The sequence below is a fragment of the Puma concolor genome, chromosome B1 (assembly GCF_028749965.1).
Source record: "Puma concolor isolate L17-30 chromosome B1, mPumCon1.1.hap2, whole genome shotgun sequence".
In the NCBI taxonomy this organism is placed as follows: domain Eukaryota; kingdom Metazoa; phylum Chordata; class Mammalia; order Carnivora; family Felidae; genus Puma; species Puma concolor.
Window position 1 is genome coordinate 15,317,634 of NC_141670.1, and position 253,818 is coordinate 15,571,451.

The 253,818-nt window shown below is 44.5% G+C and overlaps 1 protein-coding gene and 4 long non-coding RNA genes across 17 annotated transcripts; 2 read left to right on the forward strand and 3 right to left on the reverse strand.

Annotated features, from left to right (window-relative positions):
• Window positions 1-52,316: 52,316 nt before the first annotated feature.
• On the reverse strand, window positions 52,317-92,645 carry LOC147581472 (uncharacterized). The gene is made up of 3 exons (XR_015249948.1): window positions 91,879-92,645; window positions 66,450-66,657; window positions 52,317-52,610 (listed from the first exon to the last, which is right to left on the reverse strand). It is a non-coding gene; the product is annotated as an uncharacterized LOC147581472 (long non-coding RNA).
• A 678-nt stretch (window positions 92,646-93,323) lies between these two features.
• LOC147581473 (uncharacterized) lies at window positions 93,324-112,632 on the reverse strand. 6 transcript variants are annotated; one of them, XR_015249946.1, is made up of 8 exons: window positions 111,677-112,632; window positions 108,139-108,275; window positions 104,370-104,574; window positions 103,882-104,026; window positions 103,376-103,551; window positions 102,271-102,427; window positions 95,897-97,204; window positions 93,324-94,423 (listed from the first exon to the last, which is right to left on the reverse strand). It is a non-coding gene; the product is annotated as an uncharacterized LOC147581473 (long non-coding RNA). The 6 variants fall into 6 exon arrangements; XR_015249943.1 differs by having other exon boundaries at window positions 108,139-108,291; XR_015249945.1 differs by having other exon boundaries at window positions 104,370-104,460; window positions 108,139-108,291; window positions 111,677-112,630.
• Window positions 112,633-117,253: 4,621 nt separating this feature from the next.
• Window positions 117,254-209,916, reverse strand: IRF2 (interferon regulatory factor 2). Of its 7 annotated transcripts, XM_086703176.1 has the most exons (10): window positions 205,043-205,240; window positions 204,772-204,929; window positions 160,764-160,859; window positions 152,196-152,295; window positions 150,315-150,491; window positions 149,946-149,992; window positions 139,857-139,974; window positions 127,553-127,717; window positions 119,940-119,986; window positions 117,254-118,616 (listed from the first exon to the last, which is right to left on the reverse strand). In XM_086703176.1, the coding sequence occupies exons 3-10, from the start codon at window positions 160,848-160,850 to the stop codon at window positions 118,308-118,310; spliced, it is 1,050 nt and encodes a 349-aa protein (XP_086559302.1). In that variant the 5' UTR covers window positions 160,851-160,859; window positions 204,772-204,929; window positions 205,043-205,240; the 3' UTR covers window positions 117,254-118,307. The 7 variants fall into 7 exon arrangements, with proteins under 7 accessions (XP_086559302.1, XP_086559303.1, XP_025788910.1 ...); XM_086703177.1 differs by lacking the exons at window positions 204,772-204,929; window positions 205,043-205,240 and adding an exon at window positions 209,795-209,916; XM_025933125.2 differs by lacking the exon at window positions 204,772-204,929.
• Window positions 205,565-212,147, forward strand: LOC147581474 (uncharacterized). Of its 2 annotated transcripts, none has more exons than XR_015249950.1 (3): window positions 205,565-205,647; window positions 210,625-210,829; window positions 212,117-212,147. It is a non-coding gene; the product is annotated as an uncharacterized LOC147581474 (long non-coding RNA). The 2 variants fall into 2 exon arrangements; XR_015249949.1 differs by having other exon boundaries at window positions 205,572-207,645; window positions 210,670-210,829.
• Window positions 212,148-212,438: 291 nt separating this feature from the next.
• Window positions 212,439-214,731, forward strand: LOC147581475 (uncharacterized). The gene is made up of 2 exons (XR_015249951.1): window positions 212,439-212,571; window positions 212,803-214,731. It is a non-coding gene; the product is annotated as an uncharacterized LOC147581475 (long non-coding RNA).
• Window positions 214,732-253,818: the final 39,087 nt, after the last annotated feature.

Below are 253,818 nucleotides of genomic sequence, written 5' to 3' on the forward strand. Positions count from 1 at the left end.
GGTCCAAGGGTCCAAGGGTCCAAGGAGGCAGCAGACACAGTTAGATGTGCTGTCAGTTCCTGAGCAGTTCCAGGGTTGTGGACTGGGGGGGGGGGGGGGGGGGGGCGGCGTGTAGTAGTGTCAGCCCATGTGATTTGCCTTGGGGTGGCCCCTGGGCTCACTTGGGGAAAGGTTAAGGACTCCAAATTGTCAAGATGAATATAAATGGGGCATCCACATTCCTGGGCCGCCATTGGGAGGCACAACCCAAAATATGGCTCCCTCAGTGTTCACAGATCCCCAGAGGTTCCCAAGGCTCCACGGACAGTGCTGTGAGGTATCTGGGCGGGGACACTGCTGATGTGCCCTATATTGTTTTACGATGATCTTATTGCTTTACGATAATGTTTAGACAGTTTCTCTAAAGTTCTAGGTCAATAATTTATTGCAAATAAGCATGTTAAATAAACATACCCACATACGAAGAAAGAAACAAACACATGGGATGGAATTCAAACTAAGGAAATCCCAGCATTGCCTACAGTAGGACTCCTCCTAGTCTTCTACGTTCTGGTCTGGAAAAGGTTGGAAATAAAAGGTAAAAGGCAATAGATGAGAAAGTGTGGTTAATATTAACTGCTCAAAGTCTTATGGTCCAAAGTCTTACGTGTCTGTTATCTGGATGAGATTACTGGAGGTGTCTATCAACACCTAATACTTAACAGAACTGCTTGGTACTTGTTTTTCAAAGATTGACAAGGCTGTATGGTCATCGTCCACAGGGGTTTAACACAGACAATACAGAAAAATGAAAAATCTCCTCTAGAATTTAGAACCACCTTTGTGTTGAAAGCTTTGTGTAGTTGCTAGTGACATGCATGAGTTCTCAGGAGTATGCTGCCCAGATCTGTCAGTACTCTGGTGCCTCGCCTCCATGGAGAGAGACAGGTGATATGGAAGAAGAGACCGAGGCTTTCAGAAAGAAGACATGATTCCGTGGCCTGGATTCTGGCATTAAGCAACTGTGTGATTCTGGGGGAGTTGGCCTTTCCATGCTTTAGTTTTCTCCTCTGAAAAGGGACAAAAACTTTAAGGTCCTTTCCAGCTAAGGATCTGAATAGACATTTTTCCAAAGAGGACAAACAGATGGCTGACAGGCACATTAAAAGATGCTCAATGATCACTAATCATCAGGGGCATGCAAATCAAAACCACAGTGAGATATCACCTCACACCTGTTAGAATGGCTAGCATCGAAAAGATGAAAAATAACAAGTGTGGGTGAGGATGTGGGGGAGGAAATAAAATCACTGTCTCAAAGAGACAGCTGTACCCTCACGCTCACTGCAGTATTATTTACAATAGCCGAGATATGGAAGTGTCCATCGATGGATGAAAGGATAAAGGAGACATGGTATGTATACATATATACATATACAATAGAATATTATTCAGCCATGAGAAAGAAGGAAATCCTGCCATTTGCAACCATCCAACATGGATGGACCTTGAGGACATTATGCTAAGCAAAATAAGTCAGACAGAGAAAGACAAACAACTGTACATTCTCACTTGTATGTGGAATCTAAAAAAAACCAAAATCATAGAAACAGTAGAATGATAGTTGCTGGGGGCTGGCGAGTGGGGGAAATGGTGAGATGTTGGTCCGAGGGTACAGATTTCCAGTTATGAGAAGAGATGAGTAAGTTCCAGGATCTAATGTACGAATACGGTGACTATAATTACTTGTATACTTGAAAGCTGTTGAGAATGTACATCTTCAATGTTATCACCACACACACACACAAGGGTAATTATGTAAGGTGATAGAGGTGTTAACTAACCTTATTGTGGTAATCATTTTGTAATATATATGTGTTTTGAATCAGAGAGAGAGAGACAGAGAGCATTTTGGAAAGTATGACAGTTAAAGGTGAAAAGGAGTCAAAGGTGGTATTAAAGAAAGTGCATACAACAATATTCTATTTGTTCCTACCAGAAAAGTAGTCTTTGTCCACTTTTTAAATGCAAAAGGTCTCCAGGAACATACTCCCTCTACAAAAGGCAGATAACTAAGCAAGAATATAAGTGGAATATCTAGAAACTATTAGTCTGAGTCCTCAGCTCATGCTTTGGCACAACCTGCTGTTTCAAGGTGAGGATCAGGGACCCTCTCTTTACTCCTGTTAGCAGTCACCGAGCGAGAACCACTATCAGCCTTCGGACAGAGTCCCAGACTCATAGCTACTGTGGTGGACACCTGGTCTCACTCTCTAGAGTACAGACAGGGTTGAACCCATCCCACCAAAATTCCAGTCAGTAAGATTGGGTTATTAATATGTAGCTTTTAAGGTTCCTCAACTGATTTTTGGTCAAAAGCCAGGCTTGGGAAACAATGCTGACAATGACAAGCAGCAGTGGGTGACCGTGAGCAAGGTCATGTCATTACCAGGTTTGCAGTCTAGAAAGCAGGCTCTGGAAGCCGTGTGGAGACAGTAACAGTGTGGGTAGAAGCAAGATTGACAATACCCACCCGCCTTGATATTAAGAACTCTAAACACATTAATTCATTAAGACCTTTTGATAATTTTGTAAGGTAGGTATTTACACCTCTGAGATACAAAGGAAATCGAGGTTCAAAGAACCCTAATGTCAAATAGCCTGAAGCATCAGAATTGAAATTCAAGCCCAGGTGTCTTTTATAGTCTTGTATTTTGGATGGAAAAAAATTCAATTTTTGAAATTAGGAAGAAGAATCAAAGCCTTTGTGAAAGAAAAGAGAATAAATCCTGAGTATCTTTCATTTACCTTGATTAAACTGAGCAAATGAAATAGAAAATTACCACCATAATACTAAGGAAATAAATGTCACAGGCAACATCCACTGATGGAGGCTAAACTTAGTGGGAAAAAGTAAGGAAGTGTTCAAAAGAAGGAAAGGATGGAGCACGTCAAAGGGACACAGGAGCCAACCTGAAAGGGTTCCCAATGACCAAAGCCAGAACAATCTGAATCATAAACTAAGCAGTGCAATATTGGCATATTAACCCAAAGTATAAAATAAATGTATAAATCCATACCAGTATAGACAAACAAATAAATAAATAGTATGTATAACTAACTAAATAAATAAATAAACAAGCGAACAAGAGAGAAATGACAAATGTTTGTTACAAAAGAATTCCGAATAATACACATTGATAACCTCAGTCCGGGGGTGGAACTTGATCAAAGTTAGGCCAGACTTAGAAACTCACTTCCAAAGAATAGAGTAGGAAAAGGGAAAAATAACTTTGCAGTGGAGAAATCTGCCAGAGAGGACATTACCCAAAGTGATGAAGGTTAACATTACCAGTGATATCGTGTGCACATCATGTACCCCTGTCATAAGATCAGATAGATACTTTGCTCTGTGGTATTCTTTCCAAAAATCCAAAGCTCCAGTCTAATCAGAGGCAAAACACCAGACAAACCCAGATTACAGGATAATTGTCGAGTATTCCTTAAGAATGTCAAGGTCATGACAAACGAGGGAAGACCAACACACTGTCACAAATTAGAGGTGGTTGAGGCAACATGACAACTAAATGCAACATGACATGGGGGTCTGGATGGGCTCCTGGAGCAGAAAGAGACATGAAGGGGAAATTGGAGCATCCAAAGTAAGTTCTTTAGGTAATAGTGTTGTACCAATGTTAGTTCGCATAACTGTACTCTGGTTACACGCGATGCTAACTTTCCGGGAAGTTAGGTGAAGGCTTATGGGAACACTCTGCGTTACTTTTGTAACTTTTCGGTAAGCCTAAAACCTTTTCAAAATTAAAAATTAAAAAAATTAAGTTGAAACTAGGAACCTAGTCATCAATAACAGGAATCTTGGGAAGAGAAAAGTGTTTTTTGACAACACAAACAACAGAGTAACAGCTGCCCTTTGTTTAGAAGCTGGGAGGGAAGGTTACCTCAAATACACGCAGACTACTACCAGTCCGTCTATGCTGACTCTGCATCCTGGCGTGGTAACATGCCTAAGTCTCCTTACAGAAACAGGCAAAAAAGATTTTCCATAGCATCAAAATATTTGTTTGACTGGTTTCAATAAGAGAAAGCTTGTAACCCTGCAACCAAAAAAGCGTGTAAGAGAGATCACTGTGCTGTTTGACTCTAGTGCGCAAACACTGGTGCTATATCCCTCCGAGCCCTGGAGACATGCTCACGTGTCTGTTTGTACAAGGATAAAGGTACACAGATATTTCTTGCAGCAGTGTCAGTAATGGTAAAGAAAATCGGAAACCATCTAAATGTCCACTAACAAGGGTAGGAGCAAGTGATGTCAATATTCGTAGAACAGGACATTCCACAGCTGTTCAAAGGAATGAACCACAGTGGTTCCCTACTGGAACCCATCTGCAGCTTTGCGTTCCGAGATGTGTTAGCTGTGGTCACCCGTGCTCGGGATGCAGATGGTCCTCCTTCTGACGGTGTCAGAAGGTCAGCGGTAGCCCGGCCTAACGCTGTGTCACAACACCCACATCACTCACTTTGCTTCATCCCACCATGCAGGCATCCTGCCATCCCCCAGCATCACGGGAAGGAGGATGATACAGGACAATAAGATATTTTGAGAAAGAGAGGGACCATATTCACATATGCTTTTATTCTAGCATATCAGTGTTCTACTTCGTTATTATTGTTGTTAATCTCTCACTGTACCTAACTTATAAATTAAACTTCATCAGAAGTGTGTTTGTATAGGATAGAACTTAGTACCCACAGGGTTCAGAACTGTCTGTGGCTGGTTCTGGAACGTATCTCCTGCAGGTAAGGGGGGATGACTGGAGACTTAAACGTCTAGTTGTTGGATAGAGCTCAACAACGTTGAATGGGAAAAACAGGCTGCAGGTGGATACCAACAGTATAAAATATTAATATTAAAACATGCAGCACAATATATAATAGCACCAATATCAGGGGATTTGAAAATACCAAAATCAGGACTGAAGTTTCCCCTGGAAAGAAGACAGAAGAATGAAATCGGAGAGAACGATGCTGGGGGTTCTGACTTGGGGCTGTGATGTTCTATTTATTCAAAAAATAAACCAAAAACAAACAAACAAACAAACCCTGCGGTGTATATATTTGTGACAAAATGCTACAGTTTCACAAACCTGAAGGTTGGTAAGTGGGTGTCATTTATATTATGCTCTTGGATTTTCTGTAGGCCAGAAACATAACTTTTTTCAAAAAAATCAGCAGGTCTTGGTGATTAATTGAACATGTGGGTGGTAAGGGAGAGGGAAGGGTCCTGGATGAATCCCAAGGTTCTGCCTTAGATGACAGAGTGGTACCATTTGTCAAGATCGGTACTGTAGAGGAATTGCCATCTTTAAGCAATCACCTCGTCATATAAATCAGAAAAAAAAAGAGAGAAGTTAACCTAATTCAAACCATGATCCAAGGTAACAAAGGAACTTTATCTTCAAAATAGAACTAGGGAAGTGATCTCAGCACACCCGTCAAGAATGAGCAATTCTGAGTCCTGGCTCAAATACTCTTGTACAAATGACCTAATGTTCTGTCTTTACGTCTTTGCTGGATAAATAGAAATCATCATGTATGCAGAGGGAAGTAAAATGAATCATTTAATAATTATGCAACAGTCGAATGTAAACACTCACTTAAAGCAGATTGAAACTGCTCAGTGTTGTTGTTGTTGTTGTTGTTGTTGTTGTTGTTGTTAAGAAAACTGGAAAAATGGTTAGTCACAGCAGTGAGTATGTTTGAGTTTACATTAACCATGTGGAATACGAAGGGACAATACAGTAGCATGTGACTGAAAATGCCTTGACAAAAAGTTGCCACATCTTCTTGGCTGTGGCCAGATGGGAAGAACTGCTTTGAAAAAAGGAATTAGGACCATGGAATTACAGGGCTATAAACTGGAAGGGACTGCAGAAATAATCCAACTGTAATTTCCTCATTTTGGAGAAGAAAGAGGTGAGTGTCGACTGGGTAATGGGACTTGGCCGACAGGAACGCAAAGCTAAATAAAGGCAGGGTTATCTCTCATATTAATGCTTTTTAGATTTCCACTTTATTTATTCTGTGTCTCCTTCCACTCCACTCCCTTTTATTGTTTATTTGTCTGTCATATATTTATTACCTGCTTTTACTGGGTCAGGTCCACAATCCCTTATTTGAAACTCTTGGGGCCAGCTGTGTTTTGAAATTGTGGTGTTTTTCTGATTTGAAAAGGTAACATGGTGCGTATAGAGTATGTTCTATAAATACCTGCAGCATCTCCGGCATCACTCAATAACCAAGCCTGTTAACATTTCTGTAGAAAATGTAGGGGCTCCTGGGTGGCTCAGTCAGTTGCTCATCCAACTGTTGATTTCGACTCATGTCATGATCTCAGGGTCATGGGATTGAGCCTCATGTGGGGCTCCTCGCTGAGCGTGGAGCCTGCTTAAGATTCTCTCTCTCCCTCTCTCTCTCTCTCTCTCTCTCTCTCTCTCTCTCTCCTCTCTCCTCTCTCTCTCTCTCTGCCCCTCCTTCTCGCTCACGCTCTCTCCCCAGCCAAAAGAAGAAAAAGAGAAAGAAAAATGTATATACATTCATGCAAAGGGGGATAAATAAATAAAAACCATAAGTAGCTTCACATTATATTAAGGTGAGTATATTCCACCAAGTTCAGGTAAGATCAGGATTTTCCCTGAGTAAGTTATCAAAATCTTTAAGTTTTCAGAACTTTGTGAACTCCAGAATTATGGATAGGGACATAAACTTGATGTTTTGGAGAAAACTCTAAGTGTTATTAGGTAAGGATACATATTCTGCTCTCAGTCTGTGGGGCTTGGCGAGGCCTTGTCAGTGTAGAGCATTGTTAGAAAGGACAGGCCATCCCTATGTCCTAATAAAATGCTCAATGCCATGAGAAGCTATAGAAGGTAAAAGTGCCTAGAAACAAGCATGAGGGAGGAATGAGTTGCTAATTTGGAAAGCCACAAACAGGTATGTGATTGTCAATAAAGATTTAATCACCAACTACCTTTGCTTACCTTTGCTCTGCAGGATATTAGTTTAAATCTCAGCAAAAGACTTTTGTCCTCTCTTGGACAGACCAAGCCCCTTCTAAGAATTCTCTTCTACATAGCCTTGACCAGTCCCTAGCCTCTACTGGAGGGCGGCCTTTATGTCAGCCATTTTTGTGTCAGTTGACTCTGTCCTGTGACCTAACCACAGCTTATTGGTCAAGGGTGGGCCCTTGACTCAATGGCAACTAATCTAACAGCTTGTGTAGGCCTCATAGGATACCATGAACATGGCCATAAGTTTCCTTCCTCTGGAAACTGCCACTTGGATTGGTGTCAGAGACATATGTAAGCTGAAGCCATGAAGAAGAAGAAACCATAAATGAGCAGCGGAATCACGGTGGTAGAGAGGAGCAAATGAAGAGAGAGAAGCAGAAATAGATGTGGAAGATACTGTATATCCGTAAAAGAGAAACAGGATGTCTCCAGTCCTACTTCTGCCTTGGATCCTTGTCAGCTCCATTTCTAGTCCATGGTCTCCTTCCAACGAACCCCGTTCTCATAAGGGGATCGGAGTGGGACTCTGATCTTTGTACCAACAACCACCACTAAGGCTACTAGCTGCCAAGTCACACAAAGTACCTCTTTCCAGTCCAGGGTCTGACTAGTGGGGTCCAGAAAGAAGTTTCCAGTTTCCTTCCTGGAGAAATGTTCTTTCTTATTTAAATTCTAGTTAGTTAACCTAGAGCGCAGTATCAGTTTCAGGAGCAGAATTCGGTGATTCATCACTTACATACAACACCCAGTGCTCATCGTAACAAGTGCCCTCCTTAGTATTCATCACTCATTTCGTCCATCCCACACCCACCTCCCTCTATCAACCCTCAGTGTGTTCTCTATCATTAAGAGTCTCCCAGGGTGCGTGGGTGGCTCAGCTAGTTAAGCATCCAGCTCTCGATCCCAGCCCAGGTCTTGATCCTCCGGGTCATGAGTTCAAGCCCCTCGTTAGGCTCTGTGCTGGGCATGAAGCCTACTTTAAAAAAAATAAATAAATAAAATCATCCCTTACGGCTTGTTTCCCTCTCTCTCTCTTTTTCACTTTCCCATATGCTCATCTGCTTTGTTTCTTAAAGTCCACATATGAGTGAAATCATATGGTATTTGTCTTTCTCTGACTGACTTATTTTGCTTAGCATGATATACTGTAGCTCCATTCACACTGTTGCAAATGGCAAGATTTCATTCTTTTTGACGGTTGAGTAATATTCCATTGGGTATATATACTACTTCTTTATCATTCATCAGTTGATGGGACACTTGGGCTTTTTCTATAGTTTGGTTATTGATAATGCTGCCATAAATATCGGGGTACATATACCTCTTCGAATTTTTGTATTCTTTGGGTAAATACCTAATAGTGCCATTGCTGGATCATAGGGTAGTTCTATTTTTAACTTTTTGAGAAACTCATTGAGAAATTTTAAAGAATGTTAATTAAGTAGCTGCCTGAACCAGCTCAAGTGGCTCAGATCACCTAAGGGTATGCTCTCTAGGCCTATGTTTATCCAGTCAGAAGGTCTTAGGCTTGGTTTGACCCAAGCTCTCCCTTTATTTGAAGGGTCTGACCCAAAATGTCCAGCTTTTGGGAGCCTCTTCTCTGAAGATATACACGGATTGAAGCAATCTGCATCTATGCATTTATTGCAGAGTTCATATTGTTAAAAACAGACTATTTTGAACACCAAATGCTATCATTATGCAAAATTTGGGCAGCACTTCTTTATGTTACATAAGAGCTAGATCTATATTTCACAGAGAATGGATATTCCAACCCAATGTATGCTGCCTGTGACAGAAGATGAATTTCAAATTTGGTTACAGAAGTAAGTAGAGGGGCGCCTGAGTGGCTCAGTCGGTTGGGTGGCCAACTTCAGCTCAGGTCATAATCTCGTGGTTCACGAGTTCTAGCCCCGTGTCGGGCTCTGTGCTGACACCTCAGAGCCTGGAGTCTGCTTCGGAGTCTGTGTTTCCATCTCTCTCTGCCCCTCCCCTGCTCACACTCTGTCTCTCTGTCAAAAATAAATTTTAAAAACATTTTTAAAAATTAAAAAAAAGTAGAACTTCTATTTATGTTTTTAAATGTTTTTTATATTTATTTTTGAGACAGAAAGATAGAGCATGAGCAGGGGAGGGGCAGAGAGAGGGAGACACAGAATCCGAAGCAGAGTCCAGGCTCTGAGCTGTCAGCACAGAGCCCGACATGGGGCTTGAACTCGTGAACCACGAGATCATGACCTGAGCCAAACCCAGACGCTCAACTGACTGAGCCACCCAGGTGCCCCTAAATAAGTACAACTTTTAAAGAACCTGATGGGCTGTCATTTCTAGGAACATGATGGACTATATACCAGGACTGACCTGCTCGATGAAAGCAACTAAAACAAAAACAAAAACAAAGTGATTTCTTTAAAATATTTGTAAAATGCATTAATAATGTCACAAGAAAGAAAAGCTTCACTGGGGCCTAAAACCAAGTAAACACAAGAAGGCAGACTGGTCAGAATGCAAAATTAGCTTTGGACGTCTGCTTTTTAAAGTGCCACTCCCAGCAGGGAACAAGAGAAAAATCCTAGGCCAGATAAAGATGAAGCGGAATCGAACAGAATCATAAAGATGGGAGTCTAAGCAACAGATGAAAGACCATCATTAAAAACAAAACAAAAAAAACCATCACTGCCACTCTGAGAAAACAAGAAAGGAAAACTGCCTTTCTTGAAATTCTGGTGGGTGAAAAGTCCATGATAATTCTTAATGACAATCTAGCCCCTACATGAGTTTGCATCCCAATTTACACTGTTACAGAGGGAGACACAGAATCCGAAGTAACTGCCAGGCAAAGAATGTGGCTTCAAATTACCCCAAGCTGATAGTGCCCACGGGTACCTGGAATTAGTAAATGCTAATCCTCCCTGAAGAAATTCACCTTGAACTTGAAACCCAAGGAATTCCCACCTATTCCAGGAATAGAACCTAGAGTAAACACACCATACATACACACACACACACACACACACACACACACACACACACCCCTCAAGGAAACCAGGCATTTGGCTGAAAGGCAGCAGAAACAACAAACAGAAGAATCAGATATTGGAATTATCAGCTACACAATACAAAATAAACACATTTGACATGCTTAAGAAATAAAAGGGGATGAAAAATATGAGTAGGGAGTAAGAAAAGATTTATAACAGAAGCAGACATGAAAAAGAACCAAATAGAAATTCCACAACTGAAATGTAAAATAAACACAATTCCAAACTTAGAGGAAGTTTTATGAAAGATTAGACAAAGCCAAATAACGCACTAATGAGCTGGAAAAGAGAGCTGAAAAAAATATTCAGAACGCAGCACAGAAAGAAGAAAAGAAAGGAAATATGAAAGAATGGTTAGGAGACTTGGAGGAAACCAAACATTTAAGCAGAATTCCTAAGGTCAAGGAGGAAACGGGACAGGGTAGTCTTTGAAGAGATAACTATGGCGACTTTCCCAGAAGTGACAACTGTCAACAGCCTTCTTTTTTTTTTTTTTTCTTTTACATTTATTTATATTTTTTATTTTTTTTAATGTTTATTTATTTTTGAGGGACAGAGAGAGAGACAGAGTGTGAATGGGGGAGGGGCAGAGAAAGAGGGAGACACAGAATCCAAAGCAGGCTCCGGGCCCTGAGCTGTCAGCACAGAGCCCGACATGGGCTCGAACCCACAAACCATGAGATCATGACCTGAGCTGAAGTTGGACGCTGAACCGACTGAGCCACCCAGGTGCTCCAACATTTATTTACTTTTGAGAGAGAGAGAGAGAGCGAGCATGAGTGGGGGAGGGGCAGAGAGAGAGGGAGACACAGAATCCAAAGCAGCTCCAGGCTCTGGGCTGTCAGCACAGAGCCCGACACAGGGCTCGAACTCATGAACCACGAGATCATGACCTGAGCCGAAGTCAGACGCTTAACCGACCAGGCCGACCAGGCCACCCAGGTGCCCCCTGTCAACAGCCTTCTGATTCACGATGCCAAATAAGTTCCAAATAGGTAAATAAAAAGTAATACTTACGGATAAACCCAGAGGGCATTATGCTAAATGAAATAAACCAGACATAGAAGGACAAATACTGCATGCCCTCAGTTACATGTGGAATCTGAAAAAAGTTGAATTCATAAAAGCAAAGAGTAGAACAGGGGTTGGTGGGGCCTAAGGGGTGGGGAATATGGGGAGATGTTGGTCAAAGGGAAGAAACTTTCAGTTACACAGGATGAGTAAGTTTTGAAGATCTAATGTACCGCGTGGTGACTGTAGTTACTAGTACTGTATCATATACCTGAAATTTTTAAAAGAATAGATCTTAAGTGTTTTCACCACACACACACACAAACATGATTATTACGCGATGTGATGGATATGCTAACCAGCTTAATTGTGGTAATCAATTCACAATGTTCACCCATCTCAAAACATCACGTGGTACACTTTAAATGCATACAGTTTTTATTTGTCAATTATACCTCCATAAAGCCAAGGGCAGAAGAAAGTAATAGACATGTAGGCAGATCATAGTGAAGTTACAGAGCATCAAAGACATGTTAAAAAGCAGACATGGTAAAAAGGAGAGATTACCCAAACAGAAAGGAGAATAACAAAGTACTTCTTGACAGCAACAATAGAAGCCAGAAGACAATGGAGCAATGTCATCAAGGTACCAAATAAAAAATAACAATCAACCTAAAATCAGGGAAAATAACTTTCAATAACGAGAGCTTTTGCTCATAATGAGAGGCTGTTGACGGTTGTCACTTCTGGGAAAGTATTTGCAGGCAAGTAAAGACTGATAGTTTGCTTCACAGACTCTCATCAAAGGAAACTCTAAAGGATGTGCTTTATCCATGGGGCAAGTTGCCCAATTAGGTTTAAGATGTGAGAAAGAATGAAAAACAAAGAAATAATGAATATGTGCCTAAACCAAAAGAATTTGGTAGAGAAAACACTATTGATAGCAAGATCTCATGGGGTCAAAATTAGAAATAAATTTAACAATTATATATCAATTGAAGAGGACCTAAGGTCATGTCTTTGGTTCCCTTTTTAACAAAATATTTTTTTTAATTTATTTATTCATTTTGAGACAGACAGAGACAGCACAAACAGGGGAGGGGCAGAGAGAGAGAGAATCCTAAGCAGGCTCCATGCTGCCAGCACAGATTCTGATACAGGGCTCGAACTCACAAACCATGAGATCATGATCTGAGCCAAAGCCAAGAGTTGGACACTTAATTGACTGGGCCACCCAGACACCCTTGTTGGTTTTCTTTTCAACTGAGTGTGTCATATTAAATTTTGTAAGTATGGATTCAAAATATAGAAATGTAAGCTAGTAGGAGAGAGGGAAAAGTGAGGGAAAATAACCAATCCAAAACAAGAAAAGGGAAAGAAAACAACAGAAAAATGTTGAACAATAGGAACATCATGGGCAAGAAAACATGGTGACAGAAACAAATCCAGGTGGACTATTACTTACAACCAATGCTAGGACTAAATTCTCCCTTTAAAAGCAAAGATTATCAAATTGGATTTTAAAAATATAACTATATGCCATCTTGATGAGGTCCCAATAGTTCATATTTGCTTTTGTTTCCCTCGCCTCCAGGGATATGTCTAGCAAGAAGTTGCTTTGGCCAAGGTCAAAGAGGTTGCTGCCTGTGTTCTCTTCTAGGATTTTGATGGTTTCCTGTCTTACATCTAGGTTTTTCATCCATCTTGAATTTATTTTTGTGTATGGTGTAAGAAAGTGGGCCAGTTTCATTCTTCCACATGTCGCCATCCCAGTTTTCCCAACACCGTTTGTTGAAGAAGCTGTCTTTTTTCCACTGGATATTCTTTCCTGTTCTGTCAAAGATTAGTTGGCCGTACATTTATGGGTCCATTTCTGAGTTCTCTATTCTGCTCCATTGATCACTGGGTCTGTTTTTGTGCCAGTACCATACTGTCTTGATGACTACAGCTTTGTAATATAGCTTGAAATCCTTCTGCACAGCGAAGGAAACAATCAACAAAACTAAAAGGCAATCAACGCAATGGGAGAAGATGTATGTGAATGACATACCGGATAAGGGTTTAGTATCCAAAATCTATAAAGAACTTATCAAATTCAACACCCAAAAAACAAATAATCCAGTGAAGAAATGGGCAGAAGACATGAATAGACACTTTTTCAAAGAAGACATCCAGGTTGCTAACAGACACATGAAAAAATGCTCAACATCACTCATCATCAGGGAAATACAAATCAAAACCACAGGGAGATACTGCCTCACACCTGTAAGAATGGCTAAAATTAACAACTCAGGAAACAACAGATGTTGGTGAAGATGCGGAGAAAGGACAATACTTTCGCACTGTTGGTAGGAATGCAAACTGGCACAGTTACTCTGGAAAACAGTTTGGAGGTTCCTCCAAAAGTTAAAAATAGAACTACCCTATGACCCAGCAATTGCACTACTAGGTATTTATCCAGAGGATATGAAAATGCTGATTCAAAGGGGCACATGTACCCCAATGTTTATAGCAGCACTATCAACAATAGCCAAATTATTATGGAAAGAACCCAAATGTCCATTGACTGATGAATGGATAAAGAAGATGTGGTATATACATACAATGGAATATTACTTGGTGATCAAAAAGAATGAAATCTTGCCATTTGCAACAACATGGATGGAACTAGAGTGTATTGTGCTAAGTGAAATAAGTTAGAGAAAGACATATATCGTATGATTTCACTCATGTGGAATTTAAGAAACAAAATAGATGAACATAGAGGAAGGGAAGGATAAGTAAAATAAAAAGAGAGTAAGGCAAATCATAAGAGACTTTTTTAAAAAAAATTTTAAGTTTATTTATTTATTTGGACAGAGAGAACAAGCAGGGGAGGGGCAGAGAGAGAGGGAGAGAGAGAATCCCGAGCAGGCTCTACACTATCAGCATGGAACCCGATGTGGGGCTCAAACCCATGAACCGTGAGATCACGGCCTAAGCTGAAATCAAGAGTCAGACACTTAACTGACTGAGCCACGCAGGCACCCTGTAAGAGATTCTTAAATACAGAGAACAAATTGAGGGTTGCTGGAGGGGAGGGTGGGTGGGTAGATGAGCTAAATGGGTGACAGGCATTAAGGACAGGACGGTGCTTGTTGGGATGAGCACTGGGTGTTACATGTAAGTGATGAATCAGTGAATTCTCCTCCTGAAACCAATACTACACTACATGTTAACTAACTTGAATTTAAATAAATAAATACATACATAAATGAATAAATAAATAACTGTGTGCCAATTATAAGAATATCAGTTAAAATATGAGGCTATAGTAATGTTGAAAATAAAAAGGTAGTACATAGATTCTAAACAAAAGTCAACAGATGTAGCTATATTAAAACCAGACAAAATAGAGTTTAAGGAAAAATCACTAGAGAAGAGAAGCTGCATAATAAAAAAATTTAGTTTGCCAGGAAAACAGATCAATTCCAAACTTCTAATAACTTATAATATAGTCTGCAAAAATATAAATAACTAACAGAACGATGAGAAATTTAAAAATCTACTCTACAATGGGAGATTCCAAAATACCTCCCCAAATAATTGACGGTTCAAAATCATTAAGGATGGATGTTTGACTAGCATAGTCAACAGGAATCACCTAATGGACACATACTTAACACTGCACCAAACAAGCAGAGAATTCATATTCTTTCCAACCACACGTGGAACATCTGTGCAAAATGGGCCAAAAAAAACTTACTCAACAAATCTCACAATCTGATACCACACAGCCCATATTATCTGGCCACAACCTAATTACATTTTAGATCAACAGTAAAAAGATAACTTTCTAATTATTTTTCTAATGATAACACTCCGGATTACACATGTCTAGCAACAAAGAAAATGTTGAATAATTCATGAATAAAGAAGAAATCATTATGAGAATTCTAAAATGTTCAGCTTGGAATGATAATATTGATACTATATGATAAAACGTGCAGATGCAGCTAAAATAGTAGTTATAGGGAAATTTATAACTTTAAATATTTATATTATAAAATAAGAAGGTTTAAAAATGAATACTCTAAGTACCCAACCTGAGAAATTAGAACTAGAACAGAATAACCCCAGCAAAAGCAAGAACAAAGAAATAAAAAGAGCCAAAATTAAAGAAATAGAAATGAACACAAAACAGAAGATCAACAAAACCAAAAGTTGGCAAGCTCAATAAAAAAGAGAGGGAAAGAGAGCATGTACACAATTAGGCAATAATAGAAATGGAAAGAGAGACAGAAGTACAGATCCTGTAGTGATCAAAACCTAAACAAGATGTCCTGAACAACTTAATGTCAATAAAGTTGAAAACAGAGAAAACTGCCACATTTTTAGAAACTTGTAACCTACCAAAATCAACTCAAGAATATTTGGTTCTTACCGGTGGTGAACAAAGTAAAACACAGTAAAAAAAAAAGTCTATACTAAACTTATAGACTTGTCAGATCACTATGCTAGACCCCTGAAACTAATGTAATATTATGTGCCACCTGAAAAAGGAAAAATTAGGTTATAATAATACCTGAAATTAAATAATAGAGGTCAGATAGAAAATAGACACTATAACAGAAGAAAAGATGCTAAAAATCCATGCTATATAAAATTTGAAAAGGACAATAAAAATCCTTATATATTATTATTTTTTAAACTGATAGTTCTGTTCACCAACAAGGCCTAGAAGCAATGTCATCTTAGTAGCAATGAGTTTGGAGGGTAGAGGCAATTAAGTGGGGGTGTCTCCCCACTCAAGCTCAGTTTTCTTTTTTTTTTTTTTTTTTTGGATGGTCTCAAGGTAAGTGCTACTTGGTAGCAAGAGAAAGAAATGAACTGAGCTCTGAGGACAATGATTTAAAGACCAGCATCTGCAGGTAAAATAATTACATGTCAGTCAAGATCCTTGACTGTGGTTACTTGTTCATGACATTGACAGACTAAAATAGATTGACATCTTTTTATATTTTTAAAAGAATTATACTGCCAAAGAAACCACAAACCTGGCAAAAGCCTGTGACAATTCAAACCCATAAATCATTCCACAGGCCCTTGAAAATGTACAGATAGGAATTGGGTGGTGAGCACCATACAGCCTAAAAAAGGGAAGACTTGTCACACCTGCTTCAAATGTGGCCAAAAAGGAAAGTAGACAAGAAGGAACCTTCCAGAGAAAGAACTGGAGCCAGAGAGGATGGTGGCCAAGGGAGTTTCTTCCAGAGGAGAGCTGGAGATGCCAGGTGGGCTGATCACAGAACTCACTGCACATCACGACAGCGAGATTACTCTGTGCAAACACTCCCTGCAGGACCTGAAGGCCCCGTACAATGGCTGCTGTGCATTTCCCTTCTGCCATATCCAATGGGAATCTGTACTGTGGTGGTCTTGTTCCTACTCCACCACGGGGGAGGCAGGCAGGCAGACAACTTGTCTTTCGGTTGTTGGACCACAAGGAGGCCCAGTTGGACCTGTTCAAAGGACTCTCCATCACCCGGAATTCCTGGACCATGAATTGGATGGCACTCTGGTTTGTTTCCCTTTGGGGACAGGTGTATTTCTTCTCCGTGTGAAGAAGGGTGTGCATGAGGAAATTCGTAGCTAGAAACGTTGACTGGAGCTGGAGCTACTAAACTGTCCCCTGACGTCTGGTCTCCTCTTCTTCAAAGTTTTAGCAAGCATAGTGCCTCCCTGGCTAGAGACCCTCTTTCCTAGCCTCCATTGCAGGCAAGAGAGGCCATGTGATTAGATTTGGGATATAAGTAGAAGTTACATCTCCTTGAAGGCAAAACTGTTCACTTTGCACTTCTTCTTTCCACCTTCCCATGGAAGGAGAAAGGAACAGCCACAGTGGATCCAGAGAGAAGAGCTCCATAGCTGAAAAGTCCCACCAGCCTGAATTCCTAAATGATCTTGTGAAGCAAGGCCAGTCGGCCATCCCCAACCCTTTGAAGGTTAATGAGAAAAAGAAGAATTATCTTCTATTTTGTTTAAACCATTCTATTTTGGCATCTCTTTGTTATGACAAAGAGATGGGCCTCACACTTAGATACTGTTTCCATATAGCCAATATTTTAAAAGAATATACATTTTGTTTGCAATGCCTTTGATCCTCATATATTTTTACATTTATCTACCCTGTTTTCTATTTCTAAGGCATGGCTAAAAATAACAGGACTGGCTTCTCAAAGATTTTTTATAAATTTACAATCACAATTGAGGCCCTTCTACCTCCTCAAACACATTAGCAACATGGCACATCCCTATCACTAAGAGTGGTCTTGCAACAATGCTTCCAGGAATGAATCAAAAATCTCTGTGTATGCGTGTGAGAGAGAGGGGAGGAAAGCATGTATTATTATCTAATAAACCCTCAAGTGTCTGAAATCCATCACAGAGAGCTTTGGGCTAAAGTCATTCTGTCTCATTCCTACCGGGTCCTATCTGCAGTCACTATATTTCTGACATGACTCTCTGATCTCTGTGCCTGATATTTCTCCATAGTGCCTCAATTGGGCTCATGTGATGACCATAGTAGCCATTTAACCCACAGAAAGCAACCTCCTTATTACAGAAGTTGCATTTTTTAAACTATGAGATGTCAGGAGCAAATCTCAAGTAAGGGAACTCAGAACTCTCTAACAGGGAAAATGTACTTGGTTCCCATTTCAGAACAACATTTGTCAGATGACGCAATGTTGCAACAGGGCTTGTCTGGGTGAGCAGTGGCCACTGATTTAGACCCTACATGACAGCACTTGTAGACTTGAAATCTTTGGGATTCGATGCCTTTACATAGTGTAAGTTCTTTTAAAAAAAAAAAAACAAAACAAAAACAAACAAACAAAAAAACTTATTTTGAGAGACAGAGAGAGAGTTCATAAGCACAAGTTGGGAAGGGGAGGAGAGAGAGGAGAGAGAGAATCCCAAACACTGTCAGGGAAGAGCCTGATGTGAGGCTTGATCCCATGACCCTGGGAACATGATCTGAGCTGAAACCAAGAGTCTGATGCTTAACCGACTGAGCCACCCAGGCGCCCCTATAAGTGTAAGTTCTGACATTTATTGGACATTCTGTCCACAAAGTTTCCCTTCAGGGAGAAGAGACAGAAAATTTTTTAAATTTTAAGCTGCCAGTGCATAAGTAAAAAGGACCCTTGCCTTAGGAGAGTATGGGTGACTATCGAAGAGGGAGCCAAGGGGATGATGGCGAATGCTGATCACTGAGGCCTGTACTAGGCATGACTGTGGGAATTTCCCCTTCATTGTCCACCTGGTAGGTCAGCCCTGGATACTGTTTTTAAATATAAACAGTGTTTTCATCCATCTACACCCACAGACATGAGAAATGGCTTCAGTTCTTCAAAGAGTTGTCTCCCTCTAGTGGCCAAAGATTTTTCTTAAAAAAGAGTCAGGCCGTAACACAGCCTGGGTCCACTAAGAACACAACACGTTTACATTCTTGTGGAGAATGTGTAAATAATCCTTGAATTTGGAAATATCGTTATCGCATTTAATTTTATAAATATATTCACCATAAATCCCGGAATGATAATATCAATTTTCAAAGGGTTATTAGGGGAACTAACCTGAGCTCATTAAATAAAATCAACAGGGGAATGTTGTGATGTTGCAGCTGGGAGGCAGGTTAGGCTCACTCGCTGGTGAGACAGTGGCTTTGGCACAGTAGCACAGAAGTAAAATGGCAAATGATTATATGTCGCAGACTCTCACTATCATTCGCAAATAGTTGAAACCAAGAACCTTCAAATCTTCAGAGGTCAAGACTATGGCTGTAGGGACTGCTCCTGACAAAGTGGGGTTGCACTGGGGTAGACAGAATAATGGCTCCCCCAAAGATGTCCTTGTTCTAATTCCTGGAACCTATATGTAAGGTAGGTTCCGGGGCCAAGTGGAATTAATGTAGTGGATGGAATTAAAGTTGCTAGGGAGGGGCATCTGGGTGGCTCAGTCGGTAAAGCATCCGACTCTTGATTTCAGCTCAGGTCATGATCTCAGGATTCGTGAGATCGAGCACCGTGCAGGGCTCTGCACTGACAGCAGGAAACCTGCTTAAGATTCTCTCTCTCTCTCTCTCTCTCTCTCTCTCTCTCTCTCTCTCTCTAAGCCTCCCCTGCTCACACACATTCTCTTTCTCTCAAAATAAATAAATACACATTTTTAAAAAGCTGCTAGGGAGAATTTCCTGGACAATGAAATTATAAGGGTCCTTGAATGTGAGAGAGGGAATAGAAAAGAGGTTAGAGTGATGTGTTGTGAGAACTAGAAGAACCTGAACCAATGTCTCTGGCTTTGAAGAGGGAGGAAGAGGGCACGGGTCAAGGAACCAGAAGCTGGAAAGATCAAGGAAATGGATTCCCCCCGAGAGTCTCCAGAAATGAACACAGCCTTGCCGACACCTTGATTTCAACCCTGTGAGATTTTAGATTTCTGACATCTAAAACTGTAAGATAATAAATGTGTATAAGTTTTAAACCCCTAAATTGGTAGTAACTTGTTACAGCAGCAAAGGGAAACTGATACACGCCCTAACTTCTTTCCTGGAGGAAATGCGAAATACCGTCAGACCTTGAATTTATCTATTCAGAAATGACCTGCTGCTAAGCCTTGTACCATGGGCTCCGAAGACTCAAATCTGACTGAGATTCAGGTATGAGAACATGGACCCCCCCAAAGAGGACACTTATTCAGTGCTCCTTCCCACATTGAGATGGGATGGTCCTGACATTCTCCCTAAGGCTGGCCAGGAGCTGAGCACATTGGCAAGCTCCATAGGTGTCTTCTCTTACAGAATGAGAGGGTTGGACTAAAAAATCTCGTTGGTCCCGTTCAGCTCTACAAATTCTATGGAACTAGAGTTCTCAGCTTTTCAAGCGGTTGACAAAGTAACACTGATACTTTTGTTTCTGCAATTCCATCTGTTCCATGCGGACTTGCATCAGAGCAAGAGCTGGGGCTTCTGGTAGAAGTCTTTTCTAGCCATTTAGCTGGATGGGCACCCCTGCTCCCTGCTGTGAGGAGGAAAAGGGGAGAAAACAGTGGATGTTCTTCCACACTATCCCTAGTCACACCCCCCACAAAGGGCTTTCCTTCAGCTTCTCCTGAGCCCGCAGGAAGGTAGCCACCACAGGCTCACGAGTTCACACAAGCTGCCTGAGGGGAAGTGTGAGCACAAGTGCCCTGCATCCAGACAGGCTGCTGGGGACCGAAGGCTCTGAAGTAGGGGACGAAGTTTGTGGCCACTGCGCACGGCAGCCTTCCGGCTGAACCTTTCCCCTGGAACAGCATTACGCCTTGGGCTTCCTTAACTGAGTCCCCAATAAGTTGGAGGCTTTGGGCCTGCAAAGTGTGGTACTGTATTTCACTAAACTCCAAGATGCCAAATCACCACCGCTGTGCTGATTAAGGATTTCTTAAGGGTGGGAGGTTCCCAGAATGAAGTTCCAAGCTGGCCTATGCACCACGACAGCCACACATAAGGCGGGGGCTGGGGCTCCAGCATGGTTTTTGTGAGGAGCCTCTGCCATTTGCTTTTAGCCATCTTTTTTGAGGGCTTTGCGGTTGAGATCTCACTCTGCCTGCACGGTCGGTAAATATCCTTTGCCGGCTTCATTCCAGGCTTAAAATCAGTGGGGAAAAGTTTACTCGTGGGCTTGAGGCGACTGCATCTTGTTTCTATGGAAACCCAGGCTGCTCCATAAGCCCAGTTGTACATTCCTACTGCCCAGCCCCTTTCACGGGCAACTTTCAAGTAGACTGTCCCCTTTCCTGGGTAATAACTTTTGCCTTTCAGAAGCCGAAGTGGCTTCGTGGGCGCACCCAAGCCTGACCGTAGAGTGCTATGATTGACTGGCAATGCCTACCCCAGACGTGGGCCACATGTTCCCCTGAAATTAAACACTGTATGTACACTCCAGAGCAAAGCAGTGCAATCAGTCTGTCGTTCACATGGGCTTCTGGGAGCTCACATCCAGGGATCAAGCAAGAACATCACAGGAGTTGCTTCTGATCCACCCAGGGCACAGCAGCCCTCTAGAGCCAGGTTCCCCTGGGGCATGGGACTAGTGTCCCATTCCTTCTGTCTGGGGTAAGCGCTGGGCTTGTCTTGAGCACTTGATATAAAACATTCAGAGGTGGCCCCTTAAATGGGGACCCATTCTGCAGAGAGCAGGGGCAGAGAGTATCTGATTTCCCCTCCTTGGAGCTTGGGACTCCAGAAATAGTAATTACAAGTTTTGTTGTTGTGAGGCAGCTGGGTGGCTCAGTAGGTTAAGTGCCTGACTCTTGATTCCAGCTCAGGTCACGATCTCACAGTTCATTAGTTCGAGCTCCACATCAGTCTCTGCTCTGACAGCAAGGAGCCTGCTTGGGATTCTCTCCCCCTCCCTCCCTCTCTTTCTCTCTCTAAAAATAAATAAATAAACTTTAAAAAAAAAAAAAAAAGGAAGTTTTGTTGCTGCTGCAAGCAAAGGAAAGCTGGCTTGAATGAGCTCAGGTGAAGTGGAGACCACCCTCGAGAGGCGTGGAGACAGCCGTCTCCCTCCAGAACAGGAAGCAGCTAGGCCTCAGAGACAACTGGCCCAGCAGGACCCTCCCACCATCTCTCGAGTCTACTTCACTCTGACATTGGCTTTAGACTCTCCCACTGGCTCTTCTAGGTAAGTAACCTGTCTTGGTCAGCTCCCGGGCCTCCTGTTCCCAATCAGTGCTGCGATCCTCCCTTCATTCCAATTCACAACGTCCAGGGAGGCATTCTTATTGGCCGGGCTTGCACAGGTAGGCCCTCAGGACCGACCACTTGGGCCAGGGCTAAGATAGTCTGACTGGCTGAGCTTGGGTACACCTGGATCACTTAGCTCAGGGAAGGCACAGGCTGGGGACCCACAGCTGTCTCCTGAGGCCCAGCACTAAGTATCAGAGCTCCTCATAGACAATGAAGAGAGTGACCACAGGTTACCCCTCTATGCAACCACCACCCCACGAGTCAGGGCTGGGCACGGGAAGGGGGACGCAGCCCTCAGCTTATAGGGTGGGTTAGAGGGGTCAGAATCACCAAACCCCAGAGGCTTTAGGGAAAGGAAGTATTTCCAAAACATGGAGTCTGAGGCAGGAGCATCAAACAAGAGTAGTAATAATCATAATAGAAGAAGTAGGAGTGATAAGAAAAATACCATTCATCGAGCATCTATTTTGTGCCAAACATATAAAAGCACTTGACATGTACTATTTATACCTTTATAATCCTGTGAGGTGGTGCCATTAGGCCTATTTTGCAGTAAGAAAATTAAGGTTCACCAGATAGTAAGACACTCTCCTATAGCTTTTCTATAAGCACCAGAAGTGGTTTGAGAAAAAGCCTTTTTGGAGGGATCATGCAGAGCCTCTGGATGGGGAGGTTTGTTAAAAAAAACAAGCCAGCCTGGAGAGAGTCAGTGTAAAACCTAGGAAATTTTTGTTGGGGCGGGGGGGTGGGGACAGTCCTGATTCACCTGTTGTTCCAACATCTGTATTACTAGCACTTCCTTTCATTCTCAAAAGCAGTGATGTGCTGATCAATGTTTAAAAGCAGGTCTCAATATAGATACATGTGTGGATATGTATAGATAATATGCGTATGTCTGATATGTGTATATCTGATATAATACAACATATGTACATCTGATACAAAGGATGTGTAATATGCAATCTACAAATAGTAAAATATACACTACACTTTGTTGAAAATTCCATCTGTCCAATTAATTCTCAAAGAATGCTTTTGTTGGTTTTTGCCAAAATCTTATATTCTTAGCCAACCTACAGGTTCGACCACGATTTGACCAATGGAGTTGCACTGTTTTCCCGCTCAATTGCTAACAGAAAACTGCTCATTCTCTTCCCTATAAATTTATTGTAATTAAATCTAATAGGTGACCCACCATTGAACTATTTCTCTTTCTTGTACATATTACACTTAGAAATTCTAAACAGAAACTTCTCTCAGCTTCAGTGCTATGATTGCAATAGTGCCAGCCATATTCATATAGTTACAGGGATGACAACATTGTCCAAATCTGCATTATTTAATAGCAGCTGTATCTGACACCTGGCTCCAGAAACTACAGAAACGTTAAGCAGCAGACTCATTGCTTGCTGCCAGTACGAGCCAGCCTAGGCGTGCCACTGAGACAGTGCCCAATTCCAGCAAGGTATCACAGCCCTGCCCTACCTTTAGGAGAATATTTCCAACCGTCCCTCCATAGCTGCAATGCTGGTGACTGTCACATTATGATATTAGGGACCAGCCAGGCAGAGGGAGAAAGCAAAGGTCCACGGGAGAGGCTCTGCCTCCCAATCCATGACCTGGGATCTGGGTTATGTGGACCCTGCAACTTTTAAACTGTTCCTCACTGATGAACAGATGTGGGGGGGTCTCAAGGACAACTTAGGAGACGCTGCCCCGTGAGCTAAGTGAACTCATGTAATTTTCTGGGTGTGCCGTTTCTCGACTTTTTACAACCAGGGAGTAAATGTTCTGACAACTTCCCTGTGCCTGGGAACAATCTGACTCTGTACTTACAAAACCAACTTTATTTCACATTTCTAGAGGCTTTGTAGTACAGGAAAAAGTGACTCCCAACTTGGACACTTAGGTAAGTAAGGTCTTCAATCTCTCTCAATACCACTTCTTTAGCTAGAAATAGCAACAGCACTAATACTTAATGCACAATCTTGTGCTTTAATTAATTTGAGATGCTTTAATGAATTAATTAATTGAGAATTAAATGAGATAACATACATGAGGGAATCCTTGGAAACTACAAACGTAAGACACTATCGCTGTTATGCTGTTTAAATGTTACTAACATTTAAAAGTAGTGGCATCAGTAAATACAGCTGACAGAGCTGCAGTTATAGGTCACACAGGAACATGGGAGAAGCAAGAACTGGGTCTTTGTTATGTTTTGAAATTTCCTGTTCATGATTAGGACAGAGCAGAGATATGAATACTTCAGGAGGTTCAAAATTAAAAAAACAAAAAATCCCCACTATTCTAGACTAAAAGCTTAATTTTCTCCAAGTTAGTTTTTCCAATTATTTGAGATTTTTTTTAATGTTTTTATTTATTTTTGAGACAGAGGCAGAGCATGAGCAGGGGAGGGACAGAGAGAGAGGGAGACACAGAATCCAAAGCAGGCTCCAGGCTCTGAGCTGTCAGCACAGAGCCTGACGCGGGGCTCGAACTCACGGACCGTGAGATCATGTCCTGAGCTGAAGCCGGACGCTTAACCGACTGAGCCACCCAGGCGCCCCAATTTGAGATTTTTTTTTTTTAACGTTTATTATTTATTTTTGAGAGAGAGACAGAGCATGAGCGGGGGAGGGGCAGAGGGAGAGGGAAACCCAGACTCCAAAGCAGGCTCCAGGCTCTGAGCCATCAGCACAGAGCCCGACGTGGGGCTCGAACCCACCAACCGTGAGATCGTGACCTGAGCCAGAGTCAGATGCTTAACCGACTGAGCCACCCAGGCACCCCTATTTTAGAATTATTCTAGACAAATGAATAATGTTCCATATATAATACTCCCATAGCATTACCCATCTTTACATTCCCAGTTCTCAGTTCAACAATTTTTCTACAGAGCCCGTCCTCCAGGTCAGACACTGTACTACGTTTGGAGGATTCCTGTCCTTGAAAAGTTCCTACTAAGTCTCTTTCTAAAAACTAAGAATATGTAGGTTTTTATGTGAACCACGACTCACTCCCATCATGTGATGTCTGAGTGCTCAGGTGTAAGGACCTTGTCACGCGAGCCCTCAACCGAGAGGAAACGCTCCGTCAACAAGGAGACACTGGGGATACAAGAGAAGGACACAGTCTTCGCTGAACGGGGCCTCCGTGTGCCCGAGCCTGCACCCTCAGACGTGGAACAACGGGAGAGGCTAGCTTCTGAGAATGCCCCAGAAAACAGAGCGGCCAGCAAGGCGTTCCGTGAAGCAGAAGACTGCATTCGCTAAGTGTGGGGGGTTGTGGGCTTGCTCGCTCGTGCCTTTATTCTCAGTCCAAAACTGAATGCTGTCGGTCTTTGCTTTAGCTGAGGCTAGTAATGCAAAACATCAAACCAGTGATTTGCTTTAACTGTGTCACGTTAATGGACTGTAAACTGACAAAAGGACTCCTTAACATTCAACAGCTTCTAGCTCAATTTGAAACAAATAAAAAAGCATTTAAATGTAAATCTAGTAGGTTTATAATTATTTTTTTTTAATTTTTTTTTCAACGTTTTTTATTTATTTTTGGGACAGAGAGAGACAGAGCATGAACGGGGGAGGGGCAGAGAGAGAGGGAGACACAGAATCGGAAACAGGTTCCAGGCTCTGAGCCATCAGCCCAGAGCCTGACGCGGGGCTCGAACTCACGGACCGCGAGATCGTGACCTGGCTGAAGTCGGACGCTTAACCAACTGCGCCACCCAGGCACCCCTATAATTATTGTCTAAATAAATAGACTTATCCCCTAATGAACAGGCTACATAGCACATGTATTTCTAATCCTCAATCAATCACTACCAAAATAAAGGTCACTTGGTCACTTACTTTGGAGAAGACTTTTTTTAAGCATTGTGTCATAATCACCGATGGGAGGGAAATTGAGCCATATGCTTCTTCAGCCTGGGGAACGTTCATAATCTTTGGCCCAGTAATCTTCTCTCTAGGAATCCAATTTAAGGAAGAAATTAGATATATGGAAAAGACTTACATACGATATGTTCACATGAGTGCTATCATAATAAAAACATTGGTTATAAAATTATATTTTGTCAACAGAATTGAATATTGAGAAACCATTAAACAGCATGTTTTCAAAATGTTTTAGGAATATCTAATGTTTACAAAAATAAATAGGGTGTAAAACTTTATAATGAATAAAATGTCATATATAAGATACATACTATATTTATTATATATTTAATAATACATATATAGGCACACACCTATCACATAGAAAAAAATTGAGAAGAAAATACACTAAAAATACTAATGGTAGTTTTCTCTAGGTGGTGGGATTATGAGTGGCTTTTATTTTTTAACACTGCTTTTCTGTTTGTTCAGGTTTCCCTAATAAGCCCGAAGATCTGCCGAGAATAAAGAATATGTTGGCCAGGTTGACACATAGTTCCTATGACAATTATACATACAACTGTAAAATAATAAACTGACATCATTTTTAATATCTTAACATAAATATCTAGTGGCAAAAAAAAAAAAAAAACCATGATGAAAAATTTGCCTAGTAAAGAAAAGTAAAATGATAGGGGAAAGAATCATCCAGAATTCCACCCGTCAGAGGGAAATGCGATCAATATCCCGTGACTGACTGAGTGGGTGGGTGGCTTTGCGCTATGCCGTGGAGTCCTACATTGGCCATGGCTGTCACCCTGGAGAGTAGGGACTGACTGGGTCCTCCCCTCCAGGTGGGGGACTGAAACAGAACCCCCTTCCCCACTTGAATCAATCCTTGTGCATTTGAGACTTTCATGTAATGCTCCACTTGAAGAAAGCCTCCATGGAAAAACAAGTACTAAAAGAACTGGAGGCCTCACTATTCAACCTCCTCCCTAAAGCTAAACCCTAGGTTGTTTCTAGTTTTTCTCTAACACAATGGCAGATTGAGGATAATGATCATTTTCTAAAGCTCTTGATGTGCCCAAACCACACAGACAAAGGTCAACCAGTTTATACTCCCATCAGCTTGGTCATCTTACAGTACCCTTACCTACACCAAGCAAAAAATTTTTTTAATTTGTTAATTTGATATATATATATATTTTTTTTTTTTAAGGTTTATTCATTTTTCGGAGACAGAGAGAGCATGAGCCTGAAAGGGGCAGAGAGAGAGGGAGACATAGAATCCGAAACGGGCTCCAGGCTCCGAGCTGTCAGCACAGAGCCCAATGCGGGGCTCAAACTCACCAACCGTGAGATCATGACCTGAGCTAAAGTCAGATGCTCAACCGACTGAGCCACCCAGGCGCCCCTTGTTAATTTGATATATTTAAACTACAGTCTCTCATTTGTTCTTACCCATCTTAAAAACCGTTTCATCTTCTTCGACTACCTCTTCCAAGAACTCTTCCATCAGCAGAATCCCTCTGAGGAGGATGTGGACACCCCCAGACTGAAGTGCCTGGAGCTGTCCACGCAGCTTGTGCTTGGATTTTCTTCTCCCTAGGCCCCAGGTCAGCCACATGACTCTACTTCAGAAAGGGCCAAACTTGTGGAGGAAGTTTCCCTCTGAGAAATGCCAGGTGCCAGATCTAACATCCCCCTTCCTTCTGAAACACTCTCCAGGACCACAGAATCTTGGAAGTGGATGATGCCCCGAAGAGTAGTCTTCCTTCGGCCTCTGGTTACAGAGATAAAGGCTCCGAGCTCTGTAGTGGGAAACAAGTGTACCAGTGAATGATAGAGCCAGGACCAAGACCTGGGTGTCCTGGGGGTCTTAGCCCAGGGTTCTTCCCACCGCCAGCCTCCAGCTGCCTCTGTCACCATCAAACAGCAGCCAAAGTGAACCCTGCTCCTTCATCCTATCTGATCACTTTCTAGGAAGGGTGTGTCATCATCATCCAGCTGGAAGAATAAATCACAAAGGATCCTGATCCAGGGGGTGAATAGAAGCTGAAATCTACCTCAAGCAGAGGGACAGAAATTCAAAGCAGAAAGAAGACAAATTGGTAGATGTTCCCCTGAAACTGGCAAGTTCCTACAACTCAACTTTAAAGTCAGCCTACGAAGGACCACTAGGCGGAGCTCTATTTTCAAAATAAAGTCTTAATCTTTGAGCTATGAACTGGCTTTCAGCTCAAATGGTTGAAAATATCAGCTTAGTGCAAGGATTTGCTCACCAAATCCACTGGTTCCCATCCAGATTTTATGCCAATCTAAAGTCTACAGTCTGTAGTGCCCCCATGAGCTAAACCTTTTGGTCCCTCGATTACTGTCTTAAAAGTAAATACAATGGATGTGTGTGTGTGTGTGTGTGTGTGTGTGAGTGTGTGTGTAAAATAAACCTGAACAGAGAAGTTACAAAACATGTATTTATCTCGGCAACAGAGAATTTTAAATATATATTTAAAATGTATTCTAACATATGAAATATATATTTCGTATTATGTAAATACAATGTAAAATATACTTAATATATATTTATGTGTAATTATATTCAGATATATTTAAATGTATTTTAATATACAAAATATACATTTACTGCATTCTATATAATTGCATATGTTATATATTTAAAATTCTTTCTGCTGTTGAGTGATAAATACCTACTTTGTAACCCCAATTATACATAAGATATCTATATATTTATATGTATTGTGCTAAATATATTTTATATAATAAAATATTTTAAAATACATATTTAAAATTTTCTCTGTTGCTGAGTGCTAGATACATACTTTGTAATTTCTCTGGCTGTTTTCCCTGTAATAATCACCAAAAACCCTGAACACACAGAAAAGCCTTTTTATTGACCCATTCAAGGTATGTAATTCTATGTTTCCCTAGTGCATATCTGTTCACATAGAGTTGAAAACAGTAAAGAAAGGGAGGGATTAAATTTAAAGAGAAATAGGCATTGGCTGCTGTTCCTTGCTGAATTAGGGCAGAAAACAAAAAAAAAAAAAAAAAAAAAAACAAGAGTCTATTGTACCTATGAGGAAGAAAGGCTTTAAATAGTCCCAACCAAATATGAAAATATAACAATCTTCTTGTAATTGCCTTTAGTGCTAGTTGTAACATACAGATTGAGGGGTGAAAAAAGCATATATTTAGTACTCCTTCCTTATTTATGCTACTTTGAGGAAAATCATCTCAGCGTGAAACACAAGAAAATAATAAATTGGGAGGTTTTCATGAGATCTGATGAGCAGCCCCAAAATGCAACTTTTCTCAGCCTCCCAGGAGAAAACAAAAAGCAAAAACACACACCCTCACCAAAACCAGGCTTGACAGACAACCTCACGGAAGATTCAGACAGACTCCATTAGCTACACGGCAGAGGGAGCTGGGCGGGGAAAACACCTACTGACATGCTCCTTGTCAAGGCATACTTATCCAGGGTTTCACTTCTGGAGACTGAGACCACTGAAAAAGGTCAGAACCCGTTCCCATACGTCCCCGCAGGACTGCGGATCCGAACTCTGAAACAACCAGAGAGGCACACAGGTGCTACTCTTTGAGATAACGAGTTCTTGGTGATTCCACTGCCCATCCCATGCCTCTTTTAGTCTAGGTCCATTCAGAAGTAGGAACTGAGAAAACACCAAACCGTGCAGAAAGGAGGAGGAACTGAGGGTAGCTCATCACACTGGAGGAAAAACAGTCCCCACAAGTAAAGTTCACTAAGTAATAGAAGAGTGGGAAAGAAACCTGTTTAGCAGGATAGAGGCACCTAAGTTTTCCAGGCACTTCTTGGATTCCAAATACAGTATCAGAGAACCAATCAGCTAGGAGGAGCTGGAGATGTGGTAAAACAGAACTTCTCGGAGTGAACATCGGCCAGGAACTGGGAACAGGAACTTGTGATGTCCCTCTGGCCAGCGCTCAGAGAATGAGACTGCACACAAGCAGATGTGACCACCCACAATCAGCTTGCTCTCTCTTAACAGACACCAACTGTATACAGATGCCACCACGTTCAAGGATGAGTAAATACGGGGGGTAGGAACCCTACAACGGGGAGCTAATTGTAAAAAGCTACAGAAAATAGGAAAGGGAATTCATCTTGATGATCCAGTAGAATAATAGCCCTAAAAATAATAAGTAAGCTACAGCAGAATCCACAAGATTCAACGAACTGGCATCCTCTATAGGACATAAAAAGATATCACCTCTATGTAGCAAAAGAAAAAAAAAAAAACCATAAAGAATAAGTGGAGATGAAAATGGAGTGATACGAGATAAACTAATACTTTCCACAGATAATTATGAACCCAACGTAAGCTGAGCACTGTGTTACGAGTGGAGAGCCCAGAGATAGGAGAAACAGATGTAAGCCGCTTTTGCTGCAACTTATACTTTGATGAGATTCACAGACAATAAAATAATAAACAAATAATTTAACATGTGATAACCGCTATGCAGAAAACCAAAAGGGCGCTGATTTAGGGAATAACGGGGGCACCTATTTAGATAAAGGCATCAGGGAAGGCTCCTGGAACAGGGTGGTATTTACTCTGAGCCAGCTTTGAGAAGAGCAAGTAAAGAACATTACTGGCAGAGAAAGCAGAAAGCAGCTTGCTGTAAGGTGAAAAAAGGATTCTGCCTGCTTGAGGAACCTAAAAAAGAGCAGTGTGCGTGGTGAACAGTACAAGATCAATTTGGAAACACAAGCACCGGTCAGTCACATAGGACCTTTACTGCCAGGAAAAGCATTTTGGATTTTAAATATGAAACAAAGTTACTGAGTGTCAATATATATGGATATGTGTGTGTGTGTGTGTGTGTGTGTGTGTGTGTGTGTGTGTGTGTATTTATGTGTATTTATCTGCGTACATACATACGTATATACATATATATTTAAATACATATATTAATTACTACTGCATAGAGAATGGACTAGAGACCACAGAGGAAGCAAAAAGATAGAGGGTCTCAACTCAGGGAAGAGATAACAGTGCCTGGAACTGAAGTAACGATGGACAGTAGGAGGGAGACGAATGGGCAGTTTAAAGAGGCAGAGAGCAGGGGCGCCTGGGTAGCTCAGTCGGTTAAAAGTCTGATTTCGGCTCAGATCATGATCTCACAGTTAGTGAGTTCAAGCCCCATGTCGGGCTCTGTGCTGACAGCTCAGAGCCTGGAGCCTGCTTCCAATTCTGTGTCTCCCTCTCTCTCTGACCCTCTCTCCCACTTGTGCTCTCTCTCTCTCTCAAAAATAAACATTAAAAGAAAATAAAAAAAAAAAAAAAAGAGGCAGAGGGCAAACTCGCGGGATGCAGAAGAAAAGGGAGCAGCAGAGATCAAAAAGATAAGAAAGATGACTGAGAATACAAAACTCTTTTCTGGATGACTGGTATTTCTAAAGGAGAAACCACAGCAATTGAATGAAAATGATGAAGATAAAGGGATATTTTCCTGAAACAAACAATACCCAAGTCTAAAAATGTAAAAATTCTGGGGCGCCTGGGTGGCGCAGTCGGTTGAGCGTCCGGCTTCAGCCAGGTCACGATCTCACGGTCCGTGGGTTCGAGCCCCGCGTCAGGCTCTGGGCTGATGGCTCAGAGCCTGGAGCCTGTTTCCGATTCTATGTCTCCCTCTCTCTGCCCCTCCCCTGTTCATGCTCTGTCTCTCTCTGTCCCAAAGATAAATAAACGTTGAAAAAAAAAATTTAAAAAAATAAAATAAAAATTAAAAAAATAAAATAAAATAAAAAATAAAAATGTAAAAATTCATCCTTTTCCAAGGAAATTAAGAGTACAGCTGCTGGACATTTCCCTGAGAAATGCCTGAATTTACAAAATAAATAATCAGATTTATTCAAAGTTATCTGTAGAGAAAAATGTGAAATCAGTGTGGCTTTGGACTTCTGTTCCATAACAGGAATTCCCAGAAGGCCGTAGAACAACATCATAGCAAGTACAACTCAAGAATTCTACAACAAGCTAATATTGCTACTCATAAAGAGAAAAGGACAAAAAGGTATTGTCACGTCTGCAAGGGCTAACAAAATGGTACCCATAGAAAAATTACTCATCCCCCTGTCTAAAAAGGGATAACTCAAAAATGGAGAAGTTATGCTACGGAAGGAATAGGAACATTTTAAATTCAATCATAGAAATAAGTCTGAAAGGATGTGTTAAATATATTTTCTTTTTTTAATTTTTTAATTTTATTTGAGAGAGAGAGAGAGAGAGAGAGAGAGAGAGAGAGAGAATCTTAAGCAGGCTCCATGCTCAGCACAGACCCCAGGATCCTGAGATCATGACCTGAGCTGAAACCAAGAGTCAGACACTCAATTGAGCCACCCAGGCACCCCAAATATACTTTCAAAATCGAGAGCAAATGAGTATGTACGTTATACTTCAAAGAAAAGTTATACAATGAAAAAAATATGCTGCTAATAAAAATGTTATCTAAAATCCCACATACTGACAAGAATCAGGAAACGTGAGTGAAATTTTTGACAGTAAGTGAAAATACTCTGACTTGTTTTGGTGCATAATTGCACAATTGTTTTGAAGAAAATGAATAGGGTGATGGTTTAGACACGGGACAGGGGAGAGACCTACTTAGATGAAATAGCCAGGGAAGATCTCTCTAAAGAACTACAAGTTCCTTCTCTTCTGGAGCACAGGTGCTCTGAGAGGACAGAACATTTATATGTTGGCCTCACAGTATTTAATTAGGTACAGAATTGACCCGGTTGGAAAGATATCACACAACTCACAGCCAATACAGAAATGAAAATTAAAAGCACTTTATTCCTTAATCAGCTAAACAGAGCAGACAGCTTCTCCCTCATCTTATAATTGAAATAAGGTGATGCTTTAGTGAATATGGACAGAACTGTTAGCATATCATTCAAGTTAAATGGGTTTAACTTTATTCTGTATCTTGTCATTATAAAATTGAACTGAGTATCTGCTTATAAAGAAGGGCAAAGAGCTTTTCTGGAATACTGAAAAGTTCGTGTTCATAGTTTCAAGGGCAATTGGCTTAGAACCATCACACCATGAGTATTTTTTATAGGAAATTACATTGGTTTAAATTTTGGTTGTAGAACATTGCTTGTTCTCTTAAAATTGTAAACAGTGGGGAATTCAATATCCACTTAGATCAGAAGTGGGCAAACTTTCCCTGCAAAGGGCTGGACAGTAATTATTTTTGGCTAAGCAGCCATATAAAATACATAGATGAATGGGTGCATCTGGCCAATAAAACTTTGTTTTAAAACTGGGGAGCAGGCTGGATTTGGCCAGGGGCCATAGTTTGCCCACCAATGATTTAGATGATTCTACCAAACCAGTCTTCTCAGTTCGTGGAACTTATTTCTCTAATGATCATGCTCCCTGACCTGCCTCAGCCACTTTCATGATCATACCCTGAGGCACAACCACACCATTTCTAATAACTGACACTCCTCCATAACCTCAATCCGTCTGGCCCACTCATGGACCACCACTCTGATCTTTCCTCCCTACTCCCTCTAGAACCCAGACTCATAATCCCTTGACCCCATCAGGTCCTTCAACCCACTGGTCCTGCCCTCTGTATACTGTCCTTCATACCTGGCTGTCCTTCTGCCCTCCCCGCTACAGACTTCAATCCCATGGGAAACCATCACGGTCCCTCCTTTGCATAAACTTCCGGCTCCCTCCACCTTCTTTTGCTCTGTCACTCACTTGGCGAAACTACAACCCTATTTAAATCCAACTCTCCACATACTGTGGAGCTCAATGTGCCTGGAGGAAATCCCAAAGCCACACTGACTGGCCCTTTTAATTCATGACCATAAATCTCAAGTGAGTATTTTCTGTGCCATTTTCCTAATGAGGCCAGTCTCCCACTCTGACTTCACACCTCCTCCACCACCATCACGAGCCCGTGACAAGGCTTATCATTTCACTGCATGACTAGAAGCTAGAAGAATAAAACTTCTACAAACACATGCCAGCCAGCCGGGCCTTCCCTCTTCACATTCCTGTCTTCTTCACTCGTGTGCTTCACTTGTGTGCATTCCAGACCCCATGACCTCTTATCTACTTAAGGACACCAGTCCAGCAATGCCCCCTTCTCTCTCCAAGGTCTCTACTGAATCACTACTAGGAGTATTCAAACAGCTGCTGTGTCTCCTATCATCTAGCTATCAGTCATCTGGGTGGGGTTGGGGGTGAGAGTGGGTGGCAGGGCAGAAGTCCCTGCTCTGAATAGGAAGGGCAAATCGGGCAGAGCCAAGCTGTCCTCATCCAACAGACAGAACCAGGGCAAAGGAAGATGGAAACCACAGTGTAGCCCCAAGACTGCCCCATTCCCATCCCTCTAACTTTCCAGGCAGGTTCTGAAAGAAAAAGGAATCCAGTTGGTGCCAGCTAAATTCACTTGAAAAGGCAAAGAGCTTAGTCTAGTTTCCAACGGCTTGGAGACTGTGACCTGAGCCCAACTCAGCCTGGGAAGAGAATTTAGATGCTTGTCAGAGAGGCATACGCTTACTCACTTGTAAGCTCCTGAATTTTATGGCTCTTTTTCTTCTCGTTCTGTGGAACAATCTTTAGAAAAAAATTCCTAATGGTCTTGATCGAAATCAGAGAAAAAGGATGCTTTTCTTTTCCAACAGTTGCACGAGAACAGCTCAGGTGCTGCAAATGCTGTGAGGCCAGGCGTGATGGCTGCTGGATCTGGGAAGACATGCGGCACACCCAGGGGGGGGACAGGGGAGGCGGCAGGGAAGGGTAGCAGCTTGGGTTGAGCTCCTCCTCACTGGCTTGGCTCTCCCATGCTGGAAGGAGGGAGGGCCTTTCCAGTCCCAACAGAATTCCAGAAGTCAGTTTACACGTTGGGAGAGAGGAGATGGGAGCCCATCTGGTGCTCTGTGCATGGCATGGAGAATCCTGTGAAGTCAGGTGGGTAGAGCTGACTCCTGGAAAAATGGCACAGTGGGTAAATCAACCATTGTCACATGTAGCCATGCCCTGCTCAGGACCTTTGGGCATCTAATCCCCACTAATTCAAGGCTTTGGGCCAACTTGGGCATCTTATTGTGGTATCTCACTGATGCCTGTCCTAGCAATGCCCATGTTTCAGATTTTCCCAGACCTTCAGCCTCCTTCCACCTCTGGATTCCCTGCTTTCTAAGTACATAGAGCCTACTTGCCAGCTGTGCAGCAGTATTCTGATACGGTCACCACAGAGTCCAAAGAAGTCCTTACTGCTCTTTGTGTAAGATAGCTGGATTTTTGGTAGATATACCCAAGAGAAAACTGAGGAGCAAACTGAAGGCTGAGAATTTCTGGGTCATTTCCTCAGCACTGGATAGTCACTAGTGGGTTTTAGTCAACCCACGCAGAGGCTCTGCGACTGCCACATATAAATGTCACAAAAATAAGAGATGCGCTTTCAACATCACCTACGGCCCTTCCAGACCGGTAACCATGGCAACACCAGCGGCACCCTGAAGAAGCGTGGCGGATTCCTCCAGGCCCTGACATGGGTTCCTTCATCTGTCTCCTCCTTCCGCTGTTCTACTCCTTTTTATTTTCCTCTTCGCCCCGTTGATTCTTTCCTGACCCTCATATTCTGGAATTATTTCTGCCAAACAGGTGCATGCCAGAATGTCAGCCCCCGGAGGGCAGGCAGGGCTTTTTTCTACTTTGTTCCCTGCTGTGCCTGCTGTATCTAGGACTGTGCCAGGCACAGTGGGTGTCCTCTTTGGTGCATGAATGAACGAACGCACTAGGAAGCTAAGAGCGTTGTCATCATCGCATTTTTATAACCCACCAGGGTTACAGGCCGAAGCCCCCTGCTTTCTGGATGCCTCACAGGGATATCAACAATGAGTAACGATTTTCTAGAATCTCACCCTTCCTCCAACAACATGTCTCCACCGAGATGAAAACTTCCTTTGCGAATCTCTATTTTCGAGGACGACCCACTTCTGAGCCATGGCTAGCTAAGCCCAGAGGCAAGCTCGGAGACTTGGGAGCCCACGCAGCCTCGGGCGTGGGTTTCCGGACAGAATCTGCACACGGGCCTGGGAACACTACTGGACTACACGGCTTCTTCCCCCAGGCTCCACGCTTATTCCACGTGCTGAAACAGCTCAGCCGAGACCCACGTCCCGCCCTCTCTAGTGAAAGTCGTCAGGCGTGGCTGTCGTAAAATATGGCTACTGTAAAGGGTGGATGCTGTAAAGCGCGGCTGTCGTACTATTCCGGAGGAGTCCCCTTCCTCTCCATCCCAGGGTGGATTTGTTCTGCAAATGTGCCCGGAGCCGCTACCGTGTAGGCGCTTCTGCAGCCCGGAGATGCACACGCCGAAGGGGCGCAGGGTCCAGTGATGGTACCCGAGCAGACACTCCACGAAGCACTTAACCGTGCGTTTGCTCATCGGATCCCCCGAAGAACCCTCGGGGTCACATACTGTGGTTAGCCCCTTTCGCAGATCCGGGGACTGAGGTTTAGCTAAATCAAATGACTCGCCCACACCACACGTTATTGAATGGAGGACCCAGGACGTGAACCCGCAGTCTGCCTGGCAAGAAAATGTGTTCTTTTCTGCAGACAACTCCAGGTGAGGGTGACAAGAGTTAGGCACAGTGCTTCAGCTTTGCGCTCCGCGAACAGTCTTCACCACAGGCTTACTTCGGGAAAGACATGTCTCAGTTGTGCACACCTTGCACATCGAAACAGCTGGGTGAAAATGTGTTTTGCTCATGCACCCTTTGTTTTAAATATGTAGGGAACTATAGCACAAATGAGTGTTTGTGAGCGGTCTTGGAAACGTAAATATAATGTATTTTTGTTTCTTACAACCCACTTACAAGGGGCATTTTGGTCTTTAGCCTGTTTATTGAATCAGGCACTTTTCTGAACTTTTCTTCTAAAAGAGAAGGAAAGGAATGAGCATTATTGAATGTTCATTAAATGCTGCCCACTTTACAGAATGGCTCCATCTCATCCAGCAGCCCAAAGGAAGAGAGGCCCTTCCCTCATTTTAGAAGTGAGGGAACGGAAGCTTGACCGCGGATGGCAGAATCGGGATTCCGACCCAGTTCCAGTGCCAAAGCTGCGCTGTTTCCGTGGCCCCTCTGAGTTGGCCAGGGTCCTCCGCATGTGGCGCGTCCGGGGATGGGCTGAAAGTGGGCGGTCACTCCCCCAAATGCTCCCGCGGGGAGGAGATATCATGTGGTCAGTGCCCAGCACAGCACAACCCTAAATATCAGCTGTATGTGTTGAGTGAGGCCGCCCCCCCAGAATCAAAAGGAATGCTGCTTTAAAAACCACTGTTGAAGATATTCAACATGAAAGGGAACCACCACAAACCAGTGACAGACAACTTGGCCAAACTAGCCAGGCTCCCCCGAGCCCACTTCTCAACTAGGCCTCAACCTTGGCCTATGAAGACCTGACCAAAACACAAAAATAGTTTCTAACGGCTCAAGGCCACATCCCTAGGATGAGCCTAAGCCCCCGCTTAAAGTGCTTGTCTGAGAAGGCTCAAGGCCACCAAAAGAATTTACTGTTTCCCCAGCCAACACTTGAAGGTGGGGCTCTCGTTCCCCCTACTCTGTGGAAGGGTAGGAGCCCAACTTTGGTAAATTCCAGTTGACAAACCCAGATGGGCTTCACATGCACCAACCCCCACGTCTCACTTTTTGTTATTTTTCACTTCCCTGCCTCTGTTGAACCCCGCTCAGCCCCCTCCGTGTTGCCTCGTTCCTTTAAAATGCTCGGCTATTTCTGTACCAAAGTTGAGTTCAGTCCACACTGGGCTTTTCCCTGTGACAATGGTGTACTACCGATTAAAATCTGTCTTTACCACTTTATTTTTTTTTTTTTTTTAATTTTTTTTTTTTCAACGTTTATTTATTTTGGGGACAGAGAGAGACAGAGCATGAACGGGGGAGGGGCAGAGAGAGAGGGAGACACAGAATCGGAAACAGGCTCCAGGCTCTGAGCCATCAGCCCAGAGCCCGACGCGGGGCTCGAACTCACAGACCGCGAGATCGTGACCTGGCTGAAGTCGGACGCTTAACCGACTGCGCCACCCAGGCGCCCCTGTCTTTACCACTTTAGTGTCCAGCTCTGTTCACCTTTGACACTAGTCAGTTGTGGCAAACAGAGCTGCGCCCCCCCCCCCCGTGATTGTCACTGTTAATACTCCCCTGCCCCCCACCCTAGCTGCTGTCCCCCCCGTCTCAGCCCCAACACTAGTCTCAGCAGTCACTCCCCCTTGCCCCCCACTTGCCCCCTTCCTCTGCCCTTCCTCCTGGGTTTATACTTCACATTTCCAGGACAAAAAATAACAGCTGTCTAGAGTTGGGCTGTGGCATGAAATAAAAAAGTGTTTGGGCCAGATGGGTGTTCAGGCTACTGAAATAGTGCACCCAAGCCCTACGCTTTCACATCTGACGTAGAAGTTTATTAAGGGGATTGGGAGAAAGCACACTTCTTAGAGCCCAAGAATTGGGTGCTGCCGGGAAAGGAGACATTGCTGGGAACCAGGGCCACCATGCTTTGGTGCTGTTGGAGCAGCCTCTGTGGGGGTCAGCACCCACCCCTGGGGAAGAAGCAGACTCTGGTGGGGAAGGAAGCCACGCTCCTGGGCTCTTGGCCACCTTGCAGGGGAGGAATTGTTCAGGGCTGGCTTCTTTGCTCAGTCTTAGCTGCCCGCTCTCCAAAACCACTTCATGTATCTACGAATGGGGTGTCAACGGGGAGTTTCCATGGGAGTTGGGTGATTTCCAGATGGCTCAGGGTTTCCTCCCAAGCTGTGCACAAGACCCAGTGTATCGAATGCTTTTAAGTTTTCAGAAGAAGAGTCAGGTGTCTCAGATTTTGTTGTCTTTAGTTTGTGACGAGTGTTGAGAACATATCCCAACATGTGAGCCAGGCTCTTCTTTATGAATTTGGGCCAGTACTTTGAGTCTCTAGACTAAAGAAGGATGTTCATCTGTAATGTGAGTTTTTTGGAGTTAGGACATCTAAAGTATCTTTAAACTTTAAAATAATATTTGAACAATTTACGTTATTTATGTGTTCCTGGCACGATGCTGGGCAAACAATGGTGGCATAAGAAGTTGAATTATGGAATGAGGATATGTGAGTCCTGGAATATTCCAGAAGAAGTAGGGAGAATTTGACTCCAAAAGCAGTGAGGGAAAAGTCATCACCCATCTCAGCAAAACTTTATTAAATTACAGTAATCCCAGAAGCTGCTTTGTCAAATTTTTTCATCTTTTTCTCTCCCTTCCCACACTTGTGAGCTCTTCTTTCCCACCCAAGAGAACCTCTCTTTGCCTTAGCACTAAGCTTTTTCATTTCTGCAACCCTACACATTAGTACTAAAAGGGAGGAACAAGAGGGGAAGGTCTTCCTGTACTTGTCTCTGTCATAATATTTATTTTATTTTTGAGACAGAGACAGAGAGAGACAGAGAGAATTTGAGTGGGGGCAAGGTGGGGGGGGGGGAGGTGGGCAGAGAGAGAGGGATACAGAGGCTCTGAAGCAGGCTCTGCACTGACAGCAGAGACCCCAATGCAGCTGGACTTGAACTCATGAACTGTAAGATCATGACCTGAGCCGGAAGTCGGATACTTAACCAACTGAGCCATCAAGGCACCCCTGTCCTATATGAATCTAACTGTACCTATAATGACATCTTCTCAAGAGATGCTATTTTACTTAAGGAAGAATATAAATCTGTGACCTTTCATCACAGAAATTCATTAATTTCTCAAGGGATTTTAGATCAGTGCATTGGATAGATGCACATTAGATAATATGCATTGGAAATCCTCTGTAGATCCTGTTAAAATCCAGATTCTAATTCAGTAGTTCTGGGGTGGGGCCCAGGATTCTGCATTTCTAATTAGCTCCCACATGATGGCCAAAGTTCCTGATCCTTAGACCTCACTTTGAGTGGCAGGGTTTAGATAACCTCATTTTTTTTTTTCTATAATACCCCTGGAAATGCTGCAGTGAAATTATTAATATTATTTTCATTGTTGCATTGACTTTTGAACTCACACTTCTTGGCTTTTGAACTCATGGTCCTGAGCTCTTTGCAGCTGAACATGTTGCTTCTCACATCCATTAAATATTTTAAATATGTATATGAAATTACATATTAAAATTTTTTCCCCAGAAATTAATTTGAACTCTGTTTCTGAAACCAATACAGGCAGTGGCCAGGAAAAAGTCAGCAAAAAAAGGCCATCACTTGGGGCGCCTGGGTGGCTCAGTCAGTTAAGGGTCCGACTTCTGTTCAGGTCATGATCTTGTGGTTCGTGGGTTTGAGCCCCACGTCGGGCTCTGTGCTGACAGCTCAGAGCCTGGAGCCTGCTTCAGATTCTGTGTCTCCCTCTCTCTCTGCCCCTCCCCTGCTCATGCTCTGTCTCTCTAAAATAGTAAACATTTAAAAAAAGAAAAAAGGCCGTCACTGTGTCCCCCAGAGCCCAGCTGTGGCTCCTGTGGACAGCTGCACAGTTTGAGGCATGCTTTGATTTTTCATACAATATGTCTCTCCAACAGAGAACTGATTGCATATCCATGAGAATATTTATTTCCCACGACAGCCCACTAAGTTGATAATAGCATTCCCATTTTACAGATGCAGAAAACTGAGACTCAGATTAAGTAAAGTGCAGCAAGTTACATGTCTGCTGAACTGCGATTCAGACCTGGACCAAATCCTGTGCTTCTTCCACCCTCTGCCTAGCCCCTTGCCTTGCCGTTCCCTCCTTGAGTGTTCCAGGAGCACTGTCCAGAAGCTCTGGGAACAGGACTTGGTTCTCTTAAACCCTGGGAGAGAGAGAAGAATCCAGGGGAAATGAGACCTAAAGCTTGGCTAGTGGAAGAAGCAAGGTACAGGGAGGGCACAAACAGGACAACTGATGGGAGAATGTTTGTTTGGTGCCCAGCATTTATTGTACAGACTTTCTTCTGCTCTTGTTTCTATGAGGGATCATTCAAGGTACTTTCCAGCAACTGTTTTAGACTCTTGTTTTGATGAGCAGGAATGATAGTGGTTATGTGGGTGGTGGGAGCCCCCTTTCTCACTTTTCTTGCCTTCTTTCTCTGCCCTGAGACCAGGGGCAATGAGTCACCCATAAAATAGTCAAAGAGTGTGGCAGGCCTGGACAATACCCAGGCTTGTGTTACCATTTCTGTATAATAACTACTCATGCCTCCTACCCTTTAGCGACATGGGTTGAAGGCTTTGGGGGGAAAAGCAGATATCTTCCATAACCATGACATCTTTGCTCAACATTGACCATTAAATGAGAGTTTTGCTTGTGTCTGCAGTAAGGTAGTCCATCTGAAAGCAGATTTCTATTGGGAGAGCTATTTTTCTCAAGTTTTTAACAGGTCAAAAACCCAATTAGATGACTCAGATCAGTTTTCCACACAGGTAGAGAAAAATCCCCCTGTCCTTTGATGACAGATAAGCTGGTTAGGCTGTAATTCTTAGACAGAAGGATGCTGTGACATGAACAAACTGGAAAGCCCAGAGCCTATCCCTTCTAGAACTGAGGGGCTGCAGGAGGAAAGGAAGGAGATAGATTAAGGAAGACAGACTCTGGGTCTTGGCTCACCTTCTAAGGACCTGCTTGAGCAGGAAGAGAGGAGCATTAGAAACACCCAGATCACTGAAGGGAACCTGGAACCCCAAGATTGATAGTCCATTTCTCTGGAAGGGGAAGTTTCAGGTCCTCAGAGAACACCAGCCTTCAGCTCAACACCACATCCAAAATGGCACAGTAATGGTAAATGGGTGAAAGATAAACCCAAGGCAGGGCTTCTGGATGTCCTGGGCCTGCACGTGGCATACCGGAGTGCCAATAGTCTCAGGCGTTCCAAGAAGGGAACACGGCCATGCTGAGAAAGCCATTAGCTCTCCGGGATCTGGGATCACTCCAGCAAAGCCTTGGGGATTCTAGACCTCAAGATCACAAAAAATGGCCAGGTCCCCAGACTCCCGTGGGGGCTGTGGCACCTCACCCCCAAAGGGCTGGATGAGAACAGCAGCCCCTCAGGGGGACCGAGCCAGAAAGCCGTCCAACCCAGTCACCTGTTGCTATAGTCTGGTGTGTAAATGGTGGACACAAAATGAACCCAGCGGGCTGCTCTGCCATGAGGTTGTACGAGCCGTAGGCCTCTTCCGTAACCAGGTGAACAACCTTGACAATTCACGCCTGTTGTCATGGCATAGTTATTAATAGTGCTCACCTTCTCTCAAGCTGTAAATTGATTGACATGAATCCTTGTAAAATAAACATTATAAAGTGCCTATAGTGATTCCATTTATTAGTGAGGAATATAAGTCACCTATAGGTATAAGGCATCTTTGTGCCTATGCATGTGCAGACAGCATGTGTAGGACACTGTTTGCAGTAGTTACCTGGGGACTGGGCGGAGACATGGAAAGCATTGCACTGTTCTCATATGCGTGGCTGCTTGTACCAGGCATGTTTTTTTTTTTTAATATTTATTTATTTATTTTGAGAGAGAGAGAGAGAGAGAAAGAAAGCATGGGGTGGGGGGAGGGGCAGAGAGAGAGGAAGAGAGAGGATCCCAAACAGGCTCTGCATCGCCAGCACAGAGCCCGGTGCAGGGCTCAAACTCCCGAATGGTGAGATCATGACCTGAGCTGAAATCGATAGTCAGGCGCTTAACCAACTGAGCCACCCAGGCATGCCCCCGCCCCCCCCAGGCATGTGTTTGTAAAAATGAAAAAAAAAAAAAAGTGTCTCATTTGAAGGATGAATTCTAATGGTCACTCTGTTCAGAATATAGGTATCATCTTGGAGAGAAGCCAGGGAGGGCAGTGGAAACTGAAAGCCTGAGCATCTCTGCTAAAGGGACTGAGCATTTTTTAAAAAACGGGGACAGTTTATGTCATTGCAAATAGACTGAGTTCCCCAGATCATTCTAAACATAGTCTAGTTTGTTTTTCCATGGTGGGTATGGGCTCATGAGGAAAATCAGATCAGCCAGAGAGAAGTAGAAACATTTGCTATGTCCGTCAGTAGTTTTGTGACCATGCTACTGTTGAATTCTGACTAGTAAACCTGAAAGGTTGGTTACTCATTTTTTGCAGTAGACAGAAATTATACTATTCTTCTGTGAGAGCATAACCTGCTTCATTTCTCATTTTAAGGCTTTTACTCCTGGTCCACACCCAGGCCCGTGACCAATGCCAGGTTCCAAGTTAGGAGAGAGCAGCAGGTCACAGAGTACAGTCACAGTACCCTCAGCCTTCAGGAGGTCAGGTAAGGCTGGGCAGCTGCCACCGCCCCCCAACCCAGTCACTTCCAGTCTGGAGACGCATCTCCATTGACCCCAATGACTGCATAAATGTTAGCATTTGCTATGTGTGCCATGACATGAAGAAGATTGGGAGGCACTCATGAGCACTATCTCACAGCAAATGAGATCTTGGCAAGTGTTGGGGTGTCAATAGAAGTATTATTACCCCCAAAACTAAGAACACTGTGATACAAGTTGCCTTACCTTGTGTAGACTCTCAAGGACATTTTCATGACTTCGCGACAGCAGTTAGACCTCAGAACCTTCCTCCTCCCCTATCACATGTGGCCCCAAAGCTAAACATAAAGGGAGACCCACGGTCTGTAGAAGTTGGCCATTGGGGAATCCCTCCAAGACCAAACTCTTCTCTGGTGCCCTGCATTCCTCACTGTAGGAGGAAGATGTACCTGTGATATGTCACTTAAACTTTATACTGGGGAGAGGGAAAGAAAAACTGACATTTACAGAGTTACAAAAGACCAAAAATGTATTGTTCATACATATGTCTCCCATATATGCTACACAATAGACTAGTCTTTCAGTCTAATCCTTCAGCTACTCTATGATATGCCATATTTCATCAATTCTAAGACACATGTTTCTTCCCCATCATTTGACATCTCTGAAACTGAGGACACCTTAAAATCAACAGCATCTCACAATCATTGTCCACCAAGTAGCAGTCATGATACAGTTACCATCGCCTAAAAATGATAGAACGTGAGAGTCAGCAGCAAAACTTGGAGTGACTTGGAGGAAAGTCCTAGAAATAATCTAATACACTTTCAACTGTAGGAATCTAATTACTGTGAAGAGGAGGCGGAGGAAGTGGTGAGTCAGACAGTTGTGTTCAGCAACATTTCCGAAGGAGGAAAGGAAAACTAGCCAAGGCTGCATAACTGTAAAGCCAGCTTAAGAGTCAGACCAATGGTTTTGGTTCTTCAGTGGATTATTTTAAGAAATCGCTGCATCACTCATGTTTAATGTCATGTAGGTCACTTCGTTGTCTAATGCGAAGCACTTTTGTTTGACTTGCTGTCTACTACTGGGTAAAAAAAGTTTGCGTTTTGTGGAGTTACATGTTAACTCATACGTTTTGTCTGGTAGAGATCCAAATGACCTTTGTCCGTTAGAAAAGATATCTCGAAAGTATATTTTATTGCCCTGTAGGACATTAACCAGCTTTGTTTCTAACCTAGCCAGCTTATTCCAACATATTTTTTCTTTGTTTTTCCAGTTTCATTCTTTTTAAAAATTTGAGTATAGTTGAGACACTCCAACATATTTTTCCAATGCTCATAAAGCCTTTGTTCCTGTAATTCTCCAAACCAGGTGTTAAGCTTTGACAGTTGTTTATTCTGCAGTTGCATGAGAATCTTGTTTTTTTTAACTTTTTGAAACGTGCACACATCAACAGCTAAATGGAAAAGTGATTCAAAAGAGTTAGGCTCTGAGGGTGCCTGGGTGGCTCAGTCGGTTAAGCATCCGACTTCGGCTTAGGTCATGATCTCGCAGTCCATGAGTTCGAGCCCCACGTCAGGCTCTATCCTGACAGTTTGGAGCCTGGAGCTGGCTTCACCTTCTGTGTCTCCCACTTTCTCTCTGCCCTTCCCCTGCTCCTGCTCTGTCTCTGCTCTGTCTCTCTCTCAAAAATGAGTAAACATTTAAAAAAAAATTAAAAAAAAAAAAAGATTCTTGATGTTGGCTCAGGTAATGATCTCACAGTTGCATGAGTTCAAGTCCAGCATTGGGCTCTCCACTGACAGTGCGTGCAGAGCCTACTTGAGATTCTCTTTCCCTCTCACTCTGCCCCTACCCTGCTCACACACTGTCTCTCTCTCAAAAATAAACTTTCCAAAAAAAAAGAGGCTCCGAATGTAAAGACGTTTTTGGAATGCCTTCACCAACTTGTTCTACATTTACTTTCTTTTTTAGGCTATGTAAAAGGTGATTAATATTAGGGGCGCCTGGGTGGCGCAGTCGGTTGAGCGTCCGACTTCAGCCAGGTCACGATCTCGCGGTCCGTGAGTTCGAGCCCCGCGTCAGGCTCTGGGCGGATGGCTCAGAGCCTGGAGCCTGTTTCCGATTCTGTGTCTCCCTCTCTCTCTGCCCCTCCCCCGTTCATGCTCTGTCTCTCTCTGTCCCAAAAATAAATAAACGTTGAAAAAAAAAATTTTAAAAAAAGGTGATTAATATTCAAAATATAATTAAGGGACACCTGGATGGGTCAGTCGGTTAAGCATCTAACTTCGACTGAGGTCATGATCTCCCAGTCTATGAACTCGAGCCCCCGTCAGGCTCTGTGTTGACAGCTCAGAGCCTGGCACCTGCTTCAGATTCCGTGTCTCCCTCTCCCTCTGCCCTCCCCCACTTGTACTCTGTCTCTCTCTCTCTCTCTCTCTCTCAAAAACAAGTCCAAGAGAGGACTTTCAGTAAGCTTAAAATAAAAATTCTAAGTGGTAAGTAATCATGGTGTCATAATTTAGTTGATGGTGGCACACAAGGGAATGAAATAAATGTAAATCCAACTATAGCAGAAAAAGAAGTCATCTCCAATTTCATTGGGGGTTCAGAAGGAAAAATAACCAAATGTCTCAGTCCCACAGGTGTGGACTACTAGACCAGACCGTTTGAAAGGCATGGACTTAATGGACTGGTGCCTCTAAATCACTCTCCCATGTGCCGTCAATGCCATAAGTTAGGATCAGGACTGTGGCCCCAATGGTCTTACAAGTAACCTTGGAGTATCAACATAGGAAGCAGAATGGACTTGGATTGGGTTGACACGATGGTGTCTTTACAGGGTAAGTGTTTTCTAACACCAAGAAAATTTGGATTAATACGTAAATCAAACTCATTATTAATACTATTGTATTGTGTTACAGGATAATCTGTTTGCTTGGAATTTAATGTACTGATCGCGTGAAAGATAATTTGTCCTATTGAAGGGTCTAACTATTGGGCCTTGTGATTCCAACTTAAAACACGTTTTTGAAGAGGAATCAGACCTATAAACACAGAGAACAGAATGATGGTTGCCTGAGGGGTGGGCCGTTGAGCAAAATGGGGAGAGGGGAGAGGGAGACACTGGCTTCCAGCGTGGAATGAATAAGTCACAGAGATGAAAAGTATAGCACAGGGAACACAGTCAGTGGTATGTACTAATGTTGTATGTGACAGATGGTAACTACACTTGTGAACACAGCGTAAGATCGAGAGTTGTAGAATCACTATGTTGTACCCCTGAAACTAATGAAACGGTGCGTGTCAACTATACTCACAAAGTTTTGTTTAAATGAGTTTTGAGTTTTTTACACTTCATGATTTCTTTCAATGTTAATTTATTTTTGAGAGAGACAGAGCACGAGCGGGGAGGGTAGAGAGAGGGGGAAACAGAATGCGAAGGAGGCTCCAGGCTCCGAGCTGTCAGCACAGAGCCTGACATGGGGCTTGAACCCACAAGCCATGAAATCAGGACCTGAGCCGAAGTTGGACGCTTAACCGACTGAGCCACCCGGGTGCCCCTACACTTATGATTTAAAAAATAATGGCATAATTTTTTTAAGTTGGGAAAACAATATTGGGTCATTTCAGCAACTTAAACTGCCTTATTTATAGGTTTGTTTTATCTGATTTTAAAAAGTTATCTAAAGTATTTGGGGAAACTTTTCATTCAGATATGGTCAAAAAGATACCCGACTATAATAAGTTTATAAAAGAAATTACAGTGTTTGAAGAGGTTCCATGACAATCTCAATTAGCCCCCTTAAACATTTTAAGTGGATTTTTCTCATTTTATTTTTTAATATTCAGGTTTGTTCTTAAGTTTTTCAGTTGCTGATTGACAGACATTCCCAAAGAGTATCTATGACTGAGAATGTATTTTAATTCTAAATAAAAGAGTAAGTTTTGGAAGCTGAACTTAAAACCTAAGAACTAGCATAGTCTTTAAAGTTTGTAACTTCTGTAGGTCGAATGTTGATTTTTAAAACCAAATCGTCTTTGAATAATCTTTTCTACAAACTAAAGGATCCCCCCCACACCCACACCCCCGAATTCACAGCGGTGCCCACGCTCACTTTGGAGTGGAACAGGCCTGGTGTGGAGCCAGAGGCTGGGCCAGCCCGGCACGACGCACCTTTCTGAACCTTCATTGCTTTACAAGAAGCCACTTTTCAACAGATGACAGCTGTTCTGTTTAGGATCTGTTCTTCCCCTCACGGCACATTTTTATTTCCCTTTCAGTCCTGAAATTTCAAACACTGGGTGTCAGTATTGCTCAAAAGCACAGACCTATTCTCTGAGAAAGGGTGTAGTTTAAATCCACTGACATCTCACCCAGGAAAGCTTCTAAATAGGTTTGCCAGCTTGAGCGCAGAAGACAACTGGTGCTCAGATCTCTGAAGCTGGCCGGCGGGCCCCACCAGCTCTTCCCCCTGACCCTGACCGTCTGCGGTTCTGCTGGGCGCGTGGGGAAACAGCAACTCTCCCACCCCATCTGCCCCTTCCCGTGCCAGGGACCCCTTGTCATAAAACAAATGAGGGACTCTGGATTGTTCGTCCCCTTCCCTAAGAGCAACTACAACGTGCAGGTGGGAAAGCAGGGGGACCAAAGGGATTTGAACACAAACAGAGTAGAGGAGAAATGAACAGTGAAACAAATGAGTTGACCTCGGGCTCACGGTTCCTGGAATCATTCCCAGGTGCCCGACTTTCACCTCCAGGATCAGAAATGCTTTTTCCTCGTTTCTCCCCCTCTTATTCTTCTGCCTCTCTGCCCCCAAGCTCAGGTAGAGATTTCGATCTGTTTGGCTGATAACTTGTTTTGTTTTAACTACAACCACCTAGGACCTAGGACCCAGATTATTTTCTCTCTGGGTTTTCAAATTAGACTCTTTATCCCGTTGTCTTATCTTAGTTCGTATCTTATTTTACTGTTCTTCCCACCCTCCACCTGGAGAAAGGGCATGAATTCACTCAGGTTCTAGTGCTGCCGGGGGGCAGGAAGTTACTTAGAAATAACAACGTTGTCACTTGTGAATATGGAACCCTCTGGTCATTTTCTTCTCTCTCTCTCCCTCTTTCTTCCTTCCCTCTGTTCCTTGTCCGTAATGTAAAATCGAGCTATTCCATTAAAGGGTTTCTAACTCTCACTTAATTTTCTAACATTCATCTTGACTTTCAAGGGAGACTCACTACTTTATGTGGCATGCCATGTGCTTTCATGACTATGAGCCAGTTTCTGCATTAGCCAAAGAAAAAGGGACTTGCGGGTGGTAACTACCTAGTGTTGCCCCCAGAATGTGGCCTGGTGCTCTGTGCTCCTTACGGGAAATGAAATGAGCTAAGCCTGGAATACCTGTTCGCCATCCAGCAAATCAGAGGTGCCCCGTGCAGTTGGGGATCACACTGTAGTCTGCAAAGACCTTCTGGCAAGAGGAGGCCATTGCCCTTGTTCTGACAGAGTCCCTGCTGAAGCAGCTACAGGGAAGAGACCAGACCGACCATAGGCTGGACCGAACCAGCGAGGGATCAGAATCTCCGGGTAGAGCTGAGCCAGCTCCAGTGTGAGGTGAGACAGATCCGACCCTCAGCCTCTCCATTAGCACCCTGCTCGCTTCTGCTTTCCGCTTAGCTGCTTTGCCAAGCCTTCTTCCTCAAGTTCTCTGGCCTCCATAGTTCTGCCATCTTAGTGGGACCATCATTGCAATCACTGAGATTGTTTGACTTTGGTATTAGCCTTTAAAAAGCTTTTTGGCTAGCCCACTCACATTTTGGAATCTGACATCTCTGCTCTGGGCCCATCAGTTGACAGGTATTTAATAATGTACACACTATTTGGTATTCTGCCTTTTCCCCTTGATGTTGTTGTGAGCATTTCCTCTCCACTATTTAATAGACTTCCCAATATTATTTTGATGCTTGTATTATAACACGTCATGAGGTATCTTACAATGTATTCCTTGCTGCTGGACATTTTGGCCAGTTCCACATTTTCACAACTAACACCTTGGTAAGTATTAGTGTCACAAAATCTTTGCAATCATTTTCTAAAACACTTTTTTAATGTTTATTCATTTTTGAAAGACAGAGAGACAGAGTGCAAGCAGGGGTGGGGCAGAGAGAGAGGGAGACACAGAATCCGAAGCAGGCTCCAGGCTCTGAGCCATCCCCACAGTGCCCTATGCGGGGCTCAAACTCAAAAACCTCGAGATCATGACCTGTCGCTTAACCAACTGAGCCACGCAGGCGCCCCATTTTTATACAGTTTTAGAACACACACATAATAAATGAATACACACTGTTGGCAACAACGTAAAACATTACAGATATGACTAAAGTCCCCATTAATGACCCGTCTAGTCACCACCACTCTTACAGAGATAACGACTGTTATTGGTTGGTGCATACCCTTCACTTTTTCAATGTGCTTACGTATATTTCCATGTATCTAAGTAAAGTATATGGTGCTGCATGGTATTATTATTTGTGAGGCGGGGGGGTGGTACACAGATGCTCTCATGCTGTCTCTGTTCACTGGACGGAGTATCTTGCAGATGCTTCCGCGATAACACATGCGATCAGCATCCCTCTCCGTAACTGCTGTGTAGGGTCCCATAATAAAGACAAACCACTGTTTACTGAACTATTGCCGTGTTGTTGGGTATTTGGACTCTTTCTAGTTTTTTGCTAAGACCAGCAGCGCTACGTTAGATCTTTTCCTCAAACACACGTGCACATGTTTCTCTGAGGAGATTCAGAACAGTAGGACTGTTAGGTGGTCGAGGAGGCACATGCCTCGTTTGTGCAGATAGCGTCAAATTGCCCACTGGCGTGGCGACACAGTAGCACTCCCTCCAGAGACCCAGCGAGGGCATTTGTGTTGCACAACCTGACCCACGCTTTATCTGAGCAAACTTTGGGTTGTTGCCGCTCTGATTAAACCTGGTATCTTACTGTGTTTTATATGCATTTCCCCGATTTCTAGTGAGATTAAGGATCTTGTCAAGTGTATTGGCCATTTTTGCTCACATTCCTCAAAGTTTCATTGCCGGGTCAAAGCATATGCAGTGTGTGTGTGTGTGTGTGTGTGCACGTATGTGTGTATGTGTCTATATTTCTGTAGCTATCTTCTGTACCTGTGTGTTGATGTATGTGTGATGCTGTCCCTTTAAAGGTTGTTTTTATCCCCAGATGCCCTTCTGTGATAATTGAACCAAATGTATATTCTCATCACAGAGTCTATCAACTCTATTTTTTCATACGGTCTATAGCACAGAATTCTAAATCTGTTGTTTTTGTTCTCTTTGACAATTTGGTAGGGAAATATAGCATCTTACTTAGTTTAAGTTGCTTTCATTAAGAGCATGTCAGGGTGCCTGGATGGCTCAGTCGGTTGAGCATCTGACTCTTGATTTTAGCTCAGGTCATGATCCCAGGGTCATAGGATCAAGCCCCACATCAGGCTCTGTGCCGAGTGTGGAGCCTGCTTAAGATTCCTTCTCTTTCTCCCTCTGCCCCTCCCCCAGTCTCACTGTCAATCTCTCTCTCTCTCTTAAAATAAATAAACACTAAAAAAAAAGAGAGAGAGTTAAGGTTGTCTACTTATAATTTGGGGCATTTTATATCTCTTTTTGCGTGAATGGCTTATTTATTTCTCCCATTTTTGTGTCGGATCAATCGTCTTTATTTCTGCACGGATTTATAAGAACTCTTTACAGACCTTAAGAATATTAACCTATGTCTGAGGACTCAGTAAGATTAGGATAGTTCAATAAAAATAATATTCTTAATATATAATATGCATTAATATACCAATATAATAATATAAATTCCTAATAATGTAATAAAAACCATAAATAATAGTGTAAATTCCTTACAGTGTAATAACATTCTGCCGTGGACGGGTGCCTCTGGGAAAGTCCACTTGGGAGATTAGAGCCCCTCAAACAAATAAATACAACTTTTTAGAAGACTGCCCTCCTTCATTCTCCATATTGTCTCCTTACGTATAAAGGTGGCTGAGATCGTGTCATGATAAAGCAGCAGACTGTGTTTGAGTGTGATGAGACTCCAGATGCTCACTGTTGAAGGATCGATAGGTGACATGTGCCGGGTGGTCCCAGGTCCCAAATGCCTGGCCACTCTTCAGAGGAGCCGGGACCGCTTACGGCCCCGGGGCTGTCTCTGCTGTCACACGGGCTGGAACATGTGGCCACCACATCCAGCTGGGGGGGACCTGTAGCCCTTTACTTTTCCCTCTTTGGGCAGTTAATCCTCCCTTTCTCCCCATTAGAGAAAGTTTGCCTTGATTTTACTTGTTTCTTGAAGGGCCGTATTTTCTAGGGAAAACCTCACTCAATGAGGAGTTGAAGAACCTATCCATGGTGTTCTCTCTAGAACTAGAAAGCTAGTGGGTAATGGAATGCACACAAATGGCAGACGGTATGTAAACTAGACCTAAGGTGCACTAGCGAGCTCCTTTTACAGCCCTGACTCTAGCCTGGAATCATCTGCTGTGGGTTCAAACCCCAACCTCAGCTTGGCCATACACAGCTTTGACGCGGGGCTCAAACTGCTAAACGTCAACTCTGTCCTCTGTAAAATGGCAATCATGTTAGTACCCACTTTAAGGCAAGTGTGAGGATTAAGTGGATCCTGGCCTAATAAGCATTTTATGTGTAATAGCTCCAATCATTATTTTTCCACTTATTCTCAGAATTGAGACCGATATCTGTGTGTGAATTACACTTTCCCACGTAGTACGAAGAGGCATATTAGACCATATAAATTTCTTCTAAAACACCATAGCTATAAAGGAGACCAGTGTGGTTAAAAGGACCTTTCTTGTTTGTCCTGCCTGGATATGACATTAGGTTTTAAAAAAAATCTCCCTCCAGTTGAGGAGTCTAGCAACCGTGGATTACCCAACAACGGTTACTATGGCTGCAAAAAGGAAGCAGAAAGACCTCACAGCAGTGTTTACCAAAGAAAAGGGAGTCCGTGGCTCCAGTAGTTAACTAAATGACTGTGCTTATGTCCTTGAGACAGGAAGACAGGAATGACTGCAAAACACATAGAGACACGCAGCCACGCTCTTTCCACGGACATTACAGAATGTACTCGGTGCACCAAGAGAACCCCTCCACAACTCCGTCAGTATTTCCCCAGATGGAAAAGCGGCAGAGATCTCCTTCCTTCAACACTGTGGTGATTTTCTGTCCTGAGTTCCACTGTGTTCTATAGTCATGTCTATGCTCTCGGCCTTGGAGAGATGCTTCTTCTCATGAGGTGAAGATTGATGATTCATACTGGCCCGGATTTCTGGATTACTTGCAAGAATTGTGCAAATAGGGAGAAGATTTCATAAAGTCACTGATGCTTCCCTGACCTGTGTAGGGCTGTTCTCAATGATGGTTGGTTTTCATCTGTCAAATGGGGATATTGACAGCTATTAAGGGAGCATGACCTTTAGTGGCGCAGATTTGGCTTTGAATTCTATCTCTACCCATTAGAGAGTGTGTGACACCTGTTATTTAATATCTCTGAGTCTCAGTTTTCTCATCTGCAAACTGAATGTAACACTTATATTGACTATCACACTCACACTACAGGGCGTTGTGACATTATCTATATGTCAGTGAGCAGTGAGCATCGTGTATGGAATACAGTTGCATTTGGTGGTTGATTGGCATGTCTGTGTCCTAATCTCTGGAATCTGTGACTGTTACCCTGCATGGCTAAAGGGGTAATTACACCAAGACTCTTAAAATGGGGCAGTTATCTTGAATTCTCTAGGCTGGCCTGGTGCAATCCCAAGGACCCTTACCTGAGAGGTAGGAGATCAGAATGAGCAGTAGCAGAAAGTGATGTGACCACGGAGGCAGAGACTGAAGCCATGTGGCCACAAGCCAAGGAATGCCGACAGCTTCTAGAAGCTGGAAGAGGAAAGGGAGGGACTCACCCTGGAGTCTCCAGAGGGAACTAACCTGGCCAACACCGTGATTTTATTCCCACAACACACACCCGACCTCTGGGACCACTATAAGATAATAAAATTGTGTTGTTTTAAGCTACTAAGTTTGTGGCAATTTATCACAGCAGCAGGAGGGAACTAATACAATTTTCTACAAACAGTGGCTTTTATTATCGAGCATGATAATGTTCATTCAAAATGTGGAGGGACTCGCTTGAGGAAGAGACGAAAACTTAGAGGAAAAAATGCAAAGACTGAGGAATACTGAGGAAAAAGTTAGCTTTGAGGGTAGATCCAGGAGAGTAGACATATGATTACAGATTTACAGTCTCTTATCTGAAAACATCGAAGCCAGAAGAAGTTTGGGAATTTAGATTGTTTCAGCTTTTAGAAATAACACTGAATATTATATATATTTGTACGTATCTATGTATTTCTGTTTTTATGTACATCACATATATTTCTTACATACATTTTACATTACATACATTTATATAGTTATAGTACATACTAGATAATATCCCCAGAAGCATATGGGAAGTACTCAGAAATCAAACATTTTCAGCACCAAAATATTTGGAATATTCACACACTAGTATCTTTTTTTAATTTTTTTAAGTCTATGTATTTATTTTGAGAGGGAGACAGAGACAGCACAAGTTGAGGACGGGCAGAGAGAGAGGGAGAGAGAGAATCCCAAGCAGGCTCTGTGCTGACATCATGGAGCCCAACAGCTGGGCTGGCTGGCTGGCTTGAACCCACAAAACCATGAGATCATGACCTGAGCCACCCAGGTGCCCCTCACACTAGTATTTTTTAGTAACTAAAAGTAGTCTCACATCAGTTCAGGTTATGTTTTTCCAATAAATGTGTTGGCTGGAAATTTATTTATTTATTTATTTGTTTATTTAATGTTTATTTATTTTGAGAGAGAGAGAGAGAGAGAGAGAGAGAGCATGAAAGGGGGAGGGGCAGAGGGAGAAGGAGAGAGCAAGAGTGAGAGTGAGAGCGAGAGAATCCCAAGCAGGCTCCATGCTGTCAGCACAGAACATAACTCGGGGCTCAATCCTATGAACTGTGAGATCATGACCTGAGCCAAAATCAAGAGTCAGACGCTTAACCAATGGAGCCACCCAGGTGCCCCTGGAAATTCATTTTTCAAAAGGCACGCACACACACACACACACACACAAAACAAAGCAAAAACACAAAGATACTTTAGATAAGGGATTGTGATCCTCTGTTAGAATTTCCAGTACAAGGAAAGGGTGTCCATGGAGAAGAAGTAACCATTAAAGTGGAGGGAAATTGTCCTTGGCTTGAAGAAAGGCTAAGTCTGTAGTCTGAAAGAGCTGATTTAAAACAATCTATGCAATGTATTAAATACAACATGCATTCTGAGGCCAGCAGTGCCCCTGCCTGGGGCAGAGCAATGGGATTCTGAGCTCCAGGACAGAACAGCTGGTGCCTTCAGAGAGAGCTCTCCAGAGGCGTGCAGACGCTCCCCCTGGAGACCTTGTTGGAACACTAATGAGAGCATACCTGTGAGGACACGAGAAAGCCCGCCCAGAAAGAATGCAGGCAGCATGACTATCCTGGCCACAGTCATGCCCATTCAGTTGCAGTACAAGAGCAGAGCTGAGTAGTCAACACAGACTTGTGACCCTAAGCCTAAAGTATTTACTATCTAGCTTTAAATAGGAAAAAAAAAAAAGTCACTGCCTCCTGATGTAAGGGATAAAAATACTTTTGATTTGAAATTACCTGGGCTCAAATCCCTTTTTCATCGCCGTGTGACCTTGAGTAAATTACTCAGTGTCACCCTCAGTTTTCTGTCTGTAAAGATGGGCATAATCTAGTCACCTTCCTCATACATTCACACCATGGAAGCAAAAGACTGAAAGTGCTCAGAACCCTAACTGGCATTACAGTGAAATGAATCAATGAATAGTTTTGTTTTGTTTTGTTCTTAAGGTTAACCTTTCATTTAGAGGCAGACAATTTTCAGTTGCTTTGGGGTTTCCATCGTAAAATCAGCAATGTGACTTATCTCATCCCAAGTATTAGTTCTCTCTCCCCGGCTTCTATATTGTAACTAAGGGAAGTGGACCAAAATGAGATTTTTTAGTACTGTTTTTACAAGCTCTCTGTATAGGCAGATTTTAAAATCCAAATTCACATAGTCCCTGACATCTTATACTTAAACCGGATAAAACACGTCTCCAGGGAAGATCCGATTTCTTTACCTCTTTGTCCCTTCCAGGGCCAAGCAGAGGCTCTTCCATTTAGGAACACTGGATGAATGTTTGGGATGGGCGAATGGATGCAGGGAGGGGTGGATGGATGGGTGTCGTAAGTCATTTCATTGAGGAGACACCGGGAACAGTTCTCTGAAGTGAATGCACAGAAGGCAAGGCACTGGTTTGCCTGCCACCCCCTCCCGTCCCCCCCCACCTCCTCCTTCACTCACTGCCAACAAAGCGTAAGGCTTTAGCAAAGCTGAAGTTCACAGTTCATACCTCTTTGCGGTATTTTTGAGGGGTCTGTCTTGGTTTTACTTGTTTTTTTGTTGGGGGGTTTCGTATCTCTGGCTACAGAGGTTGAGGATATAGAATTCATGACACGTTGCCATTATCGGTCCAGACAAGGTCTTTCCTTTGGTTATTCATTAGCTTTTACTGCTTACTTCCCCATAGATAACCATTGAAACGCGTTTGATTATGAATTTTTGTTTGTGCCCATTTAAAGAAAGTTGTGGGTGTAGGCATGTATCTTTAATTGACCTAAAGCCAACTGCGTCCTGTACCTCCTGCCATTTCTTACCCTTTTCACTCAGCACTGCCTTCGTAAGATCCAACCGTGCTGTCACGTATACATCCATTCCACTGTTGTTGTTTTTTTTTTTTTTTAAGTTTATGTATTTATTTTGAGAGAGACAGAGACCGTGTGGATCGGGGAGGGGCAGAGAGCGAGGCAGAGAGACAGAGAATCCCAAGCGGGCTTCAGGTCACCAGCACGGAGCCTGACACGGGGCTTGAACTCATGAAACTGAGCTCATGACCTGAACCGAAACCAAGAGTCAGACGCTTAACCGACTGAGCCACCCGGGGGCCTCCATTCCGCCGTTTCTAAGTATTCCATTGCGTACAACCGCACATTAGACTTGGTGCTCTCTGTATTTTGTTTTCCTAGGGTATAGTGGAAAGTTATTGCCAGTTTAATCAATCCTGTTTCCACGGTTTGCAAAAAGATTAGGCACTCCATCTCCTTGACCGTGACTGGAATAGGAGTGAGCCCCTGGGGGGAAAGAGGTCAAGGAGAGGTCAGCCTGGGTGTAGGAGCAGCTCTATCACCCCTGGTTGTCCTTGGCCACTGGCCTAGCCTCTCTGTTTTCTCACCTGCAGCAGAGTCAATAATCCCGGCCACACCTATCTCACGGGGCTGATATGAGGTTTAGGAAAACAACAGGTGAGAAAAAAAGACTCTGAATAGGGTTCCTAACCACATATAGGGAGTCCGCCCTCATGGTCCCTTCTCTGGCTGGCACCCAAGCCCGACAGGTGACTGGAAAAGCAAATGCACCCACCCCAGTGCCACAAAGAAGCATCATTCCACTCTCAGGGTTGTGCAATCCACTAAGTGTTCAGTCCTAGGCAGACTTCTTGTGTCCCCCTGGTCACACCCCACCTCCTCATGGGGTGACCTTCCTGGGACTCCACAGGGAGGTATATCCTCCCTTAGGCAATCAGTCCCAACCTCTGTTTCCTCCTAATCTTCTCCAGTCACCTTCTCCCCTCCTCTTACACCCCCTGCCATTATTTCTATTCTATTCACTTGTTTACAACCTTGTGCCTGGGAACAGAGTCCCTCCAGGTTTCCATCCCTAGGGGTAGCCCACAGGAGAGAATCGTGGCTGGCTTTTGTGACTATTAGCTCAATCTTCTTCCACATCCCCTCACCAGGAACAACAACAAAAACATGAATTCTACGTTTCAACCAAAAAAAAAAAAAAAAAAAAAAAAGCCAAAGAGTACACCCAGCGGGGTAGGTGCGGTCACGGCCTCTTAACTCCTTTGTACAAGGATCCAGAGCCACTTCCCCTGGGGGCCCTCTCTGCTCAAGGCGGAAGGACTTCAGCCAAATCCACTCAGCAGCTCTTCTCCCAACCGGCCCCCTCTCTCACTCTTGCTCCCTTGTTGCTCAGCGCTCCCCCGAGGACTGGCTTCTGTGCTTCCCGTGCCCCTGCTCCACTCCAGTGTGTAGCGTGGCCGTTGTCACTCAGTATTACTGATTGGCTCGCAGGTCTGGCTTTCCTCCGAGACTGTGAGCTTCCTGCAGGCTGATGCCGGTCACGTTACTCTCCGCCGACACCTGTGAGACAATACATTTCTGTTGCGTAAGCCACCCAGTCTGTGGAACTTTGTGCTGGCAGCCCTAGGAAACTAATGCAGGGGGCAATCGTGTCTTGATTCCTGCATGTTTTTTGTTTGTTTGTTGCCACCGCGTCCGTAGAGCTTAGCACAGCAACTAAAGGCATAAGGAGAGCCCCATACATTTTTACTGGTAGGAAAGCCTGTACTCAGGAGAACAAAGAGGAGATGTGCTTCCCCGCACTTGAAGGTCGCATAATGCGACTGAAAACACAAGAGAATGAGAAAGACCGTTCAAAGTACATGCTCAATGCCAGGTCAGACACCTGGGCGGTTGGGCTATGCGAGTGCCAAGCCCTTAACTCAGATAGGGTGGGCAGTGCTGGGGCAGTCATCCCAGAAATCTCTCATAACCTGAATCTTGAAGTAAGAGTTAGTCAAGCGGAGAAAGAGAATTGGAACAGAACGAAACCAAACAGCAAGAGAAAACATGGACTATATGTGGACCTCTGAGATAAGCGGGGCCTGAACATCAGGGGTCTGGTACAACCTGCTGAGTCTGAGAACCAAAGAGTGCATTGAAACGGGGGAGTAACGTGCATGGTCAGGCTTAGTTCTAGAAACTTCTCTCTGGCAAAGTGAGGATACATTCCAGGGAGATATGGCTCACCACCAGGAGGTTCACTGTTCTCTGTGAACATTAGAAATTGGAGGAATTCTTTATCAGTCCTCAACGTCAAGGGAAGGCAGCACCCCCAGGGCTGGGCCTCACCGGGAAAGCTGGGAACGTATATGCACTACCCCACAGACCAACTCCTATTTTGTCCTTTTAATGGGCAGTAATATCCCCTCACCAGATGTGTTGTGCTACTATTTTTAAGTTCAGGCAGTCCCCACCCTCCTAGAATCTGCCTCTAATTCTTGGAAGTTGGGGTAAAACCACATGTTTTTCATCATTCCTCAAAACCACTAGCTCAAAGCACATACGTAGTTCTGTGACACAGGGGAAGAGGCTGTGGACATCTGTGTTGTGTTTCTGTTCCCATTCATATTTCTCTGGTGTATTAAAGCCAAATTGCACCAGGCTATAAAGACCATCGGGGAGAATCAGCAGGCAGACAGGATCCTGAAAGAATAAGGTTCCTCAGAGAGACCATTCCCCAAAGGGGACAGGAGGCAGCGGAGAGGCTCCAGATCCCGGGCCATTCCCTTCACGGCATGACGCACATATGGGGTCTGATCAAAGTAAAGTCTATTTTGGGCCTGTCGTCCTGCTCTCATTATTTCTATCACCTCTCAGAGGACACGTGGTTGCCCTGAACACCGTGCTCACGACAGGAGGGAAAGCTGGCTAACACCACTCATTCTGCAGGGCAGGGGAGGAGAGCCCACTGGCGGGGCCCGCAACCATCAGCAGAGGGCTTCTCCAACACTGTTCCAGCCCAGCCCGGGGCCCCGCAGAAGCCAACTGGATGGGCACAGCCTCAGCACTGCAGGTGTTTCCAGTACTAGCGCCCCTGCAGGCCCCACATGCCAGAGGACACATCTGCTGACCTTTAGATTACGACAGGGGCTGGTATTGACATTCGCATCAGCACATTAAGGCAGCCCATGCACAGAGGCCCTGCAAGATAGCTACAGAGCTGGGGCTCTCTGCGGAGCCCGGCTGCCGCCAGTGGTGTGGGTAGACCCTGGCTACATGGAATTTCCCTGCTGTTCTGGATGGGTTTTGATGGGCTTTCCTTTCACTTCCTCTTGTAGACCTCTGGACAGTGTCGTTACTGATGCAGTGGACGCCACGTGTCCTGTGTCACCCCAGCAGGGCTTGCCTTGCAGCAGTGGGAGGCTTTGCCCCATGCCCAGAGGGGCACCTCCTAGGAGTGAGGGCTAGGGGTGCCCTCATCGGGCCCTGGGGACCCGCTTTGCTGCAGAAAGCTGTTGAAGCCTCACCCCTGCCCACCTCACAGGATGCTCAGGGGAATTCAGCAAGCCATGTATTCTGAGCCCCAGGAGATGGAAAGGAAGGAAGAGGGAGAGTTGGAGCCCTACAGGTCAATGTTATTAGCGTTGTCAGGGACAAATATGTAGATGATGTATGACAGCAGAGTGTTGAGACAACAGACCCTCAACTTCAACGTCATAAACTTACAAAGCGGTTTTTAAAAACCTGAACTGCTATCAGTATTCCAGTTGAGATATTTCACATGAAAAAACAATCAAGATTTCCATCTCATCTCAGATAAGACATAGCAACACTCTCGGCCCCTCTAACTGCGGGTCAGCAACCAGCTCCAGCTCGGAAGCGGCTGTTCCCTCCCAAGGGACCCATGTTCTCCAATCTGCCAGAATCCCACCCGGTCTCTTGTTAACAATTTCTATTGTTGCCTGGTCCCTACAGGCATTAGAGTTGGTGGGATCATGCTTACTCAGTGGACCCCAGGAATCCAATCTGGGGAGCGCCGGGCCAAAGCCCATTCTGGTGACATCCAATCCTCCGGCATGGGGTGGTGATCCTGTCTGCTTGTCCTTCTTGCAGAGGTCTGCCATCGGCTTTCCAGCCCTTAGGAACCACTGCACAGAGAACGCTACAACTGTGAGGGAGGAAGACCCAGCCACTTACAGTCCAGGCAAGAGTGCAGGTCTCAGGGCAACTTGCTCTAAGTCCTTACGGAGCCAGGAATCGTTGCTTCTCTCTTTGTACCGTCTTCCATCAGTGCCGCCAACAGGGGGCAAAGACAGAGCCCCCAGGACAGTGCACAGTTCCATCTGGTTAATGGTGAGCGCCCCGTTAAGTGGGAGCAGGCTGCCCCAAAGCACAATTTAAGTTTGATCTCTCAGGAAACGTCTGCTCGTGATTTTTAAGGGGTCAGTTCTCCAGAATTTTTCCTATGAAATTATTTCAGAACAACCAAAGACTGAAGATTTCGCACCTATTGACCTCATGTCGTGTATCCCGGTGTTTGAAGACACTGCAAAGTGCAGCCCACAGTAACAAAGGCTAAAAATTCAGACCCTGATAATCAAAGATGGTGGGGGGGGAGGGGAGGTGGTTCCCATAAGGCTAGAACATTCGGCCTGCTGTGGGCATGAAAGAGGCCATGAAAAAGAAGAACTCGTTACCTTCTGTTTACATGGGTGCACAGCATGTCTGTCTTGCTTGGCCTCGAAAGAGTAACAGAACCACCAAAAGGTGCCGGCTTTGGGAAATCCCATGTCTTCTCCGATGCTGACTGAGAAGGGCAGCAGACCCTCTGCCACAGGTTTGCTCCCTGAGGTCTGCTGACCGCAAGCCCGGGCTTTAGGGACCATCACCTCACCCTTATTTAACAACCTGGCGCGAGGATAGGCATATGGCCCTTCTGCTAATACCCTCCCTCCGTGTTTCTTCACCCACCCACTTTACACAGCTAACAAAACACGGAACCGTTGAACTGGAATGTCTTAATGGAACGGGATGGCAGCTCTCTGTGAACGCACGGAGAATTCCGAATATCCTGAAGTAGGAGATACACCACCGTGATCTCCAGGTTACCAGCAGCAAGCTGCCCTCCAGACCCTGGGGTCTTACTGAACTCCTACCACCTAGAATCCTTTAAAGCATTTCTTGGTTCCTCCAATTTCAGACCCAAGAAGCCAGGCTCAGAAAAGCCTCAGGATTCTTTGTCTTACCTGCGAGAGGCCCACTTTCTGAATTCTGTAGACCCGTTTGAGGACCCACCCCTTCGCAATAACTCACAACCGGCAAGCCCGTCCATGTGGAAGACCGGCTGTGCCCGGTTGGACCATGACATCATTTTTAATTTCTGGACTAAAACTGGATAATCACCTCCAGTGACAGAACCCAGCCATTTGTCCTAGACACTCATGTGCGTGATGTGGGACCCTCGCTGTTCAATTAGAAACGTAGTTCTGCCGTGGCTGAGGATATCCAAGCTTTCATGTGAACGGAGGGCTGAGTGTGCTATTGGCTTCTTCGCCCTGAAGAACTTTCGTCAGCTAATTCAGCGAAGTGTGGCAAAGCCCTGTGCCCTGCTCCTTCTTGAAGCCATACTCTCCAGTGCGATAGAAACGGACTCCTCAGAATAGCAGGAAACATGTGGGATTTACGGGGTGAAGATTGGAGTTCAATCTCCTCTGCAATTTAAATTCTCTACAGCTCACTTTCCTCACCTGTCTGCTCTCCCTATCCCGTGTGAGGCTCAAATGACCTAACACCAGCAAAAAACTCCATTGTAAATTCTCATATAAAGTTCGTTATTAACTAGTACTGAGAATGCATGGAAATTTCTGTGAGATGATTTATAATGATTACATACGTGCCAAGCGGGCATGCACAGCCTCCTGAGGCGTTCATTCTGTGTGTCTGCATTGTGTCTCTCAAGTCTGATAAATGTTTCCGGGGTTAAAAGTCTAGTTTCATGGGTTGCCAAGAAAATAAGGCCAACTGGCAAAGCAGTAATATCTATTGGGAGACCTTTTAGAGAATCCTGAATAAAGAAGGCAAAAATTAATTTTTTATTTCATTATTAATTACTAAGCGGTTGCTTATAATTATTACAGATAATTATTTTTCATTAACTTTAATCATATTATTAGTTACTTAATAATCACTTGCAATATGCTTATTAAAATAATTATAATTATTGATCAAATAATAATTAATTCTGCCATGTTTGTTAATGAACGAATGATGAAGAGGGTGTTGGAGGCTGTAATTAAAGATAAAACAAAATCAGAGGGAGAAGGCTGTTCATGTAATCAGACTTCCAGAGAACTGTAAGAATCCATATCTTGGAACTAGAATACACATTTTCTTCTAGAATGAATTCTCTGCATAGGTGTTTTAAAGCTTTAAATAGTTTTATCTTTTTTTATTTAAGTGTATTTATTTTGAGAGAGAGAGATGGGGAGGGGCAGAGAGAGAGAGAGAGAGAGAGAGAATCCCAAGCAGACTCCTTGCTGTCAGCATAGAGCCCAAGTGGGGCTTGAACCTAAAATCATGACCTGAGCTGAAATCAAGAGTCGAAGCTTAACCAACTGAGCCACCCAGGTGCTCCATTACCTGATTTTTAAAGAACGAATAATCATTTGTGTAGAAATTTTATTTAAAAAAATTCATGTTCCCTGGGGCATCTGGGAGGCTTAGTCGGTTAAGCTTCCAACTCTCAATTTCAGCTCAGGTCATGATCTCATGGTTCTTGGGTTCAAGCCCCACTTAGGGCTCTGCATTGACAGCTAGGAGTCTCTTGGGATTCTCTCCCCCTCCCTGTGCCCCTCCCCAGCTTGCTCACTTGCTCTCTCTCTCTCTCTCTTTCTCTCAAAATAAATACAAACATTTTTAAAAATTCATGGACCCCAAAATATAATCAGCTGCAAACATGTTATCAGGTGAGCATTTTCTCATGACACAAAATTTAGGACATAGAGAACGTGATTTCTCCAGGATATGGGGAAAAGTTGAAGCCCTGGGCACTCAGGAAATTAATTCAATCTGGAAATAGGGAAATCATTCCCTATTGCCCTAGGTTACCTGTTTATTTAAAAAAAATTTTATTAAAATTTTTATATGTTTATTTATTTTTGAGAGAGAGAGAGAGAGAGAGAGATGGAGCTTAAGCAGGAGAGGGGCAAAGCGAGAGGGAGACAGAATCTGAAGCAGGCTCCAGGCTCTGAGGTGTCTTCAAAGAGCCCGATGCAGGGCTCAAACCATGCAATCATGACATGAGCCAAAGTCGGCCATTCAACCTACTGAGCCACCCAGGTGCCCCTTAAAAACTTCTTTTTAATGTTTATTTATTTATTTTGAGAGAGAGAGAGAGAATAATGTTTACTTATTTATTTTGAGAGAGAGAGAGAGAGAGGAGGGGCGGAAACAGAGGGAGAGAGAGAATCCCAAGCACAGAGCCAATGCTGGGCTTGAACTCACGAACCATGAGACCGTGACCTGAGCAGAAATCAAGAGTCAGACACTTAACCTACTGAGCCACCCAGTCACCCCTAAGGTTACCTGTTTAATATGAGGGCTAAGGCTTTCCACCAATATCTGTGGAGGAAACTTTTATTAAGGTTTTCTTTTGCCCTGATATGTAGTTGCTTCTGGGAGTCCTTAAATTCCTTGAGAGCCCCTGACTGGGGACAGGGGGCCTCAAGTTCAAGTGACTGTGGGAACTGAGGGGCTGGAACAGGAAAGGAAAAGTCTGTCAAGGTGGACAGAAGGATGAAGGAGGCAGGGGACTTAAAGGAGGATACATGAAAGGATTCAAGGGAGCTAAGGGAAGATCAAAAGTGGTACAAAGAGGAAGGAGGAATGGAAGTGATGTGAAGGGAGAGGTCTTAGATTAGTCAGTCCGGGGAAGCTACCAAAGTTCCAAATTATCCCTAGTAAAATCATGCCAGCGAGACATTAGCACGGTGGCGGTGAAACATACAGTCAGGAGGGATTTATGAAGGGGAGGTTCAGCTGACTGAGAAGTTCCTGTAGAAAAAGGATCAGGAGGCGCCTGGGGGGCTCAGTTGGTTGAGTGTCCAACTTCAGTTCAGGTAATGATCTCACAGTTTTGTGAGTTGGAATCCCACTTCGGGTGAGCACAAACCTAGCTTTGGGTAAAACACAAGCCCCAGGTGAGCCCGCCTCCCTCTCTCTCTCTCTGTCCCTGTCCCTCATGGGATTCTCTCTGTCTCTCTGCCCCTCAATCGCTTGCACCCTCTCGCTCTCAAAAATAAATAGAAAGGAAGAAAAAGAAGAAAGAAAGAAAGAAAGAAAGAAAGAAAGAAAGAAAGAGGAAGGAAGAAAAAGAAAGAGAAAAGAAAGAAGGAAGGAAAGAAAAAGAAAAAAGGAAAGAGTCTGAAAGAGAAAGAAAGAGAAGAGAAGAGAAAAGAAAAGAAAAGAAAAGAAAAGAAAAGAAAAGAAAAGAGAAAAGAAAAGAAAAGAAAAAAGAAAATTACTAAGAGGAGACATTACAGGTAGGGGATTCTTGCTAAATTGACTTAGGATTCTTGCTGACAGCAGACCAGGGTGGTCAGATATCAAGGGTGGGGGAAGTCACTAAAGTGACAGGATTAGCAGGATTCTTGCTACAACTGGTCTAGGGAGGCCAAAGACAGGGCCCACTGGTGAGGCCCAGTGAGAAAGAGGGCTCAGAGGGGCCTGGCTAAAGTTTGGTCAAGAAGAGTGTCTTTGCCAAAGGCCGCTGAGTGTAGTATTTATGATGGGGTTTTGGCTGGTGTTAACAGAGCTGACACTGTGGCACTTTCCTAGCAAATCATAAAACATCGGGTCATGTAGGAGTTTCAGAAAGAAAATGTTGGAATTCAAATGAATTACTTGAGGCAAAAAATCACTTCCGTGGGCAGATTGCACTGATGAGCCGTTGAAGGAACCAAGCTCTGAGCTCTTAATGCATCACCTTTGAAATAGGGCTGATCCAAGGCATAGGTGTGAGGAGACAGGCCTGTTTGTCTACAGGCAGATTCTGTCCAAGACTCCAGACCACGGAGAGAGGAGAGAGAGGGCTCTCTTAAGTCCAGAGCCCAGTTGTAGGTCTGGGTCCCCCATCCCCTGACTGGGCTCTGATTAGAAACAATAAAATGTCTTAACAGAAATGCTATAACGTCTGCAATGACCCTCAAAGGACTTCAGCATAGGCAGTGTGGGATCAGTCTCTGGTGCAGGTGCAGGTAATGTTGAAAGACTCTACCAGAGGATGAATACACACTCCAGGGAACGTTTGTTGGAATGTGAAGGAGTATCAGATGCTCTAGAGGCTGCTAGAAAGCACTTCCCCTGTCTCCACTCCCCATAAGAACCAACGGCTTTGTTGTTTAGCATAATGGATCTTAGAAGTAATGGTCATTGGTGGCATTAATGATGTTCAAAATACATGAGTTTGTTGAAAATACTGTATCAGACACAATTGACCTTACTTAAAACAGGGTATTATCGGGGCGCCTGGGTGGCTCAGTCAGTTAAGAGTCTGAATCTTGATATCAGCTCAGGTCTTGATCTCAAGGTCATGAGTTCAAGCCCCGTGTTGAGCTCTGAGCTAGGCATGGAGCCTACTTAAAAACAAAACAAACAACAACAACAACAAACAACAAACAACCCAAAGTATCAACACAGTTGATAATGCATGCCCTTCCCAATGCAATCTCTGTTTTAGGATTTGAAACTGATCTGTATCCACAGCTTTGTAGGAAGTTTCTCTCACCTGACTCTGACTGAATGTGGAGCTAAATCTTGCTGTTAGAATGTTGTCACGTCTGCCTTAAGCGAGTCTGTTATGCAAGGAATTTGTCTGAGAGCCAGTAGGACAGAGAACTGTACTTCACTGAGTTTACAGAACTGGTTGTACAACTTTTTCATGCCTGCTGGCTTCCAAATGTTTATTTTATGGCCAAATTCAGTCTGAGACTTGCTTTCATTGTAACAAAGCACCTGGTAATGAAGTTCAGAGGCACATAAGCCCACATACGAATGTCTGTGTCCCTTAGTTTAACGAGTTCCCCCCAAAGCTCTAGAAAGCAGGCACGTATTGTTAAGGACCTTTGTTGTAACAGGTGTTGTTATATTTCTAGGACCTTGCATATTGGTTCTTCACCATTAAACCCTTTTATAGCAAACCTCCCCAGCTCTTTTATTAGAAGGAGTAATAAAACTAACTAAATGGCATTGAGCTAGGGGTGAATTAAAAGAGGACACGCTGCCACTCCAGGAACCATTTTTTTAAATGTGTGTGTTCCTGTTTGTATGTTCGTGTGTGTGGATGAATCAGTTCAGCTTTTGAATGATACTAGGATACCAGGCTGGTGTCCTGCAGCCAGCAAAAGCCCCTTGAGGCTACTGTTTCTCCCCTCTGGCCTGATTCCAGTGTTCTTTTCACATCATTTCAAAAGGCACAGAAAACCTCCCCGCTCAAACTTACTTTTGCACTATTTGCTGGTCATTTTAATATCGGTACGTGCTGCCACCCATTGTGGTCTGTTTCTTTCTTTGTTCCCAATCTCACATCTTTGTACCACAGATACACCAGTGTGGGACTCTCCGTCTGTGTCCATCAACTTTTGTTTTGCTAAGTAAGAAGATGCTTACTTCTGGCTGTGGAGTGCGCCGTGAAATTCCTTTGGGGAACCCTGCAAATAAAATAAATAAGACCATCAGGAGTCTTTAGACTTATTAAAATTCCAGACTCTCTAAAAACAACATTTCCTGTCTAATCTTAACGTTAACAAAATGATCCGTTGAGAGCCAACATGTGATTTGGGGATGAGCTCTTTTGGGCATTATCTGCGTGACATTTAGAACGGCCAAGTCATGGTCTACCTTAACTGGTCAACGTGAAACTTCCATTCTTCTCAGATGCACTTATAAATATCACATAAAGGTGTGTACATGTATGTGATGTGTGAGGGCTCACCCACCGCAAAACAGCAGAGAAAGCTGATAGAAAGTCATACTATCAGTTTAACTTCTTTTTCACTCCTGGCCTTGCACTTAGCTTTGTGACCACTCCGAGAACAAAACCAACAGGAACATATGGTCCCACAAAAATTGCCATGTGTTGAGTGATTCCACAGAGGTGTTACTGGACAGCAAAGTTTTCAGAAAGGGCCTTTGCTGTTTGTTAGTGGCAAAAAAAAAATAAAAAATAAATAAAAAATAAAAATAAAAAATAAATAAATTCCTTGAAGGGCAACTACCTCTTTAAAAGCCAGAGGATGGGAGATAGGGAAGGGAAAAGGCTGTGTGATAGGAATTTATGCCAATGGAATGCAGACGAGTTGTACTTATAAGGCCTTGTACTTGTCCAGCTGGGAGTGGGGCTGTTCAGGGAAGCCAAGGAGATGGTGTGCTTTTGGACACAGCAAAATCCAGTGATCATTCTTGATAAAAGCTTGTGATATTTATCATCACGTTTGATGTAGTAGAACGATTCCTGGAATTTGAATCAAAACTCTGGGTGGGAGGACCACTTACCTAGTTCCTTAACCATTCTGAGCCTAGAGCTTTCTTTTGTTAAATGCAGATAGTATCTCTCACCGAGGTGGGCAGCCTAATCAGAGGGGTAAATGAAAGTTTCTATGCCAGTACCGGGAACATAGGAGATCCTCCATGAAGGTTAGTGCTCCTTTATTAAAATCAATAATATAAGTGTACTTTGTGTATAGCCTTAGTTAATTTTATGTTTGATTCCCAGTTATAAAATCTTTGAGGGTTGGGACCTTTTTTTTTCTCTGAAAAATTAATAGCAATAAACATAAAGAATTGATGTGTATTAAGTTTTTGTTAAATGAATTGCACTTCTTAAAAATATGTTAAAAATGCTAATATAAGGCAACTTCCTCTTACCTCTGGAGACAGCCTGGAGGTTATCTTTATGACTCAGTGAAGAAAACCCCTCTGTACTGATGGGATAGCTGAGCTGAAGTTAGGAATTTAGGGAGTAACAAGAAATCCCCTCGCCAAATAGAAGTTTGTAGAATCCCTTTCTCTGTACTCTAGGACAGGAATCAGAGTGCAAATATTGCTCGGCACCTAATCAAAACACAGGCTTCCCCTTTGCTCTCACTTTTAATGCATTGGCACCTGTGCAGGAAAAGAGCAGAAAAGGAACGCATACTCTGCAGGCTTCCATGGCCCCTTCTGTGTTCATCTGTAAACTGGAGGTTGGAGAATCCCTGCACGGAGGCATGCACACAGCTGACTCCTCCTTGGGTACTGGCCTGATCAACAAACAGTATGTTATATACTCCATGAGGGCCACATGGTTGAACTTGGGTCTGACAAAATATCTTGTCTTCTGGGCTCACCTAGAATCCTCTTAAGGTCAGGACGGCCAGTTGTAGTAGCCCTAGGTCACTGACATCAGGAGTATCCACGTTCCTTTGCCTCGACCAACCCTGAGTGTTGTAGAAACTAGATTTATTCTGGTTCATAGAGGCACAAGTTCTCCATATTATTCTTTTTAATATAACTTCCTTCACTAAAAATGAGGTTGGGAAAGTATTTTGAAGATTAAATTCTTGAACAGGCCGTCAGAATCAGGAGGTTCCCAGTATTTCTGCTGTTCTTTCAATTTTTCCAGAATCAATCTCCTTTCTCCATTTACCCTGTCATCTCTGTCATTAAAACACAATTCTCAGGGCACCCGGCTGGCTCAGTTGGAAAAGCATGAGACTCTTGATCTCAGGGTCATGGGTATGACTGCCACCTTGGGTGTAGAGATTACTTAAATAAATCAACTTAAAAAATAAAAATAAAATATGATTCTCTGTTAACTCCACTTGTCTTTGCCTTGGGACCACCTAGCCTGGGGTTTGGTAAAGTTTTTGACTCCATGACTGTCAACCATTTGTCTTTCCATTATTCAAGGACTCGAGCTTTCGCTGCATTCCCCCTATACCACTAACCGAATTTTATAGATGAGCAAAACTGAAGCTCAGACAATATATAACTCAACAGATCTAATTTCAACATCTAACAAAAATAAACTGACTATAATCCACCTATGATTATGGATCCCTTTACTTTTTTTTTTTTTTTTTTGGACTATTTTGCTCTTAAATAGACTTTTCCAGCTATTCTACCTAATTAGCTGCCAGTGTTACTCGTCTAAATATCTTTGTCATTATTTTCTCTAAGTCGATATACCATCAATTCAAGAGGAGAAGAATAGGTTTGAGACTGGAGATTGGTAATATCTGTTCGGAGGGGTCAAGCCTTAATCACAAAATCTCCTATATTTTGAATGATACCATAGGGGAGATAAACCTTTCTTTTTCTCTACCTTCCCACATTCAATAGCTGGAGGATCTGCAAATAAAGTTGACAGAAGACAGATTAACAAGAAAAAAAAAAAAAAACAAGAAAAGATTTCGTTATATCAGAATGCACTGGAGTTTGCAAAGAGACATGATTCAAGGAGGGAATTAGTATTTGGGGCATATGTGCACACATGTATATGTATGTATGTATATATGTGTGTATATATGTATATATGTGTGTATATATATATATATATATATATACATACACACATATCATTTTCGGCGAGACAAAGGAAAAGGAGTTGGGGGTTTCTGGCGGTAACTTATGGGAAGTTAAGGGAAGGAAAAGTAAATAGGGTTGTTCAGAAAGGTTTGTCATGCAAATAAGAGTCCCCTCTGGGGCTCAGAGTTCTCTGGAGGAGTTCTCATCTTGATAGGGCAAGAGACACACCTTTATAAATGGAAATTTATGTTCTGCTTTTAGACTGGGAGAGGGGAGAGAGCTAATTTCCTTTAGCTCGAGACAATCCTTACACCAAGGTGGCACATTTGGGGGTGGGGTGCTTGGTTTTCTTCATACCCAAGAGCCTGAACAGGTAGGGCTACTGATTTGGTATTGGCACACAGCACCCCCATTGTTATTTCTGTTTCCTGCAAAAGGGGTATAAGCTCCTTAAGGGGAGGAGAAATAGTTTCTTTAGTTTCAAGTTCCTAGTGTTCCCTCTTAAAAGCTACCCTTTGTTCAGTGCCCATGCTATGTCACGTGATGTGCATACGTTCTCTCCAGGACACTTCAAGGTAATATAAACATCTCACTTTATAGATGAAGAAATTCAGGCTCAGAGAGGTGAACTGACTTACTAAAATTATTCAGCAAATATATAGCAGAGGACTCAGGCCTAGATCTGTGTGTTAGTCAGGATTCTCCAGAGAAGCAGAACCAAAAGGATATGTGTATACAGAGAAAGAATTTTATCCAATGGAATTACCCCCACGGGACTATGGAGGCTGGCAAACCCAAATCTGCAGGTGAGCCAGGAGGCTGGATACTCGGGAAGGAGCCAAAGCAGTTCAAGCCCCAAAGCAGTCGGCTGTAGAACTCCCTCTCGCCTGGGGGAGGTCAGCTTTTGTCCTATTTGGGCCTTCAACTGTTTGGATGAGGCCCGCCCACACCGTGGAGGGCAATGTTAATCACATCCAAAAACACCCTCACAGAAACATCCGGAATAATGTTGGACACATAAAAGTAACTATCAGCATCTGTTAACAGCCAGTTCCACATTCATTTCTCCTTATTATACATAGGTTCTTCTCAAACATGGGTTAATTGCGGGGCATCTGGGTGGCTCAGTCGGTTAAGCATCCCACTTGGGTTCAGGTCATGATCTCGCGGTTTGTGGGTTCGAGCCCCGCGTTGGGCTCTGTGCTGACAGCTCAGAGCCTGGGGCCTGCTTCGGATTCTGTGTCTCCCCTCTCTCTGCCCCTTCCCATGCTCATGCTCTGTCTCTTTCTGTCAATAATAAATAAACGTTAAAAAAAAAATGGGTTAATTGGTGACCTTGAGTCAGGTTCAAGCCCTGCACACTGCTCTTGGGCAAAAGCTTCCCCATCTTAGGTGAAATATATAATCAGTTCTATGTAAAAGGTCTTATTTACAAAGAAAATCTTTAAGGGATTTTCTGCCTCCTGAAACATAAAAAGCAAACCTGATATGAGTGGTTATAAAGAACACATTCTCTAAGCATCCTAGCCACAGAGCCAGCTTGAGAGACCTCCAGGTAAATTTTAGAAACCCATCTAATACAAGGAAGTAACAAGAGATTAGGTTGTTATATTTAAGCAAGGCCATTTTATTCTTACTTTCTGAGAGAAGAGCAAAGGAGAATAAAAACAGGCTGATCACATGCTGGGAATCGATACCATGTGTAATGAAGTTCCCCTAAAGTTGCAGTTATATTTTAGCTTACTTTATATAGCAATTTTGCTCTTAAAATATTTAAAAATTTTTGATTAAAACCAAAGAATGATGGCTTCAAATAAACCCATTCCCCAGTCTTTCTGTCATTCTGGAAAGTTTCACTAGTGGGTTTGAGGCTAGAAGCTGAGTGGTAAGGTCAGTAGAAATGGTTGGGGAGGGGATGTCCAGCTAAAAGAGGAAGTTTGCAAGTGATCTGGGATGGAAAAGCTTTGGAAACATAGTCTTGTCTGTTCTTTCAGCAAAAGGGCCCTGCATGGAACTCGATGGCCCAAGGCATCCAGTATTTTATTTTCATTTTGGTATGTTTATATCAAGGTAAAATACACACAACATAAAATTTACCATTTTAACCATAGTTTACAATACCGTGGCATTAAGTGCATTCACAAGGTTGTACCACCAACACCACTATTGCCAAGACTTTTGTCATCATTTCAAACTCTGTACCCATTAAACAGTAAGGCCCCTAGTAATTTCTGATTTACTTTCTGTCTCTAAGAATGTGTCTATTCCAGGTACCCTACATATGCAGAATCATACGGTTTTTGTCCTTTTGTGACTGGCTTCTTTCACTTGGCGACATGTTTTCAAGGTCCCTCCATGTTGTAGCCTTTATTCCTTTTCATTTAGAACTTTATTCCTTTTTATGGCTGGATAATATTCCATGGCATGTGTATACACCACATTTTGTTCATTTCTCAATCCGACTTATTATTTGAGAAGATGTTCACTGAGAACAAAAAGGATGTTTTCTCAAAGGATGATAAAAAGACATTCCTTTCTGTTGAACAGGATGTGGTAGGCAGGTATCAGTGTGAGGTACGTAGCTAAAAGCACACGGATAGAATTGCCTGGATTGGCACGAGAGCCCAATAAAAATCATCCTTCCCTATTGCCTTAAACAGGTAATCCTAGTTTGCTAAGAGTTTTGGGGTTTTTTGTTTGTTTTTTCGTTTTAACAAGAATGGATATTGTATTTCTACATACTAACAACAAACCATTGAAATTGAAATTATAAGAAAAAAACACCTTTTAAAATAAGATCAGAAATATTTAAGAATAAATCTCACCCAACTAAAATATCTGTCCACTGAAAACTATAAAATACTGCAGAGAGAAACTAAAGAAGGTCTAAACAACTAAGGAGATATATACCATTTTCTTAGAAAGAGGACTGATCCAACATTGTTAAGATGAGCATTCTCCCTGAAATTGGCCTCTAGATCCAGTGCAATTCCAATCAGAGACTCAGCAGGTTTGTATGTGTGTGGAAAGTAATAAGCTGATTCTAAAAAAAATTTTTTTTTATCTTTTAAAATTTACATCCGAATTAGTTGCATATAGTGCAACAGTGATTTCAGGGTAGATTCCTTAGTGCCCCTTACCCATTTAGCCCCTCCCCCCTCCCACAACCCCTCCAGAAACCCTCAGTTTGTTCTCCATATTTATGAGTCTCTTCTGTTTTGTCCCCCTCCCTGTTTTATTATTTTTGTTTCCCTTCCCTTATGTTCATCTGTTTTGTCTCCTAAAGTCCTCATATGAGTGCAGTCATATGATTTTTGTCTTTCTCTGACTGACTCATTTCACTTAGCATAATACCCTCCAGTTCCATCCACATGGTTGCAAATGGCAAGATTTCATTCTTTTTGATTGCTGAGTAATACTCCATTGTGTATATATGCCACATCTTCTTTATCCATTCATCCATCGATAGACATTTGGGCTCTTTCCATACTTTGGCTCTTGTCGATAGTGCTGCTATAAACATGGGGGTGCATGTGTCCCTTCAAAACATCACACCTGTATCCCTTGCATAAATGCCTAGTAGTGCAATTGCTGAGTCGTAGGCTACTTCTATTTTTAGTTTTTTGAGAAACCTCCATACTGTTTTCCAGAGTGGCTGCACCAGCTTGCATTCCCATGATTCTAAAATTTTTATGGAAATGTAAAAGACCCAGAATAGCCAAAACAAGTTTTTTGTTTTTTTTTTAAAGAGCTGAATTTAAAAAGAAGGGGATTAATATGACTAGATCACAAAGCTTACTATAAAGGTACAGTCATTGAGAAAGAATAATTTTGGCATAAAGATAGACAAAGTGAGGGAGCATAAGAAAAAGTTGAGACAGGGGACAGGGGACCCACACATGAATGGAGAATCAATGTTTTACAAAGATGCAAAAGCAAGTAAATGGAGAATGAGTCTTTCCTATTTTTCCACTGTGTCATCTCAACAAATGATGCCAATGCAATTGGTAATCCATACACAAAAAGAAGCTCAATCCATACCTTGCACAATATACAAAAACTATGGATCATACAACTAAATGGAAAACCTAAAACTATAAAACTTCTAGAAGGAAATATTTGTGACCTTGGGTTAGATCTCTTACATATACCACCATAAACACGATGCATTCAAAACAAATTGATTAACTTTAACTTCATCAAAATTTAAAACACCTGCTCTTCAAAAGATGCTATTAAAACAGACAAGTCACAAGCTAGGAGAAAATATTTTCAAAGCACATATCTGAAAAAGGGCTTATATCCAGAACATATAAAGAATTCTCAAAATTCAATAATAAAAAAACAAATCCGATTTTTAAATGGTCAAAATATTTTAACAGACACTTCACTGAAGAAGCTAAAATAACTACACGAAAATATGATCACCAGAATTTGTCATTAGAGTAAATTAAAACCATAATGAGACACCGTTATACCTTATTAAAATGGTCAGAATCTAAAAGACTGAACACAAGTTTTGCGAGAACGTGGAGGAATTGAGCCCTCACATACTGCTAGTAGGAGTGTAAAATAGTGTAAGTATTTTGGAAAATAGAGTGACGGTTTCTTAAAAATTTAGATATACACCTATTATATGATGCACTCATTCCCCTCCTAGATTTTACCTAAGAGAAATGGAAGCATATGTCCCTACAAAGACTTCTACGTGCATGTTCATAGAAGCTTGACTGGCAATAGCCCAAAACAAGAACCGACCCAAATGTCCTTCAACAAATGAATAGATAAACACACTGTGGTGTTATCTGTGCAAATGAAATAGTACTCGGCAATGTAAAGGAATAAACTGTTGATATATGACAGCACAGACGAACGTCCAGATTATGCTGAGCAGAAGAAACTAGAGAAAAAGATGCAGAATGTGTGATTTCTATATATAATTTTGGAGAGTACAAACTAATCCATAGTGGCAGAAAGCAGATGGGCTTTACTTGATGGGGGCTAGAGATGGGGGAGGACTCACAGAGGGGCACAAGGAAATGAAACTTTTGGTGGTGATGGATGCTCATCATCTCAGCTGTGGTGATGGTTCTGTGGGTAGCTACATATGACAAAACTTCTCAAACTGTACACTTTAAATACGTGCACTCAAATATTGTACATTTTGCCATATGTCAATTATGCTTCAATAAATCTCGAAAAAATCCACCACTTTGTGCTCCACACACTATTTCTCCAGTTTAAAAAGCCCCTTCTGGGGCGCCTGGGTGGCGCAGTCGGTTAAGCGTCCGACTTCAGCCAGGTCACGATCTCGTGCTCCGTGAGTTCGAGCCCCGCGTCGGGCTCTGGCCTGATGGCTCAGAGCCTGGAGCCTGTTTCCGATTCTGTGTCTCCCTCTCTCTCTGCCCCTCCCCCGTTCATGCTGTGTCTCTCTCTGTCCCAAAAATAAATAAACGTTGAAAAAAAAAAATTAAAAAAAAAAAATAAATAAAAATAAAAAGCCCCTTCTGTGGTTACTGCCACATTTATTGGGTGAGAGACCCTATACTGATGTCAAGTTACAGCTCACAGCGGGATCATCGGTCCTTATAAGTGCCTGTTGAGAAAGGCCAGGCATCTTCAAGATGCGAAAATACGCGAGGAAACTAGATTGGAAGCAACTGGGGAGGCAACATGGATACGTGGAAGGTAAACAGGACAGATGTGGGTTCAAGTTGCAGTGCTGCTGCCCACAGCAGAATGACTTAGAGGTGGCTTCTTAATTTGTCACAGTATATCAGCTGGGGGTACTTGGTCACGAGCATCAGAAACTGATTCAGGCAAAGATTTGGAGCAGATAAGAACCAACAGCTCCAGGGGCGCCTGGGTGGCGCAGTTGGTTAAGCGTCCGACTTCAGCCAGGTCACGATCTCGCGGTCCGTGAGTTCGAGCCCCACGTCAGGCTCTGGACTGATGGCTCAGAGCCTGGAGCCTGTTTCCGATTCTGTGTCTCCCTCTCTCTCTGCGCCTCCCCCGTTCATGCTCTGTCTCTCTCTGTCCCAAAAATAAATAAACGTTGAAAAAAAAATTTTTTTTAAATAAAAAAATAAAAAAAAAAAGAACCAACAGCTCCAAAGCATCTTGATGGCAGAAACCAGATCTTAATAGTTTTATCCAGAATTTTCCTCCCACTGGTCATGAATCAAATTCCAGAGACAGAGCATCCAATGGGACCAGTCCAAGTCACATGCATGCCCCTTGACCAGGAGGGGGATGCGCATCTTATTAGCAAGTACAACAGAAGGGATTTGGGATCCTATCAGCAAATGAAGGTAGGATAGAGGCTTGGTGCAAAAAACAACAAATGGCACTTTATCAGCTATATAGTGCTGACTATAGATTTAGTGGCTTAAGAAAATAACGATTAGGGGCACCTGGGTGGCTCATTAGGTTGAGCATCTAAGTTTCGATTTTGGCTCAGGTCATGATCTCATGGTTCATGAGACTGAGCCCCAAGCTGGGCTCCGTACTGACAGACAGAAGCCTGCTTGAGATTCTCTTTCTCCCTCTCTCTCTGCCCCTCCCCCATTCACACGCTCTCTAGCTAGCTCTCTCTCTCTCAAAATAAATAAACATAAAGAAAAAAGAAAACAGTGATGATTTCTTATTTCTCATAAATCTGTGGGTTACCCGGGTGGTTCCTCCTCTAGTTTTGTCTGGCTTGCTCATATAGTTGCTTTCAGTGAAAGGCAATTTGTTGGAAGGTCCGAGATGGCCACACTCACATGCGAGAAGTGGGTACTGGCTGTCAGCTGATGCATTTTGTTTCTTCTCCACACAGCCTAACATCCTCTAACAGGGCTACACATGCTGCTGTTATAGGCATTATAGGACAATGGTCCAAATGAATGAGGGCAGAACCTGCCACACCTCTTGAGCTGGGGCTCCAGAACTCACATGCATGTCTCTTCTGGCACGTTCTATAGGCCAGAGTAGGTCACAAGGTCATCACAATTCTGGGAAGGGGGAGGCAGTGAAGAACTAAACTGCACTGCTGCATGGGAGGGACGGCTAGGTTACACTGCAAAGAGGGTGCATACTAGAGAGGGACGTTTAGCCACTAAACAATCAACCAGTGCCATTAAAATATTTTCCTCATTATGAAATTAGAATAATAACTAAATTCTAGAGTTATTTTGATAATTAAATATAATAACATATTTGGGAGCCTTAACATATAAAAAACACTTGGTGAAAGCATACCTGTTATTAATGTCATTAAAGGTTAAGGTTATAGGGGCACCTGGGTGGCTCAGTCAGTTAAGCGTTGACTTCAGCTCAGGTCATGATCTCACGGCTCATGAGTTTGAGCCCCACGTCAGGCTCTGTGCTGAAAGCTCAGAGCCTGGAGCCTGATTCAGATTTGGTATCTGCCTCTCTCTCTGTCCATCCCCCAATTGCATTCTCTCTCTCTCTCTCTCTCTCTCTCTCTCTCTCTCTCTCAAAAATAAATGAACACTAAAAAACATTTTTTAAAAAAAGACTAAGGTCAGAGACAGGCCTCCCTCAAGGAAAATTTCTTCTTTTAAAATACTTGTGTTGTTGGGGTGCCTGGGTGGCTCAGTTGGCTGAGCGTCCGACTTCAGCTCAGGTCATGATCTCACAGTTCATGTGTTCGTGGGTTTGAGCCCTGTGTCGGGCTCTGTGCTGACAGCTCAGAGCCTGGAGCCTGTTTCGGATTCTGTGTCTCCCTCTCTCTCTGCCCCTCCCCTGCTCATGCTCTGTCAGTCTCTCTCTCTGCCCCTCCCCTGCTCATGCTCTGTCTTTCTCTCTCTCTGTCTCTCTCAAAAATAAACATTAAAATTTTTTTTTAAATAATAAAAATTAAAATAAAATACTGGTGTTGGGGCAAATGGGTGGCTCAGTTGGGTGAACACCCGACTCTTGGTTTCAGCTCAGGTCACGATCTCACGGTACACGAGAGCGAGCCCCGAATCCGGCTCTGTGCTCACAGCGCAGAGCCTGCTTGGGATTCTCCTTCTCTGTCTGCCCCTTCCCACACTCGTGCACACTCTCTCTCAAAATAAATAAACATTAAAATAAATACAAACGATAAAATACTTGTGTAACTTCTTTTCCGGCTTGGTGGAACCTGCAGGACATATGGCAGGAACTGAATTTTGCTAAATTTGGGGGGTAAAGTGTTGCCTATCCTCTCCTTTCTGTAAATTCCAAAATACAGGTGGAATAGGGGATTAAACACACTGAAACGGTAGTTTGGTTTGCCTTCAATGTTTGTGTTTAGTTTATATGTGTCTACATTGGTCAGTGTCCAGTCAGCAGGACAGAAACTACTATAGGAATTTCAAACAGAGGGGCGGTTCACAACATGTGAAGGGCTGGAGGAAAATAAAAAGGCAGCTGAGATCATTCAGAGATCAGTAACAGCAGGAAGCGACTACCATCCCAAGGCTGAATGAGCCCAAGAAAAAATGGTGTGATCCAGAATCCGCAGCCGCTCTGCTGCTGAGGCTGCTGGTATACCCACTGCTCCACTGCTCTTGTCGGGCCATCTTTCAGGAAGCCAGGAGGCTGAACTCCCACCCAGGGTTGCCTGTCACTGCTGCTGCTGCCTGAGCCAAAGCCAGAGCCTGGGAACTCTGCCCTGCAGAGGCTGCAGAAGCCCCCCTGCCCCACTGCTGTTGAAACCCTACCACCTGAGCACAAACCCACATTCACCTGCTGTTGCCAAAGCCTTCAGCAGACATGGAAGAAAAATTGGCTTTTTCTCCCACCTCCCTTGCAGTCTCCCACTGCTGTCTGCCCCACGGGTAGAAGCTAAGTGGAAGCCAGCCCGCTGGGGAGTCTGGGAAGTGTAGTTCACAGGCTTCCGGTCCCTCTAGAGAAAGGCGGGAAGGGTGGGAATGGAGTCAAGAGCCGGCAAAGAGCAAGCAGCCCAGCGTGTGAGTCACACACAGATGTTTCACGTAGCGCCACTGTGTGTACCTCCAGATGTTTTCTGTTCGGGTCTGTGGGAAGCAAAGGGAACATATGGTGACTTGTTTCAAAACTTCTCGTAGAACGCTATCATGCCATGTTTAACCATCTGATAATCAAACCCCTCTCCCTCGCGGCCATTTACTCCTTTCGTCCTTGGGCTTTGGCAGGGGATGTGTAAACACTGGCAAAAACTTGCATTTCACACTCACTGTGCAAGATACCAGGGAAATCTTCCTAGTCTCCTGCCTCCTATCCACTTGAGACCGTTTCATTAAATACCCGATGCCTGTGTACATTGTATGGGACCGCTTATGCGAAAGGGCAGCAGAACCCTTATTTTGCCTTCAACGGGTCCCAAAGGTGCTCCTGGTTTTCTCTTCAAAACTGTCATCTTTTATCAGTGATCGCACATGAAGGGCAACAGAATGTGCCACCCCAAAATATGACATAGCACCCCCAAAGATGCTGCTTCAGTGAGTTTTTCTTTACATTTTTTATTATTTTTTTAATGTTTATTTATATTTGACACAGAGAGAGACAGAGCGTGAGCAGAGGAAGGGCAGAGAGAGAGGGAGACACAGAATGTGAAGCAGGCTCCAGGCTCTGAGCTGTCAGCACAGAGCCTGATGCAGGGCTCGAACCCATAAACTGTGAGATCATGACCTGAGCTGAAGTCAGACACTTAGCCAACTGAGCCACCCAGGCACCCCACTGCTTCTGTATATTGATTATTTTGAGCTGTAGGCAAATACGGAGAGAGGCTTTCTCTGAACTCCCCTCATCTGCCTAAAGGCAGATACTCCAAGAGGAACTCAGTTGTCATAAATCCCCTCCTGTGAGTCTCATCAACCTGGGAGAACTGACTCTTGTCACAGGAAAGGAGCCTAGAAGTCAACCCCGCACCCAAACTAACTTTGTCACAAACTGTCACACCACCCATCTATTCTTCCAAGGGCCCATTTGTCTTTCCTAAAAATCATTTCCTCTCTCCTGAAAGGCCTATATTCTCCTTCCCCTTTCTCTATTAAGATGGCTTTTAAACCCAAATCCTAACTCACTTCTTTGAGTTGTTCATTTGTCCCTGAGTATCTCCCACACACATAAGAAGTATACATGTAAATGCATACACATATACATTATATTAGTATATACAGGTATATACAGGAGGTATACATGTTAATGAACATCTGTTTTTCTCTTGCTAATCTGTCTGCTATCACAGAGGTCTCAGCTAAGAACTCAGAAAGGTAGAGGGAAATTATTTCTCCTCCCCTGCACACATGAAGTCTGGATGCACAATAATGCTAATGAGCTAGCAATAACTGTCCCTTATGAAACAAGGTCATTTCCCCTGGACACCTGAGCACAGACTTTAGACTATTCTTGGATTTTCTCTTAGGTTTATTGAGCCCGGTTTTTCCTTCATGGGCACAAATCAAGCTGCTGCCTGCAAGACCAGCCCTGGAAAGGAGAAGGGTAGGGCAAGTGTGATAGGGCAGAAGACACTCTGACAAATGAGGCTTGGTTGGAGCTCAGGGGAACTCTATCCTGACGCTGGAATTGGCTTCTCAGGTAAAATCAGGTCACACTGAACAGTGAAGGCAGTTGTAAAAATGGAAAGTGAAGCAAGGCTTGTTTTGGAAGTGGCCGTCCCTGGGACCTCGAGGCAGCTTAGATCCCTGGCTGAGGCTCCCGAAGGGGCTCCAGCTAAGGCAATGTCAGGGGTACAGCTGCACATGGGGCATTTCGGGGTGCACGGATGGCACATTACAAAGAAGTTTAAAGACGGAAACCAGCTCTACTGCTTTCTCTTTCCAATCCTGACAATGACCTTCTAATATCATGTCCTCTTTGGGAAGCGGGGAGCTTGGGGGACCTCAAAGCTGGGGAGCAGCAGAGCCAGATTCAATGCCCTGTCTGTTCCACCCACACAGGAATGTGAACAAATCCCTGTGACTGGCTCCCCCTAAGGGGCCTGAAGAACAAGCCTCCACTGAGCGTCTGTCGTGTGCCAGGCACCGTGCTGTGTGTTTGACACGCACATTATGTACTTTAGTCTTCCCAAGTACCCTGAATGGTAGGTATTGGTGCGCCCATTTTACAGGGAAGGATCATAAAGTCTAACATTGTAACAATACCCAGACAGAAGATTCGAACCCAGGTCTGGCTTATTCCAAAGCCATACTGTTTCCATGACAACAGCCTCTCTTTAGAGAGAGCGCAGCGTGGAAGAGGACTGGAGGTGGATGACTGGTGTGGACAGATGTGTGTGGAAACAGGAGAGGGGAGAGCCCATGTCTGGAATGACCACGCACTCGTCACAGTTGCCTTACCCCTCATGTCCCCTCTTCCCTGCCAGCGTCTCTCAGTGGCGCACACTACCTGGGCCACTTCCTTTTATTTTTTTCCCAGAACCCAGTATAATTTTGAATTTGGGATCCCAGACGAATGTTTCTGCTGGTCTCCCCCACAGCAGGGCCCCTTCCCTGCCACTTTCGCTGCCTACATCCCAACCTACCAGCTCTAGGAGTAGGGCCTTTCATTCTACACAAGGCCTCCCCTTTCATAAGGTTGTAAATACAGCTGGGCAGAACCTAAGCCTGCTCTTTAATTGCTATCCCTGAAGACCCATGACATCACTGTGCACCCAGGGGATGGTCTCTAAATATCTTCTGACCAACTGAAAAAACACATTAACCTTTAAAAAAAAAAAAGCCCCAGCATTTTAGGAAAAGCATAGCCACTCAAGTCAGTTTCACGGGGCTCACTTTGGGAGTTGCAAGCAACATTTTGAACAGCTACAAAGCATGAAGAAGTCAGTGGCATTGAGCAAAACGAAAGAAGTAAACTAAAATATGTTGCCATTTTTCAAAAATCTCTTCCTTTTAAATTTGGTGTCACGGGACAGTATTTCCTGCCTAGGCAGCTTGGCATGTCCTCACCCCACATACCCTGCTCCCCTGTGAAGAAAAAAAGGAGGAAAAGGAAATCTTGTGCTATTGGGAAATTGCTGGCTAAAATTTCCTTCTATCTCAACACTTTGTCCTCCTAACCCAGTTCTGAGAATGATCTCAGTGGTCGAAAGGTGTACACATTTAAAGCCAGACAGAACTCAGAAATAGAGAGACGAGGGAAAGAAAACGAGATGATCTGGTCATAGAACAAGCTATTTTAGACAACATTGTCTATAGAAGAATGTTTTAAACACCATTTTATGAAAAATCATTACGGGGAAGCAACTAACCAGGGATTTCCTCTTGGCAAGGAGTTTGGTACTGCTTTTTTGGTATGTCACATCCTCCACATGTCTTTCAAGCAGGTGACTAAAAAAGCAATAATGGTGCTGGGGAAATTCTTCCATTTCACAGCAGCTACAAGACAGACCATCCCAAGAGCCTGAAAAGATGTATCCCCAGCGACAATTTCTTAGGAGGTTTTAAAGACAGATTGCTTTGGGAAAAAAATAAAATAAAGACAGATTGCTTTGTTAACTCTCAGTGAACTCCATAGTATTTTCAAAACGCTGCCTTCCTGCCTTCAACTTTACTTCCTCTTTCAGCTGTGGAACAGCAAACGCTGTTGCAGAAATTACCTCTCCTACTGTTCCTGAGTCTTCAGCTCCAAATAGGAATGGATGGATGGATCCATGTGCTCAATACTCTGTGTCTGGGACCGGGAGCTCATACTCGAAGGGGCTACCTTACTTCTCAGCACTGTCAGATTTCTGTTGACTCAAGAATCCACCCAGAAATCTGGGGAAACATCTCTGGTAGAGTGACACCAACTGTCCCTCCTCCAGTTTATGCACCGGCCACAACATACAGGAAGGAAGTCACAACTTAAAAATATAATTCACACAGAAGCATTCGGCCAACATTTAAATCTTAATCTGAAGCCTTATGATTCCCACACTGACATTGGAGAAAGATCCAATGTCATTAATCGTCACACGGACACCTTAGACCATCTCCTCTGAGCTGGGATCATCCTGGGAGAGCTGCCTCAGCATAGCCGGTGGAGTGCCCTCTGATGAGAACTCTGCCCATGGCTGGATTGGAGTCCCACATCCATACTCCCCTATGTTGTGGCTATGTCCTTGTGCCTAGTGGTAAATTCCCCAGGCTTTATGACACATCCTTGGATCTCCTCAAGTTCCACTTGAGAAGGGTTTTGGAACTTGCCTCCTGACTCTAATGATAGGTGCAAAAAGCTTGTCATTGCCAAAGAAGCATTCATCAAAGTCTCTGTTCTTCCACAAAATGATCCAACTAAGGCTTCGTCCACTGGAGCCTGCCCACCAGACAGAGGTCCAAAGGCACAGTCTGGTCACACTCAGAGCCCAGAGCAGCAAGGAGGAAATTTCAGTGTCTCCACCCAGAGATCAATGGGGTTTTAATCCCTTGAAGTCAATGGACTTCTCCAGATTGCCTTTCAGTAAAAGATCTGTTCTGACTTCTGATATGCATATCTATTTTCATTTTTTAGATCACTTCCCGGTAATAGCCAGGACTCACAGATGACCGACTCCTTTTATAACACCCCAGTTGGCCTCAATTCCTCCCCAATGCCTGCTCCCTGATGGTAAGGTTCTGCTACCCAGAGGTCAGTGTGAGGCCAATAGGAGAGCCATCTGGCACCCAGGACATGGGAAGTCATCATTTTAATCCACTGACCATCTGGGTCTGTTAAGAGGCCTGTGTCTGTGGCCTGGTGCTCCGTTAGAAAAATTGTTTTTCTGAATGTAGACTCCAAATCATCACTCCGTACAAATGAAGTAAGATACCTAGCCCCAGATATGCCTTCAAGGCACTGCTCCTTGACTCTTGGTACACGCAGACCCTGCTCAACCCTTCTCCCTGCCTGGGTGATGTGAATTGTGTATTTATCAGCCGACCGAAGTTCTTTCCATCCTGGTTTCGCAGTCCTCCCCTGATCAGTGTTAGGAGTTGCATAAACAACCTTATCTTTTGGCAGCAGTTTTGAAAAACACGTAAGTCCTTTTCTTTTTCCTCCAGTGCTCCCCCGCCCCGCGCCGGGTACTGTACTGAGCTAGTGCTGACTCTCTAAACTTTTCCCTGGAGCATTGTCCTGGAATATAGTAGGTGGAAAAAAACCACCTGATCATGTTGCTAATCCAGTGGGATGATGGGAGTTCATTTCTCTGTGATGTTAATTGAAGGCCAAGGTCCACACTACTCCATGTGCCTCTTTTAGAACACCAAGGCCAATATCATTGTCACTGCACCGGTTTATCATGGGCTCCCTTGGAAGCAGGTGGGTGTGGACGGACAAGGATTTGCTGAACAAGGGGCAGGCAAATATTTACACCTGCAGGTGCTGCTCGCGGGCGGGCGGGGCTGAGGGCGCTGCACCGAGAAAGCTCCCTCCATAACCCTTTCCTCCTCTTGCTTTCCACAGTCCCCATTTAAACCTAGTTTAATCGATCCTCTTTTTAAAGTCTTCCAAAGGAGGACTGATAATTGCCCTCGAAAGAGCTCCTTAATGCGTAATTTAAATCCAATTCACTTACATATTCAATCTGTGCCTTATCGGCACTTACTAATCCATTGCGCGGAACTCATTTTTCATTATTATTTCTTGAATACGTGACTGGAAAAAGTTGCACACACATAGCTCATCCTCCAGTCTCTTTCTGAATCTTGTGATCGTGACAGAGCACCCCCTCTAAGTCACATTTACAAGTCCCCCAGCGGCCTGCCTTCTTTTCCGGGTTGTGTGGCCTCAGTTTCCCCAGTTGTCCTTGTGGCTCTCTTTTGAATGCCCTTAAGGACTTATTTCTTCTGTGACTGGGCATGCTGTGCGGCCCAGACATTAAGCCATCACTGAGTTACTTCTGAATGAACAGCAGGCAAACAGGCAGGAGAGACTCTAGAAAAGCTGTGATGAATGCACGCTCTTTTGGAACAAAGGATAAGGCCAGCCCCAAGTCCAGTAGCACAAACAGGACAGATCTGGCAACTGGCAAGGACAGAAGCACCACACAAAGATCTTCTAGGGTGCACAGTGAGGAGCCCGGGGGCCACACGGGGGCTCCACAGCTGCAGCCCCTTCCCAGTGCAACTGTCATCTTCCAATTTAGAGGATGCATTTGAAGGGCAAAGCGGGGAAAGAGGCACCGAGAGGAATGTGGGCAGGAGGAGGAGGTGGAGGAGTGGGGACCGACCCCACAGGTCAGGGAGGATGAGGAACAGACGTGGGGTAAGAGTGGCTCAGGCTGAGAAATGGGTACAAATTCATTGTACACATTAATATACAGGAGGTTCTAATATCTGTCCGTGGGGTGTGCATTTGAAGGCCACCTCCCCACCCTGTGGTGACTTTGTTGGTGAGGCTTTTTCTCTCAATGATATCTGTGATAGGCAGAGGCACTGAAATTGTGGAAGGACCTTGTGCTGGAAAAGTTGGAAAAGCGTGCACGTCTAGAACCTGCTCTTGTATATTTTTATTTCCTCTAAGAGTTCCAGGGCCACAAAATCACAGGAGGCTGACGTGAAGGGGGAGTTACAGGGGCGAGACAGCTTGAAGGATACGTGAGGAAGTCACAGTGTATGTAAGCGTGATCGTAGGGGTGGCACTGCCTCCTTGAGAGAAGCTTCTTGGTGCCTGCAGTCCAAGACCATGAGAAACAACCCCGAGGATAGGAGGTCTGCCACCTGCAGCCATCGTGACTGTGCCAGCCTCTGGTACTGGAGCCAAACACAGTTCACCAGGCACACCCCATGTTGGATGGTGCCGCCACTGTTCTTCGCTCCACCTGGAAGTTACTCCATACCCTCCACAGTCTTACCCATTCTCAAGGCTCTGCTCAAGGCCACCAGCAGGAGGCCTTTGCCACCACACTGCCACCTTCATTTAAATTCCTAGCGCTCACTGTTTCCACCAATTACAGTCTGCTTTTGCTCAATTATTCCAAGCAGATCACCATTTGGAAGCAATGATCAGCAAGGGTTTCAGAGTTAAATAGAAAGTTTTAGCACCAAATGAAAACTTGAAGAAAATCTGAGACTCCGAGCATCTTGCCAAAGCGTCTCCCATTAGTGCAAGTAGGAACTGGTTTCATAACTTCAAGAAATTGGACTTTCCAATATGTCTGGGGAACTTGTAAGTGGAAATGAAGAATTTGCAGACATTTCCTCCAGTGCTTAAAAAGAAATGATTGACCAAGAAGGCTATCTCAGGATTGTACTTAAAAAAAAAAATGTTTATTTTATTTTTGAGGGAGAAACAGCATGAGCGGGGGAGGGGAAGAGAGAGGGACAGACGATCTGGAGCTGGCTCTGCGCTTAATAGCAGTAAGCCAGATGCGGGGCTCGAGCTCACAAACCATGAGATCATGAGATCACCACCTAAGCTGAAGTTGGACACTCCACCAACTGAGCCCCCCAGGCGTCCCAAGATTGTACTTTTAATTTTCATGAAGCAGATCACTATCAGAAACAACCGCCCTATGAACGTTCCATTCTCAAGGAGAAAGCAAGAGGTAAATGCCATGCCAGCAGAGATTAACTGTACCAGTATTTTTATTGGTGTTGTTATTGTTTTAGTAGTGCTCTGATTCTAAACTCCATAAGCTTTGAGTGATTTGCCACAATCATACTTTCACTTAGAGCCCAGTTACTTTTCATGCTTGATTTTACAGACGGAAGCATTTGTTGTTGTTGTTTGTTGTTGTTTTAGTAGGGGAGGATACATATATCGCATTATAGAAAACCCAATATTTGACAATTTCTGGCTACTGACCCATGGCACCATTTTCTGGATTTGTGTCTCATTTAACTTTGCTGTTTGTATTAGTTTCCTATTGCTGCTGTAACAAATTACCACAAGATCAGTGGCTTAAAAAAAAAACACAAATATCTTATCTCATGGTCTGAAGATGAGAAGTCCAAAACAGGTCTTACTGAACTAAAATCAAGATGAGGCAGAGCTCTGTTCCCTTTTGCCTTTTTCAGCTTCTAGAACCTGTTTTCATTTCTTGGTTCATAGCCAACATTGGCCAGTCAATTCTCATATTGCATAACTGACTTCCTTGCCTCCCTCTTTCACATAAAGGCCCCATGTGATTACACTGGGCCAAGCTGGATAATCCAGGCTAACTTCCCATCTCAGAGCTTTGATTTTATCATATCTACACATTCTTTTGTTGTGTAAAGGAACACATGCACAGTTTCCAAGGATTAGGGTGTGGACCTTTTAGGGATGCCATGATTCTGCTACCACTCTGTTACCCTTCTGTGTGTTCGCGCTTCCTTGAATGCCTCTTTGTCTTTTTATTCCCCACAGCAATTGCCCAATTCAGATACACATAGGGTATTTTTAAGTTAACTTTCCTTCCTCACTCTTGATTTGAATAACACCCAGGTGTACTCTCAGGCATGGGTTGAGTTGAGCCAACCACGGCATCTTTCCTACCTTCCTGCTAGGATACAAAGGTGATTAACTATTGCCCCAATTTTCAATAACTTTGCCTTGCAAAATGTTCAAGATGACTGGTCAGCATCCAGGATTTTAAAAACATGAATAACACATATATCTAAAGATAAGAGTAAGTGCAATACAGGATCAAGCGCAGTTTTACAGAGCGAGGAGAGAGCTGGAATTAAAGGAGCAGACAACCAAGGAGAAAGAGAGTCCAAGTGGGTCCATTCTCTCCACATTTTGAATAAGGTCTTGGGGAAAACTGAAGTGAGTGGGGGCAAGATAAAGTGTGCAAAGATGTAGTATAGACATTAGAACCCAAGGGGCACCTGGGTGGCTTAGTCGGTTGAGCATCCAAGTCTTGATTTCCACTCAAGTCCTGATCCCAGGATTGTGGGTGCAAGCACATTGGGCTTTGTGCTGAGCAAGGAGCCTGCTTAAGATATTCTCTCTCTCTCTCTCTCTCTCTCTCTCTCTCTCTCTCTCTCTCCCCCCCTCTCTCTTTCCCTCCCTCCCTTTGCCCCCCACCCCTACTTGGCACACTCTCATGCTCTCTCTCTCTCTCTCTCTCAAATTAAAAAAATGAGATCCTTAAAGATATCAAGGTATGTTTATGCTTAAATATATCCCAAGAGCAAAGGAGTACACATTTTATTTAAAGCACTACAAATAAAATGTTAAAATGTAGAGACTCGTGGAGGGAAGGGGAGGGCAGAAGGGACAGATATAAGTAGTTCCTCCGGTCTTTCGCTTTGTCAGTCAGCTGCTGAGACAAATCACGGTTCCATGGACATGTCAAATTTCTCTCCATCTGCCCCAGAGCCCCTCTCCAATATTGTAGTCTTAGGATATAGTCACATTTCCCTGTACTTCCCATCTCCCTGTATCTAAAAGCACGATCTCCTCTGCCTAGTGTCCCCTCTGGTCTGCTTCATCTTTCCAGGTTTAGCTAAAACGCAACCAGACTCATGTCGATAAGTAAAGATTTTTCCCACTCCGGGACCCCTAGGGCACTTTGTTTGCAAAGTGCAGAGCACCGAACACTTGTGGCTTCAAATTCTGCAACACAAATCCACACAAACCTCTAAAAGCAGAATCCACTGTGGCTGCCTGTATTTTCCCAAGATAAGAAGATCACAACATCTTCCATCCAGGCCCTTCAGGAACCTTGCCAATAACCTGTCAAGGCACAAGGTCTAATTCTGTTTCATTTGAGTCTGGGCAGGGTTGTGGCTTGACTGCCACTGATAGAAGGCAGTGGAAACGGTGCTGCATGACTTCCAGGTCACAAAGGCATTCATCAAGCTTTCGTCTTGCCGCGGAAGCACTTAGGCTTTGAGCCCTGAACCTCCATGTTAGCAGTTCAGCCACCCTGAGGCTGCCGTGCTGTGTGGAAACCACACCACATGGAGAGGCCCTGGATGGGTGCTCAGTCCACAGTGCTCATCTTCAAATATCTCATCCCAAATCAGGGACCAGATATGTGAGTGGAGGAGTCCTCAGATCACTTTGTCCCCCAATTTCATGTCACTCCACACATTATGGAACAACCCTAAGTGCTATGGAGCTGGGAGATGGTCCCTCCCATGATGACGGCCCAGACGGATGAGGTCGTGCTGGCCTGGCTCTCACTCAGCCAAGGTTGTCTAGGCCCCCAACATTATGGAACAGCCATTCCCACTATCTCGATTCAAAAACCACACAATCCATAAGCATAATAATAAAGTTGTTTTAAGCCACTAAACTTGGGGGGTGACTTCTTATGCAGCAACAGTAGCTGGGGTACCAGGTATGAACTGTATAGGTATTTTCACTGAACTTACAACAGTAAGTAATCAGGGGTATCCTGATTCAGAGTTATGACCACAGCCATGAAGTCATCAGAGAGACGAACGCCCAGGAAAACTAGGGCAGTGTCAGTGGATTCTCCAGTGCTGGATGAGAGAAAAACATTATGAGCATCACTTCTAAGACAGTTTTTTGACTCGAAGCAAGAAAAGATATTTGGGGGGAGTCTATCACTTTTCTAGAAGAGAAAAGTGAGCAGAATTTGGGTGCCTACAGACTGCTGAAAATAGGCACAACTCCCTCCCCAGGACCCCCGGGTACACTGCCTTCCTGCTCTAGGGAAGACCACCACCCAACTTAGGCAGGAGGGGCCCCTGTGGGAGGAAAACAGCAAAGGACACATCTCAGACAGGTTAGGGATTTCCAGGCAGTCGCAGTAATAGTCCTTTCTGTTGTTTCTTATATATGTCTTTTTTATGCCACATTGTGGGTCTCCACACACACACACACACACACACACACACACCACAGCTGACGGTGTACAGGACTTCCTGAAGCTTGGACAGAGTAATTGTTGCTGGGAAGAAAAGGGAAGTGAGTTTTGCCTTCTGTGGCTGACATGTGAGGGGCTGGGCAAACTTCCCAGTCCAAGGAATCTCTGTGACAGGCTCATAAAGGAAAGGAGAATAATCCCCACAGAAGTTGCTGAAGTGAAAGTGAGTTGTCCAAACACGGGACCCATTCATTATATGCGGAACGGCTGAAATGAAAAATAAAGCTTGGTAGACTTTGTAACGTCTTGACAGTTAAGTAGATGTCAATCGATATTGTGAAGACATTTAGGAATCCAAGAAATTACTATTAGGACTATTATTTTTCTTTGCTTAAGACAACTGAATAATTTCGCATGGACCAGGATGGGAATATGAAGTTCTTGGATGTTTCAATCAATCAATCGATCAATGATTACTGAGCAGGAAATTCCAAAACTCTTTGTTTGGATAAAGAAATTCCAAGAAAGAACTTTTTAAAGTCTGTAGTAAATGGATGTTTCCTTCCGTATTAGCTGTGATTTATTATGCATTACAGGTCTACTTGAGGCTCCAGACTTATATTTTAAATATCAGGCTTTCTTCTTCTTGTCCTAAAAGGTGTAATCATGAGCTGAGTATTGGTTTAAGGGACTTCAGTCTTCTTAGTGTAATTACCTGCCCAACATCCTCAATTATCTGATCACTAACTAGTCAAATCTCCAGTTTACCTATGGTGACATTCTGGAAAAAGTCAATTACAGATCATCTTGTATTAGTTACAATGGTGCTGGCTGTTATTACACATAAACCCGCAAAATAGTATTATTGATTTATATAAAATACACAATTTTACTTATGAAAGTTATGTCCCACTCATGTAGAGTCCGACTGACGCAAGGCTCCACTCTGCACAGCCCTCTGGTGACCCCAGCTGAGAAAGCAAACGCATGAGTGTCCTCAACACATGGCTCACAGCGCTGTCCATGGCACAGACATCCAACCAACATACAGAACACAGGGAGCAAAGCGTCATATTTTTATAGGCCAGGCTTAGATGTGTTTACATGACTTTTGCCCACATCCTGATGGTCAGAGCTCATCACATGGCTCAAATTAGATGCAAATATTTCTGGGCGATGCTATCCCTGGCTGACCATCCACTTCCCAGCAACACAGAAAGGAGCATAGTTCTTTGGTGAACAACCAACACTTCTCCACCCATCTCATTTACACCATGGATGCTACCCATCCCCAAGCCTATGGGGTAGTGCCACACATTATTATTTGAAGTCCAGTCACAACAGACCCATGCTTTGCTGCCTTGGTCTGCATTATATTTAGTTTGGAGAAGTGCTATGGAGCTGGCAGACGGTCCCTCCCATGACGACATAGCACAGATAGATGAGGTTGTGCTGGCCTGACTTGCGCTCGGCACAGTGGTGCTATGACCTTTCATGTTTCCCATGTTCCTTCACCCAAGGGGTTGGAGGAGGACCATATATGGGAGGCCTTGTGAAGGAGAGTGTTCCTTCCATCCTTAATGACAGATAGACACATTAGCATGGCGGGTGCCTGCAGGCCAACTTTAAGAAGCCAGCACTGGGCATCCAGAAGATTTGCTGCGGGGTGCCTGGGTGGCTCAGTCGGTTGAGCGTCCAACTTTGGCTCAGGTCATGATCTCACAGTTTGTGGGTTCGAGCCTTGGATCAGGGTCTGTGCTGACAGCTCAGAGCCTGGAGCCTGCTTCAGATTCTGTGTCTCCCTCTCTCTCTGCCCCTCCCCTGCTAATGCTCTGTCTCTCTCTGTCTCAAAAATAAATAAAACATTAAAAAAAGAAAAACATATTTGCTGTGAGGTTAGGCCTTGGCCAGGATTTCACTTAGTAATAAATTCTAGCTGCCCTTATTCTTTTGTAAGCAGCTACTAATAATGTAACGCCTGGGGCAAGCGAGCCTGTATAAAACCCTATTCATTTGCATAATAAACCGGCCTGCTGTGCGGGCCCATCACCCTCCTTCTATGTAGATCTAAATTATTTTTAAGTAACGGCAATGTAAACTATCATGGACTGTTATCCCATTGTACTAGGCACTGTACAAAGTCCAGGACTTCTATAATAGTAACAATCATTCTGTAAAGTAGACATTGGTTTTGTTTTAAAAGGAGGTACCTGGGCAAGGTTAAGTAGGTTGTTCAAAGCAAATGATGAGTGGCTGAGCTGAAATTCAACTCCAGAACTATGTAACTCTAAAATGTGTTCGGGGCGCCTGGGTGGCTCAGTCGGTTAAGCGTCTGAGCTTTGGCTCAGGTTATGATCTCATGGTTCGTGAGTTTGAGCCCCGCATCGGGCTCTGTGCTGACAGCTCAGAGCCTGGAGCCCGCTTCAGATTCTGTGTCTCCTTCTCTCTCTCCCCCTCCCCACTTGCGTTCTGTCTCTCTCTCTCTCAAAATAATAAGTGAATATTAAAAAAAAATTAAATGCGTCCTCCCTCCACCGTGCAGTGTGATGACGACGGCCAGCCCCCCCACTATCACGCCATGAGGTGCTTACCACCAGCCAAGAGCAAATGCTCTGCACACACCAGGCAAACACCAGCCCACTCCCCGCTCCATGGCAAGACTCACCCACATAAGGCTTCTCAGACTGCTCGGGGGCCTGCCTGGGGCCTTCACCTTGACAGAGTAGCCCCCACGTACGGCAAGTTCGGTGACAATGTATTCATTGCCAAGTGAGCGTTCCTGGCCCATAACCGTGCACAACGAGAGCATAGGACCTGTGGCCACACCCACTCCTTTCCAACCTTGCAAAGGGCGAGCTGACGAGACACCACAGCTGTTCTGGATCATCGTGTTCAGGTGGACATCATTACAAGGCCCTTCACGTGTCTGCTTCCCAGTCAACAGTCAGGTGTCCCTCCTCTGTCTCCAGCGATGTCACAAAAGCAGCACTGATTTAAACAGTGACCAGTGGGTCACCAAGAGAGCCTTTTTGCCCAGCCACAGGATATTTTAAAAGATAGCGAAGCCAAGAATCTGTATCACTTAACACCTTCTCCAGTGGGACAGGCGTGTGTGTTCCTTTGGAGAAGTCAGGCAAAGGTAGAGCATTTTGATGCTGGGCACAAGAAAGAAATGAATGCTGCAAGGTCCCTTGGCACCAGAATTAAAATAATGACTTCACTTATCGCAGTACCTAAGATTGCCAGGCCCTGTGCTGGATGATTTACACACATCGTCTTATTCAATCTCCACAAGGATCCTACAAAGGCTAAAATGTTACTATCTCCATTTTACAGAAGGAAGGTTCAGTGAATATGTCACGAATGGCAGCAGCAGAACTGGAGGTTTGTCCGTCTGTCTCTAAAGCCCAAGTTCTCTTCTCTGAACCAGCCCACCTGGAGGTCCCAGAGCTGTCTGCAAAGAATGCCAGCCAGAAGGAAATCCTGACATGGAGCGGAAAGACATTCCAGGGCCCTGTGGCAGTGCTTTTGTTGTGCAATTACAAGAAAGGGAACACGATGTTCTGAAATCGCACAAGGAATGTAAACAAGACAGATGGAATCTCAGAACTGGTGCTAATCCCTTGCTGGAAGTGGATTCCAGAAAAAAGGTCTTTTGTATAGCATTTGACTAGGTAGATTGGCCCCTCAAACCCTGAAAAAAAAGTGCTGAGCTGAGCACAATGGCAGAGTTTTGCAAAGGTGTATGCACTTAAGATAGGTTATCTCTTCCTAAGCAAGTGGTTTCCTTGCTTCTACTGGATCTCAAACGAGCTAGTGAAGAATTCCCAGGAAGACGAGAATTTAGCTTTTAGAAGGAAAATCCCAAAGCTGACATTTGTTGACAAAAGTAACTTCACAAGGTTTGATGGAATGATCTTGGTATTTCGCAGTGAACCCCAGTGCCACCCACTTAAGATCTGTAACCACTTATGGGGACAGCGGTGGGATGGAGTTATGTGAAGGACCCCTGCCACATGCCTCTTCATATACAATAAATAAAGAGACCGAGGTCATGAACTCCCTAGAGTTGTTTCAGTTGCTTCAAGTGAAAACACTCACATGTGAAAATGCATGCATATTTTGTCACATTTTATTTATAACTCAAGCTTTAGGAACTTACAGTAGAAATGAGTTCATACCATGTAACCATTTATTGAGTATTCACAATGTGCCAGGCCCTCCAGGTAGTGTCTTACTGAATGTTGACAATACCCTGAGAGTTTGTGGACAAAAGAATTCTCATGCCCATGCTATAGAGGATGAAATTGAAATTCAGAGAGGTTAAGTGATTTTCCCAATGTCAAATGACAAAAATAAAACTGTGCAATGACTTTGATGTCCTTTATTCATGGGGAAACGACCCATGCATTGGGGGAGGACAGTGCTTCTCAAGCAGTAAAAAAGCACTCTTCCTGAGGGAGTTGGGGCAAGAGCAGATTTTTTAGAGCATAAGAAACAGCAACTCAGAGAATCAATGGCCAAGAGGGTGGGGACTTCCTGATAAAGCTCAAAGTTCCTATTTTCTCGGCTAAGGTAAGGCAGAGCTGAGTTGGGCGATTGTGACTGGCATATGCTAGGTTTCTGTGACAGTGACACATTTCCCTTAAGTGCTACACACTTAGGTTTCGATTTGTGTGGTGGGCCATGCCACTGGGGAAGCCTCGATTTTGCAGGTCCCGATATAAGAATTACCTTTATCATTGAAAAGGAAGAAAAATGGGGTGCCTGGGTGACTCAGTCAGTTAAGCGTCCAAGCGGCTCAGGTCATGATCTCAGGGTTTGTGAGTTGGAGCCCCTCGTCACGCTCTGTGCTGACAGCCGGAGCCTGCTTTGGATTCTGTGTCTCCCTCTCTTTCTGCCCCTCCCCTGCTCACACCCGGTCTCTGTCTCTCTCAAAAATAAATAAACATTAAAAAAAAATTTTTTTAAAGAAAATGGGGGGAAAAACAGGATTGCCTTTATCACCAAGAACACAGAGGTAGTAAGTGGCTGAGTCCAGATTCAGACCCAGGTCTTTGCTTCCAAAGACAGGCTCTCTCTCTATCAGTTCTCTGAATAACAGACTTGAAGTTTTCTAGCATGGTTGTGCAACAGGTCACCGGAGAAACTATAGGACCTTGCTTGGCATCACTTTGAAGTTTCTATTCCACCAAAGCATCTCAGGAATCCTTGAGAGTAGCAAAAAAAAAAAAAAAAAAAAAAAAAAGGGTTTGTGTATGTATTCAGAGGTTGCTTATTTTTTACACATAGCCCTTTCTTACCCAACATTGTTCACCTGCCAAAGTCCCCCCAAGTCTACCATCCGCTATATGAAGTAATACATAATTTCATCGAACCAAAAGTCACTTCTTTTGAGCCCTAAGAATTTGCCCATCATTTCCCATTTGGAACCTACAGGAGCTATATTAGCTCTGTCTGAAGATCTCCTGTAGCTCAGTCCTCATGGGTTCTGTCGAGACTATAGTCATTAACAACTTACGGTCTCGTTTCACTGAGATCTCTAAGTGTTTTGTCACAAAAAGCCCACAGGTAAACCTGTATCCCTAGCCTTTGGAAACCAAACTTTAAAAAATATATTGACGTCACTTCTTTGTGTGGTCAACCTGTTAGCCAGACGAGTCCTCTTGTAGGTGGGGGTGTGGTTCTCCTAAAGGGTGTAACATTCCAACTGTTAATCATCCTGGCAAAAAATAAATTCTGGGACAGGAAATAAGGACCTGGGATTGAGATGAAGGGATACAACTTCCTCCTCTCTGAAGCCATGGCTTGGTTTGGGCTGAGTTTGAGGATGGAGGTGTACCAGGGATTTCTGGCAGTAGGGATGAGCTGCCCCTGGCCACAAGCCATGAAGACAGCAGGACAGTGGTCTGGTAAGAAACCCCAGTGCAGATTATTAGTTTATACAATATTTGTAAATTCATTCCAGGGAAATCTATATCAGTATGTATATCATTCTCTCTCTCTCTCTCTCTCTCTCTCTCTCTCTCTCACTCTTCCCAGCTCAGGGCAGGGGATATATATATATATATATATATATATCCCCGGGGATATATATACATATATATGTGTGTGTGTGTGTGTGTGTGTGTGTGTGTATACATATATATTTCATCAACCACATATGTATGTTCCTTCCTTTATCTTTGAAACTTGAGTGAAAACTTGTTAAATGCTATAAGGTTGTCTCAGTGATGTCATGAGGAATTAATGAAAATCCAGGCAACATGCAGTTGGTAGGCAGAGTACAGAACAGAGTGGCATCCCCTCCCTCAAGCTGGTAGCGGAAGCAGTCTCCGGAAAAGGCCAGGTGCACCCAGTAGATATGCCACCCTCGGAAGGGTCAATTGCCATGTGACCAGAAGGTCAAGATGGAAGACCCCGAGAGACCTACCCTTGAATTCAGGTCAGACAAAACCTCGGGAAACAGCCCCCGAGAGACCTACCCTTGAGTTCAAGTCAGACAAAACCTCGGGAAATGGCCATGAATGTCCAGCAAACAACTGTGAAGACAGCCAGTGTCTTGCAATAATACAGCCAGGGGCCATGTCATCAGGATCGTCCCTTGGCTAGGTTGTGTCCTGCCAAGGACAACCAGCCAAGGGGGTGAGTTGGGGTTGAAACCCAAGCTGTCCTTCACTTACCGAGCCATGCACACTTGCATGGAGCTGCATCCACCTGTCGATGCATGTTTCCAATGTTCAGGAGTGTTGCAGGCACTAGGGCAGCCTAAATGCCACTGTAGTTTGACTTATATGTTCAGAAGTACAGCTCTGGAGTGTTGTTAACAGAATGGAGTTCAAGTTGGGGTAAAGAGGGCTCAGGCCCACTTGAAGTTACTGTTGAAACAGGTTTGAGTAGAGAGTCATCATGGGGGCTTGGGCAGTTGGCCAGAGTGGTTGGCATGTCTCCTGTCACAGAAGTGGGAGGGGACATGTATATAGTGCCTTCAGCCAGTATCTGCAGTGCAGGGTGCCTTGGGCGGGCATTCATATCTACATGTCACCGGATCCAGGACAGCTGACCACAGTGAGCATGGGCAGACAGAGGAAGAAGACCTGTGTTGCACTGTGGCAGCCAAGAGGTCTTCATAACCTTATGGAAGACCCGAGAAATGCCTAGACTTCTGTGGGTGGGAGTCAGAGCAATGCAAATCTGTGACTTCTAGTAGGATCTCTATCCCAACTCCTACCACCATCAGTAGCACAGGCTAGGAATTATGGCTTATATGTTAGGGGTCTGTTGGAAGGTTTCATTTATATGCTTGTCTCCCATGAAAACTAGAAGTTCCTTGGGTCAAGGACCATGTTACATTCATACCTGTATCCCCCAAGAATCCCTAGTGCCCGATATATAGTAGATGCTCCATCTATGTTTATTGAAAGGACAAAGGACAGAAAGCTACAGGGTGTGGTCACCGCAGAACTGCGCATGTCATGTTCCCACCGACTGATTCCTGGCTGCACGCCCGTTTGTGCCGCCCAGTCTGATGCTACCGCAGGGCTCAGGTGCTCAGAAAAGGCTAAGATGTGGGAGATCGGCTGTACCACTCTTGACAACCACACTTGAGCGCACTCTTGACTCGCCAGCTGCCTGAGCTAGCCAGTTCTCTCTGGTTAGTGAGCTGGGTATGCACAGTCTGCTGAGCTGGGCAAGATGACCAGTGAGAGGAGAGAGGGCACAGAAACCTGAATGTCACAGACTTCGCTGTTTCTTCTCTCTTTAAAGATAAGAATGGACTGGGTGTTCTCCTCTCCCAACTCCATGACCAACGTGCCAAAAGCGAAGACATCGTTGGGGGATGTGGTTGGTAGGCTTGGCCACAAACTCCTAGGTTCAGCTACAAGTTCCAGGAGACCCAGGCATGAGGTTCATGTTTCCATTAAATGTCTTCTCCCCGTTCAGTCAGGAACTGTGAACAAACTTCTCTTTCCGACCTTTGTTCTTGGTGCCTGGATAAGTGGAGAGTTAACATTTAAGTGAGCTGATATAAATGGCTATGAATTTACTTCAGCTGAATTCAACAGGGGTTTATAAGCAGGAGCTATGCACACAACTCAACGCATCAGGGGACTTTTTTAAAAGTCTAGGATAGGGGCGCCTGGGTGGCGCAGTCGGTTAAGCGTCCGACTTCAGCCAGGTCACGATCTCGAGGTCCGTGAGTTCGAGCCCCAAGTCAGGCTCTAGGCTGATGGCTCAGAGCCTGGAGCCTGTTTCCGATTCTGTGACTCCCTCTCTCTCTGCCCCTCCCCCGTTCATGCTCTGTCTCTCTGTCCCAAAAATAAATAAACATTGAAAAAAAAATTAAAAAAAAAAAAGTCTAGGATATCAGAGCCTTCCACTAACTATCCCATTACAAAAGTAGAGCAGAGCAACTTTGGGGAAAATATAGAAAAAAGCTAGGCAGGATGTGATCAAGAGTCCCCATGAGTGGCCCAGTCATAGGGAGGTCTGAGAAAGATCACTGTGGGCAGGAAAAGCTCCCTGTGGGCGTGAGCCAGATGGGCAAAGCTGGGTGAGTTCAGGGAGAAGAAGGGAAGGGGGGAAGGCATTTCAAGCAGGTAGAATGGCATGAGCAAAGGCTTGGAGGTGGAATAACTGATACCTCAAAAATATTTCTCTTGGGAATAGGGACCAAAGGGAAGTAAGACTGAATGAGTTGGTTGCAAACAGATTAATGCTCCACAAAAGAGTGTGTACTTGACCATATACTCAGGCCAGTATTTGCTAAAATGTTCTCACTGGAATCCTAGCCTTGCAATCTTGACCATGAGATAAGAGTTCCGGTCAAGTCAAAATCATAGTCCCAGCAATCTTCCCATTAGGCAGTTCACACTGTGCATTAATATAGTAAGACTGAGTGCAGTCCTGCAATAAAGAAAGAAATCTGTTCCACTTGGTTGAAAACCCTGTTAAACATGAAAAGATGTTCAACATCATTAGTAAATAGGGAAGTGAAAATTTAAAACATACACCCTATTAGAATGACTTTTTAAAGAAAACTGGCAATACTAAGTACTAGTGAGAATGCAGAGCAGATGAGACTTTTGTAATCCTGCTGGTCAGGGTGCAAAATGGTACCACAGCTTTGGGAAACAGTTGGGCAATTTTTAAAACTAAAGTCAAATACATACTGTCTTAGCTTGGGCTACCATAAGAAACTTCCATAGGCCAGGTGACTTAAACAACAGAAATGTATTTTCTCACAGTTCTGGGGGCACGGTCGGTTTGTGGTGAAAGCTTTCTTCCTAGCTTGTGGATGGCCACCCCCTCTTTGTCCTCACATTCAGGCCATATGTACGCTTACCATACAGCCAGAAATCTCGCTCCAAGGTATTGATCCAAGTGGGGAAAAAAAAAACTTACATTCACAGCAAACTAGGACACAAATGCTCAAAGCATTTCATTCATCATCACCCACAACAGGAAACAGGGCAAATGTCCTCGGAAGGGGACCAGAATATGCCACCCCAAAATATGCCGCTTTGGGGTAAAGATGATTTGGAGCTACAGCCAATTGAGAATCAAAGGATGAAGAAACAGGCCTTCTCAGAGCCTCCCCTATCTGATTAAGAACGGAAACTTCTGAGAAATGAGGGCTGCCGTAAATGCCCTCTCCTGGGGGAGTTTTATGGCCACAAAGCAGATGGAAAGTGGGCACCAAGATGGACCTACACAAACAGCCTTTACTAAATAAACCTTATCTTCCATTAGTTTCCCCATATATTTACCTTCCCACAATTTACCACCCCTAGAAGTTCAAACCCTTTCCATTTGTCTTGTTATAGCTCTGCAAATTTATTGCCCTTTTGCTAAAATGGTGGATAAGCTTTAAGGTCTGCCTGCCTCTTTAGGGTTTTAATTTCATTTTTTTTCTAACGTTTATTTATTTTTGAGTGAGTGAGAGAGAGAGAGAGAGAGAGAGAGAGAGAAACAGACTGCGAGTGGGGGAGGGGCAAAGAGAGAGAGACTACAGAATCTGAAGAAGGCTCCAGACTCTGAGCTGTCAGCCTGATGCGGGGCTCGAACCCACGAACCAGGAGATCATGACCTGCGCAGAAGTAGACATTTGACCAACTGAGCCACCCAGGCTCCTGTGGGGTTTTGATTTCTGTGAAGCCCTTCTTATGCACATATGAAATAAACCTTTTTTTCTCCTGTTAATTTGTCTTTTGTCAGTTCAGTTTGCAGGGCTCCAGCCACTGAACCTCAGAGGGTAGAGGAAAAAGTGTGTTTCCTCCCCTCCACAGTTAATGAATGAATGGGTGAACAAACGGATACATTCATACAAGGGAATACTGCTCCACAGCAAAACAGAATAAACTACTGACACATGCAGCCATATGGTTGAATGTCAAGTACATTGTATGAAGGGAAAGAAGCCAGACTCAAAAGGCTACATATTGTATAATACCATTCATGTGACATCCTGGAATGGGCAAAACTTGTAAGAGTAGAAAGCTGCCAAGTGGCCACCAAAGTCTGGGAGTAGGGGAAAGGTTTACTAGAAACCGACAAGAGGGAAGTTTTTGGACTGAAGGAAATATTTTACATCACAGTAGGGGCAATGACTATACAACTGTGCGTTCGTCAAAACTCATGCGCCTAAAAGGTTAATTTTACTGCATATAAGTTATGTCACAATCATTTCTTTTAAATGAGGATAAAGGAAAAAATGACACAGAACAAATGCTGAACAAGGGGGGAAATGCCTATTCACATCCCTTGGAACTATGTTTACATGGAACACAATTTGTAATTGGGGTGTGAACTCACAGAGGAAGCATTCCGACAGTCACACCAGGATCCCTCATTCATCCCACAAATATTTAGTGAGTTTCTACCCTATGCATTATTCTAGATTCTGGCGCATTTAAGGGCACAAGCAACTTAAAAATAAGAGGCTTAATTCTCCCTGTTGAAAAATAAGGGGAGACGCACTTTCCCCTTCTCTCTGTTCTTTCAGTTTCTTTCTCTGTTCCTTGCACTGCTGTGGGAGAAAATGCAGAGAAGGACATTAGGGAATATAGGGAGTAGGACTTCGTCATTGTTAGTGTGGTGGTCAAAGAAAACCTCAGTGAGAAATTGAAGTATAAGCAAAAACTTACAGCAGATGAGGAAGAAAGCCATAAGGCTATCTAGGGGAAGAATGGCCTGGTCAAAGGGAACAAGCAGATGCAAAGGCCCTAAGGAAGGTTGTGTACTTGATCTCTAAATGCTCAAATTTCACTGCCTCCCTTCTTTTGAGAGTTGCTTTCTGCCCATCTGACCCACTTGCCATGCTCACAAAACCAAGAGCCACCCTTTCTCCACCCGCTCCAAATAGGCGGAAGGAACCCGGCCCTTGCTTATGTTTATCTGCACTTGACTCTTTTATGGTGATTTGATCTCTTCAGTATCTTCTCTAAAGAGAGCCAATAATCCCATCTGTTTGAAGTCATCCCCATCCCTTCATCCCATATCAAGCAACACAAGATGCTATTTCCCCAATTCTGAGATGCTACTGATTGTAAGATGCTCTATCACTTGAATAGAAGCCTTTCAGTGGGAGAAAGAAAGGAAAGAAGGAAGTAAATAAAGAAGTTAGAAAGAGAGAGAGGAGGGAAAAAGACAGGGAGAGCTTGGGGAGCTAAATTAACTGTATATACTCTTAAATTACTTTAGCGTTCACACATCTGTGCAATTATATGCTGCTATCGTTTTCCTATATACCAGCAATGAACAGGGGAATTTGAAAGTAAAAACATAACACTGGGGCTCCTGGGTGGCACAGTTGATTGAGCATCTGGCTCTTGATTTCGACTCAGGTCATGATCTCAGGGTCATGGGATCAAGTTCTGTACCAGGTTCCACATTGAGTGTGGAGCCTGCTGGAAATCCTCTCTCTCTCAAATAAAAAAAAAACCAAAACATAACACTATTTATATTAGCACCCTCCAAAATGAAATAAAAATATAACAAAATATGTATAAGATCTATATAAGGAAAACTATAAAACTCTGATAAGAGTATTAGAGAAGAATTCAATAAATAATAAATGGGGAGATGTCTTATGTTCACGGATGGAAAGACTCAGTATTTTCAAGATGTCGTTCTTCCTAACTTGATCTATAAGTTCAATGCAATCCCACTAAAATCCCAGCATGTTATTTTGTGCATACCAATAACCTGATTCTAAAGTTTACGTGGAGAGGCGACACAGACTATCCAGAATAGTCAACACAGTATTGAAGGAGAAAAACAAAGCTGGAAGATTGACACTATCTAATTTCAAGTCTTCCCACAAAGCTGCGGTAATGAAGAGGGTGTGGTATTGGCAAAAGAACAAACAGACCAATGAAACAGAACGGAGAACCCAGAAACAGACTCCCATGAGTATTGTCAACTGATCTTTGACAAAGGAGCAAAGTGATACAATGGAGAAAAGACATGGTCTTCTCAACCAATGGTGCTGGAACAATGGATGTTCATGTACAAAAAAATGATTCTAGACACAGACTCTACGCCATTCACAATTACCAAAGCTTAACTCTGGCTTCTTTCATAATCAGAGATTAAATATTCTTCCAAATCATTTTGTACCCCCAGTTATTTCATAGCCTGGTGGGGACCGGCTGCTTTTCAGCCATGCTTAAGAGTTTGGCCTCATTAGCACGCTTAAGATTGACAATATAATTTGAAGGCATCATGGAGAATCCTAGGGGTTTACTGGCGTTTCCTCTTTGGTTAAACTTATAGTTTCGTTTTGCCTTTTTTTTTAAGGATAAACATTAAACAGCTTCTAGTGAAAGTCACTAGAAATTTTCTACAGATTTTGAATTCTGAATAACAGGCTTTTTTTTTTTTTTTTAATGATGCATGAAATGGTCACAACAATTCCCCCCAGCTTTGAAAACTTTTTAACTCGCTCTGCGTGATGGGGCAATTTCTTTTTTTTTATTTTTTTATTTATTTTGACATGTAAGAAAAATAGAGTGAGTCTTAAATTAGAGGAAATACGGCAGTTTTCAAAACTCACAAGGCCTTGAGAATTCGATTGAGCCCACAGAGCTGACACCGTATCCACCAGCTACAAAGTTGTGCCTTCCTCCACACTTTCTGTAATCCCAACTCCCGCTCCAGCTCCAACCTTGGAGATAACAGAATTCAAAGCACAGTTTGGAGGGAAAACCAATCTGAAAAGGAAGAAGAAGACAATAGTTAACGTTTATTTTAAACTTCCTGCCTGAAATACCATGAGACTAATTTCTTTCAGATCGGACTTTGTTTCCTGAGGGCTCACAGGCAAATGTGTATTTTCGCGGCTGTGCTAAAATACGAAGGCTCCCTTTTGTACGGCCTTGAACCTCCCTTGAATTAGCTGTTGTTGAAACACCAACTGACATCTGATACAGGAATTAGGACTTAATCCTATAAAAAGTATTTTTTTGCAGTTTTGTGTGCAACATGCATGGTTGTTTTTGTCTGGGGTGTCTTTTGTTTCTTTTTGAATAAAATTATAAAGCAAAAACCTTTTCCTCATGGTTACTAGCTCTCATACAGCAAGGCCCCTCCCTTCATGTTTTAGCAGGAAGAGCTTTGCCTTGCTGCCTCTGGAAAAAATCTGGAAATATGTGACATGAACGTACATGGGAGGGCAAAGCCAAACCAGGCCAAGATGCAGTGTCTGGAAGAAGGAGTCACCTTGCAGGGGCTTAGTGCCTCTCTCACTGAGATCCAGCCCCAGGGTGAGAATACAGCCTCTTGCTGGTGCCCGCAGCCCCGTAGACCGACATAAGAAAAGCAAACAGGACCACACGCCTCTGCCATAGCGGCCCTTGGTTGCTGGACAGGAAAGAGTAACATCTCTACTGGAGCAGCTAGAAACCCTTTCCTCTCATTTCTGGCCAGGAAATCTTCCACATTCAATGCAAGATATCCCTTACTTTTTCGGGTTGAATTATTTTCTGAGAAAGGGCCTCATTTTGCATCACCCACTGTCTCTGCATGCTGCATTTGGAGGTCCTGGACTTTCCTGGCCACTATCAAGGCACAGGCTGAGCAGTCCTGCTGGAACCGAATAATGGGGGCACCATTACTGAAAATACAAAAGTTCATGTAGAAAAACAGACATTTGGGGGCACCTGGGTGGTTCAGTCCGGTAAGCGTCCAACTTCAGCTCAGGTCATGATCTCGTGGTCCCGTCAGTGAGTTCAAGCCCCACGTTGGGCTCTGTGCCGACAGCTCAGAGCCTGGAGCTGCTTCGGATTCTGTGCCTCCCTCTGCCTCTGCTCCACCCCTGCCGGCACTCCGTCTCTCTCTGTCTCTCAAAAATGAATAAACGTTAAAAATTTTTTAAAGAGAAAAAAGAAAAACAGACATTTGATCTAAATACAACGTCAGCACTGCTTCACCGTGATACATAAATACATTTTTGGTATCCACTTATGTTAAATAGCCAACTTCAAGTATGATCTTTTTAAAAAAATTTTTCTAATGTTTATTTACTTTTCAGGGAGGGAAAGAGAGAGTACAAGCAGAGAAGGGGCGGGGTGGGGGGGATACAGAATCTGAAGCAGGATCCAGGCTCCCAAGCTGTCAGCACAGAGCTTGACGCGGGGCTCAAACTCACAAACCGCGAGATCATCACCTGAGCTGATGATGTTGGACGCTTAACCGACTGAGCCACCCAGGCGCCCCTACAATCTTCTTAAAATAACCACTAACTTCTGAAATAGATGCTGACAGTCCTTTAGTAGATTTTCTCCACAGGTTTTCTTGTGGCCAGTCCCTGGCTGGATGGTGAATGTCACAAAAATTTAGTGTAAATTACATGTTCATTATAACTTCCCCAAGAATCAAAAAGATAGTAATAATTTTTTTCACTAAGCACGTACTTTTTTAAAAAGTATATTGTTCCCCACATTGTTTATTTATCAAACAAGCAAACAAAAAAAGGAATTACTAAATATCAGAATGAATAGTTGTGGATTCAGACCATACAGCAAACGACAAAACCACTGCGGGAAAAGCATTCGGGGCATTTTGTATTTGTGCTACGGAAGCCACGCTCAGCTTTTGTTTTCTGCACGTATTTCACGTACGACCACCCTGTAGTTTCCCATGTTTGCCACTGACCTTGCTGAGTGGCAATGTGATGATGCCATCCATCTCACAGGCCACAGCACAGACCGCAGGGCACAGCTGACGGGCACACTGAGTGGTCCACCTGAGCACGAGCAACAGACACCCCTTCAGGAGATCTGGAGACTTAAAGGAGTCACCGATCCTGAGACACAGGTGTCTGAAAGCCTGGTGTATGTTAAGCTGCCCACGTGCTGACCTTCAAAAGGAGATATTAGTTATGCTGTGTCTGGAAAAGGTCAGGGATACGTGTTAAAGTGAGAACGGTTTTCACTGCACATGCATCACATGCAATAAAAGCAGAGGTCTACCAAACTTAACCCGGGTTCATTTAGTGTGACCATAAAGATGAATATATGATCAAGTTTTCAAAATGATCCATGTTCATTACATTTGAAAAGAAGATATAATCTCTATTATTAGGGCATAGTATTAAACATATGCGCACAAGTTCTACCTTATTATTTATTAAGTTGTTTAAAACATGTATATCTTTATTTCCTTTGTGTTACACCTGTCATGCTGAGTTTGTGGTGCTGAAGTCTCTATTTCTATCTTCTTCTATTCTCATCTGATGTAATTTCTGCTTTATGTTAGTGGTGGCTGTATTATTTGGTGCATAGATGTTCATCATTTTTCTTCATTGCAAATTGTGGTTTTCAGCCTTAAGTGTATTTTTTGTCTCATTTAAAGGTTTTTGGCCTGAATTTACTTTAACTGATATGAGTCACTACCCTGTCTTTCTACTGTTTTTATTTTTATGGTGTGTTTTTGGCCATTTCTTTATCTTGGGTCTTTTGAATCACTGTGTTTGAGGTGCGTCTATTAAATATAATACGGGATCTGCTTTTGCCTTGTGAGCTAATTTGAGTATTGGTTCATTTGTCCCTATAGCAAGAAAAGAGAAGACACCAGAAAAGTCCATTCCATTAACTGGTTTGTCTTACGTGTTTAGTCTCAAGGTGATCACATTATGTTTTAATCATGCCTGTGTTATATTTACTGTCTTCCCTTCTTCATTGGGCATATTTTCTTTGCAATTTCTTTGCTCATTGCTTTTGGCATTTCAGAATGTTTGTATGTCTGTTCCAGGGGCTGTCTTTGTATTTGTTCCACTGACAGTGCCCTTAATCTCCCTTTTTTTCTTACTAAGGCTTTGCCATCTGGTATGTCCATTTTTATCCTTCTTCACTTATCTATACAACTGTCAATTTTACTGTCCTACCTTGCTGTTTCTCTCCCTCCCTCCCTCTCTCTCTTTCTCTCTCTCTTTTTTTTTTTTTTGGTTCTGTTAGTTTTACTTTTCCAGAGCATAAAATATAGAGATACTACTCTTCAATCCATATTCTTACCCTCATTTTAGTCTTAGCTATGCAATTAAATATATTACAACATAAATAACATAATAATTAATTAATACTAATAAAATAAAATAATATAATATAATAAGATTACATCATAAAATACATTTTCACTACTAGTGCTTTTGCTAAAGTTTACCAATTATCTCTTGGTTAGATAAAATTCATCCTCTAAAAGAGTCCTCTATGGCACACGTATACAGTATTCCCTGAGTTACTGCATATTGAAACCATTTCCTTTAACCTTAATATTTGAAGGTAAGCTTGGCTGGATAGAAAATCTTTGGCTCACAGTCTTTGTTCTTGAGCCTGTTAAAAGGCTGCCCTTTATTGCCTGGCTTTATAAGTTGCTCATGAGAAGTCTGATGTCAGTTTAATATTCTTACCCTTATAAGTAATTTGACCTGTTAGCTGGGAGGCCCTGTAGTGGACTAAATAGTGACTCAAAACAGGTATGTCCTCAGCCAAATCCCTGGACCCTGTGAATGTTACCTTATTTGAAAAAAGGGATTTTTCAAATGTAATCAAGAATTTTGACATTAGGTCATCTTGGATTACCCAGGTGGCCTCTAAATTTAATGACAAGTGTCCTTTTTTTTTTTTTTTAATGTTTATTTATTCTTGAGAGAGAGAGCACGAGCAGGGGAGGTGCAGAGGGAGGGGGACAGAGGATCAGAAGCGGGCTCCGCGCTGACAGCAGAGACCTTGATGCGAGACTCAAACTCACAAACTGTGAGATCATGGACCTCAGCCGAAGTCGGCCACTTAACCGATTGAGCCACCCAGGTGCCCCAATGACAAGTGTTCTTAAAAGAGAAAAGGATGGGATGTAAATTTGAGAGAGGAAGTGAAAGAAATGCACAGGGATAAAGAGGAGAAGGCCACATGAAGACAGACATTGAGATTGGAGTGATGTGGCCATAAGCCAAGAAACACCTGGAGTCACCAGAGGCTGAGAAAAGCCTAGAGGATTCTCTCATAGACCCTTCAAAGGGAACATACTGATACCTTGATTTTGGACTTCCAGACTCCAGAACTGTAGAAAAATAAATTTATGTTTCTTTAAGCCACCAGTTTGAGGTAAGCTATCATCAATACAGGTGCTGAGGATTGTGGGTATGTGCGTGTGTCTATAAAATCTCATGGTTCAGGGGCAGCTGGGTGGCTGAGTTGGTTAAGCGTCTGACTTCAGCTCAGATCACGATCTCACAGTTCGTGACTTTGAGCCCTACATCGAGCCCCTGTCAGCTGCGCTGACAGCTCAGAGCCTGAAGCCTGCTTCAGATTCTGTGTCTCCCTCTCTCTCTGCCACTCCCCCACTCATGCTTTGTCTCTCTCTGCCTTTCAAAAATAAATAAAGGCAATAAAAAATTTTTTTTTTAAATCTCATGATTTACCCAAAAATGCCTCAAGTTCTTTCTGGAAAATTTTCCTAGATATGTAGTAAGCCTTTTAAAATATTGATTTACATTTTTTCTTATTTCTGCAGTTTTCTTGGATTATAGGTATGTTTCATTGCTTTGTTTTCCTTCTTCAGGAACTGCTATTCTATATGTTGCACTTTATTTGCCTATCTTCCATTTCGGTCACATTGTCTTCCACCTCGGCTACACCTTTCTTTATTTTATTTTCATCTTCCTGATCATTTAACTGCCCTTGTTCATTGTTGAAATCATGCAACATCCAAATCTAGTGTCTTTTTCTTTTTTTAATTTTTTTAATGTTTTTTTTCTTTTTGAGAGAGAGAGAGAAACAGAGTGCAACGGGGAGGGGCAGAGAGACAGGGAGACACAGAGTCCCAAGCAGGCTCGGGGCTCTGAGCTGTCAGCACAGAGCCCGACATGGGGTTCAAACCCATGAACTATGAGATCATGACCCGAGCCAAAGTTGGATGCTTAACTGACTGAGCCATGCAGGCACCCCTCTGGGTTCTTCTAATAGCATCTCTTTATAGAGTTAGGTTGATTTTTTTTTTTCTTTTGCTGAGCCATTTTTAACAGAGTTCCTAATTCAAGAACACTGTCAGCTGTCCGTGCCACAAGGTAAAATGTCTCTGGGGGACAGTGATGGGGAGCAGAGCCCTCAGGTCTTATTTATGTGTCATTTCTGCAAGATCCTAAGTTTTCTTCTTAGTTCCTTCTTTTCCGTTCATTGCCAGGTCTCTAAGGTGCACCACCCTTTTTTGGTTTACCTGATTCTCCCACAAAGTAATGCTTTCCTGTAGCGGCTATTTCTGGTTCTGTTCACTTTCAAGCACCTTCTCCCTCACTGTGCGGTAGACATTTCACTTAGTTTTAAAACTTGCTCTTTCTGTGAGTGTTTTTGTCTACACTACGGCTAAGTGCTCCCTGTCTCTTTACTCTTTTTCCTGGAGATTTTAAGTCTCTCTCCCACGCTCTTACCCAGCTTATAGTGACAAGTGATAGGAGCTCTCTTGGGATACAGCCTTCATTTCTCTCCTTGTTGGTAATTTGAAGTTTGGGGTATTCTGTCTCTTCTCATGCTGACGTCATGGGCTACGGGTGGTACTCTTGTGCTCCTGTTGAATTTAAGGTCTGTATGAAGAGACTCGATTTCAGGTGCTTGCACTTATCCTCCAAATATGGAAACTTGCTTAGATTACTGTTTCTTAACCCTTTTGAACCCATTTTCTCTTTTCATCATCCCAAAAATCTCATACATTATTGAAATGCTTATAAAATTCAAAACAGATGAAATCCCATAACTAGAAACAAGTCGAAGCAGTGAGACAAAGCACTGTTTTCTTTCTAGACACACACTTTCCCCTCCCCAGAGTCGGGTGTGTGAACATTTCCTTATCCTCTCCTTCAAATCACTGAACTGAGCAATTTCCAGAGCCATTGTTTTAGTCCATTCAGGCTGCTAAACCAAGAATACCATAGACTGGGTGGCTTATAAACAACAGAAATTTATTTCTCACAGTTCCGGAGGTGGGAAGTCTGAGATAAAGGCATGGAATGGCTGTTTTTTGCTGTGTCCTCACATAATGGAGGGGAGGAGGGAGCTTTCCGGAGCCTCTCTTCTAAGGGCATGAATCTCATTCATGAGGGCTCTACCCCGTGACCCAATCACTTCCCAAGGCCCCATTTCCCAATACCGAGGAAAGAGTCTTCAACATACAAATTCTGGACAGACACAAACATTCCATCTGTAGCAGCCATATTACTGGGTCAAGATATTTGGCCATGTTGTTTTCATGCAGGAACATTTGGATACTTCTAGACTTATGTCTTTTTTAATACCTTTGATTTCTCTTTTTCTTCACTTTTTATTGTTTCGTCCATTTTAAGTGGTGTGATACGACTCATACCCAATATCTGTCAATATCGATATAATGAATAATACGAGAGAATGAACAATGAATGAGATGGTGGTCCCTCCTTCCTCCCTTCTTCCACTGTTTTTTAGTTACACTCTTCCTGCTTGGCCAGAACACATGTTTACATTCTATTATTTGATCACATTCCCAACTTTGCTTTGGTGTTAGCTATACAAGTATATACATTAAATTTTCACCATCAGTGCTTTTGCTGAAGTTTTCCCCACCTATCCCTTGCTGGAAAAGGCTCATCCTTCAAAAGAATTCTCTAGAAGGCACATGTATGTGGTATTGATTCCCTGTAGGGTCTTTAATGTGAGTGAAGGAACACTCATGAGAGAAGCCTTGTTTCTGGAGGAGAATCAGACACACGGAGAAGCAGCGGTGTTCCTTACAGATCTGATGGTGAGGAAAAAGGAGACAGGAGGGGAAATCTCGACAGTCTTGAAGAAATGAAGAAGAAATACACTTTTACATCATAATGGTCACACTACAATGGAAAAAACTTTTTTTAAAATGTTAATTCGGTTTTTGAAAGAGAGAGAGAGAAAGAGAGAGCAAGCAGGGGAGGGGCAGAGAGAGGGGGACAGAGGATCCGCAGCAGGTTCTGCGCTGACAGGAGACAGCCCAACGTGGGGCTCGAACTCACAAACCTGAGATCATGACCTGAGCTGGAGTTGGATGCTCAACCAACTGAGCCACCCAGGCGCCCCCCGTCCCCAATTTTTTATTATTCATTTGTAATTTGAATGTCCCAATGTTTACCATCCTGCATCCATGTGACACCATAGGACACATAGACTGTGTCCCGAACTTGAAAGCCCAACCTATGCAACCTAAGGATTTCAGTAGCAGAACGCTTTTCCATTACTACCACCCAGTTTTGAGGTCCCCTCCAGCTCTCGTGTCTTGGGTTCTCTGCTTCATGCACCCACCCACCAAGTACACCTCGTCCATCCCTAGGCTTGGAGTGGCTGCTTCCCTGGGCTGCCTGCCGGCCCCACTACCTAGCCACTTGTAGCCAAGTTCTCATCCCTTGGCTAAGGCCACCCTATGTCCCAATGATGGGGCCCTACTCCAGAATGTCTGAGAGCTCCTCCTGGCCACCTGCCTCTGCCCTTTCCAGGGTCATTCTGGTCATTCTACTGGATCTGCCACTCGGGCTCAGGCCACGACTCATCAAACCACCAACCAGGGAGATGAGGAGGGGGAGGGGCCCTCAGGTGGCAGTTCTCCACACCCTCTGCCCTTCTCTCCTCGGGGTACACATGCTTCTCAAGGGTGGCCAAGTGTCCTTATGGGCTCAAGCAACAGTCTTGACGCTACGAGAACAGCTTATGTTCACCTACCACCTTCAGAGTCTTATGGACTCCAGCTGGTGACATCCCAGGATCTAGTCTCTATCTTCTAGCGCTTCTTCCAGAGCCTTCTCAGCCCCGATGTTAATCCATGTAGGCAAACAGAGGCCCTAGGAGGGAGTACTCCTGCCCTCACACCTGGCGCATGTTTGGGCTCTGACAAACCATCTGCCATATAAGTTCCCTCATCCCATCCATGAGCCCAAAAAGCACAAAAGCTTAATTGTTTGATAGCCTGTTTTATAAGTATGTTGAAACACACCTAATTTCGAAATTGCTGAGCCAAATGTCATGCATCACATGAATCCTGTGGGAAATGTGATGCAAACTGGTCCATGATAGATGGGTATTATGTTGCCGACCCAGAGAATCACCTCAATAATCAAAAGTTTATTTAATTCCCCTTGGAGGTTTTATAAGGCATTTAAAATTTTTGTTTGAGGGGCGCCTGGGTGGCTCAGTCGGTTAAGCATCCGACTTCAGCTCAGTTCATGATCTCATGGTTTGTGAGTTTGAGCCCCGCGCTGGGCTCTGTGCTGACAGCTACGAGCCTGAAGCCTGCTTCGGATTCTGTGTCTCCCTCTCTCTCTGGCCTCCCCTGTTTGCATTCTGTCTCTCTCTCTCTCTGAAAATATAAATAAACGTTAAAAAAATTTTTTTTATTTGATTCTGTGTTGTAAAAACTAAAAGTAACTACCAGTGGGTTCTGACCTCTTCAACTTCTACCAGAAAGGAATGTTTTCTTAGCTCCTTCTAAGCCACTCAATAATAGAATTAGCCTTTCCCGGTAAAGGATGGCCCAGGATCTTAAAAAAAAAAAAAAAATCCGGCTCATTTTAGCTACATAGAAATTGGGATCTTCTGTGGTGAATCCTTGAATTAATCTAAGTCTGGGAGAAGATGGGTAATTTGGAATCAGCACTCCAAAATACGTTTGTTAACAATTTTACATACAAGTTGTATGGTTGATAAAATTGAATGCCTACAATATGCCCTATATTTTAATAGTATTATCTTATTTAATGCTTACAACATGCTTCCAAGTAAGGTGCTAATACTCCTTTTTATATATAAAGAGGCCATTTCTCATAGATATTAAGAGACTGCTCAAAGTCATCAGCAAGTGAGAACTGAATCTAGGTTTATCTGATTTCAAAACCTAATTTCTTCCCACTACACAATGTTGCCTTCCCATATACGCTGGATGTACAGGATGAAGTTTGATTCTCTGGACAGTCTTACCTTGGATTTTCTACTTCCTTTGGTCTTCTTGGCAAAGAGTAGTTTCCTGGAGATGTATGGATGTCCTGAATAGGCTCATTCCCAATTCCTTCTCGTGTGTCTTTTTCTAACACAGAGGTTGGAAATCTAGAACCATGTTTCCTAGTCTTTCTTGCAGCTGGATTTCTAATTGTGAATTAGGGTCGACTAATTATACGCATTTGCGTGAGGCTGGAAGTCAGAATTGAAGCAAAATCCACCTTGCCGTTGATTTCGCTGGAACCATTGGCAAACACGATTGTGGAGACACTGGGGCTTTTGGTCACTAATTTAATGGGTGCTAAGAGATAGTCAGACGGGGGGTGACAGGCACTTCTTACTTCTCACATTTCAGGGACAGCAGTGTGTTCTCAGTCATTCCTTACAGCGGCAGCCTCCTGATTTCCGAGCTTCACGGCAGTGGCAGCTATGGAACCAAGTCAGCTCCTCCAGCTTTCCAAACAATGCAGTAAACACCTGCTTCTCTCTGTTCATTGCCTTTCTGCCTAAAATAGCTAGAGTGGTTTCTGTTTCCTGCAACTGAACCCTGCTGATACACACTGTTTTCCTTATTTCCCACTAACTGCTGGTCTTTGCAACTGCCAACACTTCAACTGATCCTTTAAGCTCTAAAATGAAAGTCTGAATACCCCCGTTCACGCCCTATCTCTCTTACCCAGCTTTATTTTTCTCCATAGTATTTATTACTGTCACTCAAAGATGACTTATTGGTTGACTGTCCATCCCTGCTGGAACAAGGACTTAGTTTTGTTCGTATCTGTACAGTTTTCTAACACTTAGAACAGCCCTGGCGACTAGTGAGAACACAATGGAGAGTGTCCAATGAGTGAATCTTTTCTTAACAGAACACTACTACTAAATTAATGTATTAGTAACAGACTCATCAACAATATACCCTCAATAACACCTCCTCATGAAGCTTCCACTTGGGTTTAGAAAATCCTCAAAGAACACAAAATGGTATCTGGTTCTCTGGATCTTGGCCCCCCTAAGCCCCCCCACCCCACCTCACCCCACCCCTGGCCCAGTCCCCTGATCCCAGGACTCCTTCAAGTCCTGGGCAAACCAAGATGATTGGTGACCCTAATTAAATTCATGAGATGCTACAGAAAGGCATTTGGAATCACATTACTTTAAATCAACCTTGCACATAAAAGTTTGCAAACATCAATCTATTCAACCAGCCTGTGTCTTCATTCCCAGATCACAGCCGTGTTGCTGTGACCCCTGAAGCCATGGGGTGAAATTTGAGCAAAGGCTTGGAGTTGTAATTTGCACTTTTACTAAGATTCCTGTTTGCCTCTACCCTGGATGTGTTGGAGCTCAGCCTATGAATATGAAATGAAATCTCTTCTGTATTTCATAGTTACATTAAGACTACGATACGTGAACTTCCCAGAGAAAAAGGTACTGCAGGATTTATCGCATTAGATCCGAGTTTATAACCTCTTTGGGAGTCAGAACAGTGAACTCCACAGAGAATATTTATCAATGTTATTTCTAGGAGAATAAAGGCTTAGCCATCCCTAATCCAAAGGAACTCATCTTCTTTAGCTGCTAACATTATCCTGAAACTTCAGACAGCGGGTTCAAGCATATAACTTGTTGATTCGAAATGTCAACACCTTTCAGCTGGTGCCTTGGGGAGAATTTGGAGAACATGAGCATCCTCAGATCTAGGCCCCAAGCTTTTGGCAGATGGAACATCTTGGGTATTCTCCTTCCCTGAGGATTCATGTGGATGGGTGTTGGGGTGTTTCAATTTTGAAACGTTCTTCTCAACCAAAACTGAAACTGAGAGATGCAATCGCTCTGGAATTTTTTGCACCTGCAAAAACAGTTGTGTTATTAAAATCAACTGTTGGTGCTGCGCAGGCCATGGCATGTGATGGTGGTGTTTCTCCAGCCACGCGTGTAAGGGGTTCACCGAGCGGTGCTTGCACAATCCCGGCACAACACATTCCCCGGAGCCAGCATTCTCCATTCCCATGTGTTTACAGAGGAGCTACAGGGCAAATGACCCAACTTCCAAAGAGCAGCTTGCTTAGAGGAACAGAAGTGCACATGCAGCTTTCTGTCTAATGAAATTGGTCAAAGGACTCCAGAAAATGTTTTTCGGACTGTGTGCACTCTGAAATGTCCTGCATCTTGCTCCTTCCACAGCATGACTCAAGTTCTTGGACAGACTTAACATTTCTGCTAAAACCAGCTATTAGGCCTGGCCACTTCCTTCCTTCCAGGCACTATTTTCAGTAGCAGAGACACGGAGCCCCTGCACCTGTTGTTAGCACAGCCACAGAAGGAAACGCTACAAACCCTCATTTGCCCCCACAGCACACAGCCAGGGATGCCCGAGCTGCAGCGGGGGGACGGGGTCAGTGTCCAGAAGGGCGTGCTGGGGCCCAGAGGCCAGGCAGCCTCAGGGTGTTAACATTTCACCCAACACCTTCTTGGCACGCCGTGGGGCTCCTCTCCAGGTCTGGGGCTGGCCACGTTCCCGACCCCAGCCCTGTCCTTTCGACACAGGAATGGTCGATCTCTGAGGAGGAGGAGGAGATTCTGGGGGTGACTGCCAACCTTGTTCCTCATGTTGGGATGCAGGCATGACTGAGACACAGCCCCGAGAAGCCTACAGTCCCGTGGGCTGTGACACTCTTGGGAAGGGGTCCACTGTGGCCCGGGAACAGACGCAGAGCTGGCTCCCGGTGCCCTTGGCTGGTCAGGTTCGCCTCCCGCTGGCTCTGATCATCGTGGCCCTGGGCACACCACTGGATGGAATTTTAGGATGAGGTAACACCACCAGGTAAAAACCAGTTTCTGTTTCCATTCTCTTTCCAAACCGAAACTGGTACTGAGACCGCATGCCAGGGACCCTTCTCGGCTACCTCGTTGCAAACCTCTTCCTCGCCTGCTCTTTGTCTTTCTTCAGTAGAAATTTGGCAGAAGAGTGGGGTTCTTATTTTCACCTTTTATCTGAGTCTGTTGGTCCACAGCTAGAATAACAGGGGCTTTTAAAACCTAATGAATTCAACGTTCAAAGAATAGCCTCAAGCAAATGGAATGTCTAATGTTCCCTCTCTCTGGTTTAGGGCAGGAGGCCATTGAGGCTTAACGTCTTTTTCATTCACATGCAAAATATTTCCAAAAGCACAAGTTTTAAAATTCAGAATGCTGAGACCAAATCTCTAATCTTCCTCATTCTTAAAATTTTTATCTCCTTAGTGGGTACCTGATAGTTTAGTATACTTTAGAAGTGAGGAGCAAAAAAGGGATACTGTTTGGGGGGGGGTTTGATGTCCAATGGATTTGTGTGGATTTCTTTCCATGTGTATTTCTTCTCCTCTATAAATACATTTGAACAGACTAAACACCTCCTTTGGCAGTTACTTCATCAAAACATTGAAAAAATGCTACGGTTGAGCATGGATTTATTTAGATACTTGCAAATGGTGCTCTGGAAGCCTTGTGCAGTTGGAGGATGTGCTGGGTTCTCTCGGCCTTCTGACTGGGAGAAAGATCCTGTCACTGGATTCACAGCTCATAGCTGTACGCTGTTTCTGTTATCAGGGGAGAGCCCTGGATGCTGGCTGCAGAGAATGGAGATTATTGTTCCAGAAGTCGTTCCATCGAACTTGCTACTTAGACACACACACACACACACACACAGCCCGTCATAAAAGCCTATCAGCTCACACAGACGCTAGCCAAACGGAGCACATGTCCCTTGTACTTCCTCTAACTGACAACAACAAGGTCTGAGGCTTGAGTCCCTGAGATGCCCCATCTCATTTGCTTTTCTTCCTCATGTCAACCCCCACCATTGTTTTCCTACACAACTGGCTAGTAACACTTAGAAACAATACAGCCTTCCTCAGAAAGAATTTAAACAGGATTCTGTTTTCCACGGCCATGGATGATTATCTTTGGGACTTCAATTGTGCATTTCCAAATCCTGAACTTTCTTTCACCTGGTCAGGTTCTGGAAGTCTTGGTTACAACCACAGAGGTGGGGGACGCAAGCGGGGGGTGGCGCAGAGCTGCGCAAAGGGGCAGGATGTGAGCTGGCTCCTCAGAGAAGCAAGCTGGGAAGAGAGAAGGGGACGGGGACCAGGAGCGACCCACAACCCAGTGACTGCCAGGCCACGTGGCTTAGGGCCACGTTCTACTACGATTTTTTTTTTTTTAATTTATTTTAAAACGGGAGGACCAAATAAAAGGACTTAGATACAAGTGACAGAGAGCTGGACTCCTCTATTTAGGACTCTGAAGACGAGTAGGTTCTCTGGGACTTTTTTCACTAAGAAAGTGAGGCTCACCCATGAAATTGAGGTAAACACACGGTCCACAAAGTGCTCCTCGCAGAAGCAGTCAACCATCCAGATGTGGCATTTCAACACATCAACCAGGAAAATGCTTGTTAATTTCCGTTCAGAGCTGGATAATGTTATGACCACTCATTATGTCTGTAGCCACACATGGAGAAAAGCATAAAAACAGCTCACTGTCCTTTCATTGAAGGAACCTTTTCAAAAATTAACTTGGCAATCTCCTCCACAACCCTGGAGGTAGCAGACAGGCAGCTAAGCCTCAGTTTTCGGATTTTGTAGACATCTCGGAAGCAGGAGAGGTCAGCGCAGTGGCTTTGCCAAGGTCAGGGATACACCTTGAAATGACAAATAGGTGATGGAGTCTGGAGTTTTCTCATGCAAAAAGACATGTCCTATGTACTGAGGGCAGCTTCTCGGTCTAAGGGTCAGGTCCTGGAATGAGGACTGATGTAGACTAGGAACCCAACAGGTACCTCCTGTTACTGAAAACGTCTTGCCCTTGGGCCTGGTGTGTGACATAAATACAAAATTTTCGGGGGTGGGGCGCCTGGGTGGCTCAGTAGGTTAAGCGTCCATCTTTGGCTCAGGTCATGATCTCACAGTTTGTGAGTTCGAGCCCCATGTCGGGCTCTGTGCTGACAGCTCAGAGCCTGGAGCCCGCTTCAGATTCTGTCTCCCTCTCTCCCTGCCTCTCCCATGCTCACACTCTGTCTCTCAATAATAAATAAACGTTCTTAAAAAAATTTTTTTTAAAAATACAAAATTTTCGTCTTATGTATAAGCCTATGGGGAAGAACAGGAAAAGCACAGAGGTGGAGAAGGAGAGGAGGGGAGCACGTAAATGACTGCCTCCACAGTCACACCAGACTTGGGCTTCATTCGTGCCCTTGATTACTACCCATGTGACCCTGAGCAAAGGCATTTTAAAAGTCACCATTTCTTCCATGTGAGATGGAGAGAAGTCCCTATCCCGGACACAACCTTGATGCGTGAGAAAGGGTACTCCTGTAAAACACGCAGCCTGGCACCTGGCTCATGGTGAGCATTTGAGAGAAGAGGCCATTTGGTCCTCATGGTTAAGAACCCCCCGGGGTTTCTCGTGGTTGAAATGGGAGAAAGTTTTGATGCCCAAGAAGCAACGATACTTGGCCAGCCCTGTCCCATGGTGATGCTCCCAAGTAGACACAGACAAAGTCAGGCATGATGCCCATTAAAAATTTAACTATATATCATATTCATTTATTATCAATCCACAGGATAATTTGATTGCTACATGAGCTCATAAAAGCTTTTTCACCTTTACAAAATTAAAAAAAAATGTGCCACAAGGATGTAATAACAACTGCTGATAAACAAGAAAAGGAATCTTAAAATTATAAATTTGCTGTAGAAAAGATAAAAAACAATTATATTTTCTTTAGAATTTTACCTTGAATAAAATATTCCCCTGTATAAAAAATAAAAAAGCTTGCTCTGGTTAGAATTAGAATATTTTTGTCTTCAAATCTGGGAATTTGCATAATATCTCCATGATAGTTTTCCTCTGTACCGCGTGGCATTCAAGCACAGCAGATTAGATTTTCTTTCTCTTTCTTTCTTTCTTTTTTTTTTTTTTAAAGCAGTCTTAAAAATGGGACATCTGTGGAGAAGCTCTTTTTCTTCTTCTCCTCCTCAGGGATGCGGAACACAGCCTCTGTGGGGAGGACAAGGAGGAAAGGAAGTGGAGGGGACGGGCCGGGAGGCAGGACACAAAGGGCCGCGAAGGGGGAACGCTGAAATGTGCCGTGAAATAGAGCAAGATCACAAGAAGAAGGTCTATCTGTAAGTGCTTTAAGATAAGGTGCAGAAGCAGACTGCAACGTCGCTAGTGCTGCCCTATGTACATATTCACAAGAATACAAAATTCCAGCTAGTTCACATTTTCTCATCCGTTCTGAGGCATCCACTCCACTGTGCTGGCCTTGACCGCAGGCAATGCAGCACCGCGCTGCCCGTGTGGGTGTTGGTCCTATGACGTCCTTGAACTTGAGGGAGCAGCCCTGGGAGATCCAGCAGGCTCTAGAGACACGCGTCTACCAATGGGCTGGAGTCCTGAGTTAAAAAGAAGCTCCAGTACTGGAGTTGGACACAGCAATCAATGTTCTATTGTCAAGGCTTTTTCCCTTAGATTTGTCTAAGATAGGTGTCAGAGAGAAAAATAAAATACAAACAAACAACAAAACACAGCCAAGACATCCCAACAACCACCGGGGGAAGTCAAAGGCTTAACAGCTCTTGACGCGGGCCTGGGTGATATCTGACGTTTTCTTGATGACGCTGGCCCGCGTCTCCCGGTCCGGCCGACTGCTGCTGGGCGCTGGGGTCACGGAGGGCGGGAGGGGGAGGTCTGGTAAAGTGGGCCACGAGCTGTTGTAAGGCACCGGACAGCTCTCCTCTTTGATGGTGACCTGGAGGTCAGGTTTGTTGGAAGTAACGAAGGTCGCCATGCTGGGCAGCAGGTAGGTGCTTCGTGTCCCCATGTTGCTGAGGTACTGTTTGCCTTCAATGTTCCTCTTCCGCCAGTGTGGTCGTCCCTTGCAAAGAAAAATAATCGAGAGATACATCTTTTTTCTTTGCCTTCTACCGAACGGCTTTCTATAAAGAGGCGCCACTGTTCCCACGTGTCGGTGTGTTAAATGAATTTCTTAAGAGGCGTGGAATGAACAGAAGCTTAGCGTCTCGACAGCCCTCAACTGACATCTATACCCAGCTATTCACATCCCAAGCAATGGTTTCTCTTCCCTTTTTATCAATTCCCATTTGCTACCTCCCAGAAAAAACAGGCAAGACTGTTCTATGAAGGCAGGAAAACAAGGCAGCAACTTGGGTTTCTGGTTCCCCTCTCCTCCAACCACCCAGCCTGATCATTAGGTTAGGTTTTAGGTCATCGTGGCTGGTCTGTCATAGAGACTTGGTTCCTCACTCCTGGCCCAATCCAATCTGTGAGTCAATCTGCGTTTTCAGAGAAAAGGAAGTGAGGAACTCGGAGGGTAGAAGCCCTTCCGTTGTCTTCAAATGGGTATAGCTTAGAGCTCCAGTGTGCCGAGCAAACGGGGCCTCCAAGGTGGCTTCGCTCAGAGGATGAGCTGGAATTTCTGACCTTGAAGAAACAGGGTTGGCATGTAAGCATCTACGCTTCCTGTCTTTGCAGAATTCCTGGACTCTATTTGAAGTATTTAGTACACTGGGAAATGACGAATTAAAAACAACCATTAGTCGGTCAGTCTCTCTACCTCAAATACAGACACAAAGCAGGCCCTTAGCAGGAATGCTTTCCATCACATTACAGCCGTTTCCTGCCATTGTGTGAGCCCAGCCTCGAGCAGGGAAATGGGAAGCAGGCGACTGGGAATCCAGACTGAACACACATCTAGCCTCGGCGCCGATCACAGAGAGAGGGGACTCCAGGTAAAGGTGCCGATACATTTGCTTATTAGCACTTTCTGACAGTTACTTCCGGTCACTGCTCTTGGCCACTTGGACGTTCTATTTCTGCGGCTGAACTGGGATGTTTATAGTGGTGAGAATATCAACAGTTCCTGGCCTCCACTTGAGTTTCCTTTTCCTGCCGTCATAGCCTCTTTTTCTAATAGCAACATCTCACTCTCTTGCCTCCCGTTCAGGTCCCAAAGCTTAAATTTAGAATTCAAAATCCAAAAGTGTGGTCAATTTCATGTTATGTATATTTTAAGACACACACACACACACACACACACACACACACACAATCCTCCAGGAAAACTCATGATCAAACGCAGAGCAGCTTAACCAGCAGCCGGGACACCGAGGTGCTGGACGGGAATGGGAATGGTTTCCCACAGCGTCGGTTGGAGCCGAGTGGCGGCCGCCATGCTTACCTCGGCGCTCTCTTCATCACTGGGCACACTATCGGTAGTTTCACTTTCTGTTCACAGAGAGAAAAACACAGGGCCATCATTCCTGCCGCTCCAACTGTCGTGAGGCTCAGGCAGTATTTGAAAAATATATCAGCACTTCTTCTTTTTTTTTTTCCCAAAAGAAATGGGTCAGCGAACTCATCTTCAACCCCTTTGTAAAGTTAAGCACTTGGGACTCGGGAGACATTGCAGTGGATTTTATGTCTCTGATTTTGGCCCTCCCGAGAAAAGTTTTAGAGTTGGGGGGTAGCTCCCTTTCTGGGGGCCAGGCTATGTTTTTTCATGGCCGCTGCCTCCCAGGATGGGGTGTTGGTCCCCAGGATGCCAATCTGCTCTCCGCTCCCTGCTGCGTCTGCCTCACCCCCTTTCCTCAGGGCTAATCCATCCACGCACCCCACTCGTGCTTTCTTTCCGTCCCTGTCACTTCACTCAAGTCCCGACTCAGAGCCTTCCTGGATTACCCCCACTTACTTGGATCTGGTCCTTTACCTCATGTCCCTTTCATACTTCTATGTTGGGTTTATAAAGTTACATCTCCCACCCGGGTTACTGTGGTGGACAGATGCTAGGGGGGCTCCCATGATCCTCATCTCCTTCCTGGTGTTTACTTGCTCGTTGGGATTCCCTCCTCTGGAGCGTAGGTGGGACCTGAGACTTGGTTTGAAGCAACAGAACACAGTGAGCGATGGGATGTGTGTGGTTACATTAAGGAGGACCGAATGCTGTGAGGAGACTTTCTCCCTGGCTGGCTTTGAGGAAGCCATGTTGGGAAGGTTTGCATGACCAAAAAGTAAGAGCTGCTTCCAGCCAACAGCCAGCAAGAAACCGAGGTTCTCAGTTTGCCAACCTGCAAAGAACTACATTTCCCCCCCCACCCCCAAAACCATGTGAGCTTAGAAGAAGACTCTCCCCACCACTTCCGTCCTCAGACGAGCTAGCAGCCCTGGATCACACCTTGACCACAGGTCTGTGCAGGCAATATGCTGAGCAAAGAACCCCACTAAGCCATGCCTGCGCTCCTGACCCTCAGAAACTGGGGCGGGATAATGGATGTGTGTTGTTTTAAGCCACTGAGTCTGTGGTTATGTTGTTGTGCAGCGACAGATAACCAATTAGGTTGCCATCCCAATTCAGTCTGCCAGCTGTGAGACACACAGCAGGTTACTCAGTTTCACAAAATGCAGCTTCCTCATCTGTAAAACAGGAGTACTGACATCTTCCAAAGAGGATTGAGTGATGAATCAGCGAGAGGATATGTGGGAAAAGGCCTACCACAGGGCCTGGCCCACAGCATACACTCAATAAACGATAGCACACCTTTATCCTGAGTTCATCAGCCTTGCTCAACACTGGATTTGCACAACACGTAGATTAACACAGTCAAAGTCAATAGCAAGTGATTGATCACACATCACCTGTGCATACAGGATTTTTTTAAAGAAAGAAAAAACATTAAATTAAAATGTTGAAAAATTATTTAAAATTTATTTAAAAATAATAAAATTAAAATAAATAAATAATTAATTAATTAAATTTTTTAGGTAAAAAAAAAATTTCGTTTTTAAATAAAAAAATGATGGTGTGCGGCTCTTCAGTGTTCGCAGCATGGAGAAACGAAAGCACAGAGGGCAGAGAAATACACTGACCCTTAGAGATCTCGGAGTCTGGGTCATTCATTTACAGACAAGGCCTAGAGAACGCATAACAATGTACTTTTCTAGAGAGCTGTGTCAGCCGTGCTGGTGTCCTTGCACGTGGGTCTTGTTCAGCCCTGACTGAGATCGTCAGTCGGGGAGCAGCTCCTATTACCATACTGCTCCCCCAACCCCCCCCGCTTATGCAGAAAAGCTCATGTGTTCTAGCACCTTCTACCTCTTTCCATCCTAAATCTACTGAGGGACTGGCCTCCAGTCTCACATCTGGCGGGTGGCACAGCCAGGACCCCAATGGCTCCAGCCCAGACGAAGCCTTTTCACCCACCCAGAGCACTGGCCACAGAGCAGGATCTCGAAGTCAAGGTTAAAGAAGAAACGGATAAACTGGGCCACAGGTTCATTCATTCCTTAACCAGACAAATCAAGAATGTTGACCACATTGGGCCCACCCTGGAGCCTTTTTACACCTGGATCAGCCACTGTCCTCCAGTGACTGTCCCCCAGCCCCCCACCCCCAGGGCCTGAGTGATCCCCGAGGGCTGACCAGGAGCAACTAGATAGGATACGGGCCTCTCCTCTCCTCAGACTGACAAGACTTCCCTCCCCAACTGGGAGCAACAGCCACCGGGACAAGGCCTGGCCTCGGCCGCTAACGACGCTGGCTGGCAACACCAGGCACAAGAAACGTTTCCACACAAAAACAAGTTAAAAACAACAAAAAAGGAAAATTCCCCTGCTCACGGAACCCTTGGGCTAGCTCGGTCTCCCGAGGAGGCAGGAATCAGTATTGCCACTCCCAAGAAGAATGAGGAACAGAGATGTTGAGAAACCTGCCAGAGTTGTGGCCTGAGTCAGCACAGAAGACAGAAAACAAAACTGTGCGTCTGAGCCCAGGGCCCCGGGCACCGAACGCAGCAGCCCTGCTTCCTGAAGCTCTCCTGCTCCTCCAGCTGAAATTTCAAGATCCCCTTTCCATTTTTAGGCTTAGCTTTCTTTGTGCTCCAAAGCCAAGGTTTCTCTTCCTTTCCTACATGTCTAGACCCCTTTTGCTCCTAAGTACCCTCCCTAAATGCCATCATCTTCGGTTCCTTTCCCCTTGAAATAAAAAGAAACAAACAGACGCCAACAGGCATGTGTCGGGCGCTGGAGATATGTGAACATGAGCAGTTACCACCAAGGTTCCGGGATTCCGCCACAGCCCGAGCCCCAGCTGCGGGACAGGTTGGAAGGCAGACCCTGGGGAGACTCCTTGGGAAGACCTCGCAGAGACCATGACCACCATCAGAATGTTAACTGCCTTTAAGTACCCAGTTTTCAACTGCAGGGAGACGGTCTGAGACAAGAAAAGACATACGTGTTCTGAACTTAACGCAAATGTCAGTGGAGAGCATGGTTTCTAGATTAAGATCACTTCTGAAGTAACTGCATTTCATAACACTATATAACAACAGCTCCAAAATAGCAAGCTGAGATTTTTTAGTTGTCTAAAAGAATGGCCTTGAGTGCCTTTTACCTAGGAGCAGATGGATGCGTGAAGCTCCAGCCTGAGGACCCGAGACCCTTCTCTCTGGAATAACTACAGCTCTACTGGCTGCCCCAAATCACCAGCTCACAGTGTCTTTGAGGTGCACACAGGCCCATTTTCCTGTTTCCTTGGTTTTCCTCACCATTACCATTCTCAAGACCCCTCCCCCCTTTTTTTAATGTTTATTTTTTGAGAGAGAGAAAGAGAGAGAGAGAGTGCATGAGCAGGGGAGGAGCAGAGAGAGAGGGAGACAGAGGATGCCAAGCAGGCTCCGGGCTCTTGAGCTGTCAGCACAGAGCCCGATGCAGGGCTCGAACTCACAATCCATGAGATCATGACTTGAGCCGAAGTCAGACACTTAACTGACTGAGCCACCCAGGCACCCTGAGATCCTTTTGTATGTGACAAATGTGTTCATTGGAGCTACTGCTTCTGGGTCAATGCTACTGCCCAATATCAGCCTGTACTGTTACTTTGTTTTCCCTTTTGATTAGTCTGGATTTGGTTTTTTACTGGTTGTGAATACAATGGAATAAAAAAAATTGGGAGATGCTTGACTAGCACTAGTGACTAAGTACGTGCAGGGGTGCCTGGGTGGCTCAGTCAGTTGGGCGTCTGACTTTGGCTCTCGTCATGATCTCATGGTTTGTGGGTTCGAGCCCCATGTCGGGCTCTGCGCTGACAGCTCAGAGCCTGGAGCCTGCTTCAGATTCTGTGTCTCCTTCTCTCTCTGCCCCTCCCTCACTTGTGCTCTGTCTCTGTCTCTCAAAAAAAAATGTAAAAAAAAATTTAAATAAAGTACGTGCAGAGCGGTAACAGGTACGTGAGTAGCTCATTTCAACACGGTGGTCCCAGTTTCCCTGAAAGTGACTGATGAGAGGGAAGGGGGTCAACCCTTGGGTAGGCTGATCTCTGAGGTTCTTCTTCCAGAGCTGTGGTTCTAGGATGACACTAGTCTTGGGTTCCCACTCCACTTTAGCACAGTTTTTATTGTCCAAACACCTCAAGAACATTATGGGGAGGAAAAAATATGTCTTTACACAATATGTGCCATGTGCAATCATGCAATATGTGTAATGTTAAAGCCTTTTTGCATGCTGATACCCTGGTACATTTTCTGGAAGGCTCTTATTCCATAAGCTTTATTAATAAGATTGACAAGGATTTCTTTCCCTCCATCCTTTGCTCAACTCCCTGGAAAGCTCAATCAAAAGATTCAAATCAGAGTGTTCTTAATTTCAAAGCACTTTTATCTTTGCCCCACCCAACCAAATGCAAGCCTACTATGGTTTCCTTAAGGAAGTCTTCACTGCCAGTTCCAGGTCAATAGGCAATTTCCATTCTCTTGGTTATAACCAATCAATCCTTTGTATTATAGTCTCTTCTATAACTCTTCTCCATCCTCTCGTCCAGCCCTCCACAAAATATTGCTATGGCTTTCTTTTACTAAACCATCAATTACCTAATAAAATCCTGGTGCCATAGATACATCATGCAAGACGCCACTTTATAGTAAACCTTTAAATATAAAATGACCGTCCTCCAGAGTTTCCCAAGGTTGGTCTTTGGGATTATCTCTCCCCAGGGTGAAAGTTTTAAGAATCCAGCAAGAATTTTATATTGTCTTCAAACACCCAACACAAGTACCTCCACTCGAAGAAACCACCTCTTTTCTTGCTCGCCACAAAATTTAGACAGACTTGCAAAACTGAATGTGGTTTTGTAATACTACTGGATTAGATTTCAGTGATCGGTGAGGGTAAAAAAATAATAAACAACAGCCTCCGAATACCAGTTTCCTAAACAAGTGAATGAAAATGGTTGGAGGAAGTCGACAGTTGAATTCCAGTCCAAACAAAGGAATCTTATCATGAAAACACAAACAGCCTATCCTTCTGGGGAACAGAAAATAAGAAGAGTGAATTACAACCAAAAAGCTGCCTCTCCTAGCAGAAAGCTGTAAAACTCCTGTCAAAAAGACTTAAACCGGCCACCATCCGTAACAGGTACATTTCACATCTGTAAGCTCTAGAAAAGCAGCCGTGATGAAACATTTTGGCTCTAGCCAATGAGCCTCACTCCAAAAGGTTCTGGAGAATTCAGACAATAAAAACAATGGAAAGAACCAAAGGCCAGACAGAAAAGCCAGGCTCCAACAACACCCCCCAGCTGCCTGCCAGCCTGCACTAGAATCCTTCTTTCCAAATCTATGCAAATATCCTGAAAAGGGTAATGAAATTTTCATTTCTCTCTGCGTGGATCAGCTGTCCTTGGGATTCTTCTCCTAAGGCAAAATGCCACTGAGGGAAGAATAGCAAGAAAATGTCTTTCCGGAATCCTCAAGAAGTCTTCGGAAAGTCTTCAACAGATAAACAGAAACATCTATTCTAAAACTACGACCCTTAAAACAACAAACCCATGGGGTGGAATAATGCCTGTAGCTCATGATATAGAAGAAAGTCACTCGTTTTTAGCCATAGCTATGTAAATATAAGCAAAGTAACCTAGTGTTATCTCAGCTGTAAAATTAAGGCATAAACATGCTGTTCTGCGTCTTCGGTGGGTCCTTGAGATCAGGACTGTGGGTGCACACTGAACGGAAGAACCCTGTGCAGCTGTCCAGGGCAGCATAACAGGGGAGGGCGGGCGGGATGGGGGGGGGGCAGTTAAGAACAGGCTTTGGGCACCAGCCACATGTAGGTGGATTCTATCTGTTTTACCAGTTGTTCGTCCCCGGACACGCTGCTTTACCCACACTGGCCTGAGTTTTGTCATTTTTAAAGAGGGAATAAGGATGATACCCAGGCTGACAGGGTTATTCTCATAATTAAACAAGTCAGCTGATACCAGGCCGTAGGCCCAGTTCCCGGGGCACGAGAAACTTGCAGCAAATAGTAGTTATTCTTCCTTGGGCCTGGCAAAGACCATAAAGGCACATGCAGGGGCTCAAAATGTGACAAATAAATAATGACAAGCTTATCCGGTTTGACAGATTAGAAGGTTCTTGTAGGCAAGGTTTGATCTCACATTCATTGTATGTTCTTAGCACAGAAGAAAGGTAGGCCCTTGAGGGCATTAAAGGAAACAAGCCAATCACAAGAGGAGGAATACTGTTTGATTCCACTCACATGAGGTACCCCCAACAGTAGCCAAGTTCACAGAAGCAGAATGCAGAATGGTGGTCGCTCTTGGTGGGCTGGGGGGAGGGGACCGGGGACTTCGTGCTTAATGGGGACAGAGTTTCAGTTTTGCGAGATGAACAAGTTCTGGAGACCGATGGCGGGGATGGCGACGACACAACACTGTGAAGGCACTTACTGCCGCTGAAATGTGCACTTAAAGGTAGCAAAAATGGTCAGTTCTGTGTTATGTCTATTTAGCCACGATTTTAAAAAATAAGCTTAAGAAAAAAAAACCCAAACAAACCCAGAAAGTTGATGTTCAGGAACTAAAAGGTTAGGTTAGTGGCTGATAATTCACAAGGAACCTGTCATGATCAACCCAATTCCAACACGACTGTGTGTCAGTCACGGGAGCAGCATCCTAACTAAAGGACACTGGGAAGGACCCCTCAACATTTATGAGCTGACTGTAGTTATTCATGATAGGACCTCTGCTTTCTTTTTGTAATGTTTGCAAGCAATAACATTGACTCAGGATTTATATTTCCTAATTATAACCAAGTTCCCCCAAAATTAAACAGAGATCATCAGAGAGTATAAGATGATGTAATGTTGGCAGAGAAAGGACTCATCGGTTTGTTCTGTAAGGATCGAAGAACCAACTGAAACTCGTTCTAATCCTATGACCGTCTGAGTCTATTCCTGGGTCATTATGTGGCCCTTCCCTGGGGAATCAGCTACCTGGCCTGATTAGAAGCTCTACTAAATTGAAAAAGAAGGGGAAAATATGTGGAAACAAGTAAACTTGCCGGAGTGGAATGAAGGTCCAGGTCTCAAGGTTGAGTTCAAGTCCTGACCCAAACCCTCACTGCCCCTGTGACCTAGAATAAGTGTTTCACTTGTCAAAATGAAGGAGCTGGAAGAAATGGTCCCCGAGGTTCTATCCAGTTTTTGGTCAAACTCAGATTCCACCGAACACACCCTTCCAGATTTCTGCAAACAAAATAGCCTTAGATGTACTACTTCTCCAAAGAAATAGTATTTGTTAGTCAGGCACAAAGATGTTATGGGCGATCAAGTAAAGAAACGCTATGGCCATGACTTCTGGGAACAAAAGTACCCAAGGAGATGTTCACTGAGACAATAAAGCCAGAATAATTCCCAAGACGGAGGAGAGATCCTCTGCTGTGTGGAGGGTGGGTGGCCCCACCCTGAAGGGCTGCCCCACCTTGATCTGTGCCCAGTTCCAAAGCTCCCCTCCTGCCCCCTTACCTGCATAGGAAGACACGGGGGAAATCTGCAGAGGGTAGAGCTCGCTCATGCTGACCGGCTGTTCGTCACTCTCGGTGGTCACCTCTACAACCTGGCAAATGTCCGGAGGATTAGTGACAATCTCTTGATCCTCGATGTTGCTGTCCAGATGTGACTGTCCTACAACTTCAAAGAAAACACAGCCATCAGGCGCCGATGCCTGATTCACGATTCTAACGTGTGCTCTCAAGAAAGAAAACCTTCCCCCAAAAAGCTGAATGGTCAGGAGTCAGATTCTCAGTCACCACATGTCATCGGCCATGAAACTGAAGGACAGCTTTAGCTTTGGGTTAATGTCTCCAGAGAAGCAGCTTGCCAGTAACCTGGCTCCCCAGGGCTATTTCCAGCATGCTGGCCAATGGTGCTTACATGTGGCAATGTCCCAAACTCAATCCAATCACAGCCAAGCCTGCAAGACTGGAGGCTGCATCCAGACCTAGCCCCAGGGCCAGAAAGACAGTGCTTTGAACTTGACCCATTTCTTTCCTCTGTTCTTGCTCCGAAGGAAGCTGTTGTGCCATTTTCCAGGTCCTGGGTCCAGAGAGATATTACCAAATGTTATTATTAAGGAGAAAGGACCACCAAAATCCACTCCATTGTGTCATGTCCAGCTGTGGGTGCTCTGTTCACACTCCCAGCCCCTTCCTACCCTGCAGGCAACATGACCACTGGATGGAATATCTGAACAGTGGAACAGAATGGTTTTCCCAGCCCAACACACATTGGTAGCACCAGCTCCCCAGAACACTGACAAGATGATTTCCGACCACCTTGCCTCTGAATCCTGCCTCAACTTCCTTTTTTTTTTTTTTTTTTTTAATTTTTTTTTTTCAACGTTTATTTATTTTTGGGACAGAGAGAGACAGAGCATGAACGGGGGAGGGGCAGAGAGAGAGGGAGACACAGAATCGGAAACAGGCTCCAGGCTCTGAGCCATCAGCCCAGAGCCTGACGCGGGGCTCGAACTCACGGACCGCGAGATCGTGACCTGGCTGAAGTCGGACGCCTAACCGACTGCGCCACCCAGGCGCCCCTCAACTTCCTTTTAATCAAATCTTTTAGTTTGAGGTCATTATAGAGTCACGTATAGTTGGAAGAAGTAATAGAGAGATCCTGTGTGCCCTTTATCCAGTTTCCTCCAATGCAAGCATCTTGCAAGATTATAGTACAATTCCTGGGGCGCCTGGTGGCTCAGTCGGTTAAGCATCTGACTCTTGGTTTCAGCTCAGGTCATGATCTCATGGTTCACGAGTTCGAGCCCCACATCAGGCTCTGCACTAATAATGCAGAGCCTGCTTGGGCTTCTCTCTCCCCTCCTCTTTTTCTGCTCCTACCCCACCGGCACGCTCTCTCTCAAAACAAATAAACTTAAAAAAATTAAAATTTAAGACTACAGTACAATACCAGGATACTGACACTGATAACATTCTACGCATCTTGTTCAGATTTCCTCAGTCTTCCTGTGCGTGCGTGTGTGTGTGTGCGCGTGTGCACACACACACACGCAATTAGCTTTCTGCAATTTTATCACTTATGGAGTTTCATGTTTGCGAGCACAATCAAAATACAAAACACGTCCATCATCACAAGTATCTCCTACGTTACTCTTTTATATCTACCTTCCTTCAGCCTCTCTTCCCCATGATCTCTAACCCCTGACATCCACTAACCTGTCCCCCATTTCCATAATTTTTGTCATCTCAAGGATGTTTCATAAATGAGCTCACACGGTAACCTTTTTATATTGGCTTTTCATTCAGTATAATTCCCTAGAGATTCACCTAAGTTGCTGTGGACACCAACAGCTGGTTCCTGTTCACTGCCGAGTAATATTCCCTGGTGTGGATATAGCACAATCTGTTTAACTCTCCAGCCACGGAAGGAAGAGAGAAAAGGCACCCAAGAGGCTGGGGAAGGAGGCCGTTTTCGTGTTTTGGCTGTTACAAGTAAGGCTGCTATGAATATGCGTATTCAGGTTTTATATGAACCTAAGTTTCCATGCCTCCGGGATAAAAGCCCAAGAATGCAATTGCTGGGTCGTACGGTAACTTCATGTTTCATTCTACAAGGAACTGCCAAACTCTGGCTTGACGTGGCTGTACTGTTTCCCATTCCCACCAGGAACGTATGGATGATCTCAATTTATGCACATTCTCGTCCGCTTCTGGCATGGCCACTATTTTTCTGTCGGCCACTCTGATAGGTGTGCAGTGGTATCTTACTGTGGTTTTAATTTGAATGTCCCTAATGCCCTCCCCTACTTTCAAACAGAACTGACCTTAGACTTCTGTTGGCAACTGACTGGATGAAATATCCCTGAAAACCGCCACCAATAAACCCATGGAAATAACAAAGGAATAACAGTGTTTTCCCAAGGGCCTCAAAATACTTTGCCGTCACAGTCAATGTTTTACTCGTGTAAGTTATTTTAACATTTCCACCCATGACCATGACAGGCAAACCACCATCATCCTATGATCAACTAAGAAACCAACTCAGGCACAGAGAGGTAGACTGACTTCTCCAAAGTCACACAGTTTGTGGATTATGTACGGTGTCCATGTCCCTCGCATCTTCCCGACCATCAGGGTAGGCAAGAAGGCCTCTGTGTTCCAATCTTCTTGAGAAGTTTGCCATCGTGGACAAATGCTTGTTTTAACTGCGCAAAGTATTTTCATTGCTCCGGTATTTTTGTTTAGAAATGAGTTCCTGTTTTAATTGCTTTTTTTGGAGGGAGATGAAATGACCAGCCCGACGTAGGGAGAACATGACCTGATTCTACTCGGAGAAGGCTTGAGAAGGGAGTGAGAATTCTCGGGTTCTGGAAGGGAGAGAGGAAAAGCACGCACGAGGCTGGGGAAGGAGATTTGGGGATGTGATAACTATCCACAAAGCCACAGCATTCAGAAGGGAAGGGAAATGGAATGTTGTCGAAGTTCTCCTGGAGGGGATAAAATTAAAGAAGAGGAAGGCAGACTATATATGGCAGGCAGACTCCCCAATTCTTATTTTATCCTTTGGACTAGCCTATTTGAGCAGGAGAGCATCAATTATGCAGTTCGCCAGACACAGACTGAGTGCTGACACCGACCTCTCTCGAGTTTCTTCCGCCTCTTCTCGCACAGAAGACAAAATGGGAGGAAAACGAGGTTTCCCAAGTCCTAAAAGCAGTCAGCAGATAGAAGCCAAACGGGGCGTGTGTACGAGGAGGGCTGGCTACAAGTAATACCCTGCACACTAAGGCAATTAGGCTCTTCTATGAATTAGATTTCCATCGAAGCCACATTAACTTCCAATACTCCAAAATCCAATTCTCTCTTGCACTGTCGTTGCAAATAGACGGCAAGCGAGCTGGGACTGTACCCAATGACAGCAGCTCAAAAGTCTTCCTCTCTACAACAGCCCCGCAAACTCTCTGACCGGGAACTCTCGCCCTCGCTGCTTTTGCCCAGAATGCCCAACTCGGTCATTCAACATACGGAAGATTTGCTGAGCACCTACTTCGTAGGACAACTTGTCACATACTGGGGAAGGGCAGGACGTGACCGAGCCAGCAAGGACCTGGTTTGTGAGCTGTCTCGTAGGGCTCCTGGTCAGCACAGAAGGCTCGAGAGGTGAAGTTTAGGACAGTGTGAAAAGAAAAGACAGTAGAGAATTTTCTCCCAGTGGGAAGGATCAAAGGCTTCAGTGAGGCAGTAACACGGGTTGGAAGGGGAAGGTGAGCAAGAGGCAGCATTCAGAATGCCTCTGTCTTTCTGGAGCCTTTTCCTGACCATCCAGAACTGTCTGACCTCCCCTTCCAGAGCGCCCCTCACTCGCGGTCCCCACTGCTCGGCCAACACTAACAACATGACATGACCTGGAGACACTTCCTGACTTTCTGCCTCCTACTGCAAGTTAATTCTTTATGTCTCCTTTTAACTTTTTATTTGGATGCCTCATCTTCGCCACCAAATTGTGGCTCCTGAGAGAGCCGAGAACTGGGATTAGAACTTTGTATATCAAGTCGTAGCCCAGGCTCATGGCTGATGTCTGAGAGCAGCTAGTGAATTTCTGCTAAACAAAGAGATGAATGAACACGGCAAGGCTCACCGACTGGAGCCGGAGTCCCAGAGGAGACCATGGCCGCTTGCAAAGGCCGGATGTGACAATGAATGTTTCCTAGCAAATGTCAGGACTTCTGGCGAGCCGGGCTTTTTAGAACCTAGATGAAATGATGAAGATAGGGCGGGCCATGGTTGCCAGAAGCTGAGGGTAAGGGGAGGAAATGCTTAGGGGTAATAAAATGTCATAGGTCTTGAATATAGTGGTGGTTACACAACTGAGTGCACCGGCCAAGAAGAGGTTAATTTTACATTATTTCACTTAATATCTGAACATCATTGAGGTCCCAACCCGTAAGGTTCCAGCCCAAAAGAGAAACAGGGAAATCTCAACATCTGAGATGCTCTTTGGATGTGCTTTAGGCACAACCCCTAATCAACTGACCAATCTCTCTCTCTGTGTCTCTCTCCTGAGTTCCCCAAACCACTAGCCTTTGCCCCCAGTAACACCGACTCCTGACTCCTGACACCTGAAAAGAGGGGAAAGTAGCAGAGTAGCAGAACTGTTAGCAACCCCTAAGGCAAATAAAGTCACAAGTGGCACCCTGCTAGGCACCTGAATATCCTCTCTGATAAGTAATCGTACAAAGCCTAAGGCTTCCCAAGCACTTATCTTTGCCTTTCCCACTCACCCTGTACGTCCCATCTATAAGTCTCCACAGCCCCATGAGGAAGGCACAATTACTGTCCCCATTCTAGACACGAGGAAAAGGCATCATGAGGAGTTAAATATTAATTTGAGGCCAGACAGCCAGTAAGTGGCAAAACCAGCAATCAGATTCCACTTTCCCTGACCCCAAGGCTCAACTCAAGTACTCCCCGATATGGTCTCCCCAGCTAAGAGAGCTCAGGAAATTCTGACCGGGCGCCTCTGGCTTCCTAATAAGCCCATCTGAGGATAAAAACTTACGCATCTCACCTTAATGAGACTCTGGGCTCATAACCAGCAGTGGAATTGCTTTTCAACAGCTCTATATTGGGTGCCAAGGAAACTCTCCAATGGTTGGAGGGGCTTGAAATCCACCAAGCTTCTCCAGCACATCGGGGAAAGAGTCCCCCACAGCAATGTAATTTTATCTGGACCTAGTTGCTAAGAATTACAACAATATTATTCGTGGCTGGTTACTGATGAGCCAGTGTGGTTCCTTAAAAGGTCATCCCAACTTTATTAACAATTATTGACTTAGTGGAGGGCTCCACCTGAGAACACAGTTGCCCCCATGCCTCACAGAAAGCTCTTAATAGCAGAGACTATTAGAAATGAAAACAAGGGCCTCTGAAGGCGGGGAGGCTGGGTCCTACCACTTTATAACTAAAGAAAGCTGAAACCCAGAGAGGCCAGACAAATAACCGCCAAGGTCACCTAGGTAGCTGCAGGGTGGAGAATAAAGCTAATTAGGGGAGGGGGGCACCTGGGTGGCCCAGTCAGTTAAGCATCAGACTGCGCTCACAGTATGGAGACGACCTGGGGTTCTCTCTCTCTCTCTCCCCCTCTCTCTCTGCCCCTCCCTCACTCCCGCTGTCTCTGTCTCCCTCAAAATAAGTAAATGAAACGTTAAAGCGTATCAGGGGGCACAGAAAATCAGGCCATCGGCGTGGTATTATGGAGAGAAATTTCTTCTTGGTCCTGTCTGAAAGTCTGAGAACTGAAACTGTTAATATTAGCTGCGACGATGAGGCACAGATTGGAGGTTACTTTTCTTACTCAGATCTTACTTAATCACAATATTATTTTACCACCTTCTAACTACACAGTGACTTTTGCACTAGGCTCATTTTGTGCTCTCAACAACCCCGTGAGGTAGGCAGGATCAGTATTATTATTTCTACCTTATATTTGAGGTCATGGAGTCTCAGAGAGGTTAGGGAGTTTGCCCAAGGTCATGTGGCAAATAAATAAATAACCTAAAAAACCTGCAGAAGGAGGTCTAAAACCCAAGTCTTTCTAATCTGGGTGTGTGTGTGTGTGTGTGTGTGTGTGTGTGTGTGTGTGTATGAATAAAACGCAGGCATGATCTGGGACAGATGTCCAAGAGCAATGGTGGGAAAGACCGTCACTACAGGGTTAATAATTTTAGAGAATGGAGTTCTGTCCTCGCACAGGCCAGACGGACCCCCTGCAGCCTGCACCCACCTCAACCGGTTGATGTAGGTCAGGGTGAAGCACGAGGGTGACGGGGCCGAGAAAACAGCACCACACGTTACCATCAAGGGGAGCAAATACTCCACCCCAATAAAATCTCAGGAGAGTTGATCAATACATCACGAGGGTCAACAGTCTGGGAGCAGAAATGTGGGTGAGACGTGCCGGGGTAGCAGCTTACGCTTCCCAGCGGAACTGCCAAACGTCCGTTTCTTTCTGTGCTGCGCTGACAGAGCCCTAAGGGCCGCGCCACAGTGACAAAGCCAGAGCCACCTCGCTTGCACGCTGGACAGGCACGTGGAAGTCACAACATGCTGAATCATTCAAGTTCAAAACCAAATACATGGGGCGCCTGGGTGGCTCCGTCCGTTAAGCCTCCAAACTCGGCTCAGGTCATGATCTCGCGGTTCGTGGGTTCAAGCCCCGTGTCGGGCTCTGTGCTGACAGCTCGGAGCCTGGAGCCTGCTTCGGATTCTGTGCCTCCCTCCCTCTGTGCCCCTCCCCCGCTCACACTCTGTCTCTATGTCTCTCAAAAATAAACATTCAAAGTATATATACAAATAAAAGGGGTGGGCAAGGACCAGGTCACCAGGACTCTGTGGAGACAAGAGAGACTCAGATCTTCGTCTTGGGGACAATGGTGACTTGGTGAGACTGGCATTGTTTTTTTTAAAAAGTCACTCTGTGTGGAGAATGAATGGGGCGGGGGCGGAATGGAAACAGAGCGCTGCGACAGCAAAGGTGACTGGGACTGGTATCAGAAATAGAAAGAAGGGGCCGGATTTGAGAAACCCGAGGAGCTGATGGTTAATTATAAATGAGGTGGGAGTGGCAAGGCAGAGGGGAAGGTGAGAAACCTTTAGCCTCATGAAAGGATGGCAGGTTTCTTGGGCAAATCAAAACTTCTTAAGGTTGAAAAGACATAGCTCAGACTACTGCCGGAACTCTGCACGCTCATGGTGACGTAGAGCATCCCGCACAGGCCCATCTCTGGGACCAGGCTTTTCCAGGCCGGGTCCACCGGAGAAAAATAAGGTGCACTATGGGTTCTGGGTCTGGGTTCACGTCTCACGTGGGGGTTCATGTTGCTCTGCGTTTTCTAGTCCTAACAGAACCGGATGCCTTGTCTCGTGAGGGGGTGAACAGCTCAGCCCTCCCAGAAACAGGCAGGAGGCGCAGCCCCCCCCACCCCACCCTGAGAAGGAGCACGGAAGACCTTCACTCCCTCTCCCTTGCCAGGGAATGCCTTCCACCTAAAGGTCCACCTCACGGGGCCCCTGAGAGGCTCAGCTGGTTAAGCGTCCAACGTGTGATCTCAGTTCAGGTCATGATCTCACAGTTAGTGAGTTCGAGCCCTGCGTCCGGCTCTCCACTGACTGCTCGGAACCTGCTTGGGATTCTGTCTCTCCCTCTCTCTGCCCCTTCCCCTCTTGCACTCTCTCTCTGTCTCTCTCTCTCTCCCTCTCTATATGAATAAATAAACTTTAAAAAATATGAAAAAAAATACAGAGCCACCTCAAGCTATTATTTATCTTGTTGATGAAGTTTTTTGTTTTTTTTTTTTTTACATGTTAAGCACCAGGAAAAACAGCAAACAAAAGAAGGGTGAGCAAAGGAGCTGGGAAAAGATGAAGACATAATTCTACAGCCTAGCACCACCTTTGGTCAACCTCAAAGCATTAGGAATTCTGGTGCCAGAGGCTGCCAACCTTGAGTCATAACCATGAGGTCCTCGTGGGGACCCACGTCGCGAATCTGTTCTCTTCCAATGCAGGTCCTTCCTGGTGATACCTGAGCTCCTAAGCTTGTCCGAAAGAGCTACCAAGCTTTGCTTCCAAAGCCAGTCAAATTTGGAAGCAATTACCAAGAGAAGTACATACATCCCATAAGGTGCATTTGGGCAGACAAAATCCAGACAAAATTCAAATTACATTGTTTCCTAATTGTTATTCGTGACTACTAAGGGTTGCTCGATTTACTTTGGAGCAATGAATAGCCTCCTCTGTTACACAGCAATCTTTGCTTTATTGAAGGGTGGGGTTACCTTTTATCAAGAAACACAATGGGGTTGTAAAGCACTGCCTGGGCAAGTCAGACAGAATGTCCGCACCTGCAAACTTTTTACACTGGCCCGGAGATGATTTCAATACGGCTCAGCAAAAGCGCTGCTAACCTGGGCAAGATGCCAGGGGGTATTGTCAGAACAATTCAACATGTTGCTGGCGTCTTCCGCTTCCTAAAAACAGAAGTCCTCCCCCCCTCCCCCACCCCACAAGACAGAATTCAATGCTAAAGAAAAGTAAAAATAAAAATAAGGGAGTTTTCTCCCCCCCACTCCTTAAAAGGAAAGCAGGGGTGGGTCTTTGGGCTATCTTATACGCTAACCTGTGTGTTTAATCAGACAGGAGAGATGGAACATTAAAAGACAAATCCCGGGGTGCCTGGGTGGCTCGGTCGGTTGAGCGTCTGACTTCAGCTCAGATCATGATCTCACAGTTGGTGAGCTCGAGCCCCACATCGGGCTCCCTGCCGTCAGCCTGTTGGCGTGGAGCCTGCTTCGGATTCTGCCGTGTGTGTGTGTGTGTGTGTGTGTGTGTGTGTGTGTGTGTGTGTGTGTCTCCACCCCGCCCCCCGCCCCCCAATTGCTCCCTCTTTCCCTCAAAAAAATAAATAAGTAAAAAGACAAATCTTAAGTATTGAGACACTGTGCTCCCTTTTGCTGTGCACCACTAGGCACATCTGAAAGTGCATTCAGCAGTTATGGACAAGAAGGCAAGCCCAGGACCCAGCCCGCCGATGGCCACAAGTGTGCGTGTGCCTGTAAGCCTGCGTGTGACTAACCACTATCATCTCTGGCAACAATAAAAGTCACACAGAACAGCAATCAAGCAAGAGTCCCTGCGTCCGGGCCACGGTCCGTTCCCCGTTTCTCCTTCTCCACACTGAACTGGATTCACTTACAATAACCTCTACCCTGTCTGGAATAAAAATGTCCTGGGTGGCTGGCCTCCACTGACTTGACGTATTGATTTTCAATCTATTTCCTACCTAAGAGCTTACAGACAGTGTAAAAAATTGCTCTCATATCAAGTATTTATTTCAGTTCCCAATTTTAACCCTATCAACACAATGCTTATAAAAGTAGAATGAAAACATCTGGAAGTTTTCCTCTTGGTGCCTAAACGCAAAACTGGAATGAACCCCGGGTTTAGAAACAAATGAACTGAACGCGAGAAACGGGTGTCAGTTTTCAATAAAGCGTTTTTAAAAGGTTAAGAGAAACCGAGTCTCTCAAATTCCACAGTGGCCTCGGAATCAGAATCCCTGTGTCTCTCACCTCCGTCCACAAGTCACACAGGCTGGGAATGGCTAATTAATGATACGTGGCAGTGGAGACCAAAAAAAATCTGTGAAGGGTTTAAAACTGGAGACAGAGCTACTGTTAACAAGGATCACCAATCACCCATTCCTTTAAAATGCTTGTATGGACCCACTTGGTATATTATTATACACCGTTGTGAGGGCCACCAACGGATTAAAGATATTCAAACTCCTTTTATTGCGTCCATTATTATTTTATTATTAGGCCAAGGAAGAGACTCATGTAATCAAGTTCTACACCAAGCCGGGCCTCCAGTCTTTGCCCGGAAGTAAGGAAGTAATGACTCATTAAATTAGCACCAGCCCCTAGAGCACTAATCCTACCGAAAGGGCAAAGAACAATCAACCTGACAGAGAATTTACATGCCAAAGACTCAACCAAATGTTTAAGGGGGGAAAAAAAAGGCCAGAAAAACCCCTCTGATACCACTCTGGCTTCTGTTTGCCATTTTATCTGAGGCTGAATTCACCGCATAAATGAAGGGTAGAGCAAAACCCACCAGCTCCCTGGAAATAGTTGAATCTTAAGAAAAAGTGCCTGGAGTCTTGGCAAATTAGCTTGTTGTTGCTGTTTCTTTTTAAAGGGCTCAATGGGGAAGGCTTTCCAGAGACCGCCTGCCTGCCGAGGAAGGGAAGCCTGGCAGGCAGGGCCATTATCTGCCCTGATACAGCGAGCTTGCAACATATGCTCCCGTCCTTCCTTCACACTGCACTCTGCCAAAGCCCGCAGCGTTCAGGGGAGTCCCTGCATACATCATCCTACTTCCCAGTCGCCAGAACCCAGGGGGAAGGAGGGGCGAGTGACATTTACAGCATCCATCCGTAGCCTCCCATCAGTACTCAGCCAAGGATCCAGAAACGAAGGTACCTGGACAGGAGGTTTGCTCTCATAGTTCTGCGTGATCTCACTGGTTCTCACGGGCATCAGAAGCCCTGACAGGCTACAAAATAGGGAAGGGTTTAAGGGACCCAAAGGCGCCTGAGGGCAAAGCCTGGTTGTGGATTCTGGGGCTGGAGCTGGAAGACAAGGTCACGGGCCTCCACTCCTGCACAGAACCCCCACCATCCACTCAGTGCAGTGGCCCAGTGGGACTTGGTTGAGATGAAATTCACAATGGTCACCCTCCTGCCGAAAACCCTCCAAGGAGTGGTGTTTACATTGCAGGTGTATGTAAAACGGTTGTGCACTTTACTGTCTGTTATACTTCAATATAAAAATATATATATATAGGGGCACCTGGGTGGCGCAGTCGGTTAAGCGTCCGACTTCAGCCAGGTCACGATCTCGCGGTCCGTGAGTTCGAGCCCGCGTCAGGCTCTGGGCTGATGGCTCAGAGCCTGGAGCCTGTTTCCGATTCTGTGTCTCCCTCTCTCTCTGCCCCTCCCCCGTTCATGCTCTGTCTCTCTCTGTCCCAAAAATAAAAAAAAAAAAAAACGTTGAAAAAAAAATATATATATATATATTTGGGGTGCCTGGGTGGCTCAATCGGTTAGGTGTCCGACTCCTGGTTTCAGTTCAGGTCATGATCTCACAGTTCGTGGGTTCGAGCCCCGCATCGGGCTCTGTGCTGACAGCGCGGAGCCTGGAGCCTGCTTCAGATTCTGTGTCTCCCTCGCTCTGTGCCCCTCCCCCACTCGCACTTTGTCTCTCTCTCAAAAATAAATAAACATTAAAAATTTTTTTCTAAATTAAATAAAATAATAAAAATTTAAAAATACGTATTTTTTGAAACATACCCTCTGGCAGTTTGGGAATAAGATCCAGAGTCCTTCCCATGGCCTGCACAGGCCCCCAGGAGCCTACCCTGTGTCCCCCTCTGATGGGGAGGGGGCGTTCGGCCCCTCTGGATTTCCTCCTAGTCCTCCAAGTGGGCTCCTACACGGAGGTCCGTGTCCCACAGTTCTGGGGCCCGCCCCACGCAGCCCCTCCTCACCCACCCACTGCAAGGGAAATGTCACTCCTTCACGAAGCCCCCAATCTAGATCCGGCCCCGGATATTCCCTCTTGTTCTTTTCTTTGCAGCATTCTTCTCAAATGCGAGCGCCGTAGATATCTGTGGCACTGTGTGGTGACTGACTGTCCTTCCACAGAGACTGTCCTGCCCCCCAACCTATTTCTAGCTCGGAGTCTGGTATACAGAAGGCGCTCAAGAATCTTTGAGGAACCAAAGTGTGCCCTCTGGCAAAAGGTCTCTGTGCCTCAGTTCCTTCATTTGTAAGAACGAGCACCGCTTGTATGGGAGGTATGCCAGGGAGCAGGGGCAGAGAGGACCCACGAGGACAGTCCTCCCTCTCCTGGGTCCCAAGTTAAATGAATAACACTTTTGCCCACGTGACCGCTTACTGAAAGACGGAGAACTGCCGGTCGTGAGCCACTGGGAGAAAAAAAAAAAACCCCATTTCACCTACCGGACTCTCCGGGGAAGTCACTCTTGAGGCTGACCCATCGCAAGCTCCTTTATCTGACCTCAGAGGTCTTTCTTTTTCAGCCCTGAAATCTAGCGGCTGGAACTTTGCGTTTTCAGATGGTTCCAAGACCTCCTCCCCCTGACTATGTTATTTCAAATCACGTTTTACAAACTTCAGACCCCGGGGGGCTGCTTGTGTGTATGAAAAATGAGATGTCAAAACAGTTTACCTATGATGTTCACCGTACTATCCACTTCATTTTTTATAGCTGAAGTCAGGACGGCATACTCAGGAGAAAGATCACTTACTCCATTACTAAGCCCCAAAGATGACTCAACTGGTTCTTGCTAGGAAGAAGAAAAGAAAAAAGAATTGAGAACACTTCCTTTTCCCTCCTTTTTCTTAGCTTCAACTCTACCCTCTGTCTACTTTCTTTAACGCTAGGGTCATGTTCGTCTCCTGAACGCGTTCCCTGCTCATTTAAATCAGCCTGAGGCTAAAGAAGCATGTTTCTGCATAGACTAGACCTACCACGTACGGACTTCTCTTCTTTTCCTTCTAGGAAAGGGTCCCAGCAAGCTGGTTTGCGTTTATGAGATGCTTACACCTGTAGAGGACGGTTTGGGGGTTGAGCAGGGCTGCGTAACTATGTGCCTAGCTGCCAGATCTTCCTTCTCTGAGAGACGGGGTGCTCAAGAGGGCCAACTCCTGGCTTTCTAAGGGGAGGAATCATGCCACGTCTTCTACAATTATTTCTGAGGAAAAGGTCCGCCTCAACCATTGCGCCAAGAACAGGAACCCAGGGGACTCTGTGAACGACTTCTCCTCAGGTAAGGTTTGCCCTGGGCCCTGGTCACCTGAGCACCCTGCTCTGGGCCGGTGGCGGACAACACGGGCCAGACCAAGTGGAAGGCTTCCTCCCCGCCACGGGAGTCCAGTGGGGCAACCCCACGCCTAGGGCTTACACGTAAATGCCTTTCGAGTGCGTGAATGTCCTGGGCCGCCCGAGAGGCTGCTTGTTCATGCTATTGAAACAATGCAACAAATTTCCTTTTCCTTAGTGTAGCTCTCCATTCTGCTTTATTCAAGCCCACCGGAGCCCTCCGACCTCTGAGAAAGCCAACCAACTTTGGGGGAGCCAGTGCTGAGGTACCTATGGACTTTCAGCATTTTGATGAGACAGCTTTTCCTCAAGGTCAGGTTGCATTTGCATCTATGATCAATTGAGCCAGACAAAAAAAAAGCCACACAGGACAACCCCTTTGGGAAACCAGAACGAAGAGTGGGGCAGAAAGAACACAAGACGGGAGCAGAAGGTCATCAGAGATAGACATGCCTGTGCTTTGAAAAATCCAGAGTGGTGGCACCTCCAAGGCATGCCGACTAGTCTTACCCATGTATTTACAGGCTACCTGGAATCAGGGATGAACACCCCCTCCCCAAAAGTCTTAGGGAAGGAGGAAGAAATTAACCTCTTCCTTTATGACCCCACCTGGCAGACTCCCACCATGGTAACTCACTCTAACCTCGAAGGCACCACCTCACCACGTAGCTCAGTCCTAATAAACTTCCACACTGCACGGCCGACAAGAGGCCCCAAAGGGCAAACAGGAGAAGGGCCCAGGATAGTCCCCCCTGGCACAGTCTTACCCCTTTCTCCCTTTCTCCTGCAGCGCCTTGCATCTCCCCCTTTGTACAAGTCCAAATAGGAACTCTGCCCGTTCTGGGGAACACTCGCTTGCCGGTGACACGAGTCTCCATCGTTTCTCTTCCTTTACTGCCAAACTCCTGAACAGGTGTCTGCCTTTCCCACCGTGGCCTCCTCACCCGTACCCTTGTTAGAGCCTGGGGTGGGGCCACCACCCCAGCCTCGGGCTCAAGCTCCCGGCTCCTGTGGGGCCGGGAGGACACGCCTGTTGTCTGTCAGGCTTTGCGGTCACACGGACCTGGGCTCGAAGCCTGGTTCCTCCACCTTGTACTGGATGCAGGACCTCATTTAACCCTCTTCAAGCCTCTTCTAGGGCACTGTAGACAGCTGTAAGCTGAGGACAATAAGGGACCCATGTCCCAGGGATGATGTAAAGATTAAATGAGACAAATATGCCCCTAGCACTTAGCATCAAATAAATGCTTTCTATTATTCAAGATCACCAATACAACTGCTCGCGACTGCAATGACCTGTCCTTAAGTCCCGTCCCTCAACCCCACACTCCGACATCCAACAGGGGGGGAACGCACTATCCCTCCTGACAATGTGACCGTCTGGTGTTAATCCCCCACCTTCTGACGCCACCTGCCTCTCTCGCTGCTTTCTCGGCGGCCCCCTTTCCACATCTCCCTCCCTGGTCACGCCCCGCTATCCATTCTTCCGCAATTGCCCAAAAGGAACTATGTGCAGAACATCTTAAGGAACTAGGAAAGGAAGTGCTAATCTTTATGGCTCTCTTAGGTTGTCAAGTTATTTTTTACTCACTCTGCTTCTAGGTTGCTTATAAAAGTAATGAGGCAGCCAGACGTGCATAGATTTAAAGACCTAAATTATTCTGATCTCAGCTGAAGACCTCTCAAGTGCTTCGCATGATCTACAGTTTAATTAGTGGCAAGTGATACTTCTATCAACTTTACACTTGAGAAAACTATGACTCAGAGACTAAATTAATTTTCCAAGATCACACTACTTTTAGCCTAAGGAGATACAAGAACCGAACTCCGTCTTTGGTCACGCAACATGATCCTATTCCAGGAGCTTTCTGTCTTAATCAACCCTGCGCTAATCCCCACAGAGATTCAGACAGAAGTATTTTCAACACTGTGTTACTTTCCGCCCCATCCCTACCCTGTGTCCCGCGCTACGTCTCTAACGCAACAAACAGCACGCTCTTCCAACGGAGATGAGTCAGACTATTTCGAACATCCTACTTCAGGAATGCCCTGTTGCTTTTGAAATCTTCAGCGCAAACCACGTCGCTGGTATCATCACTCTGGAAGGACAGTAAGAGTACACTGTAGAGCGAGATGTAGCCAGCGCCTGTCCGGAAGGTCTCCACGCAGGGCGCAAAACAAAAGGATCTTCACTGTACTTAGTCAAACCTAAACTATATACTTTTAAAAAGGCGGGGGGCGGGGGGAGGCATCTGCGTGGCTCACTCAGTTAAGCCTCTCACTTCAGCTCAGTGATGTCACGATCTCATGGTCTGTGAGTTCAAGCCCTGCATCCGGCTCTGTGCTGACAGCTCAGAGCCCGGAACCTGCTTCAGATTCTGTGTCTCCCTCTCTCTCTCTCTGCCTTTCCCTGGCTCACGCTCTCTCGCTCTGTCTCGGAAATAAACAAACATTAACAAATTTTTTTTAAAAAGCAAAGAAGTCAAACTAAGCAAGGGGGTGCACAGTTCTCTATGGAACACGTGCATAGAGGTCTTTGTCCAGCATCTCCTGGTCCCATATGGTGCCCCATGCCTGCCCTGTCCCCTGCCTTGCTGTACCATCTCAGGACCAGATTAATCCTGAACCAGCCTCCTCTTTCAGTTCCCTTTCTTAGTTTAGAGATAGGCTGTCCTGTGAATCAGCTAGTTTTGGTTTCCAACCTGCCCCAAAGAAAATCAAAGATTAGGCTTAGGTTCAGACCCCTCCATGGTGCATTCACTCTGCCAAATATTTATGCCCAAGAACCTTTTTTCTCAGTATAGAATCTAAAGTTTGGTCTGCAGTTGAAAGGGATTTTAGGCAAAAGCAAACTGGCACAAGAGAGAATGCAAGGGCAGGGGCTGTCCTCTTTAGACCTCTAAAGTAACATATCTTTGGTTGGTCTCAAAAGCTGTACTTGCTGGAGGGGTTTGGGGATGGACCGAGTCAGAGGCCAGCAAGGGGCACTCAGCCCTCGGCTCCAAGCCAGTTCCATCTCATTCCTGTGCCACAGCCCCTTGTCCAGACATCCCTCTCCTCGAGGCCAAATACAATGGCCGTATGACCATTTCCATGGGCAATCCAGCCCCCTACTGCCAGAAATGCCCGAATTCATCTGTGCAAAGCCTGTCTCCTTGACGCCACATTGAAGGACATCTCTGGATCTCTCTACTAACTAAAATTTCAGGTTGATGGCTGGGCTCCATAAATGCCCACGGGACTCCACACTCCACACCATGAAGCCGCTAAGAGCAGGGACTCTAATAAACAGGTTGACGCCTCCCACGCAGTCCTACGACACCTTCCTTCCTTCCCTAGAACTAGGACTTCCCAAGAATTTCATTCTCTTCCTGCTCTCAACGCAACCTCCCTTTGACTTCTCTCCTTGGCTCCCTTTTCTCTTCGTCTTGTCCTTGGGTTTCTGCTTTCATCTCATACAGCTCCTCCTTGGAGAAGACATCTGTTGTCAAGGCCTCCAGTGTCGTTCTTGAGTACATGACCACACTCCTGCGCACCCACGCTTACCTGAGCTCTGGGGCCTGCTAGATCCGACTTTTCTATGTGACACTGGCTGCAGAGGGGTCTCTGTCATCTCAAATTCAACGCGTCCCAAGTTAAACTCACCCTCTTCTCCATAAAACATGCTCCACTCCCAACATTCCCTTCTGTCTTAATAAGGGAAGACAGACAGGACTGGACTCAGGGTCTGGACTCAGGGTCTCCTCTTTGATCCACTCCTGTCTTCACCCTCTACCTCCCGTCCAAACTCTCCTCCTCTCCGTTCCAACTGCCACCACCTTCATCTACACTTGCCCAGTGTGGTCTCCTCTCCTCCGTTCCTTCCTACTCCCAAATATCAACTCCATCGTGCTCTGATCTTACCCCAGGAGTTCAACCATGCCTTGTTGCACAACATCATCCAGAGAGGTTATTCAACCCCCCAGCCTTGGCACTGTGCTCTGAGCGGTACCCTCGAGAGCTATCAAGAGTGGGAGGAGGCACCTGGGGCAAGCCCTCTCCCCTGCTCCATCCAGGGCAGCTCTCATTACCTGTTCGAGTGGGTTGTCAGCCTGTGTTTTCACCTGATTAAGGTTTAAAAACTGAAGACCTCTTCCGACCAAGGAAGGGATCGCTCCAGGAGCAGCCTGCCAGGTGGTCTTCGGACAGTGACAAGGGAGCATGTTGTTTTTAATCCAGCTCAAGTCACCGTTAGAGCCAACAGCTCAGTTAGAAAGTTGTGCTAGGGGTGCCTGGGTGGCTCACTTGGTTAAGCATCCGACTCTCGGTCTTGGCTCAGGTCAGGATCTAACAACGGTTTGTGAGTTCGAGCCCAACATCGGGCTCCGTGCTGACAGCGAGGAGCCTGCTTGGGATTCTCCCTCTCCCTCTTGCTGCCCTCCCCCACTCGCTCTCTCTGTCTCTCTCACAAAAATAAGTAAATAAATTTAAAAAAATAAAGAAAGAAAGTTGTGCTAAAAACAGGGGCACCTAGGTGGCTCAGTCAGTTAAAGTGTCTGACTTCAGCTCAGCTCGTGATCTCGCGGTTCGTGAGTTCGAGCCCCGCGTCGGGCTCTGTGCTGACAGCTCAGAGCCTGGAGCCTGCTTCGGATTCTGCATCTCCTCTCTCTGCCCCTCCCTCACTTGCGCTGTGTCTCTCAAAATAAATAAACATTAGAAAAAATGTTTTTAATAAAAACCAAATACCTGCTTTTCTGTAACTTCTACCCAGAGGTCTGCAGTCAGAACTAATACAGACCAGGCCTGGTCTTGACCAAGTGGCTTTAGAGGAACCTCCTCAAATATAGTTCCCATCATAGCACCAATGCTTTGATCTGGAAGCACTTTACAGTTTCAAAGCATGTCTGTTTCATCTGCAAACAATCCAGTGAGGCAGGAAGTATTAATTTCTAATCCTCCTCACCCACAGTCTTTGTTTCCCACTGTTGCCTCACACAGACTCCTGCTCTAATTAAGCCAGTTTCCTGACTCATCCAGGGAAGACCAAACAGCAACTCTAACTTCCCGGCCTTCATTTGATGCTCCTGGTGCCAGGGATTAACGACCATTTTATTTGATCCCTGCCCCAAAGCCTGGCTCGGGTCCCACAGCTTCTGAAAGGCCAAGAGGCACCAGGTGTGGTGAAAGAGTGTGGGTTCCAAAGCTAGAGTGACCCGGATTCAAATCCCAGTTTCAAAAGCCGTGCTACCTTAGGGCAATTACTCACCCCCCTGTGCTTCCATTTCCTCATAACCTGCCCATCACAGGGAGAGCTCAATGACATAATAACTAGAGCTCAGAACTTGGTAGAACCTGGCTCTAAAATGTCAGCTACCACCCCTCTGTTTATCCACTTCTCTCCTTATTGATCTTGGCCTTGTGATGTTTTTGAAACGCATATACGCACTGAGGATGCACAACACAGTATTGCTCACTATTGTGTGTCTCAGTCTTACTTCCTTAGATGGTTACCTCCACTCAGGCAAGGCCTGGTTCCAGTAAAACATGGTCCACTGAGCTCAGAGCATACACATTCACAAAGAGAACATTGAGGAACATCGAGGCAGAGTTTCTGCACCTACTGCGTAGCCGATGGGCCTCAGTTTCCCAGTGTCAGGGAAGCTCCTGGCTGAGGGAACACAGAGCAAGGACAGAAACTGCCTGACCTACCCAAGAAAAATGCTGACACTTAGCCCACACGTTCGAAACATCATTTACTAGTTAAGACTTCAACTTGAACTCAATGAAGACGGGAAGGAGCCTGTCTCAATAGCAAATTCTCCTACCCGGTTACTAGACACAAGGCAAACTTTCTCTGTGCAAGAAACCTATCTGGCCTACCCAGGTGCACATTGCACAGGACACATTAACTCAGAGCTCAGGCACTGTGACAAAAGTAACATATTAACAGCTCAGTAAGGATAAAGCCCTTGAACTGTACGATTCCAGGCAACCTGGAGAGCTAACTTCAGAAACAATCTACACAAACGTTTCAGGAAACACACTGGCTTTGGCAGTCATGAGCCACAGAACTTGGGAAGGTTACTGGCCTTATCTATACTCTGCTGCTACACTGTGGGACAGGCGCAAGCAGATTTAAGTTCAAAAGGTAGGCTGTGCTTACAGCTGATGAATCGCCTGCCTTCTGCTGAAGGAACAAGGTCTGTCTGAGGGACAAGTCTCAGGTATTAGCCATACCGTCATCAGTGGAAGATTGCGCAATATGCACTTGGCTGGGATAGAACCTCACCTACACAGCTGCACGTAAGAGGAAAGCTCTTTCTCGCTCCCCTGGACCACTATGGCCACACCTCGCCTGGGGCCGTCCCTTCCACAACTGAGCGGCCATATGGAAGATACCGCCATTGCTGACGTGACTGAAGACGTCTTCTCTGATGAGAACAGCAAGGGTCATCAATTCTAAGAAGCGCATCTCCACAGCCCTAAAATAGGATTGCCTGGTAATCAATTGTGGGCCATGGTTTCACTGCAAGCAGTTTTTCTTGCTTGGACATACCTAAGATAATGGCGTATCATATAATCGCTGGCGTCTGTTTTTCGATGGAGTATGGTAGGTATGTTTGAGCAAGGTTTATTGAAAGTGAACATCTGTTACTCCCTTCTTATTGTCTATTAACAGAGATTTTGAAATTAAATCTGCGTTGCAATGTAAACCCCCCTGCTCCCACCTCACACCTTATATTTATTTGTGCATCTATTTAGTGATCAAATATGTATTAAGTATCTGTTCCCTACCAGGCACTGAGCTAGATGCTACAAAAACAGTGAAGATATGACAGTCATACCTAAGATGAAGCAAATTCTTCAAACTCACATATTTGTGGGGAAGTTCAACTTTTCTGACTCAACAACATTAATTAAAATGTAGGCCCTAAAAAAAAAAAAAAATCCAAACTCCGGGAAACTTAAAACTAATGACTAGGTTTTTTTCAACTGGAAGGAAAAATAAATTTTTTTAAAGTTGATGTTAAGGAAGATCTATATGTTAAAAAACACTTGTAAGACATACCCGCCAACCACAGTGTGTGAACTGTATACGGATTCTAATTCAAGTAAACAGACTGTACAAAAATTACATCATTTACAAAACAACTGGGAATCTGAACACTCACCAGATATTTGATGCGCTTGAGGAATTACTGTTAATTTTTCAGATGCAATAATGATACTGTGTTGATAACAATTTTTAAAGAGTGCCCATATTTAGAAAGTATATCCTGAAATAGTTATGGGGGGAAAATGATATGATGTGGATTTTGCTTCAGAATAGCGAGCTGAACCACATAAAATGGTTTTTGGGAATCAAAAATGGCTATCTATGGGGCACCGGGGTGGCTCAGTCGGTTGAGCATCCGACTTTAGCTCAGGTCGTGATCTCACCGTTCATGAGTTCGAGCTACATATCAGGTTCACTGCTGTCAGCACGGAGCCCACTCTGGATCCTCTGTCCCCCTTTCTCTCTGTCCCTCCCCCACTTGCACTCTCTCTTTCAAAAATAAACCTTTAAAAAACTGGTTGCCTGAAATCTGCAATTTCATATGGGATGGGGAGGAAAGCAATGGGGCCATGACTGAAATTAAAGGGCCATGAGCTGATTAATGTGGAAATTAGGGTGATGGTTGCAGAGTAAATTTTACTCAGTTGTCTCCTTCCTGTGTGCATAAACATTTTCTACAATACATAGTTAAAACTGGGGCACCTGGGTGGTTCAGTCAGTTAAGCTTCCAACTTCGGCTCAGGTCATGATCTTGCGGTCCGTGAGTTCAAGCCCCGTATCAGGCTCTGTGCTGACCTCTCAGAGCCTGGAGCCTGCTTCGGATTCTGCGTCTCCCTTGCTCTCTGCCCCTCCCCTGCTCATGCTCTGTCCGTCTCTCAAAAAATGAATTAAATGTAGGGGCGCCTGGGTGGCGCAGTCGGTTAAGCGTCCGACTTCAGCCAGGTCACGATCTCGCAGTCCGTGAGTTCGAGCCCCGCGTCAGGCTCTGGGCTGATGGCTCAGAGCCTGGAGCCTGTTTCCGATTCTGTGTCTCCCTCTCTCTCTGCCCCTCCCCCATTCATGCTCTGTCTCTCTCTGTCCCAAAAATAAATAAAAAAAAAAACCGTTGAAAAAAAAAATGAATTAAATGTTTAAAAAAAATTTTTTTAAGTTAAAACAAAATTAGGTCTTAGTACCACTCTGTATTCAAAATAAGTCATAAAGTAAAAATATTTAGAGTGAAACTGGAGGTTGCCTAACATACACTGCCTAAAATGTTTGTTTTCCACTGTGAATGGAAGGTGAGTATGTCCAACACTTTAACAGTTTATCTCAGCTTCCCCTCAAAGTCCATCTATCTTCACAAGATTAACTTTATAGCAGAAGTAAATTGTCTTGTTTTCTTGTTCTTTCTATTTTACTAACTGGCTTGCTTTTAAACATCGTGCTGTCTGGACACTCTGGATTTTTTCTTTGACAGTGATTCTGGGTTAGGAATCAGAATACTTGGCATCACCTTTAAGGTCAGTTCTAAATGACCATGTGACTTTGGCCACATGACCTACACAGCCTTTGGGCCCACGTCACTCTACTCCCTCTAGCCTCAGTTTCTCTACCTGCAAACGGAGTGCAGTGAACCCTAAGACAATCTTCTCTTCGATGGTCTATAGGCCTGGGAATGTAGTGTCTGCTCTTTGCTTGTCCACTGAAACTCATCCTCCATTTTCCGGGGACATCTGGCTCTTCTCTGGCTATTTAACAAGAGCTACGCAATCTAGGCACAAAGATCCTCAGGCCACAGGGGATTCCAGACTACACAGCCTACTGAAAAGCTCACACACACAAACACACCCCTATGGAAAACCCCTGGGAGTCCTGAGAAGTAGTTCTGGGCGGGGGGCGGTTGCAGAAAGAATCTCCTGAGAACCACACTAACAGGGTGTTCCAACGGGCCACTGTGCCCCCAACTTAACGGCCTGTCATGGAATATACACATAATGTATAGATGCTACATTTTAATATAAGTGTATAAAACTTAATATACATTACATATATTTAATAGCCTAAAAATATACTTCATGTGATCAGATAGTAGCTGGTTGCTGGAGCTCAGCTGAAACTAAGTGACCAGCTGGCAACAGTCTTGGGGACCAGATGGAGGCTGGAGTCCAGCTCAGTGTGAATTTGTGACTTCATTCATAAACTGCTCAGTGGAATTGCATTAAGCAGGGGATATGCGTGCTGGAGTCTACACGAGGGGACATGCCAAAGAGGATACATGAAAAGCACATAAAACACGACAGCCAAAGAAGAAAGGTTAAATACTTCACAGAGATCCCATGACTTGTTTTCATGAGACAGAATAGGAATCATTAATACGGTCACAACTTTGGCTTTCTCTCTGAACAACCAAAGATTACCTTGATGTGCTTCACTCTGTCTTCTTTTTCTGTCTTTGGTTTCTTTCCTGTGGCAACAAATAGAATAGTTTTGAATTAACTCGTGAAGAACGTACAGAGAAGACATTTCCCCTCAATTCTTTCTGAAACTCTCACTGAACCTGTACATGTTTTAATCTATACGTGGTGAAAATTCCAAATGTTTCTTTGACTGTCTTTGGTGACCGGACGGTCACTTTCCCCAGCCAGGTAAAGGCAGGACCATCATCCACAGTGTGAACTACTGTTCCATCCTTGGAGTGACTACGGATGTGGAAATAACGAAATCACAAGGGTACTACAATATATACTCAGTGATCACGGTTTTCATCAGTAAATTTCTTTATCTACCTTTCTTAGAAGGTCTTTCAGATAACGGCAACATCCGGTATACTCTGAAGGCATTGTTTCCTTTCTTTATACTTTTATCCTTGACTTCTTCAATGTCAGGCAAGGAGTTCATGGCACATCGAAAATTCGCCTTCCATGTTTTTGGATCAGGTTTATCTACTCCTGGTTGATGCTTTCCTAACAAAAGAGCCAAAAGAATGAAGGTTAAGAAAAAGAGGGGAAGGGGTGCCTGGGTGACTCAGTCGGTTGAGCGCCCGACTTCAGCTCAGGTCATGATCTCATGGTTTGTGAGTTCGAGCCCCGCGTCGGGTTCTGTGCGGACAGCGCAGAGCCTGGAGCCTGCTAAGGATTCTGTCTCTGTCTCTCTGCCCTCCCCACCCCTCTCAAAAATAAATATTAAAAAAAATTATTAAAAAAAAAGAAAAAGAGGGGGAAAATATAGAGTAAAAATGCCTGGAAACACAGGAATGCTGGCTAGGTAGTGCAGAGAACCCTTTTAATTCCAGGCTCTACTTACAGCAGCCAACCATCCTAGTTTGCCTGGGACTGGGACTGAATTCCTGGGATGTGAGAATTCTTGTTTTAAAATCTGGACAGTTCTGGGAAAACTGGGACAAACTGCTCACTCTGGCTCTACCAAACAGCTTGAGAAAACCCTCATAACGGTAGAACAAAGGAGAATCAAGGTACGTAACAGAGAAGGCTGGAAGGCCAGGAGGCCAACAAACCCAGATAACTGGAGTGTCTCTTTTTCATCTGACTCAAATATTAATCAGAAAGCCAATTCCTGTAAATAGCTCCCTACTGAAATTTTGTTATAAAATGTCCAACTCTTGATTTCGGCCCAGGTCACGATCTCATGGTTCATGGGACTGAGCCCCACGTCGGGCTCTGTTCTGAAAGCATGGAGTCTGCTTGGGATTCTCTCTCTCCCTCCCTCCCTTCCTCCCTCCCTCCCTCTCTCTCTCTCTATGCCCTTTCCTCGCTCTTTCTCTCTCACAATAAATAAATAAACTTTAATAAATAAATATATCCTTGACTACCCTTTGGACAGATAAATCCAACTCAAGCTTACCTGCCAGAACAAATAAGTTCTATATTCCCCTGGTGCACACCTAGTGAGCCATAGTCAGAATCCCACATTTACAGGAAATTTAAGGACTAAGTTTCCCCAGCACAGGCACAGCATCACTTCTGAATGATGAAGTGTGTACCCCACGTGTCCTGGATGTGCCTGGGGACACGTCACCAGCTTTTCAGAGCTATCTTCACGAAGCCATAAGCCATATATGTACAGTGAGAAAAAAAACACAAAACGATGGTTAACACTGTATTACTGTAAAATCGAGATTTGCTAAGAGAATAGAATGTCAATGTTCTCACCAAAAACAAAAATTAAAGGTAAATATGAGAAGTGATGGGTGGGTTCATTAATTTGATGGGGGGGAAATCCTTTCACAGTGCATACATCAAATCATCACATTGTACGCCTTAAATGTCTCACAATTTTATTTGTCAATCTATACCTCAATTTAAGAAAAACGGGGTGCCTGGGTGGCTCAGTCGGTTAAGTGTCCGACTCTGGCTCAGGTCATGACCTCACAGTTTGGGAGTTCGAGCCCCGCGTCAGGCTCTGTGCTGACAGCCGGGAGCCTGGAGCCTGCTTCAGATTCTGTGTCTCCCTCTCTCTCTGACCCTCCCCCACGCATACTCTGTCTCTGTCTGTCTCTCTCTCGAGAATAAATAAAAAGAAAGAAAGAAAGAAAGAAAGAAAGAAAGAAAGAAAGAAAGAAAGAAAGGAAGAAAGAAAGAAAAAGAAGACATGTAAGCAACAACCGACAACAGCATCTGCCTCTAGAGATGATGCGGGGCGTTTGCTACCTGTGTGGATGGCCCAGTTTCTAAAGAGTGGTGCATCTTTTTCCACATCCCACCCATGTCTAGCCGCATGCATCCAAGGGATCTGGAAAATCTTCTTTTCCTGAAAAACAAAAGCAAAAAAGCAACTGCAACCACGGGGTTCAGGCCACCTTTGCGGGAGGTTTGTAAGTCCTGGCTAGTAAGATTCTCTACTAAGTGTCACTGGGTTTGCTAAGTGTCTGCAGTAAAATCCACTAGTAAACGCACCTCCCCACTGGGCCCCAAATCTTGATGGCCTAATCGGGAAAGATTCAGAGTCATGTGGAGTCTGGCAGCATAGGAATGTACTCCAAGGTCAACGTGATGATCTGGGGATATGACAATGCGTTCTGTTACCTGCGTCATTTTTCCTTAAAGGACCACATATAACTGGTCACTGACTGCAACTTCTAATGCTTATTATTACCATTGGTTTCCATCATTTGCCAAAGAGGAACTCTGGTTGCCTTAGGCAAATTAAAAAGTAGGCAACTTTCCAAAATGACACCCATTTGTGTTGCTAAAAGGGAAATCAGGGTTATCTGGGGTCACTGGCACAGAGACTAACTACCTCAATCTACTTGTGCAGCCAACAGAAATTGAAGATGTGGTCTAATGTCCTAACCCCTAAGTGTCTACTGCCCTGCATGGAACATCAAGATGTACAAACAAAGACGTATTGAGTGTGCAGAGATGATACTACTTTTCTGGAGAAGTCTCTCAGTGCAATTCTCACAGTAGACCCCTTCCACCTCTCTTACAGCCCGAGAGGCAACTCAGAATAGCTGGAATCAACCCTGGCAAACACAGGATTAGAAACCAGAGCTTTGGAAACAAAGCCATGCCCGTGACTGGACAGGATCAGCAATTATTGTGTTCCCATGGCACTTTACATCTGACTGTCCACGTGTTCCCATGGTCTCAGTTTTGTTCTCTGTGAGAACCTACGGAGCTCCACATGTTATTATTTCTCTTTCACAGTTGAGGAAACTGAGGAACAGAATTACATTCTATAGCCAAGGAAATTACTGTAGTGTCTGAATTCAAAACCACGTCACGTGATCCCACCATCACTTAATCACATCACACATTGTCTCCCAGTGGTCAGATTCAGATTTCCAATCCTATGACGCATCTGTTGTCTTGGATTCTGTGCAAACAAAGCCCAGGAAAACTATATTTTTTGAAGCCCTAAAGGTAGTTCTGGTAGTTTCTAGGTATGGAGATCCTTGCATAATACACTGGGGAAGGGAAGAAGATGTCAGTAGGGATTTTCCACCACCTTGGTTTCATACAACGAAAGACAGAAAGGGTCCCAACTGACCCAAAAGGGACTCAGTGCCGCTCTATAGAGCCAATCACAAAGCCTGAACTAAAAATATTTCAGAACATTTGAGAGTTCCCCAAAACCTGTTAAAATTAAAAAGAACTGAAAGTCAGAGGCTTTTCATAAACCCCTCCTTGTTCATTCTGTATCATCCACTGAGATTGCATGGTTTCAGGTTAGCTGTCTCCAAAGGGCAGTGATGAGCAAAGGTCTGAGTGAAATTTTATTTTTTAATGTAGATGAAAATCAGAGGGCAAAATCATTTTAATGTCATTTTTGATGTTCACATGAAAATGGAAAAAAAAAAAGGAAAAGAAATTTATTTCAGTGAAACAACTACTCCTCAAGAGAACAACCAGGATCCAAAGGCTTATGCTTAAAGACCTAAACCCTTCATGGAATTTGCTGTTGCACCTTTCTGTAGGTCCAAGGAGTTCTGGAGGTCAGTCACCCAAGCTGAAATCTATCTCATTAAGCACAAAGGATTCTGGTATATAGATCTTCTCAAGCATTTGTGTCCATGCAGGCGCGCGTGCGCGCGCGCACACACACACACACACACACACACACACACACACACACACCCTACCAAACCTAGTACCACAGAAATTATGCCCAAATCACAAAACCACAAACATAATGACTAAACCTAGCAATTATCCACCATGGATCCCTAGATCCTCTTTAATAGGCAAAGAGTCTGAATGGACCTTTGTTGAAAGCAGATAAATAACATGGCCAATAAGCACCCCTAGCATCACCAATCATTAGGCCAATGCAAATCAAAACAACAATGAGATACCACTTCCTACCCCAGGATGGCTAGATAAAATAAAAAAACAAGTAGTAAGTTATTGGTAAGGATGTGGAGAAACTGGAACCCTCACACATTGCTGGTGGGAATGTCAAATAGGGTAGACACAGTAGAAATCAGTTTGGCTAGTCCTCAAAAAGTTAAACACAGAGTTCTCACATGACCCAGTAATTTCACTCAAAAAAATCACAAACCAGTGTTCAAACAAATATTTATACATGAATGTTCAAAACAGTGCTACTCACAACAGCCAAATGTCCATCAACTGATAAATGGATAAAGAAAATATTGTACATGCATTAAATGGAATATTATTCAGCCACAAAAAGGAATGTACTATTGACACAAGCTACAACATGAATGAACCTTGAACATTACATTAAGTGAAAGAAGCCTTCTACAAAAGGCCACCTATTGAATGGCTCCATTTATATGAAATGACCAGAAAAGGCGAATCCAAAGAGACAGAAAGCAGACTAGTTGATGCCTTGCACAAGGAAAGGATTTGCAGTGCCTTGCAATGGAAAGTGACTGCTTAACGGGCACAGTGTCGTTCTCTTGGGGTGATGAAAATTCTGGAGTTGTAGTGGCGATGGTTGCGTAACATTGTGAGTATACTTAATGCCACTGAATTGTACATTTTAAAATGGTTAAAGTCGTAAATTAAAAAAAAATACATGTAACTTTTTAAAAGTGTATTTATTCACTTTGAGATAGAGTGTGAGTGGAGGAGGGACAGAGAGAAAGGGAGAGAGAATCCTAAGCAGGCTCTATGCTGTCAGCACAGAGCCCAACGAGGAGCTTGATCTCACAAACCATGAGATCATGACCTGAGTTGAGATCAAGAGTTGGACACTTACCCAGCTAAGCCACCCAGGTATCCCCAAAAAACTACATGTCACTTTTAACTACTTTTTCCTGTTGCAAAAAATAAACAACTAATAAACATATCACATATATCTTTTTTTTTTAAGACTATGTTAAAAGATAAAGAAGCGGAGACTCATTTTAAAACTGGAAGAGATTCTGGGGGCACCTGGGTGGCTCAGTCAGTTGAGCACCCGACTTCGCCTCAGATCATGATCTCGTGGCTTGTAAGTTTGAGCCCCGCGTTGGGCTCTGTGCTGACATCTCAGAACCTGGAGCCTGCTTTGGATTCTGTTTCTCCCTCTCTCTCTGCCCCTCTCCCACTCATACTCGCTCTCTCTCTTTCTCAAAAATAAAAACATTAAAAAAAAAATGTAATGCACTGGAAGAGATTCTGACGAGTAAACATTCTGGTCATAGATCTTTATTTCCCAAAAGGTGATAATGACATTGCTCCATGTCTGTGTAGACTCTGGGACATCAGTACTTGCTATGAGAAGCCCTGAGTGTCCCCTCCACATAGGATGTGCCTACCATGTATGGAAGGATGGCATGTTACAGACTCTACCAGTGCTTATACAGAGAGAGGACTCTGCCTACCTACCTGAGGCCAAGAGAGAGAAGCACTGCTTGAACTGAGAAGAACATTTAAGATTATCTTGAGTAATGCAGAACAAACATACCTTGGCCCCAAGTGGAAACTAGCTCGTTTAACTTCCTCTGCTTCTTCTCTCCTCCACTGTCTATAAGATGTTCCAATCTACTCTGCTATTTTTGTTTGGACTCCTTACCTTGATCTGAGGTGGACTGATATTTATTTATTTATTTATTTTTTTTTTTTTTTCAACGTTTATTTATTTTTGGGACAGAGAGAGACAGAGCATGAGCGGGGGAGGGACAGAGAGAGAGGGAGACACAGAATCGGAAACAGGCTCCAGGCTCTGAGCCATCGGCCCAGAGCCCGACGCGGGGCTCGAACTCACGGACCGCGAGATCGTGACCTGGCTGAAGTCGGACGCTTAACCGACTGCGCCACCCAGGCGCCCCTGGACTAATATTTATATAAACACAAGCCTGCTTGTGAATGAAAGGAAAAGGTCTGAAACTACCTAGGGACACCATACGCTCGGAGAGTGGCCTTGGCCCTGGGGTCCAGGTAGGTCTCCCACATGAAATGAGAACTCCAAGAACCATAGTGGGAATCAATCAGAGCTACAAAGCAAACAACGAGCCTGGATGTGGCTGCCTCCTTCCCTCCTCCAAAAATGGCCCAGAGAAACCACAAACAAGCGTTTGGACCTATCCAGAAATGACCTGGTCTCTTCCACAAGTCAATGGCAAAAAGGGAAAAAAAGGAGGAGCTACCGTTCATTATCATGACAATCAGAAGACACTTCGAATCAGACCAACCAAACACAACCTGTGAGCCTTCTCTGGATTCTGACTGAACAAATCAACTGTAGAAACACATTTTGGGAATAGTCGAGGCATTTCGGATATGGACGGTGCAGTGATGATGTTAAAAAATTACGATTAATTATGATTTATTTATGGTTACACAATTGATAACGGTATGGTGAACATATAGAAAATGGTTTTAAGTCTTATACATGTATGCTGTCAGAGAGTTGCTTTCAAATACCACACACACACAAATTTTTTAAACGTTAACAATTGTTGGGGCATCTGGATGGCTCAGTTGGTTGAGAGCCTGACTTCGGCTCAGGTCATGATCTCGCGGTTCATGAGTTTGAGCCCCACATCAGGTTGCTGTCAGCCAGCTGTCAGCGTGCAGCCTGCTTCGATCTTCTGCCTCCCCCTCTCTCTCTGCCCTCCCTGCTCGCGCTCGCTCTCTCAAAAATAAATAAAACATTTTTAACAAATGTTAATAATGGTTACATCTAGAGGCAAGTTTTAAAACTACACGGGATTTTGCTACACTCTTCTCTCTAGCCATTATACCATTTAAACCTACTGTGTATGTGTGCAAATGCTCCTAATAAAAAGTAACGGGCCCTGGGGTGCCTGGGTGGCTCAGTCGGCCCTGGGATGCCTGGGTGGCTCAGTCCGTTGAGTGTCCCACTCTTAATTTCAGCTCAGGTCATGATCCCAGGGTTGTGGGATCGAGCCCCCCAGAGGGCTCCATGCTGACTATGGAGCCTACTTAAGATTCTCTCTTTTCCTCTGCCCCTCCCCCTCCTCTTTCTACACAAATATTAAAAAAAGTAACAGGCGGGAGGGAGGCCCAGCACACAGCCAGCGAGCAGTAACAACCGAGACCTCCCTGGCCTGCCCTCCAGGGCCTTCCAGCACGGGGTACGCCCCCATCAACGCCAACACATTCTGAACAACGCAGCTAAGGCCTAAGTGAGTAACAGAGCCCCACGGACAGGGCCGTTTTCTAAGAGTCCCCACCAGTCTTCAGCAGGAGAAGAGATTTTACGATGACCTCAAGCCACAGAACGCAAGCAGGAATTTCAGGCAGAATGCTTGTGAAGAAGGAAAGAACAGCAAGGTCTCAAATATTCAGGTGGGCAGACTAATGCCAAAGCCTAAGTTAGCAGAAACCTAGATAAAGATGCCCCGAGGAGGTGGAGGTACGGAGAGAAAAGGTCCTGATGCCACCCGAGGTGCACAGTGCCGGTGCCAGACTGAGCACACAGACAACCTTGCAGATGCTCTGCCCAGGCAGGTGGGCGGCCCGAATGACCCGTCCCCAGGGCGCACGCGGCCTCCTGTGCCTCAGAGGCCTCACTGCGGCAGCCACGGCCGCTCAGGCGGAGGGCCAGCAGGGGGGCCAGACGAGGCGGAGGCGGCCGAGGGGTCTCCTTTCCCCGCTCCGCCAGGGAAGAGCACTCACAAGCCAGGAGCCAGCTGAGCGGAGCTCAACGAGGAGGGCCACCTGACAGGGGTGGAGCGTTCGCTGCACAGAGAAGAATCCATTTCCTTTGCGGTCCTCTCTCAGGAAAATCACGGACGAAGTAGATGGAAGAAAAGGTGTCGCGGTGGAGTCCCAGTGAGGAAGCAGTCCCAAGAGGGTGGATTTGCTTCTCACAGGCTGTCCCCAAACTGCCATAGACGGGGCAGCGTATAGCCCAGGACCGTGCTGGAGGCCGGAAACCCAGAGCCAAGAGGTCAGCAGGGTCGCATCTCCTTCAGAGGCTGTAAGGACAGTCCTCCCTTGACACGTCCAGCTTCGGGTGGGGTCAGGCGCTCCTTGGCTTAGTGGATCCGTCTCTCCAATCTCTGCCTCTGTCTTCACTCCGTCTTCTGCTCTGTGTGGGTCTTCTCCTCTCCGCCTCTTCTATAGACACTTGTCACCGCATTGGCCCAGCTGGATCTCATCTTGAGATCTTTAACTTTTCCCAAAGACCCTTTCTTTCAGCAAGGACACATCCACAGGTTCCGGGGGTAAGGAAGTAGATATATGGTTTGCAGGGGGGTGGGGGCACAATTCAGCCCTACTAAAAAGACAGTTCACTGCACCATATCAAGTGCCTACTCATACAGGGGACGCAACGACATGTGAAGTTTGCCACTGCATCAAGCCAGCCAAACTGGTGGATATATTTTTGTACGAGAAAAAAAAAAAAGTTACTTCTCTTCAGAAAGCAGAAATCAGGAACTTCTGTGTTAATTTCGCACTCTGATCAATATAGGCAAAGTTACCTTGTTCTTTAAAACATACTCCTACCAGGGTGCCGGGGTGGTTCCGTTGAGTAAGCCTCCAACTTCCGCTCAAGTCATGATCTCACAGCTCGTGAGTCTGAGCCCTACGTCGGGCTCTGTGCTGACAGCTCAGAGCCCGGAGGCTGCTTTGGATTCTGTGTCTCCCTCTCTCTCTGTGCCTCCACTACCAGCTCTCTGTCTCTGTCTCTGTCTCTCTCAAAGATGAATGAACATTAAAAACAAATTTTTTTAATATAATCCTACTTAATGACTCTGCACCTTGGCTTCCTGGTCTGTAAAATGGAAAACCTAACAGCATCTACCCCATTGTGGGGATTACGTGAGCTCATGCACGTATCTTGCTTAAAGGAGTAGCTGTTGTTACTATTGTTATTGAGTACCCCACATTTCTTCAACTCCCCTCTCCTTATAATTCCACTTGTGCCCCTGCTGACCACGGAGGCCAAGGCCCAACCTGATTTATTTGGAGCAGGCTAATTACAAAACCCCTCCAGGATACAAATCTAAAACGCTAGAGATACAGCAAGCCTAGAAAAACATTTTATTTGCCATGCGACGTTAAGATACACGACAGCTCCCATGAAGTGGACATATGGTTTACTTAAGCGATTTCTATTTACTTTTTACCCCACCTTGTTTCAGAAAGGACCCACTGAAACCGATGCGCTCAAATACAATACATTTAAAATAAGGGAACCAAAAAAGTGGATGAGGAAAAAAGAAGTAAGGCTTGACAGCTATCTGAAAAGCAAAGATGAAGCCAGGAGTGATCTTAGTCAACACAATCATGCTGTAGTATCCTGCACACTTGTGAGAAGAGGGCCACAATCAGGCTCTAAGCACTCAACCATGCGATAAAAGATGAAGCCTAACCAGCTGAATTATTCATTGGGTCCTTAAGATTAAAATGAGTGGGGAGGCAGAAGAGAAAAAGGAAATTTACTCAGAAGAACTGAGATATTCCTGGTAGGGGGAGAGAAACTTCTCTCTTGGGCCCTCTGAAAGACAGCGTGATATGTTAGATGCTTTTCTAGCTGGTAACTATATATTTTCAGGTGTTCTTTATTTTGACATCCGCTCTCTTCCTGATTCACTCCCAACAGGTAGGATCAATTAGATGGAGAGTTTGGGGTTGATAAAGTCAGAGAGTATTTATGTATATGTGTGGGTTGTAAACGACAGACTACTTTTTTAGGACAAGTAGGCACACGGTGTTTCACAATAAAAAGAAAAGACAGGGGCACTTGGGTGACTCAGCTGGTTAAGTGTCCGACTCTTGGTTTCGGCTCAGGTCGTGATCTTGCTGCCTCGTAGGTCAGAGCCCCACATCGGGCTCTGTGCTGGCAGTGCAGGGCCAGTTTGGGATTCTCTCTCTCTTGCCCTTTCTCTCTGCCCCTCCCCCACTCATACTGTCTCTGTCTCTCAAACAATAAATAAATAAACTTAAAAAAAGAAAAGAAAGAGATGTTCTTAAAGACAAAACCAAAAGTCTTCTCCATAGAGAATACTGAGAAGAAAGCCAATATGCTCCATTCCCAATGTAAAACCCAAGAATTTCCATGTCCTCTGATCCTAGAAAGCCAGGAGAAGCCAGAGAAAAATTCAGAGAAGGAAGAGGGTAAGAATCATTAAAGAAAAACACAGATCATTTTGGGTGGGTTGGTTTTGTAATTAACAAGCATCAGATTCTGAATACAAGGAATACAATTTTACTTTCTGGCAGTCTATATGTATGTGGTTTTAGTAAGGACCCCCTCCTCCTCCTCTTCCTCCTCCTCCTCTCTCTCTGTCTCTCTGTCTCTCTCTCTCTCTCTCACACACACACACACACACAAGCACCCAACACACTTACCTTGTTAAGCCACTTCAGCCCCGGTATTGTATTTGAATTTATCTGTTCCTCCAGCCATGGGCGCATTCGCATCCTTTCCACGGGCATGGTACCCTTCTGCAAAGAGAAGCACAGTCATTAGGCAATTCTGCCACTGCCTGCCATGTCTGCACTAGAAAGTTCTAGACCCCTGCCTGACCGTCCTCCACGATCCCCCTCCTTTGCCCAAAACCACACAGCTGATGTGTACATGGGGACTGGAGGGCTAGGGCGGGCACTGGGGGCTCTGCATCGAGCCCACCTGCCCACCCTGGGCACGCTTACTCCGCAGGAGCCGGCTCAGTGGGTCAGTGGTTTGAGCCAGGCCTGCTCTTGGCGGAGACGGTTCCAGGGACGTAGGACGCCTGGGCTGGCAGAAATTCTGCGGGCTCAAAGGCCCGGACAGCCCTGAGTGACCTGGCCTAACGCAAGGTCTTAAGCCCCCCGCCCCAACCTGGCCGTGTTTATAGCAGACGCCTTCCGTGTATTACCAGGCCGGTAATGGGAGGACCGGTATCTTACAAATACCTCTGGGCATTATCCTTCTAAGAGCCCACGATGGACAGGGCAAAACAGTTGTGGGTAAGAGTTCTTAGAACCAATTCATTGCTTCTGGGAATCTGGGCTGCCAAAATGCTTTGAACCCCCGATCTTTGCACTTTAAAGCCTAAAAGAATCAGTTCACTTGGCTCCAAGGTCTTTCACCAGCGAGCTCTCCCGTTCGGACATATCCTGTCGGCTTCCAGGGCACAGCAGCATCTTGCTCTGGCTTCAGCTCTGCGCTGACTAATGCATTCTCTTGCCCCCTCCCTCATCGGTCTTCCTTTACAAGTGTGCACGGCACCCCACCCCCCCTGCCCTGAGACCACCCTCCCCTTCCCTCTGCAAACAGCTGCATGGTCTCAACGCGGTTCCTCTACCAGCCCACATAAGGCCTCTCTCCCCTCCTTCCAGATACCTTTCTAGATACTCTTTCTTCCCTTGCCCACTTAAAACATACAGAGTGGAATCACCAACAAAGTACTGCCTGTCACTCCTTCACCCTGTTTGCACACCAATCTAAATTTGAGATGGGATTCAAAAGCAAAGAGGAGGCCAACTCAAGCCCCCACTCTATAAAGCTTCACGGGCAGTGTGACATTATCCTCTTTTCAACCCTTCGTCGCATCTTCCTTCTTTTACTCATTTCCTCCTCCAAAAACGAGCTCTGAAAATTCTACCGAGATGAATTTGCATTGAGATGGGCGAAGTTTCAGTTACACTCTCTTGCAGCTTGCTGAGGACTTCTCTCCTCTGTGCCTCCCCCAGCTCATGCCAGAGTGCAAGCATCACCACGTGAACCAGGTGGGACCGCGTCCTTGGCCTCTCGAGCCTAATTACATTCTAGAACCTGCATTTCCCTTGCACATCTCTCCCAGTTCAGATGCACTCACAGTTGCAGATGCCTCGGGCTCTGCTCTCTCAACACACCATGCTCTCTGCTCCTCCCTCCCCGGCCTTGTCCATCCTGACCCAGCCTCCAAGACCCTTCTGCCCTCCTCCTCCATGGGCCTCCCCGAACCACTCCAGCCTGAATAAATCCCTCCCCTCCCGGACTTCCCCAACAGTCACTGATCTTACGCTGCTGCTCGTTTGAGAATCAAACATTGCTTTAGGGCGGCTCTCTGCTGTCTTTATTCTTATCCAACTCTTACCTTAACTATAAACTTTCCCACTGCATACCCGCCCTCTCCCTGACCAACCCGTAAGCTCTTTGAGAGGAGGAATTCTACCTCTCATAGGTCTTTTATATTCCTACAAAGCCTGAACGCTGCCTTCCACGCAGGAGATATTCAAACAAGATCCAGGCCAGCTCGAAAGGTGTGCCAGGCTGGGCTGCCATCGCAGATTGGCCCCCATCCGCTCCCGTGGAGGCTCTGGGCCACTCTTTGAGACACGTAAGAGGAGCCTCAGGGACAGGCCCAAAGGAGCTCCCAACACAGCGGTTCTTAATGGCCCTGAAGTCACTCCACTCGCTTTCATTCATCCACCCACTCAGAGACATTTATTGAGAACGATACTCCAGGAACAGGAAAAGGTAAGACATCCTCTAGCATCTAGGAACTCCCAGCCGAACAGGAAACAGGTAAGAAGACATTTCCATACCAAATGAAGAGTCCTGGGTACAGAATGATACTAGGAAGCAGTCAGCAAGAGAGAGGGTGCCAGACACAGGCCGGTCCCGCGGGGCCTAGAAAACCATGCCTGGGCCTGTGGCCATCATCCCAAGACTGAAGGGGAAACTGGAGACTGATGCAGATAAATGCCATGATCCATTTTGTTAACAGGAAAGGTAAGAGTGGATTACAGAATCCAGACCAGCGCTCACCAGCCTTAATGTGCACACAAATCTTCATTTGGAAGATGAAGCCCTGTGAGTCTATGTTTCTTTTTTTAAGTTTATTTATTTATGCTGAGAGAGAGAGAGAGAGAGAGCAGGGGAGGGGCAGACAGAGAGGGAGACAGAGAATCCCTAGCAGGCTCTGTGCTGTCAGCACACAGAGCCCGACGCAGCACTTAAACTCATGAACCGTGAGATCGTGACCTGAGCCATGATCAAGAGTCGGACACTTAACTGACTGAACCACCCAGGCACCCATGATTCCATTTTTCTAATAAACTCTTGGGTCCTGGAACCAGACTCGAAGGAGCAAGGCTCTAGATTGCCTTTTACTTTTAATTATCAGCCACCTGCTCTTCTGTGACTTCCTGCACAGTCTGGTCATTCTGGCAGGCAGACCTCCTCCACCGGTCTTAGCGTCTCAGGTTCTGGTTCATCCCTTATTCATTCACATTCTGCACCTTTCTAACAAACCTCACGCTATTACTTACCGAGCCAAAATGCTATGGAAATTACACATGTAAAACATTTTCTAAATCTTTAATCAGGACTGTCATTAATCATAAGCAGGTCTGTAGGAAAAGCAAACACATGCAAGTATTGCCTTATCAGAGTAGGACAAACTCTGTTACAAAGGGCTTCACTTGGGCCGCCTGGGTGGCTCAGTCGGTTAAGCATCCGACTTCAGCTCAGGTCACGATCTCCCAGTTTGCGAGTTCGAGCCCCACATCGGGCTCTGGGCGGACGGCTCAGAGCCTGGAGCCTGCTTCGGATTCTGTGCCTCCCTCTCTCTCTGCCCCTCTCACACTCTCTTAAAAAAATAAATAAATAAACATTAAAAAAAATTTTTAAAGGGTTCACTTATTTCAGTTTCTATGTTTTGTTATGTTTTAAACAGCTAGGACATCCCTGATGTTAAACAAGAAAAACCTGATCCTTTTATCTGAAGATACTTCCTCTATTTATACTTGATTTTATAGCCCGGCCCCACTTCCCCCACTAAAAAAGTAATGAATTACCAGTGGTGTTGCCACATGACACGGAAGAAAACAGGTGTTATTGACACAGATTTCCCATGACGATCAGAAGTTGAGTGTGCACCCTGACTTCTGTGAAAGAAGCAAAAGTAGAATTCTCTTCTGGGCTTAGCCCCAGAAACTCATCATTTAGTGTGAACTAAAAATAAATTATACTTCTAGAGATTAAAAGGCAGTCACAGAGGGTCAGAGACTGAATACGGAGAAAAGATGCTTACTCGGCATGTATTTTCCAGCTTCTGTCCAGGAAATTCACAGTGACAGACTGGTCTTCCTTCTGTAAGGCAAGTTTCCTGTAGGCACCAGTTCCCATGGCCCATATGAAACTCTAACAGAGTTGAGGAAGGCACAGGACTGGTTAGAAAAGACACAGAGGGGCTATTTTTGTCAAGAAAACCAAAGTATGCCAGAAATCAACACACTTGTGTTCCAGTCCTGACTTTGCCATTGTTAGCGGGTGCCCTTGCACTAGTCACTCAAACCCTCCGGTCCACACTTCGATCATCTAGGAAAATGAAGAGGTTTCAAAAAGATAATATGCCAAGTTATCCATGACTCCAGGAATCCTTTTGTAACATGAAGGCTCATCATCTGATGTATCTTTTTTTGGTAAGCTTCTATCTATTCTTGTACACTGGGTTGTTTTTAAAAGTGAAATGCTGGGGTGCCTGGGTGGCTCAGTCGGTTGAACGTCCGACTTTGGCTCAGGTCACGATCTCGCAGTTGGCGAGTTTGAGCCCCTCGCCAGGCTCTGTGCCGACAGCTCAGAGCCTGGAGCCTGCTTCGGATTCTGGGTCTCCCTCTCTCTCTGCCCCTCCCCCACTCATGCTCTCTCTCTCTCTCTCTCTCTCTCTCTCTCTCTGTGTCTCAAAAATAAACATTAAAAAAAATTTTTTAATTTAAAAGTGAAACGCTGAAGTCTTGAGGTTCCATAAACCTAAAATACAGAGCATCTACCATCAAGCCCGACAAAAGGCACTTTCTAAAAACCACGGAATCAGCCTATAAATCAGTTCAGTACATGGCGGGTATTTAGGGCACCGCAATGCTGCATAAACGCAAACAAGCTATTTCCTGGAACACAGTGACTGAACTCATAGCAAGTGAACAGCCCCCATGAAGATGACACTGTTATGGTCCTGCTTAGGGCCATTAACAGTGATCTTGAATTTTAACCTGAATCACTGAAGTTTGGTCTTGGAATGGTAACAGAAATGGCTACTATTTACTGAGCACATACTATATGCCAAGTCTTAAAACCAGAGTTTTCTAGGAGTTCCTCATGTAATTTTTATAACCCTAGAAGGCAGGGACTTTAAAATTCCATATCATAGATGAGAGGACAGGTAAAGGAACTGTTCAACGCAACCTGCTAGTAAGTAGGAGAGCCAAGGCTCTCATTCATGTCTCTCTGAAATGCCCAGATTCAGAAACCCTAACACCTGCTTTTTTTCTTACTCTAGAAAGCACTCAGTTATGATGGTCTTTTAACCGTTCTACGTACTGAGCCTTTCCCAACTCCTGTCTGCTTTGCATACCACTGACATATTAAATTTCCTAAAATACCACTTAAATCATGTTAATGTTCTTTTCTAGAGACTTCTAAACATCCCTGCTGGATTTAAGATAATAAAATCCTTGGCTGAGTGGAGGAGGGGTGCACTTCTGATAATGACACAATGGGTAATTCAGACCTAACTCCCAAGGTGAATAACAAGAAAACCTGTACAAAACATGTGTGTGTGTGTGTGTGTGTGTTTTTAATCCGTTTGGAAGAATCAGAGAGCTAACAAGGTAGTAAAGAATTAGGACGGCAGGGTCTGGGAGAAGAATGAAACCCGGGAAGGTAAGCCTGACGTTTGGGGCACTCTTTTCCCAGCCTGGGGGCATCTGTTGATCCCAGAACTAGGGGGATAAAAACTGAAGATCAGGACCCAACTAGGAAAAGGGAGGCCTGGAAACCACACACACACACACACACACACACACACACACACACACACACACACAAGCTTGTTTGGGATAAAACTAAATGGAAAGACACTGACCTCAGAGACTGAAGCCTAGCTCTGAATCACTTCAATCCCTGTGCAAATTAAAATGACCTGGAACTCCCAGAAGCAAATGTAAATTATATCTTGAGGAAGACAACATTATCCTAGGATTTATATTATCTCTGGAGTTTTTCATACGCAACGGTGAGCATTCAATCAATCTGGCTGAGAACACAAGGATAAATAAAAAATCAATGAAATATGGACAACAAAAAGAGACCCACAGGGATTCTGACACAGGTCTTTCACAGATACAACGGAGACGCAGATACCAAAAGTTTTCAGACACAGTCTTTAAAACAAGAATGCCTAACATGTTCAAGGAAATAAAAACAAGACAGAAAATGTTCGCAAAAACCTAGAACCTAAAAAAGAAATTCTAAAACTAAAGGGCAAGGGCACCTGGGTGGCCCATTCAGTTAAGCACTGATTAACTTGATTTTGGCTCAGGTCATGATCTCATGGTTTGCAGGTTCGAGCCCTGACTTGGATTCTGTACTAACAGTGTGGAGCCTGCTTGGGATTCTCCCTCTCTCCCTCTCTCTGCCCCCCCTTTTCAAAATCAATAAATAACTCAAAAAAATAAAAAAATAAAACTAAAGAGCAAATAATTAAAATTAAGAACTCAACAGACGGGTGTACCAACATATTAGACATCATAAAAAAAAAAAATCAGTGAACCAGAACAGAAGTCAGAAGGAAATAAACAGAATGAAGCACTTAGAGGCAGAAGAGTGGAGAATGTTACAAAGAACATAAAATCCATAGGAGATTCTATTTTAGATCTAAAAAGATGTAAAACATGGGCAGTTTGTAGTTCCACGAAGACACGAGAAAGAATGAGGCAAAAAGCGATGTTTGGAGACCATGACCAATTATCTTAATAACTTGCTACAAACCCCAAACAGACAAATACGAATGAAACCCCACCTAAGCATACTATAGTATGTTTGCTGAAAACCAAAACTATAGCGAAAAATCTTAAAAACAGCTGGGTGAGGGGGTGGGGGGAGGGTGGGGAATAGGCATCACCTTTGAAGAGCAAACAACAAAACCCCCAAGACCCAGAAGCCTTACAGTTACTACTACTCAACAGAAACCAGGGAAGACAGAAGACAATGGAAAGGTGTCTCTAAACATACTGAAAGAAATAGCTATTTTTAAATTTTTTTTAAATTTTTTTTTTCAACGTTTATTTATTTTTGGGACAGAGAGAGACACAGAGCATGAACGGGGGAGGGGCAGAGAGAGAGGGAGACACAGAATCGGAAACAGGCTCCAGGCTCCGAGCCATCAGACCAGAGCCTGACGCGGGGCTCGAACTCACGGACCGCGAGATGGTGACCTGGCTGAAGTCGGACGCTTAACCGACTGCGCCACCCAGGCGCCCCTTGAAATAGCTATTTTTAAAAGTTTATAGACAGCGAGTATTTCCTTCAAGAATGAAGTGGAAATAAAAGCACCTTCACTCAGAGAAAAACAGAGCGTTTCCACCAGCAGCCCCACAGCTCATCTCCCAGTTGCAAGGGCACAGGAGATAGGTCAAAACTGGGGAGCAGGGAAGTCAGGAGGGTTGGTGCTGTGCAGCTAGCTAACATCAGGGCTTCAGCATGAGTCTGTGTCGCAGAAGCTGACCACAGCAATGCTCCATCCCATTTCTTCTGCAGCTGCGACATGTATTTGTCAACAGCCCTCCCTACGTAACCATGTGCCCACCCCTCTTACCAACCTATGGGAGGGTTACCCCCTCACAAAAGCTAGCTCAAATCTCTTTTCATCCACTAACCTTCCCTCACAGCTCTATGGCAGCTCGTGTGGGCAGTATCCAGTCGTCCAGTGTATCAACAAATATTTATTACACACGTTATTGCAGGGAACTCTGCTAAATGCTATGGACGACTCAGAGACGTGTGAGGCATGATCACTACCCTCAAGGAATTAGTAAGTTAACTGGGGGTATGTGACATAAATCATATAAAGCTACCTAATAATACTATAATTATAATAATAAAAGACTGCAGTGGAGATCAGAAGGCAGTATATGATTAATTGCCAACTACGCGAACCAGTTTCACGAGGAATATATAAATCATTACTGGATGGGTTTGTAAGGGAAAGCTGTGCGGCAAAGGGAGAACTTCTAGGATGGGGGAGAATCGCCTAGGCAAAGTGGCAAGCAAGCCTGGCAAAGGTGAAGCTGGTAGAACAGCCAAGGTCAGGACCGGGGAAGATGTGTTTGCTGCCGTGGGCGGAGCAACTGACTTAGACACCAACGTGGGTGGAGCTTCGTGAGAGTCCGCGAGCAGGTGAGCAGCGTGGGCTGGCTGGTTTACAGAAATCATCACCAACCCACACACCGGCCCTAATAAGTTAAATATTGTTATCCCCGTTTTAGAGAGGGGCAAAAGCATAACTTGAAAAAGTAACTTAAAGAAAAAAGAAAATCATGACCGAGTCACCCAAGCCCCTTTGAACCCCCCATTGCCCAGCTTGTTTAGAGGCTGTAAGACTGCTGAGCGCCTGCTTGAGACTAGCCGTGACCCAAGCAGCACCCATACAAGTGCAAACTGAAGCAAGGAGAGGAGCCCGAGCTGCTTCTCTGGTCCGAAATGGTGGCTACGGGAATGCAAGGGAAATAAAGCCAAGTGACAATACAGGTGTAAGAATGTAATAGCAATTTGTACTAGTAACTTTTTCTGCACATCTGGTAATCTTTCCCCAGATTGCAAGCTCCTCTTGCATGATAGTCTACACCCCTCACATTGACTTTTGTACCTTTTTGGCAAAAGTTAATTTCCAGTTCAAAATTATGTGAACTGAGAGAGCTGAAAGCTGGAGGTGAAAACTGAAAATTACCGCCATCAACACCATCATTATCCCCGTCACCCGTTGAAGTGCTTCCTAGGAATCAGACACTAAGCCAGGGGCTTCTCATGCATGATTTCATTGAATCTGCAAACAAACTATAGGAGGTATAGTATCTTAGCTCCCGTTTTCCAGATGAGGAAATGAAGCTGGTCACCAAGCTGCAGACCTATTAAGTGGTAAAGCTGGGATTCAAATCCAAAGATGTCAAAAGCCTCTAGACCAGTGTTTTTCAAACGCTGGGTCACGAAATCAACTTACTGGATTAAGATCAGCAATTTTAATGTAGGTGAACACAGAACACAAACTCTGAGAGTCCCCCAAATAAGAGTAAGCTTGTTTTCTTGGAATTTTTGTTTCAATTTTCAATTATATTATACTGGTACCATGGTCAAAAAGAGTATAAAAAGCAGGGGCACCCGGGTGGCTCCAGTCTGTGGAGCGTCCGACTTCGGCTCAGGTCATGATCTCACGGTTCATGAGTTCAAGCCCCACATCGGGCTCTCTGCTGTCAGTGCCAGCCTGCTTCAGATCTGCTGTTGCCCACCCCCCTCTCTGCACCTCCCCCACTTGTGCTCTCTCTCTCTCTCTCTCTCAAAAATAAACATTAAAAAAATATATAAAAAGCATTGCACTGGGCAGAACCACTCCCCAGGTGTGCACACAGATGTGTGTGAGCATGTGGCGGGGTGGGGGGGTGCGGCGAGGGGAGAAGGGGAAGGTCATGCGGAAAGCAGGAAGCAGAAGAGAAGGATATAGCAAACCTTAGAACCAGAAGGACTCCCGGAAGACAGAGAAATTTAACAGCAAGTACCCAGTATGAAAACAACCACGTGAGTGATTATTACAATGGATATAAATAATCAGAGTGAGGTAACAGGACTCCGTATCTGAAGGCGGGGCTGGAGGCCCACCCATTTGGCCATACTCTGTACTCAGTGCTTCTCTGCCTACAGTATTCAAATCACTCTGCATAGGCCAGTGGGGCCCCAGAGGATGAAGTCCAACAACTACCACTCAGGAAATCAGGAAGACGTGTTAACACTAGGATGAGTGCTGGACACAGAAAAAACATGCCTCTCAGTGGGCACGTTGTCTGCACCAATGCGAAACCGATTTTGAAACGTTTTGTTAAACGCCAGGAGAGGGACACCTGGGTGGCTCAGTCGGTTGAGTGTCCGGCTCTTGGTTTCAGCTCAGGTCATGACCTCACACTTGGTGAGTTGAGCCCTGCGTTGGACTCTGTGCCGACAGTGAGGAGCCTGCTTGAGGTTCTCTCTCTCTCCCGGTCTCTCTGCCCCTCCCATGCTTGCTGTCTCGCTCTCTCAAAATTAATAAAGAAACATTAAAAGAATAAATAAACTTCAGGAGAGTTAATACACAATGGCAATCAAAGCAACTGTGTGATATCACTCATCACCGATGTAATCCTTATTTCGTGCACTTGGCTGTTTCCTTTTATTGAACTTTCGAAAGATGCGTGTCATAGATTCATTTAATAATTTTAGTTTCTAGCCCAGTTTTTCTCAAGGTTTTTAAGCAATTCAACCATGAATTCTCCTACTATGTGGATTTTTCAGGAACTCAACCTTGAACGATGGGGCAGGATTACTGGGAAAGGCTCTCCTTGAGATATCATAAACCATAGTTATATTTTTCTATACTATTCCATCCTCCTATACCAGATCCCCAAACTGCCTGTGCACATTATTACCTAGGGAATTAAAAAAGCAAAAAACAAACAAACAAACAAAAAGACTCCTTGGCCCCATCTTAGACTCACTGCAATAGCATTTCCAAGTTATTCTTATTATCCTAGGGCAATTTGGATATGCAGCTAAGTGTAGGTATCGCTGTCATTCAATACCCATAAGCTCCATGGCCTTCCGGATTCCATATGTTTAATAAACATCTCCAAATGAGTCATAGGAAAATGAGGGCGCCAATGACGAGTAGCTTTCATCATGAATGGAATATGAATGCACATGAAATTAAAATTCCAAAATGCCTTTAAATACCACTGAACAAGTTTCCCATACTGAGAATCATCCAAATTATAGTTTTGCATATCTGCCATCCTACCCACAATTTTTTTCTTGGACGTGTTTTCTGTATCCTTTAGAGAAGATATTACCGTAGCTACTTGACAAAAACTTCCCTGTCTTTGACCACAAGCTGGTCTGGGACCTGAAACAGTGTGACTGAGCCTCTGATAGTAACTTGCACTGCACCACTTCAACCGAAACTGACTTCTGGCCTCCACCTGGGTGCTCGAAAGACACCAAAATATACGACTGGTTTTCCGTCCTGCAGGTGAGCCAACGGTCATTCTAGGAAACGGTTCTCAATGCATCCCAAAGCAATCAGGAGTCCTCCATCCAGAGAGAGCAAGCCTTGAGAAACACGGACCATGCTCCATGTATGCAAACGTGCGCTTTTCGGAGAGGGGGCACAGAACCCTGCGTCCATCTCTGCCCAAGGAGCCCTGCTCCCCGGGCCCCTCTCCCCAGAGCACCTTCTCCGGCCCCGTTCTCTGCCCAACCCAGCTGCCCCAGCGCTTCTCCACTGCAGATGGGTCTCACTTCCTCCCTCCTGTTTGCTCAGGCGCCACAAACCCATGCTTGGGCTGAATGATGCCCAGTCCTGACCACCCACGACACGCTGATGGGCTCATCACCTCACCTGAGCATGCAGATTTCTGCACATCTTTTTTGCTTCTCCCTCATCAGCTCCTGTGGCTGTTCCCCACAGGAGCAATCGGAGATCTTTCCATCTTCACGCTACCGAATTCACTTCCACACCCATCAATTCTGGCAAAGGGTCTTGCCTCTAACCTCAGGGAGGAAAATAGAAGCCACCAGGCTCTTTCTGAATCTCTGACTCCCCTCCCTCTTCAAACTTATCTGGACTTCCGTGACCTCCTTTCTCCCTTCTCTACACCGGGCAGGTGGTAATGCCGCTCTCCGCAAGGGGAATACGGAAGGTTTAAGAGGAGAAACGTTGCGATTGGTTTTGGGTCTAATGGCTTTGGGATATCTTTGGGATATCGGGGGGGGGGGGGGGGGAGTGTTGGGTGGGCAATTTGATCCATGAGGTTAGAGCTCAGGAGAAAGACCTAGCCTGAAAATAGCCATCCACCCCTATACAGCTAGTTCAAATGCCATTCCTTCTACAAAGTCTATCTTTACCAAATCCTGCCTCCAATAGATATCCTCTGCTCCTGTCAAGCTGGAACCTTGTGTTAACGTCGCCACGTATCTTAACATGTAGATCTGTGTAGCCTTGCACTTTACATCCCAGCAGGCACCTGCCAGGCCTATCCAGCCATTCTAGACACGTTCTGTATCTACACAGTCCGACAAGGGAGCCATCGACCACGTGTGGCTGCTGAACACCTGAAATGTGGCCAGTGTGAATGAGGAACCATTTGTCCCCAAACAAAGACACATAGTTTCAAGGCCACTTCCAGCTTTCCAAATCACAGTGAGTAGTCAGGTGGCTGGTAAAAACAAAATATCTGCCTAGGACACCCTGGTGGGGTTTTTGAAGAGGCAGGTTAGCCACCTGATGTTGAAACTGTTCTATTTTGAGAAAAGCCTGGGGTTTTTTTTTTTTGTTTGTTTGTTTGGTTTTATTTTCTTGTTTGGTTTCGTTTTTTGTTTTTTGTGTGTGTGGTTTTGTTTTTTGTTTTGTTGGGTTTTTTTTTTTTTTTTTTTTTTGAGAGAAGCCTGACTCACACTCTATAAGCTTAATCACCTTTGGGGAGGCAACCTGTTAGGAGCTTCTGTGTAATTCTTATCCCTGTTTGGACTTGCTAAGCCCTTGAAAACACCAGCAGCTGGCAGGTACCGAGCACACAGTATCCCATGCTACACTCCAAGGCCACGAACAATAGCTGATGAGTATTATGTGCTTAACACTGTCAGGCAAGTTCCCAGCTTGTTAGGAGTATTAGTTCTCTCAATTCACCACGATCCTGTAAGGTAGGTGCTACTAAAATCCCCATTTTACAGATGTGGAAACTGAGACACAGAAGGTTAATAAGTAACTTGCCCAAGGTTCCAGAGCTACTGGGTGGTTGAGTTCAGATTTAAACAGAAGGAGTCTTCGGCCCTGGACCATGAGGCCAAACTGGGGTCCACATAAAGAGGCATGGAGGACCCAGCGCCTCCCAGTCTGCACGGGGAGCCTGCGCTGAAGGGGCTCCCAGCCAGGGCTGAGAGAGCCGGCTACTCCAGCTGCCCTAGTTGGGCCGGATGCGTAGACTGCAGCTCTCCGCCTCCAGTGCCCAGCACCACCCCCATCGATTCACACTTCCTGCCCCTCGTAGTACCTTCCTGGCTGGTGGAAACCAGCGAGACCAACTGCATATCCTGTCCGGCCAGACCTTTATTTCTGTAATGTGTACTAGGAAAACAGTATTTCCCCACTCCAAAATAAAACTGTCTTGCCGCCTTCCACCCCTCCAACTCCTCTTTAAGAAAGCAACAGAGGAGAACCAGAGGGTTTGTTGTCTGTCTGTCCGTCCCTGGGTGTATTCTCCAGTTGTTTCTGCTTCTGCCACACGGCAGGGTCACCTGGCCCAGAGCACAGGCCACCTGGGTCCTGGGGCAGTCAGAAAGAAGGGGAGGAAGAAAGTGCACCCTGCCCAGCCTATGACTGCTCAGCCCCAAGAACTATTTCAGGAGCGCAAAAAAGCCCCTCTTGGACAAGCTGTGCTCCAACGCCGCGATGGACGTTTTGCGTTAACATTTTTGTAAGGTACTGAAACCACTATGGTGGTCAACATTTGGGGTATTTGTCAGTTTCCATCCCCTCGGTGTGTATGAAGAGCAATTGTGGGCTGTGAGGGCATTTTGCTTCTCCCTTATTTTTAGCATTAGGAGCTCTGGGGAGGGCCAGACCTCACATCTGCAAACGCCAACCCCGCGTACATCTCCCCACACCCTGTTTGTCCTACACCCCTCCGCACCAACTCCCTTCTCTCTTGGAATTGAGGGCCAGTTTTAAATCTACCCTTCCCCAACAGCTTTCCCTGACCATTACAGGTTCAACTATTACCACAGCAGTCATTCTGTTCATACTGATAGGGTGGCTTCAAGGAATAGTTGGATGTTAACAATAACTGATCTTGTCTGACTCTTGGCTAACTAATTTGACCTAGAACTTCCTAATAAGTGATTATGATCTCCACGGGGCCTAGCACTGTCTTTATTTGTCAGCGAGTAGGACAGTGCCACGATGCAGGACTGACAGGCACAATGACTCAGGGACAGCACAGCCACCCTTGAGCAGAGTGGAGATCAGGGAAGGCCTTGGAGGCTCCTTTGTCCACCAAGGTGGGCAAGGGGTGAGCCTGTCGCTAGGGCTACATCCTTATCACCATGCCCTAGATGAGGCTAGGACTGGGGAGTTGTGACCCTGAGTGAGAAATCCACCCGCCATTCCCCTAAAAACTCATAAATCTCTTCGTCTCCACCACTTTCTCCACAACTGTAGGGGCCACTCAGGTCTAGGAGTATTTCACTCGGCAACACAGCCTCTCCCCAGGGCAAAGCGTTAGGAACCAAACGCAAAGGGTAGCAGAGCCCCACATCCCTAGGCCTCAGTTTTCTCATCTGTAAAATGGGGCTAACTTCCTTAGGGTTTGTGGTAGGACTAAGATGTATAAAGTGCCTGGCCTACTATCTGATCAACAGTGGGTGTTTAATAATTAATAGTTTCCGCAGACACAAATATTCGGTCAAGGATTATGCGATGGAGCATTATCTACAAAGCAAAAACTTTACATGGATCCAAATACCAGACAGTAGGGAGATGGTTAAAAAACATGTGGTGGACTCAAATAATGAAACAGTGTGACTCTGGAAGGGTATTTCCTTTGTATGGGATGATGATCAGAAGATATACGTTAATATAGAGTTACTACATGTAATTATATGTCCCATAGATTTTTATATATTCTATGTAACTGTATATATGTTAACATAGTTCAGAATATAATACAAGCTAAAAAGTGAAAAAAAAAGCAGGGAGCAGAGGTCATTTTTCGATTATCAGGGCAATACGCTTCCCGGATGTGCTGGTCCGTGGGCAGCGTCCCCATGGCTGCTGAGCCCGGGCACTGACACAGGGCTCTCTTGATGACAGCCAGACCTCATGCTCCACAAGGACTCCAGCCGACTCTCTCAGAGGCCAGCACCGCCTAGTACGGGACTGACAATGCACACCAAGACACAACTGTCTGGCCTGGAACTGGGTGGCTAGGGGCCAGGGGAGCCCCCCAACCCCAGGGGCACCAGACCAGGTGAGGACGGTTGCCCAACAGTGAGTAAAAAGCTGTAATACGTTACAGCATAGGGTGTCTTGAGGGGCACAGTCCCCATGGGGCATCGTAAAGTCACATGCTAATGAGTGCCATCCTGTGTTCATTCCAAGTCCTGAAAAGCCTTAATGTCGGCAGAGTGCTCTAGTTTTGGATTTGAGAAGAAGTAGAATATGGCAATAATGAACTTCTCAAAGCTACAGAGGTTCCTTCTATCCTCCCTCCCTCCTCCCCCACTCCATGAATGATTGAGTCCAAAAGTCCATTAGGCGGAATGGAGTAAAGCAGATGTACTGTGTCGAATGGGGTTTCCCCCCAAATTCACATCCACCCAGAACCTGTGAATGTAACCTTATTTGGAAATAGGGTCTTGACAGATATAATCAAGTTACAAGGTGATATTAGATTAGGATAGGCCCTAAATCCAAGAGGACTGGTGTCCTTACAAGAAGAGGGAAATCTGGACACAGACACACACAGAGGAGGAGCCCAGATGAAGACAGAGACAGGGATGGGGGCGATGCGATGGGTCTACAAGCCAAAGAACGCCAAGGACTCCCAGCCACCACCAAAGCGAGGAAAGAAGCATGGAGCAGATTCTCCCCTGGAGCCCCCCGGAAGGAATCAACTTTGCCAACATCCTGATTTCAGACTTCCAGCCTCCAGAACCGGGAGACAATACGTTTCTGTTGTATAAGCCACCCAGCCTGTGGTACTTTGTTATGGTCCTAATGATCTGAAGACATTAGGAGAGCGGAACAGAGGCATGCTAGTGAGGACTACTGGCATAAAGAGGGTGTCCCCGTGTGTGGAAGGAGGTGCTGGCACATCGTATGGGGGATCTTGGAGCCCAGGTGGGGCAATGAGGATAGACACGGGGACAGTGGGGGACAGCAGCCCAGAGTGGGGTGTCAGGGCCCGAGTGGGGTGAGTGGGCTCCTGTCCAGGGACAGCAGTCTTGTCTGGGAGCACAGAAGCCTGAGGAATGAGATGGGGAGGGCAACTTCATTGCAGTGGGGCGGCCGAAGGGATGTGAGATTAGATACACGCAGGCAACAGAATAAATTAATTAATACATTAGGGGAAATGGAAGCCAGGTTTCTCACTTTTGGAGAAGGAAGTTCAAACAGAGAAAGAAATCTAGAATAATCTTGGGTGCTGGAATAGAATAAGGACTGAGTTCATGTATGTCGATAAACACAGAAATAAATATAGATGTAAAAATATGTGTGTGTACATATATACACATACATACAAATATGTGTATGTACACGTAGTACACTATTCCCTAACCCTGCCCGCTACGAGGGTCTGGGGGGCAGCAATACACCACTGGTGATAAGCACATGTAACACCCAAATCGTGGTTTCTAAATACCACTCTCCACTAAAAGGAATCAGGGCTTCTTGGAAACATGGCTGATTGCAGGTCTAGGGCAGGGAAAGCAGAAGACGAGACGGAACCATCTTGGGGGGGGGGTCAGAAAGTAAGGACGTGTCCAAAGAACATCGAGAACATCAAGAGAACAGGACAATCCACATGAAGGCTCCCACCGGCCAATCGGAGACAATCTGAATGTCAAAACAATGACAAAAGCGTGTTACAGTCCATTGGATAAAATGGGAATCAATGAAAAATAGAGAGGAGGAAGCTTTTCTACAAAGCAGCAGGGCAGGTAGTAAGTGTGGAAAGACTATGGAACTAAAAACCACCATGCGGCAGCCATGAGAGAAGTAATTCTGCTGCCAGGAAACATCAGTGGATGCTAAAACCAGTGAGTTAAAAGGCTGGTGAGAAATGGGACCCTTACACGGTCTCGAAGGACATCCCGCAAAATATTTACCACAAAGGGAAAAAAGAATAACCAAAGAGAAGCCTGACAAATAACCTCCTCGGTCAAATGGCTGAATGAACATCACGAAGAAAGGCACACAGCACAGTCACTCACCACCGGAGAGGACGCAATGAGGAAAGAGCACCACGTCTGTGATATTCCTGCATAAACTCTGTAGCCTAAATCTGACCGCGAGTGAACTGTCACCAAGCCCCACCTGATGGGTTATCTATACGATAACAGGCCCGTAACTGTCAAAAATGTCAAGATCACAGACGTTACGGGAAGATTAAGGAGACATGACCCCTGAGCCTGAATCGGATCCCTGTGCCATGGGGTCACTGTTAAGATCACTGGCCAACCCGGATGGGGTCTGTGGATCAGGTGGTGCTAAGGGTAACGGCCTGATTCGAACAGGGGCGCTGCGGTCATTCATGTTAGAGAGGACCCTTGTTTGCAGGAAGATACACTCAAGCATTCGGGAGTGACGGGACGTCCTGCTGGCAAGTTACTCTCCAAAGGTTCAGAAAAGCAGTTCTCTGTAGTGTTCTTGCAACGTTAGTGCAAGTCTGAAATGAGCTGCAAGGAAAAAGCCTCGGCCAGAAAGACCAGAGCAAAGTACATGAGTGATTTACAGTCCAGAGGGGGAAACAGCAGCAAACACGGCATTTTTCTGCAAATACAACAAATTCTAGAAAATTCCCTCTCTGGTGCTTCAATGAAACTGCTGGAGTTTTGTTTTTTGTGGTTTTTTGTTTTTTGTTTTTTCAATCCAGGCACCACGACAGGATTAACTACACACATCAGTCACGTTACGCAATGAGGCAACAATGATCTTAACGAGAAGCCTGGAAGCTTCATTTCCTGGGGAAGACGAGGGATGATGGTCCATAACTCATTTAAATTGCAGGTTGTCTGGAAAACCAGAAGCGACCAAGGGCCAGTGTGCACATGTGAGAGAAGGCTCTCAGCGTTCAGCATGAAACATATGCCTCCTAATCTTTGTGCTAATATTTAACAGCAGTTATCAGTTCTCTCAACTTGGAAACACGAGGGTGGTTTCCCAGAGACACTGCCTCACCCGTTGGGTGAAGTTAGCGGCCAAGGAAAGCAGTCAGAAGCGCCCACTGCCTTTTTTCAGATACGCGGCATTCAGAGGCCCCGCACCACCACGTTCTCTGGAGGACACTTCAGGCCAGCTCTTGGTTGTCACCCGGTGGCCCCCAAAGCTGGCATTCCCAGCCGGGCTTCATCCCTTCTGTGAGGACGCCTCCCCCCTCCCTCAGTCTGTCAGGCACTTGGCTCGAGAAACACCCACCATGAGTAAGGGTTTTGCTTCCTGTTTCTCATTTGCAATTTTTCCTCATCTTGCAGAATTCGGAAGCCTGAATAACCTTCAGTTCTACTTGCTCGAACTTGGCGGAACATTTCACTAACTACTTTGGCCCCAGAGTACCGAGCAGAGCGCATATTTACTATTCTCCAGGAGAGTAACTCGAACACTGTGGGGATAGAAAGTGCCACGACCAGTAGGTCGGGAACAATTCCTTCCTTCAGCACAGTCAGGACCAAGCAGCTCTGTGAGCTCGGCCCCGCCCTCCAACCCCAATCTGGTAGCTACCCTGCAGCCAGAACACCCCTGTAAAAGCACAGATACCATCCGTTCAGAGCCCCTTGTTCCACAGGCCCGGCTCTGGTGTCATCTCCCTCCATTGTCCTTACTCCCACAGCACCTCCAGTGGTGGGTCTGTCCCCCGGGCCTCCTTCCCGGTCTCAAGAGCAAGACCGTCCCCTTTCACTGAGTAACCTCACACTCCTCCTGTCTTAGCTCCGAGACCACTTCCTCAACAAGCCTCCCTTAGTCTCTGAAGGTGAGGCCAGGCCCCCGAATCTGTCTGCCCGACTTGACGAGAATCTCCACGAGGCCCGAGACCCTATCTGCCCGCTCACCACTCTGTACCCAGGTCCTACGGTATGGCAAAGGCCGAGGCTCGATAAAGAAACCACGAATATACTGCAGATGCTGGGCATCAGCAATGATGAAAGGGGGAATAGAGAGGCACTCGCGAACTAGTAAAAGAAGGCTGTACACAAGCAATTACGATCAGGAAACAATGATTTGCCATCATAAAAAGATGCATATAAAGGCTGTGGGGAATCGCATCTAAGAAAGCTGTAAGATAGACCTTTTTAAAACAAATACCTTTGGGGCGCCTGGGTGGCTCGGTCGGTTAAGCATCCGACTTTGGCTCGGGTCATGATCTCACGGTCCGTGAGTTCGAGCCCTGCGTCGGGCTCTGTGCTGACAGCTCAGAGCCTGGAGCCTATTTCAGATTCTGTGTCTCCCTTTCTTTCTGTCCCTCCCCTGTTCATGCTCTGTCTCAAAAATAAATAAATGTCAAAAAAAGAAATTAAAAAAAAAATAGTAAAATAAATAAATACCTTTAAAATAAAATACCTTTTTGATTTCTTATCAACAATGTTTCAAGTCACCTTAGGGTGGTCTAGATATAACCTAGAACCTCGTTTATTTTATTTTATTTTTTTATTTTTTATTTTATTTTTTTTTCAACGTTTATTTATTTTTGGGACAGAGAGAGACAGAGCATGAACGGGGGAGGGGCAGAGAGAGAGGGAGACACAGAATCGGAAACAGGCTCCAGGCTCTGAGCCATCAGCCCAGAGCCCGACGCGGGGCTCGAACTCACGGACCGCGAGATTGTGACCTGGCTGAAGTCGGACGCTTAACCGACTGCGCCACCCAGGCGCCCCGAACCTCGTTTATTTTAAAGCTGTATATAGGAGAACTCACTGGAAACTTACTGACGTCCATCAGCACCAAACTGCTCATTACCAAGAACTCACAGACGGTCAGGATGGCGACCAAATCATGGATTGTCCAAAATGGAACAATTCTCTCTCTTCTTTTTTTTTTTTAAGTTCTATTTATTTTGAGAGAAGGCGCTAGCAAGGGAGGGGCAGAGAGAGAGGGAGAAGTCCCAAGCAGGCGCCACACCCATCATGCAGAGCCTGACGCGGGGCTTGGACTCACAAACCATGAGATCATGACCTAAGCTGAAACCAGGAGTGGGACGCTTAACCAACTGAGCTACCCAAGTGCCCCCAAAATGGAACGCTTCAAAGTGTGAATGGGGCCTTATAAATAGTCATACCTTGCCTCTAACCAGATGTAAAGAGGAACTGCCCCTAGGAAAACCAGGATGTGGGGCTGTTCCACTTATAGGAGATAGCTGCTCTTTTATTCAAAATCCTTAGACCAGATAGGTTTCAGAACTCAGCAGTATGGGGATATCAGAAATACGGTGCATATACCGTATAGAGCAAGAACATCCCCAGCAATATGTAGAGAACCCCTTAATCCACACAGTAATATTTTGCAGTAAATCGTGCACATTCACACTGATTGGGATTAGTGAAAGCTACGAATAGCTCTGTGCCAATTCAGGGCAGACCATCCTGCCAAATGAGTCATGACAAAAACTTTCAGTTTTCAGGGTTTTTTGGGATTGCAAATAAGGGATGCGGGCTCTGTAATTAATTTCAAGTTATTTCTATCCTTGGAATATATTAGCGTTCCCACGTCACACAAGGAAATCAGCATCTTCTTCCTTAAACTGTACTTACGTTATAAATTAATCTGGCACACACTCTACTTAAATTAGTGAATAATAGCATATTTTTGTCCTGAAATCGAAAAGTTTAATGCAAACTTCCTTTGCATGAAAGTAGGATATTTTTATAACATTTGAAATCTTAAGTAACCACTTAAAAATTATTATTGCCTTTATGCTACATCTACCCAGCAATATGGATATGTTTCTCCTTTTCCGATCTAATGTATAAAATATTTATTTATAAAATAAGAAAAGCCTTAAATAGAGATTCAAATTTCTCTCAGGGGTGCCTGGGTGGCTCAGTTGGTTCAGCATCTGACATCAGCTCAGATCCTGATCTCACGGTTCCAGAGTTCAGGCCCCGCATCAGGCTCTGTGCTGACAGTGTGGAGCTTCAGATTCTCTGTCTCCCCTTTCTCTACCTGTCCCACACTTGCTCTCTCTCTCTCTCTCTCTAAATAAATAAATAAACATTTTTTAAAAATTTCTTTCGGGCACCTGGGTGGCTCAGTCGGTTAAGCGTCCGACTTCAGCTCAGGTCACAATCTCGCGGTCCGTGAGTTCGAGCCCCACGTCGGGCTCTGGGCTGATGGCTCAGAGCCTGGAGCCTGCTTCCGATTCTGTGTCTTCCTCTCTCTCTGCCCCTCCCCCATTCATGCTCTGTCTCTGTCTCAAAAATAAAACGTTAAAAAAAAAATTTTTTTTTTAAATTTCTTTCAAACATCCTCCCTAGGGTTCCTTTACAATGATAATAGTAATGACATTGTTCCTTCTCCTATAGCATTTTAAACATTTCATTTCCAAAATTAAATTTATTACCAAAAATAATTTTATGAGTACCAAGTTAGAGCAAGTTTATTTATTTTGTTTTTGTTTATTTATTTATTTGTTTCATTTTGAGTGGAGTATGAGTGGGTACACGAACCATTCTCCCATTTCACAGAAGCCCTACTGCTCTGTGGCCACCATCTCGGGAAACACAAGGACTAAATACCTACAGTGGCACAAATGCAAACTGACTCAAAGAATTGTCTGGAAAGTTTACCTGCACCATTTTTAAAAATCACTTAAAACCACTTTGAATGAAAGCACAGATATCATTGCAATGTGAGAAGTACAATACACACTGGGTTGCTCGGGGTCTGTGGAACGTGGGCAGAAGTTCAGTTCAGAGATCCGTGGGCACATGTGAAGAAAGCAAACACACTAAGGCTAACAAAGGCCAAGGTGAAGACCTCCCAGAGACCTTTCCCCCATAAGGGCCAAAGCACTTACATCAGTGTTTACATTTACTGACTTGAATTGTGCATAAATATATGCATTTTTGGAGGCATTTTTTTGGCCTCCAAAAAAAACCACTCTTCTGATTTTTCAGATCACGATGGTGGTAGGGATAGCCATAGAGCACCCGTGATGCACCTGCTATTAAAGTCTATGCTTTATACACATGATCTCATTAACTCTCACAGTAACCCTATGAGGTAGGCACTCTAATCATTACCATTTGAGGAAGAAGCAGCTATGGCTTCGCCTTCGCCCGAGCTGATTCCCCATCACAGCTCCATTATCATGAGAACCGAGTGTCCACAAGTAGGCTTCAACCTTGAGTGGACAGTGCTCATCTATGCGTGCCCTTTGGGCCCTCAGACATAAATGCTAGAAAGCTGGTGTCCAAGCTTCACTTGGATACCGCACTGGTTCTGACAGCTGCTTCCACAAGTCAGGAACATTTCGGGAACGTGAGCGTTAAAGTCACCCTGGGGGCTGCAGATCAGAAAGGAAGCACACAGCCACAGTTGTCGCATTTCCCAACACTTTCTGTTTCATTTGCTCTTTGCTCTGAGGGAGGTGCAATGAAGAATACAAGTCACCCACAAGCAAGGATGGAACAAGATAAGTGAGCTGTCTGGGGCTTTTTCTAAATGAGGAAGTCTTCTGACCCTGTATGACCCCAGGGCTGCAATGATGACAACACTTTGGGGGGAGGGGGTGTGATCTATCCCACCAGGTCCGCCAGCAAAGATAAACATGGGTTTTAAACCTGGAGTCCCTAGACCGAACTTTGTAAAACCTTCGCACCTCCATCCGACCCCGTCCCTCTGGTGATGTTGGCAACCTCATGATGGCAGGAGGCAAGGGGACAATGAGGTTACAAGGGTAGGAGGTTTAATCCCGCCTCCAGCCTTTTTTAGCCTGCAGAATGAGGCAGGGGAGAACTGAGGAAAGTGGCCACTGAACTATACAGTTTCCTTAGAACGTACAGACCATTAGGCGCCTGGGTGGCTGAGTCGGTTCAGCGTCCAACTCTTGGTTTTGGCTCAGGTCATGACCTCAGAGTTGGCGAGTTCGAGCCCCGCACCGGGCTCTGCGCTGACAGTGCGGAGCCTACTTGGGATTCCCTCTCCTCTCTCTCTCCCTCTCTCTCTCTCTCTCTTGTCCCTACCATGCTTGCTTTCTCTCAAAATAAATAAGTAAACTTAAAAAATAAAAAGAATGTACAGACCAAAGGTTTTGGTTCAGGGAAATCATTCTGCACCTATCCTTTCTAATGCATCAGGAACGAGGGTTCAAGAGATTATATCCATACCTAGGGATTCATCGAAGGAAGGGGCTCATGACAGCATCACGTTGTTAATTTTCTCACACCGGCTGCTGTGGAAGTAACAGAGCACAAAAGGCAACAGTGTGCAATGTGGAGTCTGGCTGAGATGCTGGGTTCCAAATCCTAGCTCAATCATTCAATAGCTGCGTGACGGACAGGTAGCTGACCCTATCTGTTCTCTCCTTTGCAAGGAGTAGGTGAGGAAACACGTAAAACATCTAGAATAACTCTTTATAGCTCACATGGGTTATGGTATAAAAAGGTATAAAATTTCCAGACAGCAGCTTGGCTATAGGTATCAAAAATTTTATGTGGCATCCTTTGACCCAGCCACGTTGCTTCTAGGAATGTTTCCCAAGCAATTTAAACAATCATGTGTGAGACGTGTAGTCTTAAAAAAAAAAAAAAAAAAAAAAACTATAATAATCCTGAAATCTGTTGCAAATACAAAGATAATATTCTTTCTTGTAAAAAAAAAAAAAAGGCTGTGTGCAGATAAATTATTTCCCAGATACATCTGAATTATGAAAATCTAAGAACAGTTTTAAATCCATCACCTTTTTTGAGTATTTTCCAGAAGAATTCATAGAAGGTGATACGGACCTACAAGGGCAGAAATCACGCTGTGACTACTGGTCGTGTTTGGGCCCGGACACCAGTACCTAGATGGCATCCGATTCTGCAATTCAGCAAAGCGAGAATCATGGACAGATTTCAAAGCATATGGACTCCGGCTCGTACTGCATGTTCAAACCTTCTTTCCATATGGAAAACAGGAAAACAAGCGACCCTAATTTTCCCTTAATCAGCATGTCCTCGGAGCACTGCCTTTGCAGAACAGGAGAAGCACTCGGAAAGGCACAGTGTCTCCTTTTGGGACTTGAGAGTTCGCTTAAGACTGCCTCTCTTTCGATGGATACGTTGGTGGCCGTGAAGCCACCCATTTAGGCCGGCCCAAAAAAGGCATCGCGTAGTCCTCAAGGGACGCCAGGAATGTAGGAAAGACATTTAATAAGACAGTGTACGTGAGAAAAGCGTGAACAACAAAGTGGGTAAATGAGACACACACACTAGCTCGGGGAGAAGGAGCAGGGCAGGGAGTCAGGCAGGACCTGAATTCCCTGAATTGTTTTTTCCTTTTTTTTTTTTTTTAAGTTTATTTATTTATTTTGAGGGGGAGGGGAGGGGAGGGGAGGGGCAGAGAGAGGGGAGAGAGAGAATCCCAAGCGGGCTCTGTGCTGGTGACACACAGAGCCCGGACTCGAAGGACAGAATCCCAGGACTCTGGAATCATGACCCAAGCCAACATAAAGAGTCACATGCTCAACCTGACAGAGCCACCCAGGCGCCCCTCCCTGAATGGCTGTTACCACTCAAGTCCTCTTCACGCAGCAGACCAACAATGGGTGTGTTTTGACGCACTGTGGATACAGCAAAGACAAAGGGAAAGGGGCGGGAGGAAGGAAGAGAGGGCCGTGCTTTCGGTGCTTAGCTCTGAAAAGGCAAGTTAACAGGGATTTTCAGAAGGACCAGCCTACTGGAACCTTCTAAGAAAACCTATCTGCATAAAATGACACAACTGTTTGCTGCCATCTGATTTCAAATCCATTACTGGCAGACTGTGATGAAAATCAACGCCTTCCCCAAAAACAGTTGCCTGGAAATGATTTGCTCTGAAAACGGCTGACTTTGAAGGGCACTGTCTATCTTTCCCCTGGCTGAGAATAAATACTTCCCTCCCTCGGTCTACATCCACAGGCTGTGCCTGAGGCTGTGCCTGGACAGTCTCCTTCCTGTTGCCACTTTTCCTTTGAAGATCTTCTTTGAGTTGTCCCCTCAGCCAGTAAGCTCTCAACAAAGGTATTACTATGAGGATGATGATGACGATCTGCTATTATTATCGTTATTACAGAGCCATTCAATTCAGCTCTTTATGTTCAAATCAGGTGGAGACCCAACACATAACCAACTCTGGCACTGGAGCACTCATGAGTTTGCTTCCATCGATAAGTTATCCTGATCGCCAATGAATTCCATTAGCGTCGAGCCAAAACTGCTACCCAGTCTAAGTACAGAAATACCCCTGAGCCAAGAACGAATATGTCCCCACCAGCTGCAGAACGGTCTTCAAATATTTCTAAACAACACTTCCTGGACAAGTTCCGGATCGAACCGGAAGCTGAATCTGGTGCCCACTGTGTGGTCACCATTCCCTCCTCCTGCCAACCCCTCCCAGGGCCATACTGGTTGCCTTCCCTCTCCTTGCTGAAGCAGGATGGGCTCCGCAGCTTAGGTTTGGTGCCGAGCACACGTGGATCCGAACCTCACCACTCACAACCTGTTAACTTTTCCAGATCTCGGGTTCCTCATCTATAAATAGAGATCTTAAAGGCGACGTGGCGACATCTCTGAGCAAGAGCTAGATGAGGAGGAAGACAGGATGACTGCTTTGGCCTCCTCTGAGACGTCCCCCCGCAAAATTTCAAACGTGGAGCCAGGCCTCCATCCAGTAGAGTGGAGCGGGGGAGTACCCAGGGTCCATCTTCCGGGATACTAGCACGGTCCCCACCGTGCACAGTGGCAGCCAGATTAATCTTCCGAACCATTGTCTCCCCTGGCACAAAATCCTTCAGCGGCTCCATGAGGCCCACGGAATAAAATCTGGGCCATAACTCAGCCTGTCCTACCTTTCAGGCTTCATATCCCACCGCTTCCTCCCAAAGCTCACAGCTTCACGAACTTGAAAACAGGCATATCCCTGTATAAAGTCCTTGTGAGTAGGAATCTCATCTTATTCATCTTTAAACCTTCACAAGTATCAAGCACAGTGCCTTGCAAATAACGATATGCAGTAATTAGTAATTATTTATTGATCGGTGTTGGGGAAGGTCATGGAAAAGACGGGACCGCCAGCTGACCTGTGAGCGGGACCTCACCAATAGGAGGCTCCTCGCCCCCTCCTCTGTCCTTGGAATGTGGCTTCTGCTTGCCTTTCCTGCTCCCAGAAGCTCCTCCAAGGACACAGCCTTGAGATGGTGATGTCATGTTGAGAACACCTGCATGGTATACTGACTGAACCCAGTTAAGGCCTCTATGTAAACTTCGAAGGTCTGGCGGGCAGGTGCAGGGATCTAATCATCTTGCTGCAGCCAAGACAAGCCTCACAGGAAGTGCCCTTTGCTTATTAAAACTGCCACCTACCTCCTCCCTCATCTGTCTCTGCCCTCTGAGTTCAGGGGCCAATTCCAGATTACACCAGGGAAGCTCTCGAGAAGGTTGCAAACCAGTGATAAGAAAGTGGAAAAATCCCTCCTGGAGAACCCACGGTTGGCAGGGGCTGGGGAGGAAAAAGCAGATGATATGAACTATGTGATGTGATGGAAAAAACTTACTATGAATAAGTGGTAAGTAAGTAGGGGGAAAACTGATTGCGAAAAGCATGCGACATAAAGAAGAATAATTTTGCTACGTTCGTGACATTTTCCAGATAAATCGAGCTCAGTATGTTAACAAACTTTTGAAATATATTTACTCAACTTTTCATTTAAAAAATCCTGGGGCGCCTGGGTGGCTGAGTCGGTTGAGCGTCCGACTTCGGCTCAGGTCATGATCTCACGGTCTATGGGTTCGAGCCCCGCATCGGGCTCTGTGCTGACAGCTCAGAGCCTGCTTCAGGTTGTGTCTCCCTCTCTCTAACTCTCCCCCACTCTCACTTTGTCTCACGCTGTCTCTCAAAAATAAATAAATGTAAAAAAAAATTTTTTTAATAAAATAATTTTATTGGGGCACCTGGGTGGCTCAGTCAGTTGAGCGTCCGACTTCAGCTCAGGTCATGAGTTTAAGCCCCACATCGGCCTCTCTGCTGTCAATGCAAAGCCCACTGTGGATCCTCTTGTCTCCCTGTCTCTCTCTGTCCCTTCCCTGCTCTCACTGTCCCTCTCTCTCAAAAAGTAAATAACATTTAGGGGCACCTGGGTGGCTCAGCCAGGTAAGCAGCTGACTCTTGGATCCAGCTCAGGTGATTATCTCATGGTTCGTGGGTTCAAGCCCTGCATCGGGCTCTGTGCTGACAGTGGGAACCCTGCTTGGGATTCTGTCTCCCTCTCTCTCTGCCCCTCCCTGCTCTGTCTCTCTCTCTCTCTCTCTTCAAAAAAAAAAAATAAATAAACATTAAAAATAAAAATCTTACCGAGCCAGGTACTCTAAAAAGCCCTATGTGCCAAGCACAATGACCAGCTTGGACGGGGGTGAGACAAAGGTGATGAGGGCATGATCTGCATCCTCAGAGTTGACACAGCAGTGATGGGCTCAGGCACATAAGCAACCAACTCCAAAATGAGGCATCTCGTCCTGAAGGTGACTCTAGGGAAACAAACTGATGACGGTGGAACTTTCGACGGGGCACTTCAGGATGTCTTCCATCCCATGACAACTCAACAGCAGCATTCAACACCACCGGCTCCTGGTTCGCTCTCTGCAACAGACTCCCCCACCCTCAACGCCATCTCATTAGCTTCACAAGAATGTGCCCCTGAGTTTTATAAAGGTGACTTTTTTGTGGAGGGCATTCCGGGGGTGTTTTACTGGGAAAAACCCAGAAGAGCTAACTCTGGGAGACTTCAAAGAAGAGGGGCCATCTGAACTGGGCTTGGAGAGATCAGAGATCCTCAGGTGAAAAGAAAGGAAGAACATTCCAGACAAGAGGAAGAATAACAACAGAGGCAAGAGGGAGGAAGTGTACGTGGCAGGATTGAACCAGTAACAGGGAGAGGCTGTGCCACAGGGAAAGGGTGGAAGCGGGAGAGACACAGCCAGAAAGCCCGTCCAAGACTGGCTAATTAACAGAGAGCCATTTGTTCGTGCACCTTAACAAGGGTCCCTGTTGACCGATGAGGGGAAACACCCCATACACCCCTGGGCACACGTGAACATGGCTGATGTGCTTTCCACCTGCTGTCCCGTCCTGTTCTTTACTAGGCAACACAGCACACGAGCCCTGCTAGCTCTAAGGTACTACACGGGCCCGTGGGTGGACAGGAGATAACAAACGGAGAACTAGGTCAATCATTACAATTTAATTCAACCAATATTTATCGAGTGCTGGGTGTATGCGAGTCATTTTGCTGAGCCCTGAGGAACCCATGACGGTACTCCAAAGTTTATCATCAGAGTCGAGGAGGCAGCCATGAATAACAGATGCAGGATGTGATATCTGTAATATAACCCAGAAAAATCTAAGGCCTTTGAATAAGATCTTCAAACCTTATCCCTCCAATGAAGCGGAGAGCCCAGCAAATCTCCATCATGCTATCAGTGCAGCCAGTCAACCAAGCTGACGTGGCCTCCACACCCGATGGTGGTGCCATTTTGGCTTCAGCCGTGCGGAGGGAATGCAGATGGGAAGGGGCCTCAGCGAGGTGCAGCCAAGACCACCAGTTTCCTCTGGGCTTCCCAAGTGCCCATAGTTTGGGCTTGACCCTAACAATCCATGCACCAGCCCTTCCATGGCCTTCCGTGGGCGTAACTCAGAGACCGTGAACGAGCATACCTCACACCTGGACAGGGAGGAGCCTCCTAAGCCACAAGCCAGTCTCACCACCCAGGGAAGAGCGGGATCCCCATCACATGTGAGCCAACAGGACGCCTGTCCTGAAAACTTCCGCTGTGTTCATGCATGGTTTCGGGGCACCTCACCATCCAGTCTCTCGGTGCTCCAACTTGGGTCTCTCATCCATATTAAGGACAACGGTCTACTGTGGACCTGTGCATAATCCCTTCTCTCTCTTTATAAACCAAACCAAAACAAACAAAAGAGAGTACAAAAAAATATTTTCATACCTGTGCATTACTTCCTCTTAGAAACGTATCAAAGCACCCCAAAGACAGACCTGGTTATCATCAAAAACACAATCTGGCCCCTTCTGCAAGGCCCACGGTGCGTAGGAACGACCAATGCATGCCCCCTTATGTCTCCTCTCAAAAGCGACAGGCTCTCGGTCCTGCCACCCCCGGACCACAGTAATTACCTACCATTTTCCAAAACGTAAGGAGAAAATGTTCCCAACCCTTTTTCAATCACCTTCCCCCCCCCCCCCAAAACTTGCTCTGTCCTCAAAACAAAGCCTTTCCCTACTGGGAAACACGGAAGCACAGAACTTGAGGTAGCTGTGGCCACCCAGACTGTCCCTGTCACTCCCGGGATCCATTAAACCCCACCACATCAGACCACGCCCCATGTGCCAAGAATGGAAGGACTTTTCAACCCATCTCACCTTTGCTCTTCCTCTTCTGTCAACCAAAGATGCCCCGCTCGCCCTTTGGACACCAGTCAACATCGCCATCGGCCATCGTCTTTCTGGCAGGTGGGAAGTAGGGAGTAAAGCACACCCCGTTTCGCTGGTCAAAGACACAGCACCTTGGGCTTTCTGTGCTTTTATGAAGCACATATTTCATTCTTTCTGTTACTACAGATGGTTATCTACACGCCTGTCTCTCTAAGTAAATGATAAGCTCTTTGAGAACATGAAATTGTCAATTTTACATCTCCGCAGCCCAGTTCAAAAATGTCTCCGGAAGGAATTAAATCTCCTGAGAGTTTCCTTTATTTTTTTTTTTTAATTTTTTTTTTCAATGTTTTTATTTATTTTTGGGACAGAGAGAGACAGAGCATGAACGGGGGTGGGGCAGAGAGAGAGGGAGACACAGAATCAGAAACAGGCTCCAGGCTCTGAGCCATCCGCCCAGAGCCCGACGCGGGGCTCGAACTCACGGACCGCGAGATCGTGACCTGGCTGAAGTCGGACGCTTAACCGACTGCGCCACCCAGGCGCCCCCTGAGAGTTTCCTTTAAAATACGTGCTTGTGGGGCGCCTGGGTGGCGCAGTCGGTTAAGCGTCCGACTTCAGCCAGGTCACGATCTCGCGGTCCGTGAGTTCGAGCCCCGCGTCGGGCTCTGGGCTGATGGCTCAGAGTCTGGAGCCTGTTTCCGATTCTGTGTCTCCCTCTCTCTCTGCCCCACCCCCGTTCATGCTCTGTCTCTCTCTGTCCCAAAAATAAATAAACGTTGAAAAAAAAAAAAAAAAATTTTAAAATACGTGCTTGCAGAAAGGGGTCTTCAACTTGATTTCGTCATTATCATATTTGTTTTCCTAGTACTTGAGGCTAATTTTGAGGACTTTTTTTTAAAGTCTGGGTCCCACACCAGAGGGAATATAAGTTTCCCCCCTCTGCCTTACGTCAGAGACATTATGTATCTTCTTCCCAATTATTTTACAATTCACTCTTAGTTACGAACCGTATGTTATCTTGCCAGGTCGTATGATTTAATGAAAACCAACTCTGCAGAAGGATCAGGTGAGATGAAAAATTTGAGCACAACATAAAAGCAACCCAACAATAAATTTGCTATTGTACAGTTGTGGTATTTCACTGAATTTCCTCATCCACTGTAGCTCTCGTAAGAACAAATAAATGGTTCCTCATTTGGTCGATAATTCACAACAAATACACAAATGCGTTCATTTTACTTTACAGATCTGTTATTACAGCAATAAATTTGTCTTCATCCACACAAGTAGTAGTATTAAACCATTATTGGATGTATTATATTTAAATGCTCATGCTCCAAATGCTATTCTAAGGCTGCTTTTACTCGCTTTTTGTTTTAATGTTTATTTATTTATTTATTTGGAGAGAGAGAAACAGAGAGCAAGTGGGAGAGGGGCAGAGAGAGGGGGAGACAGAGGATCCCAAGCAGGCTCCAGGCTGTACGCGCACAGCCCGATGCGGGGCTCGAACTCACAAACGGCCAGATCATGACAGGCTACTTTCACTCACTTTTATCCTCATACCACAATGGTGATGAACCTGTGAGCAGCCACTACAATTAATTCACTACCATATTCAGGCACTGCTGTGCTTCCTCTAGCCAGAAATTTTAGAATTCAAAGTACAACACACAAAAAAAGTTAATTCTTTACTACAGAGTCCAACAAAACATACCAAGTACTTCATCTGGCCACCAGATCCTGGGCAGGTCACTTGATTTCTCCAGCTAAAAAACCGATGGAGCAGACTATAATCTCTAAGGAAACTTCCAATTCTAGTATTCTATGAGATTAAGTACTTTCATCTGATTCCCTATTTACCAATCCACCCAAATTTACTTCCTACAACATAATTTAATTCCTCAATAGGTGCTTTATCAACAATGTTGCTTTTACAACATCGCAAAAAATTTTTTTAACTTCCTTTTAATGTTGATTTATTTTTGAGAGAGAGACAGAGAGCAGGCAGGGGAGGGGCAGAGAGAGAGGGAGACACAGAATCCGAAGCAGGCTCCAGGCTCTGAGCTGTCAGCACAGAGCCTGATGCGGGGCTCGAACTCAGGAACTGCGAGATCATGACCTAAGCTGAAGTCAGACGCTTAACCCAACAGAGCCACTGAGGCACGCCATCATGACAAAATTTTTAAAATGATTTTGTGCCGTATGCTACTCACACTATGAAGACGGGGGAATCATTATTAGTTTTGAAGACCATCTAGCATGTCATTTGGGAACCCACAAAAAGAATGACATAATCCTACAACTCAGCAACAAAAAAAAAAGAATAACTGATTCAAAAATGGGCAAAGGATTTAAGCAGACATTTCTCCAAAGGAAATCTACAAATTACGAAGCACATGAAAAGATGCTCAACACCACCTAGTAGGGAAATGCAAATCAGAAGCCCAAGGAGATACTGTTTCACATCCTCAGGAGGGCTATAGAAAAGAAAGACAGACAGACAGACAGACAGACAGAAAGAAAGAAAGAAAGAAAGAAAGAAAGAAAGAAAGAAAGAAAGAAAGAGAAAGAAAGAAAAACAGAAAATAACAAATGTTGGCCAGGATGTGGAGAAACTGGAACCTTCATGCATTACTAGAAGGGCGTAAAATGGAATTGCCACTGTGGACAAGTTGGGTGGTTTGTCAAAATTTTGAAACCTGGAATTACCAGATGATCCACTGCATTGAAAGAATGGAAAGCAGGAACCAGGCCTGATACTTTTTACAGGAATGATTACTGCAGCTAAATGGTAATAATAACAATCCAGGCAACCATCAACAGATGGACGGAAAAACAAAATGTGGGACTATTACTCAGTCTTAAAAAGGTATGAAGTTCTGGCACATGCTACAACACAGATGAACCTGGAAAGCACTCTAAGTGGGAAAAAAAAAAAAAAACAGTCACAAAAGGACAAATATTGTAGGATTCCACGTATATGAGGTAGCTAGAGTGATCAAATTCATAGACAGAAAGTACGATGGTTGTTGCCAGGGGCTGAGGGCAGCGGGGTTCTTGTTCACTCAGTACAGAGTTTCCGGGCGCCTGGATGGCTCAGTCAGTTAACCATCTGACTTCAGCTCAGGTCATGATCTCGCGATTCGTGAGTTTGAGCCCAGCATCAGGCTCTGTGCTAATAGCTCACAGCCTGGAGCCTGCTTCAGATTCTGTGTCTCCCTCTCTCTGCCCCTCCCCTGCCCCTGCTCTGTCTCTCTCAAAATTAAGTAAACATTAAAAAAAATAAAAACAAAAATAGGCACAGAGTTTCTGTTGGAGATATTAGTAAGTCCTTGGGTAGACAGTGGTGACACCTGCAAACACTGTAAACGCACTTAACGCCACTGGATTATATGCTTAAAGAGGTTTGTAACGGTAAATTTTATGTTACATAACTTTTACCACAATAAAAAGAAATAAGAAGGCAGGCATTTGTGAATTCACTGCTTACTCCACTATTGCCTTTGGTCCCATCATGCATGACAGTTACTCTTTGATTCCAGGCAACTTGAAGTATTGACTGGCCACATGCACACGTGCGCACATGTGTGTACCTGTGTGCACACACACACACATGCACACACCCAAAGAATGAGAGAGCAAGAGAGGCAAAATGAGGATTTTCAAATTTTAGTAAGGGCCAACTTCCCCTTCATGGCGAGGATACCTCAAACCAAGTGAGGACAAAGCCTCTCCTGGACATACAAAGAAAGGGCTAGATTCTCCCAGCACCGACCTCCGGGGCGAGAGCACAGCAGTAAAATTTATTAGCAGCACTGCTGGCTACGGGGTCTACCTTGAGGGAAAAGGAAGTAGACGGCGGAGATAGCTATCAGGACTTACCCACATGGTTTTCCTGAATGACAAAAGACACCAGACAACAGTTGAATTCTACACGCCAAACGAAATGTGAAAGAACTGTGGAAAAACGACAGTAACGACAAAGCAGCATGTTGTTCTATGCCTAGGATAGAAGAATCTGTCTTTTAGAAAATAAAATGGATACGCCCAGCCAAAATTTTGTCATATTAGCACTGTTGCTTCCCCTACAATCTGAGACGACGCCACATGGCCCATGGAGGACTCTCGAAGGTCCAAGACACATGTCCAAGAGCACCTTCCAGAACTGGGGTCTTAGACGCCTGACTGCTTGACTGTGTTTTATCTAGCTGTTAAAATTAGCTATATCCTTACAGCTATATCCTCATGGCGATATCCTCTGCCTAGCTACCTCAAATCCAAGCTCATTACTTTTTTACCTTTTTGCACCTCCCTCTCCACAGAGTTAGCACTGAGTCAATAGCTGTGAAACACGTCACTCAATGATCAAAATAGTCCATTGCTCCAGTGGAATGGCTCATCTCAACCCAAATTGCAGCCTGACTTTAAAGAAATTTAAAAAAAGGGGGGGGGGGCGCCTGGGTGGCTCAGTCGGTTGGGCGTCAGACTTTGACTCAAGTCACGATCTCACGTTCCATGAGTTCGAGCCCCACGTCGGGCTCTGTGCTGACAGCTCGGAGCCTGGAGCCTGCTTCAGATTCTGTGTCTCCCTCTTTCTCTCTCCTCCCCTGCTCATGCTCTGTCTCTCTCTTTTCAAAAATAAATAAACGTTAAAAAAAATTAAAAAAAAAGAAACACGTTTTTAAGACCTAATGTATTAAAAGCACCTGTAAGAGAGGCAAATCCTCTCCTACACTATTTAAAATTCATCCGGACTTCTCGAATCACCAGTATGACCAATTATTCACAACTCACACCCAAAAGTGGAAATAGCAGTTCATCTACATTCCCTACAGGGGCCTCCTTTGCAGGAGCCCCATTTCTACTTTTACCCTATAATGGAAGAAAGAAAGGAGGGCAATGCTGTCGGTGTTGGTCCCTGGGGACACCCAGGACACCCCACAAGTCCACAGTGTCCTTCTGGGGCAACAGCTTCCCTTCTGACTTCTCTGTCTCCACTCTATCCTGAGGAGCTTAACTTTCAAGGTCAGCTAAACAATGCACATTGAGTTAAGTTTTCCCATATGAACAAAATCCCAACATTCCCCAAAAAGAGTCCATAAAGATTTACCTTCAGGATTACTATTTTAAAGTGAGATTATACTTTCCTGTTCTTCTGTCAGTTGCAAATCCCCAAACCTACTAGAATTCACTTAAAACTAATCTACAGTGTTTTCATTGGAAGAAAGCAATCAGAAAAGCTCGGACCCACTGAGCAGCTGGGAATTTCTTTGCTGAAGGTTTGGTTTAGTCTTTATTTTTCTAGCTGCTGGCCCTGCTAACATGATTCAGTGAAGGTCGTATTTAATCTCGCGGAGAAAAGCTACCTAAGCAGTTCTTTGGTAGGCTTCAGTAAAAATAAATTGCCTTGGCTCTGTGGAGAAGTCTGTTGCTTCAAACCAACAATGATAGTCAAAGGGAACAAATGAAGGCAACTGTAAAATACTGTACTTGATTTTAAAAGAATTTCACCGCATATACATTATGGCTAAGTGTCTGTTAATAATAAAGTTATCGTCAATGACTAACCCACCAAGAAAGTAGCAGCTCCCAAATATGCATCTCCAGTTTATCAGTGAGCGTAGCTTATTTACATGTACAGAAAGCTGTTAGTATACTCATCAGAACTTCAATGGGACAGGGCGCCTGGGTGGCTCAGTCAGTTAAGCGTCCGACTCTTGATTTCAACTCAGGTCGTGATCTCATCATTCATGGGATTGGGCCCCGTGTCCGGCTCCACGCTTAAAGCAGGAAGCCTGCTTGGGATTCTCTCTCCCTCTCTCTGCCCCTCCCCTGCTAGTGCACGTGCACGCACGCCCTCTTTTCAAATAAATAAATAAACATTTTTTAAAAAGAAGAAAGGGACTGGTAAGATTTTTGTCAAGTCCTGGGTACAAAGGAAGGAAAAAAAAACACAGTTTTTCACCTTCAAAATGTTGAACACCTAATACAAAGTGACAAATCCTAATGCAAAGTGACAAATCTCAACGTTTATGTGCTCAATACATATGCCATTTGGTTTTGAACACAAAGTAGACAGATCTACGTCGCCCATTCCAAACTGGAATTCAGCCTTGTGAGCTAACCTTTGCTTCAGGGCTGAAAATCAAACCAACAAATATTTATCTAGTTCTTACTGCGTATCAAGTACTGGTGGGGAATGCAAAGAAATATAACACGATCCCTAGCTCACAAATAATTTGCCATGTAGGTGTTATAAGTGGAAAAACCCAAGGAATCAACTATTCTCTTAACAGTTCCAGAGGCTAGGAAAGATTCAAGGTGTTTGTGACTGATCGCCATGGAATGGTACATATGGCAGGTGACCTCTAAAGAAACTTGGAGCATTTTACTACCTTAGGCTGAAGAGATCGGGGTGGTGGGGAGGGGGGGTTGTGGGCGGGAGGCAGGGAGGTGCAAGCAGTTATCACCAAATGACCGAATCACCAAAAGGACCACTCGAATCTGCTCTCCCTCAGTCTTCTTAGGTTTAGTCCTTGGATTGCAACTTTTCCCCATACTTCCCCCTTCACATTTTGCTTCATTCCCTAATCCTGCACCACCTAACGTGACAGCCACACGTGGCTACTGCACTCTTGAAACGTGACCAGGCTAAATTCGGATGTGCCACACAGGTTTGTGAAAGACACGCTGGATCTTGAAGATTCAGTATGCAAAAACAAAAACAAAAACAACAAACCAAATGACCTCATTAATAATTTCATATGAACCCCATGTTGAAATGGTAATATTTTGGACATCCTAACCTAAATAAAATATTACGGAAGTTAATTTCACCGCTTTCTTTTTACTTTCCTGACATGGCTACTAGAAAATGAAAAATTACGCACGTGGCTCACGGGTTATTTGTATTGGACAGTGTTGTCCTAATCAATACTTTTCTCTTTTTCAAGCTATGCTTTGGTATTCTGCCTCTGAAGTGGTAATGGTTGCACCCGTTAACAATTCAAAATTTGTAACAATCCAAAAATATCTCCAGTAGCTACAAAGGGATCGGAACTAAGTTTTTTCTCAGACACAAGTTAGGGATTTGGAGGATTCTGCCGTTGTGAAAAGCCTTCAGTCACACTCTGAGTCATAGCAAAAGTCGTTCTCCAATAAAGGGTGTTGTGTGAGGAAATAAAACTTCCCTGGATTCTTCAGTGCTTCTGTGAGACACTTTAGCCACCCAGGACACAGGAATGTATGCAATATAAAGATAGAGAATGTATGGGATATAAAGATAGGGGATGTTTTTGGTTTTTTTTTTTTTTCAGGTTAGTTAACATACCGTGTGGTCTTTGCCTCAGGAGTAGAACCCAGTGATTCACCTCTTACATACGACACCCAGAGCTCATCCCCAAAAGTGCCCTCCAAGATAGGGAATGTTTGCATCCACTTCCCCTAGAAACACTTTATTTTTCACATGCCATGAAATTTGGATCTGTAGCCATTTGTCTAAATGAATTGCTCTGATCCAATAGGACAATTTAACCCTTATCTGCTCAAGAGGGCCAAAGGGATACAGCCTAGACTAGGTCCCTGGGTTAAGTTCCCAGGGTGCCAGGACATTTCAAAAGGAATGAAACCCAGATCTTAGAACACCTCTAAAAAAAAAAAAACCTTACATTCCAAAAGGTTAGGATTAGAACCCTGAATCCTTTCCATTCCCTCTCAAAGGAGCAAAGGTGGTTGTTGTTGGGTCCCCGCCCCCCGTCTGTTTTTCCCTTGGCTGAAGAGACGGATGGTTGCTCTGATGTCATCTACAGAGTGTAGCCCACACCCACGTTCCACCTGTTTTCCCAGCATCACCGGAGGCTCTGGGTATGGGTGATTATCACTGCAACATCATTCTGGCTGTTGTCCCGGCCATAGAGATGTATAAAGAATTCTTCTACCCCAGTGTCTTGTTTCTGCAGCATTCACATACAGAAAAGACATATCTGCGAAGTGGGGTAACATCTCTGACCCTCCCCGGTTTTTGACAAAACAGCGGGCCCCACCCTCACCGAGGAGCTGTCAATCTCAGTGACTTCAAGAAACAAGAGCTGAATCCAGACAAGGGCATCTCTCAGCCCTGGCTGGGAGAGCCCAGATTCTAGAGCCTGGTTCCAAACGTCAAGGCAGAAAGAGCTCAAGAATGGCCAAGTCCACATACAACATCCCCCTCGGTCGTGTCCTGATCTTACATTTATCAGAGATGACGTCAGAGGGGACACTACAGAGTCGTCTCGAGAATATTTTTCTGGTTATAGAAGCCAATGGTGCTGTTACCTTAATTTGCAAAACACAAGTGTTTCAAGTGGGGAAAAAAGCCAAACCCCCTCAATCCCACCATCAAAATATTTTCTTCTAGTTTTTTTCTTTAATGATGTATATACAAATACACACACACGTTTTTTAAATGGAATTAGAGTCACCATTCAGTATCTCTTTTTCTCCACTCAACATTCCTCACAAGCATTTTTCCATCATTAAATGCAAAAAACATGAATTTTCCAAGCTATCTGTACTCACTGTCTGGATGTGCCATAATTCACTTACATGTATTCCCATTGTTGGGTATTTAGGTTGTTTCCAAATTCTCACTATGACAAAAGCTAATTCAATAAACATGCTTGTACATAAATCTTTGTCCCATTTCTGGTTTCTCCACGTGACTAGGTTCCTAGAAGTGGCATTACTGGAACAGAGAGTTTAACATCTTTAAAGCTTCAAGCATGTAACACCAGATAGAATTCCAGAAACTTCCTTGCCATGTCCAATCCCAACTGCAATACAGAGTGCTTAGTTTCCAAATCAGTGACCTGCCGGACCCAGTTTCAGCACGCATAGCTCAGGCTTAACGTGGGTCAGTTATTCCTTTGGGAAACACCGAAGTAGCCCGTTCTGATTGCCTGATCCCCGATGACCTCCTACAACCCGACAAGAATAAAACAGCAGCAAGGAAGACCAGCATGGGGCTAAGAGAGCTATTACAACATGTCTAAAAATTTTTATCACCGTGTATCTTCCTCTCGGGGGTCCATGGTTGCCTCCAAAGGCAATTTTCGATGGAGTCTGAGGTCTCGAGTGGGGGTATCAATGCCTCCAAGTGCTCTGGCTCCAGCACTACGACCTCCAAGGTGGCTTCAACCACGCCCAAGTGGTAACTGTCCACAACCTCTTGTGCGCTTGCCTGAAGTCGCCTGATGCCCTAGCGGTTGGTTCTCCCATCAGACTTGACCTTCCCCAGGATAAAAAGCCTTCATCCCAAAGTCAGATGTGGATGGTCCTCCAGTACTTCAACATACCCTTGAGTCAGTATCCATGAACTACCAACTTGCTCCCTGCCACCCCAAAACCCCTTCAGTGATATGTGTAGAGAGACAGAAAATTCATCTGCCTGATTCCTTCTTCTCTCTCTCTCTCCCACACGAGAATTCAGGAGGCACGATTCCACGTTACACCTATTCTCTTTTTCATCCCCTCACTGCCCCCCCCCAAACCGTCACCTTCCAATTCCCTCCCACTCCCATCCCATCCATCCGTGCCCCCACTGGCACCCTACCCAGGTGTTGGGACACTGTTCTCCCCAGTGTTAATTTTCCTCACCCTGTTCAGTAATTCTAGGGTAAGGAGGAAAAAAAAAAAAGCTCTCTTCAAAAATAACACTGGATATTGCTGGAAAAATAACACTGGATATTGCTGGAAAAAAAAAAAGCCATCTGTATGCAGTCCCTTCTCACTCAAAAATGTCAATCTCATGAAATGGGAAAGTCAGCAGGATTCTAAGAGTATGGGGCCAGGACAGTGTATTCTATCTACAAAACATTTCTTTAGATCGTGCACAAACCTGACATTTATTAGCTCAAATTAAACTGGAAGCTCATCTTTCCTTCCATCACACTGAGTGTGCAAGCGTAGCAACAGATTGCTAAGTACGCCTGAAAAGAAATTATTTATGAAGATTATACAGCAAGTAGTTAACTCTCAAAAAATATTGCTTTAATGAAAACTGGCCAGAACTTCATCACACAAAATCCCAGATGAAGATATCTCGTTGAACTACATCAGCCTTGCCCTTGAGATAAACATGCTCAGAATCCCTCCTCAGAAAGAATTGCACAAGCCGTGTTTCTCATAAAAATGGGGACAATGAGGCCTGCATAGGGCAGGAGGCAGCGGGGACATTTTTGCTGGACTCAAGTTTTGTTTATCAACACCAAACACCAGCAGAGGTTCTGTGCTAGTTTCAGAACTCAGAAAACCTAAGGGGCCAGGAGTTTGTCTTAAAAAAGGCTGTCTGGGGTCTAAAACGTCAAGGTTCTCTACTTCAGGCCGAAATGAGATCAACCAGACTGGATGCTATTTCTCCCAAGTCAATCAGGAGTTCTCACCAGAAGTCTTCTACAATTCTGAATAATAAAAACAGAAATCCAAGTCTTCCTAAGGAAACACAATTTATTTCATAGACAGAGGGAGAAAATCATTTAAAAAGGATGCTCGAAGGTGCTGCCCAAGGGGCCTCGCGGAGTCCTCTCCAGTGAAAACTGTATTATCTTATTCATTATATTATAGAAATTATAATAGAAATTATATAGAAATTATAGAGCGTATAGAGCTTGGTGCCTGAGGGCTGGATTTCCTGCTTGGGTTTTTCCCTAGGTATTTTATATAAAATATTGGCTTCAGGTTTAAATCTGGAACCTATGGATAATTTATCAATCTTTTTAAAAAAATCAAGATTTATCCAAACTTCCTCACTTTCATTCCTACCAGCCACCCCCTTGAGGGCCAACCCTCAACCCTACCTTGGACAGACATTGTGCACCAAATATTGATCTCACTCAGGAGAAAAGTAGGGCACATAGGGGGCAAACGGGCAGAAAGCCCTGACCTCCGACCCTATGTGAAAAGAATATGGTATCCCATACAGATGAAAAGAACTGATTTTATTATAGTAAAATTTTATTATATATTTTATTTTATAATATATGATTTTATTATATATTATTATATAAAATATATAGTATAATAATATATGTAATAGTAACTAACACTTCTTAGCAGTTATATTATTTTTATGTATTACTTTATATACCTTAAAAATTTTTTAATATTTATTTTGGGGGGGGGCAGAAGAGGGAGAAACAGAGAGAGAGGGAGACACATAATATGAAGCAGGCTCCAGGCTCTGAGCTGTCAGCACAGAGCCCAGTGCAGGGCTCGAGTCCACAAACTGTGACATCATGACCTTGGATGCTTAACCAGTTGAGCCACCCAGGTGCGCCTACTTTATATACTTTTACATATATATACTGTCTATTTTATTTATTTTCCCATACATAGTGTTGGGTACGCAGTAAGCATTCAATAAATGAAAGTTAACCAGCTCCCATTAAAGGTGTTACAGCAAAATGCTAAAATTAGCTAGGGGCATACCTGTAATAAAAATAATGAATTTGTAAAGAGTGTGAAGCAATGGTGAAGAAAATTCAGACCTAAGCATACTGAGCCTGAGAAGATTTATAACATATGTGGGGGCGGAGGGGGGGGGCGCGAGGCGGGGAGAAAGGTTGGGGGGATAGAGAAAGACATCAGTCCAATCACTGTTATTTCCATATCATTTGGTCTCCATGGATACCATCTAACTTCTCTTCTGACAGGAAAAAATTCACTGACATTATATTTCACTGTTAAATTCTTTGGTGCTTTACATAAAATAGCTATTCTGTGTTTAATTCCTTGCCATTACCCATATTATACTCTCAGGAGAAGTAAATCCCTTTTTGCTGAAAATTCTGTAGGAGAATGCCAGTATTTAATCCACAGTCTTGATTTCCTGGCTTTTTCACATTAATAATAATGACGGAATTCTGAAAGTTAATGCCTCACACATTTGTAGACTGCTGTAACTTATACAACCTTCTTTCATACACAGTATCTCATCTGTTCCCCAAAGCAACCCTATCAGATATGCAGTTAAGTATGATTATCACCTTCCATAGAACTAACCCCAAAAGGCAATCACTGTTATTTATCTTTTAGTTGTGTTATTATCAGCTCACCAACTACAAGCAATTTCTCAAGAAGGTAAAGGAAGTTGTCTTCCTCTTCCCAGTTGAACTCACGGAGCCTAGCACAGTGTCTGACACATAGTGAATGTCTCACGAATATTTATTAAATGAATAAATAAAGTCCTTTATCTGCTCTGAGTCCTTTTTGGTATAAAGCACAAAACAGAACTATGTCCCAGATACCCCATTTAGAGTTCTGTTCTCTATCAAAAGGAAATTGTGTGAAAATGCTCTCGAAACCACAGAGCTTATATTCGATAATCCTAAGAATAAAAGTACAATGCCCTTGCAAAAGTACCATGAAACAACGATGGATGCACATCTCAAGTTAAACATCCAAAGTCTCAAATTTTCCACAACTAGTTGTAAGTTTAACACCCTCAACTAGCTTTAGCATATTGAATGTTTGCATAATACAGTACTTCAGAAAGCACAGTAAGAGAAGAGTGGGGCCATAGTTCACAGAGCTGCGCTTAGCACAACCAGTTCTTTGCCACAATTTGCTTCCAATTTAACTACAAACTCTTACTTTCGATTACGGTGACATTTTTACAGGTAAGTAAGTCTGAAAGAGGCAAAATTATCTTGAACTTTTGAAAATCAAAAGAAAAAAAGACAACTCGCATTGGATGAAATATATAAACGTTTAATATTAAGAAGGAATTACAAGCCATCACAGAACAGGGCTCCTGAATCTAAGAGGCCAGAATCTAACTTCTTACACAACAGGCTGTTATAAATTATAATCATTCACTAATAACAGCGACATTCCGGACTTTGCCACATCAATCGATAGATGTTCCAAGATTACCCCTTAGCAATGCCAGTTTAATTTCTAAACATTCCATCTCCGAGGTTTCCTTAGAAAAGAGAAGTTTTTCCAAGACTTTTTAGGTTTCTATGTCCATCCCTCTCCCGTCCAAAAAAGGAAGGATGGGCGTTGAGAAAAGGAGAGAATCCTGAATCTGCGTGCAAGCTGCCGTGAAACAGGCATCACCCTCAAGGTCCTGGCAAGGAAGCGCGCGTCTGTCTAACATCAAGAGGATCCACCTTTCGAACTCGTCTGTCACCAGACCCCTTCCTGCACCTGCCCTGAAAGCACCAAAAAGTGCAGGCTCCTAAGTTCCAATGCTACTTGCAATCGGGCTGAAAACTAATAAATGACTGCAGGCTTGACAGCAACCTTGGTGATTCCTGAAAATCCACAACAGGAAATGTAACTATCCTCCACCCTCCCTAGCCATTCATCAAAAGCAGACCGAGTCACAGCAACAGGGAGGCCAGTGGCGGAAGGCAAATGCCAGCACTTTTCCTCATTTAGAAACACTGTCTTCTTCCCAACCGGTAACCAAGGACGAGGAGCACAACCCACCGCCCGCACCGGAGGGAGGGGCTGAGGAGGGACGGAGCGGGTAACATGTCCCCAAGTTCCAAACACTCTACTCTGGGACTGAAAATGAGTGCTACCCACGCCGCTAAAATGTGGCAACCTCGACTGCCAGTCCCAGGGGGCACATCTGCAGCCGGTGACCGAGGCTTCTGCCTACAACCACGGACCCGGGCGCCTCACCTGGTGCCCAGAACACTGTCTTTGCGCCCGGCTCGGGCTGCCAGCCTCCTCCCCTTCTCCCCCTCTAACCGGGCAAGGGGGTAGGGCGGCAAACGTACCAAGACGTGGGGCCAAAGACAGATGCCGGCGCGTCCTGGCGAGGGGCTGAGTTACCTCCAGAGGCCCTTCGAACTTGCGGAGGCTTCCCGAGCCCCTCTCGCGGGCCGGCCCCCAGGCCGGGGCACTGAGCGCGGCCGCAGGCGGGCGGGCGCCACGATTGGCCGAGGCGGGCAGCGCTCGGTGGGCGAGCCCGGCCCGCGAGGCGGAAAGGAAGTGGCGGCCACGGCCGTGCACCAACCACGTTCGGCCGGCGGGCGAATGCCACTCGGCGCCCAGAGCGGGGTCGGAGGGCGCGGGGCGGGCACTCGCGTCCCCACCCCGCCGCGGCCCGCGCGCCCCAGGACCCCCAGGGGACGCCCGCCCCCACGCCTGCCAGCAGGGCGCCGCTCGGTCCCCGGAGGCTCCCCGCCCCCACCTCGCCCGCTCCGTAGCCGAGGCGGGTCAGGCCCAGCGCGCCAGGCCGGCCCGGGGGCGCCTGCGGGGACCCGGAGGCGCCCGGCGCTAGGCCGCGGCCGGGGCGGATGACCCCTTCCGCGCGGCGCCCTACCGGGACGCGCCGCCGGAACCCCCCGCGCGCCTGGACAAGTGCAGTGACAAAGCCCCAGGGCCAGGCCGGACGCTGGCCGGCGGGAAGGAGGACGCGGCGTCCCTCCGGAGCGGCGGTGGCGGCAGCGGCCCAGCTCCCGGGAAGCCGGGCGTGCCGGCCAGGCCCGGCGCCCACCCCCGCTGGGAGCCCGGCCGCTGGCACCCGACGCCCGCGACCGTTCGCCGAGTCCCGCGGACCGGCGAGCCCTGGGACCGCCGCGGGGCGCCCCACCAAGTTTCCTTTGGCCGCGGCGCCAGGCGCCGGAGCTCCCGGCCGGGGCGCGGGGCGCAGGCAGCCGGGTAGACGGCGGGCTCCGGCTTATTCACGCTGGAGCTGCCCGGAGAGAGGCGCCGCCGCCGGACACCGTGAAGGACCCGCTCCCCTCCTTCGGATCTGGTGGCCACGGCGTCTGTAAACACACACACACATGCACACGGTAATTTTGTTTTAAAAGGAGGCCCCACTCCGGCGGACCTGCACCCACACACACAACACCTGGGGCGCAGAATCACACAGAGCAGGTCTGTGTCCATGGAGCCAACCTCTCCGCATCTGCAAATCCAAAAGTGAAATTAAACCTCCACCAACCTCCTCCTCCTCCTCCTCCTCCCTCTCTACCTCCTCCTCCTCCTTGCAGCCTCAGCAGCCCCAGTAGCAGCAGCAACAGCAGCAGAACCTGCTTCCCCTAAAATCAGATGATCCGTAAGAGCTCCGACTGTTCCTCCAAAAATCGGCATTAATATTTATGAACCCCAGCATTCTCCGTCTGCAAAACACTGTGTCAAACCATCAGGACACGCGCACACACACATCCCCTCCAGTCCTCACAAACATGCCCTCGAGAAAAACACACACGCACAGTCACAACTATTATTTGAAAAAATGTTACCTCTCAGTGTGCTTTTTCACACTACCAATACAATTCCGCAAGGTTTAAGTGTTGCTAGGGTGTGTGAAATGGAAATGAAAGCCCGTCAGTTGAATAATCGCAGGAGCAAAACTAAAAGTTACTCCCCGGCTTGCCTGAGAACAGTCCAGATCGAAAGCAAAACAAGGAGAGGAAACTGCGAAGAGCTGAGGCTGGAAATCCCCCCACCCCCCGCCCTCCTCCCTGCCTGGCTCCCTCCCTCCCTCGCCTCCCCCCTCCGCCCTCCTCCCTCCGCCCTTCCTCCCCAGTGTTTGTTTCAAGCTTGTGCAACCCGGAGGTGGAGGCGGAGGGAGGGCGCGAGCGGCCGGGCCGGGAGGTGCGGAAGTTCGCCGCGGCTGTTCATTGGCAGGCCGAGCCGCTTTCATCATTTCTCGGAAAAGTCAATTTCATTTTCACTTCCCCACGGCGCGGCGGCGGGAGCAACAAGCGGCTGCTCGTGAGTCTGCCGTTGGCACACCGGGACGCTCGCACTCGAGGCGGGTTGGGGGGACGTGGGGGGTCCCGGGGCGACCCGGAGCCCGCTTCGTTTCAGGGCCAAAGCTCGCGGCTGTAGGAGAGGAAAGCAGGTACCCGACCCTCCCTCCATCCTCAGGGTTACCTGAAGGTTGGGAAGGAAGGAGGAGGAGGGCGGCAGGGGGAGCCAAGGGGCTCTTGCCAGCCTGTTGGTGGGGCAGGTGTCAGTGGTGTTTAGCACCGCTGTGTTCAGAGCGTATGAAAATTCACTCTGCAACACTGCCCGCCTCAAAGGAATAAAAGGAACTGACGAGACAGCAGTACTTAGATATTAATTCAAGAACTGGGCCGAGCGAGGACTTGGCGACCTTAACCTTATTTGAACCCTCATCAGTGGTTGAGGGTGGAACCATTTGAAGGATGCTGCCATCTCGGGCACCACCTGGCGCTCTGTTTGGGGGCGATAAGGAAGGCCTTCCCCTAGTCCGTCAACAGCAGCACACTCCAGACTGAGTTCTCGCCAGTGCAACAGAAGTTGCCTAATGCAGGATGAGATGCGCGAGGGTGTGAATTAATTGTATTTCAAGATGTCTTCATCGTGGCTGGTCCAGGAGAGAAGCTTTATACTGTGGCACTTCCAGCCAGATTCAAATCCGGCCGCTTTTAACTTATTAGCTGGGCATGCTCCCTCTTGTTGCATAACCTAAGGCCTTAGTTTTCAATGCTGTGAAATGGGGATAAATGATAAAATGCAAGAATACAGGTACAGCACCTGTCACCTTCAGGGTGTGTTAGTTCAGACTAATACAGTTCATTTGGGACCTACCACTTTTGGGGACTTTGCTTTAAAGTTTATTTATTTTGAGGAGGGGGGAGGGAGGGAGAAAGAACGAGTGGGGGGAGGGTCAGAGAGAGGAGGTGCAGAGGATTCCAAGAGAGCAGGCTTGGTGCTGACAGCAGAACAATCCATGAGACTGTGACCTGAGCCAAAGTCAGACGCTTAACCCGCTGAGCCACCCAGGCGCCGAGGAGGGGTGGGGGTAGGGGGGTCCTTTGCTTTAAAAGCATCAATTCTCATCTAATTATACCTGTTTCTTCCCCCAGGTGCAGTTTAATCAGCTTCTCCCAAACTGATCTAACAAAGAAAGACCCTTCCTGGGAGGCCATAGTTATGTACAGGCAAACACTTTTCTAAAAACATAACTCCAACATCCCTCTTTGCCACAGAAGTATTGAGTTCTAGGGACTGGAAAAAGAAAGCATCTGAAGACGCCTGTGTGGTTAGGAGACAGCCAGCCGAGTGTTTAGGATTCTGTCTTCTACGTGATCTCAGCAATAGATACACACCTTCCTTCTCATCCTCTCGCCTCTAATACCATCTGCCATAGCTACTCGCTTTCCTATTTCACATAACAGTGACCACGACAGGCAGTTGGAGTCGTCCTATACAAAGTCTGTAGGGTGGTTGTCACTCTTTGCCCACCTACAGACCCAAGTTAAAAACCCCAGCATCCATTCAATCGGTAGCATCCTGCTGGCTTGTTACTACTCCCAAATCCGGACCCGGCCCTCCCCATCTGCCCTGTATTGCCTTCATTCAGTGATGAACCCGCCTCCAGCTGTGCTCCCAGGTTGTGCTCCTCCGGGCTAGCAGCCACACTACTGTCCAATTAAGTAGAAAATCAACTCCAAATAAAGCGCGTTCCAACCCTAACTCCACCCCTCAAAAACCTCTCCCAGCCTTCAGAATAAAATCCGTATTATTTAACAAAACATATAAAATCAGTATAATCTGGCACCGAAGTCCTTTCCCAGCCCCGTCTCCTGCTCCAGGGCCCCACAAGCCCTTGGCAAACCAGCTGCCACTCCTGGTTGTGAAACAACAGAGCCATCCTCTTGTTTGTTGTTTTATGCTGAGCATGGTGCCCTGCACGCAGGCGCTCAAATAAATGCTTGTGAATGAAGAATTCCTTGCCCTTTTGTTCCTCATGAAATATTTTAGACTCCATCAGAGTCTTTTATTAACATGCGGTGACCGATACTCGTACAGAATGCCGAAGAGTTGAAAGAAAAACATAAGCCACCTGGAATCTCAGCGGTCGGGAACTGAGGTGCTGATGTTTTTATGTATTTCCTTCTCGTAATTTTTCTAAAGGGCTGTTTCCAGCCTTCACCGACTCAGTCTCTCTGTGCCATGTAGCAGTGCCCATGCGGGTGCCTGGGTGACTTCCCTCTGTCCTGTTCTATTTCCTGGCTGGCTCCTCTTCTGCGGCCAGCCCCCTAAAGTACGGTGTTTCCAGACATTCCATCCTAAACCCTTCTATTTTCTCATTCCGCGTGCTTTCTCTTTGAGTGCTCTCACTCATGCCCACAGCTTCAGATATCTCTATTTGGTAATAGCTCCAAAGTGTATAGCTTCTGACGTCTGGGTGATTTACCTCCTAGATGTTCCTCGGGTTCAACAAATCATGCATGTCTAAAACTAAACTCATCACATCTTTCCCAACAACTTTGTATATGTGTCACCTCACTGACCCTCCAGGAAACTGGCAGAGATCACTGACTCCTGCCTTTCCTGAGCCCCCCCTGGAGCTCCCTGAGGCATGGGTACTGTTTTCAATTTTTCAGGCCCTTAGACACATAAAGCATAGAATGAATTTCACTCAGTTCTTATGACCTTGATGACGTATCACTGCAGACAAATGTTTAAATACGCCCCCAAAGTCCACATGGTATTGATATACACAGTCAGGAAATATTTCTCAGCTCTTTGATGAGATACATACAGTCACAAACCTCTGTGGAAAAGGGATCGATATAGCGAAATGCAACCTTTCTGAAAGTCTCTGAAAAAAGTAACCTTTGCCATACTGAAGAACTCTGACCAAACACCTAGGTCTAATGCAAAAACCACCGTTCAAGCAATCTTCTATAATGAAACCAGAGTGATCTCCTGAGTGAGGTATGTTAATATTTCACCGGTGGAATAGAACCTCCTAAAAGAAGATCCACCTGCACGCATTAGGAGTAATTTCTCTTCAAGGAAGTTAAGTAAGAGCAGTGATCAGCTGGACACATAGTGATTGATCTCTCCTTTCAAATGGGTTTTTAATTTATTTTTCTACCAAGAATAGTTTCATAAAATAATCATTCAAGTAACAGACTTTATTAAGTGCCCACAAACTTTTCACAGCACTGGGACTACAGCACTGAACCCAAACCATTGGAAACCTCTGCCTCCCAGGAAGGTCTCTTAGAGTCTAGTAAATTGGCATGTTAGTTTCCACTATATCATCCCAGTATCCCAGCATCACCTCCACCTATCATCACAGCTTTTAGAACTGTATATTAGAGTTAAGAACATGGAATATGATGGCTTACTCACTAAAGTGTTGAGTATGTTTGGGATCAAATCAGTAGCCCATGATCCATCTGTCAATTGATGTCCCAATTTTCTCCACCATATCACTGATCCCACTCTGTCCTGGCTACAGAGGCTCTCCTCCACGGTGTTATTCAGGGGATTATAAAATCCTAGGAAATGAGTGTTCCACACTTGCAAGAGCAGTTGGCTCATACAGACCCATAGACTACAGTTCTGCACTCCAAAAAGTATTATTGTGAAGTCTACACTGAATAAATATACAGTCAAGTTAGATTTTAGTTGAGACAGAACGAACGGTAAGGACATTGAAAAAGCCTTCTATCAAAGTTCAAGGATCAGAGCATCAAATCGGAGAAATTCTTGACTATTACCTCACGTAATTGTTCCTCCCATGTTACTGGAAACTCCGAAATGAGGTTCATTTTATTGCAATTATTCTCTGAAAATCATGAATTTAAATTGGGCCATATATTGCCCATTCCTTCGTAATAAATATTAATTTTGTCCTGCTCTGATGAAGTCAGGGAAAAAATATTCCTTAAAATTGCCAGGGTGTGTGTGTGTATCTGTGTGTGTATGGGGGGGGGGGGGGGAGATTTTCTTGTCTAGAAGGAAAGCTTACAATTTTGAAAACTTCCTAAATTGTTTTTTGCTAAAACGTCTCTGTTCCATCCCAAATAGCTTTGAAATATCCATTACTATATCCAAATGATAAAGTAGTACTTTCCTTTTTTAAACTCGGAAGGAAAAGGTGTCCAAAGCTCTGCCTTGAAGTTCTTTAGAAAGAACTACTATAATAGTTTCAAGTATTAAAAATATTTTGAACAAATACATTTCAAATTTTTAACATAAATTCAGCAAACCACAAGATTCACTGGGTCCGGATCATTTGGCGAATTTTCTGTTAGTTTCCTCTCTTTCTCTGCAAGTTCCTCACAGCCTGTGAAGCTCGATGCCAGTGTGTTCTCTTTCTCCCCAAACTTCCTAGCGTCGCGAATGACGCACTTTCACTGTTTGACAATGTTTGGAAGTTTGCCAGTCAGAAAGACAGAAGAGTGTCATAAAACAAAGGATTGAGAGTATTTTTAAGTCTCTGACTTCCTTGGGGAAAACAAAAAAAAAAAGTCATCTCCACTAAATCCAAAAGTACATGACAATTCACACGGGCTCCTGGTGCTGCCTCCTTAGCCTCTGATGTGAGTCGGTGACATTTCCCGCCCATGTGTGCCCAGCCCTGCCATGCCCCCGGTACTGAGAGCTGCCGTGAAGGAAGTAGGAACAAGACGAGCCCTGGCTCTCCCGGACCTTACATTCCAGTGGGGGTGACGTCAACAGACAAACCAACCAATAACATAGTTACAGATTTGTACTGGTGTTCTGAAGGAAATAAGCAAGAGCTCCCCCTGAAAACACTGGCAGAATCTAGGTGGTCAGGGAAGGTTCCCCTGAGAAAATGGCTTGAAGGTATTCGTTTCCTGGGGTTGCCATTACAAAGGACCATACACTGGGCAACTTAAATAACAGCACTGTATTGTCTCACAGTTAAGGAAGCTGGTAGTTCGAGATCCAGGTGTCACAGGGTTGGTTCCTTGTGAGGCCGAGGGAGGGATTTGCTCCATGCCTCCTGCCTTCCGGTGCTTTGCCAGGACTCTTGGGCCTTCTTTGGCTTGCAAATGATCTCTGATCTCTGCTTCATCTTCGCCAGGTGTTCTCTGGGGAATGCACCTGAGTCCAAACTTCTCTTTATCAGGACACCAGTCATTGGATTCGGGGCCCACCCTACTCCAGGATGATCTCATCTTCAATTACATCGGCAAGGACCTGTTTCCACATAAGGTCGCATTTTGAGTACTGAAGGTTATGACTTCCACAAATGAATGGAGTGGCGGACACAATTCAACACGTAACAGGTACCAATTATGCGCTGAAGCCGTTGGGCAGAGGTAAGAGTGGGGGACTAAGGCCCTAAGAAGCAAAAGGGTCTGGCATATTCTGGGAATGGAAGGAATGTGTGACTTCAGAGTTATAAATGAGGGAAAGAAGGCCCTGGGCAGAGGCAAGGTGAGCAGACACCAGATGGAGAAGTTTGGACTTTATTCTGCCATCAATGGGAAGATTTCCACAGGTTCTGTGGTTTTAAAAGGTCATGTTATAAATTTCCCGATTGTCGCCTCAACAGTGAAATGCAAGGATTTCTTAATTTGTTGGTTTCTAAGGAGAATTTACAACTGTTTTCTCATTGCCCTCTCCCTTATATGTTGAATTTGCTAAGGAGATACAACATATTTATGATCTCTGAAACAGTTTTGTCTTTTCATATTCACTTTTAATTCCTCAGTTAAAATATTTATTTCCTGTTATGGGGCGCCTGGGTGGCTCAGTTGGTTAAGAGTCCGACTCTTGATTTCAGCTCAGATCTTGATCTCATGTTCATAGGATTGAGTCCCACATCGGGCTCCATGCTGCCAGCACTGAATCTGCTTGGGATTCTCTCTCCTTTTCTGTCTGGCCCTGTCTCTCTGTCTCTCTGTCTCTCTGTCTCTCTCTCTCAAAATAAATAATATAAACATTTTTTAAAAAGCAAAAAAATATTCATTTCCTGTTAACTTTCTCTCTGATTTTCATCTGCAAAAATAAAATAAGTTTTTTCTTCATTCTCTTTACCCCTCAAGAAACTTCCCTTAAGGAAGAGGGAAAAAGAGAAGAAATATTCAACTGAGGTAATTTCCTCAGACTGTTTTGAGTGAACAGTGATCATTTTCAGAGGTTTGGTCACCACAAAATCAATATTCATTCCAAAGTTCAGTGGCTCCAAATGTATTTAAGTTTTTTGATTTCCAAAAATTTTCAGATCTTTTTCTTCTGTCAGAAACTCCATGTGTAAAACTGAATTTTTGTTGGCAGAACAATCAGCATAAGTAAAACTCCATGGTTTGCCTTGAACGTTTTGTAAGTTGAAAGCAAATGTTGGTTTAAACAGCCCATCACATATTTTCTCAACCTCAAACTGTGGATCTTGGTTTCTGCACTACTCCCTCCTTGATGACCGAAAAAGGTCCACTTTTTTCTGTTTTACATATTGAGGTTCTGGGTAAGATTCCACTTAGGGAAACGGTTCTGTTGCTTTAAAAAAAAAATTTTTTTTCATTTAAAAACTAAGCCACGAAAACTGGCTGTTCGTTTTATTTCATTTTCAGACAACTGGAGATAAGAAAGAAAACACAACCGGGGCGCCTGGGTGGCGCAGTCGGTTAAGCGTCCGACTTCAGCCAGGTCACGATCTCGCGGTCTGTGAGTTCGAGCCCCGCGTCGGGCTCTGGGCTGATGGCTCAGAGCCTGGAGCCTGTTTCAGATTCTGTGCCTCCCTCTCTCTCTGCCCCTCCCCCGTTCATGCTCTGTCTCTCTCTGTCCCAAAAAAAAAAAAAATAAAAACGTTGAGAAAAAAAAAAAAGTTGAGAAAAAAAAAAATTAAAAAAAAAAAAAAAAGAATAACTAATTTAAAAAAAAAAAAGAAAGAAAGAAAACACAACCAACCATGAGTGGAAAGGCGTTCAGACTGAAGGAGAGAAAGAAATACGGATACCAAGCGACAGAGGTGGTTGTACGCATTGATAGAGTGGAACCAGCCACATGAGAGGTACCCACATATAAGGTCATCATAGGGGCGCCTGGGTGGCGCAGTCGGTTAAGCGTCCGACTTCAGCCAGGTCACGATCTCGCGGTCCGTGAGTTCGAGCCCCGCGTCAGGCTCTGGGCTGATGGCTCAGAGCCTGGAGCCTGGTTCCGATTCTGTGACTCCCTCTCTCTCTGCCCCTCCCCCCTTCATGCTCTGTCTCTCTCTGTCCCAAAAATAAATAAACGTTGAAAAAAAAAAAAATTTAAGGTCATCATCAACGTGCTCAATTGTCTCCCGTTTTTCTTTGTTTCTCTTTCCCATCTTTGATAAGAACTTCTTATCTTTGCAGTGATGCAGAACCAACAGAATCATGACCTCTTGTTTCCATGTATGCAGTTGAGGTCATGCTTTTATGATACCTTTGGGCAAAACTTTTTCCCTCATTGAGAAACTGGCGAAACATTACCGCAATCCCGTCATCTTTCACAAGACTTATCCGTGTGTTCCCACATACAAACTGTTCCTTTTGTTGGTATTTTTGCTTATGATGAACTTAAGATAAATAGGATAGTAGGAAATATTTGTGCCGCATTGAGGGTAAAAAGAAAATGTATTTTTTTAATGTTTATTTTTGCGAGAGAGAGAGACAGACAGAGTGTGAGCAGGGGAAGGGCAGAGAGAGAGGGAGACGCGGAATGCGAAGCAGGCTCCCGGCTCTGAGCTGTCAGCACAGAGCCCGACGGCGAGATCCTGACCTGAGCCGGAGTCAGAAGCTTACCCGACTGAGCCACCCAGCTCCCTAATGTTTTATATGCACAGTATAACCACCCCCAAGATATCTTTATTAAATAAGACCAAACAGAACCACATCGAAACATTAACAGTGGTTGTCTCTGAGTGATGGAACTATGGCTAATTTTTTTCCTGTGGAAAAATTAACATTTTTAAGAATAGATTTTACTTTTATTAAAGTAATATTTTAAATAATATTTAATAGGCAATTTCAGAGAATTATTTCTTGATATATGATCTTTATATAAATAACTTGTTTTAGCTAGCATAGTACTTCAAAAAAGAAAGCACTGATTAATAGACCTTATATTTTACACTACAGTCTTTTAAGAATTTTTAAACTATGTCTCTTTAAGTTATACGGAAGATGATTCTTCCTACTAATGTTATGTAGTTTCTCCTAATCTTTTATTTTATCAAAACATTCATTTTTAAAAACACATCTGTGTGGCCAACAGGCACATGAAAAGATGCTCAACGTTGCTCCTCATCAGGGAAATACAAATCAAAACCACACTCAGATATCACCTCACGCCAGTCAGGGTGGCCAAAATGAACAAATCAGGAGACTATAGATGCTGGCGAGGATGTGGAGAAACGGGAACCCTCTTGCACTGTTGGTGGGAATGCAAACTGGTACAGCCGCTCTGGAAAACAGTGTGGAGGTTCCTCAAAAAATTAAAAATAGATCTACCCTATGACCCAGCAATAGCACTGCTAGGAATTTACCCAAGGGATACAGGACTGCTGATCCATAGGGGCACTTGTACCCCAATGTTTATAGCAGCACTTTCAACAATAGCCAAACTATGGGAAGAGGCTAAATGTCCATCAACTTATGAATGGATAAAGAAATAGTGGTTTATACACAATGGAATACTACTTGGCAATGAGAAAGAATGACATATGGCCTTTTGTAGCAACATGGATGGAACTGGAGAGTGTTATGCTAAGTGAAATAAGTCCTACAGAAAAAGACAGATACCATATGTTTTCACTCTTATGTGGATCCTGAGAAACTTACCAGAAGACCATGGGGGAGGGAAAAAAAAAGGTTAGAGAGGGAGGGAGCCAAAACATAAGAGACTCTTAAAAACCGAGAACAAACTGAGGGTTGATGGGTCATGGGAGGGAGGGGAGGGTGGGTGACGGGTATTGAGGAGGGCACCTGTTGGGATGAGCACTGGGTGTTGCATGGAAACCAATTTGACAATAAATTTCATATTTAAAAAAAAAAGAAATCTAAAAACACATCTGTGTTTTTATCTTAGTTCAAACATTGACTCTCCGAATGAACATGTAAAAACAAACTTAGAAATCACTGTGTGTCCAGATCAATAGCTATTCATAAGTAATACATCTCATGATCATTAATATTTAAATAAACTTGGGCTTTGATTCACATTATGTTTTAAATATGCTATTTGAGAAAGAAAACGAATTAAGAGAAATCTGTAACAACTAAAGTATCTTTTCTATAAGTTTTTATTTCACTTATATGCAGATTTCAGTTAGTGTATTGTTAGCAATCAAATTCAAATTCTTAGATCTCAAATATGAATGGGGACTCTAAGAAAAATATCCAACTTTTATGTTAAATTTGTTCTTTTTGCATTTCGTCTTTCTGGCACTTTCGTATTTAGTCATCCTATTTCCTATTCTGCTTGCTCAGTTTCCACATACGACCAGATCAGCAGAAGGGGAGAGAAAACATCTCATTTGAGGGCAGTGAAGGAAAGAATCGCTGTTCCTTTTTCTTTCCCTCCCCCTGCCCACCACACACACACACACACACACACACACGCACGCACACACAGTAGAGAAGGGTTCTCTGCATACAGATGCCCATTTGGAACTCAGAAATATTTTACCACAGAAAAAATAAGAAACTATAACAATGTAAGTATATCGTTTACCTTCATTCTGGGTTAAAATAAGAATTTGTGGGCTGGCCTGGGAATCCAGTCTTGTAACATTATACCCATGGGAAATTTTCATTCTGAAATCTAAATAGCTGTTTTCCAAGGAAATTGTTAGAGCGCATTGGACTGGGTAGGTCTAGGACCACCTGCCCTCTGCAGGGCTGCGCTCTGCAATTTGGAAGAGACCAGGAGGAAAGAGGCGTGGCTCCTGATCTCAAGGCCTGTGCTGGCTACACTGGGAGACAGGGCCCACAATGAAATGATTATTTCAAGACAGAAATGCTATGTGGCTCTGCTCCCAGGTAACATTTTAATACATTTATTTACCTGTTTGTTCAGCAAACAGGTCCAGCGTGCCTCTTGACTCTAATTATCTCTCTCGTTTTTATATTTTACATGCTGTTTTCCAATATAAGTGTTACATGATTATAGTAGAATATTTGAGCAATACAGACCTATTTGTGGTGACAAAACTGGAAAGGGCTTGACTCTCTATCGGTAACTAAATCATTGAATAGACCATAGTTGATCCATTCTAGGGGATATTATGCACAAATAAAAAAGAACACATTAAAACTTTCTGGAGACTGAAATGTGTTTTAAAGAATGAAAACCAGGATGCAAAGCAGTGTTCCTATTAGGATCTCAGTTTTGCAAAGACAACAGTGACCCCCTCGTCCCCCCCCAAAAATGTTTGAATTCAAAAGGATAAAGGTATATATACAAAGCTGTTGATACTGGTCACCTTGAGGACAAGAGGGTTACTAATTTTTTCTTAATCTTTGTATGGAGAAAAAAAATGGTAATTTTAAAATGAAGATCTGGAAATACAGAGCAGTTTAAAGAGAAAAATTAAAATCACTTTGATTTCAGATTTCTGTTTTGTTAAGGTAGCGTGTGTGTGTGTGTGTGTGTGTGTGTGTGTGTGTGTGAACTACCCTGGATAATTAATTATAAATAGATTTTCTCTTGACTGTCACTCCAAGGGCCTTCTGCCAAAAGGGCTTTAATCCAAAGCCACCAATAGACCCACACTGGAGACACTTTTAAGCAGGCAGTCACATCAGTTCCCTTTGGGATCTGCCTACTCTCCCTGTGGGAATGGCCCATCTTAGCCCTTTCTGTATGTCTCTCCTCCCTAACTGGAAAGGAAGATACGTAAAAATGTGGGAATAAAGGGTGTTGTCCTCACTCCAGCATGAGCCCTACTCTCATTAAGGGTTCTCCGCTTTATACTGATGAACCCTCCAACATCATCTTAAAGAACCAGCATGGCTTCCCACCAGGCCGGCTGGAGGTACTCACAGGAAGGAAGCAAGCAAGTAATGGAGTCTGGCCCACTAAATACATTTTAAGAAAATGCTGTATTCATTTCTGCTCAATACTACTTGTAAGTCCACGATACTAATTCAGTGGCCTCAGAAAAAGTGAATCGCTTAGTCCAGTTTTCTCTGTACTTCTGAAGGATTATTCACCAGGAGATAGGTGTCCATTGTATCAACATGACACTTTCATCAGCCCAAAAATGAACAATTCCAGATAGTAGACAACAAAGCATAGCCAAGACTACCAAAGGAAAGGCTCAGAAGACTTCCAGAGGTAGTAGGATTTGAGCTGTACCTTAAGGAATAGATTAAAAATAGAGTGATTAAAAGTGTGTGTGTGTGTGTGTGGTTAATAGCTGGCTTTAAAAAGCCTTGACAGAAGCTTTCAGACTTTAAAATGTCCTCTCATCCCACAGAGAACACCCATCTAACAAACTCATCTGGTCCTATAGTCCAAGCTAGCTTTGTGTTTAAACCAAAGGAATTGTATTGAATTGCACATTAAATGTATTGGTAGAGTTAGGAAATTAGCCTTTTCCATCAAAAATTAGAGATGGGGGTGGGGAGGAAGACTCCTAGATCCAACATGTGGAAGAAACATGTGTATTTACTAAGATCTCTAAGTCAGATCTTCAGCCTCTAAAACTGTAGATGGAAAACTGTTTTCTTGCGATACTTTAACTGATTCCTTAGAAATGAAAGAGAAAAGTTAAAGTCACTGATCAGTGCCTGGAGACGTGAATTTCTTGGATCCTCTTAGGGCACGCAGCAGGAGGGAGGCTGATACGATGATGGAGGTGAACCTATTCATCGTCATGTTCAGGACGTAGAGAAGAGTCCCCTCAACCTATTTGTCAACTCAGCATGCCACTCACAAGTCACTTTGATTATAAGTCTGTGTCTTCCATGATACCAAACAGCTGGTAGAAACCAAAGAAGAAAATAGCTAATGTCCAGAAGTTTAGCCTGTGCTCATGCAGGCAAACACCTGTGCACCAACCTAGTATTTCTATCCAGATGTGTGATGCTGTGTGCTCTGATCCTCCCACTATATGCTTTATTTCTTCCCATTAGCCAACATGAAGCCCAAATTAGGTTAAAATTCAATTTACCTCCAAGTTTAGGCTTTAATTAAACAAAATAAAGGAATTCTAGGAATCCATAATATGGTGAGTCATGTTTTCTGTGATAAAAATGTGAAAGACTCCTAAGTTTAGAAGAGCAGAGTAAGGACATACCCACCCAAACACCTTCTGTCAAAATCCACCAAGAAATTTCAGGGAGAATAGGTAACAGAAATGTATATCCATCACTAGGAAACTAAGTGGTATCCATACCCACAACATATAAACAGATTTTGGAAAGAGGAATAACAAAGAGCAAGGAGCAAAGTCCAAGCAAAGAGAAGGAACATTAGACCTTAACGGCTGCAAAGAGAGTTGGAGGGATCTCTATGGGAAGTGAGCTCATTTTCCATACAGAACCCAGAAAAGATACCGGGACAGGAAAAAACTGGGCAGGGGCAGCAGGATTAAATTAAAAGTCCAAATGAGGAGCAGTTAGATCCCTACAGTTATCCACCCTTATGTCACCAAACAGTGACATATAGACAGCCTCAGCAGAAAACCAACTGTTCCCCCGACAGTTTGCCTCAGTGAAGACCACCAGTGTATTAGCTCATGCCCAAAGAACTCCTGGTGGGGTCAGCGTTTTGGTACCTTAATCTTAAGAGTGAACACTTTAGGGCGCCTGGGTGGCTCAGTGGGTCAAGCTTCTGACTTCAGCTCAGATCATGATCTCATGGTTTGTGAGTTCGAGCCCCACGTCAGGCTCTGTGCTGACAGCTCGGAGCCTGGAGCTTGCTTCTCCTCTCTCTGCCCCTCCCCAACTTGTGCTCTGTCTCTCTATGTCTCTCAAAAACTAAATAAATGTAAAAAAAAATTTTTTTTAATTAATAAAAGAGTGAACACTTTAACATAACCACAGTGAAAACAAACAGAATAACTAATTCCTGCAGCAAAGATGATGCAGGAAAGGAAACTAAAAAAAAAAAAAAACAAAAACTTGCATTAACATCATTAAGGATATGAGAAAAGATATTGCCTGTATAAACTAGGAGCAATGATAGAAAAAGGAACCATTAAAGAGCCAGAAAATGTTCCTAGGAATTGAAAATAAGACAGAATTTTTAAAATTTTATAGAATAATTGGAAGATAAAGTCAAACAGATGTCACATAAAGTGTAATAAAATAAGAGAGAAATGGAAAATAGGAGAAAAAAAACGAAAAATGGGTGTTCAATCAAAGAGATCCAATATCTAGTAGAAATTCCGGAAAATGAAAATTAAGATAACAGTGGACAGAAAATTAGTAAAAGCATAAGAACATCCCTCAGGACATTTTAAGGAACATGATTTTCCCAGTTTAAAAAGCACCCCACTGTCTAGCACAATATGTGAAGGAAGATATGTGCAGATCTGTATCAAGTTTATCATCACAATAAAGAACTAAAAAGACAGTTTAGTAATGAAAAAGCAACAAGGACTATGCTTGACTTCCTACAGCCAGCAACCAGAAACCTGGACAAAACATGAAAAACAACTGTTTTCAGGCATTGAGGGTTACACAGGACTAGAACCCTTAAGGAAAAGGAAACAAAAAAGCGAGCACTGTGCTGTCTGTTGGAGGCAATTTCCACACCGCACTTGCAGTGACGTAGGGGGCGGCAGGGGGGGCGGGGGGAGGGAAGCAGGGAGTGGGGCAAACAGAACAGAACCAGGAAAAGGAGTAAGGAAACAAATAGGAGAGGTCAGAGAGGCTGAAGGGCTGGGAGTTGTGAGGCAGAGCTCTCAAAAAAGAGCTAGTTATATAGAAAAATGGTCCAGAAATTTGTATGGTCCCCTTTAGTGTTTGCTGAGTACTGAACCAGGCATGTGGAAACCAGTATTCCAAAATGCTAGACAAAGAATGACTGGCAAACTAAATATTCACAGAGCTCACACAGACCTTGGCAGTGACCAAATCTCCAACAGGCAGAATGGAGAAGTCTTACTGATCATCCAAGGCATTTATGCCTCTTAGGTAAGGCTGAACAATCCCTAGAGTAAAGGCTATTTTCTGTATGTCTTAGCAAAGCTTAAAAACAAGTCTTAAAGGGATAAAGCTGATATGCAAGTAAACTGCTTGCTCAAGCAAAGCCAAAAACTTATTAAGGTAAGACAAAAAGCAAAATCCAGACATTCAACAACACAAAATACACAATGTCTACAATCTAATTAAAAATTACTAAACATGTCAAGATGTAAGAAAATATGACCCGTAATCAAAGGGAGAAAAAACTAAGCAATAAGAACAGACACAAATAAAAGCCACAGATGATGGAACCAGCAGATAAGGATTTTTTGAAGCTATTATAATTGTGAACACATACTTAAAGGAAAATATGAACCTAAAGAGGAAATACACGGGAGATATGAAGAAGAATCAAATGAAATTTCTAGGATAAAAAGAAAGTTCACCTAGATGAACCCAGACCCAGATCTTGGCATCCGAATCCATTCTCCAATAGAAGAAAACCAGGGCTCCTTGTAAAAATGACAGAGTCTAGGGCTGAGGCAGGGAATATACAAGATGAGCCTGGTGTCAGAAGGTAAGGATGTCCTCAAAAAATAAAATGATGGAGATATGTCAAAGGGACACAGGAGCCAAATGAAAGCCCTATATCTGAACAATTTTAACAAAACAAAACAAAAAACGAAGAAATACTGGATTATAACAAAAGTATAAAATAAATATCTATGAGTCCACACAGACACAAATCAATGATAAATAAATTAATGCAAATAACTCATATAGAAGAATTTCAAATAATTTTATGTAGTTACTTCTCCCTCAGAGATGTAGGGCATAGCTCTTACCCCTTAAGCGTCTTCCTTCCAATGAGTACAGGATGGAAATAAGGGGGAAAATAACTTTATAGTGGAAAAACCAGAAAAACACTACCTCAGTCAGGTGATCAAAATTACCATCATGGGTGATAAGTCATGTTGATAGCATATACTCTTAATACGATGGGATGAGAATGGCACTTTACCTCTGTGGTCTTCCTCTCCAAAACCCATAACTCCAATGTGGCAGGCAAAATAATGGCCCCCAAAATGTTCACCTTTCAAAGCCCAGAACCTGTGAATATATTACCTATGACTTTACAGATGAGATTAAGGGTACAGACTTTAGATGGAGAGATTAGGGGCGCCTGGGTGGCTCAGTCGGTTAAGCGGCCAATTTTGGCTTAGGTCATGATCTCGCGGTCCGTGAGTTCGAGCCCTGCGTCATTCTCTGTGCTGACAGCTCAGAGCCTGGAGCCTGTTTCAGATTCTGTGTCTCCCTCTCTCTGACCCTCCCCCGTTCATGCTCTGTCTCTCTCTGTCTCAAAAATAAATAAACGTTAAAAAAAAAAATTTTAGACGGAGAGATTATCCTGGATTACCTGGCTATACCCAATCTAATTGTAGGAGTCCTTAAAAGTGGAGACCCTCTCCTGGGTCTATAGTCAGGAGACAAAGAGAAAGATGTGACAGTGGAAAAAGAGTCAGAGGTATGGAAGGGTCAGAGAGCTGCTAGGTTTGTAGATGGAGGAAGAAACCACCAGCCAAGAAATTGTAGACGGCCTCTAGAAGCTGCAAAAGACAAGGACACAGAGTCTCCGAAGAGCTGCCAGGGAGGGTCACAGCCATGCTGACATCTTGATTTGGGTCCAGGGAGACCCATGTCAGACTTCTGACATCCAGAATTGTCAAGAAATACATTTGTGCTATTCAGACCACTAAATCTGGAGTAATCTGTTACCACCGCATTAAAGAACACATACATTAAATCTAACTATGAGAAAAAAACATCAGACAATCCCAAACTGAGCAGCATTCCACAAAATACCTCATCAAAACTGTCGAGATCATCAAAAACAAAGAAAGTCTGAGAAACTATCACAGCCTAGATGAGGTTAGGGAGATGTGATACATGTGATGATTTGACGTAATAGGACCTGTAATGTAGTATCCTAGATGGGAAAAAGGACACTGGATAAAAACTAAGGAAATGTGAATGAAGTACGGACTTCAGTTAATAGTAATGCAACAATGTTGGTTCACTATGCAACAAATGTACCACAGTAATAGAAAAGGATATTAACAAGAAGGGAAACTGCATAAGGAGTGTACAGGAACACTCTGTACTATCTTTGCAAATTTTTTGTAAATCCAAAAATCTTCTAAAATAAAAGTTCTTTTTAAAAATATTCACTGGGTAGGATTAGCAGCAGCAGTTTAGATACAGAAGACAAGGCAATATGAAATCATAGCAATAAAACCTATCCAAAATTAAGCACAGAGATTTAGAAAAATACAGAAAGAAGAAATAAACAGGGACCGAGTGATCCTTGGGAAAATGCAAAGCAATCTGACACATGCATAACTGAAGCCCCAGAAAGAGGAGAAGGGAGGCCAGAAAAAAATTTTTGAAGAAATAATGACCCCCAACTTTCTAAGTTTGATGAAATCCACAGATGTAAGAGACTCAGCAAACCCTAAGGAAAACAAACAAACAAAAAAACACAGTAAAGCATATTATAATCAAGTTCTGAAAACACATGATAAAGAGAAAAATCTTAAGATTCATATTACATAGAAGAAAAATGTTACGTAGAGAAGAACAAAAATAAAGAAGAAAGCAGACTTCTCATCAGAATTTTGCAAGCCCAGAAGGCAACGGTACCAGTTAGTAATCAGATTGATGAATTCAATATAAAAAGAAGCAAAAGCATAATTAAACAATTGGAACTACAACTAAAAAGCTTCTGCACAGCAGGAAACCATCCAGAAAATGAAAAGGCAACCTACTGAATGGGAGAAAATAATCACAAATCATATCTGGTCAGAAGCTAATATCCAAACTATATAAAGAATTCCCATAACTCAATAGAAAAATAAAATCAAGCCCATTTAAAAATGGGCAGAAGATCTGAACATTTTCTTCCAAAGAAAATACACATATGGACAACAGACACATGAAAAAATGCTCTACATCATTAATCATCAGGGAAATGCAAATCAAAACCACAATGAGATATCACCTCACACTCATTAGGATGGCTAGTATTAAAAAGACAAGAGCTAACAAGTGTTGGCAAGGATGCGTAGAAAAGGGAACCCTGGTGCACTGCTGGTGGGAATACAAACTGGTGCAGCTGCTCTGGACAACAGTTCAGTGGTTCCTCAAAAAATTAAAAATACATGAGCACTGGGTGTCATACATAGGGGATGAATCACTGGAAACTACTTCCGAAGCCATTATAGCACTATATGCTAACTTGGATGTAAAATAAATAAATAAATACATACATACATACATACATACATAAAAATTAAAAAAACAAACATCCAAAAAAAAAATTAAAAATACAGGGGCACCTGGGTGGCTCAGTCCATTGGGCATCCAACTTTCAATTTCAGCTCAGGTCATGATCTCATGGTTCCTGGGTTCGGGCCCCACATCTGGCTCTGTGCTGACAGTGCGAAGCCTGCTTGGGATTTTCTCTCTCTCCCTCTCTGTCTGCCCCTCCCGCGTTCTCTCTCTCACTCTCACTCTCAAAATAAATAAATAAATAAATAAATAAAACTTATTTGAAAAATTCAAAATAGAACTACCATATGATCCAGGAATTCCACATCTGGGATTTTATCTGAAGAAAATTAAAACAAACTCAGAAAGATATGTAAACCCTCATGTTCACTGCAGCATTATTTACAATAGCCAAGATATGGAAACAACTTAAGTGTCTGTCAGTGAATGAATAGATGAGGAAATTATGGTATGTATACAATGGGACACTATTTATCCACTAAAGAGAATGAAATCCTGCCATTTGCAACTACACGGATGCACCTCGAGAGCATTATCGTAAGTGAAATAAGTCAGACAGAGAAGGAAAAATACTATATGATCTCTCTTATATGTGGCGTCTAAAATAAAACAAAAAGCAAGCTCATAGATACAGAGAACAAACTGGTGATTGACAGAGTCATGGTATGGGAGTTGGAAGACATAGGTGAACTGTTCTTTGTTTGTTTGTTTTTAAATAAATAAGGTGACATTTTAAAAACCAGAAAATGGAAATCAAAAATTTTTAAATGATATTGTAAAACAATAAGAAGAAAATATCTTGGAATGGGTAAAATCAAAATCCTGGAAATCATCAAATAAAAAATTAATAAATTTACCTACATATAAATATTTTTAAGTTCAACAGGAAAAAATATGAACAAAATAATAAGACAAATAGCAAACTGAAAACAAATATTTGCAACATATAAAACAAGGTCTTTATGAAATAGAAAATAAGTAAGATTTCTTCCAGTCTACTTAGAAAAAGATAAAAACTCCAATAGAAAATTGGCATATGCATAAACAGATATTTCAGAGAACAAATGGGTACTTGATATGTAAAAACAGCTGCAGCTGCAGCTATAACTAAATAAATGATCATTAAAATAAGAATTTTTGATGAATGATCTTGGCAAAGATCAAAAGACCTGATAGGAAATAATTTTTTGCAAGTTCAAGGTAAACAGATGCTCCTACACACTGGTTGTAGGACAGAAAATTGGTTGCAACCCCTTTGGAGGGCGACTTGATGATGTGTACCTTAACGTAAACTTCATGTACCCTTTAATCCAGCATCTCTGGATATGGACATTCATTGTATTACTATCTCGGTAGATATAAACTAGGGCATGTGGAACTCAAGGCAGTATTGTTATTAATATAAAAATACTAAACAATCTAAAACTTAAAAAATAAAAACATGAACACAAAACTGAGGTGAACACAAAACTCAGAACTCAGTTAAAAAGACAGGATTTACTTACTAGAATCAATTAGGAAATAATTCTAGGGCAATGTATCAACCTGCACGTTGCATGGAGGCCAATTATACTGCCGATCCCCTAGAGTAACCTTTTGAAAGAGACAGAGTCCACTGTCATAATGGGTTAAATAGCGGCCCCCAAAAAGGCATGGTCATGTCCTAACACTCCAAACCTGTGACTATGATCTTATTAGAACCTGGGCCTTTGCAGACATGGTTAAGTTAAGGATCTTGAAATGAGATCACTTGGGATTACCCCGGTGGGCCTACATCCAAAGACAAGTGTCGTAATGAAAGACAGAAGAGGAGAAGACCCACGGACAGAGCAAAAAGTATTGTGAGACAAAGACAGAGACTGCACCACTTGTGGTACAAAAGCCAAAGAATGCTGTGGCACAAAAGCCAAAGAAACGGAAAGAGGCAAGAAAGGATTCTCCTGCAGGGCCTTTGGAGGCCAAGAACTATGGTCATTTTTATGCTTCCACCATATATATAATATGACTAACCATGGATTAACCACCCCTGCCTTTCAAGGTACGCAAAATCAAAGAGATGTAGGAGCTTTTACCCTCAACTGTCTACGCTATCTCGTTTAATACCCAGATTCTGGGTTGGTTAGAGTGTTATCGTGCTTCATCCCAACTTTATGGGCCTCCGTGGTCCCATGTGGGGTTCTGGGTGATTTGTCCCCTTTCCAAGTTGACAAATTGTCAATATCAGACAAATTTCTGACTCTTTGGCATTTTTCATATCTTTATTTCTACTCAATGCCAGGAAAGATCAAGAGATTGGGAGAAAATGGAATGGCACACACAGACTAGTTTTTGCTTTGTTTTTTCTCTCTATACCTACAGACAGTTTTTTAAATGTTTTTGATATATGAATACTTTTTTTTTTAATTTTTTTTTAATGTTTATTTATTTTTGAGACAGAGAGAGACAGAGCATGAACAGGGGAGGGTCAGAGAGAGGGAGACACAGAATCCGAAGCAGGCTCCAGGCTCTGAGCTGTCAGCACAGAGCCCGATGCGGGGCTCGAACTCACGGACCGTGAGATCATGACCCGAGCTGAAGTCAGACGCTTAACCAACCGAGCCACCCAGGCGCCCCTGATATATGAATACTTTTAATGAGGACAACTAAATAGATGACATGTGTTTTCAGGGCAACAGTAAGGCCATCGATCTTGAGACCTTAATCAGCAAAAACATTTTAGCTGTTTCATGTGGCTCAACAAAAATATGAATACACACACGCCAACCACCCCCGTACCTACATATCCTATCACTGAGTCATTAACAAAACATAAACGTTCACTTTCATGATATGATCGGATCGATTTTTCATAGAATGACCCATTTTTATGAGAGACTTAGGCCAAACCAATACTTCCAGCTTTCTGACCACCAAAGAAGGAAGGAAGTTGTACAGAACTAGAATTTACTGAGTAAATACTACGTACCAGGCCCCTCTGCTAGATGCTGAAACACCCTATCATCCTGATGGGTCATTCCCTTTGAGGTTGAGGATCGAATTCCGTTTTGGTATTTTACCATCTCTGCCTGGTCTGCTGGAGAAGGTGCCTTCCTGTTATCTCTGCTTCTCCTTTGGTTTCCTGACAGTCCATTCTGGACTCAGATGCACCCGAGTGTTATTAAAATAGATCCTGTCACTTTCCTGCCTAATCCCCTCCAGGCATTTCCCATAGCAATTAGAATAAAATCCACCCTCCCTTCAATGGCCTACAAAACCTCTGCATGCGGTCTGGCCCCTCACCTACTTAGCTCTCTCTCACTTCATCTGGGACTACCCTCTCTCCCACTCACTCACTCACTGTGCCTTAGCGCAGGGGGTGGCAAACTTCCACTGGCAAACAGCTGACCACCTGCTTTTGCACAGCCCCTGAGCTAAATACGGTTTTTACACATTTACAAGGTTGGGAAGAAATCAAAAGAAGAACAATGTTTGGTGACACGTGAAAATGATATGCAATTCCAATATCAGGGTCCATAAGTAAGGTTTTCTTGGAACAGAGCCATGCCTATTCGTGTATGTCTTATTCAGGGCGGCTTTCAAGCTACAAAGGGCTGAGTAGCTGCAATTAAGACTGAACAACTCGGGGTGCCTGGGTGGCTCAGTCCGCTAAACGTCTGACTGGCCTCAGGTCATGATCACCTGGTTTGTGAGTTTGAGCCCCGCCTGGGGCTCTCTGCTGCCAGCACAGAATTCTCTTCGGATCCTGTCCCCCTCTCTCCCCCTCCCTCCCCCACTGGTGCTTACTCTATCAAAATAAATAAACAAAAAGACTGAACAGCTCACCTATTATTTATTTACTTGGTGGTCCTTTGCAAGAAAAGTTTGCTGAACCCTGCTTTAGTCACACCTTTCTCTTTCTTTTTTTTTTTTTTTCTTTTTTTTTTGGGACAGAGAGACAGAGCATGAACGGGGGAGGGGCAGAGAGAGAGGGAGGCTCAGAATCGGAAACAGGCTCCAGGCTCTGAGCCATCAGCCCAGAGCCCGACGCGGGGCTCGAACTCACGGACCGCGAGATCGTGACCTGGCTGAAGTCGGACGCTTAACCGACTGCGCCACCCAGGTGCCCCCCACCTTTCTCTTTCTAAGACTTGCCCTGTTCATTCTTTCCTCAGGGCTTTCTATTTCCTGTTCCCTCCTCCCGGAATGTTCTCCAGCTCCTACATGGCTGGTTTGTTCTCATAAGTTCTCATTATCATGGACAAAACCCGCAGAAAGTCACGTACCATGAGATTGTATCTCTCACCTGGGAAAGGGCCAGTCTCCGATCCCTGGATAGAGAGCCTGGATTTCAGTTTGGTTGTTTGGTTTTTTTCCTATCTGGAAGCAGCAAGGAAACGAAATAAGCAGCTTTCTGGGGGCTCTGAGCTCCATCGACATGGTGATTCCCTCTGCAGTCAGTGTGAACGATGGCCTTCATCTGTCGCAGCCAGGATTCTAAGTAGCTGGGGGAGAGACCGTGTGTCCCATCTTCCAGCCTCGAGGGAACGAAGGAGGCTTCAGAGACTCCTCTGGTGCCATGTGGGCCACACCTCCATCCCAATATAGCCAGCAAAGCAGGTGCACAACCCAGAATTCTTGGTGTAATTTGTAGACGTGGAAATGCAAAGAAGGAGTTAAAATAATATCTTCACTAGGTTGCAAAGATATTACGGCACGCTGGTACACAGGAGACAGCAGCCCCCTGGATGACAGGTAAATAACTTTAGTATGCGGTGTAGTCAAAGCGCACGGATTTTAGATCAAGGGACCCCCCCCCCCCCCCCCCCGCTCTCTTCATATCAGTTGCAGGACAGGACAAGTCGTTGGCCCGCTCTGAGCCAGCTTCCCCTTCTGTAAAATATCAACTTGCCTAATCCTCTTTCAGGTTCGTAAGGATCAAAGGAGAACACGTTTGTCACACTGCTTCGCCAACTAAATCTTACAGAATAGCAAGTATTTCACGGGCCCTCTCCGAACACCCTAGAACAAGACAGCATCTTCTGCTTCATAAATCCCACAGGGACAGCTCTCACCGTCTCGTGCGTATTTTAAGCCTTTTTAATTAAATTGATATGTCCTTAAGTGTATCGTGTTGTGCTTAAAATAGATAAAGAAAAGATACATAGGAGACTTGAGGGCGAGTCGGGGCTGAAAGTGCAAATACGCCGTGTGAGATTCAGGGGGCAGTCTGCCTGAGGTGGAGATAAGGAAGGGAGATTCTGAAAAGGAAAGCCACAGAGATAACAGATCAAGGTCAAGTGGGGAGAGAAACACACGATACCTTCTCTCACATTTATGTGGCAGTTTTAATTTAAACACAATATATTTCTCAAAGCACTTCGGCGAAGGGGGCGTGCCTCGGGAACCATTTCAGTGTAACTGAGTTACCGAATGCCACGGGGAGCCTTCCCACGGAACCAAGGGAACCTTCGAATTGGCATTTAGAGGAAAATGCAATAAATCCATACACGGGGCGGGGGGGGGTGGGGGGCAGTGCTGGGCCAAGAGCTGGTTTTAACACAAACCCGTATGTCTGCCACAGCCTGTGTGAGGGCCCCGTCCCTGGAGTCGGGAGACGTGGGTCCGAGTGGACACTCTGGCCGTGTGAAGCTGCCCTCTGGGAGCCAGCTTTCTCAGCTGTGAAACTGGGACAACACGTTCTATGGTTCAGGGTTGTGGGGAGGAGACAGAAGCACGTAAAGCTGTTGCTCCTTTCCAACGGGCCGGGTCGGTGCCTGTACAGATGTACGCCTCGTTAAAATCATACCTTCGCTAGGTTGCAAAGACACTAGTGTCAAAGCATAGCCAGGTACCAGAAGCCAATGAATCCCGTCTGAGGTCCTGGAGATTATTCGCGAGAGGAGCACGGCAAGAATAGACAGAATGATCTGCTTCTTCAGGTGCCAAGGGCGCAGTGGGGACCTTCGCTCGCCTGAGGAGCGAAGGGTGTGGAGTCTGCCTGAGACAATCCGCACGAAGGCCAGTGCCACAGGAATTGTTCAGCACGGGGCCCCAGGCCTAGGGAAAGAGCCCCGATTGTGGTCAAGAAGCGAAGCCAAAGCCTGAGCTGAAAAAGCTGAGCCGAGCACCAGGCTGGAAGGGTAAGAGCAGGTCACCACCCAGGAGAGGCCTGAGCAGGTACACACAGAGATGGCTGAGGAGGGAGGGCAGCGCCAGGGTGCGGCAGGGGGCTCGCCCTTCCACTGCCACTACAGACCCAGCCGACGGTGCAAGGTCAGTAACCCTTATCACCCACCGGCACCCACACCCACCCACACCTTCCCGGGTGGACCCTTGCTCAGCTGTCTGTCACACCCCATCGGCGTCCACAGCCCTGCTCTTTTCCTCACCTGGAAAGAACAAGAGAACAAAGTGGCGGCAGAGGTTGGGGCAGGTGAGAGGCTGCTCACCCTGCCGGCAGTGGTAAGTGAGCAAGGAAAAACTCCAGACCCCCGGCAGCCCGGAAGGTCCGCCTGGTAGAGACGGAAGGGGCAAGTTCATGCATCCAAAGCCAATCCTCTCACCCAGCTTCAAACCCCACTCCCTCGGCCCGCATCTCTACAACAACTCACCAGGCATCTTTAAAGGCTTGGAGGTGGTGACAGACCAACTCCACAGACCTGGGGCCCAGCTCGGGCACCCACAACCCCCCACCTCACCTTCCCCTCCTGAGCACCAGCACCAACCGGCAGATAAGATTAGCACGTGGCAGCTCCATATTACCAGCCGATGGAGAGAAGACAATTTTGGATTCCCAACAATGCATAAAACAATGGGGGGTGTAAATACTAGACATTTTTCAAGACGTTGTGTAATCTTTCATACAGACGTACTTTGCGAATTTCCAAGAAAATACAGCACGTAGCATTTCTCGAGCTTTCTTATGCTAATCCAGAATGTCATCAGCTGAATCATGTCCCCTTCCAAAGGCATATGTTGAAGCCTGAACCTCTGGCACCTCAGAATGTAACTGTATTTGGAGATAGGGTCTTTATTTATTTATTTTTTTAAGTTTCCTTACCTATTTCGAGAGAGAGGGAGAAAGAGCATGAATTGGGGCAGGGGCAGAGAGAGGGAGAGAGAGATGATCCCAGGCAGGCTCCACACTGCCAGCACAGAGCCTGACATGGGGCTCGAACCCATGAATCCTGAGATCATGACGGGAGCCGAAATCAAGAGCTTAACCGACTGAGCCACCCAGGCGCCCCTAAAGTGACTGATGTCTTTATAAAAAAGAGGACATTAGAACACAGACAGAGAAAGATACCAAACAGGTACATGCACAGAGATGACCATCTGAACACAAAGCGAGAAGATAGTTACTACAAGCCAAGGACGGAGGCCTCAGAAGACACCAACCTTGCCAACAGCTGGATCTCAGACTAAGCTGAGACTATAGCTAAGCTGGAACTAAGTTTCTCGGAGGAGGTTTGCAACCCTGGGAAGGCGGAAGTGACATGGCGGCCATGGTTGTAGCAGAAGGTCCGCGTGAGGTCCGCACTGGGGCAGCTGACACACAACAGCGTGTGCATCTGCACGTTCACCGCTTCTCCAGCTTCTCTGAATCCTGGTTAGGTTGTGAATAACTCCCTGACGACGTGCACCAGCTCTTCTGCAGGTGGGCTTCATCATGGAAGTTGGAGGACGGGAGCCATGAAAGACCAGGGTGGGACATATGGGTCCCCTCGATCTGCGCAGGCTCCGGTTGTACTTGCCCCCCCCCGCCCCCCCGCCAGCCCCACTTCGCCTCCTTCTTCCGCTGGTGAAGCTTGCCCGTCCCGCCGACTTCAGACCCAAGTCTTGGACGTGGGGACCACAGATTGCAGACTGCTTAACCAGCTCCCATAATCATGTACATTCTAATCCCGACAATAAACTCCTTGTTTCGCTCAAAGTGGTTTTGCTTCTCCAATCAAACCTTAATTGATACAGATTTTGGAACCAGAGTGGGTGCTGCTGTAATAAAAACCTAAAACATGTGCACTGGCTTTGGGACTGGCCTTGAAAAGTCTGTCAGCAAAGACTTAAATAAACATGAGGAAAGTATTATTGGAATCTGGAAGGAAGGAGACATTTTTATGTAGTGGTGTAGGGAAGTTGAGCCACATGGACACCCATGGTAACCTGGAAAATAGAAAATGGACCCATGAGCCGTGAGATCTGGCTGAGGAAATTTCCAGGCACAGTGTTGAAAGTGGCACCTGACCTCTTCAGCTGCCTGCGATAAACTGAGAGTTACAAAGATAAGCTAAAGAATAAACAGTTAAATATAAAGGTGACAGGACGTGGCTGAGTTTGAAAACAAAATGGCTTCTCATTCCCAGATGGCAAACCTAAAATTAAGAAATGGCTTCTGGGGGCGCCTGGGTGGCTCAGTTGGGTAAGCTTCGGAGTCTTGGTTTCAGCTCAGGTCATGATCTCATGGTTCCTGAGATCGAGCCCAGTGTGCTATCAGCAGAGAATCTTCTCCTTGGGATTCTCTCTCCCTCTCTCTCTGCCCCTCACCTGCTTGAGCACATGCGTGATCTCTCTCTCAAAATAAATAAATAAATAAATAAATAAATAAATAAATAAACTTTAAAAAAAAAGAAGAAGAAGAAAAAGAAAAAAATGGTTTCTGGGTCTGGTTCCAGTAAAGATAGATTTAGCAGATTCCATAGTCTCCCTCCCACTGGTTACATCTAAAAACCCTAAACAGAATACATAAAGCAACTAAGGAGGACCCTGAAGGGAAATCACGGCAGGGGTGTCCGGGAGGGAAATAAACAACCCCAAGAAAGACCAACAGCCTGGTGTGTGTTTCCTTCCACATCTCGGGACAACCTGCAACTCAGAACAGCTTAAGTTGCACAGACAGAAAAAGATCCAAGAGACACCCTTTCTTTCTGATCAAAAGAATAGGGAGGGGAATCCCTGCCTGAAAGAGAAGAGAGAGTCAGGAGGGAAAACTTAGATTTGTTTCCTTCCAACCTGTCCTGCTTCCGTAAGGCACTGGGTTTGGGGGAGGGGATGAGTGTATTTTGCTTGTGGGAGAAGTGTGGGTCATTGTGGCCAGAGCACAGACTGTGGCAGACCATATCACCAAAAGATGACCATAACAGTATTTCCCATCCCACCCGCTCTTTTGGCAGTGTGATCTTATCATCTCCCATTAAGAAGTGGGATCCAGGAGCGCCTGGGTGGGGCAGTCGGTTGGGCGTCCGACTTCAGCCAGGTCACGATCTCTCGGTCCGTGAGTTCGAGCCCCGCGTCAGGCTCTGGGCGGATGGCTCGGAGCCTGGAGCCTGTTTCCGATTCTGTGTCTCCCTCTCTCTCTGCCCCTCCCCCGTTCATGTTCTGTCTCTCTCTGTCCCAAAAATAAATAAAAACGTTGAAAAAAAAATTAAAAAAAAAAAAGTGGGATCCATATCTCTTCTCCTTAAATCAAGCCCTATAATTGTGCGAGATAACTACTTTTTGTTGTTTTATGCCACTAAAGTTGGGGTGGTTTCGGCACTAGGTAACTGGAAGAGGGACCATAAAACAACTGTCCAGGTTTCTTGTTCATCAGCTCTTGGACTTTCTTCAAGTCTATTGTCCTCTCTCCCACTTGGAACAGCCAACCCTGCATACTGACCAGCAAAGCAGGAAGGAGGGTCTGTCATGACTTGGGGATAAGAAGGCTAGACTGGTCAGAAGCTTAGCAGCCCCTTGTGAAAGTGAGAAAGAGTAATGAGCATAATTGTCACAATTATCACACTACAGAAATCTAAAGAAATGTGGAAAATACAGAATAAACAATAAATGGAAAAAAGTCAGAAAAAGAGGGGCACCTGGGTGGCTCAGTCAGTTGAGCGTCCGACTTCAGCTCAGGTCATGATCTCGTGGTTCATGGGTTCGAGCCCCATGTCAGGCTCTGTGCTGACAGCTCAGAGCCTGGAGCCTGCTTCCGATTCTGTGTCTCCCTCTCTTTCTGCCCCTCCCCCACTCATGCTCTGTCTCTCTCTGTCTCAAAAATAAATATAAACATTAAAAAGAAAGTCAGAAAAAGAGAAAGGAGGAAATAAAAGGGACATGCCAAGAGCATAGGAAAAATAGACGCAGGGTCAGAGAAATAGGGGGGGAAGAGATAAGGATCACGAGGTGAGAGATAGAAAATGAGGATGGAGACCAAGCACAACGTCTGATGCTTGACAGTTATGCTGAAAAGACCCGCTGAAGGCGTACAGACGTGTGCGGAGCCCCGAGACAGCCATGGTGTTGTGCAAAAAAATGTACTAGCACTTTACAGCATGTAATCCTTACTTCCCCGAAAAAGTGAACAAAAAGAAAAAAAAAAAAGTCCCAGCTGGACTAATGTCTACTGATCTTACATCTTTACTCTCAGAACAGTAACATTCAAGTAGGTTATTTTCTATCCAGAATACAAAACTATGAGCTTTGGGGAGGGGACGTAAAATCTTAAGCGTATTAGAGGGAGAGACTTCATAAGGATGACTCTGTTTTCAACGGCACAGACAAGATTGGTAGAACCTACTGAATGATGGAAGTTGGCTTCCTGACCTCTGTTAGGAAGTTGATCATTTAAGGAATAAAGCATACCATACCATTAAATAAATCATGCTGAAAGAAGATGGAAGTCATAATAGAGGTAGAAAAAATAACAAAGTAAGCAATATGGTAGAAACCAAAAGTCTATAGAATGTGGCCCCAATTTACAAAAGAGACACCAAACCAAAGACGCATGTTCTTTCCTCTCTATACCCCTTGAATGAGAGGGAATTATTCTGCTACTCTCAGATGGATCCCAAGAGAAGATAACATAATCTGGCTTTATTTCTGGTAGCCCCCTGGTTTGAGAGGGCTTTTGACCAAACATTCCCACCAGTGTGCTTGGGCAAATGGGTCACAGGTGAGCCGAAATATTGAGTCCCAGATCTCTTGGGGTGGCCATGTGCAGCCCTAGGCATTTATCCCAGCATGCAATATACAAATCTTTTCTATCATTATTTTCTATATGTGTCCAGTGAGGTGAAGAAAGTTGAGAGACAGGGTTGTAGTTGAGTTCATTATTTTATTGGTAAGGCCTTCTTGTAGGTAACTAGTATATGCATAATCTACCCCGATTCCAACCTAGTTAAGGAGAAGGGAAATCCTCCCAGTTAAGGAGAAGTAAATTCAAACTACTTTACTGTCCACTTGGAACCCTCCCTCCAGCCTGGGCTTTAGTCCCAAATTCACGTGGGGAGAAGCAGACTAAGGTCCAGGGGAAGGGTAATAGAGTAAAGGCCCACTGGTCACTGACCGGCTAAGTGACCTTGGGCAAATTACAAATATCATCTAATGAAATCCCTTCGCTGCATCAATGAGGAAACCTCGACTGGGGTTAAACAGCTCAAAATATCAAAGCTATGGCTAGTGCTAACACTGAGACTAGAACCCCCATTCTCTCCAATGCCCATATGCGGCTGCTATTGCCCTTGAATCAGACTACTGCCCACTCGAATGGGTGAAAGAAAAGAACACCATGCCCCTTGTCACTAAGAGGAATCAGCAGGGCTGCGGTCCAAGAAGACTGGCTGGCCACCAGGCGGGATGGGCAAAATGGGCAAAGGGCCTTGGCACGCTCATCACATTTGAAGATCAGAGTTCTGCTTTGCTGATTCAGAACCCCCAGAGGTGTTTGCATCATGGGAGGACAGACTCACGCCAGCCATCCCCCACGGCTCGAAATATAAACCAGAACACCAACTTATTACTTTATAAGGAGGAATAGGTCTTCCCAAAGACTATTTACTCCCCCTTCAGCAGCCCCTTCCAATCATCCAGGTCTTTCGGGGCTACCCAGTGAGCATGAAATCAGAGCACCCCAGACTGAGTGCAACCTGAAGCATCCTGCACACAATAGGGGATCTGTGGCTGCCACTCCCTTCTCTCCGTTCATCCCCACTGCCAGATTCCCCTGTCTAGCTCCTTGCTTGAGAGGGTGTCTTTCAGCCGGCTCTCTCCTATTGACACTATTCCTTCCCCAGATGGAGCAAACACTAGCCTGACTTCACCCCCTATCTTTTGATACTTCCTCGCTTAGTCCCAGCGGTTAACTTTAATCCCCAAGTTGCGTCTTATTGTTGTCACCCCCATGTACCGGCTGCAGGATCTGCTAAGAGCAATGCCTAGCACCCGGTCTGGATGCCACCCAAAGAATTTTCATGGACCGTATTTTGGGAAATCACGAAGGTTAACACACGTTATAGTTTCTCGTGTGATATTTTCAGCCCTATGGTACATGGGTCCGATTTTGCTGCACTGAAACACTTTAGCATCATCTCCCCACTTCTTCTCACCCCCCTCCCTTAGTCCACTTTCCTTTCTTCTTCTTCTTCTTCTTCTTCTTCTTCTTCTTCTTCTTCTTCTTTTTTATTCTTTTGGCCACTTTTCTCCTCCATATTTATCCATGGCACTCACGCACAACTATTAGCTATGCTGACAAGTGGCCTCCGTTCCTTGTGGAGAGCAGCAGAGACGAAATCCTTGCTTTTGCTGCAGAGCTCCATTGCCGGTTCTTGGCCATGAGACTTCTTGGAGCCTCAGTTTCCTCACCTGCAAAATGGTGACAGTCACTTTTGTCGCCTGTCTTCTTCACAAGGTTGCTGTGAAATTCAAACAAGATAATATAGCTAAAAATACTGTGAAAGCCTTGGCAAGCCGCACAAACGGTAAGTAAAACAGGCGGTAATTTGCAACACAAATAATTAGGCATTCATGTTCATTCATGTAAATGTGGCTTTGTTCCCTTCTTGTATCTAATTAAATCCAGAGAAATGTCAGGTGTAAAATTCTTAGGGGCCAGGATTATATTTTTGCAGGGCCAGAGAAATATGCCCTCAAATGCCTTGGAAATACAATTAATTTGGTTGCCTATGCTTTAGGATTAAAGCTTTATCTGGAATTCTTACGGCTTTTAATCTTTCCAACCATTTTGATGCTAAGGGAGGAAAGTTCAGCAGGGATGAATATTCTAAATATATATTACTTTGTTTAATGAGTATCTTCATTAATAGTTATGGCTCGTCACGTGACCGGCTTTTTCGAAAGCGAGAGTAGGCGGATGGCAAGTAAACCCTGGTGCTTGCTTGGAGAAGAAAATTTGGAGACCCAAATAAGTACATTTAATTAGAGATTTCACATGGAATAATGGCGGGATGCAGGCAAATTTCACCCTGCCACAGCAGGGTGTGTGTGTGTGTGTGTGTGTGTGTGTGTGTGTGTGTGTGTGTTTTGACCTGGGGTGTAACATTTCCAAGGCCCTCGTTCACCGGAGCCCGTTTCGCCCCACTGCATAGATGCTTTTGCAGCTGCTGTAAGGTGTAGAGATTTCATTTTCAACACAGAATATTCTAGAGCTCCTCTAATAACCTGCAGCTGTTCGACCACTCGGGGCAAGAGGTTGAATGTTGTGCATTGTCCCTGGAGCTACTTCAAAACCAAAGCAAAATATTTTCCACTTCCAAGAATCAGTGAAGGGCCACAGATCAGTGGAATTTTAAATATTTCTCCAATGAAGCCCCAGACCTATAGGGTCAGTTCTGAAGGTGGGAAGGAAGGGACCACAAGTGAGTAGAATTACTCTTAAAAAAAAAAAAGCTGTTCTTGAGATGACAAAGCTCTCCGTTTAGAACAGCCTTCAGCCCTCTCTCTGAATCAGGAAACACCTGCAAGCAGGAGCGTACAAAGCCCCCATTCCCTCCAGGCAAAGTGAGGGGGAAAGGTTTGCGGATTTTTCTGTGCTGTTATCCAACCGTCAACATCTGGAAGCGAACGACTGCTCCTGAACAAGTGGCACACGTAGAGGATAGACAGTGAATTCTTAGCTGAATGAATGAATTGGTGAACACCATACATTTAATGACATTGTAACTTTAAGGAGGATTTCCTTTATAAAACTCCATCTGTCTGAGTGTGAGTTTCTCCTTCAAATTCTAAAGATACACGGGTGCGAGGTTGTCACGTCTCTCAGGGAGGGGCCTCCATAGATGGGGGGGGGGGGAGGGAGGGAGGGTGTACCTGCTTGGCAAACCAGATTGGCTGAACCAAACATGACTTGACAAGCTAGATTAGTGGAACCAATGGGATGAGAGAGGTCCCACCAGATATCCCTGGTATCCTCTGTCCTTTTCTATCCACGCATTTTAGGAGCAGCCATTAGACCCTGGATTACTGCTAGGCTAACATTTTTTTTCTTTTCCAGTTGTTCAGGATTGACCACACTAGACTTGGTTACATTCCAAATACATGCACCAGATACCTATAACACTAAGTGTAAGACAATGGTGTTTAGTTATGTTCTGGAGGAATATTGGGGTGTGCTTACTTCGGCAGCCCATACCCTGAAATGGGAATATTGGGGTCATGGTTATAGATTCTAGAATTAGGAAAAAAAATAACGGGTATGGTTGCCATTGTCTTCTGGTATCTCGTCAACCCCTCTGTCTTGCTTTTGTTTCTGTCATAAAAATAGAATAGAAACAAAATACCAAGGTCTTGTTTTGGCCCCTGGGGAGTCGTATTTATCCATTTAACTTTGCTCCTCCCAGATGAGACCCAGGTGGCAAGGGGCAACTTTCAGAAAAATACTTACTTTCCACCGAACCAAGATGTCCTTGACCGAGGTGACCCTTGGGGCCTCGGACGCCAGGTTACAAGAGAGTATTTGGTGCACAGAAATGCTACAGCTGACTCTGCCTCTCTCCTCGTCCCAAAACCTCAGGCCCTTATTCAGAAGAAGAGACCCTGGGGTTTGTCATGTTGTAATGTTCACAGGAAACCAGATGTGGGTCTGATAAAGCCAACCTTGCTGGATTTTCTCAGCAAGAAAGTGAGTGCAGTGAGTGCTAGCTAGTGCATCCGTGTTCCCTCAGTGCCACCCAGCCTACAGACACGGTGGTGGGAGAGCCTGCAGTGTCTCCCAGAGCTGGATACCGGGGTCCCAAGAGCAAATGTCTTATCTCAGAGCTGTGACTCAGAGGCACGTGTAGAGGGTCTTCGTCTTGCTGCATTTGCCCAAGAGCTGAAGAGCCTTTTACAGTCGAGTCCTTCAACCATAAAAGGAGTGACAGTTGGGGATCCTTGCGAGGCACACTAAGTGGATACAGAAAAGAAGGGCAATGGAGCAGGGAAAAGGGCACATTCCTCCGTCTACTCCCCTGCTCTGTACCTAACCTCATAGCCTCACCCAGGTCACAGGCCACCACACTCTTTGGTCTCCTGCTTAACGATACCTTTGTTACGCTGAACGGTTGATCCCACCTGGAACTGCTTGCCTTTTCTTCTCTCTGCACCTCTGACGCCTCTGAGCTGCTTTCTCATGTGATCACTATGGCACAGATGGAACCCAACCACGTTGCGGTGCCTCTCTTTTCAGCTTCTTTTCATTACAGACTTTTTCCTCCTAACACGTTTGAGGGTGCGGTGCACAAACATACATGTGAAATTCTTTTTGGTCGGAATCGAGAAGGAGGAAGCATCAAAGATGTCCCAGTTTTGAATATGCGGCCATCAGCAGAGCCTGCAGGGGGCCTCGACCAGAAAAAGTGAGCCTCTGTGCATTCCAGCCTGTGCATTCCATCACCTTCGTAGTCCCTTCTTCCGATCACTCCTGTGAGCTCAGACTGATGACCAGTCCTTAAAGACCATCCTTGAGTGAAACTGAGATACCAAGGTACAGTTTTTAAGTGTGGACTTTCCTATTCAGGACCTCCCAAGTCATTCCTGTCCCACCCCACTCGGGGGAGTGCGAATAGAGGCGCTTACTAAAACGGTGAGGCAAGTGCCCACAGCTGGCCGAGCTGAGCTGTTTCTGAAGCTCAGAGCAGCTATGACTCACGCCTCCTACAGTCCGTTAACTTCTCACTCTGACTCCTACAAACCCACTTATTTTCAAATTTGCTCAATAACTGTGACATTCAAAGGCAACCTGCTCCATGCACAAGATACTGAGAAAACACACAGTGAGAGCTGAAGGTCCACAGGAGAAATGATGACCACGGAACGAGGACTGTTTTCTTGGACTGTGGGTAGTGCGATATAGCAGCTAACAAGATACAGCAGCAAGTTTTAGGACATGCGCCGTCCTGCCTGATTAAGGGAATGCAATCATCCTAACTGGTGATTTTCAGGAAGTCACTCCAGATTTTAATTGAATTTGCAGGCTCCTGCACGATGAGGAACGTAATACTCTGGTGTCCAAGGCAGACTGAGCGGGTAAGAATGAGCGAAAATGATTTTGGGCCACAAAACAGTGATGTTCAAACATATTCTCCCTGTGACACTTCCAGGACCTGTTGCCAAAGTCACAAAAGGAAAGTTAAAAAAAAAAAAATTCACAGAAGGTTCTAGTCTTTCTGGCATGGCTCCAACTGCCAGGGCAATAAAAAATACAACGAATGCATAAAGCAGATTTGCAGCTGCCCTGAAGAGACGCTTTGGGGAAGAAATGACAAAAAGAAATCACCAGTTCCGTGCAGAGTCACCAAGTAGTCACCGAGCTGCTTCAACTCCTCCCGTCCTTCCAGGTGATACCATGAATTTAAAGGGGTCTTAGTTATACATCCATTTCTGAGTTGCATCCCACACCTGCCTATATGTAATCGGAGTCCAGGGACTGCAAAAACCTCCAATACTTTGCAAAAAGGAAATATTTAACAGATTCATTCAACAAGTATCTGTTGAGTGCCTACCATGTTTCAGCACAAAGACTCAAGGAGTTATGCTAACAATAGAATTAACCATTGAACGATTCGTGGCAACCCCAAAGATACATATTCAACACGAACCCACATTAAAATTGTAACTCATTGTCTACGTTGTGGATTTTTTTTTTTTTATTTATGTCTTTGCATTAGAAGTTAGATCAACACGGACCACAGCCTTTCACTTCACGCTGAGGTCTGGGTGCCGACATGCGACTCTCACCAGAAGGAGCACGGGATGTCTGTCACAGCAACTCCTTCACCTCATATTTAAACCTGACCTCATTGTCTTCCCTCCAAATCCGTATGGCAGCTGGTGGCAGTCCATCACCCAAATCCAAACCTGTGAATCACTCTTCGCTCCCTCTGCTCCCTCACTTCCAAGCCCCACTCAGTCATTACATCACATTACTTCAACCTTTTAAGCAAGACTCAAAAGCCATACTTGACCTCTTCTGTAGACATCATACCAGGTATTCGTGGATGGGCACCATTATTACCACCCCAATTTATAGAGGAACAAACAGAACTGAAGACGTTAAATAAGTTGCCCAAGGTCGCACCACAGTGCACGGCAAAGCCAATATTCAAGCTCAAGTCTCTCCCGTTCCGAAGACCAGGAGTCATAAGCCCCGTGTCTCTAATTTAGCAATCACTGCCCTGGTTTAAGCTTCATCTCTTCTTCTGTCCTCTTACTGTCTCCCTGCCTTCAGTCTCTTTTTTCCCCAGTTCCTTTTTTACCTTCATTATATATTTTTTTAATGTTTATTTATTTTTGACAGAGAGAGAGAGAGACAGAGACAGAGACAGAGCATGAGTGGGGGGAGGGGCAGAGAGAAAGACACAGAATCTGAAGCAGGCGCCAGGCTCTGAGCCATCAGCACAGAGCCCGATGTGGGGCCCGAACTCACGGACCATGAGATCACAACCTGAGCCGAAGTCGGAAGCTTAACTGACTGAGCCACCCAGGCACCCCACCTTTATTATATTTTTTAACAGTCAAGTGTACAAAGGTATAATATGTAAAAATAAAATCAATCTACCCCTCTTCAGTACAGTGTTAACAATAAACCCAATTTCTTTAATAATAGAAGACTGTTCAGGTTACCTGTTTCTTCTTGAGTGAGCTTTAATAGTTTGTGGGTTTTTTTTTCCAATATATGCGTCCATTATATCTAGCTATCAGAGTTATTGGCATAAAGTTGAAGACAATACTTCTTTTTTTTTTTTTTTAACGTTTATTTTTGGGACAGAGAGAGACAGAGCATGAACGGGGGAGGGGCAGAGAGAGAGGGAGACACAGAATCGGAAGCAGGCTCCAGGCTCTGAGCCATCAGCCCAGAGCCCGACACGGGGCTCGAACTCACGGACCGTGAGATCGTGACCTGAGCCGAAGTCGGACGCTCAACCGACTGAGCCACCCAGGCGCCCCTCTTTTTTATCGTTTATCTGTAGTGATTTCCCCTTTCATTCCTAACATTGCTCCTTTGTATGTTTGTTGTATTTCTTCTTCTTCATCAGTCCAGCTAGAGGTTTTATCAATTTTATGGATTTTTTTCAAAGAAACAGTTTTTTGTTTTATCTATTTTCTCTATTCCCCTCCCCCACCCTGTTTTCTAGTACATTGATTTTTGCTCTTATTTTTGTTGTTTCTTTTATTCTGCTTGGTTTGGACATAATTTGTTCTTGTCTTTTAGGTTTTATCTTAGGGTGAAAGCTTAGGTTAATAATTTGAGAACTTCCTTCCCAAAGTAAGCTTTTAGTGCCATAAATTTCCCTGTAAGCCCTGCTTTCCCTGCATCATAGAAATTTGATATGTATGTCATATAAATCCATTCATATTATCATTTTGTTATGATTTTAATTGATTAAATTACAATTTTTCCTCCTTTCCCTTGTGATTTCTTCTTTAACATAGGTTATTTAGACAGGTGTTGATTAATATTCTTTCTGTTATTGATTCATAGCTTAATTGTAGGTGATAAGAAAACTTACCTTGTAAGAATTTCTGCATTCCATGCTTTTCTCCTCAAAAGTACACTCTAGGGCGACTGGGTGGCTCAGTCGGTTAAGTGTCTGACTTTGGCTCAGGTCATGATCTTATGGTTTGTGAGTTCGAGCCCTGCGTCGGGTTCTGTGTTGACAGCTCAGAGCCTAGAGCTGCTTTGGATTCTGTGTCTCCCTCTCTCTCTGCCCCTCCCCCAGTAGCAATCTGTCTGTCTGTCTCTCTCAAAAATAAACATTAAAAAAAAAGTACACTCTAAATGAAGAATATCTCTCCACATTGCTGTGGAGTGATCCCCAGAATACAGTGTGAAAAAAAGCAAGGTAGAAATACAACTTTCTTTTTATCTTAATACCTTTATTTTACCTTAATACCTTTTACCTTAATACCTTTTAAAAAAAATATATGTATATATATATACATCAGAGTGAGACACAGAATCCGAAAGCAGGCTCCAGGCTCCAAGTTGTCAGCACAGAGCCCAGAGTGGGGCTCAAACTCATGAACCGTGAGATCATGATCTCAGCCAAAGCCGGACGCTTAACTGACTGAGCCACCCAGCCGCCCCTAATTTGTATATGTTTTTAAGTGGAAGGATAAACCACAAAATTAATAAACAAAATGATTCCCTATAGAATGGATTGAGGGAACCACTTAGACATGAAGGACAGAAATTAGAGTTTTTCAAATACGACTTGTTTTGTAGATTTTACTTTAGAAGCATGATTATAAAACAAGATTGAATTAGAGTAAGAGGAAAAAAAGAAAATTCTTAAAACAAAAAATAATATGCTCACAAAATCATACGGACCTGCAAAATGGTTTTTCCACAATGCTTTGCATTTGCTTATAAAAAGAAACAAGGGTTCCCTTTAAACCTTCTTAAAAGAAGTATTGTGCCTCAACTTGATCGACTAGTTTTTGTCTAGGAGCCGGAGTATAAAAAGGGAAATATAAACCCTAAATCTTATATATATCTTGTGAATGTTTGTTTATATTTTTGAGAGAGAGAGAGCAAGTTGGGAGAAGGCAGAGAGACAGGGAGACACAGAATCCAAAGCAGGCTCCAGGCTCTGAGCTGTCAGCACAGAGCCCGACGAGGGGCTTGAACTCACGAGCCGAAGTGTGAGATCATGACCTGAGCCAAAGTCAGATGCTCAACTGACTGAGCTACCCAGGTGCCCCTAAACCCTAAATCTTAAAGAAGACATTTTGTAATGAGAAATACCTATTCGCTTATCCTTCTCGAGTAAAAATTGTAAATTTTTATTTTTTGTAAAGAAAGGAAGTCTAACTATATCATTTCTCTACTAAGAACCCTCAAGGACTCACCGCTGCTGACTTCAATAAGTGTGATACACATGCCCTTGGTGGTATATGAGATGACTAAGTCATCCGTGGATAAATATTTTCTAAATTTTTACCATGTATTGTAAAGTGTCCTAGAAAAATAAAACTAGCATGGCAAAACTGATTTCAGGGACATTACACTAAGCAAGATAAGGAAAAAGTGAGCTGATGTTAATAGTTAATAAATACTGTTACAGAGACAACATGGCTAAAAATTTGAAAAGGTTGGGGGAAAAAAGAAGACGTTTTGGAAATGGTGGTTGACAAGATGAAATTCAAGTTTTTCTACGTGGCACACGGGTGCTTATCTCCAACCTCATTTCTTGCCAGTTCTTGCCCAGCATTTTATGCCTCAGTAACAAACACCAAATATCAGTGGTTTTCCCCTCCCCAAACTGTGTCTGGCCTTCCATGCCTTTCCTTTTCTTCTCACCCGCCCTCCCAGATTAGCCTTTCAAACAGCTTTCAGGCAGATTGTACATCTATACTTCTGTTACAACTGCACCTACCCGCAGTGTGCGGTAATGAGGTCTTTGTATGTTTTAACCCCCAGGATTATGAGCTCCTGAGGGCAAGGATTGTTTTATTCACCTTTGTATCCCCAGTGCCAGCACAGTGATTGTTAACTCAAAATTGTCTTGCATAAAACCTAGAGTCAGCATGGAATATGCTTAGTCATAAAATGGCAGCGCTTTTATTGAATTTCTCCTACATGGAAGGCAGGGTACAGACCATTGGGATCAAAGTAGAACAAAAATAAACCCCTTTAGGTGGCTTATAATGATCTCATTTAATCTTCACAATGCTTTTATGAGTCAGGAATTATTCTCTATCTTACAGATGCGAAATTTGAGGCTCAGAGTAGCAGCAATATAGCATGAAGGTTAGAAGAATGGGGTCCAAGGGGCACCTGGGGGGGCTCAGTTGGTTAACAATGACCTTTAAAAAGCCTACATACAGATCCATTCAATAGCTCTGAATGGGTTAGTCAGCCTCTCTAAACCCGGGTTTCCTCTACTGTGAAATGGAATAATAATAACAATATCTACCTCTCAGGGTTGTTTTCAGGGTTAAGTGAGATGGTGTTGATAAGGCAGCTTGCACAGTGCATATACACATATATTAAACTTATGTGTATATATATATATATATCACATTTCAAAATGTGTATCTATATCTATCTCTATATATCATAATAATTATGCCATAATATAAAAAAGACTTGTGTGGCTTGATGGTCTGCCTCAATAATAGAAGATGTAAATGAATTACGTCCACAAATAATTTAAAAGCAACTTAAAATCTTTGTATCACCTTTGAAAATGCCATAGAGGATTTCATCCATAACACATAATAAAATGTCTGTAATATCCTCCACATCTAGCATGAATCTGCCCCAAACCCTGCTGATCAAAGCGTGTAACTACCTCCAATCTTTGTCTCCCTACGTCTTAACCTTTCCCCCCTCCACCCCCCCACCCCCCCACACCCCCCGCCAAAGAAAACAAAACTCTCTCTTCAAACACAGCCTGTGCTGGCTCTTTTTCTTTCCATCTCTCTCATTTCCCCTGCCAAATCCATTCTTCCCCCCAAGTAACTTGCTGCCCTTTCCACTGTAAATCAGTTTTGCTGTGAACCTAAAACGGTTCTAAAAAAAATCAAGTCTATATTTTTAAAAAGTCCTCAGAGCTTTCTCAGTTTATAGGCCGCATCACAGTTTTTTGGCGTGGTCTGGGCAAAACTGGCCGTGTGGTTCAGTAGAGGAAGAAAATAACAACGGCTAGCCTTTTTTGGACCTCCCCCACCCCTTAATTTTACCCTGATCTGTCAGGTAGGGTCCAGTTACCAAGATGGCAGGGACAGGCGTTACCCTCATTGGGCAGGAGGGGTGACCCTATAAATATGTTACCTTTTCTTTCCATGTGTCATTAAGTTACCCTCCCCAAATCACATGCTTAGTAATGGAGGAGGTAGCGTTTCTCTCGGACTCCAAAGCTTACGGTCTTTGCAAACCCCACAAGGATAAGATACTAGATTATTAAAAGCAGAGTTGTCTCAAACAACAGTAATGGAGCACAGACCAGCGGCTGAAATTTTGTTCAGTATCTTGATTGTGATAGTGATTACATAAATGTATATGTGTTAAAATTCATTGAACGTATTCCCCCCAAAAAGTCCATTTCACTCTGAGATGATTGAAGAAGAGGAGGAGGAGGAGGAGGAGGAGGAGGAGGAGGACGGAGAGGAGGGGGAGGGGGAGGAGACAAGACAAAGTTGTTTCAACACTTAGATAATTTCTCCCAACCAACGTGAATAAAATTGAAACCAACCCCAAAATCAGAAAGTGAAAAGTCTAGGCTGTCTCTCCTCTCGAGGAGAGGCATACGGAGGATCAAGTTGTGACAAACAAAGGCTCCTGTTACCTTCCACTTCCCTACTGAGATCTGCGCCCCTTGCCTGATCCTCCCCTGCAAGCCTGGGTGCAAGGCGCCCATGGGCTCATGCTGCCCTCCTCCCAAGTGCACAGGACCTGCTATGGGCAACGTCCAGACCCACCCACCGCCTTGCGATTCCTGCCCTGGGCAGCTGTGCCCATTCTACAACTAGAGCCCCGATCCATTTATCAAAACTCATTTCCTGGACATGAGGTTTTGCCTACAGCTCACTGCCATAGCAGGAAGATCTGCCGTACTCACCAAATGGACCCAAGAATGATGGGATGAGGTAGAAGTATCAGTCAGGGGTAGACAGATAATGGGGAGATTTGGGGCAGGGAGGCTTTCACAACATTCCACTCATTCCTTGTAGGTCCTGCCCATTCTGGCCTCAAAATATAAACAAGCCACCGCAGAAAGATGTTGTTCCTTTTCTTAAAAGTCTTCAGAATAGTGAGGGAGGCTGTATGTGGGGGGCGTGTGTGTGTGTGTGTGGTGAGGGGGAAGGTCTATGAGAACTCTCTGTACCTTCTGCTCAATTTTGCTGTGAACATGAAAATGCTCTAAAAAATAAAGCCTATAGGGGCACCTGGGTGGCTCAGTCGGTTAAGCGTCTGACTTCAGCTCAGGTCTTGATCTCACGGTTCGTGGGTTCGAGCCCCACATCGGGCTCTGTGCTGACAGCTCAGAGCCCGCAGCCTGTTTCGGATTCTGTCCCCGGCTCTCTCTGCCCCTCCCCTGCCTGTGCTCTGTCTCTCTGTCTCTAAAATAAATAAACATTTAAAAAATAAATAAATAAAGCCTACAAAAAAAGAAGTCTTTAGAGCCTTCTCAGTATCTATGCTGTGTCGCAATTCTTCAGACAGTCTGGGGAAAACTGACTTTATTATTCAGTAGAGTAATAACAAAACAGTAACAGCTAGGATTTTCGGAACTTTTATCGTATGACAAGCTCTGAGTGTTTCACACGTATTTTCTTGTTTGATTCTCTAACAATCCTAAGAGGTAGATACTATTTTTGTTAAACATCTATTCATGTTAATGAATTTTGGGAGACAGAGAGAGACAGAGCATGGGTAGGGGAGAGGCAGGGAGAGAGAGGGAGACACAGAATCCGAAGCAGGCTCCAGGCTCCCGGCGGTCAGCATAGAGCCGGATGCAGGGCTTGAACCCACAGACCGTCAGGAGCCACGTGCTGTGGCAGATATGGAAATGTGCCATCCAGGCGCCTGGTGGTGTGGCTCACCCGTCGGGCGGGGGGGGGGGAGGGCGCGGCGGACGGAGCAGAGTAGTCAGCCTTCTGCTGTCACAGATGTAGGTCGGCCTGGCCATTTCAGCTCAGTGAAGGACACCGACAGTCCAGAGTTCCCTGCAGGGGTGGTGACTGGGGTTGCGTCAGACCCGCGTCCCATTCCTACCCCTTCCTCCACCCAGGCCTGCTTCTGCGGAGCTTTCATAAGTGCTGATCCTCAGTAAACATCCTGTACCCCAAAGTCTGTATCAGCGTCGTTTCAGGAGGACTCAACTTGCAACAGTGGCCAGAGGTCACTCGGCAGTTAAGTGACGCCGTGAGTCAAACCCTGACAGTCTGATGCTCTTAAGCACTGTGATGCGCTGCTTCTGAATGTGAAAACAAACAGAACGTACATAGCAATGGTTGAAACCCTTACCTGGAATATCAGAAGCTTTGTTTTTAATTCTCTATAATGGCTTTATTGAGATATAATGCACATAACATACAATTCACCTTTTTCTAGTATACACAAAGTGTTTTTAGTATATTCACAAAGCTGTGCAACCATCACCACCGTCTAATTCCAAACATTTCATCACCCCAAAAAGAAACCCTGTACCCACGAGCAATTTCTCCCCATTTTCTTTATTTGGTTCCCCTAAACAAGAATTTATGTAGTTAACCTGTTTTTGTGGGTTCGATATCTGTTTACTATCATCAAAGGTACATACTTTCCTAATTTGACTCTCTCTTAAAGTATCAAAGCCATAACCGTGTTAAAATTTTGTTCTATAGTCTCACTCCTGGGAATTTATTCTTTTAAAAAACTATAAAAGATGGGGGAGGGGAATCAAATGTTTTGCTGCAGTGTAGTTTATACAACAACAACAACAGCAACAACAACAAACTGGAAACAACTTTGTCCATCATGGAGATTGGTGAACTAAATCGCGGCACTTTTAACAAAATGGAATATTATGCATCCACTGAAGACCGAACAGCAATAAGGAAAATGTCTGGTATAATACTAACCATAGAGGCAGAATGCAAAATTATTATCTACAACTATGTAAAATATGTACATATGGATAAAGATCAAAAGGAAATGGGGAAAAATGAAATAGTTGCTACAACAGGATGTTGGCACTGTGAATTATTTTTATTCTTCTGAGTTCCTTTATTATGTCAACATGTGGCCCCTACAATAAATTAGAGTTGGAGGGAAATATGCATGTATCCACTCTTGCCAGTGAAACTGTTCAGAGAGGGGGAGGTGGCTTAACATACAATTCTCATTAAGAGCAAAGACTTTGGAGTTGCACGGACTTGGATTTTAATCCTGGCTCTGATACTTCCGAGATGTGACTTGAGACCCTGACCTAAGCTCTGCAAGCCTCATTGTCCACAACTGTTAACAGGGGCTAATACTATCTACTTCATAGGGCCATTGTGAGGTATCGGTGACTTCTACTTAATAAATGGAAGATACTGCTAGTTTTTCCTCCATTACTAATGGTGGGGAGACTGATGGTTGTGGGGCTGGCAAAGGAACAGGGAGTAGGGGGTAGAGGTTTTAGTTCATGAAAATACTACTAACACTGCAAACCTCGAATGGCATAGGCAGAGGACCTTCCATCATCCCTATGAGTTGATTACTCCAAACTAAGCTAAGTGAACGTGGCTTCAAGGGAGAGCTGGGGTTGCAGGCATCATTCTTTCTTAGCTGGGGACACCTAGAAATCTGTACCTATAAGATACTCATCAGTGTGCTGGTTGAAAACTTCTTCAAAGAAAGTCAAGTACTGCTGAATTTGTGGGACTCATTTAACAATGACTACAAAGACCTCCCAACTATTCTCATTGTTGTATTTGTTGACATAAGCATCATCAATAACAAAGAGCCACTGTGGCATGTTAAGCAAGTCCTATCCTATCCGTCTTTGTCTGGTACTGAGGCCTGTGCCTCCCTTGTACACAGGACACAAGCCCAGCCTCTCCTGCCCACTCAAGGACTCAGTTCCTCTTTTTTATGCTTCCATGTGTCCACTCCTCTCATCCACATATAAACGTGCTGTAGCATATCCCACCTTAATAAAAAACAAAAATCCAGGGCACCTGGGTGGCTCAGTGGGTTAAGCATCTGACTCTTGATTTCAGCTCAGGCCATGATCTCATGGTTCATGAGATCGAGCCCCAAATCGGGCTCTGTGCTGACAGTGTGGAGCTTGCTTGGGATTCCCTCTCTCTCTCCCTCTCCTGCCTCTCCCCTGTTCTCCTTCTCAAAATGAAAAATAAAAATAAAATAAAAAAATAAAAACCCTCACTTTATCCCATAATCCCTTCTAGATAAGGCCCATTTCTCTGCTTCTCTTTACAGCAAAACTCCTAGAAAGAGAACAGAGGAATTCCTAAAATTACTAAAGCTGAGTGACAGGAATATGGTATGTTATTCTTGCCACTTTTTTTAACTAAAAAAGTGTGTTGAGCTACAATTGAAACACAGTAAATTGTATATTTATCATATGTACAGTTTAACAATGTGCAATTATTTCATAGTATACAACCATTATGCATTTATATGTGCAATTTAATAATAATATATGCGTTTACACGGATTGTTCATTGTTGTTATATACAAACAAAATTATTTTTTTATATATTGGTCTTGTAGCCTACAACCTTTAGAAATTTTTTGTAGATTCCAAGGGATTTTCTTTTTTTTTTAAAAGTTTTTTTTTTTTTCAACGTTTATTTATTTTATTGTTTGGGACAGAGAGAGACAGAGCATGAACGGGGGAGGGGCAGAGAGAGAGGGAGACACAGAATCGGAAACAGGCTCCAGGCTCCGAGCCATCAGCCCAGAGCCTGACGTGCGGCTCGAACTCTCGGACCGCGAGATCGTGACCTGGCTGAAGTCGGACGCTTAACCGACTGCGCCACCCAGTCGCCCCCAAGGGATTTTCTACATAGACCAAAGGTTGGGAAAGAATGGCCCGTGGGCCAAATGTGGTCTGATGCTTGATTTTTAGGTAAAGTTTTTCTGGAACACAGACACATTCATTGGCTATATATTGTCTATGGCTGGTTTTGCATTACAATGGCAAGGTTGAATGGTTACAAAAAGACCAGATAAGCATATCATTTGCAAATAAAGACAGTTTTGTTTGTATAACTAACTTTTAGCACAGTGCTGAACAAAAGTGATGAAAACATTCTTGTCCTGTTCTCCATCTTAGAGGAAAAGCCTTTATTGTATCACTAGTAAGTATGATGTTAATATAGATTTTTTGTAAAGGTTCCTCTACTACTGGTTTCCTGAGAGTTTTTTAACATGAATGGATGTGGGATTTTGTCAAATGCTTTTTCTATTTCTATTAAGACTGTCACAGTTTTAAAAAGTTGTTGGTTTTGTTTTTTTTTAAACATAGTGAATTACCTCAATGAATTTCAAATGCTAAACCAATCTGGCATTCCTAATAAACCCCAATTGGTCATGACGTCTTATTGTTTTGGATGCAATTTGCTGAAGTTTGAATTGGAATTTTTTCATTTACATTCACAAGGGATATTGATCTGGAGTTTTCTTTACCTATAATGTCTTTAGTTTGGGTGTCAGGGTAATGCTGGCTGACAAACAATTCCACCTTTCCAACGTTCAGAAAGCATTTGTGTAGAGTAGTATTCTCTCTTTCTTAAATGTTTGGTAAAACTCACTGATGAAGTCATGTGGACTCGAAGTTTTCTTCATGAAAAGGTTTCAGTCACAAATTAAATTCTTTAGTACAAAAAGAGCAATTAGGATATCTCTTTCTGATTGGGCTTTTGTAATTTGTTGCGTCTTTCAAAGAATTTTCCCTTTCATCTAACTTGTTGGATTTACTGGCATAAAATTGTTCATGATGTTCCTCATCATACTTTTAATGTCAGTAGAAAATGTAGCGATGCTAACCCTGATGTTGATAATTCGCGTCATCTATTTTTTTTCCTGATCTTTCTAGCTAAAAATACATCAATTTTATTGGTGTTTTCATTGACTTCCTCTATCGTTTTTTTTCTATTTTATTGATTTGTGCTATAATTTTTTTTTAATTCAACTTACTTTGGTTTTAATTTGCTCTTCTTTTTCTAGTGTCTTAAAGTGGAAGCTGAGGTTAATAACTTAAGATCTTCCTTCTTTTCTTATATAGTCATTTAATTCAATAAATTTCTTTTTACATATTATTTCAGGGTAATCCAGTGCATTTTATATGATGCCTTTTTAGTTTTATTTCTTTAATTTTTAAAAAAAAATTTTAAATGTTCATTCATTTTTGAGAGAGACAGAGAGACGGAGACAGAATCCCAAGCAGGCTCCAGGCTTCAAGCTGTCAGCACAGAGCCCGATGTGGGGCTTGAACCCACAAGCTGTTAGAGCATGACCTGACCCAAAGTCGAACACTTAACAGACTGAGCCACCAAGCGCCCCCATTTTTATTTCTTTTAAAATACTTTTTCACGTTCCTTTTGATTTATTCTTTAACCATTTGTTATTTAGATTACAAATATTTGGATTTTCCAGTGATCTTTCTGTCATTGATTTCTAACTTAATTTTATGGTAGTCAGAGAACTACTTTGTATGAACTGAATCTTTTAGAATTTATTTGGAATTATTTAATGGACAAGAATATTGCCCATGTTGGTACATGTTCCATGTACATTTTAGAAGTATGTGTATTGTATCATATTTAGGTTAAATATTTTATGACTGTCGGGGCGCCTGGGTGGCGCAGTCGGTTGGCGTCCGACTTCAGCCAGGTCACGATCTCGCGGTCCGTGAGTTCGAGCCCCGCGTCGGGCTCTGGGCTGATGGCTCAGAGCCTGGAGCCTGTTTCTGATTCTGTGTCTCCCTCTCTCTCTGCCCCTCCCCCGTTCATACTCTGTCTCTCTCTGTCCCAAAAATAAATAAACGTTGAAAAAAAAAAATTAAAAAAAAAAATTTTATGACTGTCAAGTAGGTTAATTTGATTGATAGTGTTCAAATCACATATTATCTTAGTGCTTTGTCTTGATGAATGCCTTCCTGACAAATTATAAATTTATCATTATGGAATTACATTTTTATCTATGGTAACATCCTTTGCTCTGAAGTTTACTTTATCCGATATTAATACAGCCATACTTTCTTTTGATTAGGATTAACATGGTAAATATTTTTTCATTATTTTATTGTTAATCTATTTATATCTTTGCATTTGAAATGTGATTCTTGTAGGTAACATATAATTGAGTCCAAATTAGCATGCCCCCAAACAAATTCTACTTGATCCATTCTGAAAATCTCTATGTTAAATTTAGACCATTTACATTTAATTTGATTACTTATATGGTTATGTTCATATTTATCATTTTTCTGTGTTTTCAATTTGTCCCATCAGTTTTTCCCCTTTTTCTTTTATTTCAGCCTTCTTTTAATTTTATTAAGTATTTTCTATGATTTAATTTGATCTGCTTTGTTAGTTTATTAGATATAACTGTTTTATTATTTTTGTGGTTGCTTTAGACATCTGAACTTACCACAGTCTGTCTTCAAGTGATATTATACCATCTTATATATAAGAATCTAAAAATAACACACTTCCGGGCACCTGGGTGGCTAGTCAGTTAGGCAGCCAACTTCAACTCAGGTCATGATCTCATGGTCTGTGGGTTCGAGCCCTGTGTCCAGCTCTGTGTTGACAGCTCAGAGCCTGGAGCCTGCTTCCGATTTTGTGTCTCCCTCTCCCTCTGCCCCTTCCCTGCTTGCTCTCTGTTTCTTTCTCAAATAATAAACATTAAAAAAAATTTTTTTAAATAACATACTTCCATTTCTCCTCTCCTAACCTTTCTGCTATAATTATCACATAGTTTAGTTTTATACATGTTGTAGCCCTGTATTACAGTTATTTTTGTTAACAGTCAGCTATTTTTTAACAAGGTTTAAATACTTTTAAAAATCTTACATATTTCCCCATGTAGTTCCCTTGTCTGGTGCTTTTCCTGGCTTTGCTTACATCCACCTTTCCAACTGGTATCATTCATCTTCCTTCTCTTCGAAGGGCTACCCCTACTATTTCTTGTGATGTGAGTCTGCTGGTGATGATTCTTTCAGCTTTTGCACATCTGAAAAAAACCTTTGTCACACTTTCATATTTCAAAGATAGGTTTGCCAGGTACAGAATTCCAGGCAATCTTAAAAAAATTTTTTTTGCGGGGTGGGTGGGGGGGCGCCTGGGGGGCTCAGTCGGTTAAGCATCTGACTTCACCTCAGGTCACGATCTTGCAGTTCGTGGGTTCAAGCCCCACGGCGGGCTCCGTGCTGACAGCTTGGAGCCCGAGCCTGCTTCGGATTCTGTGTCTCCCTTTCTCTCTGCTCCTCCCCCGCCCTCTCTCCCTCTCTCAAAAATCAATAAACATTAAAAAAAAAAAATTAATAAATAAATAAAAATTTTTATTACCTTAAAAATGCTGCTCCACTGTTTTATTACTTGCATTATTTCTGGCAAGAAATATGCTGTCATCCTCCTCTTTGTTCTACTGTGTGTAATATGTATATATTAGGGTTTTTAAGGGTCTGGGGAGAGTAGGGAGTGACTGCTAAGAGGTCTCTTTTGGGGGTCATGAAATGCTCTGAAGTGATGACGTCTGCACAATCCTGTGAATATATTATATGAAAACGATGGAATTGTACACTTTTTAAAGGGTAAATTTTACAGTATATGAAATATATTGCAACAACAACAAAATAAAATATAAGCCACATCTTGTTACTCTCTTGCACGAAACCCTACAATGATTTCCCATCACACTTAAAATAAAATGCAAAGTCTTGGCCAGCAGGACCCTGTGCGATCTGGCCCTTGGTTTCCTCTGCAATGTCTTTGCCCATTACTAGCATCATCTCTCATGTGTGCTAGCCACTCTGTCCAAACTGCTATTCCCTGGCCCTCCCTGCCCCAGGGCCTTTGGACTTACTATTTCCTTGTTTGAAATGTTCTTCTCCAAGGAGTGAGTATGGCTCCCTTGCTCGCTTTATTCT

Excerpts from the sequence above, each read along its gene's own strand:
- IRF2 (XM_086703175.1), bottom strand. The coding sequence starts at position 204,705 with ATGCGGAGAGGTTGGCTCCATGGACACAGACCTGCTCTGTGTGATTCT. Across the intron at positions 160,860-204,648 it reads TGTGTGATTCTGCGCCCCAG|AAGGGTACCATGCCCGTGGA; the intron begins GTGTTGTGTGTG and ends TTCTCTTTGCAG. Across the intron at positions 152,296-160,763 it reads GGCTGAAGTGGCTTAACAAG|GAAAAGAAGATTTTCCAGAT; the intron begins GTAAGTGTGTTG and ends TTTGTTTTTCAG.